At 42.1% G+C, this 263,244-nt stretch overlaps 6 protein-coding genes and 1 long non-coding RNA gene across 12 annotated transcripts; 5 read left to right on the top strand and 2 right to left on the bottom strand.

Annotated features, from left to right (window-relative positions):
* Window positions 1-580: 580 nt before the first annotated feature.
* Window positions 581-12,253, top strand: GABPB1 (GA binding protein transcription factor subunit beta 1; the record flags this gene model as incomplete). Of its 3 annotated transcripts, none has more annotated exons than XM_084268210.1 (8): window positions 581-688; window positions 1,523-1,690; window positions 1,848-2,042; window positions 3,161-3,308; window positions 3,647-3,760; window positions 5,811-5,996; window positions 7,274-7,389; window positions 12,101-12,253. In XM_084268210.1, 8 exons carry the CDS (start codon window positions 581-583, stop codon window positions 12,251-12,253), a joined length of 1,188 nt encoding a protein of 395 aa, XP_084124336.1. The 3 variants fall into 3 exon arrangements, with proteins under 3 accessions (XP_084124336.1, XP_084124338.1, XP_084124337.1); XM_084268212.1 differs by having other exon boundaries at window positions 3,161-3,272; window positions 7,274-7,412; window positions 12,106-12,253; XM_084268211.1 differs by having other exon boundaries at window positions 3,161-3,272.
* A 4,474-nt stretch (window positions 12,254-16,727) lies between these two features.
* Window positions 16,728-27,011, top strand: HDC (histidine decarboxylase; the record flags this gene model as incomplete). Its single annotated transcript, XM_084268061.1, has 12 exons — window positions 16,728-16,755; window positions 17,555-17,727; window positions 18,777-18,890; window positions 20,267-20,389; window positions 21,210-21,344; window positions 22,304-22,447; window positions 22,676-22,742; window positions 23,550-23,712; window positions 23,816-23,906; window positions 25,066-25,164; window positions 25,854-25,955; window positions 26,128-27,011. The coding sequence occupies 12 exons, from the start codon at window positions 16,728-16,730 to the stop codon at window positions 26,887-26,889; spliced, it is 2,001 nt and encodes a 666-aa protein (XP_084124187.1). The 3' UTR covers window positions 26,890-27,011.
* A 1,572-nt stretch (window positions 27,012-28,583) lies between these two features.
* On the bottom strand, window positions 28,584-44,327 carry SLC27A2 (solute carrier family 27 member 2; the record flags this gene model as incomplete). The annotated part of the gene is made up of 10 exons (XM_084267999.1): window positions 28,584-28,812; window positions 31,307-31,437; window positions 33,933-34,030; window positions 34,465-34,663; window positions 36,170-36,260; window positions 36,634-36,828; window positions 39,587-39,711; window positions 40,230-40,388; window positions 40,603-40,812; window positions 43,850-44,327. 10 exons carry the CDS (start codon window positions 44,325-44,327, stop codon window positions 28,636-28,638), a joined length of 1,863 nt encoding a protein of 620 aa, XP_084124125.1. The 3' UTR covers window positions 28,584-28,635.
* Window positions 44,328-56,543: 12,216 nt separating this feature from the next.
* GATM (glycine amidinotransferase) lies at window positions 56,544-67,800 on the top strand. Of its 2 annotated transcripts, none has more exons than XM_084268317.1 (9): window positions 56,544-56,649; window positions 57,081-57,296; window positions 59,332-59,527; window positions 60,732-60,922; window positions 62,146-62,283; window positions 62,570-62,734; window positions 64,565-64,628; window positions 64,730-64,846; window positions 66,833-67,800. In XM_084268317.1, the coding sequence occupies exons 1-9, from the start codon at window positions 56,581-56,583 to the stop codon at window positions 66,943-66,945; spliced, it is 1,269 nt and encodes a 422-aa protein (XP_084124443.1). In that variant the 5' UTR covers window positions 56,544-56,580; the 3' UTR covers window positions 66,946-67,800. The 2 variants fall into 2 exon arrangements, with proteins under 2 accessions (XP_084124443.1, XP_084124444.1); XM_084268318.1 differs by lacking the exon at window positions 56,544-56,649 and adding an exon at window positions 58,452-58,520 and having other exon boundaries at window positions 57,178-57,296.
* An 11,282-nt stretch (window positions 67,801-79,082) lies between these two features.
* Window positions 79,083-230,744, top strand: PDE8A (phosphodiesterase 8A). Of its 3 annotated transcripts, none has more exons than XM_084267948.1 (22): window positions 79,083-79,386; window positions 195,258-195,314; window positions 197,707-197,897; window positions 199,033-199,089; window positions 201,317-201,374; window positions 202,890-202,978; window positions 203,217-203,295; window positions 204,647-204,784; window positions 209,599-209,687; window positions 210,874-210,925; window positions 211,026-211,068; window positions 212,012-212,089; window positions 213,297-213,367; window positions 213,993-214,157; window positions 216,757-216,805; window positions 217,058-217,193; window positions 219,467-219,665; window positions 222,434-222,651; window positions 223,494-223,626; window positions 228,746-228,910; window positions 229,736-229,865; window positions 230,629-230,744. In XM_084267948.1, the coding sequence occupies exons 1-22, from the start codon at window positions 79,294-79,296 to the stop codon at window positions 230,733-230,735; spliced, it is 2,397 nt and encodes a 798-aa protein (XP_084124074.1). In that variant the 5' UTR covers window positions 79,083-79,293; the 3' UTR covers window positions 230,736-230,744. The 3 variants fall into 3 exon arrangements, with proteins under 3 accessions (XP_084124074.1, XP_084124073.1, XP_084124075.1); XM_084267947.1 differs by lacking the exon at window positions 79,083-79,386 and adding an exon at window positions 106,652-108,346; XM_084267949.1 differs by lacking the exons at window positions 79,083-79,386; window positions 228,746-228,910; window positions 229,736-229,865; window positions 230,629-230,744 and adding exons at window positions 106,652-108,346; window positions 228,166-228,252.
* A 9,559-nt stretch (window positions 230,745-240,303) lies between these two features.
* Window positions 240,304-243,611, top strand: LOC311194974. The gene is made up of 5 exons (XR_014617473.1): window positions 240,304-240,328; window positions 240,644-240,749; window positions 241,604-241,673; window positions 242,829-243,145; window positions 243,320-243,611. It is a non-coding gene; the product is annotated as an uncharacterized lncRNA (long non-coding RNA).
* A 423-nt stretch (window positions 243,612-244,034) lies between these two features.
* FSD2 (fibronectin type III and SPRY domain containing 2) lies at window positions 244,035-260,522 on the bottom strand (the record flags this gene model as incomplete). Its single annotated transcript, XM_084268365.1, has 12 exons — window positions 244,035-244,831; window positions 247,090-247,266; window positions 250,099-250,231; window positions 252,160-252,293; window positions 252,679-252,832; window positions 253,663-253,797; window positions 254,799-254,954; window positions 255,999-256,120; window positions 257,107-257,129; window positions 258,361-258,594; window positions 259,603-259,698; window positions 259,779-260,522. The coding sequence occupies 12 exons, from the start codon at window positions 260,520-260,522 to the stop codon at window positions 244,579-244,581; spliced, it is 2,361 nt and encodes a 786-aa protein (XP_084124491.1). The 3' UTR covers window positions 244,035-244,578.
* Between the last annotated feature and the right edge of the window lie 2,722 nt (window positions 260,523-263,244).

The following is a 263,244-nucleotide window of genomic DNA, read 5'->3' on the forward strand; positions in this document are numbered from 1 at the left end:
TATAGTACAATAATGTATGCCTATTGCATTGCTTTGTAGCTAGTAATACAGAAATTGTATTTTAGGGTGAACAAAATGAAGTGGTAGTGATGGGCAAAATGTCAGAAGGTTGTTTCATATCTAAATATGTTTATATAGTGGTACCTCTTAAATACATACTAGGCATTTTGGAGAAGTGTAGTGCCCTTGTGTGTATGACATAGCCATGATGTAGAGTACCATTCAAAAGCTCCACAAAGCTACAGCAGGTTGCAGTATCAGGTGAGAGCTTCTAAACTGCTTTCTGCTATGAGAAATGTTGATCTAGTTCAGTTTAAATTTAGTTTGCTATAACTTTGCAGCTGCTATGGTTACAGCATTGTAATACTGCAATCTTCAACCCAGTGTCAGGTCTGTTTGGCTGACACAGACCAAGCTGTTTGCGGTAATCTAAAGCTTGTTCTCATGGCTGAAATAATCACTCCTGGTTTTGCAAATTTCAGAGCAGTTCAGAAATAATAATTTTTAAAAAATTACAGTGGCATTTGTGTTCTTAAAATGATGGTATTTTTTCTTTCTATTAATTTATGTTCTTCACTAGATGTCACTAGTAGATTTGGGAAAGAAACTTTTAGAAGCTGCACGAGCAGGTCAAGATGATGAAGTTCGCATTTTGATGGCAAATGGAGCACCTTTTACCACAGACTGGGTAATGAAAACTTTTGCAGTGTTCAGTAAAACCTCTTACTTTTCTCACCTGGAGAAGAAAATAAGATTATTACAATTAAGCATTTATATTGCAAGCTGTGGGATTTTCTTTGAATTCTGCAGCCACATCACCAGTTCAAAACTAAAATTGGCTCTTTTTTCATATGATGAAAACATTTTAGTAACAGTATGAGCTCATTCTGGTGCCCTTTAAGATGAGCTTTGGAATGGTTAATGGGAAAAAGTGACAATCATCCTCCTAGTTACTGTGTTTATGCATTTAGTATATAAGAGGTTTGAATTCAGTCCCAACCACCTGATATGTGCAGCTGGGTGTTCCCTGTTAGATGGGCTCTGACTTATCTTTTGGAGGTGCCTTTTTTTTTTTCTTTTAATAACTAGTTTGGGGAGGTCAGGTACATAAAATTCTGGGGTATTTACAAGCCCTTAAGAGTCTTAATCTACTTAGTGACCTAACTTTCAAGTTAACTCTGAGCAGGAGATGAATTCCAGATGAACCTTCCAATATTCATGTAGCATGTTGACCAACACTAAAAGTGGGCTTAGGCCCCTTGAAACATTGCACCTCAAAAAGACAGAAAAGACCAGCACAGACATCAAAGCTGCTTTCAGTGACCTGTTTTTAGTGAGTCGGGACTACTAAAAACAAAAATTTAAACTTTATGCTCTGTAAAAGCCCCACAGTTTCTTTCCTTGAGATTGCAATGGAAAATAGTCTTGAAATGGTGGCCTGACACCTGAGTTTGATAGCACCAGAAGCATAAAGACTTCATACTGATATCTGTTAATGTTCTATTTTTCCATTACATTATAGTTGGGAACATCTCCACTTCATCTAGCAGCACAGTATGGACATTACTCAACGACAGAAGTGTTGCTGCGAGCAGGTGTAAGTCGGGATGCCAGAACCAAAGTGGACAGAACTCCATTGCATATGGCAGCTTCAGAAGGCCACGCCAGCATAGTAGAAGTCTTACTTAAGGTAAAAGCTGCTGAAACAAGCTCTGAGGTGGGGATATTACAGCAGGTTAGGATAAAATATTTGCAAGTTCCTTTTAGTCATGAAACAAACATTGAAACTGTATGAATATGCTGAAGGCTTTGTTTTTTGTTTTCTTTTTAAATGATCTTGTTTGTAGCACGGTGCTGATGTCAATGCGAAGGACATGCTCAAAATGACTGCACTTCACTGGGCTACTGAACATAACCACCAAGAAGTTGTAGAACTCTTAATAAAGTACGGAGCAGATGTTCATGCTCAGAGTAAATTTTGCAAAACGGCATTAGATATTGCAGTAGACAATGGAAACGAAGACCTTGCAGAAATATTACAGGTAACTTTTGATTCATGATGTTAAGGGGACTTCCAGCCAAGTAGTTATTTACACATGAGATAAACTGAGCTTTTAATACAGCAGCTGTGAGACTGTATGTTGATTGATAATGCTAAACTCCACTCTAGTTCATGACATGGAAATAAGATCAATGTTAGTAAACATTAGTTGGCCAAAGAGCATTTTCACCACCTATGAAGTAAAGGATAAGTGTCCTTTATTTTCTGAAATTTTGAGTGCTGTGTCCTGCAGAACTAGGTGGAGTCTTCACAAGCAAAGTGTAAAAGTTAATTTTGTGCTCTGCTGATATGTTTTGACTATACCCCAGCATTCACTTACCCATATTATGTGGACATAAATTTCCTAACAACTGAAGATCAGGAGAGGAGAGAAGAGATGGTAATTTTTCCCGAATTAAGAAAAATAGGATTGAATTGTTGAAGTAATTTGGATTGGGATTACAATAAATGCTTCCATGGAAATCTCTGATCGCTGTTCAATAGTGTTCTTAAAGGCAAACTAAGTGCTAAGCATTATTGAGAGAAAACCATGAAAGCAAACAAAAAATACAATTATGTTGCTGTGTAAACCTATTGTTCCCCTTTAACTTGAATTGTATGAACTTCTGATGTGTTCCTCTAGCCACCTCTTTATTGCAGAAAGGATATAGTAAATAAAAGTTCATAATAACTCAAAGACAGAGAGAAAGAAGAATGGCATCTACAATTCATGGCAACTACTAAGCTGCCAGAACTAATTTTCATGGCATGTTGCTGCCATAGCAGCCTTGGTTCTTCAGGCCTCTATTTTAGATGCATGAGCTTGTGCTCCTACAGAAGGGCCTTGTCTTTATATGGTCCTCTTTGCTTACAGTAAATGGTAAGAAGTGTTGGTGTCGTTCTCTTTCACTTCAACAGACTTTTTGTCTTTACATTTCAACAACAAGAAAAAGTTTCTCTCGTACTTTCAGAGAGTACGGGGTGCGACACAATGTGCATGTATTGCATAACAAGGGGAGATCCTCCTTGTTTGAGTGGAGTGTGCAGTAAGCCTACTTAATGCAAGATAAGTGACTTCTTTATACCTCTGATTAAAATGTCATTACCTTTGTCTCCTAGATAGCGATGCAGAACCAAATCAATACGAATCCAGAGAGTCCGGACACTGTGACAATACACGCAGCAACACCGCAGTTCATCATTGGACCTGGAGGGGTGGTGAACCTAACAGGTCTGGTATCTTCTGCAAATACATCAAATGGAACAGGTATTTAGATTGCCTATAGGGTAGCTACTGGGATTTTATACTTTATTGATTTTTCACCATTTAGTGAAAAGACTTGAGGAAAAACAGTGGTAAGAATAGTTACCATATTCCTCTTCAGTGTTTTGTGTGTGTTGTAAATATCTAGGCATTTGAAACAACAGTTTTCAGAGATTATTTATCAGAAGTTGTATTTACTCATCAAACTTGCATTTGGAATAGCACTTTGGTTTAGCTGAATGTTGCTGAGAACAGACTGTATTCAGTGCAATAAAAATAGAAAAAGGGACTTCAATGGTTTTAAATTGATTTATTTTTTTTCTTTTTTGTAATCCTACTAGATGAAACAGGAGTGTCTGCTGTACAGTTTGGAAATTCATCAACATCAGTATTAGCCACGTTGGCAGCATTAGCTGAAGCATCAGCTCCTTTGTCTAATTCTTCAGAAACACCAGGTTGGAAAGCTAAGTCGTTTAACCTTACTTAATAAACTAAATGTACATAGCTGGCACTTTTTCACATAACCATTTATACAGGAATGAGATGACAGTCTTCCTTTCTTCAGCATGAACAGAATTTTTCCTTGACTTTCACCTGGAAGGTTGCCAGGTTCATATATACAATTATTTCTAAATAAGATTTCTGACCACAACTGATATTTCTGGCTCTTCTGTGAGTGGCATTCATCCTCTTGAAAGCAAACATAATTGAGGAGATTGAATTTATATTTTTGTCTACATACAGTCTAGCTGCATTTGGTGGGAGAATGTTTTCTTTGAATGCTTCTTCCTGTGAAACATGGGGAAATGGCACATAAGGTTGTTTGCATATACTTTGTTAGCAGTTTTCTTAGCCTTTCACCCAAAAGGCACAAGAATATTTGGTGATCTTAATGTGCAGTTTTCCCATAAGAATGTCTGTGGATCTTTTTTTTCAACATTGAGGCATTCTGCTTATGGAGATAGCTCTTCTTCATATAAACTAGCTGCTTTTTAGACACAATCTCAGTTTTTCTCTCAAGGTTTGCAGAAGTCCTAATACTGCTACTTTCCAGAAGTAAAAGTTCAAAATTGAGTTTGAAACTGAAAGATTTTGCCACAACAACTAGTATTGACATGACTTGGAATTTTCTGTGGCAGTGATCTTTCTTACTGCTGAGCCTGTGCTTGCAAGTCAAGTCAAGTTCAATACAAGACCACTTATTCATGTAGGACTTACTGTTTGGGTTTACTGAATAAACACTCTGAATATTTAAGCAGTGCTATAGAACAGTAACCTCTGAACATAAAGATCTTCAGAAGGCAATGACTGCAGTCATTATTTGAACTACAGAGTCATTTTTCTGTGTGTGTTATGTTGTAATTAATGTAAAAGATGAAAGCTTCTGGGTTTGTATCTACTTTCTCTTATCTTGAGCATCACAACACAGTCTATAGGGTTTTAATTTTGTCTGTGTAGATAGAAAGCACTATAATATCTGTTATTTAAATCAAAGGCTTTGCTTTTACCCTCACAAATTGAGAATAAAGTACAGAGTTAGTGTGCTTGAAATTCTTTGATTGTGCTACTAGTGATCTTGCTCTTTGTCTCAGTATCTGGTTGCTTTAAAAAATAAGGGTGGTAGTGCGAGATCCCAGTTACAGTGTATAGTGCAAGCTGTGGCATGTGTTGTAGTTCTGAATGTAGTCTTATTTTACCTGGATATATAGAGGTAATAAGTAACTATGAGAGTTCACTGCTGTGTACTTATCAATTCATGAGTTTGATTATTTTTTTCCCTATGACTTGATATTTTCACATAAAAATGAAAACACAAAATTAGATACATGCAATGTTTATTTTACTTCTTGGTGTCATCTTCAAAAGTGTAAAAATGTCAACCCTCTGCAGAACTTTCCTTTTAGTTCTGTTTTATACTTTGTAGAATAAACAGAATTGTGGATATGTTTGAAGTACTCTTGTAGTACAAACTTAAGATTCTCTAAACATCATTCAATCTGTTACTGTCTTCAAGACCATTGTGGTAAGCACAGAAATTGGGTACGGGTCCTCAGATACACCTCGCAAGGCACTGGTTGAGAAGTAGTTTCAAGCTACTATTTCAAGTTCAGGTTTTACTTTATATTTATTCCAACTTTGTCCAGCTTATATACAATTTGAAAAGTTATTTGTCGTCTTAAAAGCGACTCCTGTTCTTGCTCCCATGTTAACACTGAACCCAAAGCATCAATTTTGAATGGAGTGTATCTATTAGGAAGCATGTTAAATAGAAAAATGATTATATTGAGTAAGGTAAGCACTGAGAGTTGTGTGTATGTTTCAAAATGCTAGTGCTTTTTGTTGGCCTGGTGAAAGTTTTCTGTTAACAATATAATATGTAGTTAATTGGGGGATGGGGAGGATCAAATTTTCAAGAGAGGAAGAATTTTTTTTATCCAAAATATGTTTGAAATCGTAAAGCTTAACTTGCAAATAGACTTAATTTCTTTACTAATTTCTTGATAGTTGTGGCCACAGAAGAGGTTGTGACTGCAGAATCTGTGGATGGTGCTATACAGCAAGTTGTCAGTTCTGGAGGTCAGCAAGTTATTACTATAGTTACAGATGGCATTCAGCTTGGTAATCTGCATTCAATTCCAACCAGTGGAATAGGGCAACCGATCATTGTGACCATGCCAGATGGACAGCAAGGTGAGTGCAAACTTTAATAGTTCCTCAAGTGTGAGCTGTACTAGTTACAGTAATAATAATAATACATTTTTAGGTGGAATAGCGTGGACAATTTTGTATAATTAATTTAAATACATCTTTAAATTCTTATTCTGCAAATGGGTCAGACATACGAACTATCACAGATCACATGTCAGATTAGTCTCTTTGTTAGGGGAAAGAAAAAAAGAATTGCTAAAATGTATGAAGGAGAAATGAGACAGTTAAGGGAGAAGTGCTATCTAGTTGCCTTCAGTAACAAGCTTGGAAGAATCAAGCTTATGAAAACTAGATGCAGTAAAACACAAGCCACTTTCTATTGCTTATCCTGTTGTCTTGCTGAAAATAAGGGGAGGTGAAGCTTGGATTTTATCTGGTCTGTGAGGCAAACTGTGAGTCCCAGTCTGAGCATGCTTGATGTTTTAGAGGAGTAATGGCAGGATGAGTGAAGCCAGGATGACATAAATTGTCTTGTTGGGCCATACGTATGTTGTGGAAGCTGCTGCTGCTGCCATAAGAGCTGTTTTGTGACATGGGTGTGTTTTGGGTGGCCTCTTGAAAAAAGATGTGCTGCTGCTACTATTTAGACAGAAATAATTTCTTCTCTGGTTTCTCCATGAGAACAGACAAGCTTCACAGTGTGAAGCTCAAAGAGTTTTACACTGGAGATAACTGATTTGGTTCACAGTCTGACTGAACAAGTACAACTAATTATCAGAAAGCATGGATGTGTGTAGGTAGTAATAGAAGTGACAGAATATTTATTTGCCGGATGGTTGCATGAGTAAATTACAGAGGGAATTTCTATAGATCCGTAATATTTTTCTGCCAAGGTTAATAACTATTGGATTTTCAGATTACCTAAGATGTTCTAATTAATCAAAATCAAAAGTCAGTTTTGTATTTAGTATTTTCTTAAGGAACATTATAAAAGAGATGATCTGCTATATAAGTTACAGAATTGAGAGACTGGTAATCTACTGCAGTTCACTTCCATGTCTGTTTACTCTGTGAGAAGGCAATCATAATCCAGAGTGACAGCTAACTGTTGTACACCTCAGCATCAAAGAATTGTAAAATCCTTTAGTAAAATAGAAACAGCTAAAATTTTTAGTACATTTTCCTTGTACTGACTTAGTGTTTTCATAGGGAAAAGTCTTCACATTTTATTGCTGTCAATGAAACTGCTTAATTATATGAATTATATAAACTGCAAATATTTGAAGTAAATGTATTTACATGAGCAAATATATTTTCAGTGTTAACAGTTCCAGCAACAGACATCGCTGAAGAAACTGTGATAAGCGAAGAACCGCCAGTGAAGAGACAGTGCATTGAGATTGTTGAAAACCGTGTGGAGTCTGCAGAAATAGAAGTAAGGAGTATATTACATGATATGTGTTAACCAGAGTGTTTGACTCTGAGTATCCGGTTGTGTTTTTTTGTGGTGTTGTAGAGTTTAATTTTTGTGCTGCTACAGAATGCAGTGTGTGAAACAAAGTTGTTTGGTCTTCCTTACTACTGAAATTCATGTTTTACTAAGTTGTTGGAAAAAAATATAGGAGGGCTGTTTGCCTCACATAGAAGTGCACATAGAAGTGAGGCTTGTTTAAGTATATGGTAACTTAATTTTTTTGTTTTACCTTTAAGCTCACTAGCTAGTTTTTAACAATCGGTACCAATATATTATCGAGTAGCTTGGCTCTTTCTGCTAGCAGTGAATGAGTGTACTGTACCCTCATCTTTCTGTTATGACCACGAGCTTGTCCTGATTGTGAGATCATATTTTTAGCAATGTTTCCTTTCCATTCATGAGACCTAGATAACTGTTAATGGAAATGTGAAACAGTAAGATTCTGTATTTGTCCATTTTATTGGTTCCATTTTTTTCTATTTTTTTAAATCCTGGAGCAGTTACTATTTACTATTTGCACCCGCCTGTGTTTTTGTTGTGTTTTTTTTTTTTTAAATTATAGTGTGGAAAACCTAACAACATTTGAGAGAACTTTTTTTTTATATATGACTGCTAGATGTAGCTGTTCAGTTGAAAGTTGTAACACTTATAATAACCACAATGGGTCAGCCATCTCATTTCTTTTGTTACTTCTGTGCTAACCAGTTTTGGCCAGAAGTTTATGAAGTTTGCTGTCTGCCTTGACTAGGCTGTACATTCTCGTTTTGTCAACTCCATGATATTTCATTTATCAAAGGTTGTATTCTCCAACTTCTGTTCATATTATTGAATTGTAACTAATTGCATACTTTTTATTGTATAGTATGTGCTATATGTTATCTATGTCTAATCACAATAATTGCCACCTTTCATCACTTACTTTCCCTGTCCCTAAGTTGTCCGTAAAATACTTTTGGCCTTTGCAGCTTTGTGGTCATTACAGATTACCCTGACAGTTGAAGTTTTCTTGCTGCATTTTTAAAAATGTATGACTGTTACAATAAAAGCATTTCTTTTGTTTACACTTTTAAACATCTGCCTGAATTATTCTTGAAGGAAATTACATTTCCTTAAGTATTTTAATCATTCTGCTAGGTGAAGGAAAAGGAAATAATTAAATTGTGCAAGGAATAAACTGACATGTTCCCGATTACAGATAGTAGGTATAACAGTATAAATACTTCTTTTAAAGGGATTTGCAATTTAATTTTTAAACACATTTCTTTAATATAAAAATAAGTTGGTTTGAATTAGTTACTTCCTGTTACTTTAAAGTACAAGCTTTGACTGACTTGTCCCTGCCTATACAGCTGGAAAAGCACATGTAGACCTCTGCCCGGAGGCCAGTTGACCTAAGGAGCCTTATTGTAGTTCACAGAGGTGAAAGTGCTACCTCACTTTAGAAACAGGGACATTAAAGTAGTGCACATAAAGTTTGCTTCTTTGCCTCACTGGTGATTCATTCCTTTATTTCATAATAAAATGTTGATGCAAGGCTGAGTGCTTTTTTCAGCTGTGTATCCCCCTGTTCACCTGAGGTGACAAATGTTCCTGTGAAAGTCTTGTAAACACTAAAGCTGTAGTGTTCTGTTTTGATATTGTCTTTTGGGTCTGTTAATTTCAAATATTTCAGGTCATTTTAGAGAGTGATAACGGTTTTCCAATACAGTTTGATTTTTAAATATAGGATGGCAGCAAAAAACCCCACAACCCTGTCACACAGTTCCTCTGTCATTCATGCATAATTCATTAACATTACACTGATTTTTCACTTTCATTGTTGAATTTCACTTTTCCCTATGTTGTGTGTTTGAGAGATGACATGCGTTAGAAGCAGGACAATGTTTCACTACACTAAAAAAATATCCTAGTTGTAAATTACTTACATCACTGAATTCATATCCTTGTTTTTCATGTTGTTAAATGGAATTTGGCTTAGTTATTTTGAGTGTCCCTGTTGTCAATATATGGACTGTTAAGAAAAGTTACATGTAATGCAGAAAACTTCCTGTTAAAATGGAAGATTTCTTAAGAGTGCTCAGGATTTTCTAATTTAACCTCTGGGTAGGTTTTTACACTGATACAAAAGGACTTCATATAATTGGTACACTTTCAGTTGTGTTCTGAAGAATGCCCTAAGAACACTTCCTGGATTTTAGTCAATTAATAGGCCAGGTATAGGCCCCCCTATTCTAGGTGTCAAAGCTGAGGAACCGATTTTCACTGTTCTGCCCGCTGTAGGTCTGCAGTGTACTTCAGAAGCATGTGTGTTTTTCCACTGCCTACTTACATGGTATACTGGGCCTCAGCCCTGTAACTCGTTCTTTATGTTAGGACTCTGACTGTCCAACAACTGTGCCTATTAGTTCCTGGACTAATCTACATGCTTTGTATTGCTAGTCTGTCTACTAGATACTGGGTTTACCTCCTTGTCTGTGCCATTGAGACCTGGGTTTTTTCCTTTTTTCCCAGTCCCTTCATCAGTGTGCTCTCTATGGGTACATGGTGCGCTCTCTATCTTTTCCGTGGGAAATATGCATGAGATGTGATCAGAGAACTGCTCCACCCCCAAGTGTTTGCAGTCTGCATGCACTTTGTAGTGGTAGTGCCTTGCTTTTTGTTATGCACTGCAGAACCACTGGCCAGTAAGCTACTGGTGGTTCTTACTCTTCTGCAGCTCAGTAGATAGGGCAGCTTTGCTTCTTGCCTGCAGTAGATCTCTGACAGGTTTTATGTGACAAATTCATGAGATATACCAAGCTGGGCATTATCTATCCTTGAGCTCAGTGCCCTCAAGAGGGAAGGGTTGCTTTTCACATGTAGCAGGCTCAACTGTTTTGACTGCTACCATGAGAACTGTCTTGAAGCTCTTTTCACCAACTTTCTAATTGGGGCTGTTCTGTGTAAGCTGTTGGCTCCCCTTAAATTACATAAATAACTTAGAGAAATAGCAGTATATTTTGGTTGGCCTGATGCTGGAATGTCATCAATACGTTTTGGATCCTTCGAGGTGTTGGCACTACTGTTCCTTTGTCATTCATCAGTCTAGTTGCCGCGTGGGTTGGCCACTTACGAAGTTGCTTAAAAAGCAGAATCCAAATTTTTGGAGTTGGAAGCTGAACCTCCTTTTCAAATAAGTAAGGCAGGTCAGTTTTGCTCTCATTTTATCAGCATATGAAGTGAAGCAAACCCTATCTAGTTGCCTTCAGCTCTAAAGATCTGTGTAAAATCAGGTTGCACTTACTGGAGTCAGCTGTGTTCTGTATTACAGCTGTTTTTTATAACCTGGTATTAACATCTCTCCTTCACCTGTTATTTTTGCTGTACAGATGCTGTTGTTAGCAATGATCTGATCACCTGTGTCATTATAATTCCCCACAGCATGTGACTGCTAAATGTGACATTGACAAGTACTGAGAGCAGTAGGAAGTACAAGTGAGGCAGAGGGTTTTGTATTTTCAAGCTCTGACCATGAAATATGAGCGCATCAGAGAGGTGAAGAATAGAGATGCTGTTGTGGGGGGATGAAACTTCTAATAACTGTTGAAGTCAACTGTTGAAGTTATTAAATGGGAATGTGGTACTGAACTGCTTGGTGGGAACCAGGTTAAAAGGCAACTTATTTTCTCTGGGCTTCAGCTTTTGAGTTTTATTATTCTGAGAGATGACTTGCTTCTCTTGCTTCTCTCACACCCTCCCTCCTGTGGCTACTTAACAACTACAGTGGAAAGAATGATTTGAAACCAAATGCTACCTTATTCATGAAAGTATGATGCACTTTAATGAAATGGTATTTGGTTGAAGATCAAAACAAAACTATTTTCCAAGTAAATTGCTCTTTCAATTGGGGTCAGTGCAGCATCAAACAAAATGACAGTACTTACGTCACTGGAAATAGGTATGCATTCTCCTTAGATCCTAAGGTAGCTTCATACGTTGTGGCATTTCCTGTGTTATTTTACTTGGAAACCATTTTATAGTCATCCCCAAATTTGTCTGCAGGACGAAGCCTTAAGCTACTTTTGAATTGAAAAGCTTATTTAGCTAAATGCCTGTTGTTTCATAAAAATGTGGTGTCTTTGGGGGTGCAATTATACCTCTGGATTGCACAGTATCAATCACTTCTGATAACTTCGTTTAGAAACCAGTTATGTGTATATTTTGGGTTGCTGGGCAGATGTCATTTTCCACTACAAACTGCTGTTAGGTAACAGTTTTTCATTGTACTGCCTGATAGGAAAGACAACAGAAAGGGACGATCCTGCTAGATTGGATTGCAGTTTTTAAAAAGTAACATTGGAAAAGGATTATTGGAGAAATACTAATATGTTAGCATTTGGTCAACATGCTTCTGCATTTTTATTTCACACTTTTTCCGTGAAGACTTGCGTGATATCTTTGCAGGTAGAGAATCTTGGGTTGATTATGTTTACACTTAAAGCCTTACGGTGGGGTGGGGAGTTTTCTGGTTTGATAAGTTCATGTCTGAGTTATACAGCAGCATTTATATAGATGTGCCTAGGCAAGAACTGATACCTTAACACTTGAGCTGCATGTAAAGAAAAAGTATTTGCCGTTTTAACTTGTATTTGATACATATTTGATAAAATATCACTGGTTTTGTTTCTAATAGGAAAGAGAAACTCTTCAGAAACAGCTGGATGAGGCAAACAGAGAAGCACAAAAATACCGTCAGCAGCTTCTAAAGAAAGAACAAGAAGCAGAGGCCTATCGGCAGAAGCTAGAGGCAATGAACCGCCTCCAGACTAATAAAGAAGCTGTTTAATAAAAAATGAACGTACTGCAAAGCCTGTTACTTTCCAAACCCTGCAGTACAATTTTGAACTGTACGCTATATAGGTACACCCACGGGATTACATGATAGAGAAGATGCTACAAGTTGATAACTGGACTTAAGCCGTGAGCTCTGATGAATTTCTTGTAACATAAATACTCTGAATTTAGAAATTGTGAAAAATATTTAAAATGAAATACTGTAAATAGTTGGTTTTTTTTACAGTTTCAAAATGAGTTGATAAATCTTTTTGAAGGTATCCAGAAACTCGAGAAGCCAATGTTTTTGTGAAATTTTTGATTTTAGTATGAATCTAACTTCTGAAAAACAGAACAGTTTTAAGGGTGATGATGTTGATTTAAGCTGACAACTTGAAAATTAATTACGTGACAAAATTAATTAACAGTTATTTCTACATGGTAACAACTTAATCTTCTCTGAACAAGACATTTCCAGGTGGAAATCTTTGTACAGCTTTAAGTAGTTGTCTCAGATTCTCTGAAAACCATTTTGGGTTTTTTTTGTTTTGGTTTTTTTTAATTTTAGGCGGTGAAATTTTTATATTTAATTTCAGATATATCCAAGTAGATTTACATGTATATGAAGCTAATATTTTTTAAACTTTTCAGTTTGTACATATGCTGCATGTTTTTATAATTTCTATACATACATCTTGCATAGGTATTTTTCAGCAAAGATGAGAAAAATTATGAGAAAAATGTTTAGCCTATAGGTCATTTGAAGTAAGCTAGCAGCTGGTTTTATTGTGGATGGTATATTTCTTGGAAGAATGTAATTTATAAATAAAAAGAACAAAAAAAATCAGAATTTACATATTGGAGGCAATTTAAAATTTGGTAGTGGAGGCATTAAAACTTCACTTTGTCTTACAAACATTTTAAAGTTCAGTCATAAATAGTAAAGAATGCCTCCACTGGAACGCAAATAGTAGTTCTTTTAGAATATTCCTATCGATCTCTTTCCCCAGTAGCCCTGAAATTATTTCAGTGACACATTTTTTCTAAACAGACTTTTGCATTTTTAATTATGCAATTGGACAATTACTTTTTTTATGTTGTAGTGATGCTGCTCTTACCGAGCATCATTGTTCTTCACTGTGATACTGTGTTTTTGTGTGTCTGTGCAGTGATCTATTACGCTTAGGATTTATATAGCACGTTACATCTTCAGAGCATTGTAAAATCTTTTAAAGAACCCTTACTGTACTGCCTGAGGCAGGTAAGTGAGCGTTATTGTCTCAATTTTATAACTGGTATAAGTGCAACACAGGGAGTGTTAAATGACTGGCCCAAGACCACGTTAATCTGTGGTAGACCTGGGAACGGATCTCAGGAGTTCCTGGCTTCTAGTCCTGTGCTTAGACTGAGCTGCCTTAAGATTGTTCAGTGCTGTGTTAACATTAAATTTTAAACTACTGTGCAGGTTCCTTTTTTGTAAGATAAAACTCCTTGTGCTTTGCTTTGTTGTTCCCACGTTTCACTGCTTTTATGGAATTGTTTGTATAAACTTAAGCAAAAAGTCTAGTTTACCTATACTGTACACAGAAGAATTACCCTTAAAACTGTACTCTGGCCTACTTTTTCTATTTTACAATTAAATATCTTTTCCACATATATACATAGTGTAGAATCAATTCCATTTCAGTTGTTTTGTGTGTGCATGTTAGCAGGTCAAAACTGTGCTGTCTTAGGCATTGGGAAAATACAGAAAAACAGTTTTAAACTTAGAATGGAGTTCAGATGTAGGAGGGAGGAGTGGGGAAAGAATTGCATTATCCAATGCAAAGTGAAATCTTCCTTCTTCAAACTCTGACTTGAGTTCATAGAATTTGGCAGTTAGGAAAAAATCCCAAATATCCTGGTGGTGGTATAATTTAGCCAGATTTGATCCCAATTGGCACATCTGACCCAAAAATAATCAAAAGATAATAAAAACATTGAAAATCTGTGGTGGTGGGTTTTAAAAGAATTATTTTCAAGGATATAATCATGCTTACCTGGTACTAGGACTTGAAGCAAGCTTTGTGCAGTGACTAAATGGAAGTTGCTGTATTTTAGGAGGTTGTGATTCTTTTGTTGGTGGTTCTTTTCTTCTTTTTTCCTCCCCACCTCCCCCTTCCCACTAACTACTCATCATGTCACAAACTAATGCAGGAACCAGTTAGCTGGGTTAAATGTGCTGGTTAGGCATTGCTCCAATCGAATTATTCTGTGACCAAAATAACATCTATGTTCTTGCATCCCACAAACTTAACTAACAGAGTTTAATCTCTGTGAACTCTTAATAACGATAAGAATTTCAGTGTTAGTCTGAGTAGTGATAGTGTAATTTACATCCTGCTGGAATATTTCCCACGGCTTGACGACACAGGCCTTTGTATCAAACAATGGAAAGAACCTTTCCTATTAATTCTGCTTCCTGTGAGCAAATATTCTATTCCTCATTGTCTGTAACAAAATCCTTCCAAGTGCAGGGTAGCTATACAAAAATCACCAGCAATATTTACCCTCCCTGTAATTCATTAGTACCTATTTTATTCTAGTTCCAAACAGGACCTGCTGTTTGTTCTCTTCCCTGCAGAACAAGAAACCAACCTGGTGAAACTATCAGATTTGAGCAAAGGTGTAGGGTGTATGTCACATGGAATATCTATTGTGTAGTTTGGCTCCGAAAACATCGTTAAAAGCATTGCTCCTTATTTGCTGTTCCAAATTGAAATTATAAATGTAATTAGCTACCAGCTTGCTTTGAGCAGACATCCGTATGTTAAAGTGATGTGTTAGTTACTTGTAATGAACTAGGATCACAGTTTTTAGAACTCTTGAGCTCTTTCTGAGCTGGTTCTGCTTGATGCCTGTTTCTTCTCACCTTTGTTCCCCTTTATGGTAGCATTTATAGTAAAGCCAAGAGATGTTCATAAATTGATACTAAGTTTCCTAACGTTTCCAGAGAAATGGGAGATAGAGCAAATGAATATGTGCATAGTTGGGGTTTTTTTTCTGCACTTTTTTCAATGCCTTTTTTATCTTTTAGAAACGTATTTCAGTATATTAATCTGATGTGTGTGTATCGGAGCATCTCTGTCATATCTGTGAGTAGTTCTGTCTCAAATATCTAATCGCAGCAGAAGCTGGTAAAGGTTTCCACACTGTTCTGTAGAAAGTGCTGTGGAGAAAGACCCTAACGGCTTTCTAGAGTAATGAAAATGTCTTGGCTGCATTATAATCCATGAGGCAGAAAATCAAAGCTGCTCTGAATAGCCAGTTTCTCTTCTGCATGATGAGAGCAGAGAAGCTGCTGCCGTGGATCAGATGAAGGGTCTGCCTAGCTGAGTAATCCATCTCCCACAGGGCTAGCCCTAAGTAGGAGTCTGAGGAGTAGCAAGAACGGGGAAAGCATATATTGTACTATATCCTAACTTCTTCTGGTGCTTGGTCCGTAAGTCCTACCTCCCTCTCTTTGCAGGGCTGCTGGTATCAGTGTAGAGCAAGTGAGGTGGTTCTGGTGAGGATACTAAGTGCTCAACATTGAGTGCCAAAGGTCATGCTGCCAAAGATAGGTCAGGATGTGTTTTCAGGTCCTGAAGCTGGAACAAGGGGGAATCTGCATGTCTGTTCTTACAAACTGAGAACAGTCTAGATGGAGAATTTGGAGGAATTCTGGAAATACAAGGCCAAATCCCAGTGCTTACGCATATCATCTGTGAGAAAAACAAGCACAGGAGGAGAAAGGGGAAAGATGCATTTTCCCAGCTCAGCATTGTAGGGTGATTTTGGTGGAGGAGCATCATCCTTCAGTGTAACCTGATGTGACCTGGAAGGGCAGGAAATCCTCAAAGACAGTCATTGCTGTATATTGAATTTCTGTCAATAATTGTAACACCTTTCCTTCTGACAGCAAGGGACTAACAGCATAGGGACTGGGGATGTGCAGGATCCTGGTATACTCTACTCTTTGGACAACTCAGTCCCACTTGCCTGCAGTGTAAAACTTTTGTGTTCTAGTGTCTTAATAACTATTGCTAGTGCACCTTGGTGTGCTAGACTAACACTGCTGCTTTTAATTGGTTTTGGAAGCTTTTTGAGTGTTTTCTCTCAGACAATTCTGATGTTAGTGCATTGTATATTCATGATAGGGATTACTGAGAGAGTTCTGAAAGATTGTTTGAAAATGGGAAAGGGTTAGCACAGAGGCAGCACTATCTAACACATCAAAAGAACACAGATGGGAACATAGGAGAGACTGTAAAAGCCTTCAGTTGGGAGGAGTTAGATAAACACTCACCAATAACCTGCCTACGTTAAACCTTTTCCAGAATGCGTGAGTCTGAGAGATAAAGGGAGCTATAAAGGGTGAAGCAGTAGCAGGGCACCAGACCGAACTGCCCACAGCTCCTGCAAGGTTGTGGCCCAGGTTTGAAGAGTTCCTTTTAGAAGGAATCGCTATGGAGCCTGAGGAGTACAGACGGAGAGGTGAGTAATCCTCTACTTCTGGAATAGTTAGCATTTTCTCACAGAGAGCCACTGTTGCAGGGCTGGGAGTGGTAGCTAAGATTTGGATGGGCTATATACTGTGCACACATGTCCTTGAGACTTACATCTGAGGCTGAGGAAAAAAATATGTGTCCGATGTTTTAGGCTAAATTAATGAGTTTAGAGTCAGTGGACTTGGGCTTTTGGGTCTTACATTTAAAATACTGTAGGAAAGCTGCAAAGCTGTGCTGCTGAATAAACTTGGACTAAGGGGTTATACACGGCAGCTCTTCCCCAGTTGACCCCATGAAACCTCAGTGATACTGGCACAGTTCTGGAGATGGGGAGCAAACTTTGGTCCTAGTACTGGAGGAGATTGGTGTGTAACTGTGCAGCTGTTTTCAGAGGATGTGAAAGGGAATATGCTGTAACGACAGGGAAGCATTGTGGCATTATGAAAACTTCATTTCTATGAAAGGTGCTTTCAGTTAATTTGCAGGCAAGAAAATGTGTCAATCCTCTTCAGTAGTCAAGCTGTACCTTTACCCTGACTGTATTGTAAAGATACATTTGAACTATTCAATGACAACACTGAAATAATGCTGTGAATCTGTTCTGTTCCCATGAAGTGTGTTCTAGAAGCTGTGTGCCTACATTACTATTAAATGGAACAAGTGGGTTGTTCCTGTGGCTGTCCTGGGAGCAGCGCTGTCCAATGCTAATGATTGCATGAAGTGCTAGTACTGCTAGTTCGCTTTCCCGCAATCAAAACTCAAAAGCACTGGTTTGCCTCTTGCAGGGAAAGAGATGGTGGATTACATTTGTCAGTACCTGAGCAATGTGAGAGAGAGACGGGTGACTCCTGATGTACAGCCAGGTTACATGAGAGCCCAGCTACCAGATTCTGCCCCAATGGACCCAGACAGCTGGGACAACATCTTTGGAGATATAGAGAAGATTATTATGCCTGGGGTAAGAAATAAAGTGTAATTGTGACAGGAAAAAGTCATTGCTACCTGGGGTGAACACCAAGTCCTGGGAACGCACACATTCTGCAGAACATTAAATAAGTAAAACTCCCAAAGTGTAGAATAATTATTATAAATGTGATGTCCACAGAAGGGTTCTGGAGATCACTGTTGTGTTCCTAAATACAATTTTAAGGGATAGACTGATGATGTTTTTGAAGCACTTTCCACATTAAGAAGAACTCTTGTTTGCTTAGAGGGAAATAGTTTTTCTGACGCGAGTGAATTTACCTTTATAAAGCCTTTCTACCTGATGAATGGCATTACCTCAGTTTCAGAGATGTGGAAACTCAGGCACAGCAAGGTAAAGTATCTCTTGCCCAGGGTCAGGTCACACAACTTGTCTCCTTCTTGTATGTAAATACTGCAGATTCCACTATGGGAATTCGTATTACCTAATCCAACAATATATGTAAGAAGCTATTTTAAAGTTTTCTTCACAGATATTTGCAGAAACTTGGTCTGATATAGGAGAGACACTCACTTTAAATGTGCTTACACTGGTGTCCCACATGGAATCTCCCTCAGGTTGGACTTGATGATCTTTTCCAACCCACCCGATTCTGTTATTCTGTAGAGGGGGGTTGTGAATTGCTGTGTAGTGAAAGGCAGGCTGTGTTTGATGATAAAATGAGCAAGAGCAGCTTGTTGCAAGGATTCTTACGCAGATATGTATTTTGATAAATATTTCTGACTGTTGTACGGCGTTCTGAAGACCATTCTTTCCTGTTCGGAATCTTTGTCTGCCTGTTTAATTCAGATAAATTCCAAATTATAGCAAAAGCATTTATCTAATAACGACACAGTGTTATCATTTGCTAGTGCTGCACTCCTGTTGATGCTATCTCTGGAGCTTTCTGCTAGCAGATCTACAATTGCACATATTATGATGTTGTCATCCTTTTCCATCACTTCAACCAGATGCTAATCACTACATCTTGTGCAGAATTTTGTGGCCGTTTCAGACGTAACTTCTAGATAATTTTGTTCTAGGTAGTCCACTGGCAAAGCCCACACATGCATGCCTACTTTCCAGCTCTTACTTCCTGGCCTTCACTCCTTGGAGATATGTTGGCTGATGCAATTAACTGCTTGGGATTCACATGGGTAATGTTTGGTTTTTAAATTTTATTTTAGATGTTATTATTCTGTGTTTGTTATGCAGGACCAGGTCATACTCTTTCTTGTTCTGTGAGTCAGAGTAATTATTTGCTTCAACCAATTGTGTGTTGTTTGCATAAATGAAAAATATAACTTGAAAAAATATAAATAGAATATATGGGAGAAAACATTACTTAGCAGTACCAGGTGAATGAAGAAAATGTACCACTAGAAATGTCTGTTTTCTAATTCTTTGCCTGTCCCACTGTGAGCATTGTTCCCTGTTGTCTAGTCTTGTTGCCAAGACTTACACAAGCACTGCAGGCAACTGAGCAGGCACCACCCATGACTGCAGGCAAGGTTGGGCTCAGTTCCAGTTCTCCTGCTCCTTTGAGAGAAACACATTTCCTATTTTTCCTCTTCTGAAAATAATTGGTGGCCTGTCCCAGAGCATCTGGGCATTTTGTATCCTTGTGCAGCAGTGAGACAGCACTACTTGGTTATGCCTTTACACACCTCAGCAGCATTCTGAAGCCAGTGTTTTTCCCACTGGTGAGGTTGCCCAGATTTAGATGTATGTCTCTGTAAGAAAGCAGTAGAAGCTCATAAATCTGTAAGGAATTGATGGTTATGGTCTGCGTGGAGTGGTATCAGATTAGCTCTTTACACACTCAGAACATCCATTTCTGTGCCCGCAGTCTAGTTTTGATAGATCTCTGTTGTTTGCCACGTAAACTGATTCTTTCACAAGTGGAAAACAGGACACTGCAAACCAGCTTTCACCTTTCCTTTGCTGCTCTTCACAAAGCCTTGAGGAATTCTGCAGTTGGAAGGTGGATCAGTGCCCTTTGTCTTGACAGATCCCAAGCGTGTGCTGATGTGGTGAATTGCAGTTCCAGGATTTTGTCTCAGATGGCTCATTGTGACTTCTTTTTTAACGACTAAAACTATTGATAGTTTAGAAGCTGAACACTGAAGTGCTGCAGATATTCTGGAGAGAGCATTGTAAGGAGGGTGGTGAGAGGCTCTGTATTTGATGCTCCAAGAGAGCAGCTGGTAACGAGCTAGGACCCCAGGGCTCACCTGCAACTGCAGCCTTAACAGAGAGGTCTGTATTACAGAAATTGCCAAACAACAGAACTGTTATTACAGCAGCACTGTGTTCTGCTAGGTATGGGCCATAGTATTACATGGTTAGCTGCTTGTATATCCAGTGCTTCAAAGCTTATCATCTACCTTTGTTGAATCTAGGTGAGATTTCTCCCAAGGCAATTAAAAAGCATTAATAGCTGTTAATTAAAACATGATGTGTAGTTTAAGGGTTATACTGCTGCTGTGTTTTCAAGGTGAATTACAGCCCGATTCTCATTTGATTTTTCTAGGCCTCCAGTCCAGCCTGTACAGAACTGGAAATGAATGTGATGGATTGGTTGGCTAAAATGCTGGGCCTTCCAGATAAGTTTCTGCACCACCATCCCAACAGTGTGGGTGGAGGAGTGTTACAGGTAGGGGAGATCAGAGGTGGCCTCATCCACATCTTTTTTTTCACACAAGTGAATTTTCCTGTGGGTGATAGTTTTCCTGGAGGCAAAACCATCATGATTTTCTCTATGGGTCTGAGTAGAGACAAATCCAATTGGCCCTTACTTTCCCAAATTTTAGTATTAAGTACAGAAGACTATAGAATAGGAATTGCTACTGCTTTTAGGCTGAACTGTGTTATGGACAAGGAGCCAGGACTCTTGCGGCCTTACTAAGGATAAATGAGTCAGATTTGGTTTGTTCTGTCTTTCACATCACCAAATTATTCACTGAAGCAATTCTTGCATACCTAGAGAAGGAACCCTTCTCACTGTCTTTCTGGCAGCAGTCCTTAGCCACACAAGAAACTCTTTTTCCTTTTTCCATTGTCTACGTTGTGTCCCTGAGGCTTGCAAGATCGAGGCCTGAACCTTTACCTCCCACCATAAGGCAAGTGTGCCCTGGAATCAGTGGTGTTGCTACAAGGAGTTCTGTCAGGTTTGGGATTTTTATGGGTGATAATACACAGTTGTACAAGAACAAAAAAACCATTGAGATTTATTTGCCCCCCACAGCCCCTTAGTCCTGCATGTTAAAAATACACAGCTCCTCCAGGGCTTTGTTGTGTGTTGCTGGCCCAGAGAGCTGCTCCTCAGCCAGTGACTTTCCGCTGCATCCGGGACAAGCAAGAGTAGAAAGAACATAGGGTGTGGGCAGCTGAGCTCTGCAGTGACTTCAGTAAACCCCTGGCGAAGTAGCAACAAAGCAGCAATATGTTGCAGTAAATGAGAAATATCTTTGCAGAGCACTGTGAGTGAATCAACCTTGGTGGCACTGCTAGCAGCAAGGAAAAACAAAATCCTGGAGATGAAGCTTTCCGAGCCAGACGCTGATGAGTCCTCACTCAATTCTCGCCTCATCGCTTACGCGTCTGATCAAGTAGGTTCTTATGGTGACAAAGAAAACAAATTTGCTTTTGTTGTCTCACCCAGACCATACAGTGTGAACTCACACTGAGGGAAACTGTTTTCTTTACCAGAAAAATCCCACTGTCTCACAAGCATGAACAAATCCCTCTAATCTTGCTTTTCTCAGAGGGAAACAAAATCAGTGTGAGGTGAGGTTTTGTAGGGTCCCGGCAGTCCTCAAGAGACTTTCACATGACTCATTTCTGCACTTCCTTCCTGTTTTTGACAAAGCCCTGCTCCACTAAGTAGGTGCTGATCTCATGCTGCTTCAGCTCCTGTTTCCTCACAGCCTCCTTCCACTCAGAGACAGCCACACTCAGGGCGTTGCCTCAGTGCTGCTCCTGGTTGTGGTCTGTGTTCCAGGCCTCTGTGCTTGTTCTTGGAGGAAACATCTACGTGGCACTGTGACTCTGCCTGCAAGCCTGTTCTGTCCTTCGGCTCCTGAACGGAACAATCCTATTACCCTGGGAAAACTGCAACAGGAGAGACACTGATCCTGGTGTTCTCCTAGTATAACTAAAAGGGCTTTTTCTTGCCTACCCCGGCCCAGAAGCGAGCACACTTCAGGGGTTTTTATCTTCTTGTGGCAGGGAGGAGGGAATAAACTGAGGTTGATCCATTTCATGAGGGTCTTTTAAGACCTGAGTTTTGATAAAATGTCCCTCCAAACAAGGCAAATGCCTTGGTACATTGGTACATTTTAAAGACCAGTAGCCAAATAAATGGAGCATATACATTCTTCACTGTAGTATTTCTTCTAGTTATTCACAAAGAAGAAGAAACTTTCAGGCTTATTATTATATGGATTATCAGATGGACTGTGTGTCTCTGCTTTCCTTGCAACCACTGACTTTTAGAAGGCCATAACTTACAACAGCTGTTCAGCCTCAGAGCTTGCTTTCTTACTGTTTTTCTTCTTTTTCTTTAAAGGCACATTCTTCAGTAGAAAAGGCTGGCTTGATATCTCTTGTGAAGATGAGATTTCTGCCTGTGGATGAGAACTTTTCCCTCAGAGGTGAAACTTTGAAGATAGCCATTGCAGAAGACAGAAAGAAAGGCCTAGTGCCAGTCTTTGTATGTTCAACTTTCTGGTTGGGGTACTGACAGTGTTGTGTTCTCAATGGCAACATAAAATAATGTATGAAACATTTCTTATTGAGTTAAAATACTTTGCCTGGTTAAAATGTATGCAAGATTGAACAACAACAAAATATAGTATAATTTTGACTGTGTATTATAGCTTCTCCACTTTTATTATAGCTAGCTCCATCGATTTATTAAAACAGGTTTGTTTCCTTCTAGGTTTGTGCAACTTTGGGTACAACTGGTGTCTGTGCTTTTGACAATCTGTCAGAACTGGGTCCAATTTGTAAGTGTCCTTTCTTCCTGTTTTTAAACTACAATAGCACAGAAAAGGTATTAAGAGACTTTTTCATGCCAAAGCCAAGGAGAGTGGCAACACTAATCAGCTGGGTTTTTCAGATGTGTCTCAAAGATCAGTGGAGTCTGTGCAAGAATTTGCAGTGATTTCTGTAAGATTTAGGTTAGGATGCTACAGGACATTTAAGACATTAAATTTGTCAAGTGATAAATCTTTAATATTTTTTAAGGAATACAGACTGTACAGTACAGAGAGCAGTACTGTTGTGGGATGGATAAATAAAAATTTAGCCTAGTAAAGGAGTTTTGAAGATAGTGTTTGATAGGACAGGCTTTGTAGGGACCAGTCTAATACATAAATTTGACATGGTTAGGTTATAGATTCTGTTCTGCCATAAATTCTGACAAGCAATTGCTGGAGACCTGCAGCACTTCATCTTATGGGTCCAAGCGTGGCTTCTGTCTCTGGCTCTGTCTTGCTCACCAGTGTGTCTTTGTGCAACTGTATTGTACTGGGGAATTTCACTTGGTAGAAAGGCAGGTGACAGAAATCAAAAGTTAAAAAGCCTCACTCATGAGAATTGTTACAGTCCATCTGATGTCAGCATTATGCTATACTTTAGGGTTCTGGATCCACAGCTTTAGAATAAAACGAGATTGTCAATTCTTTTTCTTGCTATTTTGTTGTCAGCCTGTCCTCTCCCTGCAAAAACGTGGACATAGTTTACAGAGAGGAGAGATTGAGCATGTCCTCTGATTCTTTGTGTCCCTTACATAACGATTTCAATTCTAACAGGTGATGCTGAGGGACTCTGGCTTCATATAGATGCTGCATATGCAGGAACAGCATTTGTATGTCCTGAATTTCGACTGTTCTTGGATGGAATTGAATATGCAGATTCCTTTACTTTTAACCCTTCTAAATGGATGATGGTTCATTTTGACTGTACTGGATTTTGGTAAGTGAAGGCAAAATGCAACTCAAAAAGGATGATGTGCACATTGCAAGGTCTTCCCTCTGCACAGTTTTTTGCTAAATATATTTAATTCTTGGATTGATAGGGTTAAGGACAAACACAAGTTACATCAGACGTTCAGTGTTAACCCTGTCTACCTCAGACATCCAAACTCAGGAGCTGCTGTTGATTTCATGGTAAGCTGGTATTTGAGTTGCTCTTTTAAATTGCCTGTAAAATGTTCGAACAGACAGCAAAATTCTTTACACTCCAGAGTATGCTTATCTTATAGCTGGTCTTATCACATAAAAACATAAACCAAATTACACTGAGATCCTAATACAGATTAAATGATAAAATTTTGAAGTCAGCCCTAGCTATGAAATTATAAAATTACTTTCAGATACTGAGATAGAATTACTTGAGATTTTTACACAGATGGGTATCCAGCCTTGCATTTTTAGTTAGGTCATTTCTGTGCATTGTATTGTTGAAGTAATTCCAACTGATGGCATTTTGGCTGGTTTTCTTGTATCTCTGATACGTAATAAAAAGGGAAAAGAGTAAGCAATGGACATATGATGCTCTGAAACAGTGGTAGAATGAATTATGCTTTTCTTCAGATTAAGGTATTGGAAGCATTTGACTTTAGATCCATCTTACAGCAGATTTAAGTCCAGTAAAACAAAAGAATATTCACTGCCAATTGTTTCTGCAATGATCTCACCCTGGTCCTGAAAAGAGAATTGTTTTCTTGAAATCAATAGAGCTTTTCACTGGTGTGAGTGTCGAGAGAAGCAGAGAAAAACATGCCAATGAGTCCCTCTTGTGGGTAAAGAGGACCCTGCACATCATTGTGGGGCTCCCCAGCAGTGTTCCACAGGTTTTGTCACACTTTGCCATGCCGTAGGTATTACTTCTTCCAGAAGGGTCTACTCCTTTATCAGCTCTGGCTGTTGGTAGTTGATTTGGGAAAACGTTCAGGCTGGCAGTTACATATGCAGATCACAGGAACTGGAGTGAGCCCTCACTCTAAAGAGCAGATGGGCCCATCTTGGTAATGCTGTAGCTGCAAAAAGGTTTGTGACTAGGTGGTGGTTAAATACAAATTCTAAGTGTATCTAGGCTGTAGATCAAGGGCAAGAGCCAAAATGTATTTTTGCAAATAATTGAAAAATATGCAGCCAGAGTTTCTTTGACTGTTTCCTGAGCTTAGCAGAATGTCAGTAATACAAATTGATTTGCATCAAAGGAGATTTTTCTGACCTGAGCCTTGAAGCAACAGAGATAGCAGTGTAAGGGAACACTCCCCTCTGCTGGTTTTGCACTCACTGATACACTATTGTGTTTTCACAGCACTGGCAGATTCCGCTGAGTCGTCGATTTCGCTCGTTGAAGCTGTGGTTTGTCATTCGCTCTTTTGGGGTGAAAAAGCTTCAAGCTCATGTCCGACATGTATGTGAATTAACAATGCATAAATGTATTATGTTCATTTATTGGTAGCTGGCTGTAATAAATTCAGTGATGCAAAGATGTGTAACAGAAGAGCTCTCACGCACAAAGCTTGCATGTGAACACTACATGCATGCAGATTTTACTCTTAAGTAATCTGTAAAGATCGACTGTGTAGACAAAATATTTCCTGTGCCCTCTTGGAAGCCATAGGCAATGGAAAGCAGCGGAATAAGTCGATGCTTTCTGCACATTACTGAGTACTACTCTGTAGAAGCTTTCTTTGAGGCAAAGGGCAGCTGTTGGGGAGGCAGGCTGTGAGGGATGGCTGAAGCCATTGCTGTGAAAATATACAGGCTGAAGTCTTTGATGGAGTGTGAATACAAAGGATCCTATTGTGGGGGTCAATAGTAGCTGCAAGAGGACTCTGATCTGAGAAGGCACATCGTGTTTTCAAACCTTCTAGAAAACTTGTATGTATTAGTCCAGTTACTCTCGTTCATTGTCAAGGGTTTGGGCAAATAGACACAGATTTGAAGTTCCCAGCTTTGTTGTCATTCTTCTGTTTGCTACCATCTGTGTGTTGGAATGATGTGATGTGTTTTCATAAGGAAAGAAATTCTTGTTACCTACTTAATTTAGTGTTTTACAGTCTGTGACAAACCAATATGTAACTACATTTTTAATTACAGGGTACTGAGACAGCCAAATTCTTTGAATCCTTGGTTAAAAGTGATCCACTCTTTGAAATTCCTGCCAAGAGACATCTTGGATTGGTTGTATTTCGTCTAAAGGTAGGGCCTTTTACCTGTCTCTCTGGAAGGAATTGATCACATCTGATCTCTCTCCAGACTTTAAGAAGTGTGAATAAACTTTCACATAAGAATTTGTAACACTGGAACTTTTAGAGATGTTTGGATGTCACTGGAAATTCTAAGTATAGTATTTTTGATTTCTTTAAAACAGGGTCCCAACTGGCTGACAGAAAAGCTCCTGAAAGAGCTAAGCAGTTCTGGCAGGCTCTTCCTTATCCCAGCAACCATCCATGACAAGTTCATCATTCGCTTTACTGTAACATCACAGTTCACAACCAGGGAAGATATTCTGCAAGACTGGAACATCATTCAACACACTGCAGCCCAAATTGTTAGCCAGAATTATGAGTTGCACTGCATCAGTTCTGGTGATGGGCCAATAATCCCTAATGTGATGGCTAATCCTAGTTCTGATGTAGTTAGTAATGCCTCTCAGCTTTATGTAGATGGAGGAAAATACAAAACACCTTCCAGAAAAATAGTAGCTCAGCCTAAGAAGTTAGCTGCATGTCCCAATATGTGTGTGATAAGTCAACAGGTGAAAGGTCAAGGGGATCCTCTAGATGACTGTTATCCAGAAGATGTCCAAGATGTTACCAGGCATAAGTTAACCTCTTTTTTATTCAGTTATTTATCTGTGCAAGGCAAGAAAAAGACAGCTCGTTCTCTTAGCTGCAACAGTGTGCCAACAACTGGCAGTCTTGAGCAAAGCAACCCCAAAGCAGCAGACACTGACAAGAAGGAGTCTCATGCGAATGCCAGAATTCTCTCCAGGCTGCCTGAAGAGGTGATGATGTTCAAAAAAAGTGCCTTCAAAAAACTAATTAAGTTCTACAGTGTCCCAAGCTTTCCAGAGTGTAGCATTCAGTGTGGCCTTCAGCTGCCTTGTTGTCCTCTGCAAGCCATTGTCTAACAAGTAAGAGACTGGTCCTTAAGCCCTTTCCTAGTAGAAGGAGAACCAAAGTTTGCTTATTCATATGCAATACTGCGTGTTGTTTTGTTCAATATGTAAGCAGTGGCAATGACCTCTGAGAAAATTCCTGTGCTTTTACTGGTGGAAACCTTGTGTATTATAGATGAAAATGTCAAATAAATCATGGAGGCATAGAACATGAAACTCTGGTTTGTAGACTGCCATAAAGAAAATGCCAATTTCAGCCTTATCGGTCCTGGTAAGGGACAATTTCGGGGTGGAACCATTCGGGCAAAATACACTGGCCTTAGTAGAGGGTGTACAATTCAGCTATTTGCACTGTTGTAGGCTTTTTCATACCTTGAGTTAACTGTCTAAACTGCTGTGAGGAACTCTGTGTGCAGGCAATGCCACCGTCAGTTCTGAACTGCAAAAAGAAGGGTGTAACCAATTGTAAAACTCCCCGAGTTCAAAAACACAGCAGCTCTGTCGTGTCATGTGTGCTAATCGGCTGCAGGGCACAGCAGGCTTTCTGCAACCAGTTTGCAAAAGCAGTTGCCCTTGCTATGCACCTGTGGCCTTTCTCAGCATCACCTAAGGTCTGTAAATCACAAGTACATGAGGGAAGAGAGTGGAAATGGTATTTCACCCTTTCTTGTAACACGAACTAAAAGGGCATTACAGAAAAAAGGGTCTCCATGCAGCCAACAAACTTACTGCTACAAGAGGCCAATGTTCTATGTATTTTTCAAGAATAGTTAAAAAATTGGGGTGAGAAAAAGGTACCGAGGGCAGCTTGAAATTCAGAGATAGACCTGCTGAGTCAGGAAGCAGGAGGATTGCTGGATTGTTCTGGGAAGGCACTGCTGGATGCTTGCTGCCGCCTTCGTAGTTGTTCCCAGACACCTAATACCCTGTCTTGAAGGCAGCATACTCAGGCAGACAGATCTTCAGTCTGACCCAGTGCAACTATACTCAAGTTACAGAAACAATGAGTTTAATTTCCATCCCTTTATATAACATCAACTAAACTCACGGTGGGGTGTATTGAGGCGTGTCTTACAAGGAGCAGTAAAATTTGGTCTGCCAGCCCTTTCTGGGAAAACCAGATGTATTTTATTCCATTCTGTAACGTTACTTGCCTTTTCTTATATCCTAGGGAAATCTAAGCCACACTTTATTATGAAGTATTTGGCCTGCCAATAGAGTTATTTGCACCTGAAGGATTATTTGTCTTCATTCTTATAAATTGATCTCATTCTGTGTATTAGTTGGTGCAGAAAAAATTGGAGGGCAACCCTGCTGCAATGGACGAAAGTTAATGTAAGCACCTAATACACCTTTTTATTAGTTAATTTGAGACAACTGTAAGCTTCGGTAATGGTTTTTTTTAAATTACTTAGGAGTGGATAGCCCTTTAATATGAGTGTAATTGTATTTGCATAAACATGTCTTACATTGTCAACACTTTCACATGCTTAGGTGCACAGCATTAACATTCACAGCATTAACGATACACCTGTATGCAGTGGAAAGGTAGATATGACTCAAAGTATGAAGGGGAGGAGGAGCCAGGCAAAGATATAAGTAGAGTTGGAGAAGTTCTGCTTTATTAAAACAATCTCACATTCATGATTTATTTTAGGTACTGGTATTTGCTAATATTAAAAAATAGGATTTCCTGTCAAGGCTAAAATAGATGCTTTAAAAACTGAACATTACAAAACACAAGGCTTTTTTACTTGCTCACAATTTGAATTCATGTTTTCTTACTGAGTTAAAAATGTCCTGGGTCATTTGTACATACAGTTTTTCTTTGTCATCCAGGAAATACAGACGATCTTTGATGACTGCTGGATTGAAACCCTCCTCCACTAGTTGTACTTTACGGTACTTAAAAGTTGCTGTAAGTTCAATGGCAGTCTACAAAACAAAAGTACATCTCAACTTATGTCAGCATACAAGGGTGGGAATTAGAGCAGATTTTCTAAATTCAAAGGGAATCCTATTAAAAGAAAAGCCATACAGCAGGGAAATAGAATGCTTACTAATAAAGTAAACTGTCTGCATTCATCAGATAATAACTGGATCATGGAATGTGTGGGCCAGTAATTACTCTGAATGCAAGAAGTGCTGAAGCCACAGAGACATTACAAGGCTTCCCTTACTGTTTGATTTAAACAAGGCAGGAAAACTCAAGGTTTCAGCTTTTAGTCAGAGAGAATCAAGGGGTTTATCTAAAAATTTAATTATGTTTTGGAATCAAAAACCTGAATTTTTCTTAGAAGAGCAAAGAAAGCAGCAGTTGGAGACCGGGCAAGACTCTCTGTGCTTTACGTGGGGTGGCAAGACAAGCCCACCAGCATGACAGGTCAACTGGTTGGTTTGTATATGTTGTAGTTGTGTGTGGCTGGGTTCTGCTGGAGGGGGGCGCTCCAGGGGGGGCTTCTGCAAGAAGCAGTGAGAAGCTCTCTGCAGGCCCCAGAGAGTAAACACCAGCCGACTCAAGGCAGGAGTCCTCATTGACCAAGGCTGAGCCAGTCAGCGATGGTCACAGTGCCTCTATGAAGCACATTTAGGGGAAAAAATCACTAGCAGCTGCTTTTTGTCACCAGTGAGAAGATGTAAGAAACTGTGCAGACACCAAGGCCAGGGAAGAAGGGGTAGGTGGAATGCGGTGCTCCAGGTGCTAGAGAGAGAGAGATTCCCCTGCAGCCCATGGATAATGATGGGGAGCAGAGATCCCATCTACAGCCCATGGAGGACCCCATGCCGGAGTGGGTGGAGACACCTGAAGGATGCTGTGACCCTATGGGAAGCCTATGTTGGTGCAACCTCCTGGCAGTGAAACCTGCAGCCCGTGGAGAGACTGACACATGCTGGAGCAGGTTTGCTAGGGGGACTTTTTAGTCTGCGGGGGACCAGGCTGGAGCAGTTTGGGCCTGAAGGTTGGCACCCCATGGAAGGGAGCCACGATGGGGCAGTTGGTGAGGAGCTGATGCCTTGACAGAAAAGACTCACGGAGGTTTGTGGAGGACTGTCTCCATTGGGTGGGAACCCATGCTGAAGCAGGGGAATGTGGGAGGCTGGCTAGCTGATCAAGGCCACGGCTACTTGCGCTTGCAAAAACAGCCTTAAGAATTCACTAGTAAGGGGCTGAAAGGCCTGGGAAAGAGAACCTGTAAGGAGATCTCATGGTACTTCAAAATTCCATTGTGGTGGTAAAGACCTGATACCATGCAGATGGCCTTTTCCTCCCCCTATTCTGGCCCCTAGTTATGTAACCCTCAGATGTATATAAGCAGCTGCTGGCTTGAATAAAGTGAACTAATTACTTTTAACCATATTGGTGTGTAGTCTCTTCCTAGCACTGCTCCGCACTTAGGGGGCCCTGGTTATAACTTATTTTCCAAACCCTGGATTTTGGACATGGGAGCTCGCAACAGGGGAAGAGTGTGAGGAATCCCCCCCACCCTCAGCTAAGAAGGAAATCAACTAGTGAGGAACTGACCCCATTCCCCCATTCGCTGCCCCTCCCTGTGCCACAACGGGAGTGAAGAAGGGGGCAAAATCATGACTAAAGTTAAGTCTGCTAAGAAGGGAGGGGTAGGGGGAAGGTGCTTTAAGGTCTGGTTGCACTTCTCATTATTCAACTCTGGTTTCAGTGTGTGTGTAGTGTAGTGTGATAAATTAGAGAGTTTTCTTTCCTTTATTCTGTGTTGAGTCTGTTTTGCCTGTGACACTAATGGCGGAATGATCTCTCCCTGTCCTTATCTTGACTCCTAAGCCTCTCAGTGTATATTTTCTCCTCTGTCTAGCTGAAAACGGAAGTGATAGAGTGACTTTGGTGGGCATCTGGCCTTCAGCCAGGGTCAAACCACCACAGTATAACTCAAATGTTTAAGGACTGATTAAATAATTAGACATGCTAGTATCTCTGTGTTAGTCCTCTTGAATCATTTCAGTGAACGCACAACTCACCAATGAGAGTTGTTATATCTCCCTAACTTAGGCTTGGCTATTTATTCACAACTAGGATAAAAATCTAAGGCATCTCTTTCAGAAGACAACTGTCTCACAAGCTTTTGTTTGTATCTTTATTTTGCACAGAACAGTCTGTAGATGGAGCTACACTGAACTAGGTACACAGCTGTGTTACTATGCTGGAGGAATCCAACATGAAATGTATTTTCCACTAAGAGATCTGCCCGATTTTGTGTTAACATTTGCCAGGCAGACTGCAACTGCTCATACAAACTTGTTTTTTCAGGCAGAACTGAAACATCTGGGCACAGTTCTACTTTCATATTGGTAAATTACTTGAACAAGGGAGAGATGAAAGATGTCTTTGCTAGTGTAACTAGAAAATTCTCACAGAAAAGCAAGAAAACACAATCCAGATGGACAAACAAGTTACCTTAATCCTTATAAAACGAGGTCTTGCATAGCTTGGGAGGTGAGTGTTAATGTGTCTGTAAGTATTTTCTCCATTAAATTCACAGTCTTCCTTTAGCCGAATACATGCCATTCCTGTTCTGCCTTCATAACCTGCAGAGAAAAGGACAGCAAATAACTGGTTCATATTTAACTTTGAACGCCAGGCTAACTTTGTTTTTCTTTCTCCTGTAGGTGAACCCTTCCTTCTAAGCCACTTAAGAAAACATACTAACATATTTTCCTTTAGACATCTAAGTGATTAGATTTTCCTACAGCTTCAGCATGCTACATGCCACACTCCTTTGAAAGCCTAGCACCTGAATTACAGATAGCAGTCATCTTGAAAATCATCCTTTTTTCAAGTCTTTGGAAAGACGCTGGAAAATCAAGTGTCAGTACTCAGAGGCAGAAGTCTGTCTGCAGCAGCATTTAACTGTGTGGGTTAAATTACTTTACAGTATATCATGGTAAATCTGCTTGTACTTTTGCTGACAAGCTCGTGCATGCAGAAAGAAGACAGAAAAGGAGTAAGACACAGTTTACCATTGTTTGTTACCACATGAATGATTCATTAAGCACTGCAAAAATCCAAGTACTTCAGATTTTTTCACTTGTTTGACATATAGAGAAGGCTTCTTCCCTCCCCTTTTGGTGGGCAAGGGATGGGACTCCTTTTGAACACAAACTTTTGGCATTCCTTCTGTTTTCAGGGATTACAGGTAATGCAATAAGAAATAGATAATATCATCCTTACAGGAAGTTTTACATGAGAACTACATGAATTGTGTCACGTTAATTCAAAAGTAGCATTTAATGTTTAAAGAAAAGTAGAGCACAAGCACATGCTAATTTGAGATTAACTGGTTTTTAGTTTCTTTTGAGTCTTGGCTCTGTTTGCCTTCAGCACCATGTACTGATGACTCCTGGTATTCCAATTTGTTCATTCAAAATCTACAGTGCTGAATTAATGAGTTCTCAGGTGATGTATATTGTCACCCCCAGCTGCATGACTAAAGTACACATACTTCTGTGCCATGTAAAACCTAGTTCTTACATAATGTAAGGTGAGAACCAGTTTGAACAGTATTTTTTTTCCACAAATCTGATCTACAGTTAGGTATTAGCACCTCTTCTATGTGGTTTTGCAAGAGCACTGAGAATAAAAACATATCTTTCTCATTTCCTGGAGTGTAATCTGAGAAATGCATAAAGAACTCTAGACTATTTATATTGTTCCCTTTCTTTTGAAATGTCTCCTGCAAAGCAACTGAAAACACGAGTGATTTAAAGAGCAAGGCTTTAATTTTACATCAATAGGTGTAGCAGACACATACACAATTAATGAAAAGTTTATTCATTTAAATTAAATTCACTATTCCAATAGATCCTCTTGGTTTATAACCACCCTTGTTATTCTAGCCTCACAAACATTGGGCATTTCTAGTCTCACGTCTTTCACTTTTAGTAGAGGAAACAGTGAGTGGATCCTAATATTAACAGGATTTCTCACATATTGAATGGTAGAAGGAAGTACTGGACTTCCTTCTAGTAGAAACGTGGTGTCTAACACAACTTTTGGTTCCAAAATACTAAATTGTCACTGATGTGAGACATGTTATGACACATGATAGTCTGGAAGCCTTTCTGGAAAAATGTCATATTTGTTAACATAATAAATAAATACACACACACACACACGTTGTATTTGTTACTTAGCTGTTAACTTAGTCAATATGGGTTTCAAAACCCTTCCTGCTCCTTTGACTATGCTAAGGGTGTGCAGTGTATTGTGCCACCTAGTCCAAACTGCTTGTGCAATGCAATACTTGGGATTTCAATCAAATCTAACCTTTTTTGTTTGGTTTCAGATCTCTACATTACACTCTAAGAATGGATTTCATTTTAACTGTCCATCACAGACCACATACAGTGAGGAGCAAAGTGGGAGTCCTGCAGATCCTGGGTAAGTGAGACATATAGACAAGAAAGTACCTCTGAAATACAGGAGACAAAAAAAAGAGAGGAAAGCTATCTGTTCCCTCCTTTGCCTTCCAGTATGTCTGGGAATTTGCATTTAGCAGCAGTGCCTCTCAATCAAAAAAAGGGGGAAAAAAACACTTAGAAAAGTTCAAAGGTTTCCCAAATTTTTGAGAAGTAGAAAAAAGGTGATAAAAATGTCACAACTTCTTGCATTCCTTCAAATTGTTAAAGGTGAAAAAGGGAGGAATCAATTTCTTAAGAAATCTTGTTCTAGAAATTCAAGTCTCTTTTGACCTGCTCTACAGTAATTGCAGAGTTATATTCTTGTAAAAGATACAACTATGTTTATATCCAAGACACTTAATCTCAAATGTTCTTCTGTTCTCCTGTTAGCATGCTCATCATACTACATCAGTATAAGCTTCACTATAGTTTTTTAGCTTATTAATATTGCATACATTTAAATGATGGAATGTATCCAATATAGCTTATGAAAAATAAGCTGAAGTAGGGCTGCCTATACTCTGCAGTTCAGAATAGTGATACTTTGTTAACAAATTAAAAATTGTTTTCCTGAAATGCCAAAAAAATATTTTCCTGAAATACTTTAAGTATTGCACTCATACCTGGAACAGATACTCCATACACAATCACTTCCTGAATGCAGTCAATCAGTCCTAAAACATCTTCAACTTCCGTTGTAGAAACGTTTTCCCCTTTCCACCTGGAAAACAAGCAGCCAACAGACATGATTTCTATGCATAATACATACAGTGATCTCCAGTGGTTTAATGTCTGACCTTTTTAAAATGGGCTGAGCACTAAGCTTGAGATCAGAAACCACAGTTGCACTAGAATAAAGAACTTAGATTCTATCCTAGGCTCTAGGCTTTCTGAGTTTTAAAAGCCCAGTGAGCATGAAATCACATTCAATGACTGTTCAAAGTAGCATTCCTTCATCACCCTTACCTGAACTTTGTGTAGGCTCTGCATATAACTATGAAGACAAATGATAAAATTACAACAGTGGAGGTGATTTGGAGTCCTCTCTTTTTCTGACTGATGTCAGAGGAATTCCTCTTTGTCAGTCAGTAGAAAGTACTGGATGGAAATTGGAATCTGAGAATGAGTCGGAAGTTTTTCTTGTGATAAGCTCACCGGAATGTGTCTCCCGTTCGATCATGGAAATAAATGAAGTTATCATTGTCGATCATTAAAAGGTCACCACTATTAAAATATAAATCCCCTTTCTGGAAGACATCTCTTAATTGCTTCTTCTCTGTTTGCTGCTTCGCTCCTGCATACCCACTAAAGGGTGCATATTGGGTGATTTTGCAGATCAGTAGTCCAGGTTTACCTATGGAGAGGAAAAACATTTGCTATTTGTTTAAAAAACAGCATCAATTGCAAAAAATAACTAGTTTTCATTACATCAGTAAAGTGTGCAGATGTTATAGAGGTATTTGAGAATTTTGTCAGATCAGTTGTGGAGGAACAGACTGAGTTTCGTCTTGCCTTCTCAATTCACTAGCCCTCAAAACCAGTGGTCACCTGCTTGTATTAATGCAGCAGAACAGAATCTCTGAGGTCTTGTCAGGCTAATGGACAATAGTTGCCCAGTTTCTCTAGGCAGCTTCATAAACATGTTTAAAACACCTGGCTCAATAGGAGCTGTGTCTACAAAGGAAACTTTTACACATGGCATCACACGTGTCTTTAGGAGGAGACCATCAGTACAGGCTACTTCCACGTAACTCAGCTGTCGTGGGGCAGCCACCTTACTCCTCAAACAAAAGATTCAGTTTGATTTAGAAACCAAATATTGGGGTTCAGTTTGCTTACTTTGCATGCAAAATAGACCAAAAGGCAGCTTAGTACATTCTTTAGTTCTGCATGTGCTAGAGCTGGAGTAATTTATGAAGGGAGCAGGAACACTTTATGTTTATATAAATCAAAATTCAACCTCTTGAATTACATAGAACTTTGCATGGATGTTACAAACTAGAGTGAATTTTATCTCTATCCAAAATAAATTACAGCCTATCCTCATTGAGCCTGGGATTTTACATTTTTTCATGTGTTTCTCTCTTACATTTCATATATTTTCCAGGTCTCTGCAGTTCAACAATTTAAACACTGGCTTCATTTATGTAAATATGGAATACACGTGTGCATATCCCTCCACATCCCAACTCAAGAGACTGCACAGGGAGAGTCGGCATAGGAGAGTATGCCTGTAGGGCAGACCTGGTATATTCCTCAGCAATGAGAAGTTAACGCAGTTGATAACCTGTCCACCTCTTCCTTTATGCACAGAGATGGTGAGCATTTCTGTCCTCACTCACAGTAATAACTGCACTCATAACAGAATGCAATATGATCAGAAAGTATCACAAGGATCTAGTATAAACACAGGTTTGCCTGTGCCAATATATAAACCCCTCCTATGATATTAAGATACATTTTAAAAAAGTATTTTCTTGTGTGTTTTTTCTGTTGCCAATAGCAAAAAGTTTCAACCACTGCTGAAGAGCTTCTATTTTAAAATGTTTCTTTTGCAGCCTGTTAAGTACAAATTCTGGGACGGATTAAATAGCTCCTGCTGAAAGTCAAGATCTGTACTCATTATTAAAACTATATGAGTTATTAAAATCTAAGTATAGAGATGCTGCATTCGCCACTGTGCTTTACAATGGTACTGTGCATACGATAGTATGTGATTTGTTGCATATTGTCCAACTTGTATTTAAAAACCTGGCTTACTCAATGGCAATTGTTAGCATCTTTCCAGATAGAAGTGATAGAAAGAGATGCAATTTTAAAGAGTAAATACCTTTCTGAAATGTTTTAAAGCAGTTTTTACCTTTCGGAACTCTTACGCAGTATCCGTTTTCATCTCGGACTGGCTCATCTTTCTCTACGTCATATTGAATCAGCTCATAGCGTAAGATTTTCTAGTGAAAATTTGCAAAATGTATACACACATGAAGAGTCAATCTTTGAAAAATATTTTTAGAATTATACTACATAGTCAACTTTCGATTTAACAGGAGCCAAATTCATCACATTTCAACTGGACGTGCTGAATCTAAATGTTCTTTTGCCTGAACTAGCGAGAGATATCTGTGATATCTATCTAGATATCTATCTATCTAGATACCTACAGCTCTACACCGTAGTTGGGGAGAATCTTCTCCCTGATCAAACTCATAACTGGGCTCTGGGTTCTTCTGAACTTCGCATAGAAGTGGCCTGGTATCTGCCCTTGGCAATTATACCAAACTTTACCTAGAAGTACAAAGTGTCAGGTTTTGTTGTTATTCTTACCTTCTGCAGGCAGTTTGCTCTTCCCACTGCACCAATTTTTCCAGTGTAATTAACAAAAGAAATGTTTCCTTCAGTCGATGCATAAAACTCCAGGATATTAATATTTCCAAATCTTCGGATAAATTCCCTCCAAACATCAGCCCTTATTCCATTTCCTATGGCAAGTCTGACTTTGTGATCCTGATCATTGTTTCTCTAGAAATAAGAAACAGTCATAAATTCACATTTCTGCTGAGTGAAAGCTTCTATTTCTGGAGAACTCTGAAGTAAGTTTTAGTCTAAAAGGGATGAGAGAATTCTGAAGTAAAATAGGTGCTGACGTCATTACACTTAAGCTCCTGAGTTTGAAGTGGAAAAGGAAATTACTGAACAAGTTAGGCTATATATCTAACTGCAGTTAGTAGCTAACTTGATATGGATGAAGACAGGAACAAGTATGGACAGAATAAAGCTCTTGGCACCACATTAAACTATTTTGTTTGTAAGCCTTGTAGTGACTTTCTGCAGAAGAGTGTAATTTACCCTGAAATTAGCAAAAGGTTGGCAGGATTTAAAATGGTGTTTGGGTGGAAAAGCAGTAGATGGTAGGAGATAAGCAGGGAACATGGAAATTGGAAAATACTCTTTCAAGGAGTGATTCAAGAGAGAAATATGGCCATTAAGACAAACATGGATTGATTTTATAGTGTGAAATTCCCAGAAACAACAAAAAAACCCCAACAAACCCACAATAAAATGGTTACAATTTTTAAATACTGTAAAACATTAATTTTATGGTAAAATTTGTATTTTATTTTGGACCTAGTCACACCCTTCTTGATTTTTATTAATTGGTCTCCTGCAAAAGTCTAGAAATGGATGTTTAAACTTAAACTACAGAAGTAATAGTTTAATATACAGTTGCCTCTGTGATAACAGGAGATCTGCCCATAACATGTTGGAACAGAAACAAGCTTAAAGTAGAACAATGAAAGCTGCTGAAATTCTGCATAGAGTCACAGTTAGTGAAAGGAGGAAGAAAGGACTCAACAATTCACCCTTAAGGTGATTTCTCTAATCCTTGGACTGTTAATTTGTTCTGAAATGACTATGCAAGTTAGCTGGAAAATCAGAAAGAAAACTGACACATACTGAGTTGTTTTCTTCGGTACGTGTGTAATGGAAAGAAATGATAGCACAGACAGCAGGTAACGTGGATCTTGTTTATATGCCAAGTTTCTCATGGGAGAGGCTGTGTCTCTGTTACATCTGCAATAACAAGCCAAGCCCCTTTGACACCACAAGAGTTTAAGTAATAGTATGGCTTCAGTCAAGTTCTTGCCTTCTTAAAACGTTAATCCCACCTTTCCAGGAGACTTGTGCACTCAAGGCACGTGGGTACATGGGATCAGATATTAAGCTTATAAACCTTGTTTATGTAGTGTTTTCTGCACTGGTGTTGAATTCTGTGTACTGAGTAAACAAAAAAATCCTTATATTAAATAATGAGAGCTAACTTATCTGTGTCTAAAGATCTGACCTTTGTATATAAACAACCACCAATAATGAGTTATCTGCAGGAGAGCCTCAGATACCACTCCACTGCATCGTTCACTGGGCTTTGGGTTCAGCCATCATATTCCTTGTTTTTTGTTATGAATCTGTTATTTTTTAACAGGTCACTGCAATGGTTAAGCTAAATTAGCTCTGTGTGGCTAACATTACCAAACTCACCCTATTTGGGAATGAATTTATACTTGGCAGCAACCATACCTGTCTCTGAAATACCGGTAGAATTCAAGAATTTACAGAGTATGCCCTGTGAAGCTGTTGTATTTGTCTGCACATGCATGCTATCAAGAAACACAACTCCATTTAAAAAAAAAATAGTATATTGGCTCATTCTTTAAGATTATTTTCCTAAAAAAACCCCATTTTGTATGAAAGGACATAATCTAGTTTTTTCAATTTCCCTGTAATTTAGTTATACCTGTTGAGTACTAACTAATTATGCATGCTTTGCTAATTGGAATTTTCCATGAACCACAGGACTGACATATAATTTACCACCACTCTTAATTATGTTCAATTTTTGATGAAGACTACTGGCCAAATACAGAGATCGGGTCTTCTGATCGTAATAAAACTTTATTTTATTACCTGCTCATTTTGGGCTAACAACTCAAATAATACAAAGCATACCAGGATCTTCCTTAGATACCCAATTTCTGAGGAATTCTACTGTAATTCTGGCATCAGAATGAAACCTCTGAATATCTGATATTTCAACACACATACATAAATTACAAAGAAACTGCAGACCTGATTCTCTGTTCTGGCTTACGGTTAAGGCACTAGGGAGACTGACAGATGCTGCCTTCATTGTTACTAATTTCTAATTGCTGTTCACTAGGCCAACCTCTGTGAAAGTCATTCTATGCAAGCACATTTTTTGAAATTAAGGATTAACTAATATGATTGCAGGTTCTCAGCAGGAAAAGTACCTATGAATAGGCACCCTATGCAGACATTATGTTAAGTGTATGTTCAGAAAGGGTACTCTTCAAAAAATCATATTAACATTTATTTGGGGATCACCTGCCTATCTTGTGTTAGGACATTTTAGCTACAAACCCCCAAAAACTAACATTGCCCAAACCACAGAACCTTATTTTTTGTTTGCAGGAGTAGTGCTTGTGTCAGGAATGTGTTTTCTCGATCCATTTTAGTGGAATGCCAATTAATGAATTGCCATTGATCCACTACTGAAAAGAATGATTAATTCAAGCCAAAAATGCAACACCCCTCTCCTTGAAAACAGTTCATGTTAGTATGCAGTGAGATTACAGACCTTTTTAGGGAAGGTTTTGTTGGAATCTTTATTTCCCCTCCATTTTCAGTTAGATTTTGAACATAATATAACAAACATTCCCAGTAATTTAATTAGCAAAAAAAGAAAGGCAGTTAAAATTACCGGTGGCACACTGCACAGGTACCGAAGCACTTCCCCAATATACTGTATCACTGTTACATTGTATTTTCTGCAATCATCCCAGAACTGGCTTGCTGAAAATCTGGCACGTAAAACAATAGTTGCACCTGCATAGAAAGAAGTAAAACAAACAACAGAAGGAACAATTCTTATTATATCATAAAACCATACAGCATTTCTTAGCACAGCATTGTAGAAAGCTTTTAGAATTAGGGATATATAGCTTTTGGAAAAAAAACTCTTTCTGAAACATATTGAAATACAATCTATGCTGAATAATTCTTTTAACCTCTATTTCTGTTCATCAGAAGTTAAAGGCTATTATTGTAGATAAGACTCAATACTAATTGACCCTAAAACTGTGCAAAGAGCTGTCATGTAAGAAAGGATATATCCTTTCTATCAAAATTTGTACAGAGTTAAGAGCTGTGTAGGTCATGTGAAGATGACAGAGAAATGAGAATGCCTCTTCACTTAAAGAGTTTCTGGTAACAGAGACACATACAACCAAGTATTTCAGCTCAAAGTTTAGTAGCTAGGGAAAAGCTTAGTGTATCTATGATCATATCTCTGCATGAATTCTGCAGAGAAACATGTTCATCCATACTGGTTAAATGCACAGCACCTTTCATGATACATCCATGGACTCCAACAAGGAGGGCAGAGCTATGATAGAGGGGTAGAGCAGTGTACACAATATCTTCTGAGGTAACCTTGCCAGCATCAAACAAACCGCAAGCTAGCATTATGCGTTCATGGTTAATCACTGCAGCTTTAGGAAGACCTGTTGAAAGTCAAGCAAAAAGGTGTGTAACTTCACTGGAACAATAAACATAGTAAGACTATTTGGTTTCACAAGGGCTTAAGAAAAGTTTTTTCTCTCATTTACTGATGCAAGTGAAGTAATGTGAGATAACATTGTCTTTCCTTATTAAAAAAATCACAGTGTCTGAAGGGATGTCTGGCCTTCTATATAGTTCTTTGTGAATTTACATTACCTGTAGTACCAGAAGTATAAATGTACATTGCAGGACTTTTAATGGTTATATCTGATCTCCAAGACAATGGAGTAGGCTCATCTGAAGCAGCATCTACTTTATCAAGAAAGCTCTCAACTCCTTCTGTAGTGGATGTCTTGCTTAAATAATAAACCTTAACATTTTCTTTCTTCAAGAATGGCAGTATTTCTTCAACAGATTCCTTCAGTTCTGAAAGAGGAGAAAAAAAGTATTATAAGAAAATTCTGTATTATTCTGTGAACTACATCAGCATTGGCTCAGCAGCTTTCATCTTTAGCTGCCACTGGAAAAACTCATGCTCAAGTTGCATCAGCATCCAGCAAAAAGGACTGAAGAGGTATCATGTCTCCCTACAGAACTGGGAGCGATTTGACCTGATTTACTGGAACGGGAACAGAACTGCAGAGGAGCAATCCAAGCACACTTCCTCTTGCCTGCAGACCGTGCAGGACTCCAAGGGAGCATCACCAGCCCCACATCGCTACCTTCCCTCTCCACTGTGGGGAAATGCCTCACCTGGTAAGTGCCCACACAGAGTTAAGTGCTTAAATCACCACTATGTTTTATGCAACTCATCTTTCTCAAGTCCAAACTCAAATGGAAGAAACAGTGAAAAGCAGAATGGAGAGTGACTTAGCAAGTATTGGTTACTGCTGAAGCTTGGACTCCTAGAAAGTTGTGTTCTGCCTCTCCCTGTGCCAGTCTTCTACATGTGTCCTGATTAATCCCAGTTCTCCTCACATCGCCTTGGTATCTCCAACCAACAAAAGCACGCGGTTGCAGGTATGTGCCATGAGTAGACTAACTCCCTGTGTGATCGGGTCCTGTCTGCTTTTCTCATACTGAAGCAATAATGCAGGTCTCCCTCCTTGACCAGCAGCCAGTTTCAGTCGTTGGAAAGAATGTAGTTGTCTCCAAGACTTTTATTCCCTTAAGAAGATGGATAATTGAATAATGGATTCAAGTGGAGATAATGAGCCAGGTGATGCAATTGTATATACCTTGTATTTTTAGAAATCCAGAACAAAAGCTGTCGAACTTGCAGGCACTTCTACTTGAACAGATAATCCACAGGATTTAAAATTAATCCCCAATCATAGAATCATAGAATCATAGAATGGTCTGGGTTGGAAGGGACCCCAAGGATCATAGAGCCCCAACCCCCCTGCCACAGGCAGGGCCACCAACCTCCAGGCCTGGATCTACACAAGGCTGTCCAGGGCCCCATCCAACCTGGCCTTGAACACCTCCAGGGACAACACCACTTTCACTGAAATATCATAGTATAAAACTTCCCATAACATGTAATTTATTTTTTACCACTTCTATTTTACTTCAAACCAAAGAATAAATCATGTTACTAAATCAACAAATCTCTGAGGTGATTTAATACTAAAAACTAAATCACCTCTCCACACTAAATTGACTAGATAAAGCCAAGACCCACATCGAAAGTTTGTCTTAATTGCAGAAAAGCAGTAACATTAATAAAAGCGTTACTTTTCAGGTCTGGCAGACTGGAATTCCTCATCAAACAATTCTCTACTCCTGCTGTACCTTTGGTCCAAAAACCATGCCAGGATTACCGTGGGTGCCCTGTAGCCACCAAGCTACTCAGGAAAATCTAACAAAGGCTTCTTCTAGTGAACAGGTAAGGGAAACTCAAAATATTAGCACAGCCTGGCCTGTCTCATGCCATTCCACCTGTGCTCTCCAACACTGCACAAATGCGGGACTGCACAGAGTATAAAGCTGGATAGGAGGAGAGTTCTGCTCCTTAGATGCTATCAGGCATGGAGGAGACAAAAGGCAGGCTTTAAGCAAGTATCTAATGAGCTGGCACTTTAAAGATAAACAACCCCCAATAAACTTGCTCTGAGATAAGTAACCTTCCAATAAACTTTTAAATCCTTATTTTATTGTAGGTATAAGTAACTTTAATGACATATAAACTGTACTAATGAATTCAGCATATTTATTTTCAGAAACTTATTTGTGCAAACACACAGGGTCTCATATGATGGTTAAGTTCTGATGAGAAAATTTTTATCTTCTGCTCATAAAAGATGAAATTTAATAAAGACAGAGAGACAGAAAAGACCTAGACTTCTTTCTACTCCTGGTGTCAAGCATGTGGTAATATTTTATGAATATGACTAATTTGTTTGTTTTTCCTCCAAGCTGAAGGCTTTTTTAGAAGATTTCAGGCAAGTAAGTTATAGAAAGAGGAAAAATACATTTCCACACCACAGCTTTTTCTACAGATGCTAATAATTCAAATATTGATTAATTTTGAAATGTCAGCAATTGCATAAAATTTATCCTAAGGCAGAAATCTGTCACAAGAGGTGAAATTTTTTTTTTGAACTCCTGAAGTTTTGGGGCATATAAAATATTTCCGTTACGTACTATAGATGAACAAGTTCTCCTATCTCAGCTGAAATGGAGTGTATATATATATATTCGTGTAGAAGTTGTTAATTCTAGGCAGGTAAAATTATCTTTGACTTCTTACATGGTCAGTTATTCATACTGTTTGTGTAGACCTACAAACATACATGAAGAACTGGGCATGAAATAAGGTCTCTGCTCTATACGGAACAGGGCGCAGCTCTCCATTTAAAACATACAAATAGGTCAAAGTCTCATCTACGGAAAATTATTACGGTTTGTCTTCTTGGGTTCACGTGTTTTTCTTTGAACTGAAACTTGAGGAAAGCTTTTCTACAGGATGCAACAGCCTGCCTGTGGCTAAGTCGCTGTCCAGCTGCAGCAGGAGGATTCTTCCGTGCTGCCTTGCTTATCTCTGGACATTTGCGTGAACAAAACCGTCAATTAATTATCTTGTTTATGGCCGAGGGCTCTTTTATTTCCAGGTCTTTACTATTAAACAGCTAACAAGGTGTCAGAGCTCAACGCCCACGTCTTGTACACGAGTTGAAAACGAAATCACGGTGCTAACTGTGATCGTAACTGCCTGGTAACCTTTGCATCTGCTCTGCGGCACCTCCCGAGTTCACCCTCAGAACAGCGCGATGGGCACACAGGGCGTCCCTCCGGCCCAGCCGCCCCCGGGCGAGGCACAAGGAGCGACGCCGACGCTGCCGCCCCGCCGCCTGCGCGCACCAAGCCCGGTAAGGAGCCCCATCGCCGCGGGGCAAGGGGGCGGCGCGTTAACCGAGCAGCTGCTCGCGGCTGCGCTCCCCGGGGCCGGTGTTCTCCTCACCTGGGGCCGCCAGCAGCACAGTGGCCGTGCTGCTCTGGAAACAGCGCAGCAAGGACGCAGCCCTGATGTTGGAGTTGAGGCAAGCCATGGCGCAGCCCAGCTTGGCGCAGCCCAGCCAGACCCAGACGTAGGCGGGCCGGTTGCCCATGAGAAGGGCCAGGCAGCCGCCCGCCCGCAGCCCCGCGGCGTCGCGCAGCGTCCGCGCCGCCTGGCTGCTCCGCCGCTCCACCTGCTCGTAAGTGGAGACCTCGTCACCGAAGAGCAGCAGCGGCTTGTGCGGCGTCTGCTGCGCCCGTTGGGCGAAGACGTCCAGGAAGGTGCCGGCGGGCCGGCGGGCCCCGGCTCTGCGCGCCCTCCTGGCTACGCGCGCCATGGCGAGGGCGAAGCGTATGTCCTGGAAGAAGTAGGGCCAGGCGCAGCGCAGCAGCAGCGGCAGGAGCAGCAGCCCCGCCAGCGCCGTGCACAGGGCGGGCAGCATCCCGCCGCCCGCTCGGGCACAACCGCTGCGCCTCGCGCCGAGGGCGGGCGGAACGGCCAACGGCCGCGCCTCGCGAGGGACGGGGAGAGCCGAGGCCCGCGCCCGCCTCCTCACAGACCCATCAGGTGCGGACGGCCGCCCGCAGTCGATCCTTCCCCCGGAGGCGTTGCCTCACCTGAGGGCGGTCGCTCCCCGCCGTAGCAAGGGGCACCCCATCCTACCCACCCCACCCCGACGATCTCCGTAGCGAATGGAAGAGCAGGTGGTGCGAGCCAAGGTGGAGCCGCAGCCTAGGTGCTTGCGGGCTCCCTGCCTGCGTGCCGTGTCGGAAGGTGGCCCCAGCGGTGCAGCAAGAAGAGACACGCAAATTCAGGGTGGGAGATTGGCATCTTTCGTTGCGATCAGGAGGCTTCTCTCGGAGGCTGAGTGCATCCTGCATGGGACACGGGCCATCTGCGCAATCCCTTGTGAAGCTGCAGACGCCAGTGGCGGAGGCAGCCGTGCCTAGCCAAGGTTCACACCGGGAGAAGTGTGGGCTGAGGCTTTCTGGCATATGAAGTGGTGAGCTGCCCCGGGAAACGTATTCCTATCCTCTTGTACCTGGTGCTATTCCTCACCGGGTGGTTACATAGTCTAATAGGTAAGCAGTAGCTGAGACAACTGGAAATTTGGAGTCTGACTTAATTTTATTTTTTTAAAAATCAACCACCCACCCACCCCCATTTATTAGTATTCTAGATACACAAAAGGAATTTACAGTCTCAGCCTCTCTGTCTTGCTCTGTTTCAAGGCTAAGAGACACATTAGTTGCTCAGACAACCTTGGAGCAAACTCTAGGAATTTCACCCTTCCGACTGGACCTGGCGACCCAGGGCTTTTCTTGGTGAAGCAGCCATTGCTGTGAATAAAAGCTGCTTTTTCTGTCTTATTTTTAATTTTGTACTCTGCTAAGTGTCTTGTTCCATTTTCAGCTCCCATTTTATTATAAAAGTGGATATTCTCACCACAAGGTGAGTTGATTCAGGTCCTTGATCTATGAGGAAACTTTTTTCACTGCAGACTTTGTTTCCTCTGCCAGATCAATTCAATTTGCTGCTAGGTGAGCTGTGCAGCACAAGTGCTGGATGTTCAAGCAGTGTGGGAGGGGACAGAGCTGTCCGGTTTAGCTGTGCCCAGACCTCCCAGGCAGCTTTTGCAGTTGAAACCGGACCTGGTAGGTTACAAGTGGCCTACAGCCAGCATTGCCTTTCCTGCTTGCGTCCTCCTCCCTGCGAGCCAGTGTTCGAACTCATGGGATTGAGTAAGGAGCTGGTTCAGAGAGTTAGCACAGGTGGAAATTATCTGGTTTATGTCTGGGGTAAAGGATGACTCTCATTAGGATTTCATATTTGGATGAACTTGGAATATTTTTTTACAGTTCTGTAACGGAGCTACTGTTTCAAACTGGTGTCTCAGGGTCTTTTTAAGAGTTATTCCACAGCTGTGAAAGCTACAGGATATTTTTTAATGCTTCTTTATCTGACAGTAGCTGCCTGGGACAAGTACGAGAAATTGGCACAACCTCTTTGCTATACTCACAACCAGTCTTTCCAAAGCATTGCTGAACTACCAGAACTAATTCCAGCCTCTTGCTCGGAAGACTGTGTAGCAATATTGTGCTGTGGTTCTGCAATGGGATTTCTGAAGAGTTTCCCTGTTCCCTTCTTCAGTTACATCTCCGACTTCCTGCACGGGCAGTGGCGTTAGTTCTGTAACTTTAGTAGGGGATGGTAATCAGCAGCCAGGAGAGCTGAAAGCCTCAGGTTAATTGATCATGAATGTTACCCAGTGACATTTTGAAGAACCTTTGGCTGTCTTACGATTTGGGACTATTTAAAAAAAAAAAAATGACCTTGTACATTTTCACACAAGTACTTGGTTTGCTGGCCAGATTTTCCACAATATGTTGCTCTAAGCTATTCTTTGAGATAAACATTTCCAACTGTCCCCCAGTTAGTCTTCTTGCAAAGGTTTTCAGCTCTGTAAAGACTTCAGTCATGAGCTAGCTAGCTTACCTAGACAGTTAAGTTTCAGAGGCAATATTTACTGACGCCCTACCTACCAATGGCAATGAGAATTCATCAGTTTAGTTAGCATTACTAGGCATTTGGATAGCCTCTAACATTTATGAAGCCCTAGCTACCTGTAGCTATAGTGTTCCTTTTGATACTTTTGAGTTATTGCTAAGTTTTGTTTTGTTCTCTAAAACCCATATGAGGCAAAGCCCTCTTAGGAATTAGTCTGTGCTGCACACCGGGACAATTTGTTTTTCTTCAGTAATCCCAAGAGGTGAAGGTGTGTTACTCCACTGCTAGATATAGTTTTGTTTGTTCAAGTATTTCTCATTACTATAGCAGCTTTAATAGTTAATTAACTGGTAATTTATATATTGTCTGAAGTTATTATATCATAAAAAGTGTCACATGTGACGTGACTTCGAAGTGGCTGGTGCTTTTCTGTGTTATTTTGTGTGGGAATTACTAATCTAGGCAGGCTATTTTGTGCTTGAGTAGTGTTATGGACTGCTATAGCACGTGTTGATATTTTTGCTCAAACAGCTGTCACTTTGGCTATAAACTGCCATATGCTTCAGGGTTTTTTGCGGAACCAATTATCAAATTAAGTATTATTAGCCTAGAGACAAGGAGTGCTTTTTTTATTGACTTAGCTGTTTGCTAGGTTTTTTTAGTTCAGTAAATCCTATTTAATACCTTATCTTCTTTTTTACCCCTGTTTTCCTGTGGGGTTTTTTTTTGGGATGTCTTGTTGGGGTTATTTTTCCCCAATTAGCTACTCTAAATACAGATTTTTTTGTTGTTGTTTTAGAGAGCTAATGGGGTTTCCTATGATAAATTTATTGTCGCAACTTCTGAATCTAAGATGAGGTTTTATTTCCAGCTCTGGGGAATGATGCACAGGCATACTGTGAGGATTAGTTGCTTAATATTTGCAGGGTACAACGAGCTATGATTATATGGTGCTGACTATTTTCTTCCTCCTGTCGCTGTGGCAAGTGGTGCATAAGTTCCCCTTGACTTCAGCTATGAAATCCTAATAGCTCAACAGTTGCTTTTCCTCAGCTTTAGACTAATCTGTTTTACTAGAATCTGTTTTACCAATAGAAAATATAGTTAATGAAATTGATTCACTACTCTCTCTTCTTGGCTTCTGTGCTCTACTCGTTTGCTATTTTCCTGTTTCCTTCTATTTTCAGTTCTTTGTAGGAGTCATGTTGCCACGGTGCTCATTTGCACTATTCACAGAGCAGGAAAGGAAGGAAAGAATAAAGAGAAAGTAAACCTTGTCGGATGCTGTAGAGCTCCTTAGATGTGGGGAAGAGACTGCCACTCTGCAGGTTGACAGTCGAGGCTTTGCAGGGTTTGCCTCAGGCAGGAACATCTTGCTTTGATCCACGAGATGTCAGCAGAGGGTAACAAGTGACTGGAAGTTTGTATTAAACTGCCATTTAAGTTCGCTGTACTGTTTATGAGAAAGTACATGGGCAGGGAGCATGGGAAAGCCCAACACTCCTTGTGTTGGCTGACTGCAGGATGCTCCAGGCTGCAGCATTTTCTGTGCAGCCAGCCTCCTCTTTTTCTTCCCGTTTTTTTTTCTTTTAAGGTTTGATGGGAGAACCTCATTGTAATGGTACGAGGCAGCATGCTCCAATCTGGCTACCTCCAGTGACAATAATCATACCACTAAACACTTTCCTAATTGCTGACAGGATTCAGACTAGATGACTTGTGGACCTTTCCCCGGGAAAGCCCCAAATGCGTGTTTTTTAGGACTGCTAAACTGAGGTCTTCAATCTTCAGTTTCCACAGCTGCTACAAAGGTTTGTTTGCAATTTTACCACAGTGTTTCTCTAAGGTCACAATCAGATGAGACAGTTGTAGCTGATCTAACTCATTTGTGCTGCCAAAAGGGGAGGTTCTGTTTCCCTTTCATCCTTATGTGGCCTCCAAGCTCCACTACCTCCCTTGCTCCAGTTCTACTGCTCTTTTGGCACTTCAGTGACTCACTGAGCAGAACTGGCTCATCAGGGATGAGGAGATAATAGGCAACACCTTGATCTCCTTTCCTACAGGCTACATCTTAAATTCTCCTTCTGTTCCCATTCCACTTGTGAAGGGCTGCAAGTTGTCTTTTAACAAAGCAAAATACTTTTTGTAAATGTAAGAACCAAGTTCATAGTCTATGGAGAGATAAATCAGTGAATCTACTTGTGGCAGAGTTCAAGCCATTCCATTTTTGCCCTCCCTGTCTGGCAGAGGTTCAGGAGATGAAGGTCAGTGAAATACACGCTCTGGCACAACTTAAACTGTGCTAACATCAGCAGTTTATTGGTATTTTTCCAGATCTTTCCCCACTTCTAAGGGATGATGTTTAAAAATTTGCAATGCATCAGGATTTCTAGTAGGTCAGCTAGGTGAGCTGACTTGCTGGTCCAATCTGCAGCTGATTTGACGCTTCTGTTCACTGAAATACTATGCAATCACCAACCTTGAAAAGAGTCTCCTTCAAATTCTGTGATTTGCTCCTGTGACCCTGGAATTTCTAAGAAAGCTTTATTTAATGGAATACTCAGGTCCCTGCACAAAGTAGGTGTTACAGGGTGCCCTAATTTTGCTGTACTCTGTCACAAGCTCTTTTACATTTCTTTATGTTAATGGCATTGCTTTTAAAAGATAAAAAAAGTGTAAATGGGCTGTGAATAAATATGCCATGACTCATTAGACAAAACCATATAGATTGTCTAAATTTAAATGCAATTAATAACAATGAATCTTAGCTACTCTATCCTGCATATGTTTAGTAGTTTTACCCACTGGTTAGAAGCATATGTGGGATCTTGAGAGAGGACCTGGTCTTCAAATTCTCTAGTAGATCTAGTTGGAGATCTAACCGTTTTGCTGCAAAGGCAGAATGCTTGTATTGTATACATATATTTTGTATACATACATATTGCAACAGACTGTGTGTGTCTGTCTTCCCAGCAGTAATTGGTAACTAGATTTTTGTCACTGAGCCCATCCTTATCTTCCATGGATGGATATGTTTGGGATTCATCAGAACAGATGTGCTCTTCAAGATCAGCGAAGGGAGCTGTCAAAGCTCAGGAATTATCTCATCTCCTAATACAGAAACTCCAAAGGGAGCCTTGCTCAATTCTCATTCATGGAGTTGAGATAATGTTTCCATCCCATAAATAGATTTTGAATTCTGTTACTTCATTACAGACACACAGCCAAACTCAATCCAGAGCTATGTCAGTAGAAGTTAGTTCAGAGTTCAGATGGTTAGGTTAATACAGGTGCCCCAGTCGCTTGCAAGCAAGCTCCTTGCTCTCTCCTCTCTGCTGAGGGCTTGTTATCTGTCAGGAACTAAAGTGGCCAAAGGGAGATGAAAGGGTAAGAGTTAAGCAGAAAGCTTAGATGAGCTTTGACCTTGGGAGAATTTAAAATTACTCCTTTTCACCAAAGTTTGAATTTGCCTTTTTTTTCCTTCGTTTCTGATGGAAGAGTAAATGACATCCATTTGTTCAAATGCAGTGGGGTTTTTTTATCCACTAACTTTAGACATAAATCAGATTCAGCATAAAACTTGTAATGAATTTATGAAATCCTCTGAAGGAGCCTCTCAAATCAAACCCTACTTGTATAATTTGTTACAATCATAGCATCAAGGCAAGCTTAAACAAGCTTAAACTTTTCAGAGGTGTTGCAATATGAGCAACATTGATAGATGCTGTCAACAAAAACATCAAGTGATGGAATGTAACTATGAAAGAACTGTATTTTCTCAGAAAAGGGAAGGGAGGGGAAAAGAGGCTTTATTCTCGTAGTCTTTACTACTGAGCAGTAGTAAAATGAACAGATAAAATCTGCCCCCTAGTTTAGTCTGACGGTACTCCAGCTGCTTTCACACAGTTAAACTGCATGCGTATGCTAGAAAATAGTAACTTGTCTGTCTAAGGGAATATTCAAAAGCTTGAGAAAGTGCACAGAGCGACTGTGGCTTATTCCTCTTGTCAGGGAGTCTCTTCGAGGCATTTCGTGTCTTGGTATAGAAAGGAGAAACAGAGGAAATTTGGGGTTTTTTTTAACATTCTCCCTAAAGTAAATAAAGGTCTAATAACTTTGGTGCATTGGTCTGTTCCCTCCAGGAAGCTTGGGGTGGATAAGAGGTTGTTGGAGAGCCAAGGCTTCTTCTGTCTTCCAAGAAAGAAAACAAGTGGATCAAATGCTAAGTATTAGTACAAAAATCATGCAAAACCCCCTTAACATTAGGAGGTCAGTAGCTTCCTTGCAATTGCCCCTCACACATTGGTTAAAGGAACCAGAATTTTTGAAACTTGGTTAGATATACAATGTGATATGTCTGCGATTTCAACTCCAGTGGGAGTGAGAAGGAAATCGTATGCACTTGTTACTTCAGGGGCACAGCAAAGTTATATTAATAATTTCTATAAATACTCTTCAGGAAAGATGTGAAACAGTTTCAAATTGTAAATGCTGATGTACAACAGGCTATGTTGCAACACCATATATTTGATATTCGAGTGATTTCAAATGTCCTAGAGCCATGAAGTTCACTTGGCAGCCCTGACAGAAAGTATTGTCACAGCACTGACCCTAGAAAATGTTGGCAGATCGTGTTACTGTATACATGGAAATAGTGGTCTGAATGAAATCTATCCTACCAAGTGATGTGCCTTTTGCTGCATGAACCTCCTGCATTTTTCAGTAGTCAGCACTAAACTGCCTCTGGAAATGACAGAGTGTAAAATGTCATGGATTATGATCACCAAATCCTTTGCCTTCATAGAACTTTCTTCAGCGCTGTCACCTTTCTAGAATAGAAACATGACATCTAAAATTAAACCAGATATCCATATGTATGTTGGTACTCGTGTTTATATGCACATACAGTGTAGCTAGTCAGAATGTGGATTTCTGCAAACTCTGTTAGGAAAAGAAATTAATTATTAAATCAGCCATTTCTATGATGTAACATGATTTGTGAGTAGCAGCCAGGAGGACAGTAGAAAGTCCTGTCTTTGTGAAATCAGGTGGATTCAGCCAACAAGGACTATTTTATTTGTTCAAAGTTCCAAACACTTTTTTCACTACTTTTAAGATAAAAGTTTTGTCTAACATTTATCTCACCAGTGCTCTGTCACTGTGTTTACTATTTCAATTGCAACTTCTATCTCCTCACTGGCTGGTGGCCCATCCCTCTACATATATGCATGTCTACCACCTGTACTGTTTCCCTTGCTCAGTTAGTGAGCCATGTTTTGAGTGGGAAAACATAACTCTGTTTTTCTACTACATGATTTAAATTTCTACTAAATGATTTAAATTATTTCCTAAATGGTCAGACATGCTTGAAATTTAGTGCAATATATATTAATACTGATATGGTCTTTGGGATTACATGTGTTGAAATTAATTTTGATTCTACATGTGATTTTATTGCATTTTGCATTGAAATTTTGAAGACTTTTTAGCAGAAAAATATTAAGAGCAATGTTTGCATAAATAAAATAATACAATAAGAATGGAATTATACCAGTGTAGTAACAATCTTACAAGATTTTAATCTATTGCTACCTAAGGTTCATATAGAAAATATCTACAGAAGTCATCTGCTTTCAAACAGACTTTTTTTCATCTTTTGATTTCTTAAAGACAAGGAAGGTTTTAGTGTGGCTTCCTAAGAAAGTAAGGTTACATGATTATAGGTTGTGTATGTGTATATGTCTGTGTCTGTTCTCTCCTTCCCCTCCCTGTAACTTGAACCTGTTGACTACTTCCAGACAAATTTGAGAAAGGGTCATAGGTCTCAGTGGTATTAAGTTCCTACAAGTTTTGTGATAATAGCTAGCTGGATAGGAATAAAAAGACCCCTTAAGTGCCCCAACTAGCAGAAAGGTTGCAGAGCTATTAGATACATGTGCAGTGGAGATTCCTTATGAATTCTGATTATGGTAAATACCATCCAATTTATGATTATGATTTATCATTTACCATATGAATTGCACACAAAGGAAGAAATCTGTTTTACTCGGGTCTCATACTCACAGGAATGTTTCATTTTGTAGTCAAAACTTCACTGTAGCAGATTGCGTTCAGTCTGATGGAGAATCTGGCACTTCAGCATGTCACACAGTGGAGATATCCTGAGGAAGAATAGAAAATCTTTCAAAAAGTGCACAGAACTGGCATTTGAAGAAAACTATAGGATTTGTCCTTCAGTAACTATAAAAGATAAAATAGGCAGAAGCCAAGTAGAATTTGTCAGTGTGCTTAAAGATTAAATCAGGTTCAGTGAAGCTGGGATTCGGGAGAAAGGAATTCATGCCATTTTACATAGATAACTTGTTCAGTTGAATAAGGGATTAAATATATATATATTAAATGTGAAGAATTCTAAAAAAAATATTTTAATATTATTTCATTAAAATTGAAATCTTTTTTCAAAGGACTTTGAAAACAGTACATTAATATTCAGCCCTTATTATAGGTCACAAAGTAAATCAAAGAAATTGCTTTAATTACGTGTACCAAAATATTTTTACTGTTTTTGAGTCCAAAGCTGACAACAAAATTATGAACTTAAAGGAAGGGGGGGGAAAAAAAGTAATTTTAATATTTTGAAGTGCATTTCTTCTTCCCAACTGGAACAGTCCAGATTTCTGAACTCCAAGAAGTTTAAAAGTTGCTTTCTAAGAAGCATACTGGGTTCTTCTATGTTGTTCCTGATAGCTGACAGATAAGATTTGCTGCGACAAATTCTCTTCTTGTGGGTGTAGACTGTTGAAATTTAGCAAGCAGTCTACTTGACAAGGCACTAGAACGAAATGAAGTCTCTCACAATTGTTGAACAGAGTACGTTTCTCTAAAGTAAAAGTAAGGATAAGTAAAAACTGTTCAATGTATGTAAATGTTAAGACCAGTCCACACTGGATACTTATACTAATTTGCTTTAATCAGTAATGTGACAGAAGTATCAGTAAGAGAGAATAAGAAACCGTTCCTTAACCTTAAACATCATGCCCCTCAAATGCTTCAAGCATGTTGCTATATACCACATTATTGATTTAAACAACAGTGTACACTCTGAAAGGTAGGACCTCAAACCCTAGAGAGATGGAAATTCACATTGAAACAATAGTATAATCCTTTGAGACTTCTATTTCTCTAATAGGTACACGTTAGAGAAATAGTTGTGTGAGACTGAGACCTGAGTTTATACTTTGCTCTTTGCTAACACTGGTCTTGCTGCCAAGGATATTTTCTTTTTACTACATTCTGTGGTTTTAAACTAGAATTTTACTACTTAATGTCTTATTCTCTAATGTTGGGGCAGAACATTGTTCTTTACTTTCTGGAATCATATTGCTTTAAGTGGGTTATCTAGTTATTAGAATGAGGTAGTTTTCTATAAATTTACTAAGCATCTTGTGTAATGCAAAAATGATGGCTGGAATATCACAAAAAATGCATAGAGCCTCATTAAAAAAAAAAAAAAGGAACAAACAACTTGCTATTTAATCTTTATGGGCAAGATTTCAGCAATAGCAATGTGAAGCTCCTCTTCCTGTTGCAAGTTAAAATTCCAGAAGAAAATATCTTTATTAGATCAGCACATAATTTTGAAAATAATTGGCAAGCCTTTGGGTAGTGAGCTGAGGTTTCAAGGCATTGTAATAATTCTAGCAATTGTGTGTAATAGCATTAATGATGTGATCTTTATAATAAGAATTTGGATCCACTGAGTTCAGCACCCACTTAGTCAACCACAAGTTAAAGTAACTTTCTTGTATTTGAATGAATGAACTTGGCTTTATTTAAGTTTGATAACCATTACTGGTGGCGTGCTCCATTATTAGTGTCACTGTTAAAATGTACATTGGTGGCTCAAGCCCTTCTTGTAGAAGAGGAGGAGGAATATATAAAGAGCTGTGAGGGCCATCTGGGGGTCAAATAACTGCTACTCAGTAAAGGCTGGAAGGAAAATGCTGTTTAATGTGAGTAAAGGTTTCAAGGTCAGGCCATAAATGTGCTAATTAGGAAAAGAAAAGAATTTCTGTTTTGATTGTACATAAATGAACATTGTTTATGTTCAGGAGAAACTACCCATAAGAAAGGAAGAAACAGACATTTGAGATATGGGAAAGAATGTTTTAACTGAAAAAAATGTGGCCAGAAAAAATGCAGTCCAGCAGGAAAACAAATAAATAGTATAACATTCATCACAAAGCTCATGGTAATGATGGCAAGGACAATTTTAGGGACCCTATAAAGTAGCAGACATAGGTAGTAAGTAGAAAAAGAAGTATTGTGCAGAGTCAGAAAAACTATGTAAACTGAGTTGATAAAGAATGATCCAAAGGTCCAAAACTAGCTGATAAGTCGAGAAGGACAGAAAAAGAAGCAAGACCTTTGGATTTAACTACAAGCCAATCATTAATTTTTTTAGAAGGTCAATGTGAGTAGAGTGACCTTAGCAAAATCAACTGAATCAAATAACAAGCATTTAAGCAGAACTAGCATAAACTTAGGTTTTGGTTGGGTTTTTTTAATTTATTAACTGGTAACAAAAACTGGTAACATAAAAAACATTCTTTTTTTTTTGTCACTAAAAAGAATATCTTTGTATCCCTTCAACGTAAGGGTAGCATTTGAGGCAAGTGTGTTACAAATGAATCCTAAAAATCTGAGTTATGAAGAACTTCTGCAGTCATATGAAACTGGTTAAAACATGCTTGATATCATACCAACTAAAATGATTAACTTTGCTCTGAGGAGTATGCAAATTCATGAAGGGAGAACTCCCTCTGTCCTATTTTTCTGGAAAGGTGTAGTGTTTTCCTGTGCCAAAAAGACAAAGTGCTGCATGATTAATTACCCAGTAGAGTAAAACTTGCCTACTTGCATATCAAAGGTGTTTTTAGACTGTAGCTGATTTGCTATATCTAAGACCATTGCTTATGTTTTAGTATATGTTAACACTATTGATATTTACCTTTTTCCTGATATAGATAATGTCTGCTGAATTGACCAGCACTATCCATGATTTTATATATAGAAGTAATATTAAATATCATGTCAGTTATTAGCTCTGAGTAGCAAAGTGTAGCCAGAAGGACTATTGAGTAAGGCTGAAGAAATGCTAGGCACTATATGGGAGAGAAAGGCAGAACTAAACTAGTAAGGTTGAAAGAAAGATGCAGATTTCTACAGCAGAGAAATTCAGGCAAATTTAGTTCTTGCTATGCCTGCTTTTTACTTCTGTAAGGCAAAATCAAATGTTTGAGAAGCAAACTTGTATGCAAAGTTGAGAAAATGCAGAATAACCTATCAGGCTAAAGGGGATATCCTCAATATGAGTACAGCTGGTAGGAAACACATTTTCTTGCTGTAGACCTCAGTTCTGTTGAGATAGAAGTGTTTTTGAAGATACTAATGTTGATTTAACATGGAGGGATTTGCAGGGGGGAATAACTATACGTCTACTAGGAGCTAACCATTCCATGCTTGCATTTTAAGATTACTTTCTATCATATCACAATGTGCATTTTAAGAAGCCAGGTTCGAAATTAAGTGTTTGGGATACTCTTGAGATACCCTTTTGGCAGCTCTTAACATAGATCATTGGAGTTTGTTTGGTAAAATTGAATGGGTTTTGTCTACTGCAGGTTTAATGAAGAACATGCATATGTGGTGACTAAAAATGCCCGAGTGATGCAACTGAGAATACTTTTTAGAGAAAAATTTGAAACCTGACAGGAATTCTTCGAAGGCAAATTGCTGCTAAAGGGCCACTTGTGGAAATGAAACCCGGGTATGCTGAAAGAAGATTTGGGGATTGCCTCATCCAGCTGGACTGCGCCTCCCAGGGCCTCCGCAGCTGCTCTTTCACCTCCACCCGCGGCAGCGCTGAGCTGTCCCTACACCCTGAGCACGGGGGTGCCGCGCCGCTTCGGGCGGGCCCTTCCCGCCGGGACCCGGGGTCCAGCCGCGGCATTTCGCGGGCTGTCGGCTGCCGCCCCCAATATGGGCTCCGCGCCTCTCCGCGCCCCCTCAGCCAATGGGCAGTGCGGGGGGGCGTGGCGGGCCGCTATAAAGCCGGCGAGCGGGCGCAGGGCGTCACCGCGCTGCGGAGCTGTCCTGCCCGGCCCTGTGCTGTCCTGCCGGCAGAGATGCTGCGAGTGCGGTGCCTGCGCGGGGGGAGCCGCGGAGCCGAAGCGGCGCATTACATCGGCTCGCGGGTTGGTGCCGCGCAGATCCGCCGCTGGGCGGGCTGGGGCTGAGGATGGTGGGTTGGGAGCAGGTCCGGTGCGGTGTGCCCCGACCGGTGATGAGGGGTGCGGGATAGGTGTCGGTTTCTTTGAGGTTCACCCACTCATCCTCCCAGGTCAGCAGCACAGGGGTCAGTAACTCCAGGAGCTGCTGTCAGTGCTGTGCTCCGATGTCATTACCCTTCTAAACTGAGCGCCTTTTAAAAGGCAAATTGTCCTTGAACCATCTAGTAGGCTGTGAATAAATTAGAATGGCTGTAACAAGCAGGGTGTTTCTGTTAATGCATCAAATAATGTAGTTTGCTTTGTGATTACAGTGTAGGGCACTTGTGGACAGAACCATGGGGTTTTTTTGCCTTTTATAAGGGAAACTTAATTTTCATTCTTATTTTTGTTTTAAGCTTGGAAGAGTCTTTACAGGATGGGTGCAGCGATCTTTCCAGAGCACCCAGGCAGCTACAGCCTCCCAGAACACCTGTACTGCTGATGACAAGGCTACTAGCCCTGTGCCGAAGGACTGTCCTGTTTGCTCATACAATGAATGGGACCCACTGGAAGAAGTCATTGTGGGAAGAGCTGAAAATGCTTGTGTCCCACCTTTTTCTGTCGAGGTTAAGGTAAACAATTAAAAAAACCCCAACATCTTAAATAGGAAATAATGTGGTTTTTATAGATACAGCTTGCTTAAGCTTTACAGTGTACAAGGTATGGTGATTGAGGATTCTTCTTTCAAAGTAGTTTACATTTGTGAAATTACAGCATAGCCTTGTTGTAAGGGGATCTGTTTTTTTCTTTCCACTTTCAACCGAATTAGCTGTTTTAACAGAAGTCAGTAGTAGAGAGAATGGCTAAAATGTGCAGTCTGCACTACTAATATAACCCTCATGCTATCAAAGTACACACCCTAATTTTTAAGATAGTTGATAGAACTGATGGAAGTTTAATTGATCTCAAAACTAAGTAGGGCTACCACTCAAAAAAAAAATGTTTTCTAGTTAATATGGAGTGCTATAGCTGTAGACTAGCAGGACCACTATGTTCCCTGTATTTTTCAGTGCCTAAAATTAAAACAGCAACCTAAATCATGTTTCTTTGTTCTCTGAAATGTTGTATTTCAGAACAGTAATGCTCAAACAATGGGCTTGCTCCAGAGATTTACTGTTTGTTTTACTTGGACTTTAAAGTTACCTGTATTTGTGGGGATGGTCTTGAATTGTTCTCTTCTAGTGTCCTAGTACAGTACTACCTCCAAGGCAGCACATAATCTGTGGCTCTCTCAGCAAAGTGAGCTGGCATGCTACTTCTGCTGAAGAGACCTTATTAAAATTTTGGTGGACATCTTGACAAAGTTGACCAGAAGACCTCAGCTTAAAAAAAGAAAGGGATTTCTTCTGATCTGATGTTCAAGGAATGGCAAACATAGATACTGAAAATATGTTTAAAGTACTGGGTATGGTAGTTTAGAGGAAGTTTGGGATGTACTTGTTGCAAAGACTTCTCTTCCCCGGCCCCTTTTGTGTTTGCATATTTTTCTTTAGAATCTGAGCTATGAATCTGGGCAAAAGTGGTTGGAGGAGCGTGAATGAAATACTGCAGTTTCATAGTCCTGATCCCCATGTGGAAGAATAATATCTTGACTTCCATTGGGACATTTGAGATGATATCTTGGCCCCAGCAAGTGCAATGAAAACTTCACTACTGCCTTAATTATGACTTTTATTTACTCCTTGAAAGCTGAAGCTCAGTTACGAACCTCTGGAATCCTGTTTCAGATACTCAAAAATATTCTAGCAGCTGCAGAAAAAGAAGCAAATGAGGATTGGCATTTCTGATATGCAAGTGTATGTATGTGCATTTATGTACTTAAAGCTGCCATAGTGAATGTACAGAAAGAGTAAGAAAAAACATGGTTTTGGGTTTTTTTTTTTTACATTGTAACATTAAATGAGGCAAAACTCTCTAGTGGCCAAGGGCTTGCTTCAATATCAGAAAAAATAATTCAAATGTCTAACTTGCTGAAAAGTGTGACATGGAATACAGCTAGCCTGGTTTTACTGCCTATTAAGCCATAACTAATCAAGTGAAGTCAGAACTTCACTTTCTGTTACATGTCATATCAAAACCTGCCTGCTAGCCTTATTAAATAGCCGAATCTATAGCATTTGATGTGTTTATACAGGTCGAGTGTAGTAAGGACTAAGTCTTTTATGGTCACATGGCAAAACTAGAAACTACTCTTGATTTTCATCTGTGATTTGGTAAATCATGAGACTTTCTGTAGGACTATGGCTAAAGAAGGGAAGAGACATCCAGATATACTTGCTACATTATATATAATAGTATTTCTGTCAGTAGAAACAAGTAATATAAGCTACTGCTCTGTCTATATCCAAAAATAAGAGGAAATGATATTCTGAAAATCCTGTATAAAAGTCAAACCAAACTTGCAAGTGGGAATGAAATGTATACTTACTTTTCTACACTCCAGGCTGGCTTTCCCTTTCTTCCTGCTGTTACGTAGAGGTCTCTTTCTTGGGCATCATGCTAAATGTGTAGAAACTCTGAACATTAAAAATGGTGTTTTATGCATCTATTTCACTCTATCAAAATATTTGATGTTTACTCTATCACTTGCCTGTCCTTCTGTTTTAGGCCAACACATATGAAAAGTATTGGCAATTTTATCAGAAATTTGGAGGCCAGAGCTTTCCCAAAGATCACGTAAAAAAAGCTATTGCTGAAATTGAGGAGATGTGCAATATTTTGAAAAGAGAAGGTGTAATTGTCAAGAGGCCTGATCCAATTGACTGGTCTGTGAAGTATAAAACACCTGATTTTGAGTCTACAGGTAAACATTTTTCCATTGTTGAAGGTGTTGTTTGTTTAGGCCTTGTTTGAGACATTTTGGATGCCCTTCTTGTTTGGAGTAGGATTATTGCCAGTGGTAGAAGAGGTCAATGATGGCTTTATGTAGCCATGACTTTGAAAATCTCCATAAATGGAGATTCTGTCACCTGGTTTGTGGACTTGTTTCAGTGCTCTGTGGATTTCCTGATGAAATTTTTTTTCCTAATACCTAATCTGAACTTCTCACACCAGCATCTATTGCCAGATTCCCTTGCTGTGTTGTCACTGGCACTACCAATAGTGTTCATCTGTCATGTTTCATGGCCTTGAAAGCACCTGTAGACTGTTACTGCTTTGTTCCCTACTTGCCCCATGAAATAAGTGGCACATAAGTGAAATAATTCACTTCTCCCAGGTCATGTGCTGTAAGCTCACCGTGACTGTCGTGACGACACTTTGTGGAATCCTAGAGTGTGATCCACCTTGAACCATGGAGGTCAAAACTGGAAACAGTTTTCCAGGACGATCTTCACTAGTGTCAAGGAAATTTGAATGTTTCTCTACCTACTGGCCACCTTCTTCCTTGTGGCTTTGGTTATCTGCAGTGAGAGTACACTGGCTCACACTCAGCTTTCTGTTAAGTGTATTCTCCAGGCTCCTTGCATATCATATGTGTTTTTAAGTTGTTCTAGTGAAATTTATATTCATTAGGGAACAGATGATGTTGAAGTCTAATGGAACTGCTTCCTGCGCTGGTTCTGTGTTCTATCAAATTCTTCTGTATTATAACTTTTTGAAAGGATGGTATGTAAAGAAATGAATCCCACTTAGAAAACTTGCTACCCATCATCACCTTTTTAAGGTAATCTGAATAATGAATAACCATTTGTCTAATTAATTTCTGTTAACCAAATTATGAAGTGGGAGCTTATGGATTGTGGGTGGCTTTCAATATGAGTTTGTTACAGGTAAGAATTTGTAGCAAAAGCTTCATGAATTTTGAACAAAAAAAGGTCACTTTGAAAACTACTGAATAATGTAACGATCTCAAATTCTGCACTGTTTCCTGACATTGCCAAAGATTCTTTCTGCCATTCTTTTGGATAGAAGTAATACCAAAAATGAGGGCAAAAAGTGATGAGCTGAGAAAAGCATAATTGCTTTATAGCTTAATGGCCTTTTCCCTGCCATACATCCCTTCCCAGGTATGTATGCTGCTATGCCAAGAGACATCCTGTTGGTGGTAGGAAATGAAATTATTGAAGCACCTATGGCTTGGCGTGCTCGGTTCTTTGAGTACAGAGCATACAGACGAATAATCAAAGATTATTTCAACTGTGGTGCTAAGTGGACAACTGCCCCCAAACCCACAATGGCAGATGAACTCTATGATCAGGTATGGCTATCATTTTTCTTCAGAACTTCGGTTCTGGTTGTATAGAATTTTGTTGATACTTTTGACCTGATATATAGGTGTCACAAAATTGAGGAGGGGGGTGGGAGGGAGGACGGAAGAGCTCTGAAAATTTTTCCTTTATCTTTGGGTATTCCAATACTCTGTAGCCTTTCCAGCTGAAATTGAGAGTAATAAAAACCAGGAAATTGTGTCTATTGAGTTCAAGTCTGCTTTGAGTTGTTTTGGTTACTGGCTGTAACTTAGCATTACTAAAGAAGAAGGAATGCTAGAAAGACATTGCAAGGATTACTTAAAAGAATTAAAATTCCATGAGAATGTCCATATATCCTGAGCGTATCAGGTAAGTGAGAAAGAATATATATTTTGTCACAGAAAGAAAGCCCTCATAATCCTTGTTTTGCATGATGATTAGTCTTTGAAAGCTACATAATAGTGGAAAATCCAAACTGTGACTGTTTGCCTTCCAAATATTTAAGTGAATATATTCTTAAAATTTTTCTTTTGCAACTATTTTTACTCAGACAATTTTGCTAGTTTCCTATAAGCCCCTAAATGTGTTAGGGCCTTTGTAAAAGCATCCACAATAAGTGCAATAAAATGGGTTCTGGAATGATGATGATAACTTTCTGGGGACAGTGACTTCTTATCAATGATGTAAAGTCCTTTTTAAACAGAATTACTCTAGAGCAATCTGTCAGTATCATAAACCTTCCAGACTGTGTTTTAAAATACAGAAACTTACCCAGTAGTTTGTTGTTTACGCTGTTTTTTACACCTCAATTGTTCTTAATTGCATTATTTAATTTCAAAATCTTTTCCTGAAGATTGACCTTCTAGTCTGAAGTACTGCTCCATTTTAAAATGCATAGAGAGTAGGGAGTCCACCTCTGTTAGATAATATAACTGCACAGTGACAGAAACACTGGTATGCAAGCTTTGTTGGACATATAGTTAAGCTACACTGGAAACAAATACTTTTGATCCAGAAGCCAGAATATTATGGAGACAGGGCGTTAACTTGGTATAACTGTTGTCTCTTATCGCCTATTCATGAATATACATTAAAAATATTATTTAAGCTTCCACATTTATTGATATAAACATATTGTCTTAATTTCAAAATGCTCTTCAGTAGCGAATAGTTTGAAAACTTTCCCTTACCTTCTCCAACCTACAGCTGTTTTTCCTTTTCCTGTAACTAGGATTATCCAATCCGCTCTGTTGAAGACAGGCATCGACTGGCTGCTCAGGGAAAATTTGTAACTACCGAATTTGAGCCATGCTTTGATGCTGCTGACTTCATTAGAGCTGGAAGAGATATCTTTGTACAAAGGAGCCAGGTAAACAAAGGTTTCTTCCAACGGTTTTGGTATCTGTCTTAATGATTGATATTTGTACTTACGTCTCTTATTTTAATGCTATTCAGGAATTTAAAGAGTGTTGACAAAACTTGCTATTGGTAGAATGTCTGATATACAGGATGAGACTGTTTTACATCTAAGGGGTTAGCTAAAGGCCATCTATTCCTTTGGCTTTAAATATTTATTTAAATAAAACCTTAGACCATCTAAGCTTGGATGCAGTTTGTATTCTAGCCTAGTGAAACTTACTTTGCCTTGTTTTCAGGTTACAAATTACATGGGCATTGAATGGATGAGGCGGCATCTTGCACCAGATTATAGAGTGCATATAATATCCTTCAAGGATCCTAACCCTATGCACATTGATGCCACTTTTAATATCATTGGACCTGGTCTGGTGCTCTCTAACCCAGACCGTCCCTGCCATCAGGTGAGTGTTGCAGAAAGCAGTGTTTTGTGTTTAAAAATTACTTAGTTGCATTATGCCCCTGTTGGATAATTGCTGGTGCACAAGTTTATTTTGTATAAACTTGAATATTAAGTTATTTCATTCAAATAGCATTCAGACAGTTGTTCTAGAACTTACAGATGTATTTGCATCTTGACTCTAGCACTTTCTCAGCAGTGCAATGACCATTGTTCTCCCTGACTTTCTGCCACTGCTTTGTGATCTCTTACTGTGAGGCTAGGCAGATGTGTAGTGTGTTTCTTCCTATGGACGTGGTTTAATTATGATGGAAGTGACCTGTTTTGCAATAATGTCCTATCAAAGCAAGTACATAGGACATGCTACCTCTCTAAATGTTTCTACTAATACAATATATTAATAGTATCCAAGGAGAAATTGAGGGGTTTCTGCTGCTCAGATGAGTTCTTTTTATTCCTAGTTTGGAAGCCTCTCCTTTGCTATTGCTAATTGTACCAGGACAGGATTCTGATAATTGCTCAGGCATTCAGCTTGGAATAACTGAGAAGTACTTTTTCAAGAGTAGGAAAAGAGGAGAGATGCTATTCGTTATATAAAACCTAGCACTTCCTCTGAGAAAAAGTTAATATTGCTAAACAGTGCAATCAGATCAGAAAGCCTTCCTGAGATTAAGAGCTCATTTCTGTTACAGATGTGTTATTATCAGTGCTTGAGGGGTTTTATGTGGAACCCCATGATTTCAGGAGTTGTACAACCATATGGAATAGCTGAGCAGATCCTGAATCAGTGGGATAGAGCTGGATGCATCAGAGATTGAACCACGTACACAGTATAGCTCTTAGAAGCAATATTAGTCTCTTAGCAAGTGGCTTGGATGTAAATGGCCTCCTGTAATATCCATTATGCGAATATAATTTTTAAAACAATCATAGTCTCTTGCTCCCCTTTTCCCTTCCCCTGTTTTCATAATCTTACTTGCAAGAGGAGGCGCTTGGTCTCTCTGTTATACCCCTGTGCTGGGACTTTTTGTGTGACAAACTGCTGTCTGTGTATAGAAAAGACAGATGCAGCTTGCTTTCATAAAAATTGATTTGGCAGTTGTGAATGACGGGAAAAGAGCGGGTGAGTGTGCATGAGTGAAAGGGGCTTTTCTTTAAGATGCGGGCAGGCCAAGCTTGGTACAGTTTTCAGAATCGGAGCTCCACCTCGTGGCAACGCTTGAATGGAGGGAGAGCTTTTCCAGCACTCATACAACGAAGGTGGAAAGACAGTTCTCTCTAACCAAACTGTCGTCTTATTTTTAACTGAATTGTGTAATTATTAGAGACATAAGTTATTCCCTAGGATGCATTTATTTTTTTCCCTTTTTTAAATAAAATGCATAATTTCCTATGAAGCACGATGCAAACATAATTTTCTGTTGTTTTTTGGTGGTTTTGTTCCTATAAGTGGCAGTGTATTTCACATCAGTGGCTTTTACAGTCATATGGGAAAAAAATAACTACAAATAATAATTATACTTTTTTGCTGTTACTAATGTCTTTACTTCACAGGGTCCAAACTCCATGTGTTACCTTTAACATATCTTGTTATACCTAGCATATGTAAAAACAGGAAAAACAAATGCTAGTGGTATGTGAAATTTGAAATTACATTAAAATGCTTGTATGAAAACTAGGTTTGCAAGTGGAATCTGAGTGAGGGCAATAGTAGTGAACAGATGGAAAGGGATATCACATGCATTCATGTAGCCTGAGAAAGTGGCATAGGTTGGAGGGCATAATGTGATACTTCAAGAACCCTGTTTAGAATTGACTTAAATTGCTCTTTCAGATTGAGCTCTTCAAGAAAGCAGGCTGGACTGTGATTCGCCCCCCTGTGCCACTCATCCCAGATGGTATATTCATTCTTTCTTTTCTAAGAATTCCAAGATTATTCATAAGGGTGTCAATACAGGGCAACATTGCTATAGTAGAAGGTTCATTCTCATGTGTTTAGATCACCCACTGTGGATGTCTTCTAAATGGCTCTCCATGAACGTCCTAATGCTGGATGAGAAACGTGTGATGGTGGATGCCAATGAGACATCAATTCAGAAGATGTTTGAAAATCTGGGTATGTCCTAACATATTTGAACATATAATTAAAAACAAACTGATCATGATACCAGCTATACACATCAGGATGAATGGAGGTTTTGTTTAAAACAGCCAAAGCAGCCAGCACTGGAAAAGGTACTCAAACAATTGGATTAACAAGTAATAATTGTTCTGTAACTTCTGAATACTTAAGTCATATGAACATGGGGTTCTCAGAGCTTGTGTCCCTTACAGCTTGCAGCAAATAAAGAAGGTATGCATAGGAATTAAAGTTACTGCTAGCATGCTTTTTAGCAAGTTTTTTTTTGTTTTTTTTTTTTTTAAATGTAAAACTGTCCAGTGTGGAGGTCAAAGTCTTGTCTTGAAGAGGTTGAGTATGCATATTGCTAAGTGACATTGAGCTGGCTGTCCCTCACTGTCAAAATGCTCTCAGATTTTTCTAGTTTCAAACTCATTTTACTTTAAACTGTTGTATTAAGACCACTTAACCCAGGTATTTCTGCTTGCTTATGGGGAATCTCAATCCTGTGCAACGTAACCTCATGATAGGGTGGGATTCCTTTAGGTTTGCAGTGGCAGAACTGTAGTTGCATATAAAGTCTCAAAGTCCTATCAAGCACAGCACACTGCAAAGACAAATCATACAGACTTAAAAATCTGAACTCAGGCAGTTCATCCGACAGCTTCCATAATGCTGTGAGGGAAAGATGTAGGTAGATGTGCTTGTGGCTCATGGTTAGTAGGAGGTTGACCAGATTCCTTGGTGCTACAGGCAGCTGACTTAGTGCAGGATAAGTACGTGATGATGCAAAAGTTGACAGGGTAGAAAGAAGACTGCTGGATAGATAAGAAAATAAGGGAAGTGAGGGATCATTGTACTGTGAAGTAAAACTGCTACTGGGGAGTTTTATAAGACTCCTTTAAGGGAGAAAAATTATGGGAAGGAGAGAATGATTCAAAGGTGGAAGATAGCAATTGTGAATCTCTAGAAGAATTGGTGCCATGGATGTGAGTGCACTTACTGAAGCGTCCCTCAAATCTGAGATGATAGTAGGTGAGAACCATGCAATCTAATTTTTTAATCTACTTTTAAAGACTGCCTATACAACTTTAGTGAATCATTTAGCTATTCAATCTTAAATTGTTTTAATTCTCTGTATGACCAAGGAGCTGAGGATTTATAAATGCTTGAAAGTACTTAAAAAAAAAAAAAAAAAAAGGAGGGGGGCTGTTAATGCTAATCATGACATAACCTTCACACATGGACTTCAGTCTGTGTGAGTTCTAAATAAACTCCTGTAGCCAGTAAGTTCCTGGGACTGAGATGGGTTTACTGGGAACAAAACTATTGCTGTGACCTAGATGATGGATTCTGCTGAGCTGCTCCTGAAAGTACCATGAAGCAAAAAGGCAAACTTCATAACAGAAAAGTCTTATGATCCTGGTCCATCTGTCAGTGCTCTGTATGAGCTGAGCCACAGCTGAAAAGAAGTGGGAGGAAGCTTAACCTAGGCAGTAAGTGTAACTGCATCTTTCCCCTTTCAGAGGAGGAGGGACACAGAGCTCTGTACTTTGAATGCTTCTTTTCTTGAAAGGCACTTGAAAAAGCACATTCAGTATCTGAACCATAAATGCTCACACAGATTTATGTAAATGTGCCCTGGTCGTACATTGGAGCAGAATTTCACTTAATTCCTCACATACTTCAAAACCGGAATTTTTCTTTTTATTACCGGCACATAATAACACATCAAACGCTGGCTGTGCTCCAAGCACTGTGTACTCCTGAGGGTATCACTGCAATAAACAAGCAAGCTGTGTTCCTAGCTTGTTCTCTGCCTAGAATTTGGGAAAATAAATTCTTAACAAATGAGTAGGAAATTCTTTCCGTACTTGCATCTACGCATATGATCTGATAGAGCATTATCTAATGTTTTGATCAAAGCTTACCACATGAGTTTCATATTTTAATTTTAAAGTATGCAATGTATGTTTCTTGCAGGCATTTCTACAATTAAAGTGAATATTCGCCACGCCAATTCACTGGGAGGTGGTTTCCATTGCTGGACATGTGATATCCGCCGCCGTGGTACCCTGCAATCTTATTTTGACTAGTTATGAGGCAGATAAGCAGCAATTGTTCAGCTTCCAAATAAGCATAGGGAAATTAACAAAAGCAAAATTAATTTGTTAAGTGACTGCATGAGGTCTAGTGCTTGATCAGTGGTGTCCTTACAGTGGCCTGGGAAATGATTTATTCTTCCGTAGTCTTCACTTACAGCAGTATAATTTGAACTTGCTTCCATCAGCATTACAGGTTTTCTGGCTGGCTTTTTGAAAGACATGCTTCATCTATGAAGCCTTTCCACAGTGACAGCTAAATGGTCTTGCTGGAATAGCTTGGCCCCTAATATTAGACATCTACCTCTGTCTAGTACTCTATCAAATGGGCAGCTTGAAATGTTAAATTTGAGTAAACATTTCGTATTCCTTTCCATCAGTCTTATGGAACCAAATAACTTTATAAATTTTTTTTCTTGTTGAGTATACAGACATTTTACAGAGAATTTCCAGTATGATCTGCCTTTTAAATCATGTTCACTTACTTGCTATGTCTTCTGATGCATTTCATGCATCTGGATACTTTTTATATTGCTTTTTGTATTGCTGAAATTAGTTTTATTTAACTTTTTAAAGTGTACAAATGATAGCTAATATTCTGCTTGTACAGGTTTCACTCTGTATTGTTTACATAACTTTAAAAAAAAAAGGAAAAAAAAAAAAAGGGGCAAACCAAAACCCCACCAACAATCCTCCTCTAACCCCAAACCTCTGAGATCTTGGAACTCCTTCCTCCTCCAACCGTAGCAGATGCACTTTTCTGTATCAAGCATGCTACATGCTGTGAAGGAATTTGAGTATTGATTACTGAATATGTACTTTTTATGCTAATAAAGTTTTTGCATTCTTTATTTGTTGTCCTTCTGAAAACAAGTGTGACGTGTGGCTGGGCAGATGTTTGTAGAATACAGATGGAAATAGAAAATACACATGGATGTGTATACACATGAGATGTCTACCATCTCAGGCTTTTGCATAAAGCAGAAAATCCTTGTACTTTATTGTTCATATAGTGTATTTCTGCTTCTGCTTTGCACAGAAGTATGACCCCTGGGGGAAAGTAACTCTACTACATGTTCTTATCAGAGTGTGGAGGAATCTACTATTTTGTGTAATGCAGAGCACCTTGATTGAAAAGGTCTTGTACAATCAGATGTCAGGCATTACATGCTCACATATAAACTAGCCCTATGGCCATATCTTACCTAGACCTGGGTAAGACTGAACAGGTTGTATGTCAACAATATAAACATGCCAGTCTGGAAGAGCTAAAGAGATCAGGTAGAGATGTCCCTCTCTTTCCCTTTAAAAATTAAGTCTTTTTAGACAATGGGTGTTCATCCAGTTCTTCCTGTTAATGGCCTTTGCTTTCCACTATTCACAGTGGAGCTGGACCACTGGATAGAGAAGCATGCACAGCAGGTCATCTTTCCCATTGTTCTGCTTGCTGTAATATTGAAGTGATCTCTGTGTGTTTGTACTGGGCATAAGATACCATAAGACACAGCTGAAACCATTAAAAAATCTGGGCAAATGTGATTAGTAGCAGCACATGTTCACCCCTGATACCTTCTGGATGAAAGAGACTGTATTTTCATATCCTGTTATACAGGGCAGTGGTGCTTTCTATGAACATTACATGTGCTTTGACTTCATCTCAATGTAGTCTTCTGAAGCAATTGTGCTATAAGACCATCACAATTTCTTTCTAGGTGTAGTCTCATTGGATCAGAATTTTTCATTTCCATACATAGATCCTGTGGCTGCACATGGTAGGTCTTCAGGAGAGGATATTATTCATTGCCAAATGTGGGTGCCAAAACTGACTTTAAAAACATTTCATCCTTTTCCCAGCTTTTTTGTTTATCCCGTATCAAATGCTCTTTTTTACCTTAAATAAGTCTTTCAGCGTGGAAACCACCAGTATGCTTCTGAACTTGTTCGGGTTTTGGGTTTTTTTTTTTTGTCAGAAATACAAGATCTTTACCTAATACTTAGAGGTTTTGACTGGTTTAAGAGTAGACACTTCTCAAGTCATCTTTCCTTCAACATGGAAGATGGGGGGATCGTTTGAGATAAGCAGTAGTACTGATTGCAGTAGTAGTGCCAGAATACAAACCGGAGAGACACACTGGCAAAAATGTACTGACATGAGGAAGTGTTGTTACCATCATTTTAGAACAGAAGGTTTGGTGGTGTGAATATTTCTGAGACCTCCTGAGACCTGACTCCTTCACTGACCTTGGTCAGTTAGCCAATTCGTTTCCACATAGGTTCAAAGGGAACCACACTTAGATACTCCATGAAGTATAAAGATAGTTAAACAATAAATGCCTGGAAACTGCTCCAGCCTATAAAAGTGCTGAAGACTATTTGGGAACTCTGTGTGTACCAACCAGGGAGGACAAAACTAGGCTTTTTTTCCTGGAACTGCAATATTTTTTCCCCAGTGCAGGGAGCATAGACAATTTATTCACAGGTATGTTTACAAATGTCCATGGGGTGGATATGCATGTCTATTGCCAACCCTAACATTAGTGTCTCACTATTTCTTTTGTCGGTGTTGTTTGGAGATACGATTGTGCTGCGATAGGAGAGAATTTATGAAGTGGACAATGCAATGATAAAAAAGTTCAAAGGTAAATTTTAAAGCTCTAGTGGGCTTTCTTTACATTGGAAAAACTCAAAAAGTGCTTATGAAAAGCAATATTTCCCCCAGTAACCCGTTCAAGAGGGAGTGATACAGAGACAACAAAACCTTAAGAGGAATGATGAAGGGAATGTGATATATGATATTGTTACAGTGAATGTCACCACATAATGGTGAAGTATATAATCTTCCAAGTTATTTTTATTCTTACAGAGAGGGAGGTTAGCCTGTGTCACAGTTGGTTTTGGTTAAACAAGACCCTGGAAATAGGGATCTACAGTGAGAAACTGAAGGCCTTGGTTTCTGCTCCGATATCTAATTACAAGCAACTTTTGGAGGCCAAATTACAGATGGGCAACAAGATGCTATTGGCAGGCAGGAGGATGTTTGACCATCTTGATTCCAGGCTGTGGATCTCCATAATTTGTTTTTCACTTGCTAAGGCCTTAGATACTTGCTATTGTTTGGCAGAAGGTCAGCTTCAGCTTTCAAAATAGTACCATCAAAAGAAGGAACAGAAACACAGACCTGACTGGGAAGCCTAAAACACTGCATGAGTTAGAGCAGTAAGAGTAAGGAAAGGCGATGAATAAAGCTGCCTAATCTACAGAGTTTTTTTGGGGTGGGCTCAGCTGAGCTGCAGGGAATTAACTAACCACCTCCTGGGCAGGGGCACTCAGCAGCTGGGGCCTTCCTTGCATTTTGCTCCTGGAACTTGGCTGTAGTAAGCTCACTGGTTATGAGAAGTCATGTGTAGTTGCACAGATGCTTGTAGTAAAGATTCTTGATTTTTTTTTTTTTTTTAGATAATATACAATTCTTAAAGTACCAGAACCAAACCAGAAAGGATGTGGAAAGAAGGTAAAGTCTTTGAAGCAGGGATAGGCTGCTGTTGCATATCTGTAGTTCCGGTTGGGAACACAAAGTGCTGATACGATATGAAGCAGAGGAAGGGAGGGTTTTTTTCTGCCCTATTTAGTGGGGCAGAAGAGAAAGAATGGGTCTCTTCAGTCAGTTGCTTCAGGCTGTGCCTGTGCTAGCAGAAAATGGTTGGTTATTGGTTTTGTATCTCCTGAATATTTTTGCTGTCTAGCTTAAAACTCTCTATTTTGGTTCTATTTTGTTGGTATCCATATGATTAATTCCCCTAAGTGTCTGCTTCTGCTTTCCTTTTGCTAGACTGTTCTCAGAGCTTAATTAAGGAGGCAGGAAATAGCTTTGTGATAACGAATGATGTCCCGAGTTAGTGGTTCATTCATTAGTTTATAGCAAATTGTAACTATTTATGAGTTAATGAAGTCAGATGTATGAATGAGAAACAGAACCTTCCAAATAGTTTCTTACTACTATGCTATTTTCATAAGCTTGTGAGTGTGATGAATTGGGCAGGACCTCAAAAATTAGACCAGCAAATCCAGTGCATGCTCTGTAACAGTTTGCACCATCTCCCTGCTCCCTCTGTGTCTTGAAGGACAAGAATGAGGGGGAAGCTATTTGGCTGAGACCCAAACAGGATAACATGAGGGTGATTCCAGCTGGCAGGAATAAGCAGGAAGAGGAACTGGCAGAGACTAAGGTAACTCCCTAAGGTACATTGATCTATCTATTATCAAAATGGATGATTGTTTTGGGACCTGATAGACTTAACTGTGCTTATGTGGGTTCCCTTGTTGAAACAGGTGTAGGAATACTTCTTTTGTATTTCTGTGTTGATCATCTCATCGGTGTTGTTTTCTGATGTGTAATACACCCATCTTACTGCCTCAGAGCAGAACTATGTGATGTAGCAATGCTAGCGCTTGCCTTTGGGGAGCTTTGAATCTTTGCTTCATCTGGTTGGGGTGTTGGATGCTGAAGTGATAAACCTAGTGTGACCATAGCTGTGGTATGAGGCACTTGGAGAAAGGCAGATTATGAGAACTGCATGTGAGGCACTCAGAATCATTAGAGTCAAATAATACAAGGTCATTAATACTTAAAGGCAGATAGAAGCACCTTATGGGACTTACTTGCACCCACATCTTTGATGGCACGGCAGACACAGTGTAATGAATATGATCTCTTGCCCCACCCCTGCTACAGCTCTGACTGTAAGATGCAGTTGTCTCTGGGTGTGGCTGGGCTGTGATGCAGACATTTCACCACTGCCTGGGACTTCTTTTCATCTGATTTAGAAGTATCTGCCATCCCTGCTTCCCACACTAGCAGTGTGAGGAGATGAAGGCTGAGTTGTTAATGGCTTTGCATGGCTGTGGCTGTGTACAGCACTTCAGGCAACCTTGATTCCTCCTGGGCTTTCCTACAGCTGTAGGGAGTGAGGCAGGGAAAGGGTGGTCATTGTGGTTTGGCTGCCCTGCAGTTACTCCATGACTTCAGGAGAGCAGTAAGTGTGGTTTTTTTCAAGTCATACCTAACCTTCCCTTCTGAAGTATTTCATGTCACCTACCCTTTTTACATACTCAGCTTTGCCTCCATATTTTTCTTTCACGTTCACCACTGTGGCAGATGAATTTTTATCTGGTTTATGGAGCTCAGTGTATGCACCTATTTTGTTGTGATTGACAAGTTGATGAGGCTGCATCTCCACACTATTTGAAACCTGTGGGAGTAGTATCATTTCTTTTCCACTGAACAGTCAAATAATAATCTCTGCCTCTGCACTGCTCTTTGTTCCTATCATTTTGGAGATACTGTGCTGTAGGTGCCGTTAGCACAAGGATCCTAAGCGATTTCAGCTCTTTATTCAACCGTTTGTTAGTACCGGCAGGTTTGCCGCCTCAGCCACCTATGTCTCCTTTTGTCCACAAGATGGAGGTGATATTCTACCCTTACTGTGGGCCGCGGCAGTGAAACCTTCACTGAGGCACGTACGGTACAGAGAGTTTGCTGTTAGATAACCTTTAGTATTAGCTGTGTGAGACCCTCGAATGCCCAGCGAGCATTAAGAGTAAACCCACATCGAGTAGGGGAGGTGAAGGAAGGGGAATGCCTCGTGGAAACCCCTTAGCAAAACCACAGCCTGGCAACGAGCTGGAGTACCTGTTTGTTGGTTTGCGCAGATGGGGACTAATGCTCACTCACAGGTCCACAGTGGCTTCCACCCACGCCAGGGTCGCTCACCTTCAACCCGTAGGATCTGATGAGTGCAGGGCTCTCAGCAGTCAGGGCCCTGTATGCCAGATTTTAGCCAGCATGGAGGCATCAAGGCCTGCTCAAGAGCAAGTGAAGTTGCATCCTGACATCAAATGACACATTTTATGTAGGAAGTGCTGGCAAATCCCCATGACAGCAGTACCAGAAGGTGCTGCTGTGGTGCTAGTAGCTTTCCTCCAGTCTACTCAAGAGATGTTTTAGAACAGTTTTTGTTTATTCGTCTTGTTCCTGATGATGTTTTGATCAAAGTAAGTGAAAACACCTCAAAATGTTTTTTCACCTGTAGATATAATTTCTTTGATGTGAAAGCAATTGCTGTAGAGTGCAAGAACAGTGTTGGATGTTTCTTTAATGGCCAGCTGTATTGTTTAGGCTTGCATAGGGTGTCAGAAATTACGTTAGGGTCAAATGAGGATTGACCTCTGCCTTTTGAAACCTCCCTCAAATGTGCTCAGAGACAAAAAAAATTAACTGTTATAGCCATTAATTTTAAAACTGTGGCTCAAAAGTCATACATTTATAGGGTCAATGCCCATTCTTTGAGATCCCTCACTGGAGTTCAGTTATGCCTCCCTCTCTACAGGAAATTAAGACCAAATGTCGATGTTTTCTTGAGCTATGATACAGGTGAAATTTCTGTGGGTGATGTGGTTTGTCTCAGTAGTTCCTATTCCCTCAGATTACTGTTCAGTATATTTCCTTTTGTTAATGAAAACATACTGCTTGCTCTTAAAAATATAAAACATATTTGGAAGAACCAGAGTTAAGAGGAACTGGAAACTATTCACATTAAGCTTATGAAATTCCAAGTTATTAGGACAAAATACAATTTAAGTTTCAACAGAAGCAGCAATTGCTTGTGATTGCATGTTATTTCTTCTGCAAATTGAAATCTCCTTGTGGTAGTGCTTTAGAAGAGTGAATTTGAATTCAAACATAATCTGTCCTTTTTACTCTTTTCTCTGTATTACTCCTGAGTCAGAAAGGCACTGAATTAACTGTTAGGTGACCTGCTTGATGTTTATAGGGATGTTGGGTAGTTTGGCCGTAGCTAGCTGCAATGCTGAACTGCGTCAAGGGTGCTACAGTTCAGTGACCCAGGCTCTGTCACACAGCTCATGTAAAGATTATACCTGAACTGTAAGGTTTTTTTTCTGCCATTGACTAGTGAATAGTATGATCACCACTGAGAGTGTGACATCACAATAGCACGTAATAACACTTTAAAAAAAAAAGTTAAAAGTACCATTACTTAACACTTTATGATGTCAGCATTTTAGATAATATATAAAAGTATTTGGTTCACCACAGGCTTTTCCTCTCATGAGAAAAAAGTGTCAATGCATCCTTCAGTGGGGTAGTGGTAACAGTGGCTTTCTGTGTGAGTGGGCTTACTGTTCCCAAGAGTCATGAATTTTGAAGACTAAGGAATTATATACATCTGTCCTTCCTTTCTGGGCAAGAAACTTCTCTGGTTTTATGATGGATTGAACTTTTCTTGGGATGGTTGATGTCAAAAGCTGACATATCACAAGGCATTTGTACTGCCACAGGGACTTCCTGAAATAAAGGGTGAAATGGGGGTGGCTGCCTTAATTTGAAACAAGGTAAGAAGAAACCTCATTCTCCTGCAAAGCAAAGGCCTGCTGAACAAGTCCGTGGCAGCACTTGTCCAGTGCACCTACCCTGAGTTTGTTTTGAAGAGACATGTCCCTCCAGTGCCTTCCCCCGACTCTATTTACAAAGCCCCATTCCTTGGGAGAACTGGAGGGCTATGAGAAGGATGGTAAATATAGTCACAAAAGGATAAAAAAAATGAATTGCAAAGACTTGGCCATGGTGAGAGAGGAAATCAGACTTGACGTGGAGAGAGATGGTCAACGGCTTCTATGTGTGTGGCTTGTACTTTAACCACATTTCCATTATCTTCTATATATATCCAGTAATGTGTGGTAAATGGGACACTGGCCAAGAAGAGGCAGGGAAGAGGATTGCACTGGTTGTCCTTATCAATTGTTAGGCAATGATTTCACAACTGTAGCTCATTTTCTTCATTGTGAAGCTAAGAGGTGAGCTGCACTGCACCACTGCTGTCTGCAAATACCAGTATATTCAGATCCTGCCCCTGCTGTTGCTAAAAGAGAAACACAGTATGATGCAAAATGATATTTTCTTCCTAAACAAGAAGAGATTTATAATGGCCAAACACTCAAGGTATACCTAGTAAATACAAAAACCAAAACCCTTTGCAATAGTCTTCAAGGTGCAGTCATTTCTGTAATTACTGGGGCCTGAGTTCAGCTAATGAACCTTTTCTAACTGGAACAAATAGGTTTATTTCACTATATCAAGAGTCCATGTTTTCTCATGGCAGCCCTGATCCCTGCCTTGCTGCTTATCTCAGGAAGGGAAAAAATGTAAACTTTTGTTTAGTGTTGACTAATAGTGTTAAAGTTACGGCGGGATGTCAATTAACCTGTTTTGACACCTTCACTTGTCACAGCAGCTCATTATGGGCAGGCCAGGGTAGCTTCTGTAACGGGCAGCCTTGCTGGGGCTCAGGCCAAAGCCCTGGAGGACCTGAGGCCTGAGTTTTGCACTTGTGCCCACCGTGCATTCGGGTGGGTGAGGTACGAACAGTGTTGGGGTGTCACAATCCAGCATTACCAGGTTTGGGGCAACTTGGAATAAACACACCCCCAGCCTGAAGAAAAATACATCATCTCTGCAGCACTCACAGCTTCCCTCTGGTGTGCCATCACGTGTCGGTCATCTTGATGATGTGAGCTCATTTTGGGAGCCTTTTGCTCTGCAGGACCTTTGCAGAACCTCTTCTGTCTGCCTGACCACCTATTTTTGTGAACCTGACACCGCCTCTCTATTGAGTTTGCTTGAAGCTGGTTCTGCTGCAAGGAACTCGGGCAGAGCCCACAAGTAATACAGCACAATTTTCCTAGGAAATAAAATGGGAAATAGTTTCTACCTTTCCCTGCTGGCCCAGAAGAAATAGCACTCATTTCAGACATGTACACGATGCTTTCTACTTGTTTCTACATTAGAAAGGGAACGAGTTGTTTTGTCTCCATGGCTTTTTCCATTTAACAGCTCCTTCTGCTCTCCTGCAGAGGTAAGTGTTGTTCTTGCCTGTTTTCTGAGGGAGAGGGAAAAACTGCACCATGCGGTGGCCTCTCCTGAAATAAAAAAGGAAACTGATACCCAGCTGCAATTACAGCTCTCACTTCCTGATCTCCACTCCTGGTCTGTACTTCAAAGCCATCTTTAGACCCATCTGCACTTTCTCTTTTCTTTTTCCTCCTCTTTCCTTTCCCGGTGGACTTTAACATCAGGACTGCAGATGTACAAACGGGCTGAAAGGTTGGTATCGGCGCTAGATCCTCCAGCCACAAGTCACCTTCTGACGCAGGGACTTGTTTTACAGAGGGAAACTGCTGAGCTGCAGAGACAAATGTGTCTGGCCTGTCATTGCCCAAGAAGTTAGTGACTAATCCATGGGGAGAGTCCTGATTTCCTAAATTAGCCTGGAGTAAACCAAGCTGTGGGCTATCCTTCCTGTGATCTGACACAACTCGGAACAGATGTCTGGTTTACACTAAAGGTTGAAGCTGAAAACCTTGTGAGTTTGCTTCTCCACAGCAACCATAGGAAAGTTTATCTTATGTTATGCTGTGTATGGGGAAAGTGTTTCCTTTGATTGCTCTGTTTTAAATTAGGAAATGGCCAATTCAAAACCAAAAGAACTGTGAAAATTATTGCCACAGAATGTCATCAAAGCAGAAGACGTAGGATGGACACCTACGTGGATAATGAGATACAGCACTTTTGCTTGCTATTTAAGCCAGCAAACTTTGGAAGGCTAGTTTTGCCTGCTCTGGGACACGGCTAATATGTCACTAAATGGGTGACCTGTAAAGAGAAACCTGGGGGGTGGGGAGCAAAGCAATTCGATACTTCTGGCAGGCCTCTTGCCTGCTCTCTTAAAATTCAGCAGGCAATTAATGATCAGAGATTTTTGCCCCACCAGAGTAAAAGGAGAGGTGGAAAAGAGAGTCCTTGAAGCTGCTATAATAAACAGCCCTTGGGAATAACTGGGGCAAAGATTGGTATAGTTCCCCCTGCTCTCTTCCCTGCCTGAGGTGGAGCTGACTCCCAGCTGGGCAGGGAGGGCTGGCCAAAACTGCCCTATGCAGCTGCCATCAGAGCTGCAAGGATGAGCTAGGATCAGCTCTTGAGAGACTGTCAGGTTCTGTGCCATGAAAGCTCTTTGGCTCTCAGAAAATGACCGTGGCACAGGAAATCACAGAAAGTGACATTTAAACCTGCTGAGTCTTTGCAGCAGCAGTCTGTGCAGCAGAATCTTCCAGCTGGGATGGCAGCACGGCGGTTGGTTATCTGCTGGTTTGGATAGTGAGCCTCACATTATTTCAGACTAAGCAGAACTTGCTCAGCTGTGCTGCAGCAGTAGAGTGAGCATGTGCCTGGGACCTCCAGGGCCACAGGCTTGTGCTGGCCACTGGGAGAAGGCAGGGATGGTGTCGTACTTGTGCCCACGCTCTGGGGGCATGGGTCAACTTTGCCTTCCCTTGTGTGGCATTGACAGGAGTCTTCCTGTCTGTAGAGAGATACAAGTCTGATAAAGACATTGAATGTCTTCAGTGCACAGCCAGGCATTCTTCTGAGATAAAAGTGCTGAGTATTGCTAGTCTTACAGCATGGGTGGGGAAACTGAGGCACGGAGCTTTTGATTTGCTTTTCAAATCACAGAATCAGTGGCAAAGATAACCTAGGTTGATGGTTTCCAAGTCTGCATTCTTATCCTTCACTTTGCTGTCTCTTTATGGAGAGACATCTGTGCTCTTATACTTCTTGCGTATTTTGTCACATTTGACTTCACTTCTTTGAAGTAAATATGTACTCTATGATGTGTACACCTGGCTCACAGTTAGACATACACCACTCACTGTGCTTGAGGGCCTGTAACTATTCATGTCATAGCCTAGATAGACACTTTTGTAAAATCTAATCTCAAACTCCTTAAAGACCAATTTTAATTAAACTGCTGAGAAATACCTCATGAAATCCAATTTGAGTAATGAAGCTATGAGAATATGTAATTGAGCATGTGATCTTGAGCAAACCACTTATGTACTTTGTGCTTCAGTGCCAGAAAGAAGTTTAAAAATCAAATCCCTGTACCTCTAACTTTTAACGATGCTGCCAATGCTAATGGTTCATTACATCTTTTATTTATTTTGGCAGAATTAACTTTAATCTTTCTGCACAGTTGCTGCACACACACACAAAATGTTCTCTCCTGCCATATATATATTTATAAAGAATCATTCAGCAAGAAACATCACATATTAGAGAAAAAAGTGGCCTTGCTTTTCTAGAGAAGCCAGTGACCCGAGACTCTTCTGGTTTGGGGGATTCTTAGAGAGAGGCCTTTCGTGAACAGACCAAGCAGCTGCACTGAAAATGAAGCCATGTGTGTCTTTAAATAGATGTCAGAGATCACAGTCAGTTTCGAAATTTTAGGGCACCAGCTATCTGCAGTGGCACTGCCTGACACACAGTGTAAACGGAACAAAGAGGATCGATCTTTTGTTACCTGCTCTTATTTATATTGATTGTAGCCCCTCTCTGTAACGAGTACAAGGTGTGTGGAGAGAAAAGACACTGTCTGAGTGTGCTCAGTACGGTACGTGGTCACTCCACACCCTAAGAAAAGCAATCCATTTGCTATTTTATGAAGGCTTTTGAAGCTGAGTATGTGACAGATGGAAGTCTCAGGGACACCTGGATGGGAGCTCATGGTCTCTGCTGTGGGAACTGCAGGGGTTACCCACCCACCCGCCCAACCTGCTGGGCACACGGATCGTGAGGTGCTTAAGGAAGGGTTTGACACCAGTGGATTTGCACACAGAGGTTTGTGTGTTTGTACATGGCCTACAAATGTATGCTGAGAGTTTTGCATTATCAAAATGAATGTGTCTCAGCTCAGAACAGTCAGCCCCCCGCCATCTTCTCTGGGCTTCTTTCATCTAATAAAAATATTTATCTACCCGAGCAATAAGTCAAATGTAAGTTGGCTTTATTACTGTAGTGACGTGGAATGGTTGGTTGCTGGGTGACCTTGCTTCTGATTTTATGGTCTAGGCCAGCTCTGGCAGTGGAGAGGTGTGGCCACGTATTGCACTCCATTGTCAGGCTTCTCCTGAGATGATCAGAGGTTGTGTCAGTTCTCCTATAGCGCCCGGGAAGCCATAAACGTTTGCCATTTGTTATGTGACAGCCTGGATCTGCAAGGAAGGTCTGAGGGAGATAAATGACTGACAAGGGGAGCTATCAAGGCTTAAAAGAAAGGCCAAGCTTTGTGAAATCCAGCGAGGAACGGGGATCTGCAACCTTGGATTAGACCAGTGACCATAAAACTGGAGTGTGGCTTACGGCAGGGCTTTTGCAAACTGGAATACTAGAGCCTGCGTGGTTTGCCTGGGTTGTGCTCGGAGAATGATTTAATGTTATTCATTGGAAACAAATCAGATATGGAAGAAAATGAAGGAGCAGATAATTTGGAAGCCAGTCCTGTCTCTAATGGTCCTTGGTGCAAGGTGAGGAGGTTTTTTTTCTGTTTCTTTTTTTTTTTTTCCCCAATTACAGAAAACGTTACATCTTTCTGTTGTTTACAAGTGACTGCAGTAAACCATTGCCTTTGGACCAGACTGCACACAACCTCTGCATCAGCCTTTGTAAACAACTTCAGAAATTCCTTAGAGCAAGGTTGTGCTAAACATTAGAAATAGAAATGAAATGGTAATGTGTGTGGTTAAGTGACTGTCATCCACCTCGCTGGAAGTTTCAAATATCTGAGTAACTACAGGTTTCTGTGCTGCGGAAACTACCAAAATAGTTTTCTTAGGTGCTTGGAAAATCCAGAAACTTCTTGTAATTTTAGCAAAGCCACTGCTTTAAGATTTGCAGGTCAAACGTGTTTATTAAAACCAGAGCAAGCATAGGGTAAGATAAGCATTAACTTGAGCAAACAAATTGACAATTTAACTGCATGGAACGCAATGTCCAGCAGCAAACTCCTCATATTCTCCCAGGGCTCACTGGAGAGCATTTAACCTCCCTGATGGGTCAGCTGTGCTTCTTGTCAAATCTCAAACAGTGACGTTCGGAGATTGTTTTCTGTTTGCTTGTGTTTGTAATTTGATCTCATGTAACAACATTGTCCTCAGCTCACATATAACTACAGGAGTAACTCTGACATCCTGCCTGAAAAAAACCAACCTACCTTGTTGTTTCCTGTGCTTGAAATTTGAAAGAGTTCCAATTTGGACAAGTTAGTGTGTTTATATTAATCTCATCCTGTTACATGAGATTAAACGATTAGTGTTTTAGGAGCTAGGAATTCCACCTCCATTTTGGTTTCCCCCAAAACACTGCTGTGGGTTTTAGGGGGTTTTGTTGTTTTTTTTTTTGTTTTTTTTTTTTGTTTTTTTTTTTTGTTTTTTTTTTTTTTTTTTTGTTTTTTTTTTTGTCTTTACAAATTTTGGAGGGGACTGGTGGAAGTTTTGCTATTGCCTGTGCCAAGGTCAGGATTTCAGTCCAGACATTCATGCTTTGGAGAAAAAGCCTCTGGGAGATCATGTCAGGAATGTGCCAGTTTAGATTTTAGCTCAAAAATGCTTTTTCTTGATAGGAGCTACTGGAAATTAAATTAAGAAAAAGAACTTTGGCAATCTGCAAAATATCAGTGTTTGCTACTCATTAAAAAATATTCTTAGTGTGTACAGAAATATGTGCATCTAATGAAAATATGTTTGGTTTCAAGAGCCAGCCAAGCGAAAGAAACACAATCACCTTGTCCTGATGGAACATCTGCTCAGCATTGATCACTTGGTGCATGTACCATGGTACTGCTCAGGCTGCTGCTGTCATTAGTGTGTAGCATCCTTCACTTGAGTAGCTCCAACAGAAATATTAATTGCTTTTGCATTTACTGTTTGGTATTTTATTTTCTTGTTTACAAAGTTGGATACCCAATTAAAGGGCAGAAGCAAGCAACACTCCAGAAAAAAGGGAAAAAAAAAAAAGGACAAAACAATGGCAGCAGTTTGTAAACACGGAGGCTGAAAATTATTCACCCCAAATATTTGGCAAGTGGGCAACAATAACAACTGTGTTCACAGAACTATAGTCTGGTTTGCAATCAAGCTGTCTGTGTTTTCTTAGCGTATATTATTCATCTCAGAACCTGATTTCAGTTTTACATACCTCTGTTTCATGGCTCATAGAGTATGATTTTCTTTCTGTAGACCTGGGATTGTCTAGTTTTTCCTTTAAAAGCTGGAAAAACCCCTCTTTGTTCCCCTTGGGAAAAAAAAACTTGAGGGTTTTTTTGACCATATTTAAGTTATATTACAGTTCTAAAAATTTTATTTCAGTGTGATAGCACATTTTTCTTAATAAGTATTGAGAAATAATCCTGTGACTAGGTCATTAACCAGCTGTTCTCCAACTGCCTTTGCAGTTTTTGAAGTGCAAATGTGTGTTTGCAAATAACTTGGCCCACGTCTTATTGTGGGTACAAATGTTACTCATTAGAGCCTCTTCCTCAGTGTCACACAATGTGCCAACTGCGGATCCAGCTACAAATCTGTGTCTTTGTTCCCTCTCTTGGTGTTTAGTTTAAGAGGGTTCGGTCTTGTTTCAAGTTGCAAGCGAAAGTGTGTTGATGATGATTTATTTATGTTTATCATAAAATATTGTCATTTTCTGTCATTAGGCGGGGGAGTGCCCGTGCTGGGACTGGGCACGGAGACGCGCACGCGGGCTGGCTCCTGCCAGCGCCAGCAGGGCCTGGCTTTCATAGACTTTTAAATGCACTTGTAGGTTTTTAAATAAAAAGAAGCTGGTTAGTTATTAACTTGCAGAAATATCTGATTTTAGAGAATGGAAGATTACAAAAGAAACTGGATTTCCACCAGCTCCTGAAGGGCAAACAGTACAGGGCATCTGGGGGGAGAGAGAATTCGCTCCTCGTGTTTCCCTGCAGTGTGTTTGTCTTGAAGCTTTTTCGCTCTCATAGTACTTGATGTAAATGTTAATTAGCACTCCGGGGGAAATGTGTTAACAAATGTACCTTTGACACAGGTCCACAGCCACGCTTCGCTCCGTAGCTGCAGGCTGGAAAGATTAGCTGGCAGAGTAGCTTGTGCTGCTTTTGAGGAAACCCTTCCAACAGGAGTTCAGCGGAGCTTGCTGAACGCTTCGACTTCACTGCTCCCTTTGCAGCTCAGGCCGCTGCTCTGCAGAACAGCTGCCAGGTAAAACTTGAGCACATGTAAGAAATAAGAGCAAAAGCCTAGAAAAGGGGGTACTTCTAGCTGTTAACAGGCTCTAAATAAGTCTGCCTGGGCTATGGCTTTCATGTGTGAGGAGGAAAAAACAACGTCTTGACTTTGCACAAACTGTCACAGAAATGATTCCTCCTCTCCCAGTGCTGATCTTGATTAGCAATAAATATGGGTGGTAAAGTCATTACTGTAAACTGTTAGAGTAGAAAGGTAACAGTAATGCATTCGTAAACACATTTACCTCATCGCTGCGCTTTTCTCCCTTTGTGTAAACAGCAGGTCAGAGATTCAGAAATGGAAATAATTTGTAGGGTAGGATTCTTCTGCAGTGATCAAACCTGTCTTAACTCAGGATAACATATAGATACCGTGGTGGTGTCTGGCCAGATTAATTCTGAACCTGCCATGACTCCTGTGAAAATACATGCAGAGGCATTTTACAACCTTTGGCTTGTTCACCTGTTCATTCCTGTGCAGTACCAAATCCTGATTTCTCCCCAATGAAGAATAGCTCACATTTAAGATACTTACAGTGAGAAGAGTCCAGGGTTACTAACAGCTCTTTGGAAACAAGGTCGGTAATTTCAGCCAAACCCTCGTGAGCCTGGTCTGTGCTTTGCACTAGTGATGGCAAATGCTGCTGGAGGAGAGTGCCTGTGTCTGTGGGAGTGAAAGGCAGTGATGCGGTTGAGAGTCCTCCCCTTTCATGGAGTGGGATGTCCTATGAAGTATGCTGGTGTCACAGCGTGGCTCTTAATCAACTGGTCTGACCCTGGCACCCCTCTTGTGTTGCCCTCTGTGGGTATTTGCAGGAGGTCTACCAGATACTTTTTTTTGTTGTGTAAAATTATTTCTTTCTGGCTTTTGTGGTCCTGTGGAAAATTTCAAGCCTGTGTGCTGACTGTTGCTGGTAATGGGCTGTCAGACTTCAGCAAGGAGGAGCAGGGTGGGCACAATGTGGACTGGTGTGTGTTTCAGTGGGTGACCCACAGGGCACAGTGCAGCTCACCCCGGCAGGCCTGAGCTCTAAGTCAGCTGTGGAGAGGCACCACTACGTTGTGCTCACCGTATTGCTGGGTTGCAGGTGTGAACCAGTCTTTGCCATGTCCTCAGGCTGCCCATCTCAGCTGAGTCTTCAGCTTGGCATTGGCTGTGGTCTGTGACAGTCCTGGGATGGTGTTCCAGCAGAGGGAGTTCATGACAGCACTCTTATTTTGAAGTGCAGGTGCAAGAAACACCAGTCTTCTCCGCAATGGGAGATCTCCTTGCTTAGCATTGCTGCTAGATAAATGTGGCCTTGACTGGGTCAAATACGTCCAAAACTACTGGATCTAAGCCCTCTGGCACAGTACAAGGACACTGCCGCTCAGGAGAGTTTTATTTGGTTTCATACTGTTCCCTTCCTTGCCCCTGCAGGGACCCCCGCCTGAGCCAACAGCCCCCAGCTGTGGTCACCGGGAGCAGCCCAAACCTACTGAGTGGGGATGGGGAACCTGAGAAGGCACCCACCACCCTAGGGCACACAGGCATCTGAGCTGCCCTGGAGTGTGCTGCTGCTCTGTTGGCTCCATCAGCCCTTCCGTGTGCATGGCTGGATTTTGGCCTCATCCTATCAGCCTAGGAAGTGGTGACAGAGGTCAGACCTGAGCCATGCTGTTTGGTGCTGTGGATGTATTACATCATTTTATTAAGAGTGATGGGCCAGGTTAGAGTCTGGCTGTGATCCTGATGAAGATTCCATGTGGTTGCTGGGTGCTGGGTTTGGCTGCCTGCAAGCACTGGTACCCGGCATGCTGCCTCTGATACACATTTTTCCTACAACACCAGGGCTTGAGATCCCTTCCCAGGCCCATTTCTGCCTAAAGCCAAGTGTTTTCATCCGGAGAAGGTTGCAGAGTGTGCTGAAGAGCAGGCACCTTCTTCCCTTGTGGGCTGTGGGAGGAAATAGCACATGGCACCCCTACAGCCAGGCTGGGAAGGGGGTCATAGCCAAGCAGACTGCTTCTGTGTCCTGTGGCAGTGACAAAGACAGACGTAATTTTTATTAACCTGATTCTTCTTTAAATAATCCCCCTGTCATTGCAATTAGACTTCTCAGTTGTTATATTTCAGCTGTTGGTTTCTATATTCATAAATTCTTGTCTGCCAAATTTTAGCAGAAATAGAAAAACCAGTCAGTAATTGTCCATGATCATGTAAAAATTGAATCTTTAAGGACAACAGTTCCATCCACAGGGTTACTGTCTAGCTGGCTGGCTTTGGTTTTGGCTCTTTCTGTAAGTAACCTGACTCCTCAGCACCCAGCCTGGGGTTAAAATTCAGCTCAAGACAAGCACAAAACTCTCTCAGGTTTTGGTAACTTGTTTGCTGTCTAACCCCGCAATAATCTGGTTCTCACATTTGAGTAAACTGATCACCCAGCAGGAACTGGACTTCTGCCTCGTTGAATGATGAATGTTGCTTTAGTTGCTTAAAAGGAAAACATACAAGGAACTCGGAATTCTTGTTGACCCAAACAACTGAAAGAAACATCACAGCATTCCCTGAATCAACAGATGTCAATTTTCAAAACAAAATCTGAACAGCAGCCAGAAGCTTACAAGGCAGGACATGATACTATGGCCAAATCAAGACCTTGAATCTTCCCTGCCTAAACCATGGGGGTGAGCTGGGAGCTCTGGCTGGTGACGTTAGCTTGCGTCTCAGAAGAGCTGCTTGTGCATGAACCTACCTGCTTTGCAGTCAGGAAATTTAATTACTGCTTCCACAGTAGCCCTTGCAGAGTGCCCTCTGCATGAAATATGCATTCATACCTGATACGTCCCGTTATTTTTTTCTGTTTCCGCATATGGAGTTAAGGTTAATGTTCCATGAACCGTGGACAAATAGTAGTTACCATGGGTACCACAGCCTTGATTTTCCCGTCTCCTGAGTGATTAAATTCCCCACCTTAATTTTACTTTATTGGTTTATTTCTGTAGCTCCTTATTTCCTTGGTTTGCTCTCCTTGAGAGAGCAAAGCAGGACATTTCACAGGCTACTTGTATCTTCTCAGGCGTTTGCACTTTGCACACCAGTTTTGGGTATAATGGAGGCTGTCATTTGACAAGTTGTATCAAGCAGCAGGAAATACACTGGAGAGGGGCCCAGCACCCTTGGGGCTGCAACAGCCCTGGGCTCTGCAGCAGATGCACTGGCTTCTAAAGCTGCTCCTGCTGCTGGAGACCCCACTGCCTGGCTGGGCAGCTCACTCCAATGCTTTTCCAGCTTTAGCATCGGAGTGTTTCTTCCTACCATGCCATCTCCATGCTGTGTGAGCTGACCTCCCCTTGTCCTGTCTGCAGGAGATACAGAGAACAATTTAATCCGTTCTCCTCCACAGGAGCCTGATGCTGGTAACAGCCAGAGCCACTGTCAGTCTTCCTGCTGGGATTCACAGGAAGAATCTCAGGAGGAAACTGATGGGGCTTGTGAGTTTTTCTGCTGAGTCCTTCAATAATAAAAGGGCTGCATTTGTCTGATGGAGGCCTTTGCAACACTGCTAGCTGCTCTCCCAGTGCCTTACAAACTGTCCAGGTGTTTAGGTTTATTCCATAATCCTAGCCCTCCAGAAAATGGCATAAAATAATATTGAAATGGGAACCACAAGCTATAAAAACATAGACCTAGCTGGTAAGTAAAATGAATAAGTAGCTGTTAAATGTGAAATGAAAAGGCATAGAAGGACAGTGGGAGCTTTTGCTGTTTAATCTGAAGTGTTCTATAAATAAAGCTAGGTTGCTCTGTGTTGACAAAATTGGTCACCCCTAATTTAAGGCATGTCATAGGCAGAGGAAAAAGTGTCCCATAGACCTAACTAATGCGGATAGAAAGAGAGCAATTTGGAAAAGTAATGATATAATGCCAGACCCTGCAAAGCAGACGTCATCGCTGTCAGCTGAATAGCTCTTTCCTACAACAACCATTTATGGCAATTGAGGTCCATTAACTGACACTGTTTACTTTGAAGTCATGATAATTAAAGCTAGAGTGTCATCTGCATTGTAATTAACATGCTCCTCTGCACCTAATTCATTCTGACAGTATAGATTAATGATGGTAAATGACCAACAAGGATTTATCATGAGATGATTCTTTGTTCTACAGGCTGCCTCAGACAATTACAGGAAGTGATTGTTAAGTTTAGGCTATTGTCCTGGTGTAATCGTGCGTGTTCATTCTCAGCTTTGTTTTGCAGTAAAACCTATCCAAAGGCTTCATAAAGACTCAGTTACGGTCACTAAGAGGCTGAGCCACACATATAAGTTGGGGAGAGAGAGAGAGGCAGGGGCTGGTGGCCATACTCTGATTTTTCAGTATCCCAGTGCTCGCAGTCACTGTTGGTATCGGTAGGAGCTGGGGCTGATCAGTGTTTCTGCACATCAGATGCTTTGGCAAATGTAACTATTGGGAGGCTGGGCGATGGGGTCAGCTGTGCAGTGCTGTGCCTATCTGGGGCTGGGCAGCCTTGTCTGGTACCACTGCTCTTCTGCTGTGGCAATGCTGCAGTCTCCTCCTTTGGTGCCTTGGGGAGGAGGCCCTTTTCCACTGAGGTGTGCTACAGGGCCGTGATAATGCAGCAGCAATAGCCTCAAGGGTGTTCAGTATTTTGAATGAGCAAAACATACTGTGTAAAGGATATGCCCCCTTGAAATGAGGGTACCCAGTTCCCTGCACGCTCAGAGCATCAGGGGGTTTCTCTAGTCCAGTCTGCAAAATCTTGACTTTCAAGTAAAACCGGTCAGAGCTGAGAGGGACATCACCATGTCACGCTAAGCGGAAAGCCATGAAAAACGATAGAAACAAAGTGAATTTTTCCAAAGCATATAAGGCACTCAATCTCTGGTTACTTCTTGCAAAAAGTAGTTTCATCATTGCCTTTCCTTATAATAGCTTCCTTATGTACACAAGGACTTAACCTGGCTTATTTAAACTGCGTCACGTATTGCCGCAAGAATACCTGATTAACAAGATGATCAAAGTGTGCTGTTCCACGTGTCAGTCAATAGGAATTAATACGTAGGAGCCTAGTCCAAAAATGCGAGATTATAATGGAGATCTGGTTTTCTTGGTACTGAAGTGTTGCTGTGTGAGCAAACAAGTGCTAATATGATGAGCTGAGTTCCGCTTCCTCCCCTCCCTAAGGCTGGCGTTTTTCTCACTCCGTGCCCGTTTCCCCCTTTGTACCAAATCCTGACCTCTCTCCGAGGTGCAGTGAAGCCCCTTCGTGTTTGCAGCAGAGGTCTGAGATCATTTTCATAGAAGAAGTGAATCAGTGGGATTATGCAAATGCACGGCAGTGGTGTTGCACCAGCAGCAGGTATCCAGGTGTGATGGGGGGGTGACATGTTCTCCTGATGCGTGCACGAGTCCTGTCCTGAGAATCAGGCTGCAAATCATCTCCCACAGTTTATAGCAGGTACTGCCCACAGGCCTCACCATTTATTCCTTAAAATAAATAGGGCACACAGAGGATTTGAGTTGACTAGGCAGTCAAGTGAAAGCGGTTCTCCAGATAGCTCTTCTCAGGGCGCAAGGACAGACCCTGGCTGGCTTTTCTTTGTAGACTAAATGGGCCAGAAGGAAACGAGTGACCAGAGCCTTAGAGCTGAATGGGCTGACTCCTACATGACTAGTAAGGGCGCTTGTCCGAGTGCATGGCAAAACTGCTTCTCTCTAGAGGCATGGCAATGTGCTGCAGTGCCAGGAACAGATGGTTTTGGGTACAGAAGGTGACTTTGTGAGCTCTGTTGCCCCCTCTGCACACCTGCTGTTCCCTTTTGTTCCTGACAGTAGCATAGGGAAGGTGAGTGTGATGATGGAGTTAGGAGAAGAAAAACCCCACAACCCACCAACCAACCAAAACAAAAATAGAATCTGGGATTTTGAATTGGTTTTTTAGTTGATAGGATGGTTGTTTTCTTAATGTGAATAATAAAAGCCTTAGTAATAGCAACAATTTTTCTTCAGAAAAAGTTTGCTGGATGAGAACATTTTGACCAGCTCTATCAGAGACTGAAATACTAAGAGGACCCAGAAGTTTACCTGGTAACTCGAAGATCCTTAGTATTAAAACAGGTAAATGAGCCCCTGGATCCTGCCTATCTTGGCAAGAGCTGGTTTATTGTGGAGCATGTCTACTGTGCATTGTGGGGTCACCCCACCAGGGTCCTAGGCACAATTTTGGGGCTGTGAGCTAGTGAAACACACCTGGGACATTGATGGGCATGCAGCATGGAGAGGACTGACAGCTGCCACAAAGCCTGTATGTGCTCAGACCTGCCCCTGGGGTTTTCTTGGGATGCCCCTCCAGCCTCCTGTCAGTCCCACCAGCCTCTGCAGCACCTTTTGCAGCAGTGGCTGTGAGCATGTGGCTGGCCAAAGCTGTCATTGACCCCAGATGGACTCAAGCCAGTCTCTGGTGTAGGTGATCTGCCTGTCATGTACTCCCACGCCAGCCCACGCACAAGGCTTAACTGCAAGTGGTTTTAGTGTTTATAGGAAAATATTGCTGTGCTTTGCCTGTACAGCCCTGGGGACACTGGCTTGATCCTGGTGGCTGCTGGTTGTGCAATGGTGCTCCCTGTGCTACTTTGCTCTCTAACTAAATAGTTTCTCTTCCACCAGTAACCACACAGGATGGGTAAATAGACTCAGGAAAACAAGAAAGGTGGGGAAAGAATGAAAGAGCAGAACCACCTTTCCCCCACCCCCACCCCCCCCTTTTTTTTTTCCCTTTCCTTCTCCTTCTTCCCCCTTGAACAAAAATCCATTGGGAAATGGGTGTATCTGAACTATCCGTCCTTCCCCAACCTCAAAGAGACAGTGATGAGGTGGCTTTGGAGGGGAGGAGCGTGTGGATGAAAGAGGAGGTCTCTGGAGCACCATGGCCATGGAAACGCACAAGGTTGGCGTCAGTGTTTGTTATTGTTGGCTGCAGAGACGCCTGCTCTGCACCTTCAGCAGAAGCAGGGGTGCATCTGAAAGGGTTTATCATCTTTGCAGTTTTTCACCTGTGAATAAGAAAATAGGGGTTGGGAGCAGAGCTGGATGAATGGTGAGTTTTTTGGTTTGCTCTCTGACCCCTCGTGAAGATAGACCTATAAACATAGGTCTAATGGAGCTAAAAGAGCTTCCTTTTGAGAAAATAGAGGGGGGGTGGTTAGGAGAAAAGTTCTTAAATTTTGCAAAACGTTTTTATTCAGTCCCAAACAGAATGCCTGGTGTTGCTTTATAAACTGTTTATTTTTATCCCCTTTCATTTTGGGGAGAAAAAAAAAATCCAACCCAAACCATTTCATTTAGAAAATACCAAAGCAAAACATTTCACAGAATCATAGAATAGTTGAGGTTGGGAGGGATCTCTGGGGATCATCTAGTCCAAGTCCTCTGCTCAAATTCACATTTTGAATATGCTATACATTTGTTTTGAATTTTTTCTGTGTTCACAATCATTTCCCAAATTTGGCTTGAATTTCCAAACAGATTTAGTCCCCCACAAAAGGTATTTTGTGGGTTAACTTAATACTTACTGATTTTCATGTTTTCTCAGGCTTCTGTTTGGGGCATCTATGTCCCTTCTGCCAGGCTGGCAGACTCCACATACAAAGTGTTTCCCACATGTCATGAATTTCACATAGCTCCTCCTTTCGTCTTCCATATGGCTTTATATAGCCAAAAGCGTCTGACTTTATGTTTGCTCGTTACAGCACACTTACTTGTGACTTAAAAAGATGTGGACACTCATGGAAGGAAAACATTGGTCAGTATTTATGAAAAATAGTAACATTCTCAGGTTGGCCTGCTACCTATGTCCATACGTTTCCAAATGCTGGCCCATGTCTGCCAATGATTTAGTAAAAGGGACAAAGTAGTAGCTGTCATTTATCCACTAACTTTTTTATGCTAGATTTAAAAAAAAAAGGGGGGGAAAAAAGAGTGAAGAGGGACTGATAGGATATAAAGTGCAGCTGTGACCTAGGAACATGAATGACTTGGATGTGCCCAAAAGTTCACACAAGAATTAAAGAGTTGCATAGGACAGGTAATTTGTTGGTGCCCAGAACAGTGTCACCCGTGTGCCCCATGGGGCTTGAAGCCTGAGTTCCTACTATTTAGGGTTGACTGTGCTCTCTGAGCTGGCATATTGACAGAGATTTTTAACAGTAACTGTGTGATTTGGACACTAGCTGGAGAAAAAAATTGATTGTTTCACATATGTAGTCATAAGGTGCTGTGGGCAGGACGGAGGAACCATCTTCCATGTCTGTATGCTAAGTGCACTAATGTAAAGCTCATGTAAAGCAAACCCCGGCTGCTGTTACCAGTAGAGCATGAAACTTGTCCAGTCTTTTTAAAATGGAAAGACAATAATGGCTCTGTCAGCAAATACAACTCAGCCCTTGTATACTTTTTTTTTTTTAAATATAGGAAGGATTTTAGTTTTCTGCCTTTTCTAACTGCGAATCATAAAACCAGGCTACAACTCAGGGGTTCCTTTGCAAAGCTATTCCTTCATGCTTTCAGCTGGAGAAATTTTCCAACATTGACGTGAGCTCACAAAATGTTAGTCTGACTCTAAATAAGATTTTCCAGAGTTGGCTGAAGGATTTGGCTTAGTTCTAGAATAAACTGTTTCAGAAACCTTTCTGGAGTGGATTCTGGATAACCTGGAACCATTCAAAGGATTAAGAAGTCATGCGTAATTTGCTCTTTCAAAGCTCTCAAGGCTTCTAAAATTCTCACCCCAGAAATTCTCTTTCTTTCCATCAACCATCAGCTGTTTGCAAATGCTTCATTCTATTTTGGTCACCTACTCTCTTTTTTCCCCCCCTTCCCATGCATGACTAAATATATTCTTTAAATCAACTTGAAGCAGTTCGTTTTTCCATTCATCCATTTGGTCGAGCTGGTTTCTTTCCCTGTTGGAATGCTACAGGAGTGTCATACATTGGAGAAGCAATATCATCTGTGCAGCCCCGAGTGCGGGAGTACTTGGCACCAGTTCTGCAGTTTCATGTGTGAAAAGCACGAAGGCAGCTGCCAGTTTCTGCATGTTTTAACTGGTTTATTTTCTGCAGCTCTGAGCAGAAATGCTGAAGCCATGGCAGCCCCACACAGTGTGATGTGTAGGTCCATGAGCTCACAGTGAGCATGGGAGACCCTGAACTGGTGGGACTAATTCTGTCTCAGCTCAGCACCAAGCTCTGGCAAACTGGTCCTCATGAGAGTCAGGCTGAGCCGAGGAACCAGCCCACCCTGCTGCAGTTGTGCTGTTCTGAGTGATTCCTGAGCTGTGTCTGTGCAGTGTTCAGCTGCTGGTTTGGATGCACTGGCTTGCTCCAAGCGACGGCACGGGCTCTGTGCTGTGCCCTCTTGCCTGGGGTGGATGTGGCATAAGAAATAGGTTACGTTGCTTGATGTAGGTGACTGGACCCCTTGTTAAAAGTGTATTGGGGTGCAGGTACCAGCTCTTCTTGTAAGATATGTCCGTGCAAGTCCAGCATGAAGCTTCAGTGACCAAAGAAGTGCTGCTGCTTGGCATTCCTGTCAGTTCTGTAGCACCTAAATTTAATCTCGTATTTGCCTTGATTTGTATAGCTGATGAGCACGCATGCAGCTCTTCAGTAATCTTGTTTTGTTGCCCTCATATCAGAATGACATTTCTCCAACCTTTGATCTCTTGTATAACACACAAACACCCACTAGATTTCTGATCGATGCGTATGACACATGCATTTTCCTTTCAGTTGACAAACACAGAGGCTGAAATTATCCTGAAAAAATAAATATCAAGGCCAAGCATAGGAAAGGGTTTGTTTTGTTTTGGGTTTCTTTTTTTCTTTTTGGTGGAGAATTTGCTGGAGACAGATTTGACAAAGCGAAAGATCCAGTTTTTTGTGGCAATTGCATCCCTGCTCTAGCTGTCGTAGTCATGGCTGTGCACTGCAAGGGAAGGAGTCAGGCTCAGGCCTGCCAGAAGGCCCCAAGCACTAAACCTTTCTGTCCAGAGTGGGATATGTAAAGCTACATTTCCCCAGGATTGCTGCCAAATGACTAATCTTGGACACTTTCTGGCATTCCAGCATGTCTGGTTAGTGGTTACTCTAGCCATCCTATCGTGTTTTTGGGAACCAAATGTTTTGCATGCTAAAGCAAGGTGCATTTTATAGAAAGGGTGCCTAGAATGGATTTAGGTAGATTTAGTAGCCAGAACGCAGTGGCTTTACATCAAAGATAACCATATGAAGAGGAGCACTGTGTATATACTCAAAGTCAGAGACGCAGGGGAATCAGACCCCTTTCTACATTGTTTACTTAGGAGTCATGGGCAAGGGGGGATAGGAAGAAGGGTTTTTAAACACTGAGTTTAACTTCTATTTTCACTTCCATGCAAGTAACAGTTACCTGTAACACCCAGAGGTGAGCTAACAGGACAGTGCTCTGCAGTAAGTCACTGCTCAGACCAGCCTCACACTATTTACAGTAAAAAAGAACTCATGTTTTCTGCAAAGAGATCTCGAGCTCGTAGACTGTTTTATTCCACAACCTTGTTTTCTCCAACTGACTAATGGCCTCCCTAAAACTGGACTAACTGTGGTGATTCCTTCATCACGTGGTTCACAGGGCTGTCTTGGGGAGTACTCCAATGGGCATTCAAACATCATCTTATAGCATTTTCCTTTCTGTGTAAGGTGCAACATTATGTCCAGACACTGATCATCTACTGTACATAGCTTGAACGCTTTCTTGTGGCCAGTACGTTTGCCAGAGGCTGCTCCTGGTTCATGTGAATGCTCTTGGGGTTTCACTGCACTTCTTACTTCAATGATAAATTATTGCGGTTTCCCAAGGTTAATCGTTAGTGTTCTGCAGAAGATGTCCTGTCTGGATAGTATGGTTTCCTTTTAATTGTCTTTTTGGATCGAGCTTTGTTCTCATACTACGGAATAATGGGCCAAATGTGGCACCATGCAGGCTATGTTGCGGAGACTTGAATTGCACTACAAATTTTTCCTTTTCATCTTTTTTATTTCTCCTAAACTCTCCTGACTGCTCTCTCCTTATATGGAAGCCATTTGCCTTGTATCTCCTGTTCAGCATCAGTGCTTGGTGAGCCGGATGGGTCACAGTACTCGCTTGTCTGACTGAGACAGCGTGGATATCTGAGAGGATGGGCTGACCTCCACTGCAGCCCATTGCGGGAGGAAGGAGCCGTGGGCTGCTGGAATCAGGTTCCCAGCCCCAGACCATGCACAGTGTTGTTTTGTCTTTTTAGGTAACACTGAATCTTTTTATAAATGTGCTAAATTTTGTGGTTACATGAATCTATTGTCTTTGTGGAGAATGACAGTAACTTGTATCAGTGTAAGGAGCTATCGCCCTGTTGTAACACGTTTGCCCAACAAACCAGGGGTTTACGTAGAGGAGGTGTAAAAGCTCTTTATCAGTGTCCATCTAACCTGGCTAACTAAGCCAAATTTAAAACTTGTACAAATCGATACTCATAAAAGACACTTTAAAAAAGGACTCAATAGCTGCTTTAACTGGGAGGAATTAGGAGGGCTTGATGGCTGTGGATGCTACCTGCCAGCTACCTGACTGGCAAGCTGGGATGTGGAAGGGTTGGTGATTGTCACCCCAAAAGCTGTGTCCAGGGTGGTGCAGCGAGGCATCCCAGAACATCAGAGAGCTGTGCTCTCCTGGCTCCACTCTGCACTAGGAAGGGGAGGGAGCACTCCAGCTGCATCTGGCCCTTAAAGTGCAGAACAAAATAAATTCCTTCAACCCTAGCAATTTTCTCCAAAGCAGATCGGCAGGCGGCAGGCCTATGTTCTGTGGCTTGCAGTGGGCATTTCTGAGTGTCCCAAGATGCCTGTGTTTTGATGACTATATCCCAAAGACATGCCTCTGGTGTTCTTCCATGCCCACAAACAACATTTGAAAGACATCACATAGAAGACCAAACTTATCTCCAGTGGCTTCAATGGAGTTGCTTCTGATCCTAGAGCTCCTTGTCTGGGTAGCAGTCCCCAAGCACTCCGGGTGATTTGGGAGCCGTAAGCAGGCTGGGAGAGAGCACGCCAGCACACGTCTGTGCCTGCTGCTCATCTTGCCAGAAGTGCTGCTCTCAAAGTCCTTGTTGAACAGCAATTCATCTGTTATGCAGAAAATGCCAACAGTTCCATTCTTCAACAAGAATTAGGAAGTGTCTTAAACCAGCAGAATTAAGTAGATGGAGATGAGAACTGTTTCTTTGACCAGCTGTGGAGAGGTTCTCTGCGGGTTTCTGAGCTTCCTCAAAGGTGTCATGTTATTCCCCCTATACAAGTCAGAAACTGAGTAAAACCACTGCATGTGTGTCCCCAGCATACCAGCTCCTTTTCTGCACTGGTTCCCATTTTTAAGAAAGCTGGGAGACATTCTTTTCTAAGGGCAAACCTGCTACACTAAATCCCATCGTGCTTCATTGACTATTACTTGCATTTTCATGAGGTATTGACCGTCAGAGAAGTGCAATCTTAAGTACCAGAAAGTTGTGTTTAAAGCCTTCTAGATGATCATTAGACAGTTCAAGCCCATGGGTGACACCAAGCAGTTTGTTGCTGGTGCTGACCAGGATGTGTTAACTCTGGGAGAGGCAGAGCTTTACTGCAGGATTGTAGGTTATGTTAGAAGTACTTAAAAAAAATTATGGAGTTTTACTTAGCTGTATTAACTGTCTTTTCCCAGAAACCACCGACATTTCAAAAGGCACATACTGTGCCTCTGTGGGGTCAGATTACAGCCTTACTTCCAGGCAATGACAAATACTTCCTAGGTGACTTAGGACAAGTCACTCAATTAATGTTTTCCCATCTGTAAGGAATTAGAATCATAAAGCAACCAGTATTTATGATGTGTTCCTGTATGTCTGTTATAGGGCCATATAACTCTACATAAATGAAAGCTTGCATGCATTTGCTGTACAAGAGATAAAAGCAAGCAGCAAGGCAACTGTTCTAGAAGATATCCACTGTTTCTATAATATCTTCTGAAGGTTCTTTTTTCACTGAAGTGGTTAACAAACTTGGATGTATTCAAATGTGCATAATTTAGCTGAACACTTTGAATTCTTTTAGTTATACGGCTCCCGTCTGTCTGTTTTTGTTTTACTTCTTTTTAATTTTTTTTCCTTTCCTTTTTCCACTGCTGAGCTCCATAATTGTTCCTTTTAGCCACAGTCACCTAAGGTCAGGCTGTACCTTGCTAAGGAGCCGAACTGCAAACAAGGCTAGCTAAATCATGTGTCTCCAGCCCATTCCTGTTATTAACCCTCCCAGGTTCTGGGCCTAGGTCTTGGCAGAGCAGCAAAAGTAGACTTTTTATCAGAAGCTCACATTCTCCTCAAGTGGAGGATGAGCTGGGTAGTTCTTGCCATTTTTTTAAGGATGCAATATTGGAGCTATCTCAGATTTATGTTGATAATGCAGGGGGCAGAGACAACTGTATTTAAAGACTGGTGTTCGTGCAGTGGGAATTCAGTCTGATAAAATTCTGTCTCTTGTTCCCAAAATGTCTTTCAGAGTGCTTTCATTAGTAATTTCATTGTCATTGTAATAAATGTGACGCTGCCTTTAAACTGCTGAGAAAATGGCCAAAGTACATTCAGGTTATACTCTGACCAGAGCTGGTCTGTGTATTCAGGTTTTGTCTGAAATCTACAGCCCTACAAAGAATTTTTATTCCTGCTTCAGTCTCTGTCTAGCAAGATCCCTGCTTAATTTACTTTTTCTTCCTCTTAAAATTTCCACAGCCTTCATGTCTGCTGCAGTTCTGTGTTACATTCACTGTGTGGGAGCAGGCAGGACAAATTCAGAAAATGCAATTGGAAAGGTTGATAGACTTTGTTCCCCAGAGCCTCCGGGCAGCCCAGGGGAGCCCAGGTGCTGCTGGCGCAGCCCTGTGCCAATACAAGGATCTGACATGAAATGCTATGCTGGGATAAACGTGGGGTCAATTTGTCCTAATTAGAGCAGCTCTAATAGCAGCGTCAGATAAATGCCTCAGGTGGGAAAGTGTAATTGTAATTCTTAATGCACTGATGTTATCAACAGGTTACTACATTAAGATAATAACAAATGTTGTCATGTGGTAAAATGGTGAGAAAAGTTAAAAAAAAATAAAAAGATAAAAGGAGAAATCCTAAAAAGGGAGAAAACCAGCAGCCTTCATTGTTGAGGCTTTACATATTCCTCATAGATCAATATTTAGGTAAGTGTGGGAAACTGCTTACAAAATGTTTTTGATAAACAGCATAATACTTCTGAGACAAGTCAAGGAGTTACTTGGCGTGCTTTGGGATGGTTTAGTGTGTTCAGCCATCCCCACGAGTCGCTGTGAGAGCACTGCAATCTGTTCTGCTTGGTACCAGAGCGGTACAACCTTGCAGGTCTTCCTGGAATCAGCTGTTGAACATGAATTAGTAACATGCAGAGAAGGTCTTAATATAAGGCAGAAATGATTAGTGATTGACAGAGAGGAAGGGGAATTCAAAGACTACTTCTGCTGTGGGCTGGAGATCATAATGATGTCCACACGCCTAAATAGCAATATCTAAAGGCAGAGTGGTTGCTTAGAAACAGCTAAACTACATTTTCACCTGCAATGACATTGAAGTATAATTTTCAAGACTGTATCCCTAGCAGATTGTTCTAAACAGTTCTGGGACATTTAGCACATCCATCTCTTCCTCTAATGGGCAATTTTTTTTAAGGATTAACAGGAAGCTTTTAAAAATGTGGGTAATTTTGAGTTAAGATGAGCATTGCAGCACTGTGCTAATGTACAAGAAGCTGCAACTAAAGGCAGTGACCATGAGTGAAGGTGGCTGATCTAATGGAGTTTTGTGAACTAGTGAAAATGCAGCACTACAATAAATAGCCAAATAAGAAAAAGAAAGCAAATTTGATTAAAATCATCTCAGTTTGCCTAAGTGCCACATTGTGACCACAAAGGAGACCTTTAAGAGGGATTCTGGGTACTAACCTCGCTGCACTGGTAATATGAAATCAGCAGGTATGAAAAACTCTGGAAAACAATCTTGTGGTGAAAAAAATGTCTCCTTCTGTTTGACTAGCACTAAAAGCCTGCGAGTGAGGCTTACATCAACAGGCTATTAAGGGCTGCAATGAGGTGATGCCGTTGTGCCATTCTCACCAGGAGCTGTGAGCTCCTCTGGGTGTAGCTTCCACCCTGCCCTGGGTACCCTGGGAGCCCTGGCCCCGCAGCAGGGCAAAGCTGCCCTTTCACTGTGGCTCTTCTATCCCAGGCAGTCTGCTTTTGGTGATACTTCATTTCTCCCTTCCACTCTCGAAGGGGCAGCCAACATAGCAGCGACGTGTTTTACAAGGCACGTCTATTCAAAGGACCTGCTCCCTCTTACTGAAGCCTGTGTGCCAGTGTTTTTTCTCTGTCAAACATTGCAGGTAATTCGTGCAGGGGTGGGTGGACACCTCTATTGCTATAGGTCAGTGCCTTTCTTCCATTCTTAAATGTGCAAAAACTTGTGCTGCCAGGAGCAAAAAATTTGCATTTCCCTGGTTTGTAATGTATGAACAGGATCTGCATGAAAGAAATGGATGTGTTAACACGGACACCCACAGCCTGTCTCCAAACACAGCACTTAGAAGCAGTTCTAGTATACTTTTTCCTGTTATTTAGGTTATAATATCAATACAAGCTTGAATGGAAAGGCTGTGAGGGATGGAATTTGCTGTAGTGCCTTTTTCTTCTTTAATTTGTTTTTCTTTTTGATCACCTGTTATGTAATCAGTGAAATACCTCACAGCAGGGTGCAGGGTTGCATTTTGGTAAAAGAGCAAGCAGTTAAAAAGTGAAATGCTGTTTAGGAATGGGGTGTGGCCTTGTATACTCTCATTGCTGCTGATCCAAGGTAAGAGGAAAATTGGGCCTGGGCTCCTGCCTGGACATTAAATTAGTTGTTAGACCTGTTGTGGCTCTCCTTTCTCCATCAGCATGGTGTCTTGCCTACACAGTTGCAGGTATGAGCTCAGGCTAATCTATTCCTGGGCTCTTTTTTTTTTTGGGGGGGGGGGGGGGGGTGGAAACTTGCAAGAGAAGGCCAGTGTTTCCTGATACCCCTCTCCTAGAGCTTCCAAGAACCAACCCCCTGAGAGGGGGAGAGTGAGCCAGAGCAGAGGTCCCAGCAAGGTTTGCCTATCTGTGCATGATGGATGTCAGGGCACTGAGGGAAAAGTGAGCAAGTGCCATGGTAACTCTGGGTGCAGTAAGTGGTGAATGGTACCCCACACAGACCATGAAGGAGGCACTGGGTAACCAGCAACCCCTGACTCCAGCTACCCCTGTGCCACACATGTCTGTGTGGACACTCAACCTGCTGAGAGTAAGCTGAGTTTAGGAAGTTATTTCTTGTAGTATTTTTCTCGAATACCTGTGTCTCCCCAGTGGAAAAATTATTTTGTTGTGATTTGCTGTACCTGAAAAGCTTGGAGAAAGCTTTTTGTAGTGAGGTTATTTCATGCACCCTATATAGCAGACATTTTTTCTTTTTCACTTTACCCCTCTCAAAAGGCCACATGGCTTTTCCCATATGAATCTGTGAAATGGATGGTTGCTAACTTAGTTTCCTTTTAAGAGGATAATTGCTTTAGGTCAGATTTTTGAAGTCCTTGGGACTTAGAGCTGTTGTTGAAAAGTGGTTATTTCTTGTGCTGCCCAAGACTATCAAAAGGAAGATGGGATTTTTTGGTGTTTATACTGGCTGAGCAAGACATGGGGGTCTGAACAGATGTCACGTGTGCGGCATGATCCTGACCTTCTCAAATGATTCTGACGCTTGCCTAACAAACTCCTGAGAGTTCAAGGAGATTAACAAACCTTTTAAGTGTTGTCCAGATTGGTTTACTTGTTCTGGTGATGATTTAAGAGTGATTGTTCTGGCTTGGTTATTTTAAATCTTTAGAAAGCTTATGTGTGCACTGGTTTACTCTGAAACTCGCCCAAATCAGAAGTGTAAACCAGGTCAGGGCTGTGGGGAAAGGTGTGTTTTGCACTTGGGCTGGTGAGCTAAGGGAAGGAGTGCCATTGCTCCTGGTTATCAGTGGCCACTAAAGTCTCATCTCTGCAGACAGACAGGAACTAGAGACCTGTGCCCTCGAGGTGTATCAGAGAGACAGAGATGGTACCACAGCTTATTTCAAGTAAGAGGAGATTAAAAACATGAGGAACCCAACTGCACAGACACAATAAGTGCAGACCCAGGAGATCTCGCCAAGGTGGATATAAACCTTCCCGGAGATGGATCAGCCTCCCCCACTTCGTCAGATCCGCCCCAGCCCCTTCTGTTTGGAAGCCTCTCAGGAATTTAAGAGACATGTTTAAAAACTGCTTTTCAGCTCTGTTCCCAAACCGTTTTGGTGCAAAGTTTTTCAGAGTGCTTGCTATTGTGACTGTGTTAGAGAGCCTGTCAGCCCCTGCAGCACCCAGCTGTGCTGGCTGTGACCGTAATTCACAGAAACTGCCAAGTGCTGTTCTGCTTAATATGACAGATCCTTCCGTGATAGCTGTGCTACAGCCAGCCCTGGTGAGTGTGCTGGGAAGGATGGTGCCCATGTGGGTAAGATTTATGTTTGTTAGGGCTGTGGTGAGTGAGCCTGCAAGCGCTGCCTTCCCCTTTTCAAAAACTCAGAAGATTTATCTCCCTGACACATCCTGAGTCTGTGTGTCTTTCTCTGTCTCTCTTTTTAATAGCTATCCGCAGAAAACTTACGTGCTCTGTTTCTCCACCTGCCCTCAGTGTGGTTTCTCCTTATCTCCCCCCAAGTTGTCCCCTCCTCTTGCAATTCTTGTGGTGTTGCTCTTCCCGCTGCTCAGCTGCATGTGCAGACAGCTGTGAAATGGAGTTTACAAGACTCATGATCTACGAGCGCTGTGCCATGGCACCGCAGAGGTCGGATTCGTGCGCGTTCCTCCTTACAGCCGCCTGCACGCAGAGCTGCACGCAGGCAAGTGGCAGGGAACGCAACTGTCCTGATGGGAGCTTACAGAAACTAGAGTACAGTTGGAAAAATAGTGTGAATCATGAATGAAACGTTACCCACAGAGCCTGATTGCAGTGGAAGAAGTGGATGGGAAGCACTCCTGGAAACAGGGTACATTTAGAGAGAGTAATAAACTGCACAAGCAGTGGGGTTACCTGTCGGTAGGGTATGCTTCTCTGGGTTAACTAAAGGTTCAGCTTCTTGCATGTGTAAGGATACTGCCTTGCTCTGCAGAAAGACCTAAATTTAGGGAAGGATTTGTACATAGTTGGATACGACTGAATGTATTTCAAGGTATTGGTCTGGCCCAAGGAAAGGAAATGTACTTGAGAATACAGTTAACAGTTGTTAAGTATTCAGATGAGGCCCAGTTCCCTGTCTTAAATTCAGACATGTTTGTAGGATGAATTTTTCAGATGTTTGAGTGATCTAGGAACATAAATCTAACAGCCAGTACATGGGATTTTTTTCTATTGTGAATATATAATAAATTACTGCTCAGTATGAGCATGGATGATGGATCTGTTCCTCAAATAATAAATCCAGCAACCCTGAAAGCCGCCTGTTTTGCAGGTGTATGGTCTGTCTTAAAGAGTAATTTCAGAGTTTTTCAGCTCCTACTGCTGCCATACTGGAGGGATGAGTTTCTGGATCTGTATTTTGTTGTTCCCTTTGCTGCTCTTTGGGAAGGGTTAAGGATGCTGGCCCAGGAAGGAAGGCTGCTGGCCACTGGCACTACTGGTGAACCAGGAGCAAGAAAGAAAGTGAATGCCAGGCAGGAGGCAGCTGGGACCTGGAAGATGGGGAGAGAAAGTTTGTGGCTTTGAAAGCCTGTCTTGAGTGAGTCTTCCCACGTTAGCCTGAACTGATCTTTTAGCTGCTGGTGCAGGCTGACTGAAGAAAAGTGACCCAATGGTGAAGGAGCCAGGTTGGTTGTTTCTTGTACTGTTTTTTCTTTTTTGCTCTCTCTTACTGGCAGGCCACAATGCAATAAAGGGGTTATGGCATCAGGAACCAACTTAAGAGTCTGAACGGTCCTGGGAGTCACTCTTGGGGTGGGCCAGAGGCTGGCTAGTCAAGAGGGGGGTATCTAGTACCATTGGGAAACAGAGGAACAACAGGCAACAAAGCCTGGAGGGTGTAGGAATTTGGTATACCACTCCACCTATGTGGGATAATTTTTCTAGAAGAAGGACCAGTTCTCATCCTTGGTTTTGTAAATCACAAACTGGAAAGTTTGCAGACTAAATACATATAAGTTAGCTTAAAAATACTCAGGAAGATATATGGGAAAATTCTCCAAGAGGGGAACAGCTAATTCTCCAGTCACAGCTGGCTGCATGGCAGTGTGTATCCAGATAGATAATCCTTTTTGTGAAGCACAGGATAATTATAGGGGAGAGGGTGGGGATGACAGTGCTTTGTTCCTCCCTTCCCCACAAATTTTTGGCTGACTGGAGGCGAGGCCAGGCAGCGGGAGCTGTTGGAGGCTGCTTTGGCAGCTCACAGAGCACTCCTCCTTCCTGCTGACTTGGGGGTTGGCACTGCTGGATCAGCTGGGTGTCACAGTGCAGCCTCCAGCGTCACCTGGGTGCTGCATTCCCTGGGCTGTGCAGGGTTCTGAGGCTCGGGGGTTGGAAAGGTGAGCCTTAGGTGGTGTTCTTCTCTAGGTGGTGAGCATTTACATGCTTGGGAAGAGCAGATTGGGAGGGAGAGGAAAACCTAGGAGACAGTGGTAAGGACTCTATAATCTGCTCAGGCCCCAGATCAGTCCAAGGATCTATATGCACAAAGCCTAGGAAGATCAGCGATACTGTGGGTGTCAGTCTCAGCTGCCCCCCTCTGCAAAGAGGTAATCAAAGTGGAAAGGAGGTACAGTGCAAAAGGGGGTATGTTTTTATCCCAGAAATATTTGTCTATCCTGCTGATCACTCAGCAGCAGTGAGTGTGATGTGTAAACTACAGCTGCAATAGAAAGTCATTTTGACACTGGTTACCACAATGCTGCTTGTATGTACGTGAAGTATCTGAGCTTTAGACTCACATGTCCTTGGTGCTAGAGTTGAAAAAGTTGCTGACTTAGCCTGTCTTGAAGGCCCTGATTTCCAAGTGGCACAGACAATTGTCTGTGTTCTGCAATCACAATTACGCAACAGCACACGGCAGCCAGCCTGCCAGGCCCTCAGAGCCGCGCTTCTGTCGGCTGCGTAGGGTTTTTCAGGACACTGGGGAGGGATGCAGAAAACAAACTGACTGAGCTCCTTGTACATTCCAGGACCTGGGGATGATCAACCTCAGGACAAACTTTACACTTGTCTCATGTTACCTGGAACTGCCCAGTCCTGAGATACCTGTCTCCTACACAAGCAAGCAGATGTCACCTGGCTTGTTAGTGGGATGTGATGCTGATACTGACTTGTGGCTAAGGCAGAATATGGTCGCAGTTTTCTCCTCTAGAATATCTTGGGGCTGGAGAGATGAGCTCTGTCACAGCATCCATGTGTCAGTAGTTAGCAATGTAGAGTCCATTCAACTGTTTGTGTCCTGGTATGTTTTCCATAGTCCTTCCTGCCTCTCCCCACTACCTCCTTCACTGGCCTAGAGACCAGCAGGATTGCCTAAATTTTCAGAAGGTTAGAGGACACAGTTGGGACATACAGCTGACCCAGGGGGACAAGCAATTAAAACTACATAGAGGAATCTCATATCAAGACCGCGGCCCTGTGCTCCCAGGACTGCAGGTACACCTGCTCTGCCGTCACTGAAAGCGCACGTGTGTTTGTTGTTCATGCAGGTACTAGTCCATAATTTCTTCTGCATAATTCTGCCTGCCAGTGTCTTGGCACTGAAATATTATCAGGATTGAATTTTGGCACCAAGCTTTTCCTTTGGGCCTTCATAGGATTTTTTTGTGTAACTGGACAGGAGTGAATTTTCCCCATGCTCATGTACTGGGAACTCTTATAACGTGCAATGGGAAATGGTCAAGGGCTGGGTGAAATCAAGGTGAAGTGCTTTTGCTCATGGAAATTTGTGGGGACATAGCAGACATGGGGAGCAATGAAGGAGATTGGGGAGTCAGTGTTGTTCAGTCGGTGAGATGGATGGGGAAGTGGCTGAATATTGTAATTTTCCAACCTTTTAAAATTTTAAGCTTATGTATTTGTTCTCTAAATACTTTGATGTTCCACAGCACCCACTCATCTACAGTCCAAGCTGATCACAATCGTTCTGTGCTCTTTCCTAGCCTTCTCTTACTCTGCAGTCCTGAATGAAACTCAACCTTATTCTCCATAAATAACCTTTCTCATTCCCCAGCTGTCTCCCAGAGCTAGTTCTCTTCTGACCTCTCACTTACTGACTCTGTACTGACCCTGCACTTCCCCCACAGCCCTGATCTGCCTGTGACTACGCTCCTGTTCTTCCTCTGCTCTTTTGCACTACTTTTTTTTTTTTTTAATAATAGGGCACCATCATTCCCTCAGCTGCACTTCAGCAAATAAGCTTGAACAAGCCCCTTTATCCAGAGTTCATATAGCGTAGTGACAAATGACTACCACTGGCAATGATTTTGATGCTTTCACCCCTTCTCTCTGATTCTAGGCTGCAGGTAAATCTATACTTTCAACTGTATTTTTCTATAGGCAATAAAAACAGGCACCAGTGTTCTCAAATTGAAGAGAAACAAGCCAACCCCTGTGCCAGTGTCTTGATCAAATAGCATTTTTTTGCCTTTAGTTGGATTTCCATCAGTGTAGCAACAACCGTAGTGATTTCTCAATGGCTTTTATTAAACTACTACATTTTATGCTCACCTCATCCTCCCATTCAAGGCAGTGTGAATTCTCATCAGAAAAACTTGCAAATGGAGGCTTTTTTTGTTTTGGTTGAAGTTAGGCTGTGGACTGAGATAATCAGAAATAATCTGCCCAGGGTTAGTGTGAAAGAACTTTTGAAAAAGGGCAAAGACATCATACATGTCATATCTGCACGTACACTCTGTTGTTTTGTCATGCTGTTGTTTTAGACTGTGGAACAAAGCATTTCTCCCTGCCCAGTATTTGTTTGCTGTTTGGATAAACTGAAGTATTGGTTAAATGAGAATTTGTCTCCAAAATGGAAAGCAGAAATGTTTTTAATATTGTTAGTTTTTGAAATGACTCCATGAAATGCATGCTTCATCTTTGTGTAGCTGCAAATCTAGCCCATTTATTTTACAAAGTTGAAAGCTTAACTCTAGGTGTCAGCACTGCAAACTGAATGTTTTGCTGTGTCTGACTCCTCCAGTGCTACCAGAAATAAAGTGCAAGAGCAGTTTTGCTGACAGATCCATTAACGCTGAAGAAGAGGAGAGCCCACACTTGTGGTTAATGGCACAAGTAGGAATTGCAGCATTTTCTCCTTACGCAGCCTCTTTTTAGCTGCACTTGTGCCCTTATTAATGGGATTTAGTAAATAATGTTTAACAAAAAGCGAAGATTGAGGACACAGTCTCTCTCCAAACAGTGCCCACTGTTTAAAGCAGGTATGTTAAACTTTTCCCTTCTTTTATTGTTAAGTGCTTATCTTAAGTGGGCAACCAAAGTGACGAGAGTGTGCAGGAACCCAGTGTCTCTTTCTGCTTCTAACAGGCTGTATAGATCAGCTAAATTAATGGGGTGGATGAAGTTTATGTGACTATAACTTATACTTGAAACTGCACAGGACCAGAGGGATCAGGGATCAGGGAAGCAAAGACTTGATTTTCCAGCCTTTAATGCTAGCAATTACAAGAAGTAAATAAAAGTATTTTGACAAGCAAGTACTGTGGTAATCCTGAAAAAACACATTTCTCAAAAGCACTGACTTTTGGCTTTGCATCTCCTAACTGTATATGGTGCTCCCATCTGCATCAAGTGATGCTGTTGTTGAAGATCTGCTTTTTGCTGTTCTTGCTGTCATAGTTATTCATTGCTTATTTGCAAGCCTTGCTTTTAATTACTACCTGATGGCATACGTCATGTAGTTAAAGTACTGTTCAAAAGCCGAATGGTCTGAATGTGCAGAAGTGCTCGTGCTGAATTGGCTTCTTCTGAAACTGATTCTGGCAGGGGGAGCACAAAAGCATCCAGGATGCAAATCTGGAGTAACTTAAAACAGTTCCCTCCTGTGACACATCGTTTTCCCTCCTCAAACAGAACTTATTAACAAAAGTCGTATCTCTGACATCGGGGTTTCTCCGTGCTCCTACACCTGAGGTTTGATCTGATCTTTCCTAAACTGTTGTCACCTCTGGGCTGTTCCTCAGCTGGTGAAAGCTGGCAGTACCTCAGGGAAGTGCCTCTTTCCAGTCATTGAGAGCGAAGGTTGGCATTGTGAAAAATGACAGAGAGAGGAAAGTGAAAGTCACGTGTGGAACCTGCACAGGGCTCTTACAAACCCATGGGTTGTGTGTGGTCTCTGTTAGAGTAAGGTGTTGTATGTCTGTTGCTGAACCCGCGCTGCTCTTGATTGGGTACACACATTGTCTATAGCAGCAACTTGCCCTGTGCTGGACACGGCATTTTAAAGGGCTTTCAATACTCTTTCTCTCTTAGGTATGTACAGTATAGTTACTTCCATATGATATAGATACAGAAAGGGTTATTTTACATAAGTATTGCCGACAATGCCCGCCTGCGGGTCACTTTCCAGGCCCTAAAGTCTGCCTCTGCCCGTAGAGCGCCATCTTCCCTTCTTGCAGCCTTTGCCTGCAGGGCACGGCATGGCTGGGGTTGGGAAAATGATGGGAAACACCAACAGAGCCTGGGCCGTGGCTGCTCCTGCTCCTTTAGGAGCAGCACCCCATGCCCATACAGGAAGGCTGCTGGCCGGCTTTCCGAGGCAGCCTCTGTGCGGGTACCCATCCTGCCGGCCTCTGGCAGTTAGTCGTTGGCTTGCTGCGCGCTGGTTTGGCGGGGTGTCGGCTTGGTTTTCAGGCAGGAGTAGTAAGCAGCTCGTTGGACCCGGCGCGGGGGGGGGTTGTACTGTGACGCAGCCGTTGTGGCTCCGAGCGCCGCAGCGGACTCGCCTCCCCTCTGCCCTCCCTGGCGGGCTGCCGGAGCCGGAGCCGCCGCCTCCCCCCTCCCGCGGCGGTGACGCCGCCACCGACGGCCGCGCGCAACACCCACCGCGCCGGACGCACGCGGAGCGGCGGTTTAAAGTTCGCTCGCTCGGGCGGAGCCGCGGCGCGCCGCGCCATTGGCCCTCGGCGGCTGATTTGCATTGACGCCAGCGCGGGCCGGAGGTCAGCGCCGGCGGGTGCTTTTATTGGCTCCGCCGCTGTCAAGCGCCGGGGCAGCGCTGGCGGGGGAAGGGCGGGCGGGGCGACCGCTGGGCGGGAGGGCGGGGAGGGGGCCCTGCCGCCGCCGCCGCCGCCGCTGAGGAACATCAATAATAACAAGGCGGGCGCAGAGCGAGGGAAGGCGGCTGCGAGGAGAGAGGCACTTCCCCTGCTGCAAGGGACGCGGACACCACGGCCCTGGGAATTAGAGCTCTCGCCGCTGCAACCCTTTCCGCCGGGATGGGACGCTAGGATCGTTTGCCTTCTGCTTCTCGCTCGTCTTAGTTTTTTCCGCGCCCCTTTTTTTTTATTTTTTTTAAATTATTTTTAAAAATATTTATTTTTCCCCTCGCCGTTTCGCATCGTTTCTCTGACCAAAAAAAATACCCCCCAACATGGAGGCCCTTTGATGCCTCCGCCAGCGGAGCCGGCTCCTCCCGCGGCTCTGGGAAGCCCTCCGGGCCGTGCCCTGATTTTCCGAGGGCCGCCCCCGGGACCTGAGGGGGGCTCCCTGCGGCCCGGCCCGCTCCGGTCCCGCGGCGCTGAGCCGGGAGCCCGCGCCCCGGCGGGCGGGATGCCGCTGCGGCGGCCAGAAAGCCCCGCTGCCGCCTGACGGGGGGCTCTTCCTTCCGACGACGGGAACCTGAATGTCACCCCCGCGGCGGCCGCCCGCGACGGAGGCGGCGCGGGACGTGCCCAGCGCGGCGTGAGGGGCGCAGCCGGCTCCTCGGGGCAACCTCCGATGATTTAGTACTATTATTATTATTTTTAAATTTATTTATTTCGTGTCGTACCCCCGTCCCCCCCCACCCCCCCCCGCGGCTCAGCCCCCAACACGCCCCAAAACGCGCCCGCGGCGCAGCGCCGAGCGGGACCGCGAGGAGTAAGCGCTGCTCGGCGGGGAGCGCGGAAGACGAGGTGGGGAGCGGCCCCCCCCAGCCCCGGCCCGTACCCGGGTTAATCGGTAACGCTGTGCAAACCCAGGTGGAAAATGCGCCGTGCTCCGGACTAGGAGGGAGGCGATGGTGCAGTGCCCCCGGCCCTTCTGAGCGCCTAGCCGAGAAGACGCTGGGGTGTGTGTGCGTGTGGTTTGGGGCGTGGGGGATTTTTTGTTATTTTTGCTTTTGCCTTTTTCCCCCCCTTCCTCTCCTTTTTCTGTCTTTTTTTTTTTTTTTTGCTTTTTCCCAGAAGGCAAGAAAACCTTTACCAAGATTCTCAGATGGCTTAGAAAAATTAATAATAACCTGTGAAAATATGAAGTCGACCAGTTCTTGATTTTTTTTCCCCCCCTTCCCACCCTGCCAGCTCCCCAGCCCACTGCTGAGATTGAGATAAAAGGACCCGTTTCCTGGAGGACGAGGAGAACAGACACGTTTCTGGTGGTGTAGGACTGATGGCAATGCTTCAGAGTGTAGCGGAGACGCAGGAAAGAGATTCAACCTGTTAACAAAAACAAAAAAAAAATTAAGCAGGGGAAAATACCAACGGGAAGGAAATATATATATTTATACACAATTTAGAAGTATTCCCCAGGTGGCCACAAAGCATGGGCTGTGCTCCAAGCATCCACATCTCTGACAGCAGAGTGGTCTATCACAGTAGCAAAGAGTCTGAGGAGTGCAATTCCCCTCACCAGACCAACACAACCATGTCTCAACAGCAGCAAGGCAACCCCGTCCCAGGATTATTCATTAAATCCTCCAACACATCCACTTATAAGGTGAGGACTAATTCCTCTAAGAAAGACAAGAGGGAGAACAGCCAGAGCATGGAGGCAGAGACCCAGACCAGCAGATCCAGTGTTAAGGTAAAAAGGGTACTAAACATGAGCACTGTTTCTCTCAGAACAGAGTTGGCTGTAGCGGTTTAACCCAAGGAGTCTCCCTGCCGAAGCGAGATGTTGTGGGGGAGCTTTTCCTGGCTGGGGCTGTTACTTTCGTTTATAAACTAATCAGTCTCGGGAAACGGCTTTATAGATGTGCCCAAGCCTCTTTGCTTCTTTCCATAGAACGGGTGTTCCCAGTGCTGGGAAGGAGAGCGGTGTAATGGTCCCGGTCGGTTGTTGAGGGCCAGGGGCACGGGTCTCGCTGCTGGACACGGAGGGCCCGTCCGTCCATTCGTGCTGGTGCCCTGCCGTGCGTGGAGCTGCATTGCCGTGAACTCCTGTGCGGTTTCTCTCTGTGTTTGTGCCGGGTGCTCCAGTGTTGCTGTTTGTGCTTGTCTTGTTCGGAAGCAGAGGCAGATCCGAGTCTGAAGCGATCTGCTAGCTGGGCTGATCAATTTGCATACCTCTTCCATTCAGAAAGTTGAAAGGAGAGCAGCAGTGGTTTTTTGCTCTGGGTACTGATTTACATTAACAACTTGTTGACCTTTCCTGCTGCAAATAGGATATTTTTTTGAGTGTTTGTTGCATGTGTGTTACTGTGCATACTTACATGTGGAGATACAATACGAGGCTATATGAAGTCGATAGATACGTACTGAAAAACATTGCAATTTGTGTTGGTTTTTTTCTTTAGAGGGGGAGAGTGGTGCAAAGTGCCTGTCTCTTTACTTTCTGTTGATGGCCTGTTTGTTTATGGGTTGTACTTTAGTTCCTATATGTTTTGATTATGCTGTATCTTGGCTTTTGAGGGGGAACCATATCTGTTTTGTAAAAAGAAGTAATTAAAAAAAAATTATCAAATTGTAGCAGCCCTGGGAATATTATGTAACATGGCTGAGCTGCTCTGGGATACCGTGACAAGAACTGAGGTACACATGCTGTAAATACAAGATACAGGCTTGAGATGCAGGCAAGAGCTAGCCAAACATCAAGTGTTTTGCAGACTCACAGAAACTAATGGTTTGTAGTTCTTTTAGGATATTGACATGCTCATTACGACAGTTTCTAGAGTGTTGACCTGGAATAATTTTCTTCAGTACTGTGGGTGATTTTCTTAAATTGTTTTCCTCCAGATTTAGTAATCTTACTTTGTAGTTTAAAAAAAGTCTAGCAAATGAGAAGATGCTTTGTAAGTAGTGAGTTGGAGGAGTAATTAATAATACCGAAGGCAGGACATGAACCCAAATGGTGTTACAATATAAGCTAAATTTTTGTGTTAATAAGGCTGTACAGGAAACTGAACTTTATGGCCCTGTTCACACATGATAGACATGCTTCTGGCATATTTAACACAGTAACCACAGTAAGGAAGCCTGTCGCCCGATTCCTGACAATTGTTTTGCTGGTTAAATTTTTAATAGTGATTATAATTGAATATTATAAAATCTAGACTAAAATTATTCTTAAAATGTATATCTTCTCTGAATTTGTCATCTTTGTGCTTGCTTGTGGGGAAAAAACACCTCCAAAACCTGTTTCCAGAAGCATGCATGGGAAACAGTTTTAATTTTGTTCATTTTTGTTGATCAGTTTCAAGAACTTTGTAAATTTTGTTGTTCCTAGATTTGGTTAATTCAGCCAGATGCTGTAGGGTTGATGTGGGTTCATGTGCATACTGTAATCTCATTGGCAGTCCTTCTGATTTTTATCACCCAGTCATATTTTCTGCCCTTGTCATCACTCCAAGCACATTGCTGTGAAACGATGGGTTTTGAGAAATGCGAGCGGAGTTCTGCTTGTTATCAGCTGGATACAAAATCTGTTGGATACATCTGCATGATTTTCATGTGCAATATCCTATAATACCCTTCAGAGCTGTAAAGCGATATGGTATTTTGTTCTCTGCTTTTATCGTTAGTGTGTATAGTATGATCAGATTTATGCTTCTTAGATAACTGCATTGTCTCTGAGATGGTGCTGGAGAGGGCTGCGCTGTCACCAGAGAGCAGTTTTAACAGTGCAGTGAAGCTGTTTGGAAAGAAAGTGTGAGAACACTGAAGACAGTGGACAGGAGCCTGAAATTCCTGAAGCCAAAAGGAGCGTTGAGCAGGAAGTTTTTCTGGTTTGACGTTAAAAGGATTTTTGAATTGAGAAAGAAGCGCAAGAATTAGGGTGCTACTAGGAACCTTTTGTTGTTATTCGGTGTGCTTAGTACACCCTTCAGAGCCCCTGGAATATCCTCATGTGAACACAAGATGATAGAAACCTTTTGTGCTATAGCCAATTGTGGTGTCATCAGAATTTGTGTGAATGGCAGGTAACCTGCCTGAATGGCATTTTCACGTGGTTTTAGGGCACATGAAATGAAACTCATTCACATTCTTCTGTTGCATATGTACAGATTAAATCCAAGAGAGTCCTATGTGAGAGCCAAGAACAAAACTTACCCTGTGTGTAAACCTTTTATTTTTACCTTGGCTGGCATTAGCATTATTAAAATATGTATAATAGTTAATGCAGTAACTTTTATTGAATCAGTTTGTTACCTAGAGTCAGAAAATGTCATAAAAAGAAATAACCCATTCAAACTGTAAAATGGATCATATATTACTACTAATTAGCCCCCAGATTTATTCTGGAACTCTGTTTATATTATGTTGTATCTGTCTGCTGGTCATGTAGCAGAGGATCAATTTCTGGATGTGTGGTGTGAGCATAGTTTATTTTGTGATTTGCATCAATTTACAAGCTGTAGCTAAGCAGTTGCATGTTCTTTTCAAAATGGAAAACCTAGAGTTTATCCATAACAAATTTGCAGAGCAGTCATGAAAGTGTGTGTGTGCAGAGATGAATGCCATCATACCAGTTTCTGATACGTGAGTATGGTCATAGCATGCGAGAAATGAAGGAGCCCTTTTAATCCATTATATTTTGTCCTTGCACTTGTATCTCCCTCCTTGGTTAGGAATTTCATGCATAGCTTTCACTTGAACATGTATGAGCATCTTTGAATAAGTGCCGCTGCTAAAGAGTGAACCAGCCATGAAGACCCTTCCCTTAGTTTTCGAAGTATTGACTCCACAGCTTGCAGTCTGTTCTTTTCCCAGTGAAACATGAGCAAGACTGACTGGGGTTTGATCATCCAGTGCGACACTATGAATATCAATTGACACTTACCCAGCACTGTTGCAAAGGAGGGTTTTCATGATTTTTTAAAAAATCTCTAAAAACCCAAGAAAAGTGGACTCAAATTCTAATAGTCTGTCTTTTTTTTGTAACTCCTAGTTTGGATTTTCTGTTGTGGTGTTGAGTTAGTGGTAAAGGTACTTGGCTAAATAGAAACCCGCTTAAACGCCTTTAGGGTAATACCTCTGTTTAACCTATAGCATAGATGGAGTAAATGCTGGAATGGCATGAGGTGTTTATTTAAAATTGCCTAGGTATTCATAGCTATATGCAGTCCCAACATCACGTGTGTGTGCTGCTCTTCTGTAGTGCACTGATACATGCTGTAGAACATACATTGTGAGGTTTTTTTTTTGCTCTGTCATTCTTTTACGTACATGAGATTTCCTTCCTCTTCTCTTGTGTAACTCTCCCTGTTGTGTCTATCTGGCCCAGAAATATGTGCATTTGGGTGCAGGGGGATAAGAAAGCAAATCCAAAGTTCCTTTATTTTAATATAAAAGTAGTCCTAAGCCAGCAGGGCTAAATGTGAAGTAGTCTTTTGATTTATCAGCTGATACGGGACAGACAGTTTAAATCCACGGCTCTACAGCCACCAAGTTTTCTTCATCCAAACCCTGTGAAATTGCCTGAGAATTTTGCAGTCCCTGCAAACCAGTGGTTGCATAATTCTGCATATAGAACTCTGTGTGCTATGTTGTACCTGCAGTGCTGAAATGGATCTCGTTTCAGCGTTTAGCAGCACATAATTTTTAGTCCGTTAAGCTGTCTGCTCTTTTCCTGTCTGGTAATTCCTTCCCCTTGGAACACAGGAGCTCTCTCTCCCTTTGAAACTCCCACACGTACTGTCCATGCTTCTACTGAGGCCATCCGCCCTCTCTTGATTCCTCCCTGTTCCCACTGAAACTGTCCTCAATCATTTCCCCGACAAACCTCCCATCACCATTTCCCTCCCACTTCCACTGACGTCAGCCCTCCTGTTCAGAGATCCTTGCTCCCACTGAGAAGATCCTTCCCACGCTGAGATACACAAACTTTTCTCAATCCTTACGGCTCCAGACTTTCAGGCTGATGGGGTTTTTTTTGCTGTTGTTGGAAGGCATGAACCCTTTTCTCCAGGGGATGGGAGTCTAATTTTTAAATGGTATGAAGTGAACTGGTGTAGTAACATGTGAACTGAGTTCATATTTAAGTCTATTTTTTATCTTTACCTTTTAATTTCCTGTTGTTTGTAGTGTAAACTGGAAAAAACAACAGTGTAAATCTCTCACAGTGTATAGATTGCTACACTACTGAGATAGCATAAGCTGTGTTTTTGAGTTTTTAAAACATGATTATTGGTACCTCTTCTAGTCATACAAAATCTGTCACTGCATCTGAGGGCAATTGCTTGTGTGAGTGAGATGAGCAAGGTGGGACCCTGAGTTTTTAGGAGTACTTGCTGTTGGGGGATGCTTCACCAAAACTCCTTTAAGCTGTAAACTCATCTGCCAGACACGAAACACTGACTTTTCTCTGCCCTTTGCATTGTTCTTCACTGCCCCGGTCTGAGCTTGCTTTGTGTCTCTTCCCTGGCCATTTTAGGTAGCTAATTTCTAAGCTTTTCCTTTTCTGCCACCTGGATGTGTCAATAGAGGAAGTATTAAAGTTAAGCTTTTATTTCTACAGTTCTAGGTATTTATCTTATTGTGTTGTACTCTTTGTATTCTTAATTGTATGGCTCAGACTGAAGGGCAAGTACGTCCACGGGGAGAAATTTTCTAGTTATAGAATGTGCTTAGAAGCCAGGCAGAAGAAGGGAGGTGATGTACTTAGTAGTTCTCCCTCCCTTTCTGCTGTTCTGCATGTGGTGTGAAATTCCAGTGCAAGGTACCAGCATTGCCTTACTATTTAAGGTGTCAGCAATTCAGATTTTATATCCAAAAGTCTAAGTCTGAATATAAATTAAAGATACGTAGTGGTGAAATGGTTGCTCCCATTTGCAGACACTTCTCATTCAATGAATTTTAGATTAGAAGATGTTTACAATCTATGTGAATATGAAGTCTGTCTCATTAAGAAAGTGGCTTATAGCTAATTTGAAACTTCGAGAAAATGCTGTTTGGGAAGTGTTTGGCTTTCCATGTTGGATGCTTTAATATCTGTTTCTCACGTTCAAGTAAATGTCCGTCTCAAGAAAATGAGAGGTATTTGAATGAGAATTATTTTTAACATCCACCAAAATCGTTAAATCCAATAGTTGCCGATACCAACAGTGAAAAATTGCTGGTTTACTTCAGTTATTATATGAACTTTAGTTCACCTCTTTTGGCTGTCACCTTGAGAAGTTACTCCAGCATTGGGTTTCTTAAGCAGTAGTAACAATACACTGAAAATATTCCACTTTTTACGCACTTGGAATGCCAGCTGACTTTCAAACGAGCCCTCAAAGAGGAAATAAATATTTAGAGATATGGACAGCTAAAGCTTTTATTCGCTCTCAGCAAAAAGCCAAAGAAACCTAAAGCAAATATGGTAATGAGCTGCCTGGCCCCAAGGTGAAATTGTTTCAATACAAGCTTTACGCAAGTTCTCCTTCTGTCAGGGGACGGCAGAAGCACCTGCACGCAGGGAGAACAATTTAGCATTGTGTTCTATTTTGGTGGTGCGTATGGATATAATATAAACTGCTTTACCAGCCATGGATGGAATTAAAACATTGTTAGCAGTGTTTCCGAGGCTGCACACAGAGCGTGATTCCGTATCCAGAGCGCAGCTTGCCATGTGAACTGCAGTTTTATATGTCAGACCCATTCATCCCGTGGAGGTTCACAGTTTGCTTGGCCCTGTGACATTCTGCGCATTGTTATCCATCCATTGGGTAAAATAATTGGGTATCTTCATTTAACTGTAATTTAAATTGGCCCGGGATGACAAGATGCAAATTGAATAGGTTTAATGGGCATGACATACTAAATAGTTTTAGTGCCTGGGGTCAGATTTTTAAATTTTCAAAGGCATCAGGGAAGCGATGCAGTTAAAGTTCTCCACTTCTCAAGAAGATTATGTCATCCAGCTCCTTTAAAGTTTTTCCTTGAAATCCCTGTTAAGGCTGGAATGTAACAAATGCTGTTGCTACTCACACTGTGAAATTAGATAGCAGAGTCTCTAATTTGTGCATTCTTCAATACCATCCCCTTTTACTATGGGTTGAACAGTTTTTCTCAAGTCAAACTCTCAGGCCCCGTCTCCTCTTCCTTGTCAGATCTGTAAGTGTGTTGCTCTACAGAAAGGAAAAAGCTCAGCGTTCTGTAACCAGCTCCCACGTGTATGGCTTTGTCTCAGGAGAAAGGACAGGGCTTGAACCGACTTTTTGACATGGAAATGAATTGACATGAATTAACTTGTATCTATCTATTTTGAATGTGGTTCACAAGGTAATTTGAGATGGTTTTTGTTTGACTTTTAAATGTTTAAAGGTAGTCTGCATAGGTATGTACCGGGGTTAATGTCTTTGTAAAGCTAAAGAACTCTAGAATAATAAAAAAAGAATATGCAAGATTTAAAAGCAGTTTTGGGAATAAAATACTTTGCTAATGAAAAAGAGTCTGATTCCAGTATGAGAGACTCAAATTCCTATATTTGCTTGGAGAAGGAGGAAATGCTGCTTTTGGTTCTGTTACTTTATTGCGATAGACAATTTTTGAGCACTAGGTCCCTGGAAATTAGGATAATGTATTTTTCTTGGCATGAGGACAGCCTCTTTGTTGGTCAGAAGTCTTTTATTCCCGACTTAACTAAATAGGTAGTATTGCAAAGAATTACAGGGTTGGTCTCTTTTTTAAAAATTTTTAAATCAGGTGAGAAATGAATCTGTTAAACAACACTTAACATTTAAGTTGCATCTGTTTCTTTGGAAATAAGAATTCACTTTTTTTTTTTCAAAAGCAGAATTATTTTGCACATTAATTTTAAATTTGCACAGAAAACTTCAAGCATTTTATATGCCTGTGAAGATCAAAAATTTTCAAGTAAGAGGTATTTTCCTTTATAAATTAAACATTCTGCATAGTGACAAGATCAGTTGTCTGGTATTGTTACGGGAAAAAAGATAACCTTGAAATATTCTCACCGTTTTATAGATTTCCCAGTTTCCTAAGTAAATCCATACAAAGAAAACACAGAATCACTGGGCAAATACGAAAGAATTACATCCTCTACTTCCCATTGTTTTTAACTTTGAGTTAGCAATGACCTTTCACTCCCTGCTGGGATGCGGTGGAAACTTTGAGGCCTGATCTTACTTGCCACTGAAAGACAACGTTATTTTTAAAGTTACACATTTACCATCGCTCTCTGTCCTTCAGTTTGAGGTTCTGTTATCTCTAATAAAATTTAATCAAATAACCTTGGTAAGTGCTCAGCAAAGTAAACTTTCTTTCTAAGGCTCTGTTTGAAAAGCTATGCTAATTTTTTAATTAAAGCACAGCAAAAGGATATGGTCTTGAATACAGTCTTCCTGTATTTAGGAATATCTACACTTTTACATCTTTAGATAGATGATGTTCCTCGTTCATACTGAATTATCAGGGTTGCATCTCTTCTGGCACTGATGTATCAGTGCATTTTACAACAGTGGTTTTTATTCCAAGTTTTTAAATGCACAAACGTAGCCATGTGATGGGTAGATAGCTCAAGATCAGCTTTCAGCTGAGATGATGAAGTTTGCAGATGTGTATTTTATTCTCTTGGGAATACTGTCTACCGTTTCTTTCCTTTTTTATTTTTCCTTGTCTCTTCCTCCCCCCCCCCCCTTCTTTTTTTTTTCTTTTCATGAGAGTTTGGTGAGAAATTCCACAAATGGTTGAGGACAACCCCACCTATTACTTTGGTAACATGAAGCAGAAGTGACTTGCTCTGCGCTCTGCTGCAGCTTAACTACCTGGTAAAACTGCACTTTCCCGTGAGCTGTAACTGGTGATAAATACCTCAGGCTAGGATGAGTATCAGGATGTGAGCCTGCCAGTGCTAGGAGGCAGAGCTCAGCCACACGCTGAAGTGTGGCTGGCGCTGAGATTGCTGGCGCAACACCTGCGTTTGATCTTTTTGTAAGTAATGATGCAGTGGTGTGACCAAGGCTGGAGATACTCAACTGACAGCAGAACTAGACTGCCACTGGTGAGTGTGTGGCCGACTTGCTGGGTGTTCCAACTTGCATGTTTGATCTTTATTATGTCTCACGCAGGATCAGGGCCATCATACACCCAGGAACGTAAGAGTTGCTCTCAGATCAAACTGTGTCCGTGTAATGCAGTGTTTTGTCTTTAACAGCAGTCAACAGAGTGTGCTTTGGATAAAGATGCAAGGAATCTATTTAAAGGTACAAAAATGAGAAGAGCTTTTCATGTTCCCCTTCTGGCTTTAGTCTGGACATACGGATTTACTTCTCATTTTTCTCAAATTTGTCATGTAATATGATGATATTTTAGTTTATCTCCTTAAAAGCTGGTTCCTAAGTTGACAAATGCAATAAAAAAAAAATCATCCTTGAGTGAAATTTGTGAATGGAGGATTAATTTCCAAACCAGTGTTAGCACCTACTTAGCACTGAAACACCATCCGTGTGGATCATTTATGTGTTTGTTTCTGCAAATGCTGAAGTAGGGACCAAGAACAACCGGTCAAAGTCTTTAGAAGAAAGCAGGGGAGATGAATTGTAACAAAATGCGGTTGGCATTCTGAAGCAGACTTTATGACCAGAGAAGCTAGTGGGTTTTTTCATACATAAGGCAGAGCATCCTGCAGATGAAAAAAAGCTGAGGGTAATGTTGATATTTAGAGGAATGAAACATTTCAAGGCCAGTCGAAGAGGGTTTTGCAAACCCAAACAACTTTTGTTTTGTTATCAACTGCACTGAGAGGAAAACTAAGCCCTGTGAACTCAGACACTGCTTCGTGCTTCCAGTGATCCTGCTGTAACTTTTAATTTACTTAGTATTTGTTTTCTTTTTGTCTTTTGCTCTGGAAGTGATCTGCTTTCTGCAGAATTTCAGATGAAAGGGCTGTTCTGCTTACACTGTCAGTTAGTTATGTTATCGTATGTCCTCAGTTCTGGAAATGATGGGCCTTGTTCTTTGCTGATTAACGCTCTGGAGCTGCGATCTGTCATGAGAGCAGTCGGGTTGAATGCAGTGGTGGTGCTGTCAGTCACAGCCTCTAAGCCTAGCAATAATATTTATTCCTCAGAGAATAATTGTAAAATTTTAGCTTTACCCAAGTATGGAATCTTGTCTTTTGGGGCAACGGCTTACTTTTTAGGTGGGGTTTATATTTTCTGAAATACTATTGCAAGGTACAGCTCTTTAAAGTGAATATGTTAGAGCAGTGGCTTGCTGGGAACCAAGTTTTCTCCAACAAGCAGCTTGCATAGCCTTTTCATTGTGCCCTGCTTCTGGGGCATAAGAGAGATTTAGTTTTTACTATCCTTGTTAATAATAATAAAACCTCATAAAGTGGCTTGAGAGGAAGATGATCTATCCCTCTCACCCCTGGCTTTGGTCAGAAGGGCAAAGACAGTATTACCCCCAAAGTAGTGTCAGCCTGCTGTCTTAGTAACACATATTAAAAAATGGAATTTTGGTGGGCATTCGTTACTGTTGGTCCTTAGAGCTAAACATTGGTGTATTGGCTTATGTTATTTTACTGGAAACCACAACTCTGTTGTGACTGTTCATATGTTAGAACATTTGGAAGATTTTGTTGGGGTTTTTTCTTGGTTATTTTTTAAATCAGTGCAGAGCCTCAGAGTAAGAGGAGCGCAGGGCGAGCCCTGGTGGTGGTCGGCAGAAGGTATGGGAAGTCCTAACAGCTTGTCTGATCCCCAGGCTTAGCCCCATGTCACACACTGACCATGGGAAAATTGCCAGGCACCAAATTTCCAAAGGAGTGTGATAGAAATTCAGATTTTTAAAAACAGTAAGCTTTCTTGTGACTTGCTTACGGTGAGATTCATAGCTGGACTGTCCAAAAAGTGATCTGAAATTACCACCTGTTATTTTGCCACTTAAACTAAAAATTACTTCTTTGTGGAGGTTACATAGCTCTGAAGTTTTCTCCTGTCCTTATTTTAACTGTTTGGATTGCTAAGAGCTCTTACAAGGCTCTCGTGTTCTTTGGGCAATAGAAACTCTCTTCTGTTGTGCTGTGCTAAGGTTGTGGGACACTTAATGAGTAAATTTTGCTTTGTTGGTATACAAAGTCTAAGCAAGCTAGAGAGTTTTAAGGACCATGGAAGTGAAATGCAGCTGGTGCAGGGGGCAGGGAATAGTAATCTTCTCTGTTTCCTCTGTGAGCCTTTGAGCTGTTCTAGCAAGCACAGGTTGTGGGTGATCAGAGTTAGCTGTGATGCTCAACCGTACTCTGGGGTCACTGTAGGGAATGCTTTTGTAGGTTGAAGCAGTCTCATTGCCTCTAAAGGGATCTTTACCTTGTTACAGAAGAATGATATGTCCTAAAGGGTGAGAAACCTCCTAAATTTTTCCATCATCGGTTGGACCAAGGACACTGGTCCCTCAGTCCATTGTTTCCTAAAGTGTTTAGCGATCAGTCCATGTCATCTCTTGCCCTTTCTCCACGGATGACCTGCAAAGAAGAACTATCATTCCCCCTCAGGAAACTTGATACTTTTGGTCAATGGCCCTTACATTTTTTCCCCAGCTGACTGGCATTCCACCTGACTGATCAGAGAAGTACCCAGTGGCTTTCACTCACTGGGATTCACAGTGCAATTCCATTTCAGGATAAAGGCACCAAGGAGCTGCGTTGTTGAGCATATCTGGAAGCAAAGCAGCACATCCCTGACTGTGATCAATCACTTTGACTACCTCAGGATCTAGTTTCTTCTTACCCAGTAACAATACACTCAGTAACAGTAAATACACATGTGACATACTACTTGGGAATCTTGAAATGCTCAACTGCTCTTAGCTTCACACCACTTTGTAAGAATTACAAGGACCTGTAAAGTCCTTATTGTTGTGTGTTTGTGGTGGGGTTTTTGTGGTTTTATTTTTTTGGGGCTGGTGGTGTGGTGGTGGTGTTTTCTGGGGGGGTCCTACTTTTATCTCTCCATGTTGCAGTGGGTGTGGGTGGAGAGCTCAGCATGTTTTTCATCTTCTTTCCTAACATTGGGAGGTTCCAAGCCAGCAGGTAGAATTTCTAGGAGATCCTCCTAAAGGATCTAAATAGTTCTAAAATTATTTAATAATTTTTAAAGTAAACCAACAAAACATTTCATGTGGAGTGAAGAGCACGACAGAGGAGGTGAGGGGTTTATGCCTAACAGCACTGCACCTCTGCTGTTGCTGGATGCTGCAAGAGGTCTTCATATCCTTAAGTCTGAGTTAGGTTTGGGAAATCTTGACCTCTCTACTGAGGAGTGAACTGAGGCCAGTGGTAATAGTTTGTTTAAACCCAGATTGATTGCTGTAATGCAGCTTGGTTACTGTAGGTGTCTGTCCTAGAACAGACACGAGCAGATGGTCCAGAGGAATATGTCTTGAAGAGCTTTAGCTATAAACAAGGATGGAGATTTATTTAGGGAGTATGGAGTAGGTTGGTCTTCCTGATGCTCTCTGAAGTTGTCTGCCTTCATCTGAGTAGGAGAAACCTCTGAGATCAGGGCTGCCTCATCAATGCACCCAGCTCAGAACTCAGTACTGTGTGCTGAAAGCTTAGACCTTTGCAAGAAGGTTTCCTCAGAGGGCTCTCCAGGCCATACACGTCTTTTTAGAGGTCAGGCAATCTTAAGAAACCATCACTAACTGGTCTCAAGTGCTTATGCTTCTTAACTCCCTAAAAATAGAAAAAATTATGAAGCTCCCTGCCATGCTGGGACAGCCAGGGGGCTTTCTTTAAACACTGTAAAATAGTCTCTTATCATATGAGTTCTTAATTTCTTGGGACAGGGAAGTGCTGCGCACTTTGCTACAGTGCATATCTGGCTCTTCCAGAGCCTGCTGCTTCACCCAAAATTTTTGAAAGATGACTGTTAAATAAACTTGGCTTAATTAAGCTGACAATTTCACAGCTACTTTGAACAGCTCATTAACTGCAGGATACAGCTCCTCTGCAGCCAAAACTCCACAGTGCATCATACAGTGAACCTGCTGACAGGAGGTTACAACTTCCAACTCTTTCTTCAAGAGATGAGATGTATTATTGCAGTCCTGCTTCTTCTAAACCAGTTAAGGCCTCTTATAGCAAATCCTGACAATACTCTGATGTGTTGTGCAGCCCTGAGTAGTGGCCCCTCGTGCAGACAGCACTTTGCATGTTAAAGGTGATGCTGTTTTACATAGCCTGCCAAACTGATAGTGATGTTGGGGTGATGGCAAGACGCTGTGGCTGTGTTGCAGCTCCTGTATGGTACTGATTGAATGGCTGTAGTAATGTTTTAACTTTTTTTTTTTTTAATTAAATGAGCACACATATCAATTCCTTGTTGCTCAGCTCACTTGAAAATCTGGAACAGTTCATTGTTTTTTCTTTCTTTATAAAATAATTGATCTGGTATATTTTTGTGCTTTGTCTTTGTCCCCTGATAATATAGAAAATTTACTCTCTCTGAGAGCTGTTTAAACACCTGCTGAAGGCAGTGGAGTCTGAGCTTGCCCACTCCAGTTTATTTAGGTGGGTGTCTTCAATTTTGCCAGTAGATATTGTTTCAAAGAAGTTTGCAAACCTGTGCTGTTCATGACCCTGAACGATCCCACCATATGTTTCAGAAGCAAGTGTCTAGGGTATTAAATGATGAAGCACCCTTCTCTCACCTGGCATGTTCATATTGCAATAGTCTGCTCTTTGGTTGGTGATTTCTTACTGACGTGGCTTGGGTCAAGCCCTGCTCTAATTGCAGCAGTAGGATACTTCTGTGCTTGGGGCTGCATAGTTTGGGCCACTGGAGAGAACAACTGCAACTGTGTAACTTCTTCCACAATAGAAAGTTTTCCTGTATTTCTTGACTTGCAGAATTGTACTTAGGACACATTTCTAATTTAGGCAAAGGCTTAATACAGTCCAGGCCGGGACTGTGGGAGGAATGTTACCTGGCCTAGAAATGTCAGGGGGGGTGTTTGATTTAATAGTGCTCTATACTGGAAAAAATCTCTGACAGTGTTAGTAAATTGGGAGGGTGGAGGGGGGGAAAGGAAGCTTTTTTTTTTTATAAATAGCTTGTTTCTTTTGAGGAACTGGTTTAAAGTATACCAGCAAAACCAGTTTTGCTAATCTTACCTCCATTTGCAATGAGAAAGTTTCCCAAGACCCTTGTGTTATACCTGTGCCAGGATTATTTAAGGACTGTGGAAGTGGAATGGAAGCGAGAACCTGGTACAGAGTTGGCACACGAAGCCTTTTTCCTCCTTGTCGAGCCTTTGGACTGTGATGGTTCCTGGCAGCTGATGCCTGTGAGCCACTTGCCTGCTTTAATGTTACCTTTTCAGCAAGAATTTGTAGCCGTGAGAGCTCCAAGGAGCTCTGCTAGAGCTCTGAATGCTGCCATGACACTGCACTTCATGAATTTTTCCTCTTTTGGAGAGGTAGATTTAACAGGAAGCAGCTTGGCCGAGGTAGGACATTATTGTGTGGGTATTTGCAAAGCTTTGTTAAGAAAAGGCCTTTTTTGTCAGCAAGGCTTTGTCAGCTAGACCAGGCAGTAGAACAAATAGAGGGTAACAGTCCTTGAATTAGGACACACAAGTGATTGTTAATGGCCTTTGTCCTCTGTAGCTGTTTGTGTGCCTTTTAGTGTAGGACACTGCTCTTCAGAACTGGCTGTATGTATGTGGCACCGCATTCTGCACCTTAAGGTTATTAAGGATAAGTCGAACTCTCAGTTAACTAATTGCATTGTTTAGAACCAACTTAATGTTAATAATGATCTCATGAAGCTATTCTAGATTTGTTTCAGTATGGGACAAATTATCATTGTACAGGAGATGCTGAATTACCAGGTGTGATTTGGTGACAGCGTGACGATGATGGAAAACGGCAACTTGTGACACACATGTTGTGCCACAGCTGCTTCTGCAGCACAACTGCCATTTTACTGCCTGTTTCTGCTTGACCTTGTTGCTTTGGCACCCTCGGTGGTCTGTAGTTTTTCTTTAACTTGTTCAGTTACACATAGCAGAAGTTCCTTCCTGCAGCCCCTTTTCTTCCTTTTGCCATCATGCTGCACCTTGGACTGCCGTTTCATGGTGCTAGTGCTCAGAAGTGCCTCTACCTATAATTTTTTTGGTTGCAAATAGTATACGTCTTCTCACTGATGAAACTCCCATCAGCTCCTCTTACTTGGTACTTATTTTTAATGAAGAGCTTTTGTTGGGTGAAGATCTTAGAGGAAGGTCTAGCTTCTCATCTGCCTGGTATCCACCACTATTATCCTAGAAATGCTAGGATCTTTTTGTTTACAAAGAAGCATAGATAGTAAACAGATTTCTCCCTGAAAATCTTTCTTTAGTACACACAGTGTACTCTTAATCATCTGCACCAAGGTCAGTAGCCCTTAAAATGCCCTTATTATAAATCAATCTGATATTAGAGGAGTATTTTCATAGATGTGTACACAGACTCAAATAAACAAAACCATTTCTTTCTGTAACTTCAGCTAAAGTGCAGGAATATTGTTTCTAATCTGCCGTACTAGAAGGATGGGTTTTCATCTGCTTTCAAAATCGCAATGCGGTTCCGTGCTTAAAATGTTATCCTCCCTGACATTTAAAATTCTAGGGATGTTCTTGTGTTGGTTAACCAGAAGAAGTAACATTGTGGGGGGAAAAAATAGTTTTGTTTTTCATAGCACAAAACATAAATAAATAGTTGATGTATAAATTACTTAATTATGGTTTCTGGGTATGAATTTTAGTTATTTAAATATGAATAGAGACTGTCATAAATGACATTAAGCACGGACTCCTAGTCTTGTAGGATTCAGCTGGTACTGACACAAATTCTTAATAACCATTACACATTTTCCATCTATTTTTGTAACCACATCAGTTCAGCTACTTGCTGTAAAAACAGAATAGCTGCATGAATAGTTGTGATCAAACTAAACTTTGGTCTGAAATGGAAATTATTCTTTTTCCCTTACTAGGAATCTTGAGATGGCTTCCTAAAGTACTGAGGCTCCAGCCAGTTTTGTGACAGCTTGCTTTTTCACAGGGATTGTTACTTTTCCTCCAGATACCCTCCCAACTGCCATCATTTCAGGTTTTTTCAAAGGGTTGTATCTCTAATTAGTTCTCAGAGTTTTCAAAGGGTTGTGTGGCTAATGTAATGTTGATTGTCTCTCTGATGTAATGTTCATTGTGTCTCTTGGTAAAATAGCAGCTTTCTGGGGCTAATAAGTAGGTATTTCTAAATTTTGCAATTCCTTTCCAAGTGAAGGCTACAGTCACAGAATTAGAAATTACCAAAAAGAAACTGAGACAGCAACAGCTTTTTCACATCTTTCAGTAACCCCAGAGCTTCCCATTCTATTTTGCACTTGCAGAGTTGGTGGCCATTACAGAGATGACCGAAAAGCGGTCCCTGAGTGCCACCTTGCTTGTAGAGTTGCAGTGTGGTTTCGGGACATCAACCCTTCCTCTTTGGTTTCTTGGGAGTAATGTGAATAGACTGAGAGAGGCCTGACTCTCATCTGGGTTGCACTGATTTAGGTGGTGTTATGTAAGCAAATGAGAGCAACCTGCCAGACTCTGAGATGAAGCCTCTTGCTTCTGTCTTTGTATCTCTGTTCTAGACCCAAGCTGATGACTGACGCCCATAGAGTTAATGGTTAAAGGCTGTTTTTTTTCAGAGCCCTTATGGTATTAGCTGATTTTGGCTACTGCTTTCTTATCTGATATATCAGTACCAAAAACTGGAGGGTGATCCATACTGGCTTTAGCCTACCAAAGACTCTTGGTGCCAGGTTAGAGCTCCAGTGTGGTAGAGCACAGGTGAGTGAACCCCGCTGACTCGGTGCCTAACAAAACTTTCTGGCTTGTTTGGAGCCAAGTACATTTCATTGGCTGGAATGGTAATGATCATCATTGATATGATGTTAACACCCAAGTGCAGAAATGACAGAAAGTATATAATAAAAGAGGAAATTTGTATGAATTTTTACTGTTGTCATAACAAACTGTAAAGCTAGGCTTAGCACAAAAATATGCTAGCGTATCTTCATGTAGGCTGGTGCTAGTGTGTTGTAGGGAAACTATTGAATCTCAGCAGTCATTTCTTTTACACTTCATGATCTTCCAGTTCAGGCCATGGAAAACAAATGTAATTATTGTGCATATTTTATTTTATCTTTGTTAATGATTCTTTGCCTTTTTTTAACATCTATCTAAAATTCCTTGCCCTCTATAAACAGTAGGTTACTAAATTTTTGAAACTTGTAACTGTGTTGTTCCATAGATAGTGCATTCTCTGGCATTTGCAGGGTAAGCACCTTCCAACCAGAAACTAAGCAAGCTTGGTCTCTGTGGTATGCTCAGTCCTCATGTGCCCTGGGATCAGGAGTCCCTAGCCTGTTTTCATGTCACTCACATGATGTTGTTTCGCACTTGGAGTACATTTTTGGGTCAGTGCTTCCTCACTTTTTGAAAATACTTCTCTTTTTAGAGAAAGCAGTTGCTTGATTCTAACTGCTCCTGGTAAAATAGCAGCTTTTTAGGGCTAATCAGTAGGTATTTCTAAACTTTACAATTCCTTTCCCAGTGATGGCTAGAGTCATAGAATTAGAAATTACCAAAATGAAACATAGACAGCAACAGCAAATACAGGACAGAGAAACTGAGAGAGTTTTCTGGGAAAGGTGTTCAGCATTTTCAATGTTCATTTTACAGCCACCAAAATGCTGTTTTAAAAATCCTTGAGGTTGATCCCATTGTGCCCTTGCAAGGACTTTTGGGAGCTAGAATGATATTTTACTTAGTGACTTGTGGGTTTCATGGCTCAGGCAGGAAGATAAGGCAGTCAAATAGAAAAATGTTAATTTTGAATGATGTATAATGGTCAGTCAAGGCCATTGTGTAGCTTGTCTGCTTTGTCTTCAGATAAGCAACTGCAGTGCAAGGACTACACTGGTTGTTAGTTTAACAATTCCTGTTTAGCTTTGTCTAGGTTGTAGGAGGTTTATTTCTGTGACTGGGGCTTTGGTTGTTTTTTTTCTGCAGCGTGGGTTGGTTTTGTTGAAAGTGAAATGTTAATCAAAGGCTTAATCAACATGATATTTGAAAAAGGAAGTGGAAATGTATATAAAATATCTGAAAACTGTTTCTCATGCCTATAGCTTGAGGATTTCAAATGTCAGTGATCAGAAAGGGCTGTACCTGTAGGTTCAGTATATTTGGGTCACTTGGGTAACTCATGTTCTTGTGAGTATGTTGCTGGGGAGGGCAGAGGGTCAATACATTGAGGAAAATGTATTTAGGAAGGAAAACAAGTAATGGTGCTACCTAAGTGCCATCTTACTTGTGTTAGGAGCCAGCAGCACATGTATTTTGTACAGGTCTTTCTAATTATTTTTAATAATCCGCCTGAAAAAGTGAAAATAATTAGTGCTAATAAGAAACCCCATCTTAGAATGTCAAATCACTGGGACTGGGATTGTATTTTCCCTGTATGTTTAGAGGGCTGTTGCAGATTTATATGTGTACATTTTGTACAAATATAAAAATAAAATAAACCCAGCGATTCTGTTTGGAAATGAACTCTGTTAATTCACAGTCTATAATGACATGCTCTTTTTTGAAAGACATAAACTTCTTCTTATTTATGCATAAGGAGAGTGCAAGAGTTGCACACGCAATTAGAAGTAATTTACTTCAGTAATAGATGGCTTGTTCATTTTCTGGCATAATTAATGATAGCACTTGTATCCAGTGTCCCAGTTATTTACAGTAAAAAAAAAAGAAAATTAACACTAAAGCTATCAGATTGAAGTTATCAACTGGAGGGAAAACATCAATCTTACTATATCAAAAGTATATATGTCTCATTTCCATATATTTGCATGGCTGTGTTTTTATAATTAAATTTATTTGCAATTAATTTAATCCCAGATGTTTTAAAATAAAAAAAAATAGAGATGAAAGTGTCAAGACAAACTAGGCTTGCTGTGTTGAGTTGTGTTCTGCATCTGATTTTGCAACCACAATCGCTTTGGTAAGCGATGTCGTTCTGCCTGTGGTTGTCCTGGCTGACATCAGAGTGGTGCTGTTGCAGATGGGGAGGAGGACAGAAGTGCAGCCCTCCCCTAGAAGGACAGGTGTATTTATCTCTTCATAGAAAGTGATTTTTCTTAAATGTCTGTGTTAAGCCTGAGGGGAATGAGCGGGTCTACCAGAATAAAAAGTATTTTGACATTTTAAACCAAAGCTTGTTTTCTGGAGATTGCTGAACTGGGTGGTACTGCGTGTCTCTTGGGAGCATAGTAAACCAGAACTAGATAAAAAACACTGGCTAATGTTCCTTCAGAAAAAAACCCAGTTAACCACAGTGTTCCCCATGCTGATGTTGGCTGGAGCAATCCACTGTCCTTCCTCCCTGACTCTGCCCTTCTCCTTAGGGCTTTGCTGGCCAGTGTATGTGGGACAGAAGCCCTGGCACAGCTGCTTCCCAGGGTAGCTTCAGTGCTTGACATGGTAGGTCTAGAGGTCTGGTAATTGGAAAATAAATACTAGTTACAAAACAATTTAAGTACTTGGGGTTTCTTTGATAAGATTTTGGACCCTATGTGAGGAATCACCTGAAATATGTCTTGATAGCAGGGTAGCTATAAGTGTGGTCTCAAGCAATATCATCAAAGTTGGGACTTGGGCTCCATTTAGTGTTCCTTTCTTTCATGTCTGAAATAGGCAATGTCAACATTCAGTTCAATGAGCAAGCATTCTCCAAAGCATGGGTATGGTGGCTGGCAGCTCCTTCTGGAATGGAGTGCTGACCTAAAAATGGCCTAATGCCTTGAGAGAAAAATGTTATTTATTTAGGGTTTACATTATAAAATTAGGATTAAGTCAGATATGTAGAATCTGTCATGTAGTTCATGTTCTTTACTCAGTCTGATGCTGCACAGAGATTAAATAACTGTTTCCCACGATGTAGAAAGAAAAGTCTTAATATGGGCTAAGTTGGAGTATTCTTTGTTTGCAGAGAGGCAGGAGATGTTCGTGTCTCATGTCTGGGTGTAGAGGATCTTACTCAAGGGATCTGCTTTCTCCAATTTGATAGTTCATCATCTGAACCAGTAAAGAGGTGTCCTGGTGTGTATGCAATGGGCAGAGATGGAGCAATACTGCATAGAAGAACATGAATTAGCTTTGAATGACCAGCCCAGCCTGGGCAGCAGTAGGAGAGTTCGTAAACATCAGGACTAATGTGTGCAGAGTTCTGTGGTGATACAGCTGTAGTGTTTCCAGCCTCTGAGCAAACCAAGTCAGAGCTCGCTTTGATACCACTGTGCACGCAGATTCCCTCACGAAAAGATGAGGAGATTGAGCCTTTCACTTGATCCCCCAGGAGATGGGGGAAGCAGCCCAGAGTCACCTTTTTTGTTCAGTGCAGCCTGGCCAAGGGCTCTGTGCCTGTGGCAGAACACAGGATTCTGGATGCAATGGGGCAGCAGGTCCCCAGCAAGGGACAGCCTGGGCAGCTCCTGCTGGGAGCAGACTAAATCCCAAGGACTGGGGAGTCCAATGTGCAGGAATCCTATAGTGAGGACAGCGAGGCAGTGGCAGAGCCTGGAGCATAGCAGGGCAGAGCTTCACCTGTCCAGAAAGCTGCATACCTTTTCTTCCACATGTCTCATCTCTTTGGTTTTAACATGATTTTAATATGCCTCAGTGACACGTGGAGTTTTGCAGCACTCTTTAGCTTGCTCCTCTGGTTGCACGTGTGAGTGTTGCACGCAGGCTGGCAGAAAGGGAAGGGGGCAGAAGGTTGTCATCCTACAGCAGAATTGTTTGCAGGAGTCACTCTGTAAAAACGACAGCAGAAGGCTCTGCACTTGTTCTCTCTCAATCGCTTTCAGATAAAACTCTGCTTAGTTTACAAGTCAAAAGGTGATTTTTCTAACAGCCAATATTTCAAACTCTCACATTTGGGTTTGACAATCAAGCTGTTTTCTGTCTGATTCTTACTTCACTGCCAGTAATAAAAATTCCAGCTCACTCAGCCATGGTAATATTGGTTTTGCAGAGCTAGCAGTAGTAAAAGCTTGTTTTTGTCTGCAAAGTTAGCAGATTAGGTCTCTGAGAAATGTCACCTAGACAACAGATGTATAGGAAAGTGCTCTTTTTTTATTGGTGACTTGGCTTAGACCAAACACTACTGAAACAACTAAGTGCTTGTTTTGCCTTGCCTAGGTAAAGAAGAAGAGATCTCGCTTTGGAAGTATTGATGAGGTTTATGCAACTTGCTATGTATTACAATTAAAAAATATATTCCATGTCGTAAGACATACTTCCTCTCCTTTCTTGTTTTTAGTACCAGTATTTGAATCCCTGAAGTTAAACCATGTATTATGAACCACAGTATTTTTCTGATATAGTTTTATCTCTGTTTAAATGCTGATGGGTTCCATTCCTCTTGTATGCCCTCTTTTTATGAGTATTTCCTTATTTCAGTGACGTCATACAATTTGTGTTATGATTAATTCTTCATAGAGGTGACAATTTTCAAAAAGAAAAGATGAACCTTTGGTTTAAAGAAAAGTGCAAAATACATCTGCTTAATTTTTGTTTGCTTTTCAGTCTGTCACCAGAACTCTCTTCCCAGCCTCCTGCTGTGTGTTGTTTTCTTGCTGTTACAGATTGTTACCAACATACAAATGCCCCTTTGAAGTAGGAATGTAATTTCAAAGTCTTGGGTGCATCAATCCTATTAACAAGAATTTGATCTCTTCTTTCCTTTTGCTCCTAACGTTTAGATATGAACAAGACAACTGCTTTATAGTGAGATAAAATCCATGATTTGAGATGGAGTCTTTTGAAGGTATGGAAGGTACTTGTCAGTTGTGGAGAAGACTGCTGCTGCACTAAAGTGTTGCCATCCCTCTTTCATAGTTACCTTGATCTTTTATTTTACAGCAGTTGTATGTGGTAGGTTTTTCCAGCTACTGACAGACATGTCTTCTGGCTGTTTAGCCATGCACCAGTGGTGTGAAGGTTTAAGAACTGATCATGTCAACCCATGCAAGAGCAGTGCCTGTGTAAGCCTGTCCTGTCCTGTCCTACTGTTAAAAAATGAATAGCTGTTAGCATTGAGAACAAGGAAAAAGAACGAATAGGAAAGATGACATTATTATAAATCAGCACTTCTGAATCCTGAGTATGTGACTTGGAACCAGGGGAGAAGAATTACTTTCAGAAACTCTGTATACAGACTCAGGCTAGTGCTGGTCCTTGACCTTGATGCTGCAAGGCTGCAGCATTGTGTGTCTGTCGCAGGGCATACTGCCTTTCACCTACTTTCATGGATCTCAGGCACCTGCAGGCAGCAAACCATGGACTAGGTAAATTGTTTCAGTATTTCGTTACTCTCTATTCTGGTGAAAGTCCACTTCTTATTCCATGAAAAGAAGTCTCTCCAATTCATGTACAAAAAGTGGGCATTCATCTGCATCATAGGTAGATGCTGTCCCTACAACACAGCTAGAAACATACATATCACATGCTTGAAAAGCACAGTATTTGATGGTGGTGTTTTGTTCAGCGATGAATGAATTTTTGTGTGTATGACAGGAGGAAGAATACAGCCTTCAGTGGCACCATAAAGGTGATGTAATCCTTACCAGTAGAAGGATTTCTTAGTCTGGTTTCTCTGTAGGCTGAAACACAGTGGGGGTACCCTTGCTATGAGGGCCTTTTGTTTTAAGGAAGAACCAGCACCTGTATCCTGCAAATTCTGCTGACAGCATTGAAATCTGTGGTGTCCTATTTAAAAAAGAATGAACTTCAAAGCATAGTGCATCTCTGGTAGATAAGCTGCCTGGTCACAGATGGGCAATAGTCCCACGAGTATCTTAGGGAAAAATCAGCGAGCACTCTCTTTTGGCTTGCCTTTCCTAAGTTGTTTGTTTCCCCTTTAAGCAAAGGGGCTTTTCTGACAACTGATGATCTGTGCCTTCTGTACTGTAATGTGTGGAGAGCAGTCTGAGATGTGTGTGTGGGGGAAAGAGAGCTGGTGAGAGCCTGATTGTGTCTTACAATGCAGATGCTGTGCACTTCATAGTCTCCTGAGAAGCTGGTGGAGGCTTCTCCAGTAGGGCATGTTTTGGTGGCTGTCAAGTATTTATCATGTGGGGTGTCCAAACTGTTCAGTCTATATCCTTGTTAGAGGTTAGACACCCATGTCTTGTTTTGCAGTCAGTGTATCTGTTAATTAGAGACTCTGGTAATAGTCACTTGAGGGTTGAACTATTCCCAAAGGATTATTTCCAGTGTTGTTTTTCTTCTGCTCCTCCTCCTCCCTATTACATGTGTTCTACTTGAGAACCTGTTTCACCTCATTACAGGGTTTATGTCCTACCTCCACGGACAGTGCTCATTCCACTTAGCTGCAAAGACTAGTGTCCAACAGAAAGCCCGGCCTGCAACACTGACATAGACTGAAACAGGTACCGATCTGTGTGAGGAGCCTTATGCTGAGCAGACTGTGGGGCCACTTCCTAACTGCGGGCCTTGGGATCCGGCTGTCTCTTCTGATCTGGAGCAGGAAACATCGTTCTGAAATTATTTTGCCTCTGCAGTTTGTACTGGGGAGGCTGCTGGTCTTTGCTGTTGATTCTGAGCCCTGTGCAGATCAATAGGGAACACAGGAACATAAACAAAACCAAATTAGACACTGCCAGTTTGAGGTTTCCCCCTCTGCGGGGCCCTTGCGGTTCCTGGGCTCAAGCTGTGAAAGGAGGCCACTGTGCTGCCACAGCGATCTCTTATCCCATGGCAAAGGTTGAGTTCCTGAGACTCGACATGGCCATTGCTGAGAGTCTGGCAGAGGAATGGCGTTCGCTGCGATCTTCCCAGTGTTGCTCGGCTTTTCTGCAAAGTTAGCAGCTCAAAAGGCCTCGCTTCCAAGCTCTGCGGGAGGTTTAAGGGTTTTGTTTCTTTCTCTTCCTTGGACAAATGTGTTCATGTGCCAGGTGTAAGTTTTTGGATGGCTAGTGTGATTTTTTTCTTAAGAAGCCTACACAAAACAGATTTAGCACTAAACAGTCTTCCTTTTATAGTCTCTGTTTGTTACACACAGAGGCCCTTTCAGTTTACATTTGCCCCATTCCTCACAGTGAAGATTATTACTTTCTTCTGCCTTCTTTTCCTAATCTGTTTGTTTATTCCCATATATTTCTGGCGTAGTTTAACTAAAGCTGAGTTTTCAGTGAAATTTTCTGGCTCAGACAGCTTTGTGCTTCTGTGCAAACTGTCCCTTCATGACACTCAATTTACTCATACCCTTCCCTTGGAAAATGAACACCATTTGAAAGATTTTTCAGTAGCTGCAAGGGTGGATGCCTCTTACCCGACTTGCTAAATCATTGCTCTGCAGGCTCCCATACCTTACTGCTTTGAAAAACTCTCTTACTTTTTAATGTGCATGGTGATAGGTATCTCTTCTATTCAAGATGACCTAATTTATTTTTTTTTCTGCTTACTAAATTAAATCTTGAGTACCCAATGCTGATGTAGGAGATAAAATTTTCTGCATAAACTAGCAGCAAAGTGCCACTTTTGATCCATATCAGTGTACAGATGCTCTGAATGAAAACCTTAGCTCTTCATTTTGATGCAGCATTAACCTTTCAGCTGACGCATAGATGCTGTCACTATTTCTCAAATACAGAGAAGTTAAGGAAATGAACAGCAGATATATATTGAAAAGTTTGCTCTGCAGTCTTTGGTAGCTTTAGGCATGCACACACAGCTAATGAGATGTGATGGACTTTCTGCTTTTCTGTCAGAAATTGGGGTTGTCTGCAGGAGAGTGAAATAAGGTAGCTGGTGTCTTAGCTGCCATGGAGAGCAAACCCTCCTTGATTAAATGGTGGTAGAGTCTAGGTATTAAAAGAAGATGGTTTTGTTAAATTAAAGCTTCCTTGGTGTTTCTAGTCAGGGACATAAATGTGGCTTTTGAGCCATTTGGAAAAAAGAAAGGAGGAATAGTTACTAGTCCTAAAAATCAACATTCTGGACATGAAAAGCTATTTTCTGCCCATGCAAACTGGATAAACTTGTGTGGGTTGAGTGCTCTTGTTTGTGTATGTGGCTGATTAGCATGAGCCCTCTACCCAAGATTGTTGGTCTGTGTCAATCACATGTGGATCTAACGAAAAATGGCATTCTGCAGCCAAGTCCAGTTTCTGATGACTCAGTGGGTAGGATGTACAGCCAAGCTATGTGCCCTTCAGTGACATGCAAACCACAGCCGTTTGTGGAAAATAGGGCTCTTTTCCTTTCCATAAAGCAAGTGGAGCAAAAGAGTTTGCAAATATGGCATATTTTCTAGATAATAAGCTTGCTTTTTAAGACCATGCTATGAAAAAATATCACTTTAAAGAAATGTCACCAAGAAAAATAAAGCAATTTGTAAGTGTTTCCAGTTTGGTCAAGGTCTTACGTACACAAAGAAGAGATGCAAAATGTCAGAGTGTGTTATTAAATAAGAAACCAGTTTAAGAAAAAAGTTAACTTGTACAAAAAAAAAAGATCATACGAGGCTGTGCAGTGTGTGCCTTTTCTTGTCTTAAAGTCATTCAAGCCTTTCTTTTCACATAAACCAAATTTTGTGTCCAGAGAAATAAATGGTAAACTGGTACGTTTTCTAACCAAGCAGAGAAGATTTTTTTTCGTGCCAGACCTGAGATCTAAAGTAAAACAAATTTAAAGCAAAATAGTTTTATAAGGATGGAAGTCTCTTGTGCTTGTAAACCAAATATTTTTTATAGCCATTCAGTGTTAGTAAAGTTGAAATGAAAGTATTTTTGATAAAATTCTGGATTTATGTCTAAAATAAGAATGATAATTTCCATATATGAATATACATTTGTTTGCTAATGCATCTTAGTGAAAAAAAGGGATTTTAAAGAAGCGCATGTTAGTCTTCACGCACGCAAACTGCACTGCAGATCATCTGCGGTTTGTTAAAATTGCTGATTATTTGGGAAAAAAGGTCCCTAGGAGACCTTCGTGTTCTGATAACCTTCAGAAAACTAGCAGCAGGAGTGGGTCAGGGAAGGGTGAGGAGGAAGGGAGACACAGGCTGTGGGGTGAGGGAAGTAGCCTGGGACGGTGCGTGGGTAAACCCCTCTGCCATGCGTGTGGCTGCCTGAGTCCCACAGCTGCTGCAGCCAGCTCGGAGCTGGAGTGGGAAACTAGGGTGATGGCCTTGTGCGGCCTGTGTGCTGCTCGGAGCCTTCCTTCTCTGAGCGAACGCTGTCGACACCTCGGTGTAGGCCTCAGGAGCAGGCCTGGCTGAGTGCACGGCTGAGTAGGGTGGAAGGGCTCTGGGCCACGCAGGAGGCGGTGGCAGCAGAAGACAGGCTGGAATTGCAACACTTCAATCGCTTTCAAGTAAAAGAGAAGCTACTCCCAAGGAACAGCAGTTATCTCTCTGCAGATAACCATAGCGAGCTAAAGGTAGTTCGGGTCTATGCAGTTTACATGGGAAGATAAAAAATGTGAAGTCCTCGGGAGAGTAGAAATTTATGAACTTTTTGCAATTTAGTGGAACCCTGGGAAAAACCGAGGTTTTTCCATTTCTCTGTGTTTGAGGTATATCCTTAAACCCACTGTTATTTTTCATTTGGAAAAAGGAATGTTTCTTTAAGGAGTATGAAATCAGAAACAGAAGCTAATGCTACCTGACTGAGAAGGCCATTTCTGAATTAATTTTCCAGGTGTTTCTGTAATCACTCCTCACCTTTTGTTGCATGTTGTGTGATCATAAATATTTCTGCACAAGCTCAGGCTGTATTTTAGCAAAATTTGGACCAGTTGTATGTCTTGCTTTCTTAAAACAGCGTATTTTGGCACAGGCCTTTTCTTACTTGTCTTCTGAACTGTCAGCAGCAAAGATTTAAGAACTTTCAGTGGTGGTTTAAATGACTGGCTTTCTATAAACATTGCAGCTAGCCAGTTGTGTAAGTAAAGTAAGATTTGCTGGTGCTTCGTAACAAAATCCCAGAGTATTTATTTCATTCTTTTTAATATTAACAGCATTTTTGAGAATGGTACTGTAACAGTATAGAAAGCTGTGAGATTTATAGTAATTTTTAATAGCAGTTCTACTTACGGTGTCTATTTTTAAATGATTAAATTTTTCCTTCTGATGTTTTAAACTGTTCTCTTTATTGGAGAGACTTTAGAGCTTTTCAGTAATACACCATTAAAATAATAAATATAATAAATGTATTATGCAAATAATCAATTTTCTGATTTAAAAAAAGTTTCCATGTTTTTAAAATAAAGGATATTACATATCATTCACATATAAGTATTATAAAAGTAAAAAAACCCCACTTTTAAAAATGTAACTCTTCAAATGTGGACAATATCAAACCAGCAAATTTGCAAAACAGCTGAAATGAAAGGACTGTTCTTGGAACAGTTTGCTGTTAAATTAGCTAATAGTGCCTGCATTGGTTGTCCAGACCTTTTCTTGCTAAGTCTTAAATAAAGCAGCGATGAAGTAGTTATATAACATGGTGTCAGTAAAACGTGGAAGAGAGGGATACTCAGTAAATACTGCCTTTAGGGAATGAGTTAATGAATGAGCTTTATTTCTTAAACTATAATTTCTGAGATACTTTTGCAGTACCAGAAGCTTCTGCTGTCTTGGAGAACGGTGATGTAGGTAATCATTTTTGTCCTTTTATGCTTTTTATACCTTTATTCTTTTAAAATTTAAACAACGGTAGGGTGACATCCTTGATTTTCTGCATAAATTCTTTCTATATAGCACATACTACTTGGCTTAGGGTTTTCTCTGAACTAGAAGAATTTTGTTCATGCAGTATGCAGGTGGGAAGCACACTGGGGCAATGTAAGTGGTGATGGGTCAGCAGCCACTGTTTTCCCAGTGTTGCTCCTGTGCAGCTCATCTAAGCCAACCCAGCATCTGACCTAGTGTGAAAGCCTGATGGAGCTTGCAAAGCTGAAACTAGTAAGGGTCAACTGAAATTGCATTAAATTAACTGAGGCCAAAGCAGGTGTAATTTTTTAGGAATTTATTTTGTGTGGGGTTTGCTGTGAATGTTTCCTGACACAGTGCACTAGCAAGCTTTTTATTTGATTTTTTTTTAATTGCTACTTCATCAGACTTCAAGCATTGACTTTAATTTGCCACTCAGGGGTCTGCCTCGGGGGTAGCATGTGTTTGTCTTTGGTTCTGTGTGAAATCTTCAGTCAAAATAGTGCTGTTGTTTCTAAGTATGTTACCATCAAAAATAAGTATTTCAGCCATGCTAAAACCCTGGAAACATTTCTTCTTCAAATCTGTAATAGCTTGGGACCAGGAACTTGATAATTATCTGGAGTTGGGTGGATATGTGCTGTCCTTAAGAATGAAATCTGTTTTGAGGCTTTGTGGAAGAAAATAAACTTTGAGGAGGAACAACTTCTTGATGGGTAGTGCTCTCTAATAGTTTTGTTTGTTTTAATTATGTGACTGTAAATATTTCTCTATCATATAAATGATGTTGACGTTATATGGGAACAAGCAGTGTTCACAATGGGAGGAGAAAATTAAAATTAATTAATCAAGGCAGACATTACTGCATATTGTACATTACAGGAAAGAAGCTGTTCTTGGAAAAAGGGGAGAAAGTGCAAATGAATTGGGAGAAATCACATTTGTGTCAAGTTCCAGTAATTTTTGAGAATGACGTGCACAGTGTCATTACAAAACCCTGATGTTAATAGGAGATACATAATATTTCTTATTTTTCATGACAATTAATAAACAAATGACCACTACATATGTAGTGATTGTAAGGCTGCAAGAAACATATTTTTAAAGTAAACTGAAATACTCAGAGACAAAAAAGTTATTTTAAACCCCAGTAAGTTCTGTTTTTCCATTGTTGAGAAATACCTGAAGGACATGGCGCTGTGTGATGCACTGACAGGTTATACATTGTCCACAGCTGACACAAATGCTGATGATGTATCGGTGTGCAGAATCTGAGCACCCAGTGTAAAGTTTCACACTTCCAGTTGTTGTGATGGCTGTGTCTTTTTCCAAACTTCCAACCTTTCTAGCCTGTTTTCCCTCTATGGCATTTTGGGTGCTTTTTGCCAAAATGTGTCGCTTACTGGTGTAAATGGCAATTGGATTTATTAAGCTGAAAATGTATTAAAATATTATAGTCAGATGCCAGATATCAAACGGTCTTGATATGTTTGCAGAAGCTGTGGGCTATTCCTCAGCCTGGTACTTACAATTTTTATATATGCAGTATTTTGAACCTCCCCTGCTTTTCAGCCCTACTTGTTTTATTCTGTCCCTTTCCCCCGTCCTGAAGACTCACCAACCAAAAACCCCAAGAGACACCTTAGGGTTTGGCAGGATTGTTCTTTGCCAGGAATGCAGGGAATTAGGAGACTGTTTGGTTCTTTAAACAAAGACAAAAACTTTTTCCAAGATCAGGCTCAGAGAGAGAATAGCTTTATTAACGCTATTTATTAGACTTCATTTGCCTTAAACAATTTGTGCCTGTTCCTACTGACCTCATTAGAGGCCGCCCTGGGCTGCGGGTGTGAAGAGGCTGATCTCGCCCCTCTTCTAGCCCACATTCGGCTTTTCACTTGGGTGCTGCGGTGCTGCCCGCAGGCATCCGCATGGGAGCCAGTGCTGAGCTGCAGAGGAGGGAGACCCCAGCTCCTCCTGATGGAGCGAGCCCAGGACTTTGTGGGAGTGGATGATGCTGTAGGACTGAGGCCATGTTAAATTTGTATAATGCAATAATTGTGGAGCAAATACGATTCGTTCCCTTTTCGTTCCTTGTTTTGAATGCCTCTCTTCAGAGTATTTGGGCATTTTATGGAAGATCTTTTGGTTGGCTGGAAAAGGCAGGACAGCATCTCTTTCTATAAATGGAATAATAATTGCACTGTGTGCTGGCCAGCAGAGACCACCATCTGGATCCTGGTTATCGGTTATCTTTTAATCATAAATATGTAAAACGTCTCTCTTCTCAGCAGCTCTTTGCCAGAGCCCAAGGCATAGTCAGGCGGATAGAGTTATTGGCTGTGTATTCCCTGCCTGGAAAGGCAGGAGAGATACTGTGGAACAAAGAGTGGTAACAGATCAGGATGGCATTTTAACTGCGCAGATGTGCTCTTAGGAAACTAAAAATTTCCCTCTTGCCTAATAGTAGCATTTTTGCATGTTGAGATAAGTAGATAAGGGCAATCTGTGAGCGTATTTTAAATGTTAAGAAGAAACACACTTTGTACTAGTTAAAGGTGCAACATTGCTGGTGAAAATAAGCTAAATCCTGCTGTTAGGGACAGAGCAGGGAGAGTGCAGGTTCCATTGCAGGCCCCAAGGCTTTGCCTCTGTGCCACTCCAAAGTGTCTCTGCTGAGATGGAAAAGGGTGTTAGTGAGGAATTTGTGTCTCTTTAACAGTATGCCTGTGTCTTTGAGGGGTGCAGTAGTGGCTGGAGTGCAGTAGATTCTTTGTACCAATTTGAGCAGAAAACGGATTTGTCTAAAGAGTAAGAGCAATAAAACTTAGTAGTTCTGTAGCCTAGTACTGGTTCACAGAGGATTCAGAGCCTTGTAAAAACCAGTCTCTAATTAGTGTAAGAATTTTGGTTGGAATATGATCTGAATTCATTCCGCTGTTGGAATTGCAGTTCTGTATTTCAGGGCTTCCTTTCTCTGTAGCCGAGGGGGTTTTTTTACCCTCTGTGTATCCAGTAACTGAGTCATTCTTAAGCCACTGTCAGAAACGTACCAGCTCTTTAAAGAAAACTGTATTGATTTAGTGCACCCTAATTTTGTGGAAAAGGACAGAATATTTTCACACAGAGAATTTAGTTGCTAGCCCTTAACAAAAAATAGTTTCAAAGGCCAGTCTTTTTAAAATGTGACCTTTACCTTCCTAATCTCCAGGGAGAAAGAGGTTGGAAAAGCAGAGCTGACTTCTGCAGTTATGATAAACAGACATTTATCAAGTGCAGTCTGCGTACATGCTGGGTTGTGGAAGCCAGTGGCATCACGTTTCAGGTGAATAGAGCCCTTAGTTAGGACTCTATCCCACAGAAAATACTTGAGGTTTTTCAGTCTATACAACCCTAAAAGATGCAGATTTCAGCTTTGCGGGAGGCTAACCAGTGCAAGGGGAAGCTGGCCTGCTGTGGAAATGGGAAGCCAGCACTTCAGGCATAGTCAGCTCATGTCTGGAGACTGACACCCTCAAGCTCGTTTGGTTTGCAGATCAGCCACCAAAACACCATCATCTCCTCCCTTTGGAAGATGCTTCGAGCTCTTGGGGCTCCCGTGCCAGGTTGACCAGGTTAAAATGTGGATATAAATGGAGAGAAGATTTTGACAATGTGGGCAGGGACAGTGAAGAGAGAACTCCTGTTATAAAAATGAAAGAAACCCAATTAGGCAAATTATTCTGAAAGATGGGAAGGAATCTGTGGGAAAGTGGAAACAGGAAAGTGAAGCTGGAGAAGATGGAGATGAGAAAATGAACAAAACGCTCAGTAAAGTGGATAGAGGAGAGCGACAAAACTGGAGTGTATTGAATGCACAGTGCACCCCACATGAAAAATAACGAACCAGGGATAAGACAGTTGCTGAAATAAAAAATCTGAACGTTTCTGTCTCAGCTTTGGTTCAGGGAAGACCTCAAGCTCTGTCTCCTTTGAATACTGTAGAGCACAACCACACTTTTCTTGAATATTTGCCATGGATAGCGTCTTTTTCCTCAAGGACTGGCAGCTATGGAGCCTAATTTCAAAACAGATGAAAACTTTAGGGAAGATACCGGGGGGGGGCGTGTGTTTTTTTGTGTGTATGTGTGTATTTTCTGTGGGGGTTTTTTTGTGGTTTTTTTTGGAGGGTTTTTTTAGTTCTAAATCTGCTTGCCTGAAAAAACAGTGGAATAAACTTTAGTGTAGAGATAAAAAGGATATAGCCATCTGACATATCATTCCTTTAGAATGACTCCAAGAAGTAGAGGCCTGAGTAAAACAAATATCTCCTGCTCTTCATCACGCTGATTGATGATAATTTATTTGCATTTCAAAAAAGAGAGTTGCCTAGGGACAGCTACAGAATAGGATTTTGCAAGGACTAGTCTGTGAAAGTGCTTACAGGTATGCAATTGTGTATGGGTGACTCGGCAAGGCTTGCGTTTTCTGTTGATTATATTTTCCCAAATTGCAATCCAGGAGTCCCTTAGCTTAGTTGTTACACAGGTAGCACTGTTAGAGCAAGATAAAAGGTGAGTTTATGGTCAAGGAAGATTATACAGTGGTGTCTTTGGCTGAGTGATTTTACTAACTAACGATCAGATTGTGAACTCCTCGGGCTAATGACTCTTTCTTATGTGTTTGTACAGCATCTAGGAGAATGAACTCTGGCATATGATTGGAGTCCTTGGGCTCTATCGCAGTAAAAGTAATGAATAATAAGTAAGTAAGCAGCAGTTGTATTGGTTGGCTGCCCCAGGAGATCTTAACTCCTCTTTTATGGACATGTAGGCTGGAATTTCTCTGGCATCAACCTCAAATTGAAGTACTTCTGTTTGCCCGAAGGAGTTCTGCTTCAGTTCCTTACACTATATAAGGCTGAGATCCTCCAGAGGCTGCACACAAGTGAGTGTTTGTAGGGGCTGGCTTTGGAAGTTAACAATGCTGCGATTACCACTAAACTGATTAGAAATCTAAGCCCAGATTTAGAAATTAGTGCAAATTGTTTTCTGTACCTTACTGTGTTTGCTTTTGATTTTTCTCTGGGATCTTTAGGATCATCTGCACATTATTACTTTTAATTTCTTACAATTATAAAAATGCATGCTCAAAAAAGTCCCAAAGCTATTTCCCTTTGCTTTTTAGCTTAGCTTGTTGCATGAAAAATAAGACTTTATTTGCTTCAGCCTTAAAAATAAAATTTTAAAAGGTTATACAACAGTTAGGAATTTGAAATCCCATTCCCACTGATTAAGACCCAGCCATATGCCAGAGCCCAAATCACCTGCAGGTCAAATTATATCTTATTTAATGAGAATCTCTCTGTGTTTTCCCTGTTTTTTCATTGCATACCTTTAAACAAATTGAAGGAGATTTAGGAGTTTAGTGCTAATGCAGATTTGAGAGGCTGACCTACATGGGAATGTCCATACTGTGTCATACCTGCAGGCCACTGCATCCATCTTTACCATGAGCCTGATCATATGTTACACAGAGGGAGAGAGAGGAACTGTTCTGTGGGTTGGAGTAGGGAAACTGCTCCTTCTGCTAGAGCCAGATTGGTGGTGATGATGACACTGATAGGTGGAGTAGAATGAAGTCGTGAGTAGAATAGAGATTTAGAATGGATTGGGTTGGAAGGGGCCTCAAAGCTCATCTAGTTCAACCCCCTGCCATGGACAGGGACACCTTCCACTAGCCCAGGTTGCCCAAAGCTCTAACCAACCTGGCTTTGAACACCATCTACAGCTTCTCCGGGCAACCTGTGACAGTGCCTCACCACCCACATTGTGGAGGATTTTTCATAATATTTGATCCAAATATCCCTTCTTTTAGTTTAAACCCATTACTCCTCCTCATCACTCCATGCCTTTGTAAATAGTCCATCTTCAACTTTCCAGAAGATCACTTTAGGTACTGGACGGCTGCTCTTTCTCCAGGCTGAATAACCTTAACTCTCGCAGCCTGTCTTCATATTAAAAACAAATACTGGCACAAAATGATGTGCAGCACATTCTTGTTTAGATAATGAAAATTGTGCATGTTATCCTCTTTTTTGTTCTTTCCTGTTTGATTTATGGTGGTACCTTCACTTAGCCCATGGTTAGTTTATAGTGTCTAGTCTTTGTTTGGGACCTTGTCGGTTTGGAAGTTTACCATATCCAGTTTTGAGTTGTTGTTTTTTAGATATGCCAATTTACTGACCTGCTCAAAGAACTTGAATAGAGTAGGGGCATGGGTCTTTTGTGAAAATTTTCTTATTTTTTATGTAATCTTTTTCCAGGCCTGATGCTATTTTGGTTTTGCCATTGCAACCACTTTGCTGGGCATAACCACAGGTCTAAATTTCTTGGATTGCCCATAGATTTTTTTTAAAAAATACATGTTTAGCATAGTTACTATACTCTAGCCCCTGAAATTGTGGCTGTTTTTTACTGAGAAACCTCTTATTTTTGTTAGCAGTTCTGTAATCTTTTAGCAGTTTTGGTCACTGTACAGAATTTTTAGACATAGCTGTTCTTTCAGGCAGCTTGCTTACTCGTATGCAAGCAGTTTATTTATTATTTACCCTTTATTCTCACACCCTTTCTTACACATCAGCTGCTGAGAATGATGTCTTCCCTATGAGGAAGGAGGAAGTCAGGATATGTTTCTTCCCAGCACTGGTGGCTGTGGATGTATGGAAATTTCAGTGGAAGTGAAGCTTCTCAGAAATGCCCCTGGTCTGCTGTGGCTGCTGTAAGCTCGCGTGGCACAGTAGAGCCTCCAATTTCCCTCTCCAGCTCTGATTCTAGAGGAGTCTTGTTTGCTTTTCTACCTGCACAGTCATTCTGGCTTTGAAAGCTCCTTTAGCAGTTCCCTCTTAAATATTGCTTGACCCACAGCCCTTTCACGTGAATGAGGTCATTCAATCAGCAGGGGAAGAGTATCGTTAATTATTGCTCCAGAGGAATGGAGACTGGGGGTGGCTCTTTGAGCTGTTTGCCATAGAAACTGTATACAAAAGTTAGATACGTGTTGTTTTCTTGAAAAGCAAAATCTATTCTCACCTTATCCAAAATGGCATGTCTGGGTAAAACATAAGAAAAACATAAGAAAAACAGTAGTGTGAGTGGAACTGTCAGTGGTGTTTAAAGATTTTCCTTAGCCACTAGTTTTATTTCTGTATTTGGGAAGGAAAAAGGACAGCTGGATCATGGCCTGAAAATTAACACAGGATGAGAAATTAAAAACAAAAGTGTTACAGCTTTTGCCTTGATAATTTGTGGCATTAGAAGTTGTTGAAGCGTGACAGAAGGTACAGCCTGGGAGCCTGTGCTGGAACAGAAAGCTTTGGGCCAACACTTTACTGTCCTGCAAGAATCCCGATAAATTCTTCTCCGTAGCCCAGGCCTTTCATTGTCCATCTTCACAGTACAAACCCATACCAGTACTGAATTGTAGTACAGCTGTTCTCTCTGTTTAAGGCAGGCTGTGACTGAAACAATCAGTCCCAGAATTAGTGTTTCTGCTCAGCCCCACAGACACAGGTGCACAATGGGGACTCGGTGTTCTGGGCAGCCGGTCCCTGGGACTCAGGCAGGCAGAGCTCCAAACCTCTGCCCCGGGCGCTGCCCAGGTGCTTGCAGGGGTGACTGCCTGCCTGGCAAGGAGCCCTCGCAGTTTAATGGTGCTCCAGTCTTTTGAAGGGAGTCTGGGAATCTGATTTCTAAGATGTGTCGTAGGATAAGGGAAGCAAACGTTTTGCTCCAGATATCCAGTTAGTCTTGAACCAGTATAGAGTTCGAGAGGCATTCATTCACAAGGCAGAAGAATTTATATATGATGAGTTAATTTGCTCTGGGTGTTCAGAAGAAAATCCTATGGTCAAATCTGTTTTGAGTTGGAGAAATGTCTTCTTGTCAAGCGCCTTATTCTGCATGAGGCTGGATGCTTTCTCGAGGGTGCTGCTCTCTGAGAGGTGCCCAGCATCCTGCAGCAGTAACTTGCTTTCCTCATTCCTTCTGCAGTTAGTAATTTTTGATTGTTTTTTTCCTGTTTATCATCCTTCCAGTCAGTAACATCACGACATCTACATTGATCAAAGCTAAAGAGAAATGGCACTTCCTGAATGTTGCTTTTCCCTTTCTTGTACTCCTTTCCCCTCTTCTTTCAGATGAGCAGGAAAAACATAAACGTGCTCTTCAGCATTTGAAAGTTTTCAGCTGCTGAGAAAGAGAAACAAGACACAAGCCTTGGGCCACCTTCAGGAGAGGCTCAAGGGTAGTTTATAAAATAAATGAGAAAGTATCCATTTGGAGCCATAGCAGTAGAAGGCAGGATGCCCTGCAGAGCTTGGGATCACTCTTGTTTGGGTTTTTTGCTTATTCAGTTATAAATGGCAGCTTCAGTGCTGTCCCAAACATTTTCACTGCTCCAGGATTAAAGTAGGAAAGAGGGTGGTGAAGGTAGAATAAAAAAGGAGAAAATGTACACTGTGAAGTTTGAGATGGTGGTGGGAGCTGGACTTTTAAGTCAGTCAGTGTTCTCAGGGCTTGTGTCTCCGTGCATGATAGATGCCCTGCTTGTCAAAATGTGTATGCTGTGTGCTGAGTCATGCAAAGTAAAATGTTTGATCTGGGGCCTGTAAGAAAACAAAGAGCCAATAAAAATATGTTATAGTGCCTTTTATCTTCCCCTTCAATGAAAGAGGCCACCCAGCCACAGAGGTACGGTACTATTAAGTTTTCACTAGCATGACTTAATAGTAAATTAGGGATCCTTGGTGTGCTGAGGCCACTTCAGCAGTCCCTACCCTCACTTTACATGTGAGCAAATTGCAGCTGGTTGGGTGCTTCTTTCTTTAGCTGAACACAAATTGCAGAGACTTTTCTGTGAACAGGCCCTGCGAGATGGCCCCGGGGTTGCAATTAAAGGAATAACTTTCTCCTGTTAATTCTGTCTCTGTGCTGACCAAGGAAGGGAGGTAAGAGATCTCCATGATTTTATGCCAACCAGGAATAATTTAGCTTTTGCTGGCTCAAACGACTTTGTGTGTTTTTGTGCTTTAAAAGCCTGAAAGCTTTGTCATGGTGCATGCTATGAACTGATGCCAAGCTGTGACTAAACAATCTCATTAAAATCGCAAGGTAACTGAAGCAAATATTTCCTTTGAAGAAGCACTATCAGTTAAGTACTCATTTCCTCTTTTAAGTCTGACATTAAAGGGGTAAAGACAGGTGGGCTGATAAGAGCAAGATAAGGCTTGTTGAGTTAGTGTACCAGCTAATTTGGCAAAAAAAGCAGTCTCGGGGTTTTTCAGATTTAAGAGCTTGTATCACTTGTATTTGTTGTATGAGGGATCAACTGTCTAAATATCTAGTGTAATTGTGAAGTGCTTTTGTATGCACATGTAACGATATATTTATGTATTTTCCACAAGATGTAATATCACTCAGATAAGATCTCACCTACATACCACCCATAATCTCTGATGCTAATTCTGGGCCTGTAAATAGGCTTCTTTAACCACAGAAAACGCAAAACAAATGCAGTAACATCTGTCTCTGTTGCTAGAATGCACTAGAACCTGGGTATGCCCAACATTCACCACTTCTGGCTGTACCAACTGATTCAAAAAACCCAGTTTACGTTGAGTCTGCTGAGCATTTCCAAAATGCTTTAGTAGTGCATTTTTATTAAAAGAAATGCACAAAATGAAGTTATCTTTCTTAGTGTGAAGTTCCAGCTTGTACCCCGCTCTGTGGATTCCCTGAAGAGAACAGTCTTTGAATAAAGAAGTACAAAACCAGCCCATATTGCCAGCTGTCATTGTCTGTTTCCTGTAAGGATCTGGTCTTTGAACTGCTTTGTGATACCTGCTGCCAGCCACCTCACAGCATGTAGGTGGGAGACACCTCCTCTGCAAGGTGATGCATAGCTTGTCCTTTACCTTGCCAGGCATGGCAGGAGTTTAAGACACCAGAGCAACTGATGGGATTAACAAACTGTTACAGTAAGGTAAGCAAAATGATTTGCTATCCAGGTACAGAATACAACAGGGCAGCACCAAATTTAGTGATTAGCTGAAATCCTGTCACTCATTGTTTCTTAATTTCTCTCTCAAGTTCTTGTAAAAGACAGAAAGCAAACATTTTCTAGGCACTGAACACAGCCCTGTAGAAATCAGGAAAACAAAGCTGGAAGAGTCTTACAGCAGGACTCTTGTTGTAGGCATACTTTATGTATCAGAGTGTCTCATGGCCATTCTGTCTACAGATGTTACAAGAATATAATTGCAGTTAGTGATTAAAATGTATACAGTAGTGCAAAAGCTAAAGCCTAGACCTGGAGGGATTCCCATCGGTTTCATCAGGCTTTGGATAAGGCCCTAAGAAAACAGACAAGACACTCTACAGAACAGACTAAAATCCTGCTTAATTCTTCTTGGCAGACCACAGGCCTTCCAACCTTTACCCTTTCTTTTTCCATCCCCTAAAAAAGTAGAGGCATTTTGATTCCTAAATATGAAGGTGCTGGGAAGGTCAGTATCCCAGACTGGGCAGCCATACCAAGATAATGGGCAGGTTACCTCAGTTGACACAAAATACTTTGCTTCACAAAACACAGAAACAGCCCATTCTTGCTTTAGAAAGTTCATCAAGTGAACTTATAGATTTCTTACTACTCTGGGGACTTGCAGCACCCAATTGTGAGTCATGACATTAAAGTCTGGAAGGAAAGAGCATCTCATAAATTCTTCCAGAATTGTCTTCTGCCTCCTATTTTAGTGGGCTCCCAAGCTTTTCTCTGGGTCAAGATGCATTCAACTTTAGAAGATGGGAACATGAGGGATTACAAGACATCTGTGACTTTTTCCATGAGAAAATAATAATGAACTTTCAGTAATAGAAGGATAAGTTCAAGCTTCCCTCTGGAGACTTGTAGATGTATTTGCAAATGAGAGGGTTTGGATGTCTACTAAGAAAAAAATAAATATCTCACAACAGGAAAGAATTTGTTTGGAGGAATCTCTCCTCCACGGAGAGACTTTTAATCATGTCTGCACTAGAGAAACTTTATACAGTGTTTGTTCCCAGCCTTGCAAACCCCGGCTCTTCTCCGCAGGATTTGGCAGTGAGGGGAGCACTATGGTGTGTGTGTTTCCTCTTGCTGCTTGCAGGGCTGCCACCCTTCACACCACCCTCTCAGAGCCCAGTTCTTTCCCCATTAAAACCTGATGCAACCTTTGCCATGTTCTTCAGGATTCCTTGTCCAGTAGTGGAGAGGAAGTGTCAGGACTGTGAAGCCACACACCAGATCTCATGGCTGTTATTCACAAGGGGTGTATTGGTGCTTCCCAGGGTGAATGGAAGAAGGAGCTTGGACAAGGTGCAAGAGGAACCTTCACTGGCTTTCTTTGGTAGCTACTTCATGTGAGACAGTGTTCAGTAACCGCTAAGGTGATGACTGTATTCTTCTAGCTGCACCTTTTTAAAAAACATTCCCGGGCTATAAAATGCCTCAAGCTCTGCTCCCTCCCCTGCCCTCCTTTTCTTCCCGTTTCGTGTGCTGCAGCAGGACAGACAGGAGGGTTGGCCACGTCCTCCTGGTGCCTCTCCCCTTCCCCGCAGTGACCCGTCTGTTCTGCCTCTCGGACTCCTGTGTGCTTAGCTCTGGGTCAATACCCCTCCTGCTGTAAAGCATCCTGCCTGGTGGCAGTGGGATGGTGTGAAGCCCTTTGCACGCTCAGCTGGGAGCAGCAGAGGTAGTGAGGCTTCTTGTTTGCAGGCTTAGAAGCCAGTGCTGTACTGCTTACCATTTGTGACTGAAGGCTGTGTTACCCAGAAGGAGACAGCTTGGGTCTGAGAGAGACCAAAATACTTCAATTTGTGCAAAGGGTGACAGCGCTTCCCGGGAAGGCTCTGTCCTGTCCCTGATGGACAGGCAAGGGACTACTTAAGGCCCTAATATTAAGTAATCCCCTTTATTTTTTTTTCACATCACTTTCTGAATGTCCTTTCTGGGCATAAGTGGCCCTTTAATGGAATTGTTTTTTCCTGTATCTCATCACGAGCGCTGCACATTTATCCTTGTGTTTGGAAAAATTTCTAAATATTCACATGAGCTTCAGCATAATTTATTTTCTTTTGTAGCTTAATAAAATCTTGGGTTTCATTCCGTCTCGCTATCTTCAGGGATTTACAGAGGGCCAGTGGGGCCGAAACACAGGACTGAACTAAGAGACAAAGGAAAACAAACAGCTGTATGAATACCTCGAATTTGCTTGGAATGCAGTGATGCAGCTCCAGTGCTGCTCTTGAAAAAGGGTGGTAAATTATTAATACTTCTAGGAGGAAATGAACTGAGTATGGTGGTAGTTCTGTAATGTCTGGCTTGCTCTGAAATTGTCAGGGTTCTTCTCTAGTCCTGCTGAGCCGTGTTGTACCAGATCCTTGCCCCTATGTTCCATGTGTGTTCCCCGGAACACACCAGCGTGCTGACACATGGCTTGGCAGTTTCCTTGTTTTGCTGGCATCTCACTGGTGTGGGAGATGGACATTGCAGGGGAAGAAAATTTTTAGTGAACCATCCTCCCTTGCCAGCGGAGGGTCTATATCTCGTGTGGCAGAATCTCTTATCTGGGGAAATGTGTTTGCTCCTGTCCCAGCCTGGACGTGGCTACAGGTGGCTGGAGTGTGGAGTCTGTGGGCCTTAGAGAGAGGCCTTGAGAGACTGGGATTTCACACTGTGACAGGCTTAGGGCTGCTAAAAAAACCCTCTCCTTTTTCTTTGAGATCACCAGCTTCTTGTCATGTGGAGTGAAGATTTTTTTTTGGTGTAGTGAAAAATTGATGCAGAAGTAAGAGTATATTAGAAATAAGCATCATGCTACCATATTATGGCTCCCATATCCCATACCAAGAAAGAGCTTAAAACTTTAGGTTGGCTACCAGCATCTGCAGGAATAACAGATGACTAAAAATATTCTACAAAGGTGTCTTTCCATGTCAGTATTCCCAACAGAATTCACAGTTCCACAGAAATGTGATGGCAATGATGATGTCAGACTACCACTATTTTATTTTTTCCAGATGCATGATGTCTTTACCACCACTGCTGTAATTCTTTTGAAAGGTAATTTATAGAACAAGGTGGGAAAAGGGAATTTGCTGTTTTGTTGTTTCTGAAATGAGGATGAAATGAAAATTGAGAAATTTAAGTTCCTTAAGATTCCTGAACAATCAGATATATTTTCTAACCAATAAGACTGTATTGGTTAGAAATACAGTAGAAATGTATTGGTAGAAATACAGTACATAGAAACAGTATAATAAGAGAGGAGATATTTTCACCTTTTAAACTTTAAAAAATTGATTATAAAAAGTGATGCACCATAACTAGAAATACCTGCCAATAGAATGTTTTAGAGTATCTCAGTATAGTTTTACACTGGAGATTTTGTTACTGAATCAGTTATTTTGTTTGTAAACAAATCATTAGTAAGAGGTTGTCTGCTATGAAATGTTTGCTGTTAATGTAAATCCATATGTCAGCCACAAGTTGCACGAGCACAGAGGGGATTTTGTGTGTGCCTCACTTGCCTTTTGCTACAGGAGATTTTCTACTTTATTAGCCCTTAGAATTACTGCAAGTACTTGGAACAAATGTATGTTGTTTAAAATACCGTCTCTATCAGGTGAAGGTGGTCAAACCCAAGTTTATGTAGTTCTAGAAATTATCCTTTTTAGTAAAGAAGTGTGATACTTGTTCCTCAAAATGGAGACATGCCTGGATTTCTCTTCAAGCAGATGAAATCAGAGAACACAGAGTAGACACAGTAAAAAATATTGGGATAGTTAATCATGTTTTTAATTTTGAAACAGTCTTTACTGAGACATTTACTATAAACACAGAAAATGAGAGGTATTCACTTTAAAGGCCCTTCTATTGTGTTTATCAAATAGCTGTTTCAGTATTTACAATGCTGTATTGAGTTGGAAAAAAATCTGAAGCTGTTTTGTGTATTTTCCCTCAAGGTTAAAGCTTTGAATCATGGGATAATGTGTGATATCTCTAGGGCTTCTTGAAACAGTTCAAGAACACGCACAAAGGACCATGGTTTCTGCTGTATTTGCGCAGAATTTAACATCATGTTCCTTTGGCTTAAGAGCAAAGATGAAGATATCAAGGAAAATATCCTTTCCTTTAGCACCACAGTATATATTTTAACAGAAAAACCTTTAATGGTTTTGCAAGGTGCAAAAGCCAGTCACGCTCTTTTTCTCTGTTGTGATTTTTCCCTTTAAAACTGCCCCATCAGCCTAATAGGAGGAGTGAAAGGAAATGTGCTTCAAAGAACAAATGGTCCCCTTTTAAGTTAGAATTTACTTTTCAAACAAGTAAGTTATGGGTTATTTGTGCTACTGCAAGCTACAGACTTTGAACTCAAAATCTCTCTTGCATTTATAAAATAATTGTCAAGCAAGTATTTTGATCATTTAAAAGAAAAGCTGTGGAAAGTTAAAACCCTTGGTATGTGTTTGTAAAATATCTCTGGCTTGCTTTTGCAGCTCAGGTGTCCCAAGAAAAGCTAGTGAGCTCTTGGGTGAGAGTTGTATTCTCTCTGATTAGTGGTGATGTCTTGTTAACTGCTGAGCAGAGGTTAGACAAGCCAGCTTGTATTTCCATTAAGAAGCGAGTTAAGCTCATGCTCTGCAGTTTTACAGCATCATTTGACAGCCTGCACAAAGCTGGCTGCGTCTGCAGAAAGGACCATGATTTACACTGCAGTTCTGCAGCCGCATCCAGTTGTCACAGGTCAGCCAGGACACAACACACAGGCGTGTTTCTGCTCATCGGTTTTACGGGCAGCTGTGTTGCCTCACAAAAACCAAAGCTAGACAGTTGTAAGAAAATAATCTTCTCTTGAGTTCTAGGACTGTAGTTAGTTAAGGGAAATCATCGCAGCTCTTGTGTACCCTAATCCTTTCCTCTGTTTATGCTTTCTTTAACATTTGCTGTCAAGATTAATGCATTTATTATTTTGTAACTTAGCACTTTCTGAGTTATTGTCTCTGAGTGGTTTCTGTATGTATAAATATGCCAGTCCTGGAGCTCTTGGGTATTCCTGTATCCAAATACCTCCCAGTCGTTAACGTGCGTCTCCTCTGCGCCACCCACGGAGCTATTGCTCAGGCGTGCGGGAATAAACAACCCGTCCGGTGTCACACAGAAACTCTGTGGTACACCAAGAACTTGAACCCTGGCTTCCTCAGCTCCTCAACTGCTCTTGTTCTTACTTTTATAAGCTCACTTTTCTTACTGCAAAAATCAAACGTGCTCCAGTTCATGTCTGCTTAATTGTCATGGCCTGTGTGGTAGGCGAAGGTATGAGGGTATATTCCATATCTGTGGTGTCTGCAGAACACGGCTGTATGTCAGTGGGTGGTTTAGAAGCTGAAGGCACAGTGGGCTCAGGAGAGAGCAGTCAGGTCCTGCTTTGGGTCCCCGCTTACTGTTGGGGCATTTGGGGACCGTGAGCAGGCTGTCCTGGGCAGGGGGGGTCACCACCCCTAGAGGCACTGAAAGGGCCAGTAGACATGGCACTTTGGGAGATGGTTAGTGGTGGGCTCGGCAGTGTTGGTTTATGGTTGAACTTGAAATTATTTGATATGGTATTATTTGGGAGGTTGGACTCGATGATCTTTGGAGGTCCCTTCGAACCCCTACAATTCTGTGAAAGGTCTTTTCCAACATAAACAATTCTATGACTTCAATGTTAGAGGGTGGCCACATTATGGTCTGCATAGGAGACCGTGTGTCTCAGCATGGGGTGACAGGTTGTATCTATGTTTTGCTGTCATTCTGGAGTTGTCAGGAAGCCAGGGACTGATAGGCTGTGGAGTGAGCAGAGGAGGGATGGAACATCCTCTTTTCATCTTTTCAGCCTGTGTTTGGGCTCTGATCACTTGTAATATGTAGAATCTATCTATACTTCCCTGTGCAGAAACAGCATGGTATTTATGACTAGAAAAAAACCAACCAGGTGAATTCAAACATCTGTATTCCTAATCTGTACAATTTGATATCTATTTATGCTTCACTTGAATAAAACACAAAGTACTTGTTTTGATCTTTGTTATCTCTTTAGAAAGTTGCCTGTGAGTGTATTTTCAGAGTCCTTATTGTGTGTGAGTGACAGCCTGGTGCTGCTTACTGATTCTGTACTTCATGGCCCTCCTCAAATATTGCCTGACTTGCTTTCTGGATATTTTCAAAGGGTTTATGAAAGCTTAATATTGCTACAGTCTCCATACATGAATGACTGCACGGAACCAATTATCACTCATTCTTCTAGAGGGGTTTTTGAAGTTAGCACATTACATCCTATTAATGTGTTGCAGTTAGACCTTAGTGTGCTGCATCATGCTTATTATCTTGCACACTGTACAGTGTTACTGGCATAATCTTTGCTGGGTCTGTTTGTCAGGGGTTTGGTCATATGGATTTACTCTTGGCTTTGATTGTTTTCCTGTTGGATCTGTCCCTTCAGAGGTGACAGGTGATTTGCCTAAATCACCACTTCTTCTGGAATGAAATAAAGTGCAGGAAAAGTCCATATGTATCTTCGACAGCAAAGCCTCAGCCTTGGTGAACTGTCATCATTCTATCGACTGTGATAGCACAAGTGCACGTTTAGACCAGCTGCAACTGTCCCTAGTGAAGTGTGTGCTGGGCTTTTATTAACCTCTGCAGCTTCAGTTTTCACCTGTGCTTTCAGAAGGGAAAGCCTAGTCTGGTTAACAACTGGACAGTTGCTGCAGAAAGGCAACAGAGTGAACATCTAGACTAGGTATCTCTGTTCATGACAGGGGTGAATCTTGCTCAGGCTGCTTTCTGTTTGTCTGACAGTAGGTGGTTTGGAAGTGGTCACTCCATAAAAGGAGCATCAAATCGGGTTATATTTGCCAAATGAAACACTTCAGTGGTAGGCACTGAAAGCAAGGAACTACTTTTACACTGAAGCCATTAAAGTATGCCCTTTCTTTTCCCAGTAACATGGCCAGCTTCATGAGTGGCAGCACTCATTTCCAGGAGGTGGATCTGTCTCCTGGGTCCATCTAGAGCTATGCCTTTTCCACCTGAGTAGAAGCACACAGCACAGCCACACCGACTGATCTGCTTACAATTAAATAAAATCTTCTGCACACACAATTTGTTCTTGTAACTGTGTAACTACATTAGTGACTGCCTCTACAGAGCTGCTGCTGGCTTGGCTTTTGAACTGCTTGTCTATATTCTCATGTAAAACTTGAATTCCCCATTGGATTCAGTACTCTTACCGTCTAGAAACTCCTACAATATTTGGTTTATTTGTTCCAACCTTTTCTTCCCTGTGAAGAAATGCTGAAATTTTGTTCAGGCAGCAAACAGCAAGATAGGATTCTTGTGCTGAAGAGGTTAGAAGTTGATGTAGAGAGTGGCAAAATCAAGCTATGGAGAAATACCTTGAGAGCGGAGAGGCAGAGTATTGGTGGTTAATGAGTAAAGACCAAAAAGAAGAAAAAAAGAGACCTTGCACAAACTGAGCTGCTGGTGAGGCTAGGAGACAAAGGTGGCTGAAGAGAAGCAGGCAGCTGCTCTGGGTGTGAGGGGAGGAAAGCAAGCTGAGAAAATGATGGGACAGTGGTATAGGGAAACATGGAGGGAAGCAAACAGGTAGATTGTGTGGAAACCACACAGAGTACTGTGAGGAAGAAACTTTTTGAGTTTCCATTAATAACAGGAAACCACTGGAGAAATTCAGAGATTTTAGCAGCTCACTCTAGAGTGGAGTGGAAGAGAACAGTCTGGGGGTAAGGAAAAGCTGGGACAGTCAACACAGCAAAGCAGTAACAAAGAGTTTTAGCAGTAAGGAAAGTGCAGAGCTTGGAGCTGTTGAAGACAAAAGAGAGACAGGACATATTTAGACACTCACTTTATTGTCTAGCTTCGCAAGTTGTATTGTAAACACCTGTAAGTTTTGTTTTTATCTTCAAGGCAAACAGGGTTTTTTTAAGCAGTCAAAAGCAGGTTTTGTTTGTTTGTTTTACTTAACTGCCATTTTCAGATGAAATCTGGCAAATGTTCAGTAATAGATATATCAAAGGAGAACTGTCTGTATTGTTTGCTTTATGATACAGGTTATTGTGTAGGTCAGAAGTTTGCAGTAGGTATAGTACTAGATTTGAGATTTAAATACTCAGCCTAGAAACTTGGCAGTGTTGTAATTTTTTTCAGTGAAACCAACTCAGGTTTGTTATCCTGTTGGCCAGAGGAGCTGGGATGTTTCCTGAAGGTGAAACACTGAGTTCAGAGGGAGGAAAGAGTGCCAACTGCTACAGTGAGTGTCATGAGCTGGACACATAAAGAGCATATGGTGGTGGTGGGGGGGAAGTGTGTGTTGCAATAACAACGAATTGCAACTCCTCAGAAAATGCTTGGACAGATGACTTCAGAATGGAGGTGGGATGGGGGGATGCCATGGTTCAAGTCATAGTACATTTGCTACGTATACTCAGAAAAGGAGAGGGAGCTGTATGAAATAAATATATCAGATCAATATATTTTGAAAGGTATCTTGAATTCACTAACCTTAAGTGGCCCAGACAAATGACTGCTTCTGAATTCTGCTTTGCTGAGAAAGACAGTTTCCTTTGAGTCTATAAGAAGGCAATGTCAACAGGACATTTCCATGGTTTGCTGAAATGCAGAGCCACAAGTTTCCAAAGTTATTTTTGGGAACCAGGCATGTTCTGGGGATGTGACATGTTCTTCTGAAGTACAGAGCACCTCAGAGCCCTCACTAGCTTCAGCTCCTTGGTCAGCAGTTATGAAGAACAAAGAATATCCAAACCTTCAAAGCACAATTGTGATACACAGTGAAAATGTTTGACGTGTGTTTTTTTCCTCTTTCAGACTGTTTCCCAGAACTCAAGAGAGTATTACTATTTGAGTTGGTTAAATGCAATTTAAGAAAACCTGTTGCTTCTCATCCCAACTCTGCTTTTCAGACTATGACTGGATGTAACCTAGTATAGGAGAGAAGAAAAGAGGAGCTTGGGTTTTCTTACTTCACCCTTCCATTTTATTTCTACACGTAACCATGTGAACTGATCCGTTTCCCTTTTTGTTGTTCCTCTGGTAGAAGGTTACATGAGATTATAAAGCTTTTGGAAATGTACATGGACAAACTAGGGTAACACCTAAATTTGTAGATTCTGAGATTGAGGCGTGGTGCTTAAACCCAAAGGTCTCTGTCTCCATCTGTTGGAACGAGATGGGCATAGCCCCAATGGCTGCTTGTTTGGACACATCACAATGGAATTGGAATTTCATTTTCACTGTGGTGTTTTCCACTACTTTCAGACTAACCAACATGAGCAGCAGCAGCAATTTGACTGTCTGCTGTGTCAAGGGTGCAGAGAGTTCGTCTTCACTGGACAAAAACAATTATGACAAGACTTCTTAAGGTGCTCAAACATAGGTTCTGCTTCCTTAAAGGCAGGCTGAAGCTCTTAGAAATATGTGATACACATTACTTGGGATTGAATTCAAATCCTTTCAAAATCACAAGGAACAATGTCCAACCTTGGTAAGAAACAGACCTGGTCCTTAGAAATAGAAGTTTCTATCCTACTTTAACCAACCTACATATTGTACATCTCTATCAGAGTCTTGAGTGTAGACAGAGGTGAGTTCAGAAGCTGGTTGTTCAGAGTTCCTCCTTGGAGATGTTTCCTTCCCAGCCCTTAGAGCTTGTTTACTGGAGAGTTCTCTACCTCCACCTCTCCTGTTGTGTGACAAGTTCCCAGGCATTGGGCAACCCTCCTCAATGCCTACCCATCTTCTCTGCCTGCCTGTGGAGAAGTCCCACCTCCAACCTTTCACTGTTGCTCCAGTAGGAAGGGGATGACATCCATACTGTATTGGTATAGAACAGAGTTTTCTTTGGAAGAAGAAAGTCAGTTGGACCCTTATTCTGTGATATGGATAAAATGCATTTATCAATGTTAACAGACTATGTCATACTATTTCCTGCTCTTATGACAAAAGGAGACTGCTATTTCTAACTGTTGGGACAGGTTATTTTCTTCCAGTTTTACTGCTAAACTTAAATCCATGTAAAAAGAAAGTAGAAGTAGCATGCTCATTTGGGATTTTGATATCCTTGTATCATATCACCATACGCAAATCATTCCAGTGATAAACCGGATTGTAGTAAATGCCTGAAGGCAATCATTTGAGAGATTAACAGACAGGTTTATGATAGGTTCCCAAAAGGCATGTGGGCACCAACTAAGATTTTCAGCAAGCCTCATCTTGTACAGGAGTAATTTGCTTGGATGTCATGAGGTACCTCTCTGTCTTTAAGTACTTAAACACCTATAAAGATTGTCCCCATATTGGTTCAGTAAAGAAGATTTCAGCCTAGTAACTATTTGTTTGTGAAGCTACCTCAAAATCATCTAATTGGTCATCTAACTCAACATCTCTAGGGACCCAGGAATTTCAGTTTAGTGGGCTAGACAGAATTCTTCCTGTGTGTTATCTTTTGCTGAATGTTTTTCTCTTCTGCAAGAGAACTTGCTCTTGTGGCTGCGTGACAGGGCATGTGTTGTGGCTCCTGGCTGGTGATGTGGCTGTTCCAGGCAGTAGCTTGCTCACTGTTGTAGATTCTGGCTCCTCCAAGCTTGCCCGGTAGGTGCACGGCAGACGAGTCCCACAGGGCCAGTGCAGCAGCTGCAGCCTTTGCAGGCTGCTTGGTTACTTCTTCTTCCAAACTTTATGGGTTGGGATTCATCTTCCTTTTGAGCTGTTGCTCTTTGGTTTTAATAATAGAAAATGAGTCCTCTTTGGGCTGGCAAGGACTAAGTATGCTTTTGCTTAGAGCTGCAGACCTCCCCAGTGTCCCTTGTCATTCTAACTAGCATTTAAAGAGGTTGAGGCTCAAGGAGCAATGAATGTTGCTCTCATGGTGCCCAGTGCCTTCTCTTGGACTTGCCAACTGTTAGGGAAAAGTCTGTCCTTTGAAATGGTAAAAGTTTTCAGTACTGTCTTAAATAGTTATACAGCACTTTTCGTTTCTTTGTTCTATGATACTGTAAATGTCTTACCTCAGCCTGAGTTTTAGAGTTCATTCAGCTGAATTTACCTGGGGACTGCTTTCTAAATGGTAACATTCCTTTTCACAGGTTTTTGGAACTTCCTGGTGTATTAGGGTTTTAATGGAGTGCTCATTAGGTTAATTAATTCTCTGCCTTTGGTTAAGCCACTCAGTGCATATAAGCTCGCATCACTTCCAAGGGAGGCTTTATTTCTGTCAGGAGGCGAATGCTAGGCTTTCAGACTTACCACCAGGTTATTCAAGAACAACATGCCTACCTTAAATACATTGTTTTCAAATAAAACCATTAATAAAAACCTCAATAAAGCCATCCCATCACTGAGATGTTGAACAGCAAGGTTGTCAAAAGCAGCTTTGAGATGGCAGGTTTAAAACCAAGGTGACACATTTTTGTGCACCACATGCAACTTGACTAGCTGACACTGCCCCAGCTCTTCTTCAGAGGAGGGAGTATTTTTTTCTGGGCTGACTCTGTGCTTGGTGGTATTTTTATTCCTCATATAGATTTCAAAACAAAACAAAGCAGTTGTTGCTTAGCTACCCCTCTGGAGTGATGGTCTCTCACCATTTTGCAACTCTCTAATCGCAGTATTGCATTTTTTGTTTGTTAGAATCTATTTTTTACTGGCTGGTGTTTTACACAGACACTTCTGGAACTCTTTAATCTGCTGGAGGGGGATGGCTCTGTACTACTGGCTTAAAGATAGAGAAAGGAGCCTGGCTGGGGGGTCTGGGAAAGGTCCCACACCAGGAACCCTCCAGCAGCGCGAAACCGAGTTTACTGTAGGTTCAGGGATAATACTGCCTCTGATGAAATCCCTTGCTCGGGGTGAAAGGGTCTGTACTGCTTTGTCGATGCCACATGGCTCTGTGTTAAGAATAGATGCATTCTGGATCAAAATAAATACCAGAAAGCAGAATATCTGACTCCCATCTTCTTAAAGACTTTTTGACTGAGAAGCTTTAAATTGGCATTTTGGAGTCAGGATATAAATCACTGCAGAGCACAGCACAGTACAGCACAGCAAAACGGAGCGGGCGCAGCCATTTATGCAGTCAGAAACAAATCTGAAAAATTCTCTAAATGATTTCTGTTGAAGGAAACAAGGCATGCCAGATGCCCACAGCTGGTACCTTTACCTTTTTTATGCAGCACGGGGGCATAAAGGCAGAGGTTTCCTTAATGATGAGTACCATTGCTGAGTAAAAGCTCTGTGTGGTTAAAGATTGTGGATTCTGTTTGCACCAAGATGAGGACAGTACTTGGCCAAGCAGTAATGTGTTGGCTACTCTGACCTGGAGGAAGAGTGAGCTCTCCAGGGGTCCTGCAGACTTGGTCTGATACTGTATGTGTGCACTTTGACCATGGAGCTGTGTCTCTGTCTTGTGCTCTCTCCCCTCCATGATATCCCAAGCAGCAGTCAGCCGTACTTGCAGAACTAGCCTGTTTGTCTTAAATACAGTCTGTTTTCCCTGTGAGGTACAGCTGACAGACCTTGGTGCATTTCTATCAACCCCAACAATGTGTAATTTACAGCCTTTAGCCACAATGCCACTTTCTGGCATTGTTGGAGAAATCAGAGCCTATTCCCATACAGCTCGTTACTTGACAACGTTTATGTTGCATGACTAATATGGCAGTGGCAGCAATTTGAAATTGGCTGTGTGTCTGTCACCTCCCTGCCATGGAGGGTAAGTGTCTGTCTAAGCCTGACCTCTTCCCCTTACAATTTTCTTTCCCTGTAATGTATTTTTTTGAACTCACAAAGACAATTGTGTGACTTGGATAACTAAAGAGCTGAATGAAAGCGGCAGACTTAAGATGATCAGTTTAGATCAGATTGTGCTGCGAAGTCCCTGTTGTCTCCTGTCTCATTAGAGCCAGTGGACCCAGAGGAGTTCCTAGAAGGCAGGTTACCCACCACTGCCTTGCTGGTTTTGTGCTGGGACCCTCAGTGGACAGGGCCACGGCTGAATATGTGAGTGTAAGTGGAGACCCACACATCCACAGAGCTGGTGCTTCTTTGGGGGGGGCGGGGAAGGGAGGGGACTTGGGATGTTTGCTGGGGACTTGGTGCTGCCGAGCTCTGTTCTGTACTTGACAGAAAGAGCCAACACCTAGCCTGGAAATGCATGTGAGTACCTTGCTCCTTGCCAGTGTATGGAAGGTACCTGTCTCGTGGCTGCAGACCCTCAGCAGCACCCAAAGGAGTGTGGCATTATCGGAACCTGTTTGAAGCCCATGTAATAATTTATACATATTCTGGTTCATTCCTTTCAACTCTGCTTTCAAACATCAAAAAAGACATGATGAGAGACTAGATGATTGGGCAACTCTGTCTGGAAAGAAGGATAGTTGAGTGGGTTACAGGAACAAGGGACCCCATGCCACGTCTGGAGGGAGAGGGACGGAGGTGAGTGAGCCAGCACCTCTGATTCCTGCCTGCTCCATGCCGGAGCAGCACCAACACATCTCCCTTCCCCCAGCTGAGGCCGAGGTTTCAGTGAATCAAAGCTATAGAGTGGAGTTGAGTCAGAGCCAAGGAAAGGCTCTGGCTCAAATCCACCAGCTAAAAATGAGCAAAGCTTTTGAGCCTGACTGGAATCTCTCAGAAAACAAACAAACAAACAAAAATCCTCCAAATCCTAGTCTTTTTTTTCCCCTTCTTTTGGTAAAACGATTCACTGCATTTTCATCTGTTTTCCAGATTTCTCTCTTCTTTTTCCCCTTCCCGATTATATATATGAATGTATCCCTGTATGTATGTGTATTTTTGATGTTTTCAGTCAGTCATGGAAAGGGCTCCTTTTTGTGGTGTTTTCATTGAGACAATCAGGGGCAAAGTTCTTGTGGCAGTGCCAGGTCTAATACCACAGGAAGAGCTGTGTCCGCTGGAAATACCACAGAGAGTACAGAACCCACAGTATTTTCTAAAAACACAAAATGGTTTTGAAAGCAAGTCAAATACTGCAAAGTCAGCTCAGGTTATTATTTTGTCTCAAATTGTTTATTTGGCTTTGTTTTGTTTTTTAAAGGGGGTGCTGAGGAACATGGCTTACGTTAAATCTGGTTTTGCCACCGTGTCCTTCCAGTTCTAAGTGCTGCTGCAAAGTAATGGAAATGTCACGATTGCATCATTTATAGTCAGTTCAGTCCAGCCAGGGAGCTGCTCTAACCCTGAGGTTTTGTTGACACTGTGTCTTTCTGGTTTTGCAGTCTTTATCCTCCAGCGGCGTTCAGAAATGTAGCTATGGCCCTGATTTCTGCAGACTTGTATCTCTGAAGGAGTCCTGCTGAGGTGAAGTGTTCTGCTCGGTGCCCAAGTGCTGGCAGGATCAAGGGCCCCCATCTCTAACGCACATCATAGTGAATAACCTTACAGGGAGGGGTTGAAATGAAAGCAGGTCTACCCAGTCTTTGGAATAGCATGGGAACGTTTTTATTTCCTCCTACACTTTGAGAAGTAGTTTGGGAAGCTCTAATCTGGTCTTTTTGTCAACTAGGACTCTTCAAGACCACAAACAAGATATTGATAAGCTGTTTCTTGATAGAAGTCTATATCACAAGAAGAGATTTTAAAAACAGAGAATCTGGAATATGCAGGGAAAATGTGTTGAATGCAGAAGTTTGGAACACACGTCCTTATGTTAACAGAACATCTTTCTTCTGCAGGAAGAACAGCCAACTCAATGTATGCAAATGATTTCCCAGTGACAATGAGTTAATAGTGGTTGTTGTGCAGAGCATAACAGATGGCCCCTGGAGTGAGCATACTCCTGGGTCTCGGTTGACGCTGTACACCGTAAGAACACTGCACAAGTGGGTTATGAATGGTACAAAGCCAGGAGTCTGCAACTTCTCTTGGGACAATTCTTGTTATTGCAGTGTGAGCCCTGTGACTGTATGCTTTGACTCCAGGTTAGGGAAGTAACTTCAGCTACTTAGTCTTGGATGTCAATTTAAAAGTTTTTACTCCTTTCACCAGTGCTGAATTTTACTGTTGCTTAATTATATTGCACATTAGCTCTGTTATTTTTCACCTCTGCTTCAGGTTTTGTTGTGTGTAGGAACATGTTGTTAGAGCTGCTCTGTATGCTAAGAAGACTCCTTTTGTAGTACAGAACAGTTTTTATTTTAAGGTCTAATACTGTATTTTAAGGATCTTTTGTCCTTCCTCAGAAAATGAAAAAGGAGGACAATTTTACACAGTTCATTGTACACTGCTTCAAAGACAACATCTATCTGAGGGGAGAACTTGGTAGCCTTGTAACAAAAGTGAAAGCCAGAGTATAAACACCATGGATGTCAGAACACTCTCAGGGAAATCTGGGTGGAGCACCCTGGCTGGGATATTTGTGAGATATATCATCCTTTTCCTCTTTGTCCTTAACATGGTCTACTCAGGAATTCTTGGTGCCAGTGGCTCTCTGGAGCTTGTGATGGATCCCTAGCTCTCCCAAAGAGTTATCACTTATGAACATGAAATAGCACCCACTCAGAACTGCATCTGAAATCAAGTGGATTTCTGAGGGCTCTTGCCATGATGGTGGCTGTTCTTGGGGTCTGAGGTGACTGAGATCTGTCAGCTCTCTTCAACTTCAGTCCAACCATGCTGTTCACGTGAAAGATACCTGCAGCACTATGGGACAGGGCTTCTCTTGTCGACCATGTCTGTGCTTGTTTGTCCTTGAGGGAAGGGTCTTTCTCTCTCAAATCTTGTTCAGCTGCCATGTATTTTCTTGACCCTTTCCTTCCTATATTCACTGATTAGCAAGATGTGTGTGTACATGCAGATTCTTCATTCCTAATTAGCTTATTCCTAATGCCCTGTTGATTCACTGTCATAATCCAGTTTTATGTGACCTCACAATCTTCTTGTGCCTCCTGTGCCCAGGCGACACAACTCAGTCAGCTCCAGACAAAAGCACGCAGACAATTCTGTTTCTAAAAATGCACTTATTACAGGTTTGAAGCTGACACATGTCAGCACTAAGCAAAGCCCTCATCTTTTCCCAGCCCGCAGTAAATGTGACACTCCTCATTCAAGCCAGCTCCATCCACCCCTCTGAGAGTCTGGGAAAACAGGCCTTGCAGGGAGCCCCAGAGGTCAACAAAACAGCCGCTGTCGGACAAATTAAATACCAGAGCAGAAGTTTGCAGAATTGTTATGGTTTAACAACAAATCGCATACAGCAGGCAGCAGGAATCTGAACGTGTGGTGTAAATGGGGCATTCTGTGGGCTGTTTTCTTTCAGTCCCTTAGGTATTTAGTTAGTTATTGCTTTCTGGAGTTTTCCAAATAAATCCATACAAATGAGACGAAGGTAATGAAATCAAAATGAAGATAGTGCACCGCCGTGCATGGGAGTCACAGACAGCACACATAACTGCAGCAGGCCAGCTCCCATCATGGTCTGCATGTTGTATTTATGCTGTGTGCCAGTTTCTGCCAATGTAAAGATTCCTGTTATCCCCATGGCTTGCTTTGATGTACAGCAAGGCAGCTGCCTTGTACATATGGAAGAAACTGGTAAAGTCTATGTTCTGCCACATCCAGAGGTTGTGTTTTCCATAGGGAGACTTCGTCAGAGTCTCAGATTTTTCAGGATTTAGCGTTGTCTAGTTGTGATAATGAGCTGTGAAGCATTCAGGGAGTAAGGTTTCAGTTTGGAGCTTAAAGAGGGCACAGATATTGGGGTCTTTTGTAGCTTGGGGGCATCATTGTCTACTGTTGCTACTGACGTAGAGACCCTATGTTTTACATCGGCCTGTGTAGGCAGCTAAGCTGGCACAGGGGCTGCTGCCAGCGATGGAGGCTTTGTGTGCTGTCAGGGACAGGGATTACAAGCTGCAGGGCAGCCCTGCTGAAGGGGATGACAGGACTCTGACGTGTCCATCAGCGTCACTGACAGTGGGGTGGGAAGGGGGAGCAGGCTCAACCAAAAAGAGAAATCCTCGCTTGTCTGTGGTAGATCCTCCTGCTGGGGCTCAGGTGGGCCCTGCCCTGAGTACCAGAAAATCCCTGGGAAGGAGGGGAGGGGTGACTGAGGGTGAGCCCTGGCTGTAACGGTGGAACTGAGGAACAAAAGCATGCAAACTGTCCAAGTAGTGAAATGCAGCAGGAGAGCGTCTGCTTCCACTGTGGGTGGGACAGGTGGATGCTGCACCACATCCCTTGCTGCGGGGACTTGGGTGGGACCAAGTTGTTAGTGCCTTAGGACAGACTCAAAGGCCTCTGCCACTGGCTGGTAGGGCGTTAACTGGTCTGGCAAGGGCCTCCATCCATCTCTGCTTAATGGAAACAAGGACAAGTGGATGTTTGAGAAGGGGGAATGAATCAACAGGACTGAAGTGCAGGGAGAGATAAGACTCTGAGAGTGAGGGACAGAAGAATGAAAAGAGGAAAAACACTGAAAAATGAGTCTGTGAGGAGAGGAAGGGGAAACAGTGAAGGAAAGAGGAAACGGAAATATGGCAAACAATGGGCAGGAGGAGTGCTTGCTTCCTCCTTTGCCCTGATCCTGCTGACTGACCTCTCCCAAAGCATCTCCTTGTCATGTCCCTGTGAACTGTCCTACCCCAGGGCACAGTGCCTGACTTTTCCCTGTTTAGCAGCAGAACCTAACCTTCACCTGCCCTGTGGAGGGCAAGGTCAGGAGCCCTCCAGGTCTGTCTGCTCCTTCTTGCTGTCTGAAAGGACTGGTCATTCACAGCATAGATTCCTTCTGTTTCACACTTGGGTCTCCTTAGAAAGTCATCTTCTTCAAGGGAAAGTTTGGGTTTGTGCATTTGTTGGTTCACAATGTGAACAATTCAAAGCTGAGTTGAACCAGCACGGGCAGTGGGAGGGGAAGGCAGACATCTGTGTTAGCCCAGGTACTGTAACACTGCAGGCCCACACACACTAGGATGGCAAGTCAGTCTTGGCACCGCTTGCAGCAAGGCTAGACAACGTGTGAATGGGTTCAAAGACCGTCGTGCTTCTCCGTATGGTAAATAGCATTTGCAGCACTAAAGGATTTTACCAGTAGTTCCAAGGTCCTTGGATGTCTCAGCTCTGGACTTGCCTTGCAGTGGTGTCAGGCTCCTCCTGTTGCCTGGCAATGTTGGACTTTGCTTCAGTTGTGACTAGGTTAGAAGGGAAGTGGTCCAAAGCTTCCCCTCCCCACCCCTACACCAGTTTGTGATCCATTACCTATTGCTTTCCTGTTCTTGGCAGACCTCGCTAGGCTATGGATCTTACAATTTTGGGGCTGGGCCCTGTGTTTTATGACTGTCTTTTTCCTGTGGTGCTTGTGTCTTTTTTCTTTCTCTTTTTTTTTTTAATTTATGCCCATATGCACTGGGGTGACTGCAGGGACAGGTGCGTGTTGCTGTGTCTGTGCCAGTTGAACATACCACTGTGTTCAGAAAAATGTCTTTCAAAGTAAAAAAATCAATAAAATTTCCTCCTGGTTAAAAGTAATCTGAGAGTAGAAAGCTTTGCCAAATGATAGCATAATAATCTTTGTAAAACTGCGTCATGGTGTTCAAGCTATATTGCTATATTTTGCCAGAGCCCATTAATTGGATGCACATTCATGGCCAAAAAGAAGTCCTGAACCATATGAAACTTTCCTTGCACCCTGTAGAGTGTGGTTTGTTCCTTATGCTGCAAGGGAAGGAATTTTTATGTTCTTCTCTGAATTAGCTTTCAACCTTAAACTGGAAAACCTTGTCCTGAAGGGACTTGCTGTTTGAATGGTATGCTGCTGTAGGCCAGGGAGTCTCTGCTGAAATAGGAGAGGCTGAACCTAGCCAGGCAGACTTACTTGGACTGAAGTCACTGGAGAGGCTGGGTTGCTCAAACCTCCAGGCAGATGGCAAGAGCAGCACCACCTGTACCTGTACCAGGAAGTCACTTGGCTTTTCTGCTGGATGGGAAGTCATATGCCTGTTACAGGAGGTTATAGGCAATCGTATTTGTGAGAAGAACAAAAGAATGAGGCAGCGCAAGTAACTGGGGGATGTTGAGGTGGATTAAAGAGGTAGGGGAAGGAGTTCCCATCTAGGTAGTTGGAGCCTGAGTGGGGCCATCACTGGGACTTTCATCTCTCCCGAAGGAGGGGGCAGAAGGAGATGCTGAGGCTTGAGTGGAGTGAGGTCGAGAGCTGTGAACTGCGGGGCTGAAAGTCGCCCACGGGGCCATTGATAGATGCCGTGGCCCTTGGAGATGGATGCTGCTTCTGGGCCTCCCAGAGGCTTCAGCCACAAAGTGCCTGCAGCCAGAAACGAACCTTTCAGTTCCTCTTTTAACTGGCCATGGTCTAAGTGACTCAATGCCATGGGGATCCCCATTTTGCCTTGCTTGACAAGTGAAGAATGTTCATACCACTTGGTACTAACATCTGTGTTCCACAGCAAAATGAGACCTAGATAGTTTTGTGCTATAACCAAATTTACACCTTTGATCTGGTAACACTATTTGATAAGGTTAATATGATCATATCAATGGGCTAACAAAAATGGAAATGGCGAATGCCAAATCAATTGTGTCTTACCTATTTTATGGTGCAGATACTGAACAGTCTGAACAGCTATTAGAAAAGAACACAAGAACCCTAAAAGTTTTGTAACTGCATCTTTTGAAGACCTTAAACAGCCACATCCCTGACTAGACTTTTCCTGACAAAATGCTGCAAATATTTTCATGCTGGGAGTCCTTGAAAGTCAGTTTCTCTTCTGCTTCACTGCCAAAACCCAGCCCAACTTCTCTTTCAAAAGCTGATAAAATTGCAAATGCCTGAAATGGGAAGGAAAGATGCAATACCTCAGTGTGGCTGATGTGTTCACAGTGGGACACTGTAACAAAGGGTAACAAGCAGATTACTGTATACAATCTCGGTTCAAAGTAATTACTGCAATTTTCAAAACTGGGTGCTGATGGAAGCGTTTCTAAACCTGCCATTAGGCACTTTGAATGAAATATTAAGAGGGAATAAGATAAGACTTCCATGTGGCATTAACTCCAGGGTAGATGAGGTGATTTTGAAGAGGCACTTAAACATTAATGATTTTTATTTTTTTAACCTAGCAATATTTTAAGGTTTATATAGGTGCTGATTTATCCCTCTCTCACTGAGTATGCTGACTGCACCAAAGACTATGTGCCTGTTTCAGCTTTGAAATGTCATGTTGGGTGGCTTCACATGAATTCGGAAGCTGATTTTCGATGGGGCTTTACAGAACTTGTAAACAGAATGAAGCTTCTCATTGCTGAAGGTTGATGCCAAATTCTTGGTTTCTGTGGAATCTTCCATTAAGATAAATTTTGCCTTTAATCATTGCAGCGTTAAGGAGAGCTGGCTGTGTTGAGCAGATGTAAAGTAAGGCAGTCTCTTCTATGCTGGCACGGAGAAAGGGAACTCAAGGTCTCTGAGTTCTGCTTCACTTTGCCAGAGCAGATCTAACAGACTCATTGTGTGTGTAGTGCTGTAGGTGAGGAGCAGCAGAACTGAGAGTCACACTGCCTGGCCAGGTAGGAAAACAAACAGTGAATTTACAGTCCTTCTTGAATACCAGCTGTAGGAGTGTCACCTAAGGTTCTCAAAAGGGGAGGCAGCCAGAACTGGAGGTTTTGTCTCCATGCTTGACTCAGTCCCATTCCCCCTTCAGTACATTTGGGAATTCTGTATGGAGCAGGAACAAGTGGAGCATTTGCACCATGCTGTAAATGCACTTCTTGAAGGGAATTCAGCATCTCTCTGCACTTTGTGGATGTCTCTGGGACGACTTTTCCTCCCAGCTGGCTGAAAATCAATCACACCTTCTTTCTTCCCGTTTTCTTTAGAATTTAAGCAACTCTCTTGTTCCCAGGATTAACTCACTGGAGGTTAATTGTAGTAATGAAGGATTTTATCCCTGGCCAGACCACTGCACAAGCCTTGTTGTGTGATGCACTAGCAGTCACACAGCTGCGCAGGCTGCCCTCTCCCCTCCTCTATGATGATCTCTGTGTGCTGCTGAGCAGTTGCTTTTCTTCAAAACCCTACATTCACATGCTGACTTCTGAGATTACTTTTCAGCTGGGGCATGGTTGTAATTATTTTTAATGTAGTAAAGGCGTAAAGAGCCAAAGTCAATAGTTTTTATGACCTGTTTAATGCCAAACATAAACCCAGAAGATTCGATTCCCCAATCACTTTTGCATTTTTCTATTTTGGAGTTGGGGATGGAAGATTGAAAAAGTTTAACTTCAAATATAACACGTGAGGTTTTGATATCCTGACTTACTCTTTTTTTGCTTAATGTGTTTTCTTGGACCAACATTTTCTTTCCGTATCACTTGTTCACTATTCCACTGACTACTGTAGCAATGGATTGAGCACAAAAGAAGCATATAGGCAGAGGGGCTTTGAACAAAGAGGGGTGGCCCTTTTTGGTCTTCTGGGGACATAGCAGTTACTGGAGTAGGAGGGATGACCTGGGTCTTCAAAGTCAGTCCTCTGCTATTATGGACAGCCACTGCATAAAATGTCTTTCAGAAATGCATTCTGTACTATCTCAAAGTTAATTATTTTTCAGCTTTCCCCTGTTCCTATTAGAAGGTTGCTCCAGATCCTTCCTCTGCTGTGGGTTTCTAATCTTCCTTATTTCAGGCTTAAACTTATGTATGGTGAGTTAATACCTACTTCTTTTGTGCCAGTTTTCCTTTAGCTTCAGTAGTTCTTTTCTGTGCTCGCTCTTTTTCTGGTCCAGCGTTTCAGACACCAGCCATGGCTCCTTCCAGCCCTCATTTGAAAATTTGTTCGTACACAGACTTACACTGTGAAAGTAGGAAAGGGGCAGAATGAAGGACACAGTTCACATTAAAAATCCAGGTCCCTCTATCACTGGATGTCGTTTGACAGTATTTAGTGTTCTGAAGAGCTTGCCGGTGTTGCTGACAGATGCAGTGTCAGCAGCAGCCATGCTAGACCCTGATAATTATGGCTATGTCTCTGGTCTGTTGAAAGCACTGCCTTCCACTATGCTATTCCACTTCCTTGTCATCCATCCATCCATCCATCCATTCATCCATCCATCCATCCGTCTGTCCCCACTGTTTGCTACGTGTCATATACTTGATCTGTAAGGTGATGAAGTTTTGTTTAATACAGCACAACAGTATCCTAGTCTGTAAAAAGGCCTTTTGGATACATACACTGGTGGTACAAATAAACAAGAATAGCAGAGCTGATGGGAGAACAAAGCTGCAAAGGCACTTGTTGAGGCTTTCCTGTGCTATAACGGCAGTGAAGACTGTTAGAAGGAGCCAAACCCAGCAATGTGAGACCTGATTTAGGTTTCATCTAAGACTGTGATCCTGAAACCACCTGGTTAGATGCTATATAACTGGGCAGGCATATGAGGATTTACTGGATTGCATAAACGAAGGTGCCTGGTGTGTGCTTGCTGTGATGCCCAGCAATACTTCAGATGGTCCTCCAGGGTTGCTACACAGTGTACCTCACACACAGCCTACAACCAACCTGCTGGAGCAGCAGAGAAGGCCATGTGGGAGGCCAGGGCATCTCAAATGGCACAAGACACCTGTGGTTAGATTAAAATATCTATGGATCTTAAAAGTTATCCTTTTTGGGCATATTTTGTAGTGTGCCGGCACTCTGATGCACTTAATTAAAGTAAAAAGACCTATATATTTTGAGAATAGTGGTAAAACTTGCTATTTTGGGAAGAGGGAAGATCAGGGAGATTGGGTTAAAAAGCATAAACCAAAATGAACAGAACTTGCTTGGATGCTGGGTATACAATAGCTCCTCTCCATGATTTTGTAATTACTGTTAATAGAATTTTGTTCTGAATGTGTGCAAGACTTGCACAATGAAACCCTCACATCTCATGTGGTGGGGTGGTCACGTTTAAAAAGGACATGCATGTAAGGAAGAATTGAAAGCTGTATCTCAGAGACTGCAGAGTCACTTCTGCTGTATGCCTGTAATATCAACACTTAATTAATGCATTACAGCAGTGTTAAGTAATCACAGCCATCTCATTCAAGTCCTTCTCTTTGTATTATAATCCCTATTAGATTTTACACTAGCCAGTTTTCTTTAGGCACTATGTTTGCCAATTACTAGTGATAAAACCTGTCCAATATTAATGTGTTGCAGGTTTGTCCCTCACCTTCTCCCCTCGATATGAATCATTGTTTAATTGAGCAGCTTTCAGGTCTGCAGACTCCATTGATTTATTTCATGCAAGCTCTTTTTAGCTGTCTGTGTTGTTACTATGGCAATAGGAAAACATAAACAGTATAAATGAGTAATGGCGATAAGGAATTGTTAGTTGGCAACAGAGATGATACATTTTGACCCTTTGTGAGATTTCTTTGTTGTCTGAGGACAAGTAACAAAAGAAAGGGATGGATTTCATCTGTCACAGGAACAATATCCAGGTGGAGAATATGCTGAATTGGGAAAGAATGTGTTAACCTCAGGACAGCCTTAGACCTTTGGTACCTGTGATAAAGCCCTGGGGCCCAAAAAGGTGTCCAGAAAATGTCAGAATGAAGAACCAGACTCGGTTGCTGTTATTCTGTCCTGGAGCTCTTCTCACGCACAACTCTATTTCTGTAGGAATTAATTGTCATTTGTAAAATGTTGGTTGGACTTCTCACATTGTTTTACGTCCCTGAGAGAGTCCAGTCCTCAGCAGCTTCTCCCCACTCTCCTCCCAGCAGAAGGGCACTATTGCAACTGAACTTACTGTAATCAGATGGGGGTTTAGATGCTACCAGGGGGCTCCCAGATCTCACAAGTGACCCCGCTGCATGACCACTTTACAACTCAGGCTTTGCTATCGGTTTGCACAGAGTCCTAACCCAGTGGTACTGCAGCCTGCTGGTCTGGGAGCACTTAAGAAATTGTAATTGCTAAGTGATGTGTAGAGCTTTAAATGAAACAACAGCCCAGTTTGTTCACACAGTTACTGGAAATTGTATTGTAAGTGAGGCATCTTGCTGGTGTAAATCCATGCAGCTCGCTGGAGTCTGCTGCTCTGACGGCTGATTATGCTTTCCTGAAGATCTGGCTGTCAAATAGGTGATTTGTTGACTGCTCATTCATATCTGTTAGAAATGCTGGGGGAGTGCTGTGTTACGTGTGAAGGAATCTTACTACAGCTGCATTCAGAATTAATCTTCCCAGATTTGGGTTAAGTTTAAATCAGATTGCCAAAGGTTCTATTTTGTTGGGGCTTTTCAAGGAGTAAGGTGCTGCGCAGCAGGAGATGAAGTATCAAAGCCTAGTTATCTTTGTTAAACTGAATTTGGATTCTTGGGAATAACAACTGCAAAAGCAGTGATATAATGACTTGTGACTTGATAGATACCCAGTGCAAAGTGATGATGAGATTGGTGCTGAGCCTGTTTGTTGTTTTCTTGGTTTAAGGATTGTGATTTTTAGTATGATCTGTTAGGGAGTCTAGTTTAGTACTAGAATACACCTGGGAAGCTGCTGGTGATGGAATGTATGTTGGTTGGTTGTGTCTGTGAAAAGTGCAGCTTCCTAAATAATAGTCAAAAGGGTCAGATCCTCACCTGGGGCGTTTGTAATGCTACTGGTACTCATTGATGTAATATTCTGGTGTCCTTAAATAGGCTCTGTTAGGGTGATGGTAACAGCACTAAAGGTACTTTAGCCTCAGAAGACACGGAGATGAAGTTAAATGAACAAGAAATGCAGGGTTCAAGCCCAAAAGTACCGGAGGTGGTTTTTCTTGGTGTGGAATCATGGAATCCTGATCTATGTTAGCCACAGCCTAGCATATGCAATATAAGGCAAAATATCACAATGGAAAACTGAACGTACTGTTTCTAAAAACACAAAGCCTATTTGTATAGTATAGAACATAGTTCCCTGCTGGGAATGTTCAGACAGGCCTGCGAGAGCTGCGCCTGTTAAGATCAGGACTAGATTTGCCTTTGTGTCCCTGCTGCATCTATTGGAACACATCCACTGCAGCCCTCTGGGAAGCTGGGTGGAGGGACAGTGCATGTTTCACCTCCTGAGTGGGGCCAAGACTGAAGGCAAAGCACAGAACAGAAACCTCCTCAAGAGCCTTGACCAGTTCATTTGGGATGAGATGCTGAAGTGACTGTAGCAGAGATGAGAGTGTTTTCTACTTAAATTCAACTTGGCAAAACACAACCTTGATCAGTGCCTCCATGGTGTGCTCCAGTGCTAGTACCTTTCAGAGGCCAAGATGTAAAAAAAGGGAAGCTTTGAAATTGTTTGATACTAATACTTTCCTGTAATTTGCAATAGTTGGTTAATGTATGGAGAGACAGAGAACAAAAAGATAGGACATGGATTTCTCAGTATTAAGTAGATGTAACTGCATTTATTTCCTAGTCTCATGAGAATACTTTGTCCTCCTTGGCTTAGTATCAAGAAAGTGAATTTGTTGCTTATGTGCTATGAAGTTAAACCCACAACTTCCTAGCAAACAGAATTGATTCTATTTCCAACATGGTTCAAAGCTAACCTGGTACTGCACAATGTGTGCACACAGCTTTTAAAAACTTCAGTTGATCATAGGCATAATTTCCTATTTAAGCTGTGTTGTACTCTGACCCATCCCCTTACAACAAGCCAAGATAAAAGAAGAAACATTTTTCCATTCTAAGCAGTCATTAGGCATTACACAACTATTTCCTTTCTACTTTCTGGTCTGCCAGAGCCTCATTCAAATTAAGTAAGATAAGTGTGGCCAGTCTGTTGTTTTCCAATGAGCTTTTCTCTTTCCTTTTATAAATCTATGAAAACTTCTTTTATGAGTTTATGTGCTCTGGAGATGTCAGTAAGTACTAACTGAGATTTGTATTTCATTCAGAAATATCTGGGAGAAATGCAATTATACAGTTACCTCCTGCTAGGATATCTAGTGTCATCAGTTACTAGAGTATGTCGTTAATCCCGGCTGTTGTAATAAACAGTGAAATTCTCCCTTTGGGGACTGAGAAAATCAGTCCAAGTGCAATCCTAAGGACATGATGTAATTCCTCTAATGTCTAGGTGGTCTGATTGAAAACGAATGCATTTTATAAACTTCCTTGTGTACACCACCAATCCGTGATTCAAGAAGCACTTAAGCACAAGCTTAACTTTAAAACTCTCTTGGTTTTAATAAGCTCCGTTTGATCGTTGCCCTCGGCACAGTCCTTTCTTCGTGGAGACGCAGGGCCTTGGTTTTCAACAGAATAGTTTCCACAGAAGTCAGTGCCTGTACTCTCTCTAGGCATTTCCTAGAAATTGCGATGCAGCTGGTAGGGATCACCATGCTCACGTACACTGCCGGTGTCCAGCCGCTTACCTGTGTGTGCCCGCATCCCCCTGCAACGGCCCCCACAAGTTGTGCTCAAACTATTTTCAGCTGTTGCTCACAAGTTGCAATTTACTCAGATACTATTACAGTGTCTACAACTCTTCCTTTTTTTTTAAAACTGGTTTTTAAAGCTTTAAGTTAAAGGAAAATAACAAGTCCTTTACTTCTAGAAACTAACTGGCTTTCAAATCTGGAAAAGGCTGCTGCAGAGTGGGAGAGAATAAAAAAGAATTCATTTCCATGAGGAATAGGCAAGAAATACTATATATGGCCTTAATTATAGAGAATACTAAAGTTTGATAAGTTGGAAAAACCTCCAGAGAGGACAGTGAAGCAATTCAGTAGGTTCCTGAGAGAGATGTGGAGCTTAAGAGAAGCTTAGGCAAATGTGTGTTAAGGGTGACATAGCTGCATTAATCCTGCCTTGGGACAGAGGATGATCTAGATAACCTCTGCAGATGCCTTCTAGCTCTCTGATCTGATGTGAAAGTATAACCCTTCCTTTTAGTGTAAATTATTGCCTGACTTCTGATCCTGTGCAGGATGATGTCTCATCTCTGGCTACATTTTGTTCTGGTTTACCTGTTTTCTGTGTTTGCTGCTCCACTAAGGCATGGAATGGAACCAGCTCTTTCAGTCTTTGGCCTTTATTTGTGATACATGGTGGCTTGGGTTGCTTTTGTCTGTCCCAGGCTATTAGACATGTGATAATCCAAATGCTGGTTTTCCTATTCCATGTCTCCTTTGAAGAATCACAGGATGTGTTTGGGAATTGGGTGCTGAAGACAACTGTCTGAATATTGATTGAGGGTCTGACTTTGGGCACAAGATTTAATCAGGCTGATCTTTGCCCTTTCCTCCTGTTTTGCTTGGCATTTTAATGCTTTTCTTGCTCAGATCAAAGTCCTGCAGCACTTGGGACCGGTTCCTGCTGCGCTGATGGGGTACTGCCAGCTCCAGGGGATTAAAAATCACTATTCCAGACAAAAAAGTGCACTAAGCTTGAGAAATTAATTTTTATTTTAAATCATGGCACGTTTTGGTTCTCTCTGCTGACAGTGTAGTCTTTGAACATTTAGGATTCAAGCATTTTTCTGCAAATGCAAGAGGCAGAAGTAACTTTATTTTGCCAGGAAAACCCACGATCTCATGCAGTCATGTGAAGCCAGGAACTGGAACTTTGGCTTTGGTGGAAAGAACAACTATTCTGAAATACCCTAAAGAGATTCTAGATCTGGTAACATTGGTACTTACATGTGAAGAAAAAAAAGAAAACATTCTGGGGACAACAGAAAGCCAAAGTACTACAAGGAAGAACATTCTGTCCAAAATTACTTGGTTTAAAGACCTTGTAAAATCTGTATTTGAATCTACCCCAGAACAGTATTTCTGTGCTCTGAAATACTTCAAAGAATGATTTGAAATACTTAAAGAGCAGAGTGTCTGTGTGATAGACCTGTATTCACCATGGAAAAAAATAATCAAACAAATGAACGTATTTGTGAGATATTGCTGCTTCTGTAATGTTCTGAGGAGTCACTGCTGTCTTTAACTAGATCTTGTTCCTAGTTTGTCAGCCTGTCTTGAAGGCTACTGTGTCTGACACTATTTCTCAAGAGCTGATTTTTCAGCTCTTAATTTAGTGTCTCTTCACACCAGTGTGCCCTAGAACTTGTCTTCTCCTTAGGTTTACATTTTGTATGTAGCATTTTATCCAATTTTTAAAATATCTGTTTAGAAACAATCGCTTTTTTCTAGAAAGTAATTTTATTTTTATTTAACTAGAAAAATACTTAATTCAGAATGATAGATGGTGACATGAAGGGCTTTTCTAAATCAAAGATGTTAAATTATATTTTAATTCTCTTTTTTAAGCACCAACTTCATTTTTCAAATGCTTACTGATTACCGATTTCCCTTGGTCTGTCAGCATGGCTGTCCTGTTAAAGCTCAAGGGGTGCGTGTTGAGTCATTGAGATGGGACAGACCCTCCCAAACCCCAGGGTGCTGCTCTGTTGTAGGGCAATGGTCCTGTGACCTCTTTTGGCTCTTGAGCTCCTTTGTATTGGAAACACAGGGTCCTGCTTTTGTCTGTGAGTTAGAGGGGTGACTAGGATTTCCAGCTTTTTAATGCTGCTATCTTAGTTATGTGACTAAGAGGAGGCAAGATGGACCTGGGCTTTTGTTTCCCTTGATGTGTGTGGTAGAGGTTCCTTTTCCTCTTGTGTTCCTATTTACGGACAAAGAGCTGAACAACTTCTTTTGTAACACCTGGAGATGGCCACAGTCCTGCTGAGCAGAGTTGTCACCACTGAACTGATACCTCAGCTTTCCAGTCTGATGTTTTCTGGGAAGCTCGTACCAGGCAGTTACATTAAAAGTCTCCTTTCTGCACCTGCATTTTTTTCCTTCTTCTGCTCTTCACTTGAGTAGGTAAGTGGGAATCTTTGAGGTGTCTGAGCAGCTAGGAATTGACTGCTGAAAATGTTGTGTTCAGGAAGCTTCTACTGTGTTCAGGAAAAGAGAAGCTGCACTGACAGTGCTTTTAGAACAAGAATTGTCTTATCAAGAGCTGTATCAGAAATGTCCTGCACCCACAAATCAAATCTTCATGATTTTTGTGTGATCCTTTAGTTTTATCAGTGTGATTACTTTATTTGTGACCCTCTTTTTTTTTTTTTTTCTTATTCTGGAAGGTTAGGTTCATTGTTTATTATTGATGAATTCACTGTTCATTTCTGTGTTCAACTCTTGTAGTTCTCTTGCAATCTGGAGTCTTTTTCCCCTAAGTAGACAGGTTTCTTTATCCCCACCTTTAAATGGCATAACGTCATCTCCTTGCAAGTCACTCAGTGTGTCCATCTAGCCAGAAACACAGATTTTTTTTTGTTAAAGCTCTTCTGCAATGTTGAAAAATTTTAAAGTATACATTCCTAGTATATGACCTCTTTGGCTATATGGTGATTATTAATATTGCAGAAGTAACTAAGAGGAAATGACATCAGTAGATAAGATGAACTGTGCAATAGCAGGAGCTTTATTCACGCTGAATACACTATTCATTTGCACAGAAAGATCATTTCTCAATTCAAAGAGGAATATTCTAATTTAAGGTCTAACTTTAGCCATATGTCAAAATCTCTGCAGAAACAAAGCTTCCCACTGTGCAGCGATCCCGTAAGGAACACATTCCCCTTTGTGGATGGGCGAGTGGTAGGTGCATCCAGCCCGTGGAGCTCTCGTTTCTCCTGACAAGCCCTCTTTTTATGGGAGAAAACATTCCGGTTTCATCCATTTGCTAATTTCATGTGAAGTGACACAAAATAGGTGTAAAATACAGGAAATACCATAGTTAGTGGCCTCCAGGTTAACTCCCCCATAAACCTAGGTTAGGTTTTTATTACTCATTTACTCTGATTAGAAGGTGCTTTTACGCTGCACTGCAGAAGTAAAACTTGGAGGTACACTTCCATGACACAAAACCATATGTAAAAATTAAATTGAACATAGGTGAAAATGACAGATACTCCAGGCACAGAAAGCTAAAACATATTTCTCTATTCAGCTGCATGGGGAAAGCAGGAAAGTGGTGCTCTGTCTTGCAACATCAGTCCCAGCGGTATGATACTTCAGGGGTAACTGGGAAACATTTTGCATTTTGTGCCATACCTGCTACTCGCAGGCCTCAGGCCATTGAAAAGCAGGAGGGAAATCCTGTAGAGGTTACTATCCTTTTTGCCAAACCCTATCAAGAAGAGATAGTAACCTTTATCAGCAGATTGCTCAGCCCAGCCACCCACCCTTCCTATGCTGTCCCCGCTTCTGTGCTTGCACACAATAGGATTCCATAGTTTCATTTATACTTAAACCCACGTGCTGTCTGCCTTTGCTCACCACTTTCACCTCTATTGATATAAATCAGAACTTAACAATGGAAGGCCCTAAATAAGTGCGCCATGGAGATGACAGACTTGTGTAGTCATGTATCTCCATTCAAGTCATGTCACAACACCATCATCGCTGTTGCTGCAGGTCAGAGCAAGGTCTCTTTCCCTATTCATGTATTAGCCACAAGCCTTAGTGGAAAGAAAGCTTGGAGAGGGCGGTGTAGTAAGCTGATGTTTTCACCTTGAAGCCATGGGGGTTTTGTAGAAAACCTGTCTTCTGATAAGATAAACTTCTTGACATTGTTGGCACACCCAGGTGAATACTATTCTCTGATAAATACTTCAGAGTACCTCCAGATGGGTTTGCTTATTTTTTTTTTTCGCTAGTGATATATATGGTTTTAATTTTCTAGTGTGACCAGAGAGAGTGGATTGAGAATGATCAGCTTTCCGAGGCGAGTTTGTTTCCTGAACCCTTACTTCTTGCATTCGAACAGGGGAGTCAGGGAAGAATGACAGAACTGCTGCAAACTCATAATCTGCTGAAATGACAAATTAAGTGCAACCAGGAAAATTATGATGTAGGTAGAGTGAAGAATGGGAAGCAGTTTGTTTGGCTAGGTTTTGTTTTTTGTAGGCATTTGTTGCTCTTCAGGTGTGTGGTTTAAATTATTTATTTTTGCCTGGCCATTTGTTAGCCTACAGCTACTTGCCAGTATTTAGGAAGAACAAAGTCTGCTCAACTCACTAGAGTTATATTGCAGATAGCTTTGGCCCAGTGTGTTTGCCTTGTCATTTGACTGCAGCGTTGACATGGTTATTGGTGTGTCTTCCTGCCCAGGATTACATACTACATTTTTTGTCTCTGAGAAGAGGCGAATTTGGCGAGGAAAACTGAGAAGCATCTGGCTCTTTCCTGTTGTTCCCTCTCTCTGTTACTGAGAGTAGGGCAGCCTTGTGGTCGGCTATAAATTTAGCTGCTAATTTTCATCTGAGGAGTCTGTTCTGCTTAGATTTTGGCTAGGAGGGATACCTTGGTGAGCGGAGTCCTGGGGTTGTACCTACTGAATTTTATCTCCCTGGGGAACATCTCTGTGTATTTTCTGCAAGATTTTCTCAGATTATAAAGCCCCAGCAAGGTCTTAGTCTGACTGTCAACAGCTTCTTTTAAGAGCTAACTTGGGACTTAAATAGGACTTAGTTCTCTATATCCCCCTGGAAGGGACAGCACAAAAGGCAATATAAAGGACCTGAAAAGTTATAAGCCTCACTGGTCTCTTTGTAAGTAGATGAGTAGGGAAGAAAGTTCTTCCAGAGAATACCATTCTTCTCAATACAGTTGATTAGGATGCAACAGTTGATTAGTGAAGCTCTCTTATTTGTGGTCAATGGTCAAATACTACTTCTTGCAGTTAAGAGATCTTTAAATTGGACAGAGATGGGCAGAATGACATTTATTTAGAGCAGAAATGCCTTCCCCTACATTTCCGTTCTGCCTGCTGTAACCTGCTTTTGAGTCACTGAACACCTAGCTGAGAGGTTATTTTATTTTGGATCATATTTGACATTTGCCCATAGCTGGAAAATATGAGAGCAGATTCCACAAAGCAAACACCGAAATCCAAAAAGAAGATGTCATACCTACTGTTCAGCTCCACTGGCAGAGTGCTGAGCTTCCTTTATATCAGAATATTTTAACAAGAATATAAGTATATATACTTTATATAGATGTATAATACTGATGGTAGTACGATTACTGTGAAAAGGCACCTGCAATTCTGACACTGCCTTCCACATATTGTCTGAAATTTGTCCCATTTTATTGAAATCAAATTTTTTCTGTTTTAAAATAGTGAGAACATTTACAAAATATTTAGGATATCAAAAATGTGGATTCGTAAAGACTTGGAGTCAGATCTTAAACAGACCAAACTGGTGAGTTCCTAGATTTCCAGGGAGCAGCTCCGATTTGCAGCAGACAAGATCTCTCCCTATTTCATTGAGACAGTAATTTTCATGCAAAACACACCAGACATCACAGGATTCCAGTAGTTCCGGCCCATTTGTCTGCTGCTGCTAGGAAGTTGTTTACTCTTTTGTATCACTCTCTGCTGACGTCTGCTCACTGAACAATGTCATCAAATTTCCTGTTTTTTGGCTTGTGGAAAGTAGCTCCCCCACCTTATGCTAAAGCTTTGCTGCGTGGAGATCTGTGGAGCCGGATGCACCCAGCAGACAGGATGTAAGGTTAAATGCAGCATAGCTAAATAAATAAAGTAGGTGTTCAGTTGTGAACAAGAGCTGCCCACTTACCAGGAGGATAAAGCTGACAGTTTAAATATCGAGTGGTGATACAACCCCACATTTGTTGGGTTTGGATTTTTTTTAATGGCTTTTGATTTTTTTTTTTCCATGAGTGTGTTTTCTTGCAGAATTATGTTAGTAACTTCCTGAAGCAGCCTGAAATAGTTTCTAACGTGGTGCTGTGTGATGTATATGTGAAAACGCCTCCATCCAGGTATTGCAAAATATTCTGCGAGCTGTTGACTGTGAAACTGCTGGTGCTGTAATTCCACAGACCAAGGAACAGTCAACATTGCACTCATCAGTACTTCTACTAGCTCGTGCAGGGCAGCCTGGTTGCTGAGATCAGACATACTGAAACTCTGCCAGGGGTCTCGATCCTCGTACGTTTTTGGTTTGCTTTTTTTTGGCCAGTGCCACAGGGTTATTAGCTTCCACTTGGGCAAGAACTCGTGAGGAGCACGGCAGACCTTAGTTCAACAGGTCTTCAAGACAAAGCTTGGGACAGTTGTAGTTGGTAATACTAACATCATCATCACATGAGCTTTCTGTCATCTGTAGCAAGAGGAGGCACCTATTGGAAAAAAACCCCAACCTTTGTAAAAAATAGGGCATGCTTGTGTCTTACAGTACTTGAGTCTTCTGCTTCCTTATCTCTACTGTAGCTCTGTCTGGGTTCCCCCCCAGCATGGCAGTACTCTGTCTCCCAAGTCCTATTTTTCCTTTCTCCACAGAGCTTGTGTATTTGGCAAACAACATTGACCACTCCATGAAAACAGTTCTTATAAGGAATCTTCTAGGGTCCTTTATTAAAAAACAAAACAAAAAACCAACCACAAAACAAACCAGAAAAATAAAAAACTCTCAACTTGGAACACTTGGAGTGCAGAAGTCAGGGAACATCTGGTGACAGACCTACAGAATTGCTGGAGTGGTATGGAGGAACTGGCCCACCACTGGGAGAGGCTGAGCTTGTCTTTTATTTTTTTAGGGGTCTTATTAAGGTACAGCCAGAATATTTTGCCTAGTGCCTTTCTCTACTAAATTAATTTTTGCTGCACTGTCTCAATGATACTTTCAGTAACTGGAAATAGTCTTGAGTGTGTGAAGTACTGAGTGTGGAGCATGTGGGCTGTCACCTCATTGAAATGCTGAGTTCTCTTTTCTGCCTTGTCCGTGTTTGGGTCTGTGCAGAAACAAAAATGCTCCTTCCCTCAGAGTGTCTTCCTTTATGATCACAAAGGAATATAATGGGTTTCCCCCAGTAGTGAGTTCCTGTTCTCCCAGCATCCTGCATCCCTAATGAGGCCCACAGTCAATATACAGAGAAATGAGCTGGGTGCAGTTGCCAGCCATGGGTACTTGTGGGAATTTGCTTTGAATCTCCCAAGTGTTTGGTTGCATTTGCAGTGGGATTGTCACATTAAGATCATACCAATCTCTAAATATGAATATTCTCCAAGACAGGCTGCCAAGCTGGATAAGATGCGGTCAACTTGCATTTCAGTCAGTGAAATCCTTGCAGTGAAAACCTTGCCCTCTGCACAAACGAAAATAAAGAGGGCAATGTAGTCCCTGGTGTAGACCTGCCCATAGCACAGGACCCACATCAGTCACCTTCCGATTTGGAACAAGCACTGTCTGTGCTGAGGGAGGCTCAGGAAAGGAGCAGGAAAGGAGACGGCTGCAGACAATGAGTTCAGTGCCTAGGCAAAGGTAACACTTCATCCAAACAATTGGCAGGGGCTTCTCTCTCTTTGTTTCTCCCCTGCCCTTCTTCCTCTCTGTGTATTCCCTGTTCCCTCCTCCACATATTTTCAGAGGTTCATCCTGTACCTTTGTGCCCTCCCATCAGATAACAGTGGTGGTGGTTGATTCTTTTGACCTTTGCCCCCCCCCAATACTACTCTGTTTGCAGTACTGTCCTCTTAAAATTCTCCTGTCTTCTCTTCCATTTCCCCTCATAACTTCTGCTGAAGTTTGAACCACTTGTGCTGCTACAGGCAACAAAAATAATCTTCAGGGATACATTTCCCCTGTGGCAAAGCTGGATGAAACTCCCAGTTGCCTGCGTGGACTGTAAGGCTGGAGAGAGCACTCCATCCACAGAGCACACTCTGCCACCCAACCTGCTCTGCAGAGATGGCAGGACTCGTGCACTGAAAGCACAGCGGGTCCCAGGAGGCCTAATATAGCGTATTCCTTATCCCCGGGTGAAGGAGGAGAGCTCTGAACAAATTGTGCCTCCAGGGCATCTCAGCACCGACTGTCTTCTTGGGCCCCTTGACAGGGGTTGAGCCAGAGGGCTCAAAATCAGAGCTTTCGGCCTCCTGGTCCTGATTATGTTTATTCATAACTTGCCCTCTGCCTCGTGGAGATTTATAAGTGCAGGTGCAAGCTGCAACTCCTGAAAAGATGTCATTCATTTTATTTATAACAAATAAATTCCAGATGTTTGCCCCTGACTCCTGGAGTGCTGATATAATCGGTTTGAGGCTCCAGTTGTTGGGTCTTGTGTTAGATGACAGAACGGAGTGTGAAATGAATGCTCTCACCAGTGGCTTGTAGTCAAAGGGACAAAGTTTTTCCAGCCAGATGAAAATGGGAGAGTTGTGTTCAGAAAATACCCAGTAGGCACAGCAGTGATGGAACAGAACAAACTAGATTAAAAGGAAAATAAAAATGTTTTATGACAGGAAAGCTGTAAATAATCGAACATTTCAGGATGAAAATATGCTGTAATGTATTGTAAAAAATAGGTCTGTACTTATCAGAAGCTGTTTCTTGATGCAGACTCTGAAAAGCTTCTTATGTGGGAAATGTTGATTTGCATAGTGCTACCTGCAAACACTATAAGGACATTCTCAAAGTGGAATGTGGGGGAAGAAGTGTTTTTTCATGCTCTAGAAAAAATAGCAAGCCAGTCAGACGGTAGTGCTGGTGATTCTGGGTGGCAGATTAAAAAAAAATAAAATAGAATAGGCTAACATAAAAAAAGAGCATTGCAAAGCTAAATCATCAGTTAAGCTATTAAGTTCTCATAAACACTGTGAAGTTCTGTCTTAAAACTCAGTCTGCAGTAGCGATGTAATATGTGGGATATGAGTGGAGACACCCGTAGTTCTATTTTGGCAAGATATTATATAGGTATGTTTCTCTTGTAAAAAATAAACCCCCCCTCTTAAGTGCTTTACATAGTATTTGTGGTTGAAACAAGCCATGCTTTATTTCCTAAAGAGTATGTGGGTAGCAGTGGCAGGTTGTGTTAGTCAAGAATCAATACGGGGCATGAGGCTGAAATACCCTGCAGGCTTGGTAGGTGTTTGTTAGATTTGTCTGACCAGATAATTCACAGGTGATCAGCTATTCAACATTCAGGGAAGGAGGAACACGGGGAGCTGTCATGGACCTTACATTTGTAGGTACAAGTGTCTTTTTTAGCTTTCATTGCTCACTGAACTCGAAGAGGAGATGTGCAAGGAGATAGAATCCATGCAGCAAATGCGCTCGATAATCTCTCTGCCAATAGCAGGAAATTCTCGATTGTGTCACAAAACCACTGCAGATCATGCTTGCTTCATCTGGAAAGTATTTCTGGGTACAACCTCAGATTGTGGCCTGCAAATTTTGTTACTCTGTTTTGTGGGGAACATACTGTGAGTAATTTATGTCTAATGGAGTAGTTGTTTGATGCCACCTCTAATACTTTCCTGCTGTTTCACAGAAGGTTTGTTTAGTTGGAATACATTTGAATGTTCTTAGCAAAATTAGATTACAAAATATAACTGGATTAAATTATGCACCTCATGGTATGTTCTGAAGTCATCCAGAGTATGACATATTGGTTCAAATTAAACAGTGAAGAAAAAAAGTGGAACTTTACTGTTCCGTGGTGGGTGCTTAGGCTGTGTGTGTTGGTGGCTCATACAGTTAGTCAAAATACATTCCTGTTCCAACCTAGGACTAAAATTGCAAAGTTCAACACTTAGCAGCACACCATTTGTTTTGTCTTTGGAGGATAAGGACAAAAAAGATTAAGAAAAATCTGTTAACCACACAAATATGAATGTGGTAAGAGCATTTGTCCTGGCTCAAAGGAACATGCAAACACATAAAACAAGTCAAATGAAATTTCCCGTGATTGATACAAGCTTTCCTAATCAAGAACACTGTTCTGTCCTGCATCTATGGTAAATGTCTGTTCAAAGTTCATAGAGGAAGAAAAGGAAATTGGGTGATAAAACTTTTCAAGAGTCTGATCTACATTGCTCTTCAATGAGTTTATAGGTTTATTTTTATTTTTTAATTCTCCAAGTGACCTGTAGCTTTATGGGAATTGTTAATAAAGTCAATCTGGCTTTTCCTTTTTGTCTTTTACGTGGGACATTGGACTTTATCCTGGAAAACTGTTTATCCTAGATATCTAATTTATTTGTGATGTACGTGTTATAGTCACTGTTTTGCACAGGCTGTCTTTGCCATTGAACTGGTTTCTAGAAATGCAGTAGAATTTTTACACATAGTGATAACTTTATCTTATTCTTGCCCTGCACATCTCCAGTTAGGTTTTATGTCCTAGCAGTGAGGCTGAGCCATGAAACTACACTAAATTGCATGTTTCATTAATAGAAATTTTCTGTTTGCTTTGGACATTCTTCTAGTATTTCATTGCTTGGGGGGGGGGGGGGGGGGGGGGGGGGAGGGAAGGCAAAAGAAAATAAATGAATACAGTTGTTTTTCTACTCAGCTTTGCTAGAGATACAGAGGGGTTTCTCTTTTGCATGTTGCAGGCAGGTCTGAGGAGCTCCAAGTCCCCACAGTTTGGCTGTGCTGATACAATGTCCGTCTTCCCCGAGGGAGGACACAGAGGCTTGCAAATTAACATTTCCTGCTAAAATTTCTGGTAAAAGCTCCCTGCCAGGGCTATCAGCAGTCTGGATCACTGTCTGGGAAGAAACACTTGGTGCAGGGGAGGAAGAAGGAAATGGTGACTGTGAACTTATTAATGGTGTCGCCAGACAGGACTTAAATGTCTATTTTCTCTTGTTTGTTCTTTGGCATACAGCTTTCACACTCGCACCACAAGGCCCAGGCCCAGTGCAGCCTTTCTTAGAAAAACCAGCAAAGTGAGAAAGCAAAAATGTTCAGGGTGGAAACACATTTTGGATAGTTGTAAAACAGATTAAACGAGCTTCCATCTTGTCAGATGCCAGAATTTCTGTCTCGGGGGAGAGTTTGGATGCATGCCAGTTTTTTCCTGCAACTAATCAGGGGGTTTTTTTTGCATGGGTTGACACCATTTCATTATATAATGACTAAGTGGAGCCTCTTTCTTTCCTGTAGCTTCTTCTCCTAATTCATCATTGTTATCCAAGTGAAATGAGAGTATTGCTGCCTGACTAAAGGATGCAGCATGAATCTCTGTGGCATGGGACAGTATAACTCAGGCTCCTCACGTGTGCACAGGTCCAGCACTGACTCCTGTTGTAGGACAATTGTGCAAGTCTCAGCTACGCTGTCAGGTCTTTGTAGATAAGCCAGACAGATTTAGGTGTCAATAAAATTGTGCAGAAGGGCCCACTGGAGGATCTGAGGACTTGTAGCTTGAGGAGACTGATAAAGCTTCTGAAAAAAAAGTTTAAAAAAATTTCCTGACATCCTACCCACATTTGAGGGAAGGCAAGCTCAGTTTTAAAAGTGGCTGGCCAAATGACACACAAAAAGTCCACATCCAGTTGACAAAATGCACCTTTTAGCCCCTGCTAGCTGCATGGTCATAAACGTTCATGATTTTATACTGCAGTTACCAGTCTGTGCAGATGAATTCGGGTGGATGCATGTGTTTAGATTTATTCAGCAGGTTTGTATCTTATTACCTCATATTCTTTTTCCATGCATGTTATAGATCTTTACTTCAAACTTTGTAACTGTAGCAAGATCTCTGTGAAAGTTTCACTGCTGTCATATCACTTCTAAAAGTATCTGAGGCAAGTTTCTTCAGGTGATGTCTCTCCTGGTAATCTCAAGGTTAAATAATTTATATGTGGCTATTCAACATCTATAGATTATTATCTGGATAATTATGGCCCTTGTACTTTGAGGAATACAAATATTACACTTGGAGAGAGTCTATCTAGATAGTACCGATGTCAATGAACTTTACTGTGGGCAGGGTTTCATCTGATACCCATCTGAGTCTGTTTCCCAGTTAGTGGCTGCAGTGGCAGAGTGCTTTATGGGCTTCCTTGCTCATGGGTTGTTTATTAAAAAGTAGCTGCCTCCTGGGACACTGCTCTGCTGAGACCTCCGTTGCCACAGCTTCAGTCCTGTGAAGCGTTACTAGGAGGTGCTAGCACACTGGTTGGTTGTGCATTTCTGGAGAGAAAATCATGCTCCATAATAATTCATTTTATACCAGCAGTGTCCTCTTTGGCATATCAGGCAGTTCTTTTGTAAGGGAAATGCTACTCATGAGCAGAACATGCAGAGGTTGCTTTGTATCAAAGATAACAGTATACTTTTTTTTTTAAACAGATTTTTGTCAGTCAAGTAAAATGGAGTGTGCTTACCACAGACCCAGAGAGAGAGAAATTCTGTTCATAAGCAAACTAGAATGAAAAGTTGCTTTGCTGCATCAACTTCACTGAATTGCAATTCTGATTATAATGAAGACCCCACTTTATTAAGGGCATGCAAATTGTAGGGGGATTGGCATAACTGTAAAAAGGTTCTACTGTACTTAAGGGGGAAAAAAAGTGATCCCTTCAGCAGAGTGTGTAAGATTTAAGGAGCCCTGTGGGCTGGCAGAAGCTCTGCGTTACTGAACCAGACTCAGCAGAAAAGCAGGATCAGGTTTCAAACTACCCTGTAGGTCCCCAGAAATGAAGAGACATCTGTATGAGAGGAAACCAGTCACTCATCCCCTCCACCAGTGAGGTTCCTGGTGGTCAAAGGAAAGAAGGGATCCCCCAGCGCTCTTAAATTCATTTGTCTGTTTTCCTCCTTTTGATGAAAGCTGGAGTTAAGCTAGTGGATTGGTCATTGGTGTCAACAAGCAAAATTAATGCTGAACCTTAGAGTGAAGAAAGGATGCTCCTTGTGTTTCTTAAAAACACATCTTGAATGTGCCTGCAGTCTCAAGGCTTCCTCCATTGATTGGAGGCACAGTTCTCTGTGTAGAAAAGGTCTCGGTGCCAAGAACTGGGCACTGAGACCTTTTGGGTTTCTCAAATATCAGGAGACAGTTGCACTCAGCCTGGGAAACCTGCATTCAATAAAAATGATACGGAAATGTTTATTATGAGCATTTCTCTTTCACTCTTCTGGCCTCTGTCCCACTGACTTAGCATTTATTCTGCCTGTGAAATTGCATTTCAGAGCCTGTGTCTTTGCTGTCTTTGAAAGCACTCCCCAGGCAGGGTACTGGGTAGAGCACAAATGAGTTTGTGCTTACATTGGTGGGCAGAGCACACTTTTTGGACCATACAGAAAACAACGTGCCAGTGGTGCCCAGCAGGTTCCCAGATACCCGAGGAAGCTGTGTGAAGGTGTGTGTGTGAGACAGCTGGGAGAATGGGGAAGAAGGAGGAGGCAGCTCCATCCTGTCACTATCCAGTCTCAGGGGATGGAAATCAACTGGCGCATCCAGGCTGCCCACATATGTGAAGGCTGGAGATGTGTGAGATGAAGGGGCAGTCACAGGAGCTTGTGTGCAACGCTCAGTTGGTCAGGAGGGCAAGCTGGTTCCTTAACAAATGGAAAGCTTAGGGCAAAATGGAGATCTTCTAGGAAGCCTGACTGGTTTATGCTGTTTTTGTGCTGTAGTCTCTTTGCATGGTGTATTTGTGGCGATGGCAGTGTTGGTAGATCAAGGCATGAAAATTTTGTTTGACATAAAGTAATTGGAAATCTTCCTGATAGACTGGAATTTCCTTTTGGTCAGCTGACTCTGTTCTAATCCAGATGGTTCAAGGAAAACTGCCATTGAAATTCATGTGCATAAAGAAAAAAATAAAACAGATAGTGATGGAGATCAGTTGTATCCTGATGCATCTGTAATATCTCCAAAATAAAACTAGCTAGTGGTATCTGCTAGAAAGAAGTAGCCGACAGATACGAAACAGATTAGCACTTATTGCTACACCCTGGGATCTTGCAGAATCACAAGAGAGCAAGCAGTTTTAATACTACTAAACAATAGAACTACTGTGCCATATTTAAGTCTCCCAGAGTGCCATGCAGCTCAACTGTTGAAGTGCAGGCAGCGAGAATTTCCCTCTGGGCCAGAAGAATGTAGTATTTGTACTAAAGTGTCTGCTCAAGCGGGGGGATGGAAAGTCAGCTACAGCCTGTCTGCAAAATTATTACACCTGAGGCAGCAGTAGGTGAACGAGAAGTTCCTTTTCAGTTAGATCTTGGTAAAGCCGAGGCTGGATTTATTTCTTTGGAGCAGTGCAAACCCCAACATACTTAATGCTGATGGCTGGCAAGACTTAAAGACCAATTTCTTCTCTGTTTTCTTGGCTAGCCTTTACATCTGGGTAGAGGTTATTTCTGCCAACACATGAGACAGGAAAATACACTGAAACTTTTATACTGACACCAGCATATGAGGAGTTAGTTGGTCCCTGGGGCTCTGTTACAGCTCTCATAGCCAGTGGAGTAGGCAGGCTTGTGTCAGGTGAGGGGAAGAGGGGAGAGGAAATGGGTCTCTCAGCCTTCTGGGAATTGCCAGATACACTGTTCTTATGTGGCTGCTTTTAAAGCACTTTGTGACATAAAGTGTTGCTGGTCCTGACTGGGAAGGGGAAAACAGAGTGGCCTCAGAGTTGTGGGAGTATAAGGGAATAGCTACTGAAGCTCAGGGAGGTGTAATATCCATGCATAGATGCTGTTGAGCTGCCTGCAAGGGAACATCTTGTGAAGGCAATCACAAGTAACTCCAGAATACCAGAGATGCCTGGCTCAAAAGACATTTGCTCTGAAGGGCAGGGTATTCTATCTGACCCTTGAATTTTGTCAAGAACAAATAAAACTTGGAATTAGGTGCTATGGCTTAAAGATGTCTTCTTTTAGGTGCTAGTACCTTAAAGACAACCTCTTTTTCTGCATGTTGCACATTCTATTCCTGTTACCCATAAGCGGGAGTCTCCATGAGATGAAAGCTTAAAAACTTTGAACAGCTGAAAAATGTCCATGCTACTTTTTTTTTTCATTGATAAAGGCATCCATTTCTGCAACCTATGTATAGAAAACCATTATTACAGGGTTTAAAAAATTCTTCTAAAGTACAAGCCAGATCATTTAAGCTGCTGCAGGATTTAACTACAAATCCTTTACAGCATGCCCTCACCACACAAAAATATTTGGCTATAGTTTGGTAAGTAGCCCAGGGATTCAACATGGGGAGAGCTCACAGCCTCCAAAGATCTGTGCATATGTGGCCTGAACAGAGAGAGATGTTCTTGAAAGACTTTCAGTCAGACAGCAAGGACCTTAATGAAGAAGAGCCCAGTGAGCTATCTTGAATCTTAAGATGGTGAAGGCTTAGAGCATTTAAATTAGGTTCTGCTGATTGATGATAAAAGCATACAGCAAAATGATGACCATGGGGCATAGACCAGCATTCAGGGTATTTACATCTCCAGGGGTGTTGCAGAGCATATGATTCATATTTTTTCTCTTCTAAACAGACAAACAGGTGAAATTTCAAGCCCTGTGTACTTGTGCATAGCATACAGATCTATAAGGAATCTCGGAATCAGGTAGATGCTGCAGCAAATACAGTTGTTTATGTTTGTGTAGCTTATGGTGTAAGAACTGATTTTCATTCAACTTTGTTCTATTTGGACAGAAAAAGTCAGTGTGGATTAATGAGTAGGTGGCTTTCCTTTTCTGACTTGTTTGTGATTTATTCCACCCCTTTTTTGGTGCACAGCTCAATGAGAGTGAGGACTGCTGTGGAAATACATTGTGTGAGATGTGCATAGTGGCGTTGCTGGAGTTCTCTCTGCTTACCTCAGAAACCTACAGTAACGCTGCAGTTACCAAGGTGTAATGTAAATTGTGTTCAAATCATCAGAAACTATAATTTTGAATTTCATAAATCAGTGGGTGTTTCCCAGATAGCAGCTCCTGGTCCCAACGTCACCAGTGCCTGCAGCTGTCAGCTGGTGAGGAAGCAGGGGTCCCAGCGCTGTGCCAAGGGCTGCCGGGGTTCGGCACAAGACGTGCTGGGACTGGCACACTCCTCCCCCCTTTGCCTTGGTTCCTCTGAACATAAATTGGAAACAGCATCCATTTCCTCCCTCTACAAGTCTTGAGCTCTGTGTAGTAGTACTGTAGGCATGCTAAGTGATCACATTTATCACTTAAGTATCTTATCAAGGGCTAAAATAAAAAATTGCCCAAATGGTTAGTATGTTCTGTGTAAGAGTTCTGACCTTTAACACCAGCAGGGATTGCTGACTGCCTTTGTGTCCTGTCGTTGTACAAGGTTACCACAGAGGGACACTCGTCTGGGCCAGAGGCCACCCAGGCCTTACTGCATCACAAATAAAAAGTCACTTTGGGACAGCATTGTTAATTATTCCCAACAAAACACAATGATTCACTTTTGCTAGTGCCGTGCTTGCAGCTTGATAACCAAAGCTTCCTATAACAAATAAAGGGAGAATTTATAAACAGTACAACATGTGAGTTCTCAGTTGTGTCTGAAGTGTGATAGAAGGCAGTGAGCCTGATTTCACAACAGTATTACTCCAGTTTTGTTCTAATTTAGCTTTACTTATCACAGTGGAGTAACACTGAAGAAATACAGTGGGGAATTAGGCCCAGAATACAAACAAACATATATAATAATGGTTGGCATGTTTGGCAAGCCAAACATGTAGTCAAAAATGAGCAGGGTCCTTCCTCCTCAGGAGAGCCATAGGCTTCAGCACTGGCAAAGTGGTCCCAGTCCCAGGTCGATTCCTTGGGACCTGGGTTAACCGAAAACTTGCCTTCAGGCTGAGGAGTGGAAGAGGGGATGGATTTTAGGAACAATAAAGGTGTTGTCAGAACTCTGTAATAAGGGAGTGGACCTTGTGTCTGACAGGGCCGGCTCTCAAGAGTTCTCAAGAGTTCTGGCAACTCGTTTTACTTCATAAAGCTTTTCTTCTCACAAAAACTCCAAGCTGTCCACATCCTGTGTTGCTAATGAAGTGAGTCAGAGTACAGAGTTTGGCTCTCAAGAGCTCATTTATGTAAAACTGGTTTAAAACTGGTACTAAAGATTAAAAAAAGGATTAAGAAACCAGGGTATGTTATCCCATCGCTTACACCGTATTGTTACATGGCAGGCAGTACTGCAGATAATTCTGTTAGAAACTATTCGAAACCAGGAAAAAAGGTAACAGAGCAGAACCTCAGGTGATCTTAAGACCTTGTAATGTAGGTCTAAATCTCTATTGTTTTGTTGACAGAGATGCATCGGAACCTGATTTAGATTAATGTGAGTGCTTGAATTTACAAAGCAAAGTGCACCGAGTCGGAACGCTACATTTGATATGTGAATTACTGAGTCTGTGACGTTTGGCTGTATCTTTTATGAAACAGAAATAGGAAAAAATGCTGGAATAAACAGGTTTAATCTAGTTTGAACAGCAGTTTTGGTAAATTTTATTTGTCTGTCAGAACTCTCCTGTCTGTCATTTCAGCAAAGATTACAGAGACTACATATGGCTTAGCATCTTTGAGAGCTGAGTTTACATTTGTCCTTGAACCTGTTGAACGAAGGCAGAAACCTTGGATGCTTTGTTCCCTCTTACTCTTTATCCGAACTGTTATGGCCTCCAAACAACCAAAGAAGGGGCTCTGTGTGGCTAGACTCCCTCTCCATTTACACTGAAGTAAATCCAGCATATTGTCTTTGTATTTGGTAGAATTACTCTGAATCTTCACTGTAATTAACCAGGTTGGAATATAATGCTGTTAACCAGGTGGTCTATAAATTCGTTGTATGCTCTGAACAGCTGTGTGTGTTAGGAAGATCTGCTCAGCCAGCATTGTATGTAACTTGTTAAGTTTTTAATGACACAGGGCTGTCAAGGTCTGCAAGGAAGATGTGAACAGGGATGTTATATGTCTAGCAGAAAGTGCATCAAAAATAGGAAGCTAAATTGATAATTTTTAAATTTTTCAATAGTCAAAATACAGTTTATGTTAATGGTCCTGTAGCTACTAGCATATTTTGACTTGACAGTCTTGATCATCTTGCTGTGATGAGTCAGTTTATACTGATTTATATGATGTACCTAGTATATGTAGAACATGTATTTATTTTAAAACACTTTTTTGTGATGTTTTAAAATATTGATCTGAGTAAAATGATGACTTTTGCTGGCTGTACTCTATTAGGGCCAGTGATGGTCTTATGTTTAATCATTGTGGTTACCTGTGTCATATATTAGAATGAATCAAAGTCTTGAGGTTGAAGTCTTTATTTGAAGAGGCAAGTAGTTAGTGCTAAGCTACTAACAGTAATTCTCTTCTCATTGTCTGCTTTCTGCACCCAGATTTTAGCTGTACAGCAGTTGTTTGTGTCTGCAGTCCATTCAGCATGAGTTGATGTCACTTCGTTCAAGTCGATTGCAGAAAAAAATCAGTTATGACATCTCCTCCCACAAACTAACCTGGAAAAGGAGACAAGAACAGCAGGAGCAGAAATGGTTCCAGCTGCTCTTTAGGGAATATACTAGCAGGAGGTCAGGGCTGTGCATGGCAATTACATGCCCAGAGAGAGTCATTCCTGTCATCTCCACAGCCCCATCTGTGGCAGAAAGGAAGTGATAGAGCAGTTGTGGATTGTGGAGGAGGATTTCAGGCGTGGGCTTGTCTCCCCAGGATGCCAGCAGCTCCTTGGCCAGCCCTTCTGGGGAGTGGGTAGTGCTGCAGCAGCCTGCGGTCCCAGCACTGACAGGGGCTACCTTGGGCTGCACGGGGATCTGCTTTAAAAAAATCCCACAAAAACTTCATAAAAGAAGTGACTTAAGATAATCAGACCCCAGAAGGAATGTTTTTGCCCCTCCATAGCAGGAGTATTGCATGGAAGTTAATAGCCAAAGGATTTTTTGGGGGCTGACTCTGCCCTTTTAGGAGGTTTGCTGTCTTCCTCAATTGGTGATGGTAAGAGAGACATTCTGGAGAAAGCCAAGATATGAAACCTCTAGAAAATAGGAGACCTGTGGGCTGCTTTGATGTGTCCCACATGGCAACCAGGCAGTTTATCACCATAGGGAGCATGTGGATTAAGCTGGCTTTATATCCACCCTTTATTCTTATTTACATTTGTTCATTGAGCAAGATAATTTAAGATTTTTCTAGCTGCAGGAAGAAAAAACCCCAACAACCCAGGAACCATGAACAGGCCATTCCTGTAGATTCTGTTCTGGTAGAATGGGAAGAATGACTCATAGCGAGAAGTACTTCACAAGGTTATATCAGGTCAGCATTGAGTTTGTTGTACTTTAATCAGATCAGTCACAGTTGTTTGGGTCTGTCTTCTTAAAGCTTATTTCAGTTGTTTTTATTTACCAAACATTCACTTTTCTCTGGGTGTTGGAAACATGGAGCATTTCTGTCAGCAGTTTCAATGTTTGCAACTTTGCTGCTACAACACGCAGATCTTGTCTAGCCAGCATGGACCTGTACCAAGGAGTCAGCAGAAGATGTCCCTATGTCCCTGTTGACAGCTGTCACACATGTAGCTAATGGCATTGCCTGGGGATGGGTCCAACTTTGTGCCAGGGCCAGGCCTGGTTCAACAGGACAGAAAATACAGTGTTCAAATAAGAAAGGGAAATTTTGGGGAAAATAAGTGCTACCAGCAGTAGTTCAGCGGGTCAGAGAATGTAAAATGGTGGCAATTGCTGTGTGTAAGTGTTTAAAGTAGCCTGGAGTCGATTATCTGCTGTGTCTCTAAGCAGAGGGTGTAAACGCTGCTGCAGTAACAGAGCTGCTGCCTGCAATTAAAGCTAACTAGTAGTTGCTGAACTGCAGCCTGCTATTACAGGCAACTCTTGCTCCCCAGACGGAGCTGCAGCTGTTGTGGAAGTTACACTAGCACAGAGGAGTCAAAAAGGTTGGCATTTTCAGAAGGCTGAGAATTAGTTACTCCTGCGAAGTATTCTACCATTTGGAGGTCTTTGAGGCCATGAGCCCTGGCGCCAGCCAGCACTCTTGGGATGATTTAATTGATCTGCCATGATCAATTCGGGAACCTACGACTCATTCTGTCTCTCTGTCTTCTCATGCGCTTTCTTACAGGTTTGTGCCTGCCTGGAGGGCTGTCACATCCATCAGTCATGGCTGTCAGTCTGAAAATGCACTTGGGTCTTTGTTTTGCAAGTAGGAAAGAAACTTCTAGGAAAAAGTAGCGTAAGGTGGGAGTGAATAAAGATGTGTTTGTGCTGCTGCCTTTATGCAGGAGCTTTGGCTGGGTTTGGTTTTGTTGTAAGCTTGCAGCATTAGGGGTATTTTTAAAGCTCATTTAGTTCACCAACTGTTAAGGGTTTCTACTAATCCTTGATGAAGCCTTGATTTTTTGACACAGTACTTAATCAGCACGTTATTTCTCAGTGCTACCAGCAGCACACAAAAAGTTGAAATGATTAATCAAGTTATTTGAACTGATTTCAACAGGATTAAGAATTAACTGGACTTCACCAAAATTTACAGACCAAGGTTTTTCTTCTACCCATGACAGCAAGTTAACGTGTAACAAGACAGTTTCTCTCATTTGGGCAGTGCTTGTAACTTAAACGGTGCATAAACAGGTATTTTCCGTGTAGAAAAGGCCACAAGCTTCTGGCTGAAAAGTGTTTTCAGGCTCAGTTCTTGAAATACTTGGACACCTTTACAACCTTTTTAAAAGAAGGAAGCATCTGAAAAGCAGTAACTGGCAATACTGGGTTTATCTTGTCTGCTAAAATTCCACTTGGGTTGGGTCTGAGAGTCCAAGGGAACACTGGCCTGATAGATGGGGTGTTATGTACCCCCAAAAGCCAGTGAAGCTCAGCTCTAGCAGATCTCAGGCCCATCTCTTGGTGAAACTTGCTGCTTTATGCTGGTGGCTGGGGTGTACGAAATAAATGTTTCAGAATTTAATTTGAAGTGTGGTTATGGTCAGAGAAATGACTACAAAAAGGCATCTCTTACTCAGTAGATAAGCTCCCTTGGTGTGTCCTTCAGGCATTTCTGCTGATTTTACTGATTCAGGACAAGTACTAACTACTGCCAGTGCTGCAAAACCAGTCACTCTCATGCCAAGAGTTGGATGATTCCCTCCTGCTACGTGCATTATCAGCAAAAGCATTTGCTGTTTTCTAGTGAAGATTTTGAATAACTGGATGACAAGGGAGAATAAAGCAGTTGGATTTTTCCAACTGAAGAAAGATTTGTGGTCTTGAAATTAGAACAAAAGTGGCTGGTGAGTATTTAAACTAAGCCGATCCAATCTGGAATGACAGAGTAAATCTGAAACTCCTCCATGTCACTTGAACTTCAGCTTTTAGAGGCCCTCTTAAATAACATGGTCAAACACTGGTTCTCTGGCTTGTTTTCCCAAGCACAACGTTGCCATTTTTCCTTGAGTCATGTTTCTTGCTTATTTCATGTTGCAGTGATGATTTCCAGGTTGATAAATAAATAAAATCACCCATGAGAAACCCTGAGGACTAAGCAATGGAGCAGTAAGGTCATAGACAGAATGGAGTGTGTGATTTTAAAAGATTTTTCTGTGGGATGTGCTGATGATTCTTTAAAATTACTTATTGGAAAAGTTCTAGGCTGCAAAGCAATAAATCTGAGTGTTTTTACTAGGAAGGACAATAATGTAAAAATGCCACCTTTATGCTCAACAGGTCTTTTTTGTGTACATGAATCCAGAGATGTCTTCCTTTTACTGCATTGCCAAAAAGGATTTTCTTGTGCTTTTTTACTCCAGTTACCTTTGCAGAGTCTGTGCAACTCCAAAGTCCGATGCTTGGGCTCTGTTTTCTATTTTGAATTGTGAGCATTGTTAACCCTGCTTTTTAGTTTACATTTATGACACAAGAGGTGAAAAACATTTGAGGACATAAAAATGCAGATAGTTGCTTCCTGGGAGTTCCCAGTGTAATCCTGTTAGTCTCCCTCTGTATTTGTGTTTAACTACTTTAGAAAGTCCGTCCCATACCAATTGAAGTGTCATTCATGTTCAAGCTTGATTGCTTGATTAATGATTAATCATATCAAAGAGAAACAGTTGTGATAAAGAGCACTTCTGGTCATTGACCTCCATTGCTTGCGGTGACACGTGCGGAGGAAGTATCCCAGCTCGCTTCTTGAGCTCAACTGTTTGCCTGTGTTACTTGAGCAGAATCTAATGTAGGAATTGCTGGCATGCAGAAAGCAGGACACATGATGGCATTTTTGCAGGGTTTTTCAGAGCAAACCTGCATGCTGAATACAGGCAGCGTCAAGTATAAATATCTGAGTTCTGAAACCTTCCCTGGAGGGGCTGGGCGGGAAGCAGGGAATGCAGCAAAATGCCCTTGGAGAAGTGACACTGGTGTGGCTTTGTAGTACTCCTGAGCATCTGTTTCATGTGAAATTCTTAGAGCAGTTACATATTTTTGCCTTTCTCCTGGAGATTTAATGCTTCTTTGAAGTTTAAAACCCCCAATGTTTAACACTTCTGTGTTTTGCAGATCAGCTGGAGTGATGCAGAGGATATAGAAAAATAACAATCTGTCTCTCTAGCTTTTATGACTAATCCATTACTTTATGTTTGAAATAGCAATAAAAAGACTTGAAGAATAGTGTGTTGATTTCTTACTGTGTTAATGCAGCTTAGCATATGAATTTACAAAAGCAGAGCAAGACCTTCATGAAGAAGCAGCCTCATAATGATAGCAATATATCTATGAGACAACAGTAAATAAGAAATGTATTCTCTAACAGAGCTTATTTTTCTCCTTCCCTAGGTGTGTATGTATTAATAAGGTCCCTTCTTATTTCTTATAGGCGCCAGTAACAGATGTGCAGTTTGGCCCTATGAGACTTCATCAAGATCAACTTCAGGTAATACAGCAGTTCAAACTGAAGTCCTAATTTGTAAAATATCGTGTCCGGAATTGTTTGGGTGTAGTGATCTTCATGGAGCATTTTTGTCAAGTGATGATGTGCACCTAGTAGATGTTTATCATGACATTCTATGTGATATCCTAAATACCCTGCCTCTTTTCTCCAACCATCTCTCAGGTCATAAAAATCTGTATTTCTTTCTGCTAGCAGTTCGCATGTAATCAATTCCGTGTGTGCCTTGGTTTGTGTTTTACTGGTAGTCAATTCTGAATCAAAATCTCATCAAAATGGTCCTAAGACCAATGTCCCATCAAGGTCTCTTACACATGCATTATTGCTAGCAGAAACCAAACTTGCAATATCATCACAAAAGATATGAAGTGAGCTTGGAAAAGTATGTGTTTTTTTCTCATTTATTGTTGACTAGCATTAATTCATCCTCTTTTATCTCTTTATCAATAAAGGTCATATGTCAGCTGTCCCCTTACTTTCTCTGGGATGGTTGTTGTATGAAGTTTGCAGATACATGACTTCTTTGGACTTCCTCTGAAAATTCTCCTGTAGCCAACGGCATACTGAACCATTATTAATCCACCTGTTCCTCAGTCAGTAATTACAACACTCCTGAGTGAAAGCACTCTGGACCCGATAATTTGAAAATGTCTGTCCTCAAGAACTGCACTTCAGCATCTTCCCGAGCTACTGTCAGAACAGACAGTAATATCATCAAACATCAGATCTCAGGGCAGCTTCATCCAGCTATTCCCCAAATATAAATCAGAAACTTTCCTTGATTATTTCGGCATCCTTTATTGTTATTAATGATTTTATAGATTTTGTCCAGTCATGGGCACTCTGAAATTGTGCCAGTTTATCCTGGTAATATAGCTAGCAGGTGTGAGGGAAGGAGAAGGTAGACACCATCACACTTGTGCCAGAGTCACTCATACAACTCAGATCTGCTGACTTTCAGCACTATTGTTGAAAAACATCCTTCCACTCTTTAAGAGTGTTATAAATTAACTTCACTAAATACATCCCAAGCTATGTCATGTTTTTGCAAACAGTTTTGCAGGTTACTATAAAAGGAATCTGAACTAAGTACAAAGTCCCTCATTCCTATAAAAATATGCACTACATGGAAATGTTAAGATTTACTGGTAGACATTCGAACAACACGGTCCAAAGTGTAACCAGCAATGGAATTCCTAAAATCACCCAGAAGATAAATGGCAGTGGGATGTGGTACAAGTTACACATGCTCCACATTATTGTCTGACCAAAGCATATATCTAAGTATGGTTTGATTAAATTACTGAAAGATTGGTGTCTTGGGACAATAGCCCAATAGCTGGTTTACTTATCCATCTTTCCCAAAAGGCTGAATATACTGAGTCATCCACAAAATCAACACTAACATAGATCTGTAGTCTGCCATTCTATGTTTGCTTTCAGGCAAAAGAAGTTTTATTCTACAAAATACTACCCTAATGCAAAGCACAATTACATCAGTCCTTAGCAGATTTATTATATATCTTCTGCACCGTATTCGGTCCTAAAATTTGAAATACATTTCAGAAGGAATTGGGCCTTCTCATACTTTGAGTATGTAGGCATTGTGTTGTTTTCAAAAAGGCTTTGAGAGATGAATGATATTGGCAGTTACACAGAAAGTTAGGACAGAGCAAATATCAGCTCATAAATCAGACTTCCAGTTGTGGATTTCAACCATGGTAATCTCCTCCTGTGATAGAAATCCCACAGCAAGCTTTGGGGTGTGTTCAATGTACAGAGGATTTCAGTCTTGGCATGAGTTAACTCTTGACCAGCCTGTCTGTAGTTTCCAGAAACTCTGCAGAGTCAGCTGCCTCCAGTACTTTGGGGAACTAGAATGAGCTGAAAAGGAAAGCACACTTTTCCTCATGCCACTGGAGCACTGTTAAATATTAATTCACGTGAGGTGAACCGTAGCATTTTTTTTTTCTGGAATATGATCCTGCAAGAAAAATAAACCCCAAGGAAGCGATTGTATGAGAGAGAATTTCAGTGAAGAAAAGTAGACTGGCTGCTATTTCATGTACACTGCCTGAGCCGAAGGCATGTGGTCTGAACGGATTGCCTAAGCTCTCTTGGTAGCTAATAACACAAGAGCCACTTCCCAAACTTGTGCATCCCATGTGGATGTAAATGGCTCTGGCAGACTATTTTATGCACTCAAGACACCTCTGTATACAGACAATTATAAAAAATAGTCTGCAGAAAGCAATTTTTTCAAAACCAATGGATTAAGCTTTGGAAGTGGCTTTAAAAAACACATTAAGGGCATGCAAAAGTCAGAGAATCTACTGTGTATGTAAGACACCTTTGTCACTGCCTATCTTTAACCCAGGTACTTCTAGTGTTTGCCAAAGAAGATAACCAGAGTAATGGGTTCTGCTGGGCGTGTGAGAAAGCTGGATTTCGATGTAATATTGCCAAGACACCTGAGTCTGCACTAGAATCTTTTCTTGATAAACACCATGACATTATCATTATTGACCATAGACATTCCAGATACTTTGATGCAGAAGCATTATGCAGGTAAGCACCATTTCCCTGTAATGAATGCTCGACTCTATAGTTAACACATCATCAAAGTTCTTCTGCTTTTATGTGACCCTTTTATAAAATCCACTGAATGCTGATGTTTTTGTTTTTGACAAGTGTCCATGGGCAGCATCAAACAATGTCACCTCAGTCCTTTACATCTGATAGCGGCACCATTTTTGGTTGGGCACTATCTGAAGGTTGATCTGGCTTGCCATGGTGTTGAATTTTCTTGACATAGTAACTGGTTTTTGGTGGGTTTTTGTTTGCTTGTTTTTGTTTGGTTTGTTGTTCTTTTTTCCAAATACCTGGTTGCAAATTAATGACAAAGAGCACCTGTGCCACCAAGCAATTTAATTATATGTTCACCTCCTTAATGTTCTGAATTTTTTGAAATGTCACTTGCTGTTGAGTAACTCCAGATGCAAGTAGGCAATGTTTTGTGTGCACGTTTCCATACCTACAACATTTGAAAATCTGTTATGAAGAGCAAAGTTGCAAACTGATTCCAAAAATACTTTCACAAGCTGCTGTAAAGTATGAAAAAAGGGGGAAAGGAGTCTCTCCACAGAGACTCGACAGGCAGTAGTGCCTTGCTTCAGTGCCTTTCCAGTGAAATACCCCTTGGGAATGTGTCTAGACTAAATAACAGTCTGTGGGGTGGGGGTGGCAGGGTCAGATTATGTACCCTGAGTGAGCTTAGTGGGTTCAGGGCACTGGGACAAAGGCTCTTCTCCTTGCTAGACTAAAGTAACTAGGTAATATATTTGTCAGACGAAGACTAGATATCAGTGCTGTTCCAGAAAAAAGTAAAATGCTCCTTAAATGAGTGAGGCAAGGTCCTGCAAACAAGTCCTTCAGAGGGGAGAATTTTTGTTATTCCCCTGCTGAGAGTATTCACGATTTAAATTAATCTACATTCTCTGTGTCACCTTTTATGGAGTCTCAGACACTCTTAAATTTATTCTTCTTTCTTAGTGGTCCAGCAGGCTTGGGATTTGATTTTTGTCATGTTGTTAAATCCTTTAATAGAGTTATTTTAAGATGGGTATTATGGTATTATGTGAAGACATGTTTTCTAAGATGTGAACTTAAAAAAATGTTAAATAATCTTGCTTTGAATTTAAAGGTCTATCAGAACAACAAAGCCCTCGGAAAATACAGTCATTATTGGCGTAGTACGAAGGTAAATACTCATATTTTTACTTTCATGTGATCAACAAAATGTAAATCTTAGCATCGTAAAGGTAAATACATTAAAAAACCTGAATTAGAACTTCTTACTGTGCTAGTGATAATGTGTTATACCACATAGTTTTTGCCATCCTTGACCACAGGACTGGGGCAGCATTGTTGGTGTGTAGTTTACACTAAAGAAGTCTTTGGATTTTTTTGGCTTGGTTTGGTCTGATCACTGGAGGCTTTTGGAGTGTTTCAAATAACCTCTGCAACATCATGTATGTCATAGATCTGTATTTTGGTATTAATAAAAATAACACTTTAAACCTTTCTTGATCTGTCTTTTAGTCTGATTAATCTCAGCACAAACAGGAGATCCATTGAGTTACAGAGAAAGATCTAGAACAATTTGATCAGTATAAAGTAGCAACTGACCATAGGCAGTGTGCATTTTTTTTCCACTTCCTCCCTCTGAAAACATCGGTTACCCACCATAAAATATTGTAAAAGTAACAAAAATGCAAGATATTTAATGTAATAAATGGAAGATAGTTTCCTCAAAGTACAATTTTGGGAATGTCCATTTCTCAGAAAACATTTATTCTGAAAACCAGTTCAGAACTGTTGAATTTACCCATTAGAAATCCTGTTTTCCACCACAAACTCTAGTGAACAAAAGACCCTCATTAAATGTTTCAAGGGATTCCATTCTGAAGATCACCTTTAATGTTTTTATGCCAGGAAATCTTCTGACTATGGAACCGTTGCTTCTACAGTCAGAATTGTCTCATTGAACTAATACAAATGAAAAGAGAAAAAAAGGAACAAAAGAGCAACTCAAGACCTTCTTCATGTACATTGACGAGAAAGACACCCGTGGTTCTGTGGGCCATCAGTTCCTCTCAAAAGTGAGGGAAGCTTGGAACCTGGGCTTGCTGACTCACAATTAGGAAGTTGCTTGAAAGGTTTTTTTTCCTGCAGTTCATTTTTTGTCTTTTCAAAATGCTCACATTGTGTGTAGGGACAAGGTACTGCCTGTGCTGGCAGTATCTCAGAAGCTTGAGCTCTCTAACTTTTCAGATGTCTGGCTACTGGAAGCTTCCGCAGTGAGTTTGCCTTCTACTGGGACTGAGTTGACTGTGTCCCGTTCCCATGTCCTGAACACAAGCATTCTCAAGTCACCATTTAGCATTTCACAGACAGAGAACTTTCACACACTTCCTTTCTTGCTGCAAGAAGCATGTTTCTGAAAAAGTCTGACATTTAGCCGATAGCATATGGAGAGTCTTCTCCTTTATTTTCCTTTGTTTTCCTGCAGTTCAGTTTGTTGGGTTTTGGGCTGTTGTTGCCCCCCTGCAGAATGTCTGGCCCCTTTCTTTGTGCTTCTGGGAAGCAGCATTACCAGATAGCTGACAGGAGGAATGGGGAAAATTTTCTGACAGCTGCCCTTCTCTCTCCGCTTAGTCTTGGGCAAACCTTGTGCTTCAGTAGGGCTCTTCCTCTTCATGCATAAGAAACAAGTGTACAGAAAACAAAAAAGATGTGCCATGAGATCCAAAATTTTATAGGTAAAAACTCTTATGTCATCTGCCAAACTTGACCAGCTTCCATCTGCTTCTTTACAGAAACCTAACATTTCTGGCCTTAACATCTGGCCTTTCTCCTAGATTCCAGACATACATTCATGTATGTTGGACTCTCTTAACAGTTAGCATAGAAAAGTTTTTCAAAACTATTTAGGAGTTTTGAGCAATTATTTTAGGAGTTTGTGACCTACTAGAAGATACTTTTGGATGACAGTAGAAAATCCATCCTCATTCAGGCATCTTGATTAGCCCATCTAAGATTTGGTAAAACAAGTAATTTCTCAAAACTTTGGCCATGTAGACTTTTAAGCACATCTTTGACTACATACAGCACAAACAATAAAGAATCCAGTACCAAAAAAGGAATAATTCAACAGTCTAGCTAATGAATTTGTTTTCTTGAAGCATTAGTTTTGTTGATGTCAGCAGCTCATTACATGCAAAAAGGAAAATAATATTTTTTGCTTATCTGTGCCAGAGATGAAAGTGTATAAAACCCACAAAAATATGTTTTATTCATGGGTCCTGTAAGGATCTAGCCATATTAACCTTTAGTGTGACATCTAGGGTAGAGGTATGTCAATGGCTTGTGAAATTTGGCCTCAGTTGAGTACAGAAATAATCTCTGACTTTATTGTCCTTTAAAAGGCACGCTGATCGTGAAGAGTCATCCATATTGCCCCTGATCTCTGCTGGCTTCACAAGGGTATGTATGTGTTATACTCTGCTAGGTTACCCTGACGTTCCAGAATTATCATGCAAGAAGCTATTCAGAAGTTTGGCTGTTGGTGGCTGTGCCAGTAATCCAACCTGTTAATCTTGTTCAAGCTGCTCCATCTTATATAAATATATATCCCAGTGCTGAACTGCCGTACACCAGTAGAGTCAGAATAATGCTAAGCAGGTGGATGTTCTCAGGAATACAAGAAGTGGTGCTGAGACTTTTCTACTTCATACTGTTAGTTCAGAGTAAGTTGTCGCTGACAATTGACTGGTGACTGTGGCAGAGCCAGAAGAACAACAGAATGTGCTGTGGGAAATCTCTTCTATCAGATGCCAATTCACATCTGTAAACGGACTTCAGACACTGTCAGGTGCTATTATCTATTGTTTGGAGGCACCTGAAAAGTATTACATTGAATCTGTTCCTTAGCAACTATTCCAATTAAGCAGGAAAGGTTCTTATTAGTATGTCAGTTTAAGTGGATTCCTCATTGTACATTAATGACAATGGAACAAAAATGTTCACGCTTTACAGGGTGATTCAGAGTATTTGGTTGTGTGCTCACCAGATTTTTGCTATCCTTTCACAATCCATTTGCACCTATTTGCTTATTTGTAGTAAGGTCCTAATAAAGGAAATGCTAGAGCCTGAAAATAACTGTGCTTGTATGTATGGAGTGAATCCAGGGGGCACGTAAATAATGCGACACAGGTTCTGAATTATTTATGGATCAGAGTCTTGGAGATAGGACTAATGGCTAAGCATGGAAAATTTTGTTTAGCAGCCTTGATGTGATGGCTTACCTTTGATAATCAGTCCTCCCTCCAGACTCTTGATGTCTATGGCAGTTTACCATGAGCGAAAAGATTTAACATTCAGGCTTAGACATGTTAAATACGAGATATTTTTAAAAAATATGAAAGATTATGAAGTTGTTGCTGTACAAGCCCCAAAATGAATAATTGTATCCAATAGCAAGTATATTTGTCAGGATGTTTTGCTTTCTTCTATGTGTACAATTTGGGGTATTAGCAATATGAAACTCATAATAGTCTCAAATGTTGATGACTTGAGACACAACATAATTTTTTGAATGTTATTTTAAATAAGTAGCATGAAAGCATATAACTTCATTGCAAGCAGATTGCTGTATGTATTGATCATGCTGACGGGCACAGAGAATAAACAGATTGGTTGAAAATCATTGCTGGAAGGATCTGTTACCTCCTCAAAATATAGTAATCTGGTGAATTTTAGTAGTCCCAAAATATAATCTTCTCAAGTTGCTTGTGTTCATTTTTGGTTTTGTTCTTTGTTTCTTCTCGAGATGATCCTGCTCTGGCAGTGGGGTTGGACTAGATGATCTTTTGAGGTCCCTTCCAACCCCTCCCTTTTTGTGATTCTGTGTGATTTTATCAAGAAAAAAGAAAACAGAGATTCATACCCTTGAGTATGGAAATGTGTATTTATGAAATATTTCTAACCTTTTATTTGCAGAGATATGTAGAAAATTCTAATATAATGGCCTGTTACAATGAGCTGATTCAGCTGGAATTCGGAGAGGTGCGGGCACAATTCAAACTAAGGTAATTTTACCAAAAACACGATGAACAAAAAAATGCCAAGTCAGTCACATCCTTAAAAGAACATTTGTTTTACTGTACTCTAGTTAATTATAGAATGGCAGGTGGCTGAAGAAAATATGTTAATTATCAAAGGACAATTTTCTTCAGTATGGAGTTGCAATACGTCATTGTCATATACAATAAGAATTACACGGAGCAAATTTAATCAGATGCCCTTTTTTTTTTTTTAATCCTCCAGGGCATGTAATTCATTATTTACAGCATTAGAAAAAAGTCAAGAAGCCATTGAGATCACAAGTGAAGACCATGTAATACAGGTTTGTTTCAGTTATAAGTAAAGAAAATTGCTCTGTGGCCTGACTGTATTTTATTTCATCCATGATTACATTTAATTTTCCTTCCAGTACAAGAATCTAACCAACTTAACGGCTCTAAAAAGATTGGAGTGTGTTTAAGTTGTGGCGATTTTTTCTCATTTAAAGTATCTTGCATAAATCAAGTAAATTTTAATGGGGATGGTTGTTTCTGAATGAATAAGGATTTCATCTCATTTTTATTTTTTGGTGAGGATTCTTTTATATCATGAATTAATGCAGGCGCTGGCTTGTATGAATTCACTTCCAAAATATTATACATTAATTTGATGCTCTTGAAAAGCAAATCTAGTTGATGGTCTATTTAAATAAAGGTAATACACTTTTTTGGGGGTGGGGGGGTGGGGGGGGTGTAAATGTGGTACTATTTGTTGCATTGGGATTCTTAGACCAACTGGTTTTGAATGTAATGCTCTCTTAAAAATTTCTTCAAGAAAGGCAAAAGGAATTGTGCTTAGGTTTGCAGTCCTGAAAATCATCATCTTTGTAAGGCAGTTAGTTCCATCCCTAGCTATGAAGGCTGTGAGAAGTGATTTTATTATCAGTAAAGAGTTGGAGCCTAAGCCTCTGGGAGTTATAACACGCATATAAATTGCACCCTCTTGACCCAAATCTTGACAAGGGCAGTTCCATTGAAGGACATAACTTTTTCATTCCTTTTACAAGAATAACAGAACATATCCTGAAGTTGTTTTAAATATGTTTTTTCAGACAAAATTTTGTCCCTCTGTAGACAGCCCCAGAATAGAAGGCGAGCAACATGTGCAAGAGTCCCAGAGCTCCAGCAGGCAGGGCTTTCTCATGTGGGTGGAACCTTTTGGAAGGAACCTTTAGGGGAAACCTAGGCACAGAGGGCATCCAGTGGCACCCATTTTATTTCTCTCATATTGACACGCTGTAAATTGTGAAGCTGTTACTATGGGTCCTGGCTACCAGGTGTAATTTTTAGGAACACAGAGGTAGGTTTGAAGTTTGTAGCTTTGAGAACTGACAGAGCTCATTTTTCAGTATTTTATGTTGTCCATCTAAATTCCGTGGATATGTAATACTCTGCTGTTTCCATATTTTCCCTCACTTTGCTCACATGCACACACTCATCACAGCTCTTCTGTGATGATGGGCATTCATGTCATGCTTCACAAAACAAAAAATGTAGGCATCTCTCTCAGAAGCAGTGCATACAGAGATCTGTGTCAGGCTGGGAGAGAGATCCCTTGGTTCAGCAACTAGATAAAAAGGGATTCTGCTGTGCTTTGAGTATTCTGTTGAATGTTTGTTTGTTTGTATTTCACAGTACGTCAATCCTGCTTTTGAAACAGTGATGGGCTATCAAATAGGTGAACTAATAGGAAAGGAATTAACAGAAGTGCCTATAAATGAAAAAAAAGCTGATTTCCTAGATACAATTAATTCCTGCATAAAGATAGGAAAGGTGAGTAACCCCTTATCATTTGCTACCTGTAAAAATGACTGTTGTCCAAGCATGACACATGATGTGAATTGCAGCTTTGCAGACACATAGCATTTGCACCTTTCTTACTCAAACAAGGAGAGGTAGTAAGAAATGCTCATTTTTTAAGGGCTTCTTTCTCTTTTGTTCCTTGGAAGAGCTACATGTTTTATGAAAATGAGTGACTTGTTATCTTTCTTTATAATACATGCTGTATGTAGCAAAGGGTGTGGGAATACCAACAAGAAATAGGATGGGTGCAAATCATATCCAGTGAGATGTAAATCAGAAAAGAACCATCTTGGAAGTATTTCAGCATGGAATGTACAAGCTGATTTGTGAGTTCAGAATGTGAAAGTATCAGAAGAAACATTTGCTGTGTCACTCGAGAGTGATAGGCAGTCTCAGCTGCCAGCTGCCAGTATCTTATTCTCTAATGACATGGGAGCTGTCTAATGGATTTCCATTAGAGGTGTTTGGTGCACCAAGAGGTGCAGGAGGAAGTGCAGCCAGCTGCAAGGGAGGTTGTTACAGAGAGACACGACAGTTTGCCTGGTAGCTCTGTGGTGATCCTTCGGGACTGTTGTGGATGTAACATGAGGATCCAACTAGGAGCTTTCTTTTGCATTTTGGCTGCAAGGTGTAAATGCTTCTGATGTCATTGAACATGTCATAGTACCTTATAGAAAGAAGATCATGGAGGTAACACGAAGAGATCTGGGAATTGGTTTGTTTGTAGCTGCGTCACGGCCCATGCTCAGGCCTGAGTCAGGATAGGTAGTTGGGTCACACTGACAGTCCGTGGGGAAGCACCATGTCATTGCCACAGAGCGATGAGGTGCTGAAATGAATCATGGCACTCGGAGTAGCTCGGCAGTGATGCAAAAGCACCGATGCAGAGTTCTGGTGAGTCATACTGTGTAAGCCAGGGTGCGAACACAGGCACTCAGCAGCGACAGCTGGGTGCAGATTGCACGTGCAGGTCAATGCATGTCGCTCTTTTCTATTGGCCTGTTGGAGGAGATCCCAGCATTAGACAATGGCTTGGAGTATGGTGCTTCACACCTCTCTCTCTTGCCTGACCGAAATCATTTCAGTAAATGTGTGTGATACAAAACTGATGTTATGAGGAAGTATTTATTAAGTTATAATTCAAATACATTAGACATTTCAGGCTTTAAATATCACAACATCAATTCTCAAGATATGAAGTGATCAAATTTTTAATATTTTAGTGCACTGATAAAAATGTCTTTAATAACAGAACTATATTTTACTCTAAGAAGGATAGAAATCTAACCCTCATCCATCTCTTTCCTTGCCCTTCTTTTACTCCTAGCTCTAGGACTTCCAGATGGGAGGGCTAATGAAGTACTACTTATTTAAACCTTTCTGTCTGGAACAGCTTAAGCTGGTTTAGGTGGATATGTTCTGTTTACGTGTTTTTTTGTATTTCCCTTTGGAATGTTTTATAGTATGCAATCTATGTACATTTACATATTAATAGAAAAATTAATTGCAAATTAAATACTTAGAGGAAGTACTTGTGCAAAGAGGCTAACTGTGCATAGCAACCATTGAAATACTGTAGCCCTTTGAAAATTTAGTTTGAAATAATTTGTGCCAAGATGCTGCAGCATTTTCAGAGGTTCCTAACTTGTGTGTGCATCACTCTGACATGGTCTGTAGTTTCCAGGCTTGTGATTTATTTATGTCCTAAATTTCAATAACTACTTTCTATTACAAAAGGCTATAAAAAATTACATTTAAAAAAATGTAAGCTGCATAAATTCTACTTTAGTTTTTAAATGGAGTTGAGGAAGATGAACTCTTGCAGCATTTCCTCTCTTGTGCTGACAAACACTGCTGTGAGCAAGTTCACTATATCCAAACAAAAGTTCATAGGCATTATACACAAAAATTGCTAATTGCATGGTGCACAGGGATTCTGGGGTCAGGATGTTGTTTCTCATAGCAAAATACCTCTGGAAGTTCATTTTTTTGTTACTACAGCTGGATGTAATTTACAAGAAGCCAGTGTTATTGAAAGGCATTTTCATCCATCCATATTTGAGGAGTTAAAAAACAACTTGTACTTTCTTCCTTCTTCTGTTTCATTATTCAGATTGCATCCATTAAGATGAAATGTGCAGTTCTGACTAGAATTCTTGCTGCCTCTCATCTCTGCAGTTGGAGCCATAGCTTTTTATCTTAGTTATGCTTTTTCTGAAGTGAGATGCATAGCTACTGATAAACCAGTCATGAATTCATCTCACTTCTTGGGAATTATTTGCAAGATAGCTGGGGGTGGGAGAGAGATCAACCTCTGTGACAAAGGTCTGTGGCAATTCCTTCTTAGCTCAACCTTACTTTCCCTGAGAGAGTTTTCATGACATCTTGTATTTATTCTGGTTTGCTGCTTTCTACAAGTAGCTCACTGAACTTGGCTGTTTAGTGCAACAAGCCCCAGCCTGAAAGGAAGGCTGATCTGGGGGTTTGCTTGCTGTGGTGTGGGATGCACGCTGTGGCCAACTTAATGAAGTTTGAAGCCTCAGTATATGTGCAGAAGTGACTGATCGCTGTCAGGCTGTAATGTAGACAGAACAATGAGCCTGACTGACAGCACGACTTGTGAAATAGCTCTTCCCTGTTGGATTGCTGACAGAGGCTCTCTGGGAGAGCATATGGCATTCTTAAAATATGGTTAAGTAACATCCCTGGGAGAACTTTACCTATCAGCAGGAGTTGGCTTGGACCTCCTGTTTCGCAGAATTCTGCTGACCTTTTCCCTCACACATTTCCTGCCAGTTTCATAGGTTTTAGAAATTCACAAGTTGAAAAATTGATCTGTTGACTAAGAAAAGCACATTAGTGAATAACCTGTCTTGAAAAGGATGCACTTTCAGTGCAAGAATCGTCCAGTCTGTACCTTGTGACTTCAGCCCTTTGTGCATATTCTGGGTTTATTACCTGGGTTAGAGATCGATTACTCATCTCTGCCTTATCCTTGTTGTCAGGAAACTATTGATATGCATACTTTTAATTATGAGAGCATTGAATTTTGTCTTTATCTTCATTTATATTCCTCATGCAGCTCGCAGGAGAAGATATTATGCTTGATTCCCAATTTGTTAGGCACAGTTCTTTTCTCCGACAGATCCTTGGAAAAGCCTTCAGTGTTTTTTTTCTGCACAGCCTGTCACCATGCAGCTCTCTGCAGGCTGAAGTCTTTATTTGCTGGCTCTATCAATATAAATGGAAAGCTGTTCTCTCTGTACCTGTGCTCTGGCCTGCTTGACTGTGAGATCTGTCAGTCTAACATAAATAAATATGTACCATGGGCCTCACGAAGGTATTTTCACACAGTTTATAAGATCTGATCTGAAGGTCGCTGAACCCAACACCCAACTGAAAGACACCAGCTGGCATGGGTATTTTGTATTAAAGGAATATGTAATAGGGATCAATTATTTATTAATCACTTGGTATTTATTAGATGCCCAACTCAAAATACTCATCTACAAAAAAAAGACCAACTATTCTAGGGATGGAAACATGTAGGCAAGGTTGTAAATGAGGATGCAAAAGGCTGGCTCTGTTGGAAGGTTGCTGCAGAAATGAAAGGGGCAGACCCAGGGTTCCCAAACTTTGCTTTCCCTGAGTATTCCTAAATAGACCTGTGAGGGAGCAGCTCTACTTCAGGCAAGATATGCAAGGGAAGACCCAGGGAAGTCCATCGGTGTTGTGGTATATGCCTTTGCAGTGGTATTTGTAGCAGTTTGAGAAGTGACAGCAGCATGGTGAAGGAGCCCCAGGTAGGGGCCCATGCCCCAGTGTGTGCCGAAGTGTCAGCTGTGTCTCTGCATTGGTGTGGGGCTCTCCCACTGCTCAGCGTGGGTGTGGGCTCACTGTGGGGATGTGATTTGGGGCTGCGTGTTAGGCCGCGGTCATGCCTTCTGGGTTTAACATCTCTAAATAGCAAAAGTGATTGTTTTAACAGTATTTCATTTAAAATCACATCTTATGGGAGAAGGGACATTTTCCAAGTCTCATTGAAAGAGAAAATGAGGCTCTGCACTAGAAAGAAATGTCTCATTTCCAGTGGAGAAAAAAGACTTCTTGGTACAAAATGAAAAACTCTCTTCCACCCTGTCGTCTTCTTTCCCATTTATGTATTCTATTAAAAAACAAAGATACTGTCAATGACAATCTGATACTTCAAAAATTGTCTGCTTAAATGTGATCCTGAAACCAGAGTGCTTTTAGAGGGGAGGTCAGCAGATCGAGGCGGAATCCAGTAGGCTCTTTTCCACTAGGCTCTTCTGCTTTAAGAAAGGCAGGATGAATCTCTGCCTTTTGACACTGAGCTGACACTGTGGAAAGTAAATGTGCTAGGATACCAAAGTGCCAAAGCAGGCACTCCTGGAGCCTCAGGGAACTCTTGCTCCAGGCAGGGGCTGGTCTGAGCCCTTGCTCCTATGGAGGTCTTTGCCATGTCTCCCCACAGTAATCCCCAACAACATTGGGGAGGACAATATGGGGTTCTGATTCCCACAGCTCCTGAGGTTTAGCTCTTTCCATCAGGGCATCCACAGGCTGCCCCTCTGGAAGTTCTCTGTGCATTGTTGGCAACACAGTGACCTGCAGGTTAGTTACAGGGGAGAAATTTGAGGATAAGAACTGTTAAACCAGTCCTGACTGGTTTTATACTTTAAGACAGCTTTCAGTGAACAAAGGTACGAAGCTGCAGCTTCTCTTCCTGTTTTATCTGAGCTTCCACTTGAATTCTTTTTCAGGAATGGCAAGGAATGTACTATGCGAAAAAGAAAAATGGAGATAGCATACAACAAAATGTGAAGATACTACCTGTTGTTGGACAGGGAGGGTAAGTATGAAAGCTAAAGCCATGATTTAGTTTGGAATCAAAGCTCAGTTTAGAGTTCAGTTGCTTTCAGCAGACGTTAGATTAACCTGTTACAGAGAATAAAGGAACCTTATGCAAGGAAGGGAGCCTCAGAGGTCTGCATTTAATTCCTTGGGGCAAAATCAACTTTACATGTTCTGTGCAGGGAAAGTAAAATTCTCCTAATTCTCCATAAAAAGGAGACAAAAATCCAGATGTGCTCACTTGTGACTCATCTAATACTCTCTGATGTGCAAGTGCAACCTCTTCTCTTCCTGTGTGTTGTGCTGGGACCACCAGGACAGTTCCACTGTGCCACCTGTACCATGTCCCTCCATGCTTACCACTCATGGCTGCTGCTGAATGTCTTTCTGTGATGAGGTCCCTGTGTGCTTTGATCCTGGTCAAAATTCAAGCATGTGTTGATATTTTTGTGCAACCTCCATTTGGTTCCCAGATAGACCGTTGGGAGCACACAAGTGTATGTTAGTTACTGGTACATTTATGAACAGATTACATGCAGTTTCAAGGCCCTTTAAGGCAACATGAACATTAATTAGAAGCACAGCACTTCATCCTCCAGACTTGGCTGAGACAGTCTTTTAGAAAGGTGTGTCTTCATGGAAGAGAGGCCAAATGCAGCTTCTTCATGCAGTTACTTCCTAAAAAATGTCTTTTGGGTTGATTTAATCCCTGAAGTAATTAATATTCTCTACACTCGATCAGTAGAGCAAGACCAGTATCTATTACATACAGTGCTCCTTACCGAACAAGGTAAGCCCCTTTGCAGGTAGCTTAGAGAGTTTTCTGGTAATCAAGTGTGTAGTTTTCAGTTTGATAGCTCTGTCTCTAAATCCTGTAGAATGTTTTAAGTGTTGGACTGCACTGTTGCATGCTTTACATATATATCATACCTGAAACATCCTACCATAGCTGAGAAGAGACAGGGGCAGAGAGAAGCAGCAGGAGACAATCATTGCAAAAGATGCTTCCGTTTTGTGTTTTCCATCGTGTGCAGAACTGTGGCATTTTTCCATTCCCAGTTGAACCTTCCTGCCAGAACAGGATTTGTCCTACATTAATTTGTTGTTCTTGCCCATTTTGTGTATCAACACTGAATTAGAGCTGCCATTTGGATGGGAATTAACACACTGTTTTTTGCCTACAGAAAGATTAGACACTATGTGTCAATTAGTAGACTGTGCAATGACAACAATAAGGTAAGTGAAAATAGTGCTATGCTTGCTCTAGTTTGAATTCTATAGATTACAAAATAATGGGAAAGTTCTGACTAACTGGATTTCTCATACTGATTTGTAGGCGGAGAAGACATGTGAACGTGTTCAGGCTGAATCTCAGACAGGTATGACACATCTCTTCTGTCCTAGTAAGTGGAGAATGTACCTGGGGAAGGAATAAAGCCTGTTTTTACTGATCTGTCTGGAGACCAGGGTTGCACAGGACAGTCTGAACATTACTATTTAGCTACAACAAGCTGAGAATCCAGCTCAAAAGGCAGGGTACTAAACACAAGCCCTCTCTATCTGCCTCATTTGTTTTGGAAGTGATATAAACCAATCCATCCTTGAAGACACAGTACCAGGGCCCCAACTTGGTATTGTGGTATTGCTGGATTCAGTGTCACATTTCATTTGGAGGTAGTGGATCCCTGTGACAAAACTAGAAGTAAGAAGGATGCTGTGTCTGTATGGTCTGTAGCTAGGGGCTTGTGTGTTTGCATTGCTTTCTACTGCACTGTGGGTATGTGCATGTGTGTGGAAACGAAGGTGGCCAACATTGCCATTTACCCTTGTGCCACATGTCAACATTCAATTAAGACATCCTTGGCATCCATGCTGCAGGTACCTGTTAATTGTGGCCTTAGTAGCACAGGTTGTTTCTGGTGGGAGTCTGTGAGGCACCTTGGATGCATTGCCTGGTTCGTTAGCATGTAGTTAGCTTTGGTCCACCAGTTCTTTGTGGTGGTTGTTACTTGAGCAAACTCAGGTGTTGCACAAATTGTTTTCACAAGTACAGCTGTGTCACTGTGTCAAAAGAGGAACTTTTCCCACTACCCTGTCAGATCCCTTCTGCACAAACACTTAGGCATGTTCTGCCAGCAATCATGACTGGGTTCATGACTCTCGAATTGGGTGAGAGTTTAGAGAGGAGCTTTCATTGGCTCTCACCTGATGAAACGTGGTAAACATCACTCAGCTGCTATCAGACCTTCTTTGAGTTGCAGTTCTTCAACATACGTCTGAGGCACAACTTAATATCATCATACATTATCATTTTCTCTGCAGATATTCAGACTTGCAGACACAAAGACAGGAGGAAAGGATCACTGGATGTCAGATCCACGACATCACGAGGGAGTGATGGTATGTTAAGTAGGTCTTTCTGATTTTTATGCGTTCACACATACAAACACATGCAAATATAGGTATGTGTGTGTATCTGTGCACATACACACACATGAATAAAATAATGAGTCCCCAATCCATGGACAACTTTACATTTATCAAATACCTACATTTTCTTCTCTTGAAGCTACTGAGAGTCTTTTTTTGAATCAGTAGACACTGGAAGGCTACAGCCTACCATCCTGCCTGGAAGATGATAGAGATTCATGAGATTCAACACAGATACTTTCAAATACAAATGGCAGGGTAACAAATTACTAAATTTCTTACCTCCTCTCTTGATAAAAATATGAAGATAATTTTCTTACAGATTTTGTTTTCTTTTCACTTGGTTGTATTTTGCTTCATTAGATGACCCCAGGCTTGATAGATGAGTCACACATCAAAACCTTTTGCTGATACTCACACAGTTTTGTTAAAGCATACCTCACTGCAGTCTGGGCAGCATACACTAGTGAAACATGGAAGTAGGTTTGGGGCAGTGAGAATACAATCATGCTCCAGTACAGCAAAAATAGCATTGGTGGTTCTTAAGAGCTGCTTAGCACCAAGAGTAACAGAGATGTGTCTGCACTTACGGGTAGCACAACATAATTATCCAGAAAAATCCCATCTTTGCCTTTTTGCTACAGAAACAAAATTGCTAACTGATATAAAACATTTGGGTTTCAATTTCCAATAAATACAAGGCCAGAACCTCTGCTGTTTTAATTTGGTATAGCTGTCTTCAGAGGAGCTTCACTGATTTACCTCAGCTTGGAAGCTGACTCATTATGACTTGTCATACTGCATCAGGCAGCAAAAGCAGAAAAATCCTGTAGTAACCTAAGTGCAATAGTTACCTACCTGTGCCTGCCAGTTTACACACACACATCAGTACAGTCTTTTAACTAAGTTTTTTATCAGATGTTTTAATTACTTAAAATAAAAACCCAAATGCATGGTTTTGCCAGGCTGTTAGAGCTGCTTATCTGTAATCTGGGGTGTCGGTGGTTCAGCAAACATCAGTGTGTGTCCCCCACATCACAAGCGTGTGTATGTGTCCTGCAGTAGGCTGCCTCTAAGGGCACACAGAGCAAGCAGTTCAGAATATGAATCAAGATTTCTTGGCTGAATCCTCCTGTCATGCCTTGTCGATACAAATTGTACTTTGTTTTCCACACAGGCAGCTCACAAAGGCGGCACTCTTCTATGGCCAGGATACATTCCATGACTATTGAAGCACCCATCACCAAGGTAATGAGCACTGTCGCTAGCTGTTGTCAGTTGTGCTGTACTGGAATGCTGGGAACAAGGGTTCGGTACAACATCCAAACTGAGGAGCAAGACAGTGCTGGCCTCTGGTGCAGCTTCTGTCCCCATTTCACCTTCTTGCTGGTGGAGCTCCAAAAATCCAGATGCCCTTTCTCCCAAGCTGGCTTAGTAGAGTGCCCTCCAGGTCGTCAGCCATTGCATGACTTCTGCCTGTGTGAAGGAGGGACTAGAGTTCCTCCTTCTTACTTACACATTGTAAACTGCCTTCTGAAACCACTCAAGGATTTGGCAGAAATCAGCTCTCTAATAAACTGAGAGAGGCAAATGGGAGAGGGTAATACTGAATCCATTCAGAGACATCGTGAGGCTGTGCCTTCGACATGAAAGTAATCAATAAGACTCCTGTCTTTAGGGCCATGATCTCATTCCCAGCTTCAGTAGCAAACATCAGTCTTTTGTTACATCCCTTTCATTTTCATTCTCCCACATGTAAATTAAAGTTATAGTTCCTGTTTAGTTGCTATGAGCTTTCCATAGTAATCGATGAGTTTCTCTCTTCTTTCTTAAATCACTTAAATTCAAAGCATGTCTACTACCTAATGCCTAGGTAATAAACATCATCAATGCTGCACAAGAAAGCAGTCCCATGCCAGTTGCAGAAGCTTTAGACCGGGTTTTGGAGATTCTAAGAACCACTGAATTGTATTCTCCACAACTGGGGACAAAGGATGAGGATCCACATACAAGTGACCTCGTTGGAGGGTTAATGACAGTAAGTACATACTGTTACAAACAGCTATTTATTAACGTTCCACTGCCTGATTCTCCCAGTTACTCCGTTTTTACCATCTGGCACGAGCTTTGCCTCCACAATACCAAATTTTCAGGAAAAACTGCACACCTCTTTCTGTGGATTTCCCCCCTACATTAATAACATAATGCTGGAAATGGGAAGAAAAGTGACCAGTCACGTTGAAGCATTATTTTTGCTAGAAATGGAAAACCAATTTGTGGTTAATTTTAGAAACGTATAGGTGGGAGAGGGAGAAAGAAAGATAGGTAGACATTTGTATTTATTAATTAGGATTAGAATGGCATGTTTTGGAGGCTTTTTGGTGTATAGAAAGAATGCATTTCTAAAATAGTGGAATATTTTTTATTGCTATTTCTTGGGTTATATTTGTACCAATAGAGACTCATAGAAAGATCAGAGTGTTTTGAACTAGAAACATGAATTTTCACATACTAAAACACAGTCATGCTCTGCAGAATTCCTAATTTAAATAAGTAAGGCAAGGTAAAGCTGAAGAAGGCATGTATTACGTTGTTATGCTTTGAAAAAAAGAACAGGAGCATTAGAAAAAGTAGCACTGTACCCAAAGTTGAACAAAGGACACATAGCAAAGCAAGAATTGAACACAAACCTTCAGAGCCTGGAGTCTGACCCTCCTGATGATAACGAGATGAACTTGGATGAATGTTACCTGTGCCTTCAGGATATGTGTTCCCATTAGTCTGTAGGTTGCATATAAAAGGCTACCTTGGGAAAAAATCTGACAGCGTGCTGGATGGAAGAAGGCTCACAAGATGTGAGCTGTTCAGAGATGTCTCTGGGCTATTATCATTTCATGCTGTAACTATCAAGATGCCTTTGCAGTATCCATTAGAACCTTGAACAGGTTGCATATATTTTTGCCTTTTAAAACACAGCAAATGTCTAATCAGAAGAGACATACAAAAGGCTTCAAGAATTCCAGCAGAAGACCTGAATGGTCCATTTTAGGGTTGAATTTACTAACTCAGTAGACAAAATATATTGTTACCTTAGCTATAAAAAATATCAGGAGAATATTAATACATGTAATCAATAAAGTCCAAAAATGAATCTTTTCTCCTGCTGAATCCACACAGTCCGTAAACTGTTTTTTTCCTTTTTGTACATTGTTGATTCTTACTTAGATTTGTATTCTGGCTGTGTTCAGTCTGTGGTCCCAGAACACATAGGTAACAATATTGCAAAATACAAAATCCTTCCTAAAAATAAGCAAAGGCTATTTTATGGAGCAATAGTAAAGCTGAGAAAATCTGTTTCAAAGCATGGAGGGTATATCATGCGTTTTAAATGATCTGGGAGAAATATTTTTTCCAGCAAAGGGTCTGTTGAAAACAGAATCATATTATTCCATTTCATGTTCAGAAGTTATGTCTGAGTACGGGAACAAGTAGTAGGTTATTGCATTTGAACTCTCAAGCAGAATTCGTGATGGGAAGGGCATTTGGAGTTCAAAGATGGATTTGTCAGATACAATTACACCTGCTATTTCAACTCTTAAAAACTAATCTTTGATTCCAAATGATACACAGCATCTGGTGTCCTAAATACTTGTGTCATGGCAGTATTGTTAAAGAGTGCCTGAGCCAGTTGTAGGAAGAGTACTCCTTTTCCTTTTAAATCACAAAACTCCAGACTAATTTACTTACAAATGTGAAAATAAAAAAGAGATGTAATATTTTGTTTAAGTGTGGACACTGCATGTTCAGCTATGGCATCCACATTTACTTCTGCTATGCTTTGGGTGTGTTGTTAGTAAGGTGCATTCAGAAAGTTGGGGGGGTTAATTTTTTTTTACATCATGGGCTAAACATTAACATGCAGTAACTAACAGCTGTAGGCATCAAAAGAGCAAGCAGGATTTGGACCACAGCATTCAGAATTATGAGCTGAAAAGTATCAGTATAAGTAAATATTAAATGTATCGTTCTGTTCATTTTAATCCTTCATCTCAGTTTGCACATCTAGGCACCGTGCCAGAATTAAGCCTAGGAGACACTGAGTTGGAGAATAAACAAGGATATGGTCTTCTTTGACGGAAAGGAAGCCTCAGAGTAATTTGTTGCTCTGCAATCCCAGCAACAAATAATGAGATTCTTATGCTGCTGAGGTGACCTGATCTGCCAGTACCAGGGGGAGGAGAACAGAAGCATATCTACATCCAGTCCCTCCCACCACCCCTTTACTTGTTGGTGGGAAGCATGTGGATTTACAAATCCCATCTGTATCTGGTTGTGTATTGTCCTGACAAAGGTGGGTGTGAGGCTGGAATGTCAGACCTCCATCGGCACCTGAGACATTTGAGCTTGCACCTTGCTGAGCTAATATTGGATCTCTTATCTTGCAGTTTCTCATCCAGTATAAACTGCATGTCACACAGGCAAATCTTAACAGTACACACAAATAAGGAAGAGGCAGCTTTGATGACTGAGACAGGCTGCAGTCAGGCTTCTCTAAAGTCATTGTGCTATTTGGCATCATCATCTTGTAGAGCTGTTGTGGCATGCCCTGGGTTTAACTCTCACCTCTCATTGAACAGGACGGGCTGCGAAGGTTATCGGGGAACGAATACATTCTGTCAGCAAAACGTAAGTTTTATTTGACAGTTACTGACATGCCAAAAGATGTTAAAGTGGGAAATGTGATCAGATGGGGTGGGGTTTTTAACAAGCATTGTTTCCTTTTGTTTTATTTTTATTTATAAACATTGTTCTGCAGCATTAGTGAGATACACAAACCCAAGAATTGCTAGGCATTGCTACAGACAAGAAAACAAGTACTTCAGGTAAAAGTGTATCTCTGTGTTATTATTAGTGATCTGCAAACATTTTCCTCAACAGAAACTCATCAGGTCGCTGGCAGTTTGATCTCTCCAATCTCCCTCAATGACATACCCCCACGGATAACACAGGCCATGGAAAATGAAGAACACTGGGATTTTGATATCTTTGAACTTGAGGCTGCCACACATAAAAGGTCAGTAAATTCAAGAGCTTACAAATTGAAGTTGCTGAAAAATGACTTGACTGTCATCCTGTAATCAGCTCTTTAATTTCTCTACCTGTGCTTTTAAAATGGAATTACTTTTATTTTCAAAGGCAAATGTTTGAAATTTTCTCATTGTGATTTCTAGCTGTGTATGAACCCATTAGTTATCTTCTGTTTCATCATACGCTATTTCCTGCAGATTCCCAGTGGGTGTAAGTGAAGATTATATATCTTTGATATGGTATAACAACAACATCATTTAAAAAACCTTCCTTTTCTGTTCTCAATAATAGAAAAGTTCTACAAATCAAATTGTTTCCTTGTGGGGATTCAAATTCAAATTATGGCACACTACACACAGAGTCAACATGCTGGTCTTAATTTAATCAGTTGATACAGATCATGTTTTATTTTCTCTTCATGTAATTGGGTAATTTTAATTCCTAAACAGTTCAAATACAGCTTTTCAGTAGAATTACTATTACCTTTCTCTGGGATTAGAGGAAGATCTTTAATCTAAAATTTTGGCAGGCTACATTTTGTGTATAAGATTAACTGAAGAATATTTACTGATAAAAAGAAGGGCATACCAATTTCCATCACAAGTTTTCAAAAGCAGAACAGTAGTTCGGGTAGATTGTACTTCATTAGTAGCAAATTCTCCCACTAAGACTGTAAATTGATCTTTCTGTTTAAATCCTTGTTTGTATTTGCTGATGCCTATCAAAAATTCTCCTTGGAGTCTGGTTTCATGTATCGTGTTTTGTCTTAAAGCTTCTGTCAGACTCTAATTTGGAAGCTAGATCCGCAATGAATTGGCTGTCTTAAGTCCTTGTGAAAATGCCAGATCAGTAAGATCTCTGAAAGGTATTCAAAAATAATGTCTAAGAAAGATAGCAGGAGTTTAGTTAACATAGATGAACATTTTTAGATCATGGTTTTATGAGACAAAAAAAATTAATTCTTAAAAGTAATTTTACTTTACGTGAAGAAATTTGCATCCAGTTACTTCAGAGCTTTGCTCTGCTACATTTCTATTTCTATTGAAGTTCTATAGTTATAGTAATTTAAAAAATAAAAGGTCAAAATGTAGTTAGTCTGTGTGATTTACATTCATAGGCACATTGAGGTAACTTAGGAAGTAATTATCCCAGCCAGCATGCAAGAGATCACCAGATAGGTTTGTCTGTCTGTACTGATTTGGAGAGACCACAGAGGGACAAAGGAGGTTGTCTGTCCTCCTATTAAAGGTATTATAATTATGATTGCTTCCTGTTGTGTTTAAATAAAGGCAATTCATTTATTAAGAGAATGCTCACTGAATCACAACTCTGAAGATGTTATTAATACTGTCTTCAAGTCCAAGCAGACATACAGTAGTAAAGCCAAGATAATGCATTGAATGGAATCCTTAGTGCATTACAGTTCCCTGACACAGAAACCTGGAGACACCTTTGTCTGACAGTGCTACATGGCACTAACACTCCAGCTTACAGGGGGATTTCACTTCAGCATATTATGATTCTAGTGTGTGACACAGTATTGTTGAGTGTTTTTGCCAAAAGATGTACATTCAACTCTAAATGACCTCAGCAACTCTACATGACCTCACCTCGCCCATCAGGTGCAGGTAGTAATCGAGTGTCTGATGCATCTGGAATCAAGCAGCAAAGTGACTACTGGACTAAAACTTAATTCTTTCTTTTCATTTGCTCTTAAGCATATCACACTTCCCAGCTTTCAGATTGCAAGTATTGTGTACTGCTGTTCTGATCTTCATTCACCTGCCAGTCACCTGGATTTCAGTTGTGCAAGAGTACTGGAATACAGTGCTGTGGGCTACTTTTGGTGACAGGTCTCTGTCTTGGCAAGCCTGAAGGTCCCTTTGGCTCTCCCAGTCTTATAGAAATGCCTGGTCATTTCTTTCCATTTCCTTCCATCTCTCATCCTCTATTGCATGTAAAGTCGATGAGCGATAGAAGCCTGCAAGGGTGAGTGAAAACAAAGTGGAGCAGATCTGAAGTGTAGAAAGAATGTGATTGGAGCATTGTCTGGTATAGGTGTACTTCATCTAACTGTTAACAAAGTAGTTTAGGAATCTGGCAGTAGCCAGATTACCTCCTTCCTCTCGTGCACAGAGTTGCTAATTTCTCTCATTTTGACTACAGTCTACATTTACCCAACATAGATTCCTCTTTGTGCTATCTAATACTTTTTCAAACTCATTTTGTAAAAAATTTGGTGTTTAATTTTCTCCACAGGCCTTTGGTTTATCTGGGTCTCAAAATATTTGCTCGCTTTGGAATCTGTGAGTTCCTAAACTGTTCAGAATCAACTCTGAGGTCATGGTTACAAGTTATAGAAGCTAACTACCATTCCTCCAACTCCTACCATAATTCTACTCATTCAGCAGATGTACTACATGCCACCGCTTATTTCTTGTCTAAAGAAAGAGTAAAGGTGAGTCCACATTTATCAGGTGGGAAGTACAGGTGTGATCAAAGGAAGATGTCTCAAAAAAGATGCCAAAAGCCAAATGTCTTCCTAGTGCCAACCAGTTAGGTAACTCTGAGGTCAAGGAACTGGGCTGCTTTACATTAGGATCTCTCTTACAGTATATGTGGAAATAGGGATACTAATTCTACAGGAATTGACCTATTCTTGATGAAAGAATAAGAGAGAACCTCCTTTTAAGACAAAACTTCCTCAGATAGTTAAACTTCCACAGATATGTAGGCGAATGACATGATTGTTTTTGTGATGTTACATGCCAAATACAGATTTAATGTCATAACTCACCATCTCTTTTGCCTTGTGATGATCATTTTGGAGAAGACTCCCAGGAAAATATAGGCCATCAAATAGGTTTAGTGCCTCCAAAGCACTGATGCCCTGAGGCTTAAAGAGACTGCACTGGAGGAGAGTATTGTAAAAGGTGACTTGTGGAAGTTCCTCTTACCATAACACCCACTGGGTGTTAGAGCCACCGACAACCAGAATAAATGAGAGCAGCCTTTGTTCTCATGTGCCCAGAGGGCAGCCTGGAGAAGGGGAATTGGAACAGTGCTTGCGTGTGTGTGCAGTGGAGTGGCAGTGTGTATTTCTGAGTTGCACTTTTGGATAGAAATTCCTACCCTGAACTGGCCTGCCTAAGGATAGTGCTAGTCATGGGCACCTGGCTGAGACATTTGTGACTGTAAACAAGCTTCTGACAGCTCATTAAAACCGTAGTAAGTCCATTAACCTGGAGTTGCAGCCCATTAGTGTGCTCTCCAGAGGCTGACTGACTTACAAATACTTACTGTACACCAAGTGGGAATAGAACTTCGCTGGATATTTTCAGGCCCTGATTTTCCAGAGGTTTAGCTGATATTCCTGAGAATATCTATGAAAAACAGACAAGATCTAGAGTCATTTCAATGCCACAGAAGCATGACTGCCACCTACTCCTTCTCCAGAATGTAATTTCCATTCCTCTCTAGGCATAGGAAGACAAAAAAAAAAATAATGTTGTAACAGCAGCAGGAGCAGAATCAAAGTTCAAAATTCTCTCTTTATGTTTTCAAAGTTATAGTCCAGCTGCTTTTGCATTTCCAGAGCTCAAACCAACCTAAATGCAGAAAGCCCAATTCTGCTGCTCAAATTCACACCGAGACTTTTTTCAGTAAACTGAACTTGGTTCTTGCCTGGGAAAATATTCTGGCTCCCAAATTGCAGCAGTACTCAGAGAATCATTTCCAATTCTGTGCCACAGGAGTCAAGATGACAAAGGTAGAAGAATCCTTGATCTGAAGTCAGGGTAAAGGTGCTGTAAATCCCTGTGAAGTTGGGTATGTCAGGCTTGGAAATAAGTGTGAGGTACACTGCTGTGGTCCTGCAGATAAGTATTCTCCAGTTCCTGGCCGCTTCCCATCTGCACAGGTCTTTTGCAGCCAGACAGAGCACCAATCAGTGTGTCTCTCTGAGGAGAACCTGTTCTAAACTTCATACCTAAATTCATACCACGCAAATAGAATCTCATGAGCAGCAGCTGAAAGAAAGAGGCTAACATGTGGCAGATGGCTTTTCAGACAATGCTAACTATGAACCTGGAGTAGAAAGAATTCTTTCTCTTTTCTTGTTCTCCACAAAAACTTTCTGACAGTCCTCAATCAATAATATCCTAGTTCTATCAAAGTGAAGTCACTGCATTAATTTTAGAGGTACAGGGTGGGGATTGTCTTTTGACCTACCAAGTCCGACTATTCTGAATGGTACTGTCAAAACCAGTAGAGAATTTGGACCTTAAATCCAAGCTAATTGGAATGGAAATTGTCTGCCCTGCTCCCAGATTTGTCTGGGAATATTTCTGCGCTCATGTCTCTTTCATTTTATTAAATTTTAACATAATAGGTTTGTATCTGTGATCCTTCACAAAAAGCCAACATAAACACAGCAGAAAGGCTTGTTTCCAAACATATACACCATATTTCTCAAGATGTTTCGTTCTGTTTCTCCTTGATGCTATTAATACAGTATTAAAACTTAAGTAGAAAACCATAAAAGTCAAATAGTTTTGTATTTCATTGTATGGTGGATATAATTAGCCACAGAGCGATGATCAGTGTAGGCAGGCATACAGCATGGAGTGCAGTGTGCTGAGAGAAACAGAATCTGATACAGAAAGTACCAAAAAGTGTGTCATGCAATTCCTCCATGGATGTAAACCATCAAGTGTTCTTTATAGAACCCCTATTAGCTGCAGCCCCAGGACACGGTTACTGTAGAACTGGAAACCTTCCTTACAAATTGTAAGCCTATCCAGCACCTAAGTGGAATATGATTGGGACACATCAGATTTCCAAAAGAAATGAAGGGGTCTGGTGGAAATAGAATAGTTTTTAGCAATATTGTTCTTTTTTCCAAGCCAAATACCTTAACTCCAAGTGAAGGTGGCTTCCATGTTGTGAGAAAATGCAAACTGATTTATTACTTTGCATTTATTTAATTTGATGGGCTTTGTCAAAGGTGTGGCTGAAGCAAAATTCAGGAGGCACAAAATGGCCAAAAAAGCCAGGCAGCATTCAGTGAAGCTTATAATGAATTTTCCGTTCTCTGTCTAGAACATCTGACCCTTACTGATCTGCAGAGTTCTGGCTTTTATTCCTCAGCAACTTGGCTTAATCTTATGGACAGAGTAGGGTTTCTAATGAGTCTGCCAGGAAAACTAAGCATCCTTCTATTTTCAGCAAACGTTGGATCCGATCGATGAGGTTGCCGCGCTCATTGCAGCCACAGTCCATGACGTGGATCACCCAGGAAGAACAAATTCTTTCCTGTGCAATGCTGGCAGCGAGCTAGCGATTCTGTACAATGACACCGCGGTGCTGGAGAGCCACCACGCTGCCCTGGCTTTCCAGCTCACCACCCGGGATGACAAATGCAATATATTTAAAAACATGGAGAGGTAAGCTTAAAACCCGGGCTCCTTGTCTGCCCACTAACATCCCACTTTCTTCCATGTAATGTAGAACACAAACAAGCATCTTAGAGGAGGGCAGTGCCTTGTGGATAACTGTCTGTGGCCCTTGGGGAAGCTTGCTTCTAACACAGCAGAGTGCTTCTGCCTGGCCTGCACGGGCTGGGGGCTAATCCCATGGTTTCAACTCCTCCTGTGGATAAAATTGCAGGCCCTGTCTAGGGAACTCAGTGTAAATCCTGATGTTAGCAAGTCTAAAAGAATAATTTTGTTATCATTAGACGTGGAGACAGGCTGTGGCTGAATGGGTAGAGGTTTGCTGGGTAGAACAAGGAGAGAAAGTCATAGACCGTCAGTCAAAAATTAAATGTCTTGTGGCAATGGGGAAGATAGTGAAGGAATGGTTGTTCTTCTAGCCCTAAAAAAGCGTTTGGGGTGAGGATGTGACCATTTCCTTGGCCCTCTCAACAGACAGCAGAAAACTTGGCTGGAGCATGAGTCACTGTGGAGTGTCTGTGCTAAGGGCCTTGAGAACACACCAGTGGGGCGAGTCCTGGCAGCACTCCGGAGTAGTTTGTGCCGCTGCTCCTGCCCAGCTCTTGCACTGTCTCTACTAGAGGTCCAGTCATGCCTCTAGCACATCTGTCTCTGCACACCACAGGGCACTCCATCCAGCATAGATGCAGCTGCCCAAGCCTTTATTACTGTTCCTTCTTCCCCCAGCACCTCTCGTCAACGGAAATGGTCTGTAGCATTTTTGGTAGAGTTGTTTGAGCAAGCAGCCCTTTGTGAACTAGCCAGCATTCTTAATTGTTTCCTTCTTTAAACAGGAATGAGTATCGAACCCTTCGCCAAGCCATTATTGACATGGTCTTAGCAACAGAAATGACAAAGCACTTTGAGCATGTCAACAAGTTTGTCAACAGCATTAATAAACCCTTGGCAGCACTAGAAGAAAATGGGGTAAGCAACACTGCAAGTCCTCCTTAAAATGACTAGGCAGGGACTGGGAAACCTTGGCAGGAGGAAATCCCCACATGGTATTCTGAGAGAGTTCAGAAGAGAGACCAGAAATGTGTCCTTCGACTCTGGGTTTGAATGTCCTTCTGCTTAACGTGGTCACCACGCCTTTTGAGGATGAGTGGAAATGACCTGGTTCCTATTACTGTTGCAGTGCTATCATGTGCTTGGGACCAGAAGCTTGGGTTGTATATTTTCCTGTTAAAAATGCAAATTTGATAAGCCAGTCACTCCACAGAGAGTGTGAGCAGCCAGACCTGGCGTTGATGTTGGCTGTTTCTGCAGAGGGGCTCAGGTTTGCCGCAGGACGGAACCGGAATGACTCCCTCGCTCCCCAGGCGACCCGCTGGTGGTGCAGTGTAAGGGCAGGTATATGGTATTGACTGCCATATGGCATGTTCTCTGGAAATGAGGGCCCTCAGCCTTCAGCTCTGCCTGGCAGCACTCATGGGGTTTCTGTCTGCTTTCTTTTTTAATCCTTAAAATAGATGATGGTGGCATTATGTATCATATAGACATAATCAATAGCCATCTGGAACCCCATGGACACAATGAAATTGCCTGTTAAGAACTCAGTCTGAAAAACCACACCAGTTTCAATAACAGCTTCAACCAGCAGTTTTGTTGCCAGTAAGAGCAGTGTATAATTTTGTTGGAATGGTTTTTGCAGAGAGAAGGTTTCCAGAGATGGTTATAATAAAGTTTGCATCAGTGGCAATGGCCTGCAGGAGCTGTAATGGTTTTCTGTGTTTTCTTACCATGGTTTTAGAAAGCCACATTTATGACTGTTGTGTATAAAGGGGGTTGGGGGGACAAGTCTTTTAATTATCTGAAGGTGGGAAAGGAACAGGTCTTGTTCCTTCACACATCAGAGGCAGATTGGAGCTTAATTGGAAGCGAGTACCTCTATCCACAGGAGTATTTGCTAGAATTAGCTTTGTTTTTGGCACCCAGTGACACTAATGAGAACTATGTGAATGCAAGCCAGAGTCCCAGTAGGATACTGGTTTTACTGACTAAACTAGGAGAAAGGCTGTTAAGTCCATGGCTATGAAGTATTTTTCCCAGACAGCCCCTCGGTGCAGAACGTGGCTTAAAACTTAATACTGTGGATTTTTGTGGGTGCTGTAGTGGACATTGTGTAAATACAAAGTCCATCTACCAGGACACACCTACACTTTGTTACAAGTGCCTGTTCACTGCTGTGAGAGCCTAGAGAAGACCAGAACTGGTTTGTACATGCATTTGTCCTTACACTGATCATTTCATGGTTAAGCCATAACAAAGATTTAGCACAGTTGGTCTCCCAGCTCTTACAAATGAAGGAAGGATGGGGAAAAAACTGGTTCAAATCTTAAAGCTGTTGTCAAAGGTTACCAAGTGGCAGGGCTGCTGCCATCACCTGAACCTACTGATTCCATTTATATGCACATGTTAAAGTGTAGCCAGCCCTTCATTGTATCATCAGATTCTGTTTTTCGGGGACTCTGCTCTGACTTCAAAGCCTCCTCACTGCCCACCACCTTGTCATGCTGCTTTCCCTCCTAACCCACCCTTCTGCTCCTTGGCTCCTCCTCTGTCTCTCTCCCTGCTCCATTTGCCAGCACTAGCTTCCTCACTCAAGAAGTTCCCCCTTCTTCAGCCTTCCTCCCCTCTTCCAGCTCTGTTTGCTTGCCAGTCTCCTCTCTCCTTCCCAGGATGTCTGTTACCACTTTACTCCGCTTCTTTTGCATTCAGATCAGGCAACAACCTCCTCTTCTCTGCTGCTGTTTCCTGCAGGTTTTGTTTTCTGCAGGTACAGAGGGGAGAGGTTCATGGTTCTTCACTACAAACCCGGGGCCTGGACAGTGTCTGGCCCAGCACAGCCAAGAACTACAGTTGCAGGGAGAGTCCTGATCAGTGCCAGGCTCCAGCAATCCCTGAGGCTATGCAAACCACAGGTTTTTCTCTCCAAAGTTTGTAACTTGTCCAGCAGATTTTCACAGGGGTGTGGTGACTGGTTTACCCCAAAACCATCCCTCCAACTACATTCCAGGTCCTCGCTCATAAAGATGTGAGGGCATTACAAAAAGAGAAAAACAGCAATATTTTTTAACATCAGCATGAAAAGCTTATTTCCCCCAACCTCATATTTAGAAGCCACCAAAACATTTTTAACTGCAATTTGCAGAGGGGGAAATCTTTGCCTGAGGTGGAAACCTGGTGGGGAAACCTCAACCAAACAACTCGAATTTGCAGTTATGAACAGTATTAAATAAAATCTTTTAAAATGAAGTGTCAGCCTGCAGGCTAGCCTACACCCAAAGGTTGCTAGATGATCAAGCTGTTTTGGTGTAGACCTATTTTTTTTAAAAAAAAAAAAGCATATAAATGTATTAATTTCTGATTGTGGAATTTTCCACAGAATCAGTTTTGTTTAGAACAATTTCAAGAAGTAACACGCTCATTTGTTTGAATACCTGATGGGCACTTTTTTTCCACAGGGTATTTTAATGAAAATGTAAGGCCAGAAAAATGGATGGTAGAGGTAGAGCAGCACAGCACTGGCTGACCTTGAGGGGTGTGTAACTCTCCAGGGCACCTGGTCCTGCTGGGGGGGGGGGCTCTGTGCTGGCCCAGTGTGGTAGGCAGAGTCCTTCACAGCCCCAAGAACTGGGATGCAGCAGTTTTTGAGCTGTAGCATCCATCCAAAGAGCCAAGCTCCTCTTCTTGCCTATTAGGAGAGCTGAATGGCTGGTGCTGCTGAAGAACAGGGCTTGGATCTGTACAGTCAGAGAAGAAAAACAAATATGGTGATATATAGAAGTCAACTAAAAGTTTAATTCTGGCCCTGAGCCCCTGGGGGCTACAGGGAAATAAATGATTTGCCCCACAAGGCATTTGTCATTCACAGCAAATTCTGCCCAAGGAAGGGGAGAAAGACAGGCTATGTATATATATGTACATGTTTTATTGACAACAAGGAGCAAAATTCTTCTCTCCTTTTGGTTGGGAGTTGCTCAGTTCAGCAGGTTCCTATTAAAAGGCCTGTGCTGTGTGAGTGGGTGAACCCAGCCATTCGCTGTGCTTGTTACTGGCCGGGCGGCACTGGCAGATCCTCTGTCAAGGCTGGTTGTGTCTCTGGTTGCAGCAGGAGCGAGTGTTTCCTGGCCTGGTTTCCAGTCATGGTGGTGACTCAGTGTAGTGTTTGCAGGCTGAGCTGCCAGCCGTGTGTTCCAAATGGGACAGTTCCACTTTTTTTTCATATTATTTATTATTTTTATACATATTTGTTCAAAGAGCCATGCTGAGAAGCTGCTCTGTTTGTTTCCTTTCTTCTTTTGTTTCATAAACTGAAAAAATCTTTTCCAGCTCCAGCATCCTTTATCCTCCCACTTCCCTTCATGATGTCACCTAGGCCTATGACAGGAAGCCAACATCTGACATGCAGACACCTCTGCACTCTGAGCAGGATGCTGGGACTAAGCACTATTAGCACATTTTATTCCCAAGACATCCGCGTCCAGCAAGTAGAACTGTGCCCTGGGTCTGAGCAGATCACGGAAGCAAACATCCTTTCTTGATTCCTTGTGGTTTCCCTACTAGGATATTCCCTACTACCCTTAACTGAATGATCTCTAATAATTTTCCATGCTTAATTCATCCCCACTGCTCAAGTTTCTGGAGCTTCCCTCACTTCAGCTTCCTCATAACTAATGTTGCCATTCCTTTGGAGATGTAGGCACCTCACTTTTGTTTCTCTGTATTTTCCCTTCCATATATCTAAAATGGAGGGAAAAATAAGTGGCTTGGGTGTCTAATTTTTGTAGGAATGGTGGAACTGCTGTTTCTGAGCCAGTATACTACCAAATAATTATTTTTTTTAAATTATTGTCAGTTTCTTCCTTCAGAAGAACTTTCTTCCCCACAGGAGCTTTCTTCTGAAAAAGGCATCCTAATGAAAGATAAGAATGTTTCTGCTGCTTTGTATCCCTCTCTTCCTGCTGCAGGAACTGGTGGCACATTATTATTATCATAATCATTATTATTACTGTTACTTCTTCACTGCTCTGACATTAGACCAAGACCTTGTTAGGTGCCAGAGCAGCCTAGTATGTTCCTTGCTTCAAAGAGTTTCTGTTCTGAGTAGACAGTGTTGTACATTTCTGTACCTACACGCCCCTAAAGAGTCAGGTAATGATGTACTTATAGGTAATTTTTAAAGAGATTTTAATCCTGAATCTCTGTCTTTGGAAACTTCACTTCATCCGAGCTCCAAGGAAAGTAGCTTCTAATCTGGATCATCGGAACCTTTACTGATATCAGCTGTATACTGGCTCCAAATAGAGAGTGCCATTGACACACTTCTGTCTGCAGCCTGGGAACCAAATAAAAGCCATGTGCGAGCTGAAAACTTTCCTAGATTTGCAAAGGAAGGGTGAGGCTGTTGGGAAGCATGTTTCTAATATACACTGATAAACTCTCAGAAAGCACAATTCCCAGTCAGGTCAGAGACTGATGGACTAACCTGGCTCCAGCAGAAGGGAATGAGGAGCGTGCCTGGGAAGCAGTCCGGGATCTGACTCTCCTCATAGCAGCAGTGCTGTCAGAGTGATTGATGCTCACACTGTTGAGGTTTGCGTGCAGAGGATGACCGTGCATCTCGGGTCAGTCCCTTTTTTTTTTTTCAACCAGCTATTCCTCTGTTAATGTGCAAGTCCATTAATCCCTGGATTTCAGCAGAGTTACATTTTTCTGCCTACACAGTGCTCAGCACTACGTGTGCAGTGATGGATGGATTCTCTCTGCGCTTTTAGGGAGGCAGATAAAACATATAGGGATTAGATGACTTGCCCAAAGATGCCCAGGAGATCTGTCACAAAGACAGTGACTGAATCCAGAGCCCAGTGCTAGTCCAGAGCTGTGCCTAACATTCATAATCCCCCTATAAATTTGGTTGGACTTCAAATATGGCAGCCGGTAGCAGGATGAATCTCTGTAGGATCTGCTGAAAGCACAAAGCTTTTGAGTGAGTGCACAGAGCCCTTGCTAATGGATTGTTTTTCATTCTTAAATGTTACAGAATAATGGTGATGGAGAGTCAGTCAAAACCGTTCTCACGTCTCCCGAGAACCGCATCCTTATCAAACGGATGCTGATAAAGTGCGCTGACATTTCCAACCCCTGCAGACCCATAGAGCAGTGCATCGAGTGGGCCGGGCGCATCTCCGAGGAGTACTTTGCACAGGTAAGGCAGCTGAAACGGGCAGCTGACATAACAGTTCAGCATCTCTGGAAGGAGGAGAAGGGTGCGTACGCTGCTGCTGGCCCAGAGCCTCGCAGGCTGCATTACACAGTGTGAAATAAACCAGCTTGTTAGTTTTAAATGCTGGGACTTCGCTTGCGCTGGTGCAGGACTGGATGCCTTCAGAGTCAGTTTGGAGCTGGGCTTTTTGAGGGGTGTCTGCAAATGTGTTCCCATCACAAGAGGCCCAGGAAGGGTGCCTTCTGTGCACCCACGTGCTGGCTATGCCAAAAGGTCCTTGTGTTAGCATGGGAACAGCACTCCAGGAAACGCTGTGAGACCTCTGCACACCGTGCTGAAAAAGGAGGTTTGAAGAAGTTGAGGAAAAGGAGAGTGCAGTGCAATTATTACAGATGATGGACTGTAATTGGGACTGGGGACCCTGGGAGGGGGAGAGGCTACAAAAGATATTTTGCCATCTCTGAGTTGTACAGAACATCTCTTCCATCAGAGGTGTAGAATGGCTGAGCATCTTTTAGCTCCAAAGCAGTCATAACTTAATACTTAGTGACCTATGAAGTGACTTAGGGTCAGCTTTCTGTGCAGAGGCAGAAGGTACACATATCGCTTTGTGAAAAGCCCTGGAAGGCACTACTCATCTCCTGAAACTTGGGCAACTAGGTGCTAAAGATGAAATTGCTGATTCTTCTGCTTTATTGAGGTTTCTCTGTTTATTTAGCAGTTGTACACTCTAGTCAGAGAGCTGCTGAAGGAAGCCCGTTAACAGGATATGTCTTGAATGAATAATCACAAGAGTGTTTTTTGCAGACTGATGAAGAAAAAAGGCAAGGTTTACCTGTTGTGATGCCAGTTTTTGACAGAAATACCTGCAGCATCCCCAAATCCCAAATATCTTTCATTGATTACTTCATCACCGATATGTTTGATGCCTGGGATGGTAAGCAAAGCTCTGCTTTATTTCCTGACAATAAGTATTTTGTGAACACCTGAAACCACTGTGATAGAAAATTGCTTTCCTATGGCTCCTAAAGAAAAGGGGAGCAAAGGGAAGATTTCTGCAGTTCAAGTGAGCTTAATAACTTCATTATTACTTAGAAGTATTCTGATTCTGCTACAAGCCATTCTCATGGCTTCTCTTTAATATATTAGATTTAGACAGCACTTAACTTTCTTCATTTTAAGCCTGCTTCTGTGTAAATTGAGAACAGAACATATTCTTCCTGGTAGCGCTCTGGGCACAGTCATTGTGTCCGTGTTAACGCCGGTTATTCTTCACGGCAAATTTCCCCAGTCTGGAACTGCTCTGGGGAGTAGCTGCTTCCTTCCAAGTGCTGCCTCCCTGGTAAAAGTGGTCAGAAATGTGACTGTCCTGAATGCCACATCGTGACATGTGACTGAGATTAGATGAAGTAGAATAATTGCAAGCATAATTAGCTATGCCCTTACTGGCAAACTGGGTCCCATTGCTGGGACGTGCTGTACCAGTATTGAGTAGACTCCCAGAACTGATCTCAGTGGCCTGAGTGACACGTGAGTGATGAGAGCTGAACAGCCCAAACCATTTCAAGTGGCGTTATGACAGATTTAAGCTTTCCTACTTAACACAGTTGCCCAGACGTTTCAAGTGATCCATAAGCAGAGAGAATCATGTGACACTTTCAATTCTGCAAACTAAATACACTCTGCCCTCTCTCCCCTAGCATTTGCAGACCTGCCAAATTTGATGCAGCATCTGGATAATAACTTTAAATACTGGAAAGGACTAGATGAAAGGAAGCTGCGGAGCCTTCGACCACCACCAGAATAGCAATTAGACCATGGTGTGTAATTTACTAACCATATGCATATTTATTCAAGCTCACTTTTATTCATGTGATTTCAGATTTGTTTTGGTCTCTTCAGTATTACAGTAAGGCTAGCCCATGCGCTTGGAGAACTTTCAAATTCAGGAGAACATGAGGTCAGCAGTTGACTTCCACAAACTATCATGTGTGGACTCGAATGAAATAAGCCTGTCAAGTGGAATTACACTGAATTGCTGCAGTACTTGTACTGAAGAGGGGTTATTAGTGAACATAGTTTTGTGGTATCTTCAGACCAGTATGTGAAGCTGGAAGACCGTGAAGATTCCTCATAAAAAGGACATTCACTAGAAGATCTTGCTTAATCCTCAGTCCTGCAAGTGAAAAAGAGATATCTGTTCATAGAGACTCACAGCTTTTATGAGAAAGCAACAAGCTTTTTATAAGCACTTAAGACAGTTACATAGAACAATCAGACATTTAAAATGCAACTCTATGAAGGAATTTTTGATCTATGAAAAATAGATGTACTCTATTTTTTCACATCACAGAAGGTGCAATCATTCACTTCTGAGCACTACTGAAAGTGAGTTCTCTTTAAGAAATTTAGTAGCAATGTAAAAAATAACACGAGAATTTTTGAGGTTGATCGTTAGCATCTATGATTAAAATGATATGTTTTATTTATTTTGTTAGATGTTCAATATTTTCTATGAATTTATAAATACTTAAAAGCCAAAGCCAACTTTAGATGCATTACAAATTTACATGATTCATACTCATTAATATACATTTAATTGATGTACAGACCTTTTATTTTCATAATGCAAATACAAAATACTATACAATGATACATTTTTATTGCACTGTAAGGATAGATGTGTATGTTTAAATATTGTCTGATTTATGTTAATTAAAATAAGTTTTATTGAAAAGGTCTCACTTGAGAATAGTAGATAAACAAGAAATGTATACTGTCTGAGCACCAGAACTGCAGTAGTTCTCCCACACACCAGTGGTGACCACCTGATCTTCCCTTGGCTACAAATATAATAATGTTGGAACTTTTTGTTTTCTCCCATGAAATTTTATGACTGAATTCCCTGTCAAAAGTCTGCCTTATTTTATATAGTATTTCTACAAAGCATTCCACAGCATATACGAAGAGGTAATACTAAACATCTAATGAATTTCAACATTTTATAGCCTATGTATTTTCCTCTGCCATGAAAGAAACACAACGTAAAACCAACAGAAACCTTCAACTCAAGAAGTTTGTAAAGGCTGTGTACCTTCACAATTTGAATGAAACCTTCATAGCAAACACCAGAAAATAATAAAATGTATATTTTAAGAAGTGTCAAAGTCCTAGCCATTTCATTTGAAATCTGTATTTACTTTGCAGTTTGCAGACTGTTAACAGATACATGGCCTTCTTTGTAAGAATAACTAAGGTACTTGCTGTGCGGGGAAGAGAAAAGGGGGAGGGGGGTTGGAGTGGCAGAAAGGTGATGAAAAGTGCTGACCTTGGCAAGCCCATCAAACCCTTGTGTGCCCTTGGACAAGCCAAAAGCAGTGCCACACTCAACTCCACTGATGGACTAGAAGAGAATATCCCATCAGCCTTCCTGGTAGGCAGAAAGAATTGCTGACTGTTGTCAGTACAGAGGCAATTGACTTCTGAGACTTTCTGAAGCATCCCTGAAGCGGCACAAACAGGGGAGTGGTGGAAGATGGACCAGTTCAGGGACTACAGCAGGAGGAGCCTTAAAGCAGGTAAGAAAGGAACAGGTGAGCTCTCCAGTTGTTACCTGTTTCTGTGTTCCTCCTTCCTCTCCAAGCTGATGAGACTCATGGGCCACCACCGTTTGTAGCTTGCTACCGTTTGTGTTTGCACTTTTGCTAGTGCTGCCCTTACCCTGTTTGTGTGGTCTCCCTGCCTATGTAGTATTTGGGTTATATGCTGTCAGGGCAGGGAATTCCCTTCTGTAATTTCCTTTAGTTCATCAGTGCATGTATATTCCCTGACAGTGGGGCTCAGATCCTGCCTAGGCGTGCCCAGACCATGCCACTGCCTCTGAGCTGGCAGCAAGACAGAGAGCACAGAGTCCTTGTTGATCTTCCTGGGGTTCTACAGTTGATACTGAAGGAACAGGCCTATTTCCATCGAAGGCTAAAAAATTTAAGTATCCTATTTTCAAAGGGAACACGCAAAGAGAAGGGAGAATTGGCCACCAAAACAATTGTCTTCCTGGCTGTGTTATATTGTGGTTCCATATGTATGCCCCTATTGCAATCAGCTGTAATTTGCCACGTGGTGTTAATCACTTCTGTTGCATGCAGGCTCCTGTGCTAGCTGAAGGAAAAGCTGCTCTGGCTCCATTAAGAGGGAACCTACACCACACCAGTATCAGTATCTCCTCCACTTACCTGCTGCAAAAAGGATGAGAGAAGCAAAGTAACGCCATATGGGCCCAGAGAATGTCTGCAGGAAGGGGTAAAATATTTCTTCATAAGCACAGTTAATATTCTCTGTTGTACTAATGAATGGTAAAAGCAGTTCATCTGCTATAAAAATGCCTGATGCATCATCATTGAAGAGATGTGATCAATATGATTAATTCCCCGAAATTCACACAGCATCGTTAACGCCGTTACTTGGAATGTAGAGCTGTGCTAATCAACTCCTGTATCAGCCAGATTTATGTCCATATTGGTGTACAATAATTTCACTCAACACTGATTTGCAGCCACTGAATGCAGCACCGTTGATTCTGTTTCCATCTAAATTTCACTGTTGCCAGGGTCCAATTATAATTAAGGTCTGGAACCACCCTGCCTGATCCTCACCTAAGATCTCTTCCCACTGAGCTTCCTTCTGCAAGGTACACATCTCCTGAACCTCTGTGCAGCGTGAGGCTGTGCAGGTTCAGCAGGGCACATGCAGCATGAAGGGCCCTGATGTGCAGCAGATCTGCTCTCATGTGATACCCGTCCCTCCAGGAACCAAATGTCTGTGGATCCCATTGCCAATTCTTCAGTTCAGCCATTCCGGATCTCCTTCCTTTCTTCTCCAAGGTTACCTGGTAACAACACATGTCCTGTGCTCTGAACACTTTCCAGTTTAGTATCTCTTCTCATGCCACTCAGGGATACAGCTGCCACTCAGGGATACAGCTCTGCCTGGGACAGACCGTGGTCCTTCACCACGTAAGGGGGAAACTGGAATAAACTGAAAGAGTGTGATTGAAATTATTCCCCAGGCTTACACAGGGTCTACACTTTCCATTTGTTCTTGCTTTACTGCTAATACAAGTGTAAATTCCAGTGTAGGCATGATGAAAGAGGTCTTTGCTCACCTCCAGGGTTTTAATCTTACAGCTATGTGTTTTAAAATTGAGTAAGGTTTAGCAATTCAGCATTAAATGGCCCATTCAGAATGACTGGCTCTGTTCTCCATGCCATGTATTTCCAATCAGGTAATACTGCTGCTGAACCTGGGTATCACTGTAGTTGCCTCCGGGTGAGTACGAACTATTATGACCTGGTAAAAAAACGCAAGCTCCTCAGGAAATTGCCCTAGATGAGTATCTTGGTCCATTGAAGGGATAGGTATAAAATTCTGGGTAAGAATTTCTTATTCTTACAGAAGGAAACACCAGAGGTGTTGTGCACAGCTACCTTGTCACAGGTCTGAAGATGGCTTTCCTACTACCACCTTCCCAGGGGCTACACATAAATTAAAGGTCTCCTGAAATGGAATGAATGCCTTGGTTTTGTTTGCAGTGGCTTTGCTGAGGCTGTTTCTGCTTGCCTCAGTAGAGACATAATTGATGAAGACCCTTAAGAAAACGTGTCATGAATTTACAGGAATTGGAGCATTGCCAAAGCTCTACACAGTTTCTACACAGAAGAAAGGATGATGAAATTAAGTATCTATTAATCCGTTACAGAATGCTCAGGAACAGCACAGGGAAACTGTAGTCAGTTGGGCCCCTCTCTGGGACCAGAAGGGTTTGAGTCATGGCTCTGCGTGGAGCTCTCTGAAAAGAAGTCTCAGAGCTATTCACAAGCTTCAAAACAAATAATCTCTCTGCTGACATCTGACATCATGCCTCCAAGGTACAGTGGTCCCAGGGGTGGTCGTTAAATGATAGCAGTACGGACTGTGTTTCATCCTGACATGATGCTTGGATGCAGAAAATGAGCTTTTAAATGACTGCTGTGTCCCTGCACAGCCTGTGCTGCTGATTCAGAACAAAGGGGATGTCCAGGTGCTTCAGCTATTTTTTGTTCTTCTGAAGCTGTGGCTCTGTGGGCAAAGGACTTCTGTAACTCCTTTGAATGCTTTGTCTGGTGCCTGCTTTGAATGTGTCTCATGTTTCCCTTTTTTCCCCTTGTTTAACATCTTTAAGAATCTCCGCCCACACTTCCCACACAAACCTCAGTGAACTTGGCTTTGCAAACCCTGTGAAGCTCTGTGTTAGCATCCTCTTTAATAAGAAGGGACCAAGTTAGAAAAGGGCAGAGGATGCAGACCCACTAAGCAAAATGGGTTTGAGGCTTCTCAACACCTTTGAAGTCCTGGACCTTCAGACTCTGTCTGTGGTTTAGCAGTAAGTCTTTCTCAGGCCAGAAACAGCCTTCTGGCGTTCCACTTTTCCCCTCTCAGCTTCTCTGTCTGCCATTTTTATTCTGATCCCATTTGCTGGGATTCTTTCCCTTAACTTCCACTGGCTGTGGATCTCCCTCAAACAGCCATAAGGCTGGGACTACATCCTGCCTCACAATCTGACTCTTGCAGCCTACAACAGTTTACCCACAAGAAAATCATCATTTTCTGATTAGTTAAAGCAGGCCTGGAAAAACACCCTATAGTGGCTGACAGCCTTACACCAGTATCCACAGTCAGAACACCACCACACAGTTAACTAAACCAGCTTGTGAGTGCAGCATTGCTGTGGCATGCAGTGGGAATATGTATGCAAGGTCTTTGGCACTGCACTCCTGAACACAAACTGAAGTTCCAGAGGGTTTTTGGGCTCCTCTGCCTCTGAGGTCGTTAGCAAAGACAAGCAGCTGAGGGCACTTGCTGAAGGTTGAATCTTTTCTCGGTTTGCTTGCTCCCCCCCTCGAGTGGCAAGAGGCATTGCTAGAGCTAAAACTAATCTTGGTTCAGCCCACGGTAATTAACAGAAGTAACTTCATCCTTTAATCACATGCGTTTCTCTTGAGGTAGTGAACAGCAATGAACACAGGTTTAGAGAGGAAGGGAAACGGTGATTGTCTGGTTTTGAAACGAAAGGAGGAATTTAGCCAGTAATTAGTCAAGTGAGAAGCTGGTCCTGTCTGTCTTTAATATTCCAAAGTGGTATTTGATGTAAATCCTTCCCCAGAGTTCATTACATTAGCTCTTAGCTCAACCCGAGCACGCTGAGCGCCAAGTAGAATGACGTCATCCTGGTGATCCTGCAGCTCCCTAGTTCCTTAGGAGGAGGTAGGGCTTTGTCTTCAGCCTAGAGATGAAGTGGAATATGTTTGATGAGATTCCCTTGGTGCAGGGGATATTGCTTTGCACCTCCAGCAAGAACTGTCCCCTTTTCCTTTAAAAAAATGTTCCTTTGCTTGTTACTTGTCCTCACAGAGAATGACATTTTTCCTGTATGGCTCCCTAATGCTTTACCCACCCAGCCTTTCTGCAGGCAGGTCAAATGCTGTGGGGAAGCACAGTGGCCTCTCGGTGCCCACCCTGTGGGAAACCCCGGCCTAGATTGGGGTGCTGCTGCTGCTGAGGGCTCTGGGTTGCACTGTGCTGACTTCCAAAACAAGTGGGGAGAGAAATTTAGAAAGGGGATGCTTGCCTGACCGTTTGTCACTGCCACTTCACAGAGATGCTGGTCAGAGCTCCTGCGGAGCCAGGAATCCCTCCCCCCTCAGCCCCTGGTCCTGGCCTGGCGGGAGAGCTGCGTCCCCTCTGCGTGCGCACACGGAGCCCCCGCGCCTGTCCCCAGCGGCGGTGGTGCCAGGTGCTCCAGACGCTGGTTACGGTTCAGTCAGTGCGGCTGCAGCGATAGAGCGTGAATGTCAGCGCCAAGGAGCGGGCGGGGTGCCCAGCCACCCCACCAGGGCTGGGCTGGGAACCGCAGGCGTAGCACCAGTCACGGCTTCTCGGGGTAGTTAGGGAGAAACACTCCAACTGCACGAACGGAGAGTTCTCAGGACATCATGAGAGCACGATGAAATTCCTCACCATGGCACCCAGCATTAAAAGCACGCAGCCTCTCCCAGCCCCGGAAAATCCATGTTAGCAGACTGAGTGCAAATATGCTGTCCCCTGTTAGGACAAATCTCTGCCAAGCCAAGGTCAGAAAGCAGAAAGTCTTAGCTGCTCTGTCGTGCCAGGAACACAAAAAGAAAGAAAACATTAAAAGCCTTGTTTCAAAATAAGCTGTTTTAAATAAACAAGTGTTCTTTGAACCACATCAGAGTACATACCCAACAACATTTGTTAAGTAAGTATCAGTGAGATGTTTAAGTCTGGCTCAGTGTGTATTAGTGGAGTGGTATTTGTGTTGCTTTTGTTGTAACAAGAGACAGTGGTGTTTCTAGGTGGCCTGAAAAAGGGGACTTTGGAGGATATTTTCCCCACTTTCCTCTTTCCTACAGAGGAACATCTGCCCACCAGTAGTCCCACCTCAGGACACTGAAGTAAAAACCCTTCCCAATGCACTGATCTTGCTGAATTTATACTTTCTTCATCAGCTTAGTTCAGCTCAGAATCTGCCTCTTAGGTGCCATCTATTACCCACAGGTGCACCTCTTAGATCACTCTGGCTTTCTGAAGGAAGCCTGTCCCAGACTGCTTGCAGTTACATCGTCACATTGTTATCCTGGAAATGCCATGGTGCTGTGGCTGAGAGAAGTTCAGACCTGTTCCCACCACTTCTGATCAGCTGCTCCCTGAGCTTAGATTTTCTTCACTTTGCTGCTAGTGCTGCAAGCACAGAGATACCCCCCACTCTCCCACACAGCCCTGCTCTTCACAGCTTCCCAACTGTGCTGACACAGCATCACGCTGAAAGCCACCGAGGGACCAGGAGTCTAAAAGCCAATGGTTGCTTTTCCATGTGCAGCAAAAGTAAAAAGTAATATGAATTTCTAATTTAAACAGACCTTTGTATGTTTGTCTATCCTTTGACCTTTCAGCTTATTTAACTCTTTTAAGAGCCAGATATTAACTAATGCACAGACAGAGGAAAGCAAAGCAAGAGAACAGGTTGTAACAATGATGCTGAATTTAAATTCTCCACCAGGAACAAGGGTTTTCTTTTACATCTGGCAGGCTCTGAGGAAGTCAGGCTGCTCTTAAGTGTCCTTTCCTGTATGTCAATACAAATGATCTCTTAGGGCAAGCTCAGAAATTTTGTGCTTAATAAATCATCACTGTAGACCACATGCTTCCATGTATGGGAAGCAACGTGACCTCCTTCTCCCTGCCCTTGTGGGGTGTTGGAGGGAAGGAAAGGTCATGCTCTGTGGAACCCAAGGGTGGAAAGCTGCAGTTGATAAATTGGGCTTGAGCTACCCCAAAGTCAGGCTGTTGAAGTCAAGGTGAGGCTCTGCAGGCAAAAGTGACAGCTAGGCTTTTATCTGTGTGCCATGGCATCGCAGGTCGATACTGTGGCTTCTTCCTCTGCTTTAAAGCTTTCATGTCAGAGGAATCAAAGCCCCCTACTTCCCCTTCCCAAATTGCCTCCAGTTAATAATAGCATGAACAGTAGTTAGCCCAGGTTTGAAAGAGGCTTTGATGAGATACTGCTCTTTGATAATCCATTTCAAGGGCAGGAGGCAAAGTGTTTACTTTGCTTGGAAGAGGATCCTGATGAGCAATTTGCTTGTCTTTTGCTGAGGCCAAGCAGAGCATTGTTACCTCCAGAACATGGAGACTGCAGAGGTGGTTTACAGCTATTGCTCTTTACCTCTGGCTATTGCTTTGCCTTGTGCAAGAATAGAAGTTATGAATGAAGCCCAGCAGCCTGTCCCTACCCCTAACAGCTGCCTCTGCCCTGAGCCTTAGCAACCATCCACTCCCCAGCTTTTCCTGCCTTGGCTGTCCTGGGAGGAACTGAGGAATTAGGGAGTGCCGTGAAACCCAGAGTGCAGCCGGCCCAGAGGAGACAGAGAGCTGCTGCTTCATGAACACCTGTGCCCTCCTAACCATGCACTGGACCCAAAAGAGCCAAACACACATGTCAGGCTTCAGTTTGGGCTGGCCAGCCCGACTGGTGGTGGGCCAACTTGCAAGACATGAAAGGATGTAGTCTTATGATACTGAAGCTCTCACAAAGCATAGGCTTGTACTAAATGCACTGGGTGCTTTCCTGAAGGAAAGAAAATCCATACCAAAGTAGTGAAGGCAAGCAGGGCTGCTGCCTACTCTTGCTTAAAAAAAGTTTTACAAACTCAGGTTATAAACAGCAAGGCTATTCAGTGTTTGTTTCATCAAGTGTTTGATTACCCAGGCTGTGAAATATATCTGACTCTCACTGCATGGGCACAATAAATAGGTTTACTCCAGCAGCCTAACTGCAGTTTCCAGCTCAGCAGGGGGGTAGGACAGGGCAGGAACTGGGGTGGCCCCGCCGTTTCCTCATCATGTGCTTTCCAAGGCTGTAGGTGGAACATAAGGAATTTTGTTTAGAGATCAAGAGAAAAATTGAGTGGATCCAACTGTCTGCAAATACCTCCTCACAACAAACGGGCTCTACACGCTTCTGGCTCAGCCCAGCTTGGATGGCGAGTGTCCATGCAGGTGGGTTTGGGAGCTGTGGACCACCAGCTCCAGGGATCTGGACCACTTCGCACCTTTCCAGCACGGCGGGTGGAAACCTGGCAGCCACAGAGAGCTGCTGGCTCTGAGTGAGCCGTGCCCAGAGCAGGGCCCAGGGCGACAGGCCCCGGTCCCCTACCCAGTAGCAGGGTCCTATTCACATGTTTAATTCTGCAGGATCAAGCGCTTGTTACGAAAGGAGACGGACCAGGCAAGCAAGTGTGGCACAATGTGGAGGCGTCTGGGAGAGGGCTGCCGGCAGCAAGATGAGCCGGACAGAGCTATGGCCTGCAAGGCCCTTCCAGCGCCCGGCCGGCGGTCAGGTAGGGTACGGGGCGTGGTGGCCTCAGGTCTGGCCGATTCCTTCCCGAGCCGGCCGCCGCCTCCGACGCGGGCGCAGCCTCGGCGGCTCCCGCCGACCTCCGGGCGCCTCCGCAGCCGCCATCTCCCCCGGGACAGGCGGCAGGAGGGCTGGCGGCCGCCGCGCTCCCCCCGCCCCACGCGTGGCCGGCGGCTGGTGGGGGCCGCGCCGGGACCAACCCTCCACCCGGGGTAAAACGCGAGTCGTCTCCCCCCGCCCGCGGCTGCCGTCTCGGCGCGCACCGGGCCACGGCGGCACCAGCGGAGGCCGTAAGGTCACGTTTGTTCAAGCACAGAGCGCGCCCGCCCGCCCCCCGCCGCGCCCGGGCAGGAAGCGGCGCTGGGCGGCCTCTCCCGGTGGGGCGGGGACTCGGCAACGGCCGCAGGAAATGGCGGCGGCAGGACGAGGTGAGGTGGGCGCGGGTGCCCCATGGCGGCAGGGGGTGCCTGGGCCCTTACTCCGTCGCAGCGTCCCCACCGCGCTGCCCGCAGCGGGAGAGCGGTGGCAGCGGCGGAGCTCGGCACCGGCCCGGTGTGGGGGGGTGAGGTGCGAGGACGCGGAGGAAAGCGGGAGGGGAGGGTGTAGGGTCCCGGCATGGGGAGGCCTCGGCGTCTTCCCGCCAGAGCGGGTTCCTGCAAGGCCCGGCCTCCCGCTCTGTTCGGGCCTCCCTGGCGCTGCCTCCTGCCTGTGTCCGTCCTCACTGCCTGTGTATCGCCTCGCAGGATCTGCCGCCGTCATGCGCATCTCGCGTGGAAACCCCCGCAGCCACTGCCGGGCCGGGGCCTGCGGAGAGGCGCCGCTGCCTGCAGCCCTGTCCCCGCGCGGCAGGTAAGCGCCGCCCGAGAGCAGCGGCTTCCGCTGGGCCTGGGCTTAGCGGGGCTGGGGACCTGCTCCTGCCCTCCTCAGCCTTTCGGCTGCTGCGCTCAAGCCACAGCTCTGCGCCCGCAGACGAGGGCGTCTGTTCAGCTCCAGCTGTGCCACAGCTCCCTCCTGGCAGAGAGCGCGGCCCCTCGGCCATTTTGTGCAGCGTTCCTGGCCGCGCTGTTGGCCTGCGCCAAGCTGATCGCATGGGCCGGCTTGGAAACGGTATCGGCTGAGGCAGGATAGCCCGGTCCCAGTGTGTACTGGCGGCTGAGTGCGCCAGCGCAGATGGAATGGGGAGAAGAACGAGCAGAGAGTCCGCGGCGTGTCTGTGCAGTGAGTCAGAGGAGGCTGCGTGCTGCGCGGATGGGAAGCAGAGCCTCACCTTCCCGTGCCCCATCTGCCGTGCATTGCGAATGAGCGATGCAGGTTACTGCTGGAAGCAGCTGGGCAGTTACAGAGATGAAGCCGCGTTTGAAGGCAGGAATAGGGATTTGCCCTCCAGGCTGGGTGGTCAGGCTCCGCAGCCCCCCCTGGGAGGGCACAGTCAGTTCCCCAGACTTCCCAGGAGTTTTACAGAGATTCATCTGGAGGACTAAGAAAGTGGAGCCGGTAACATTATGCTGACTCCACTGATACTATCCTCCTAAATTAAATGGTGGAAGAACAAGGCCTGCCTGTGAGGTAAAGTCAGGACCTACTTCGTCTACCTACAAGGTTTGAATGGCACTTGCAACAAGCTAAAAGGTGTTTCTGGAGAAAATAGTGGGGGTGTTCGGTTTGAATTTGCTGTCATCTCACCTGTATGTTTTTGCTCACAGGCCCGCAGGTCCCTTTGTTCCAGGTCCAGGACTGGCTGAGGAGGAACGCTGGCCATGCAGAAGGGTCACGGTAACCAGTTTGGGAACTGTAACTGTTTAGCTGTGACTTTGTGCAAACCAGTCCCATAAGCAGGGTGGCCATGTGCATGGGCTTTGTGTGATGCCCTCCCGTGGCAACAGCGTGTACTGATACTTTAAATTGAGAGGGAACAGAAGAGAACTGGAAAAAATGTTTCTTTTTGCCCAGCCTTTTTGCACCTTTGGGCAGCCCTTGCAAGGTCAGCAGTTAACAGCTGGGTGAGGCATGGCTGGGGGTGTCCCATCTGTCCGCAGTTCTGCTGTGGGGCTGCACAGATCACTGCTGCAAATCAGGGCAGCCTGTGGGGTTCAGGTGGCCAGTACCAGATCTGTGACACCAGAGCTTTAGGCATGAGCTTCTGTCCTTCACAGAACACGAATTTTGCTGTTGCCAGTAAATGCACATAGTGAGAAGGAACAGCAAGATACATGCCAGCAGGTACCAGGAAAAATGCATCTTGCAGCACATAACTCACTGTCAAAGACAAGGACAGCTTGTTTATAACTGGCTGCTGTCCTTCCATGTGATTCTTGTAGACAGGCCAGGGATGAAGACTGGTTTTGCCTCATCTGCAGCACATGTCAATGCAAAGGAATAGATCTCAGATTGACAGCTCAGTACAGTTCTCTGAGACAAGCACTAGTCCCAAGATTCCACATGGAGGCAATACACTTGGCGGTAAGTCCGCCCTGGGGTATGCTGCTAATGCCCTTGAGCTTCAGTAGGAGACTCCCTTTTTCCTGTCAGGTACACCTTCTAGTGCTGTACGGGGTCTGGCCTCACAGTCTTACAGAAGTACTGTGTTTGTCCCTGGCTGGCAGACCTGTGCTGAAAGATGTGGTTGATGTAGACTTCCAGCCTGGGTGCTGTACTGGTCTGATCCATAGAGTGCAGTGGAGGTGGTGGATTCCTCATAAAGGGGTTACATAAAGGAAACTCATGGTGACAGCTGGCTTTAAACAATTGGGGTAGTTCATGCCTTTTCCTTTGCTGTATACACATTTAATGGCAGGGTTGGGATTTCTAAGGGAGGGAATGCCTGGGTTATTGCTGACAGAGCCTTTCTTAAACGCAAGCATGCAAACTCATTTCCTGTATTGTTCTTAACCTAGTGGCCAATTATTGCTTCTTTGTTCTTTTTTTCAGATAATTCTGTTGCTGCCATAGCTGTTCTGTACCATGGCTGGTGATGACCATCACACTCTGCTCAGCAGGCTGCTCCATGCTCAGCCATGAGGCCTGCATTGATCAAGTGACAGTGGAGTGATGGAGCCGTTTGACACCCTTGGAGCAGGACTCTGGGTACCAGAGTACCTCGTGCTTGGCTCAGAAAATCTGTCTTTGCAGCAGTCCTGTGGGAGGGTTGTGACTTTTATCTCCCAAGGCAATTCACCAGTTGAAAAGTTTGGATTGGATTCTTGTACCATCTGGGGTGAACGGCTAATCCTGGCACCAGGGTACAGGTATGGCTTAAACACCTGAGATGGAAACTGTTGGTGGGGAGCAGTAGGACATAACAGAACACTGGCTTTCATCTGAATGGTTGGGTTCAGCAGCTGTCTTTCTGTGTTAAAGGCTTTGTTGGGAGGTTCAGACATCCTCATACCTGTGCTCTGATCCTTTTATGTCTTTTTCAGATACCTACTTGAAGAGTGTGGCTGTCAGGTTTTGGCAGATAAAGGTAAATTAGTATGTTCCAGCGGGTGGAAGTTGGACCCTGAATCAAGGCATACATTTTTAAGAAGAAAGAAAAATGTGTTAAAACAACTTGGGTGGTGCCATTTCACCACTTCGTTCCCTAGCAGAGGAGCTGTGTGCTTTGGTTTTTCCCTCTTGTGTAAGGACAGTGTATACTGTAGAGACTGCTGCTGGCTCCCAGATATCCCCTAGAATGGAAACTTGAACCAGAGTTGCAATAAATCTATGGAAAAAGCCTCTCTGTTAATGAGTCTTGATTGAATTCAGGTATTCTGACATAGGCGAATGAGGCTGCTAAGAGCTAGACAGGCCTGCTTGACAGGCAGTGCCTTGCCTGTCTGACTGCTGTCTGGAAACAAAGCCTCAGTGAGGACGTTTCAGCTGAGGGCTGGGCCAGCCCCGCTGGACATGCAAAGCTTCCAGGACATTCCATCAGGGTGAGAAGCCATTGGTGCTGAGGGGGAGAGCAGATCTGTGAATGGGGGGGATGCACCCAGGTGGAGGTGAGTGGGGCCAAGAAGAACAAGCTAAAAATGACACAGTAGATTTTTCTGTGGGGCAATCAAGCACTGCCCAAGGCCTTGGTTCCTTGGTTGTTTTTTTCCCTGTATGAATGAAAGAGACATGGGCATTCTGTAAAAATGTCATTTAATGTTTGAGACTTGCAGTGCATGCTTGGGTATTCCAGAGTGTGGGGTAGGTGCTAACAGTTCACACACAAGGGAGGAGCATTTGATTATCCTGTGTCACAGACTTCACGTGGTGACAAGAACACTTCATTGTGAAATCAGCTTCATGGCTGGAGTGTTTCCAGTGCTGTCTAGCAGCTGTACACTGATTGTGCCTTTGCTATTTTGGTTTTTCTTTGGATTTTTAGCTCTTCAGCAGATGGAAGAGTGGAATTAATGTTATTGCTCTGGAACTGGGGGGTTCCCTAGGCATCAGATGGGTACTGGGAAACCCCGCGATGCCGCCACCACTTGCTGCTTGGTGACACTGTCAGCTCTGAAGAGGATGGTATGCATTTCTAACTGAAGAATTCTGGGATGCTGATGGGTCTTGAGACCATAATGGTTTTCTGCTTTGTTCTTTTCTTGGGAGAGAGCTGGTTTTTCAGGAGTGTGATGGAATAGTTAATTCTGGAAGAGTTTATTACTCAATGCAGGTTACGTGTAGGGGTGGCAGCTGCAGAACACAGTTATGGGAGGGCTGTCCACGGGGGTACTGCAATTCCAGTATGTATCTGTAGGATGCCAGGTGTCTCCAAAGCAAAGCAGGGGTGGACATACTGCTGGAAGTGTGAGTTGAATGTGTAAAGGTGCTGAGCAATATCTGCATTGAAAAATGACAGTCTGCAGTTCTCATAGTCCAGCAGGATGCCAATCCTTCTGGGAGGGATAGTAATTCTGATGTCTGGCGTCATCCCACTGTGCAGGAACTCAAACTTGTGTCTGTAGGCAAGAAATAGACAAAGAACCTGAGGACACCCTGGCTGCTCTCAAGGGGAAAGGCTTTGTGCTAACAGGTATGCTTCAGGGAATGCTCCCTGCTTCACAGTCCCACTGATGCTGCGTGCCCTGTGGTTACTGCTCCAGTCCCATCTGCTTTGCTGAGGAATGGCTGTTTGCCAGGGCATGTTGTGCTCAGCACTTGGACACAGCCCAGTCCTGCAGTGCTTAGACCTGCAGCCTGTGTAAGAGACTCTCCCTTCACACCCCAGAGGCTGTGAGTGGATGGATGGTCGCCCTTCAATGTGGACAAGGCCAGAGCATGCCATGGGACTTTGCATTATTTTCCCCTGTCCCAGAGGGTAGTGTGGGTGTCCTGTGCATCGGAGGGGTGCCCTCTTGACAGTAGGTATAGCCTGAAGTTGTCTCTTCCTCCATGAAGGAGCTGTGCTCTCTTAGGGCTGTTAGGCTTGCCCAGAACAATGCTTGTCCCCGTGGTATTGCCCTGGATAGCTGTCCACACGCCAAGAAGCATTTGCAGGATGACTCAGTCCTGTGCTTCCAGGCCCTGCTGTGCTGCCCTGAGGGCCTGTGGTACCAAGCCCTCTTCCCTGTCAGCTATGGGAACTGCTCATGCCCACCTTCCTTCACAGCAGCATAACCCCTTGGGTAGAGGCTGCCTGACTCACAGTGTGGCTAGGCGTTCTCGACTATTTGATATCACTTGTCAAAGCTCTCTCTCTAAATGACACTTCTGGCTGATTTTCTTACTAGATTTCCTGGCTCAGCCAGGGCAGTGTTGATGGGGAAGTTCCAGTTTTCATGCCTACATTTACTTGAGGGTGTGATGTCACAGATTCATAGGGGTCTTTTAATTGTGATTCTTGGACTCTAGATTTTTGGATGCAAGCAAGGTCCTCTGTACTTAGGCAGCTTTGTCATGAAGGCAGCCCTCTTCTTCCCTATCTAGTCACTGTTCAAGTAATGCTGAGGTCCTTTGACAGTTACTCAGCTCTCCCTAGTGTGGCATACTGCAATTGAGAAAGTGAGATTTTGATGGGAATGTGCCTTTCTGAGCAGAAAGTAGAAGATTTATTCAGCTGAAGTGAGTTATCTGGCATTTCATAAGGGCCAGCTTCTTCACTAGCCACCTCCTCCACCCACACCACTCAAACCTGAGAAAGTTTCCCTGCAGAAATGGGTATGACAGTGACTCAAACTGAGCAATGGCCCAGCTCTCCTTCCTCTCTGAAGTCCATGCTCATTGCTCCAGAAGAATGAGAACAAACCCCAGTGTACCTCTTAGCTCAGTATAGCAAGGAAATCAAATCAGCCTGCCTGTAGTGTATGGGCGACTCATTAGCTTTAGTGGGTTTGGTCTCATTAGGCGGCATTTCTTGCTGCGTGGGAGGCAGATGCCAGCACTGCTGAGGACTCTGGCAGTGCAGCAGGCCAGCTGCTGGGGAGAGCAGCAGGCACCTGGGGAGGAGTGTGTGCTCCAGCCAAGTGAGCTGCATCTAAAACCTCTCCCTGCGACCAGCAGGCAGCAGACAGGCAGATTTGGGCCTGTGCTACGCCACCCTTATGTTTGGTGGTGTCCAGGTGCCTTGCTCAAGGGGACCCAGCGACACCCTGGCAACTCTTGCAGGCTGAGCAGTGAGCTGTTCTGAGGAGCAGCAGGGATAACTTGGGGGTGCTGGGATGGTGCTTGTTTTCTTGTGTCTGGATGTTTCACAGGGTGACTGAATCTCACATGAAGTCAAAGGCAATGATGCCAATACAACAGTCTAGGGGAGAGCCAACAGGTTCGACTGTGGTATAAGGGAGCTGGCATTTCTGCAGGCAGGCATGGCTGTGTGGTACTTCCATGGGTAGGGAGAGACCAAAACCAGTTGCCTACAACTGGGTTTAGCCAGTCTTTAGGTTACATGGATCTATTATTGTCTGTCTTCCTACTGGAATTTTGGTGACCTATACCAAGGCCTTTACAGCTAACTTCTGTAATGCAGGTTTTATTCAGCTTTGTTCCTGGGACTGTGCACTTCAAGGTGAGGATGCCATTAAGCAGGAGGATTTGGTTAAAGGTTCCAGTATCCTTCCAACACCAGTTCACAGTTATCAGCAGTGGAATGTCAGAGGCTCCTGGTTAAATGCTTGGTCTGGGCTTTGATCTCTGGCTGCCCCCTGCAAGTGGGAGCTTTGTGCTGCTCTGCCTGCAGGTGTGCATGTAGGAGATGGCCTGTAGCCTCCACAGCCCTTACCTTGATGGTGTGAGGATATGTCTCATGCACCAGGACGAGTTGTTTGCCCCCAGGTAACCATGTCTCGGAGTGTTTTCGAAAGCCACGCCAATCCTGTACTCTGTATCTTCCTCGACTTCCACCTCCCAGTAATGTTTTCCTGGGAATGGGATCAAGCTGCCCAGGATCCCAATACACCTGTGGGAGACAGACAGGAGTACATGCTTTGGCAGGGACTCTCTGCAATGCTCTTTACAATGTTTAGAAATAATGTACCTGGACATGACACAGCAATAAACTAAGGCCACTTTTGCTGTCTCCTTGGTGTAGCAACAGAGTCCACATGCCAAGGACCTGACACAGAACATGTGGGTTTCTTTACCTGTTCTTACCTGTGTGTATCTTGTATCAGTGAGTGCCCTGGGCACTTGCAGATATAGGGAGAATCCTGTGCTACCTGGATTTTCTGGGAAAGTTAACACTTGCTAGAAAAGCAAGTGCTCTGGTGAACCCCAGTGTAGCAGGGGAAAAAGCCTACAGATTTTGTATTTTCTTCCCAAACTGCCCAGGGCTTTAAATGTCACTCACCATCAGGAACCATCAGCACTGTAACAGCATGAAACTCCTGGGGCAGCTGGGGAGGAGGAGACCTGCCTATGCTGTGTTTGGGGGGACCAGCAGGAACTGAACACAGCAGGAGAGCTTGGAATACGTTTAGGTACCTGGGCCGTGGAAAGTTTTAACAGTAGACTCTGATTCCTAGCCTCTATGATAGGACTCATGTAGAAGATGACTCTTCAAAATGATGTGTAGAAGAGATGAAGACAGTATGTCAGAGAGAGACCCTTCAGCTTGATTTACAGGCAGTCTCACAGTCAAAGGAGCTGGACGCTCTGAAACGGTAAGTCTGTCTGAAGCAAGAAAGTTGGGGAAACAACCCCTGCCAAATGCCTCTCAAACACCCTAACTCCATTTAAGAAGACATCATGAATCCTGTAAGACCTTACCCAGCTTTTCCTCAGGAAAAGTACATGGCACAGTAGCTGTCATGACTGCACCATGGGGGACTGCAGGTTTCAAAACACCTTCAATTTTGTCTGGGGAGTCACAAACAGCTTCTATGTTTCTGTGGTAGGGTCATCTAAAGTGGCAAATTACAAAGGCAAAGGATGTTACTGGCAGACACAGCTTGTCTGCTCCTAGGTAGTTGGCATCTGGAGGGCCTGATGTGTAAGGACAGACATGCACAGCAAGACAGCTGTACTCTTGCAGCTATGGCTGTGCCACCTCAGCAGCAATCCCTCAAAGTGAGTGTACAGTTCATAACAAGAGCCTGTAGATGTCTTGGAAATAGCTTGAAGGCTGCTGAAATCTGGACTCAAAGGCTGTGATGCTACAGCTTGAGAAGGAAAAGGAATGATGCAAAATGGATGGGTAAACATCTGTGAACAAAGTATTACCATAGTGATGAGAGCTACAAAGCCACCAAAGCAGTCTTGAGGCAGACTGCCAGCGCTGCTGAGGCTAGGAAAAATATTAGTCTTTCACAGATCACAAACTTCAGAAAGGAGAGTCTGCGATGTCATTTCCTTGTGTATGAGTGGTAGCCATTTCAGCTGAGGAGCTTTTTGCTTTTCTCTTTTCTCTTTGTGTTTTTCTTTGTTGTTTTTTTTTCTCTCTTTTTTTCCCCCACAGTATCATGGCATGAAAGAGGCTTCTGAGAGTTCACAGTGGCATCAAAAACAGCCTCAGAGTTCAGAATGAGATGAGTGCCAGCTCTGGCTGTTTATGTGAAACATAAAAGCACCCTGTGGAGGTGGGATGAAATCCCATTTAGGCTTATCTTGATGACTTTATTGGAGAAAATCTTGTATCTCCTGGTTATTGCCTACTGAGCCATCTAGTAGCATTGTATTTCCATGAAGGGACTACGTTGCAGGCCTGTATTATTCTGTGTCTGCAGAAGCCTGTCCTGGTTAGGTGTTTCTGTGGTTCTGTCTGGAAACACGTGCTTCGGTGAGCTAAGTCTCTCATTTCAATGGAAAAGGGCCTAGTTCTGTTTTGAAAGGAAAATCCATAGGACCAAATAGTATCAGCTAGGTCTTTCAGCATGAGGCAGGTATTCAGAATCCCTCCTTTCCTTAGCATTTCCTTTGGTACTTAAACACCTGTTTGAATTTAGCTTAAGGTGCCTAACATATATAAGAAGGCTCTTACCTAATGGTGGCTGGCTGTATCTGTAATTCCTTAACGAACTTGCATTGACTTACCAGGGATGCTTAAGTTCCAAAGAGCAGCTAGATAGATTTAAACTCACAAAATCAATGAGAGCTGCTGCAAGCCCCATTAGACACTTCCTAACAGCTATTAAAAAACCCAAAACCTAACAACAATCCAAACAGACCAACTCTGCTTTGAACTAGTGCTGTATTAATATTATAAAGGGTTGGATTAATTTTTTTCTTGTGACATTTTTCTCTTTGTGGGGGAGGGGGATGAAAGTCTAGAGATTTAAATAGGAAGAAAGTTTTGGAATTTTATAGAAACTGGTGCATACATCATGCACAGGGAGATGTTCTAGATAATGTGTATTAGACACCTTAGATGCTCCCAGAAAAGAGCAGAAAGCCACAGGAAGTTCAGTAACAGTGCTCAGGAATGATACCCCTGTGGAACTGTGAGGCTTGGATAGAGGTACAGATGGCTACTCTCCAAGGAACTATGGGGAAAGTCTACCATTTCAAACAGAATAGTTATTTTAAGTTGGGCTCCTAAGATACCTCAAAAGAAATCTGCTTTTCTAAAAGATGAGTAATCCATATTTTTAAAGGACAAATGAAGATGGTTACCATTGCACAAAACCCCACTATACGTTATACACACACATACACAGTCAGGAAGTGTTCTTGTTTGGTGCTTGGCCTGAAAGTGGGGAGAGCAGCAAACCTTTTCAGTAGATTTAAATTCAAGCTAGGGGTGTGTCATGGGCAAAGCAGCACAAACCACATGCATTAGTTGCAACTGAAATACCTTGTAAAGCTGTTATCATAGACGGGCAGATCACACTCTGGGTTTTCCAGTTCATCGCATGCGATTGTAAACCCATCATCCAGAATCGCCAGTAAAGGATGGGCTGTGTCCTCATTAAGGTAGAAGTAGGTACCTATAAGAGAAGAGGATAACTCCAGTAACTCTTTATGGCATTAGGGTTTGCAGCAAGGGTGTGGTGAGATGTTTGGGCTTACAAAAAGAGTAATCAGTGCTCTGGAAGGACTCTGTGGCTGACATCCAGAGGACAAGGTTGTCCATTTGGAATTTTTCAAATAAGTGGGTGTTTTACAGCTTAACACTCTTTAGTTACAGTGCTGGGAAAAGCAGAACAGGGGCTTTAACCTGGTTTTGAACCCAGCCAGGGCTCGACGCCCAGCATTGCACAGGAAGTAGCTATTCACAGATGAGGGGTCCTCTCTGCAACGGACTGTCTGGTTTCAAGTCATCTTCCTCAGAGCTGAGCGGATCTGTATTTAACCACTGAAAGGAGAAGAGGGGCTGAAAGGCCTCTCCATGTCCCCACTCCTCCACATCAATGCCAGGCACAGTCTGAAGAGAAAGAACCTCTACAAAGATGCCATGTGCAGCGTCCCTCATGCTTCAGCACCTCCTCATCAGATCAGCCCTCAGAGAGGTAAGCCAGCAAAGCCATCCCAGGGTACAAGCCCTTCTGCCTTCCTCCCCTCAGAGCCTTCACAAAGCAGGTCTGGCACACTGCACTCTGACAAGCAGCCACGTGCCTCACAGCTGCTGTTTGTAGTTTGCTGTTTGGGGTGTATCCACCCCAGCAAGTAAGAATCAAAGGTCATTGCCAGAGTTGGAGGTAAGCACTTGCAGCTGACAGATCAATTTGCATCAGCTGTTTGCATAATGTAGGCTCAGAGAAGATAAATCTCTCCAAATGAAATCATTATAATCAAACTGCAAGTTACTTCAATGCAAATACAACACAAACAATGACAGGGCAATTACAGGCATGTGCTGCTGAAAACAAACACATGCTGTGCAAGCAGGATTGGCAATTTCAAATACTGAGTTTAAGTAGTTGAAATACACACAAACAACAGTAAGGCAGTGACAACCTTCCTCTCCAGGGATTTAAGAATGACTTTCTTTTTGTTTTTTAATATGGTGTCTGGGAAGCAGACAGTTTTCTTACTGAAATGGAAGCTTTTGCAGATTAATGGCTGTGTGGTCAGCTTGCTGAGCAAGCACAATTTGCCAATCTCTCAAAGAAGGTAACTGCAGAAGAGACACAGGTATGGTGTGAATGCAGCCATGAGTGATGTGGGAGGTTTGAGACACCCCAATGAAGCTGCAGTATCATTACAGCTGTGGTGAAGATGAAAACAGGTGTCTAGCTATAAATCATTAAAATGAACTTTGATTAGATGGTTGGGAAGGGAGAGGGCTTCCAACTTCCCTTTGAGGGAGAAGGTAAATCCTTGCCCAGTGTGCACTGAGAGCAGAGATGATAATTCTTTGCCAGTTACCAAAAGCAAAGCTTCCAGCTGAAAGTTAGGCTGCCTCTTTCCTCGTGAATAAGGGAAACCAGCCATCAGAGCTTCCCCAGCTTTGCTGGAGATGTTCTAATACATACACAGGAATATTTTACCTATCCAAATGACTCTGGAAAGTGCTGACTGTCTCAGCCATACTTTGCAGCAGCAGCAGCATTACAAGGTAATCTCTGAAGTAAAGTAAAATCACACTACAACTTTCCACAGTGATATGCTGGTACTTGGCAAGCTGGCAACATCTGGGGGTGTTGGGTTGATCGAGTCTTTTAAAATGCATAGAAATTAGTAACTTTCAAGTATCAAATGTACTGGACAGAAATAATTTTGAATTACAGAGCGAAAGCAATGCACTTATTGTTACAAAAAGTGGGTTTTTTCATTCCTAAAAGGTTACCAGGTGTGTAATTAGATGTAAGAGATTAGGACCTGATCCAGAGGCCATTGAAATCAGCAGGAATCTTTCTGTTGAGATAATAGATGCCATAATAGGCTGCTGGAGTTGTTCTGAGCTGCACAGTACCTGTGGTGTGTAACAGGACAGGTTCACTTCTTTCACTGGAACCACCCAGGTTTAGAGCTCTAACACAGATGCGATAGCTTTGTCTTGGCTGCAGATGAACTAGGACTTCACAGTTAGGAATCCCAACAATAGATCTGCAGGAAATAAATCCATGGAAAATGACAGGGTAGAGAGCAAAGGTATGCATTTCAGATTATTATTCTGAACACAAAGAAGAAATTACATCGGTTTCTTTTGTAACCCATCAACAACACTTTACCTTGTAGTTGGTTGTCAGTAGTGGGGGTAACAGATAGTCTGGGACAGGCTATGCAGCTTTTTACATTTGCTTCTGCCCTTTTCCCATACCCTGCATAGTCATTTGTGATTACAATTTACACAGTTAATTCCACTAACAGAAATGTTAACAAAGGTGATTTCACCAGAGGTTTGTGGGTCCTTTCTTAGCCCTGCTGATGCCATGTGACATGAAATAGTTTTGCCTCTACAGGTCAGGGACTCGACAGAACAGTGACTCACTCGGTAACAACGTCGCCGTTTTCTTCATCTGGGAGCTTGGACAATTCAACCAGGTAGGAATCAACAGGGTTGATGTCTCTGGATTCCCAGCACACTAGTGCTGCACTTTCACAGCTTTGGATCTTTTTACTTTTTATGGTGGGTGGTGAAGGAGCTGAAACGTAGGCAAAAGAACAATTCTGAGCTGTTGCCTGAAGATGTTTGCAACAAACATGCTTTGAAGGCTTACAACATAATACAGAGGTGTTTAGTAATACTACATAGTTAAAGAAACCTGCTTCCCCAGTGGATAATAAACAGCAGGCAGGGCGATTAACAGTACGATTCAAAGACTTAATTTGAACTATAAAAGTCCCAAGAGAGTTAATCAGAGAAGTAACATAGATAGAGACTGATTACACATCTGTTTTCTTTCTATCATTGGTTTTATCTTTGTCATAAAGATGCATCTCTTCTCTGCTCCAAGATGTCAAAGACATCTGGAATGATTGCTTAAAGATCACACTCTGATTTGCTCACTTTGATGTCAGGATTTCACAACAGAGAACCAGGGTCTGCAATTAATCTTCTTGTGGTTCAGCTATTGGGAAGAACTGAAGACAAGCCACACTAATCAAACTGTGCTTGACTGAACTGCAGATACAAAAAGCAGCATAGCAGGTGAGTCCACAAAATATATACTGGACAGTAAAAGGAGGACTGGCATCCACCTGGCAGCACCGTGAGTCTTAAGCCTTATTCCCAGCACTTGTACGTGCTTTCATTTAAACAAGTCATTTTGCCTCTGTGCTTTTGTTTCTTCAGCTCTTAAACCAGGAACAATTGGCCTGATAGGCTCTCCAAATAAAAGTAGGAAATTCCCCTGCAGTCAGTAGACTTACATCAGAAGAAACAAAGCACCCAGAAAGCATTAGTGGCATAAAATTCAGAGATGACTGAATTTCAGCATGAAGGTCACACAGTCGTATGAATAAAATATTTTACCTGTTACATAAACTGCTCTTTCACTGGGTGGACTGATACCAGAGGCATTTAAAGCACTGACCCAAAATTCATACTGTGTATTCGGCAGCAGATTAGTAATGGTGCAGTATGTTTCTTTGACTTTCAGTGTATGCTCTGAAATGAAAACAACAAAGCATTTGCAGTGCCTTTACAGTTACCCACCCTTACCCAAAGCTGCCTCCAATAATGGAGTTGAGGTGCATTGTTTTGTGTGCTGAGTTCAAGATAGCTCCTTGTGCTCCATACTCTTTGATTAGTTATCTGACTCTTTCACCATGCCTTCCTCTAAGAAGACATAAATCAGATAATGCATCAGCTTCTGAAGGAGCTGCACCACTCAGGAAGAAATACAAAAGCAAACCACAAACCCACCCTAAAGAAAGGTCTCCCACCTGTCACTGAATGGGGATGCTGCCTGGCCAGCTCATCTCAGCAGTGGGACAAGAGCTGAAATTACTCACTACTCATTTCTCATCTTATAAATTCTGGACAAGTCCTGCTTTCCATCCTGAACTGGTCATTTGGCTCTACTGGCTTCCAGTTTTGCTGGGAGAAGTGCCTGGGTGTTTTCAGTAAAAAGGTTCTGCAAGAATATTATTAGCAAAGGCAGTTTTGTCACAAGGCTGGGACATTTTAGGATGGTTCTGTGGTTCTTTTTTTGTGCATGTGGATGATGGGGAGTTACAGCCTATTTTTAGCACTGGGATAAACTGTAAGAGGACTGCAGGGGTTTCAGTGGGTGTGCCGATAACACCATGATTTGCTCTCTAAAAATACTGTGCCTTGCAGTGGATGCAACACGTGTGCCTAAGGCAGTGCCCACCCCCAGGAAAGGAAATGCTACTGTGGAGACCTGACTCCAGTCACTGTCCCCTTCCCACTCCTGCTATCCCAGCTGCTGGCCCATCATGCCTTTACTCCTGTGACAGGTCCTGTCAGCAGCTTGGCAGACCTGGCAGGGGAACAGTGACAAAGCTAGAGGCAGGAAATGTGGCAGCAGATATGACAATTTTGGTGGTGGAGAGAGTGCACACAGCAATTCCAGAGGTACTTTGTACCTAGCTGGCTTTGCCAGTGGGAGACCGAGGTCTCCCCTTGGGTCCAGGCCTCCTTACCAGCTTGTTCATCGCTGTACCTCTCGTTGCTCACTGGTTTGTAGCACAGTTGGTAGCACTCAACAGTGTCATCCGAGAAGAGGCCCCAACAAACTCTCAGTGAGGTGCCAGTCGCTGCATTGGGGGCCTGGGGATTGATCACAGGGGCACATGGGGCTACAGAGGGGAAAACAGGTCAGTTTTTGAATGTATAAGCATGGTATGTTCTTCACAGGCAAACGCCTTGCCTCTCACAAAGGTGTTTACATGAAGCATGGGCATTGGATAGAATCATATTCCTCCCACAGGGAGAAAAGTTAGGCGCTGAAACTGTAAATAGTTACAGATAATAATCAATTAACCAGTGTATGAACTAGTCTTGCTTCAAATCAAAATCAGAACAATGAAATACGTAAGACTCAGCCTGACCTTTCTCTGTAAACTTGACCCCCCCTTCTCTCTGAGGGCTGCTGTTCCCCTGCAGCAGCCAAATCTGACACACACTGCACTCCTGTTGACCAGCCCAAGTGCTGAGGAGTGTCTGGAGGAAATGTGAGGTAAAAAGCTGTCCAGCGTGGGGTCAGCAGCACAAGCAAACAAGTAGCAAAAGCTATTTTAGTTTAAGAAAACATAATGTATGGGCATTAAAAAATGCATGTTGTTCTTTCTGACCATTTGTGATATGCCAGAAAAGATTTTAAATCATTCCTATTTTTGTCTCTCATTATTAGAAATGTGTTTGTGTTTTGTTCTGTTTCCTGTGGATAACAGGAAAAATGTTTGCTAAATAGCAGAGGAACAGGCCGCTGAAATCTGGCTATCAAGAGAAGCTGTGCAGGTTGTTCAAAGCAGTCAGGTGTCCTTCGACTTTGTTTAAGCAACTAAAAGGTAAGACAAATTATCACCAATTAAGTATACCTGACCCCTCAACAGAAGTGGGGAGTCTCTGTGAGTCTGCTAGGAAGTCATCAGCAAAAGCAGGGAATACCAAACTTGGCAGATCTGGCAATTTTCTACCCAAAAGCAAAGGAAAAAAGAAAACCAAAAATAGCTGCCAGTGGCTCTATATGTAGAGAAACAAAAGTTTCTAGAGGGAAAACAAGGGAGAAGCTAACTCTGCCTTTGCAGTTCTCCTTTAAACTATGTAATGGACTTCTGTTTAATATATTTCCTTAATTAAATATAAATAGGTGTGAAAAAATGATCAGATAAGAAGAGTACCTGGAATAGTATTAATGGAGTTCATTAGTTTTTCAACTTCAGAGAAATCTATGGCCCGCTCTTCAAAGTCTGGCAGTGTTGAAAGCTCTAAATCTACTTTTTTCTTTAAGAATTCTTCTAGCCTGTAATTGAGGGGGAAAAATAATCTAATTTGAAGTGCTATAGTATTGGAGATACTCTTCTAGTACATACTTTTCTATGATACCTAATGGTGAGAGGAAAAGAACATCAAACTCTAAAATTCTTCCTAGTTGTACAAAGCTCAGCCTCCCCATGACCTCTGCTTGGAGATAGGCAGCCACACTTCAGACCCACACTCCGAGATGCCAGACAGAGCTAGATGCTGATGGGACTGAGGGACCACACTTCATGTGCCCCCTCATGCAGCTTGCTGGCTGCCACACTCTGCACGACTGAGCAGGTGAGTGAGCTTTCCCCAGCACCCCTCTCTGGAAAGAAAGCTATTAGCTCTTTTTTTTAGACTTCCCTTTTTTAGAATGTATGACACTACTAGTAATTTGGGACCTCGTGGTTCTAGCTGTTGTAAATCTGAAACAAAGGGGCATCTTTTCTCTTTGTTTTCATAAATTATGACAGTCAATTTAAATGTATATTTTTTTCAGTTGATTTAGCATGCCTTAAGAGTTCTTCCAACTGCTCCAAGCTCTTTCAGCATCTGTTTTGAGTTTCCACAGCTTGCCTTTCTACCCCTCCATACTAATGCACAAATAAGTCTGTCACTAATCTATTTAGGGAGCTCAGTTTTAGGCAGATTTGTATCCACAGCATTTCTTTGAAGATATTTAGCAATACTGATTCTCAGTCACTGAAATTACTTCCTTATGACTAAACTGAAAACAGTGATTTATTCAAGCTCTAACTCTCCCTCTGTGATTTTTAAGATTGGCTCAAAACTAGTTCTGAGTGTTAAACTTCTCAGAGAACCTTTTTCTGCTGCAGTTAGTACCAGAAATAGTAGACTTCAATAGCTCTAGTAGCTGAGATAACATTTGTGTGCCTGAACAGAGTACAGAACATGCAAGTGCCTCCAATAACAGACCCAATGGGCAGAAGGAATGTAACACAAAACCCCAGACTGTGATACTACCTGTCAACCATGGTTACTGCTGCCTGTAGAAAGAAAGAGACAGAGTGTTAAAGACAGAAAAGACCAATTTCTTGCCTTAGTCTACATCATGCTGTTGACCTGTCATACACATATTGTCCCAAATGCAGCCCTTAGAGTGAACTAAGTGGCTCTGACCCAGCTCTAAGAACAAATGTCCATTCAAATGGACAGATTTTGGCTGAACTTACAGTAAGATAATGTGCAGTATCAGGCAGTGACCAATGTTTACCCACCTAGACTCTAAACTGTATTTTCTCTCAGGTGCCAACAAATCCTTCCCAAACAAAAACCAACAACAGCTGGGGAAAATAACTTAGTGAAATTATCTGCACTGGGGGGAGTCTGAGCAGTGCACAGTACCAGAAGACAGACATACTGTCCCTGGAGAAACCTAAGCAGCTGAGAGCTCATGACCAAGAGCTATTCACTTTTTGGTGAATAATGATTCCCGGGGTTATGTGAAACTCTTTATGAGCTAAGGAGAAAATAAGAGTTATTCCAGAGATGCAGAGGAACAGGAAAAGTCAGCTCATGCAAAGAACTCAGCAGGTTGTAGTGACACAGCAAGCTGAACCAACTGTGGAAACAGACTGGAGGTGTTAGATTTGTGTACTGTCCGGTTCAGAAATGCTCCCACCCACCTGAGTCACAGAATGGCTCAGATTAGAGCAATCACTCATCAGTGGTAAAAATTCTTTTTTTCCAATTATTTTTCTACTTGCTAAAAAAAAAAAAACAACTTCTCGACACCTCCTCAGCAGTGGGATTCATCCATCACTTTGCAGGAGCTCCTGATGTATTTAGTTTGGAGCCTCCTGTTCAGCTGAAGTTTCCAACAAAATGAGCAAGAAAAAGAAAGTGTTTGGATCAGTCTGCCTGCTGTGTGCCCAGAATAGAGCTAGAGAGCTGAGCTTCCACGAGGCAATGCACACTAAGTGCTTCCAGGGTTTCTTGAGATAAGCTTTTTAGAGAGATATCATCTCTCTGAACCCCAGTGAGACTCATAAATCATTAGGCATCTGAGTTACAAACTTCTGCTGCTGCTTCTCCATTTTGGCCCCACTTTGTTGCCCCACTAAGTCAATGCCAATATGCCAAGCACCTGGAAGAGCAGCAGCACCATGGACCAAGCGCCCCAAATGCTCTCTAGAAATGCTGGGACTTGCCATCTGGAGCCTATTTACAAACAGCAAAGAGCATTTAAAAGGGTCCTTGCCAGTTGATGCTCTTTACCTTCATAAAATTGGCTTTGTCGTTTTCCAGGCAAAGCTCCTGTGTTGTGTCTGTTAGCTCCTTGCAGGCGTCCAGATCTTTCCCACAGCTGACCAGTTGCTCATATAAAGCTTCCAGCTTCTGTCTCTTCTCCTCCCCCAGTGCTTCCAACTGTTCTTCATACTTCTGAGCAAGCACTTGCACTGCATCGTTGTAATGCACCTCAAAGTTCTGCTCCTGCCTCCCAAAGTTTTCCTGCAAGGCATTTGGGTGTTTTCTCCTTGGTGTCCAGCCTGATCTATAGCTCAGCAAGAGAAAAATCTTACTCTAGTCTGCCTAAAATTCTCCTTGCCAGGGAGGCAATGCCAGTCCACAGAAGCTGTAATTTAACTAATTTGCATTTTATAGGGGTTTATTCTAAGTATTCACCCCCACTGAGGCACAAGAGAGTGTTGGATTTGGTTCCAGGCATAGTAAGAGCATCAGAAATTATAATAAAAACAATTCTGCAAGTCAACCGTCTCCAACCTAAGCCTAGGGAGTACAACTAGGGATATATCTTAGCCATAATCTCACAAGTGTTTCCACCAACACAGTCAAGCCCATCCTTCCATGAGAGAAACCATGGCAACCCAGGAGGATCCATGGATTCATGCTGGGAGAGCTCAGCAGCTAACACTGGTATCCTCACTCATTGCTGGAGAAAGTGTTAGGAAGGAAGATACGAGGAGCAGGCAACACTTTATTGCCAGCTGACCACCGCTCAGGCACCCATGCCCTGTCCTTCCGTGCCACATGCAGCAGAGAAAAGACAGTAGGTGTTCTGAGTTACTGCTTCAGTTTGACTTGCTGCCAGCTGGGCCCTTTTCCCCACGACCAAGCCGACATCAAGCAAGCAGGAGCACAACCCTTGAAGTGCTGTAGCTTGGTGCAGCTGGTCCAAGGGTTTGCCCGTATCTGGCACTTCTGTGAATGAAACCAGACATTCAGGTTGGATGGACTAGTTAAGATTACAGGTCTTTGGTCGTTTAAAACTAAGATAACCTGAGTGGTGGTCACTTTATTGCTGAATGTGAATGTCACTGCAAATGGTTTTACTATCCCACTTAAAAAATTCATTAGGATGAATTTTCCTGAGTACCTCAGTCTAGGGGAACTCCAAGATAACTCTGCTCTGTTACCATAATTAGCTAATTAACACCTGAAGCCTATGACTGTTCTCACCCCAGTACCACAAAGTTAGCCTAAGAAAAAATGCCTTACCTCTACGGTGATGAAGATTTCCTCCAGGTGACTGGCAAAGTTTTCCATCTGAGCAATTTGCTCTTCCAACTTGCACATATTTTTATGAATCTCCTCCTACAAAAATACCCAGTGTGATTCTTAGTATGTCTGAACACTGGTTTTGAGGCACCATGGGACACTTGTATTACTCTTACCTTTTCGCTGTCCACAGCACTGGGGAGCTGAGCCACCTCGTGCTCCTTGTGTTCACCAAACAGTTTGTCAAAAGCTCGGATTGGGATCTTGCAGGTAGAGCAAAAAACATCTGCTGCTTCCTCCTCCTCACTGACAGCCTGACTGCTCCAGTCATCCGAGATGCCACCACTGCTGAGCTCCTCTCTGGACCATGTGTGGCGCTCAGCCTCGTCGTCTGCTCTGGCTTTGCTCTGGTCCTCATCTCGAGCGGCCTCGACAGAAAGTCCCTGCTGCTTTGTGCTCTGCCTCCGCTCCTTCACCGGGGAGCTGCTTTTTGATGCATTACATACAGAGCTCTGGGATCCTGCTTTTTCTGTGTGAGCAGGCGACCATCTGCTCTCCACCATCTCCAGATGTCCTCCAAGAAGCTCAAGCTCTTTTTCTCTATCCTCATCAAGTCCATACATCTTAGCCAACTCGGCAACCTCCTTTTCCAAATCATATCCAGCTTCTCGTGAGCGTTGAGATTTTTTGCTACTCAATGTAGATTCCCTTCTGGTATCCCCCAGAGATCTGTCTCCTTGACCAGATGGCTCTTCAGGAAAGATCTCAAACCTCTCCTTTGATCCATAAAGATCCATGTGATAAAATATCAAGCCTTCAGCCTCAGTTTCATTAGACTCTGGGACTGGTGGGGAAGCTGAATGACTGAGCAACTGGTCACTAGTTTCATACTTTCCTGCACTGCCAGATCTGGATGACATTGGTGTCCTCAGTGAGGCTTTTGAGATGATGAGTCTCAAACCTGTAAATGGTAAGAAAGATCCTTAGCTACATACATAGATATCAAACATGATGTTTTCTTGATTAAAAATGTATAGATGGTATAGGTTTGGCTGAGAACTGCTCAGGGCCTAGAAGTAGGCATGGGAAAGAGCAATACTGCTGAGGTGAAGCCAAGGAAAGGTTGTTTTTTCCCACCTTTGTGTAAAGCACAGCAGGGAGCTGCCTCTGCTGTGCAGGCTGTGTTTTCTGAGTGGCTCAGCTGATGTCTGATTTCCAACTGTGGCGCAGTCCTGTCCCCAGCTCAACACTGCAACTGCGCTTCAGGCGCATTTAGTGCAGTCCTGTGCAATTGGAGATGGCCTGGTTTGAAGTCTGCTCACCCTTCAGCTGCTGTCAAGCACTCTTTCTGAGCTGTCAGCCAGACATACTGGAGGATGCCCTCTCTTGTGACCACAGATGCCACATAACACACAAGTAAATGCCCTGAAAAGTCAAGTTGCCATTCTTGATACTGAAACTTGAGGTTTCGCTTAATATTCTCCTCGGTCCAGGTCTCAGTTCTTTCTATAAAACAGGGAAAACTGCTCCCCTTTGGGGGCCCCCAGGTGTTGAAAAATACATATTTTAACATAAATGAAGCTCAGAAAAAAAAGATAGATGATGACTCCCATGGTAAAGAATGCAATAAACTGGAAGCAAAGCAAATTGTTGGCCCCTGAAAGAAGTCCACTCTGACCTGGAGCTTGCACACTTTATCCATTCAGTGCAATGTGGGAGGTGTGAAAAGAACATATGGATGGGAAATGCAAAGCTTTACAAGAGGTAGATGCGTGTAGGACAACACTAAAGTGCAAGAGCAGTCGTAATGCTGGCTCCCCAAGCCCACTCTTTCCAACCAGCCCGTGTTAACCATAGCAGATGCTAGTACAGAGAGCCCACATGGTGCTCTGCCAGAGCTGCAATGCCCCTGCAGCCCTCCGCTGTTCACCAGCACTAAATAACATGACGACAAAGCTACTCGGGTCCATTTTCTCAGCAGTTTACTACTACAGACAGAAGAGTTCATGGAAAGATTTCCATGAATATTTATGAACCTATAGCTACATCTCGTCCCAGCTCAGTGAAGCATAGGAAAACTACCTTCTCAGAGAAAAAAAGCCAGAATGTCAGTCAGACACCAAGGTTACCAGAACTTCTGCAGAAGCTTTCATATAGCTCTGCTTTCTAACTACTTTTCATGCTCTTCATAGTTTTGAGTACTTGCTATCACTTCAAATTTATTTCATCAATATTCTACTAATATTCCTGAGGATTTCTTAGCTAACAAAGTCAACAGTCAGTGAATTCTTAGAAAGCAACTCCTTGAACTAGTGAAAAATGCTAAGAAACTTCCAACTCTCTGGTTTTATATCAATGACTGAAAACAGTCCAGCCTACCAGATCTGCAAGGAAACACACACAGAAGTTTACTGTTTCTCTTCGGCACTGCAGATCAGAGCGTAGACTCTACAGCTAGCAGTATCTTATTATAGACAAAACCACTTAAGTTAGGCAGAAATACTATTTAAGTTAAATGTGATAAAATAAATCATGCAAATTTTAGCATATTAAACAGAGAAAAGATCTTGACACATACCAGAAAATGTTGTCTGGCGCCCACAAAGACTTTTTTCCCCATAATTATAACAATAAGGAAGGCTTGCTTTAGAAGCTACTACTAACTAGAAAAGTGAGTTAAAAAGTATTTTTCCTACCAAAACGAAATTAAATTACATAAATTAAAATGAGCATAATTAAGCTCGTCTGGAACGCTGCTGCCTAAATAAGATTTTCAGATGATTGCTCAGTGTTTGCTCAGTTTACAGGCACAGATACAATTACAGTGAAGAATGTTTAAGTCCGTGACCATCAATTATCAAAAATATATAAAGAAGAATATTACTACCTAAAAACTTGCCTTCTATCTTAAGATGTCATAAATTCTTCTGATAGCTCTGATGGCATCGAACTTCACATTTATTTCCCCTAGTAAAAATTCACATGAAAGCAACTCCCTGCCACTTTCCTATGACTGCAGTTGGAAGACGTGTTACTGTAACCCTAGACCGCCTCTTTGCCCAGGGAACATGCCAGCAATGTGCAATGGAACAAATATAGATGTGCCCCGTCTGTCCTTCAGTGGAGTGCTACTTGAGTGTCACCAGGATTAATGTCACACACTGAGAAAAGGCCCTGAAGGTTGATTCTTGGATCTGAAGTACTTGGAACAATTATACAGACCCCTTGCTAAAGCCAGAGCACCCTCTCACTTTGTGAGCTGGTATTAATAAACCCAGCAGAGTACAGCCATTGACTCTTAGGTGTGATTTCCAACGCTGTGGTTCTAGGCAGAGGATCCCCTGTGGGATACACAAAACTAACTCAAACGACTGGACCCACACTTACAGCATTGTTGCATATTTAAATGGAAGTATCTGTTCTGCTCTTAGCAAACGTTTAATGACAAAGTCCTTCCCTTTTAAATTAGCAGAAACTTTACTATGGGCTTGAGTTCAAATCAAGATCAGATTCTAGAAAAAAAAATCATAATGTTGCATGCACTTATATATATATATATATATACACACACATATATTCCAACCCTGTATGTATATGCTAGATCACTGGAAGGTTAATTGTAGTGAAAAAAAATGTCCAATG

Source organism: Gallinula chloropus, assembly GCF_964237585.1.
Source record: "Gallinula chloropus genome assembly, chromosome: 9".
Classification (NCBI taxonomy): Eukaryota; Metazoa; Chordata; class Aves; order Gruiformes; family Rallidae; genus Gallinula; species Gallinula chloropus.

Bases quoted from the DNA above. Each gene is read 5' to 3' on its own strand.
- GATM (XM_084268317.1), top strand. From the start codon at position 56,581: ATGCTGCGAGTGCGGTGCCTGCGCGGGGGGAGCCGCGGAGCCGAAGCG. The intron at 56,650-57,080 runs GTTGGTGCCGCG...TTTTGTTTTAAG, and splicing joins CGCATTACATCGGCTCGCGG to CTTGGAAGAGTCTTTACAGG. The intron at 60,923-62,145 runs GTATGGCTATCA...TCCTGTAACTAG, and splicing joins CAGATGAACTCTATGATCAG to GATTATCCAATCCGCTCTGT.
- PDE8A (XM_084267947.1), top strand. From the start codon at position 108,086: ATGGGCTGTGCTCCAAGCATCCACATCTCTGACAGCAGAGTGGTCTAT. The intron at 199,090-201,316 runs GTAAATACTCAT...GTCCTTTAAAAG, and splicing joins ATTATTGGCGTAGTACGAAG to GCACGCTGATCGTGAAGAGT. The intron at 211,069-212,011 runs GTATGACACATC...TTTTCTCTGCAG, and splicing joins TCAGGCTGAATCTCAGACAG to ATATTCAGACTTGCAGACAC.